General features: G+C 28.9%; 7 protein-coding genes across 59 annotated transcripts; 3 read left to right on the plus strand and 4 right to left on the minus strand.

Moving 5' to 3' along the window:
* The first annotated feature begins 2,480 nt into the window (after positions 1 to 2,480).
* LOC119603836 (protein snail) lies at positions 2,481 to 3,950 on the plus strand. Its single transcript, XM_037956060.1, has one exon. The coding sequence runs from the start codon at positions 2,481 to 2,483 to the stop codon at positions 3,948 to 3,950; it is 1,470 nt and encodes a 489-aa protein (XP_037811988.1).
* An 11,853-nt stretch (positions 3,951 to 15,803) lies between these two features.
* On the minus strand, positions 15,804 to 24,418 carry LOC119603834 (serine/threonine-protein phosphatase 6 regulatory subunit 3). 11 transcript variants are annotated; one of them, XM_037956056.1, is made up of 14 exons: positions 24,200 to 24,392; positions 22,863 to 23,158; positions 21,731 to 21,810; positions 21,548 to 21,667; positions 21,155 to 21,479; positions 20,788 to 21,092; positions 20,580 to 20,718; positions 20,388 to 20,506; positions 20,007 to 20,316; positions 19,640 to 19,704; positions 19,296 to 19,580; positions 19,184 to 19,220; positions 17,879 to 18,519; positions 15,804 to 17,173 (listed from the first exon to the last, which is right to left on the minus strand). In XM_037956056.1, exons 2-14 carry the CDS (start codon positions 22,920 to 22,922, stop codon positions 16,912 to 16,914), a joined length of 2,748 nt encoding a protein of 915 aa, XP_037811984.1. In that variant the 5' UTR covers positions 22,923 to 23,158; positions 24,200 to 24,392; the 3' UTR covers positions 15,804 to 16,911. The 11 variants fall into 11 exon arrangements, with proteins under 11 accessions (XP_037811984.1, XP_037811985.1, XP_037811981.1 ...); XM_037956057.1 differs by having other exon boundaries at positions 16,386 to 17,173; positions 20,163 to 20,316; positions 24,279 to 24,418; XM_037956053.1 differs by having other exon boundaries at positions 16,386 to 17,173; positions 17,879 to 18,681; positions 20,163 to 20,316; positions 24,279 to 24,418.
* A 1,150-nt stretch (positions 24,419 to 25,568) lies between these two features.
* LOC119603864 (methyltransferase-like protein 22) lies at positions 25,569 to 27,277 on the plus strand. The gene is made up of 2 exons (XM_037956091.1): positions 25,569 to 25,703; positions 25,840 to 27,277. The coding sequence occupies exon 2, from the start codon at positions 25,973 to 25,975 to the stop codon at positions 26,810 to 26,812; it is 840 nt and encodes a 279-aa protein (XP_037812019.1). The 5' UTR covers positions 25,569 to 25,703; positions 25,840 to 25,972; the 3' UTR covers positions 26,813 to 27,277.
* LOC119603863 (decaprenyl-diphosphate synthase subunit 2) lies at positions 26,816 to 29,254 on the minus strand. Its single transcript, XM_037956089.1, has 4 exons — positions 28,600 to 29,254; positions 28,178 to 28,367; positions 27,343 to 27,889; positions 26,816 to 27,276 (listed from the first exon to the last, which is right to left on the minus strand). The coding sequence occupies exons 1-4, from the start codon at positions 28,971 to 28,973 to the stop codon at positions 27,005 to 27,007; spliced, it is 1,383 nt and encodes a 460-aa protein (XP_037812017.1). The 5' UTR covers positions 28,974 to 29,254; the 3' UTR covers positions 26,816 to 27,004.
* A 3,482-nt stretch (positions 29,255 to 32,736) lies between these two features.
* On the plus strand, positions 32,737 to 46,685 carry LOC119603832 (protein nervous wreck). 15 transcript variants are annotated; one of them, XM_037956044.1, is made up of 12 exons: positions 32,788 to 33,078; positions 36,989 to 37,218; positions 37,665 to 38,748; positions 38,819 to 38,948; positions 39,090 to 39,274; positions 39,338 to 39,971; positions 40,038 to 40,091; positions 40,861 to 40,887; positions 43,255 to 43,280; positions 43,510 to 43,627; positions 43,703 to 43,855; positions 43,922 to 46,685. In XM_037956044.1, exons 1-12 carry the CDS (start codon positions 33,046 to 33,048, stop codon positions 44,242 to 44,244), a joined length of 2,997 nt encoding a protein of 998 aa, XP_037811972.1. In that variant the 5' UTR covers positions 32,788 to 33,045; the 3' UTR covers positions 44,245 to 46,685. The 15 variants fall into 15 exon arrangements, with proteins under 15 accessions (XP_037811961.1, XP_037811966.1, XP_037811960.1 ...); XM_037956038.1 differs by having other exon boundaries at positions 32,741 to 33,078; positions 39,338 to 39,497; positions 39,567 to 39,971; positions 43,510 to 46,685; XM_037956032.1 differs by having other exon boundaries at positions 32,742 to 32,927; positions 33,003 to 33,078; positions 43,510 to 46,685.
* Positions 46,686 to 60,842: 14,157 nt separating this feature from the next.
* Positions 60,843 to 143,646, minus strand: LOC119603873 (gamma-aminobutyric acid receptor subunit beta). Of its 29 annotated transcripts, none has more exons than XM_037956134.1 (11): positions 143,411 to 143,640; positions 134,903 to 137,096; positions 109,335 to 109,432; positions 108,861 to 108,928; positions 96,251 to 96,477; positions 91,470 to 91,552; positions 81,063 to 81,200; positions 70,606 to 70,890; positions 61,903 to 62,117; positions 61,582 to 61,815; positions 60,853 to 61,382 (listed from the first exon to the last, which is right to left on the minus strand). In XM_037956134.1, the coding sequence occupies exons 2-11, from the start codon at positions 135,034 to 135,036 to the stop codon at positions 61,221 to 61,223; spliced, it is 1,644 nt and encodes a 547-aa protein (XP_037812062.1). In that variant the 5' UTR covers positions 135,037 to 137,096; positions 143,411 to 143,640; the 3' UTR covers positions 60,853 to 61,220. The 29 variants fall into 29 exon arrangements, with proteins under 29 accessions (XP_037812060.1, XP_037812049.1, XP_037812048.1 ...); XM_037956133.1 differs by having other exon boundaries at positions 60,858 to 61,382; positions 61,573 to 61,815; XM_037956132.1 differs by lacking the exon at positions 81,063 to 81,200 and adding an exon at positions 86,705 to 86,842 and having other exon boundaries at positions 60,843 to 61,815.
* Positions 143,647 to 194,199: 50,553 nt separating this feature from the next.
* LOC119603867 (glutamate receptor 1) lies at positions 194,200 to 208,253 on the minus strand. Its single transcript, XM_037956094.1, has 4 exons — positions 207,851 to 208,253; positions 200,845 to 201,089; positions 198,632 to 199,025; positions 194,200 to 194,637 (listed from the first exon to the last, which is right to left on the minus strand). Exons 1-4 carry the CDS (start codon positions 208,196 to 208,198, stop codon positions 194,554 to 194,556), a joined length of 1,071 nt encoding a protein of 356 aa, XP_037812022.1. The 5' UTR covers positions 208,199 to 208,253; the 3' UTR covers positions 194,200 to 194,553.
* Positions 208,254 to 208,486: the final 233 nt, after the last annotated feature.

Consider the following 208,486-nt stretch of genomic DNA (forward strand, 5'->3'; position numbering starts at 1 on the left):
ACTGTTGATTGATATATTGTCTCGACTAGAGAACGATGTATAGTTTGGACAATGAACTGATCTAAATTCTTGACTATTGTTGGATCAGTAGTGTGTGATATGGACCTGATCTTTATATAGTCGATTTTTAAATAGAAGCTTTTTATCAAATTAAAACCTCAATAATTTTAAGGACATTTATACTTTTCCATATTCAGTAAAATTTCTAATTTTAGATAAAATAAATATCCATTTATATCCGACATTTTCTCCTTTTTTTAATATTGAAATTTTTTCTTATTTCTTTTGTTAATAATTTAATTAAGTACTTGAGTTCATAAGAAAACGAAAACAAACTAAACCAGCTGTGATTTTTAAAATCGTAGCACCAACCGATTCGCCAGGTTGCTGTTGCCAAAAAAAGTTCTGGTTAAAAACAAGCAAACACCAAAAACATTCAACGGAGCGGCAGCATCAAACTACTCATCCTTTCAATAACAAAATTAAAATCAACTGAAATATCACCCTCAATGACTTTTTCAAAACAATTCAATTGCAAACGCGTGCCATGTGACCTGAAACACATGTTTTTTGGGATTTGCACAAATATACCCACTTGTATTTTATAAATCAGATAAGAACATCATCATCAAATCTTAAATGTTTTCCTGTTGATCCTTTTTTATTATTTTTGTTGTGTTCGGCAGCTATTATTGTTTGTAGTTGTTTGATGTTAAACATATTAATAGTGTTAGAAAAGTGAACACAAATAGAAGGGCAGGAATATTTAATAGTTAAAGTAGTTTTACAAAACAAAAAGAAACAGGGATGAATTCGAGTGATGAAGTAACGAACGAAAACGAACGAACGAACAACGAAAGAACGAACGAACGAACGAACGAACGAACGAACGAACGAACGAACGAACGAACGAACGAACGAACGAACGAACGAACGAACGAACGAACGAACGAACGAAACGAACGAACGAACGAACGAAAGAACGAACGAAGAACGAACGAACGAACGAACGAACGAACGAACGAAACGAAACGAACGAACGAACGAACGAAGAACGAAACGAACGAGAACGAACGAACGAACGAACGAACGAACGAACGACGAAGAACGAACGAACGAACGAAAACGAAACGAACTAACTAACGAACGAACGAACGAACGAACGAACGAACGAACGAAGAACGAACGAAACGAACGAACGAACGAACGAACTAACGAACGAAAACGAACGAACTAACGAACGAAACTAACTAACGAACGAACTAACGAACGAACGAACTAACTAACTAAAACTAACTAACTAACTAACTAAACTAACTAACTAACTAACTAACTAACTAACTAACTAACTAACTAACTGACTAACTAACTAACTAACTAACTAACTAACTAACTAACTAACAAAGTAACTAACTAACTAACTAACTAACTAACTAACAAACTAACTAACTAACTAACTAACGAACTAACTAACTAAAAATTTGATCCAAAATGTTCAAAAATGAACTGTCAAAACAAGATATTCATTAAAGGCCCCTTAAAAAAAACTTTTATAAAACAACAAACTCCTGCAAAAAGGATGAATCAATGTTTAATAGAAACCACGACCAACCCTAAACCACAATAACAGAGCTAATAATTAAGGCATTAGTCAATTGTAATGACTGTGGTTAGGGGTGGTTAAAGATGAGGCAAGCAATTTTGAGTAAAGGGGAGGGAGGAATTGTTTGTGTGTGGATATCAATTCACGATCGTTTATATTCAATTAAAAACCTTTTAAAGAACGCACCCAAAGCCAAAAATAAACTGACTTGAGCGGGCAACAATTCATACGCAAAGGGAAGGTACTTATGACAGTGAGACGAATGATGTTAGTGGGTTTGTTGGAAAATGTACACTTGCTGTTGTTAATGCTGAAACAACAAATCGCAGAAGCAGGAACAAAAACATGATGTTGCACTTGCTACAACCATTTCTATAATGTTGAAACAAAAAATCACCACCACCACTGCTCGAAGCCGAAAAGTGAAGCAAAGCAAATACTAACGGAGGCTGGTAGTGTACCGAGTGATGGTAGCCAGCAGTATAGGGCGCGCAAACGCTGGGAATTTTAGCACTTGTTGGCACATGTTGTCATCATCGTCATAGAGTTTAGATGTTTTGACACTGCAAGCCGTAACAAATCGTTTTGTAAATCGCAAATAGCAAAAACCTTAACACTTTCTAATGTTTACAACAAATCGTAATCAGGATATGCGTATAAGGGTTTTGCACAAAAAACACTCTGCTCTGTTCTGCCGCGTTGCTCCTGAACACGTGGTCTTTTGCAGCAATGAGATGAATGTGCGATGCGACATATAAAAGCACAGGACATTTCCAATTAGAGATTCAAATTCAAGTTGGAATTCAAACGAGAAACAACACAAATTAGAAAAAATATTAAAAGCGAAAAATATTTAAAAATAGTTTAATGTTAAAATATGCTGCCAGTTTTGCCTAAATCGCTGAATACACATCACAACCAATTAGCGGATATTACCACAAACAGTCAAAACTCTCCGAGACAAAGTCCTACACAAAGTGTAAATAAACGCAGCCCCAGCATGATATTTCGCATAGAACACTTGTTACCGAATACCTCGTCTGCATCCACATCACCTCCCGCCACAATTGCTACCAGTGACAGAACTATGGATCCTACGGATTTATCACCACCTAAAAAATCCAAAATCATAAGAGCTGGAGTACATGTTAGTCAGTTAACACCAAGAGATACCATATCAGAAGCACTTGATGCACAAACTTTAATCAATGGTGCCACAACTGTCGAAACAACGGCACGTGCTTATTGTTCTTTAATAAAGGAAACCAATACTTTAAGTATGACACCCAGTATAATGAGAAAAATAAAACTTTCCGAGGATACCCACAGCAATAATGCATTATTTGAAGTCAGCAAAGGACAGGTGGTTTTGCGCGTTGTGCGTGACATACAAAGAGATGACGAAATTGTGGCTTGGTTTGGTGAAGAAGTCACTCTTCTAATGTCTATACCCTTCTTAACACCTCTTAATATACAGGGTAATAATCGCTACACGTGTCACTTGTGTCATTTGACATTTGAAACACCGAATCCTTTAAAAATCCATTTAGCTTTAGGTTGTGGTCGCCATAATATAGACATTCTATGGATACGCTTATTTTATGCTCTCAAAGCTACACATTACACTCAACATATGTTACCTCTGCCATTGCCAGTACCGGGAAATGCCACGTCATCTAGGCTTTCGCCTGTGTTGCCTACCTCATCGGCTACATCTTCTTCAATATCACCCTCACATTCGCCTCAACCACAACCTTCCATATCCAGGTTTTCTGCCTTTAAGCCTATCTGCTCATCCGCCTCAATTCATCACCCGCATCTAGCCACATCAATGTCAACGGTAATGGCCTCCAACCTTGGTGTTCCCCAACATCATACTACCTCGGCTCCCCTCTCTTTCCTACCATCCATCTCCTCAGCAGCCTTGCCCCATATGAGTCTTCTACAGCCGTCCTCTTCAAATCCTCTCAATGCAGCTGCTCAAATCGAAGCTATAGTCAGTAATATGGGTGCTTCGAAACAAGGTCATCTCTGCATCTATTGCGGCAAAGTCTATTCCCGCAAGTATGGTCTCAAAATACACATACGTACACACACCGGCTTTAAACCCTTAAAATGCAAGTTCTGCCTGAGACCTTTTGGCGATCCCAGTAATTTGAATAAACATGTACGTTTGCATTTGCAAAACAGTGCGAATAATTCATCGTCGGAAGGTTATCAGTGCAATTTGTGTCCCAAAACTTTGGGTAGACGCAGGGATCTGCAGAAGCATATGGAAACTCGCCATGGCTATGCGAGTACAAGTAGTGATGCAGCAGAAAAAGTTGAGACAACAAATTCTAACTAAAAGTTAGAAAGGGAGCTAAGTACAACGAATTTTGAGAGTTGCTAACCGTAAATACAGGGTCTATGAAATTGTGATATTAGTAATAAGCTTAAAGATATTTATTGTAAATTATTATGAAATAATATTTAATAAATCGATTTATACATATATTTATATAGAAAATAAATTTTCCAAAATGTTTTACTTTTTAAAAATTTTATGTTGTAACCCCAGCTTAAATGGATCTTTTTGTAAATGTGGAATTTGAACAATTTGAAATATAAGTCGAAGATCCTAAAAGATGATCTGAAAGAATGTTTTATTTCGATCAAGAAATACAGATATTTTGATCAAGAATTACAGATGAAAATTTTGAGAGTTGTATTTCTAATACGAACAAGTTTTCGTGTAGTTGATTGTAAGAAGATCGCATGGAAAATGTTCATAAACAATATTTGAAACGATTATTAAGCTAAATGGATCATTTGCTGATTTTCTCAAGGAGGCCTTATTTGGGGGCTAGTGTCACTCATGGGCCTTCAAAACACCTGTTTGTGTGGAATATCATTAGAATATTAATGTTTTGAAATCATTTAAGAACGTTATGGGGGACCTTCAAGTTTCAAGTAAAATGTGATCAGATTTTCACCAGTTTAACACCTGAAAAAGACAAGATATATGTATTATATATCAAAGGATAGGAAATTTTGTCTATTTTTAAAAACTATATAAAACTTTTGAAATTTGTTATCAAGAATCTCACAATTCCTCAAAAAAATGGAATAATTTTCTTGCTTTTCAGAAAGTTCTACAGCTTTGAATTATTTTTTGTAAAAAGTTCTTCAACCAAATAATAATAAAAATCTCCGATTTTTTTTAATATTTTATATTTTTATTTAAATCTTTCACACATTTTGAGTATGTTGTTGTTGTTAATGTTTGTTTTTTTCATTTTAAGTTCATGTTTGTTTTTAGTGACTTAAATTAAAAATAAAATATTTTGATGTAAGAACCTCAATATGTTTTTGTTTTTTTTTTAATATTTGTTTATTTATATGTATTCGTTTCTGTAATTTAAATTTATTTCAATTACTTTGTTTTAATTTCTCAATAATTAACTGTAAAAATTTTAGAATTTAATTGAGATAAATAGACACCGATATTTTTTGTTTGTTATTGAATTGTTTTATTTCATTAACATTATTTATTATTTTTGCTTTTACTTCTTAATTATAAAAGTTATGTTTTTTATGTTATTTTATTTTTAATGCTTTTTATTACACCAAATATATTTAATAATATAATAAATTTATGAATTTTTTTTTCAACATAAATTCTTGTCTCGAAAGAAGCACACTTGGGTTTTATTTTTTATTTTGGAGGGGGTATTGAAAACTGGAATCATTATTACTCTAACCAATTTTACTACAAAAACTTTGGTTTTTTTTATTATAAATATTTATTAGTATGAAGTATGTTTATTTCATTACATACAAATATATTTACATATTCATTAACAATTTCGTATTTATTTTAATAATATTTTTTTTTTTTGTTATTTCAAAATACTCAAATATTACAATCGTTGTTGTTCCCATTAAGGTAGATTTATTTTTTTGTTTAATAATATTTATTTGCTTTTGTTTTTTATTAACTATAAATTACTTATACAAAAACTAAAATTACAAAAAAAATACTTTCGTCTATCACTAATTCCAACTGTATCCATCTTTCTTTTTTATATAAATGTGTTATACTTAAATTTTGCTCAAGTGCCGTTTTTTCTTTTAAATAATACTTAATTGCGCCATTTTAATTACAACCTGTAAAGACTTTTAACTTAAAATTTTAATTGTGATTTAATATGTTGTCAATATAATACAACCCCCAGAAAAGGTATGCAAATGAAAATGAAGTGTGTTTTTGTCTTGAATTCTGAATATATAATTTGATCTTTTTCTGGAATATCCAATCATAGGATAGAATCAAATTCCAAACAGATTTCATCTATTTTTTAAAACCTCAATCAAAAAAATCTCGGTAATATTGTTCGTAGACCCACAAAAGCTGTATATTTAGATTCTTTATTAAATTCATGTCCGACAGGTCTGCTGAAAACCGAGAGGAATTAAACGTGAGCAGCTAATGTTATTTGGTTATGAAAAGGTATATATCGCTTGGGACCATATTTGACCCTAGCCTTCGTAAAGGGCCTTAGTTTTTTAACCACCAAAGTCTCTCTGTTATTCAAGAGAAATAAGATAATTATCGCCATATACTTGTAATCGGCATCACTGTAAAATGTTAGAATCACATCTATTAATATTACAAGGGGGTCTGTTACGGATTATATTTCATAAGAGGAATTATGTATATATCCGTATTTTGCTTCTTTAGAATTTCTCTCTTCTTCAAAACTTTCAATTAAAATAGATTCTAGTTTCTTATATAGAAACCAGAGATAAAATTGTTTGGAATTATTCGGAATTTTGAAAAGAAAAACAAACTAAATCGGACCAAAACCTCTTAGACTGGTATGTGTAACAATTTTATTCACAACTAAGTTATTTGTTCCAGATTTTGCAAATCGGATGAAATACAAATATTCGAAACATATTACAAACACTGGTCCTACATCAACCTTTAAGTATACCAATCGGCTCTGAGTTGATTAAGCTATGTCCATCCTGTTGGTACGTCTGCCGATTTTCTTATGGTCCTACATCCACCTTAAAGTATAACAATCGGCTCAGAATCACTTGTTGTTGTAACAACTAGTCCGTCTGCTGTTGTTGTAACAGTTCGACTGTGATCGATAGTTCTTTTCTGGGGGAAAAAACTTTCGCTTGATACAGCTGTCACTAGGTTGACAATCTTTGGCCGAGTATGACTCGGATCGTTCCGGAGCGAAGATCCAATTGTCGTGTGAACGTTATCCGTCTGTCGGTGTGTCTGCCGATTTCCTCAGCGATCAGTCCTCATTTGACCGTATCCCACGTACAAAGTCCCCTTCAGAAAATTACTTCAAGATCAATAATTCTCTTATAAACATAGGTATTGCGATGAAATTCTGCATAAATAACTTTAATTTAAACGTAAAGCACTTAACCAAAATTTATAAATATAGGCCCATATTTAGTCTTGCCCCCTTAAAAATTTTTTTGTCAACAAATTGTTAAAATATTTCGGAATTAAGGTAAAAAACAACTTAAATGCTTTATTATTAAAAAATAATCCACATTTTTAACATAGCCACTTATATAGGGTATAATATAATAGGAAATGCCCGGTTATACCAGGCTAAACCGGTTTTATTATACGCTCGGAAATGAGAAGAAATGTATTAGCAAAACCTATTTCAAGTCATATTCAACCCTATTCTGTATTTCAATTCCGTTTTTTGTTGGAATACTAATTTTCGATCGTAGCGTAACTGAATGTGGAAACGTAATCGAAATGCAGAATAGGGATGATTGATTTGGTCTCCGTATGTAATACATCGATGCTATGAAGTATGTTGTATGTATATTTTTAGACCCCTATAGTATTCAGAAACAATCCGTGTATATCCGCTCGTTTTTCTGTTGTTGTTCTGATATCGTTTACAAAAAGGTGCTAAAGGTATGAAATTTTCTTAAATTCTCTCTGTTGATCAGAAATATTATGTATTGAAAATGACCCAAATCGTACAACGGGAAATATACCAAAATGTACGTCCGTTCCCCATCTAAGAACCTAGAATTGTGAAACTCCTCAAAACTTTCTGCCAATACGGTATCGAAAACATGTCTTTAGTGCATAAAAATCGTTTCCAGAGAAACGACTATAATGCGCATAGAAGACAAGAGAATGTTTTCTGTTGATTTGCAAAGTTTGGTATTGAAAATGGGCCAAATGTTTAACAAATTATAGCCTACCCCTTAAACCGGGACTGCAGCTCATTTGAAAGCTATTAATAGTAATAAAATATAAGAATTTTTAAACAATAAACCATAAATTTTCTTTTGATAGGTCCAATAAACAAAGGGTCTCTGTGTGAGTGTAAATCTACTGGGTATGTGGTTGTAAAAATGCACTAGTGTGAGTTTCAGTAATTATATTTTTATTTATTTTACTATAATACGTATGAAATGTTAATTAAAGCTTTACTAAATAGTACATATTCAAACTTTATCAGTTAAATGGTTGTAGTGTGTTAGTTTATAAATATTGTGATGGTATATTGATGACATTGTATTTTTTTTTATTGTACAAATGTAATTTAATAGATACAAAATTTCACCTTATGATTCTTCTTATGTATTACAAGACACATTTTATATTACTTTGTATTTATATCCGTTTATTTTTGTTTTAAATTTTTTTTATTCTGCTCATTTAATTTTAAACAATAATTTAATATGAATATTTTACTGCAATAACAAAATACATACATATACAAATGTTTGTTTTTTTAATCTTAAGCTATAAACTATTTTAAAAGTTGTTTTTATTTTGTTTGTATTTGGGAGATACATAGTAAACTAATTTAAAAAAATACAAATAATACATTACTTTCTAATAATATGTATTTCGGATATTAAATTAATTTCATTCAAAGACTTTTAATTGATACTTGTGTTAAAACTCTTATAAAAAGCTCATAAATGACTTGAACATAGGAATGTAGATCTGACGTGTCCAAAAAAGTTTTTTTTTAAGATTATTGAGAACTTGTTTTTGTGGCTGATGAAATTATTCGAAACATTGGAATATCCCAGTATTCAGAACATCTCAATCTCTAAAGTGTCAAATGAAAATATGAAATTTCTCTAAAAAGGTCACTATTAAGACAAAGAAAAGCCTTACATTCATTATCATCAGTTCGATATAGAGTTCTTCAACTTGTTATTGATACAAGTGAATAATATGTTAAGGTTGCGGTCGGACCTCGGAAACTAAATTAGAGATTTATAACATTTACATTCCTAAGTCCATACATCGAAACCCTATTTAATAGTGAATCTTTGGAAACTTATGTTCTGGCGTGATAAAAAAAAAACACTTTCAGAATAAACAAATTTCGTGGTTTCCGAAAACCAAATTTATACGAAAAGACCAGCACAGCTTCAGAAAATTCACGGATGTCCAATATCAACTGATATTCTTTTGAAAACACAGCGAATGTTTCGTACTGTGATGACAGTAGAAAACCCAGCCTCATCAAAATGTTAGTTATTGGAAACGTAAAATCAGAACAATGATAGTCAAATAAATGATAGTCAAACTTCTATTCCAAAATCAGAACCTTGTTTGATAATGATGTCCGTTTGGTCATTGAAAAATTTAACAAAATTTAGCGCACCATTAGATCCGAAGTTCAAGTGATTTGTTAGCAAATGAATTTTGATGCCATCGCTCAAATGGTTCGCCGAATTTCAATGGGACTCAGTATTTCGATTCGAAAGAAATAAACTTTGAAACCACAATGAATGCAATATACACATTCAAAAATATGTATTTTCATTCAAATCGATTAATCGAACACCGAACCCGGTAAATAAGTCTAATGATACCTTGAATAATGTCAAATAATAGCACCTTTAAGTGAACGTTTTTGGACAAAATGGGTAAAACCTTGATTTAGAAGATGTCAACCTTTGAACATTGATATATGTACATTAGACCGACTGAAAAGGTTCTTTTTGTAACCGGTCTAGCTAACGAACGGCCATCGATAAACCCAAAATATTTGTGAACCATCATCATGCTGAATCTCTATGATATTAGTGTTTATACTTGACTTTTGGACATTCAAGTCATTTTCTGAAGGGGACTTTGTATGGGAGCTAGGGTCAAATGAGGCCCGATAGTTATGAAATTTGGCAAGGTCATCAAGGCTTGTATAAAACTCAGTTCTGCCGTTTTTTACCGAGATACAGGTACATATATTAAACATAATTATGAGCTCAAAGGCCCTCTTCGGGGGGTCTGTTGTATGGAGGCTAGGTGAAATAATGGGCCTATTTTCCAATAGGCTTCGTCCTTAGTATGTGCCAAATTTCATCCAATTATCTTGAAAATTGCGACCTGTATCTTGAACACAAGGTTTACATGGACTCAGAAACTGATTGTAAGCCGATTGATATAATTTGAGGTGGGTATATGATGAATTTTTTTTGTGTGTTACAAACATTAGTACAAAACCAATATACCCTCCCCACTAAAATTGTGTAGGGTATAAAAATTGTGGCTCCCTTAGGATATTTTCTTGAAAACTGCTCACGAATGGGCAACACTAAACCCAAAATATTTTGGATTACATCGTAAGACATAAAAAAGGTAACTCAAGCTCAATTTTTTGTAAGTCGGTCTAATGTACATACATATTAATATAAACTATATAAATAATTATACTGGCCTATTCTGAATAATAAACTCCTGCGGAATTATAGTTCATAATTGACTTCATAATGTTTGTTCGTAAGTGGAACTACCCCAGGCGGCATGAAACGTGTTCCTGGTAAGTTTTTTTGTGATAGATGCCTTTGGAGTTTTAAATTTAAGTCAATCCGCCGAAGAGAAAACTTTAAGGGTACATAGATCATGTAATAAGAGAGAAATATAGGCCAAATTTAGAGCCTGGCAAGGAACGAGAAAATTAAATATTAACCAAAAATGGGAAAGATTCAATGTTACTAATATGTTTTGGGAATTACTTTCTTCCGATTCAAATCAATTCTTAAACAATTTAAAAATCTTTTTCAACTACAAAATGGAAACAAAAACCAATTCTAAAAAAACGAAAAAATTCGTTTTACTTTTACTAAAAAAACAAAATCTAGACATAATTCCATTTGCGATGGAAGTAGAATTCTAAAACTGGTCTGTATACATATTTAGCAAAACATCAAGAAGAAGTTATAGAACAAATTATTCCTTCATATCGGAAGATAAATTTTATTTTCATTCCATTTAGGCATCGAAAATATTGTTATTAAACCCAAGAAGTCCTGATTTTTTAAATTAAATTGTTTATAGACAATTAAATAAAAATGTAATATAATGTTTTTTTTTTTTTTTTGTGCGTTAATAAAAATGCCAATGGTCCTACGAGTTTCGAGTAACATTCACCGATACTTAAAGTGTTATACAAACGAGAAGAATGAAATATTTAATACACATACAGAAACTGTGTCTTTTGAGTTGAGTTTTCTTTTCGTATAGAGAAACCATTCAGTAATAAGTTTTAATAAGTTATAATAAATCTTGTTTAAATGTACAATATGTTTTTTTATAACTAATACATATTTATAATATTTTGTTTTTTTTTATAACATTAAGTTTTCTTTTATTTTTTAATTTATTTTTTAAGGAAATGCCAATAATTTTATAGCATTCCTGTATTGCTTATTATTTTTATTATTTTTCTTTTTTTTAATAATATTCTGTTGTTTTAGTATACTGCAGTTTTGTTTAATTTGAACATATATTTTGTTTTTAAATTGTTGTATTTAAGTTTTTTGTTTATTAGAATCTTGTTGTAGTAACTAACTATTGCAAATATATTTTTAGGAATTTAGAAAATTGTTTTTTATTTTTTATTTCATTTGTTACTGGGCGGGATTGTATTTGAAAGGGAAATTAGTTTTATTAATAAGTTATTTTTTATAATTTTCTTTGTTTTTATTAATGATATGGGGGGGTACTTTAAGTATAAACAAATAAAATATTATTTTTAATGTTGTTTATTTTCAATACCCTGCAAAACTACAATTTATTATGTTTTATCACAGTTTTCTATGATTATGGAAATTTTTATGAAGGATTCGTTGATAATGATTTTATTTGCAATTATTATTTTTAGGGGTTTTTCTTGTTTTTGTTTTTTTTTGACAAATGTTTGACATGAAATAAAACAAGTTAAATTAAATATGTTTTTTTTTTTTTGGTATTATTATCATTTGTTTTATATTTTTTGTTTAATTTTTAAATTTATTATATAAGTAGTGTATTTATAAATGAATGTTTTTTATGTTTAATAGTTTATGCTGGGATATTATATATATTTTTGTTTTCTTATTTTATAATAATTAAAGCTGTCATTTGATTTTATGCGCAAAATTATCAAAAAAACAAAATTATTAAGAAATTAAATTAAACATTATGTTGTTTTATTGGTTTTTAACTAAACCTTTAAAATGTTTTAATTTTAATTTAGTTTTTTATAAATTTCCCTTTTTTAAGTTATAAATCTAATTTTTAACTTTATTTTTAATATATTTTTTAATGTGGAAGCAAACAATGGCAATTTAGTTTGTTTTTCTTTTAAGATATGTTTTATAAATTATAAATGTTTAAATTAAACTAAATAAAACTACATACACAAAGAAAATTCGTCTTTAATATTTTAGCCAATTAGTTTTTTTTTATAATTAATTATTCAAAGTTTTTATTACTTTAATTATTTCATACTTATTTATAAAGTCTTTTTTTTTTGTTTTACAAATAATTAAATTAATAATTTGTAGTTTGTTTTTTATTTATAAAAATTGAATGCGAATATAATTTTGTACTTTTTTTTATTATTATAAAATATATATTTTATACTTGTTAACCAATTATTGAACAAACAAATAATTAATACATAATTTTGTGTAAATTTTTTATTGAGACACCACATGTATTCGAGTAATTTAAGGCAGGGCTTTTAAACAGCCAACAATTTTAAGTTTATTACAATGTGTTAATTTTCTGAAATTTCAATATTTTATTTAACAAATCAAATAGGTTGCAAATAATATTTAGGTTAATATGTATATGAAAATTTGTTTATTGCAAGTGGTGGTCCTCCCAAATAAAGTGAGTTTTTAATTATTAGATCTAGATCTAGCTTTTCAAAATGTTTGAAGTTAGTAAGTTAACTTAAAATTGGAACTATTTTTTAATATATCAAGTTTGCATATAATTTTTAATAGAAATGTATATGCTACTAATACTAAATACAGTGTATTCGACAATCTTGCTAACATGTTAATAATATTTAACCTTCGCACCTCCAAACCTCAACATAAACTCTCAGACTAGTTCATTTTCAATAAAAAATAAGTCCAAAAGATGAACAAAGAGGCTGCCAGGATTTCGAAGGTTAATAGATTAAAATTATTTTAAAAGGTTAATAAACGTGAGGTCACTACTTGGAAATGTATGTATGTATGTATAATATACATATTATGTTATCAAAAGTCTAAATAGTTAAATACAAGTTCCCTGCGAAATGATTCCAACTCTTATGATTTCGACTCTAATTTAGCGTCATTGGATTGCGATCAACTTAATTTTGGATGTGTTATCGAGGCCCGCAAGAGCGAAATTTGGCAAATATATAAAGATTCTTAACGACAAATTCTAAAACTTGCATTTATGAATTTTAAAACTGTTCCCTTAGCTCGAATAGGTTGAAATTTAGAAAATAATTGCCATACAAATGTATATAATCTTTAGAACATGAAGCATCTTAAAGATGTAGGAAATTTTAAAAAAATTTAAATGCTTTTATATTAAATTCACTAAAAGAAAATCTTCTAAAGTTGAAATGATTTGTAATTAATCTATAACGTGGGAAGGCCTCCGTAGGTTAGTAGTTAATTCTCAAGTCTGTCAGATCCGAGGTCGTAATTTCGATTCCCACCAGAGGCACTAGGGTAAGGCCTCAAACTAACTAACTTAAATCTCATTTGATTAACAATGAAAGTTTCATTTTTCTCTAGGAGTATTTTCAATTGTTAGACTATCACCCCTATTCTGCATTTCGATTACGTTTACGCATTCAGTTACGCAAAGATCGGAAAAGGTATTCCAACAAAAAACTGAATCGTAAGAAAAAGAAGAAGCAATTCCATTTCGTTTCAATGCTTTCTGCATTGCGATCGCACCTACGTTACGTTACGCAACGATCGGAAAAGGTATTCTAACAAAAAACTGAATCGTAAGAAAAAGAAGAAGCAATTCCATTACGTTTCAATGCTTTCTGCCTTGCGATCGTACCTACGTTTTTGTAAGTTGTTGTTTATGGGGCGGAGAGTCGAATCGAAATGCAGAATACCGAAATTGCCAAACGGAGAAAATTTCAATTCGAATTGAAATGCAGAATAGGGGCCAATATGAAAGGTTTGAAAATAACATTGACCTTATTATAACCGATATATATACGCCTCCAAATGTAATTTCTACGTTTTCTAACATAAATACTGACAATTTGGTTCAGACCTGTTCAGATCCGTTCAGAATGTCACAAAATGTTAGACCATAAAGCCCACCGACTTACTTTAGTTTCAAATATAAAGGCCTATACTGAACAAAAAACTCCCGGGGAATTTGTTGCCTCTCCTATACATAAAAAGCATGTAAAAGTTAATAAACTCCCGGCGAAATATTGTTCACAATTGGTTGATTATCAAAACCTGACACGTATTTTTTTATGAGATCTAGGCAACATTGTGTAAATTACACAAGCCAACAAAATATGAAATAAGTTAAACTCGGACGTCAAGATATGCTTTTCTTAAGATGACATAACAAATCGCCCTGTTATAATGTCGAAAATATGGCCGAAACAGGTTAAAGTTATCCCTAGTATTTCGGTGCTTTATATTTCACATCCTAGGGATAACTTTGTCATGTTTTGGTCATATTTTTAACTTTATAACAGTTTGATAAATTCTTAAACATTTTTTTACACTTGTGGTGATCATTAGCATATTCTTAACTTCCTCAAAAAGGATGTGGTTGGTTTAAACTTGAAAGCAGCTAGTAGGAGAATATAGATATCACTAATGGACCCGACGGAGCAGCTAAAAAACGCCCTATGAATCTAATTTAATATGTGTTGATCAATAAGATAATTGAGTCAAAAGTTTTGTGTAATATCAAAACAGTCAAATGCTTTCTTCAGAACTGTTGAATGTCAGGGTAAGTAGGCTGTTCTTCATTTGTTCTTTTCATACTAGAGACACACGTGAGTCCAACTACATTGTTCCCTTTATGATATAGATAAGATAAGCAGACTGCAAACGTTAAAAAAACGGCCGTTTTTTTAAATTTGGTGATTTTTTTAATTTCAAGTCGATTTTTATTTTGGAATCTATCTCAAATCGAAATGCTTGTTTAACATTTTTTAAGAAAATTGTGAATATAAAATGTTAAAACATTAAAAAAAAGGGACATAGATGTTGCCTAGGTTTGATATGGAGAGCTTTGCTTTTCAACAATCACAAAATTCTATGAAAAATCGTAGACTAATGAATTTGCCGCTAAAATAACGCTGATTTATAGAATTCTAAATATTTTGTAATCTAAGAAACTTAAACTTGGCCAAATTTTAAATTTTCTATTATTGGTGGCTATTATCAAAAGCTAGCAACAAAAAGCAAATTTAAACTCCATCATTGAATTAAATTTTAAATGTAAATTATTTTGCATATTATTTGTTTTAAAATAAAATCTTGTTTTATGTTAATTCTTAGTTGTTAATAATTTGTGTTATTGTTGTTACTAATATTTTAAATTATACTTATTTTTAATATTTTTTTAGTATAATTGTGAGTGATTTATTTATTTCTTTCTTTCATTATATGCTTAATAAGTATTAATATTATTTCTTGACTTAATATTGATATTTTTGGACGAACACTTGGTGACGATAAAACAAAAAATGCGGATTTTTTTTTCTTTCTTACTAGTTTTTTATTACATATTTGTAATTGTAAATTATTTATTTTTCTTTTAATTTAAATTTTTGGTGTAAAGAAGATAAGTTAACAAAAAAATCTTTAATATTATAAAAAAACAGCATTTATATTTAAATTTTTAATCTCTCCAAATAAAAGCTTCAAGTTAGATGTTTTACTTATTTAAGATTTTCGTTTTTATTAAACAAAAAATTATTAAATGTAGTTTTTTTGATGGTTTTTTTTGTAATATTTTTCTCTTGGTTTTAATTTAAATGAGCAGCACATACTTCGCTTTAAGCGTATAAAACATATGTAACTAAAATATATATTTAAATATGTAGTTATTTATATATATGTATGTGTAAGTGTATGTGTTTGTATATATGTAAGTAATTTAATTAATTTCTTCAACTAAATAAGAAACAAACAAAAAAAGAACATTATTACAAAAGGATTTAAAAAATATAATTTAAAAATAACCAAAATAAAACATAATTGGCAATAGGAGCGAGGATATTTTTTTCATAATATAATAACTCTCTTTTTTTTAAATTTAATTTAAAGTTAAAGAAATTTGTTGGAGTTGTTTTTCTTTTTCGATTTTAAGTGTTATAATTTGTTTTTGTTTTTATATACTTTGGGCGGTTATTAATACACAAATTGTTTGTTGTACTAAAAGAAGCCTAACAAATAATATTTAATATTAATTATACATTATTATTATAACATTTTGTTTTTTTTTAGGTTTTTTTCATTCTTTTTTTGCTTTTTGTTTTGTTTATTAAATATTTAAGTATAAAGAGGAAGAATGGGCGGGTTAATATGAATAGTTTATTTAACAAAACTCTAACCAAACAATATGTTTATTACAATCGTAAGTTTTACTTCAACTTTTTAGCAGTTCCAGGCATTATATTAAAATACAAATACAACAAATAAATGATCATTCATATTTTTAAGTTTGTAACAAAAACAAAGAAACAAATTATTAGTTACACTTATAAATTCTATAGTTATTGGTAGCGAAATGCTTTTGAAACTGTTAAAAAAAAAAAAGAAACGTTGAAGTAAAAATATACCACATTGACAATTAAAGTGTGTGTGTATGTGTTTGAAAGAGTTTTTGTTATATTTGTTTTATGTTTTTGCTCTTTACCTAATGGATTGTTTATTCCAATTTCGAATGTGCGATAGTGACTTTTTTATAATTGTGTGTTTTTGTATTATTTGTGGATTTTTGTTCTCCAGTGAAATTTTACTTTCTTCTTTTTTTACGTTGTTGTTGCTGTTGCTGCAGTGTCTGATACTTCTTCCTTAGCAGTCGCTGTAGTTGTCAACTGATTAGTGTTAGTGGTTTCAGTATCGTTTGTATCGTGTGTGGATGATTTGTGCTTGGACGTTGTTTCTTCATCATCTTCTTGTTTTAAATTCAAATCTTTGTTGAGTTCTTTAACAGTTTCTTCTTTAATTGCATTCGATGTGATGTCTTCGGCTGGGGGATCAACTAAAGTGTTGTCTTCTATTGAATTATTCCTGCATAAAGATTAAAGTATTTTTTTAGAAATTTAAATTAAAAACTTTTAAATGATATTGTCATTAAATGGTTTGTTGTTATGGAAACTTTTTTAGATGCCAAAATATGTTGTCGAGTCTGTTTTCGTTTTATTAAAAACTTCTTTCTTATATGAAAACCATACACGTTTAATTTGATTACTTTTAGAAACTTTTTTATTAAAAGATTATTTGTGTTGAGTCATCACATATTGTTTCTAAATTTTTAAACTAAAATGGAATTTTCTTAAAAAAACGATTTTTCATCAAAAATTATAATTTATCCAAAAACCTAAATTGTGACGAAAATTGTTTTATTTTTCAAAAAAACTAAATTTTTATAAATTTTCAGGACTTTTAATTGTTAGCTTTACCCCGAAACCAAAACTTTACACAAATGCTACAAATAAATGAAATATAAAACTTTCAATTAAACAAAATAACTAAATTATGTTTAGGTATCAAATTAAACGTACACAGTCCTTCAGTAAAAATAATAGAACTAGTTTTTAGTTAATATTTAAAACAGAAATATTGAGAGAGAAGCGTTTAACCAAATAAAAATAGAAACATGAAAGTGTAAAAAGAGAGACTAATTTGTAAAGTGTTGTTACAATGTTTGGCATCTAAATAAGCATACTAGAAGTGGACGTAGAAGTAAAAGTAGAAAAGTGTTTTATTTCTTACAGTTGATTTAGTGATGATGTAGATTCTTCTGGCACATGTTCACCAACTTCTTCCGACATACAGGGACCGTTACTAATCACATTCGTTTTACACTCATCAACCGTTTGATTTGTCGGTTCTACCGATTTTTCCGTTTCAAACTGTTCAACAGTCGTATTAGTTGAGGCAGCGGCAGCAGCTCCCAATGGTTTTGTCCACATACCTTCATCGTCTTCATAATCATCAACAAAATTGCTGGTATACTGTGTGTCTTTTTTGGGAATTTGGAATGTAGTGAAATCTCCACTCCATGATGATGACTTTTCGACATTAGCATTATTATCATACTCCTCAGAACTAGTTGTAGCAGTAACGCCGCTGGCTGTCTCTGTACCGGTACCTTCAGTTGGATGATTTAATGTTGATGAATCGCCCATTCCAAAGTAAGCTTCAAAATCTGCAAAAGCTGTTGCCTTTTCCGTGTTCTTCGTTCTAAAGAGGTCAAACACCATATCGTCGGCATCGTCACAATTCTTCCAGGGATCTTCCATGAAGGGATTAACCTGGGGTTGTACATAAAACGATAAACCACCGTCACGCTCAAAGGAGGCAGCTGCATTATCGTCATCTTCACCTTCATCGTCGTCGTTGCTGCGCCCGAACTGAAACAAATTTAGAGCATTTTTCACATGATCGTTGCTTTGGTCTTTATCTTTGTCCTCATTATTATCATTATCAATATTATTATAATCATCATCACCATCATCGTCATCATAATCGTGATCATCATGTTGAGTATTGTAATCAAGTGTAAAAATGACATCCTTTTTTTCGATTTGATTCGATTAGATTTGTTTTATTTAGTTTCATTTCATCACGTATACAACGCACACATTTTATTTGTTTTTTTATTTTGTATTTTTGCGGCAATGAAATCGAATAGAATATTTTTTGATTGATTGTTTGTTTGTTTCATTGATTGTTTTTAAAGAGATAGAGAAAGAGTTCGAGTTTTGTTTGAATTTAGAATATTTAACAGAACAGAAAGAACGTTTAACAAAAACAAAAAACAACGTCTGTAAGAATTTTGTTGGGTCAGTTTAGGGCATTAGAAAGATGGACCGATTTGTTTATAAATATTATTTTAAAAGGATTGCAAATAAATAAAGTTCATTCAATTCATTCCAGCTTTTTTTTTTTTCAAAATTTAGAATCTCATAACAAAACAAAGGAAGCATTAGTGAATCTTTGGTAAGCAGGATTAAAAATTAGGATGTATTGCAAACAACACTAGATTACAACACACATTATCTCAAGATTACTTACTGCGTCAGATGAATCCAAAAAACTACACACTTCATTGCTTGAATAAAAAGAAAACAGAATCAAATAAGCAAAAATCCAAAAATAATTTTTGTTAGACAATAGAAAAACTTACAAAGCCTCTGTCATGCTAGTAGTGTCAGCAAAGAAATCTAATGATACATGGTAATCACAGGGCTTGTGGTTGGCTAATAATTTGTTTTGTGTACTCAAGGCCTTTGTTAGATCACCGTCAGTTGTATTGACAATAGACTGCCACAAATCGCGTTCATTATCGTCTTGGAGATTGCTCTCAATTAAGGCACCGATATGTTCCGATTCTGATATACACTGTGTAATGTGCTTGAAGATTTTTATCAAATGACCCATATAACCCAAACGGCGTCCTTTTTCAGCAGACCTTAAAAAAAGATTATTTAATTTATATTTTTCACAAATAGCAATTCAACTATAACTCACTCTATTTCCTTGTTAATTTTCCAGCACTCAATTAGTTTTGATATTATTTTGCAATTAACAATAGCCTGTAAATTAAAAGAAAGTGTGTGAGTTAACTTAATTTAGGAAATAGCGAAAATGTTTATATAAAAAGCAAATTTTCAACAAAACGGGTTTAATAAACAAAGTTTTTTTACTAGGAAAAAGTAATTTTGGTGGAAAAAATTAGTTTATAAAAAGTGTGTTTTCTGTAAAAAATTTTGAAAAAGTGTATTTAGTGAAAAAAAAGTTTTCGAAAATAAGATTTTTTTGATAGAAAGGAAAATACTTTTAGATTAGATTTTCAGAGCTTTTGCCAAATGTCCACAAACTATGACAAATAACTTACATGAGTTTGTATGGGGGACGGAGTACTATTAGTTGTTGTTGTTGTAGTTGTTTTAGTATTATCGACCTCAACTTTAAACTCTAATGGTTCAACGATCTTATCAAGAACAGAATCTTTATTATCCCCGTCTTTATTATCTTTTGAGCCATCACTTACATGCGTTGAGTTGTTGTTAGTATTAGAGTTGGGAACTTCAGAGTAGGGAAAAATAAGGTGTAGACACTTCTCGACTTCGCTGTGCAAAAAGTTATTCCAGCAGTATTCTTTGAACAGCGAAAGCAAAATATCAAGGAAATCTGTTTCGCAAATACTACAAATCAAAATAAAAAAAATTTAATTGTAAGAATCATAAAAATATAAACGTTTAAGAAACAAACATACGCTTTAAATATTTCCTCATTATTGGTTTCCAATAATACCGTAAAAAGACGACAAATTTGCAGACGGGTCATACCAAACGGTGGCGATAAATTAGCTGCCGATGTAAGAATATCGGGTTTCTAAAATAGTTTTAAACAAAGTTTTGTTTTAGTAACATACTTTTGCTATATACATATTACTTAATTTTCTTACTTTTGGCGGGTTCTTAAGCAATTCATTAAATTGTTTTAGTTGAGGTTCAATAACACGAATCACAGTTGTTAAAAATTCATCATGAACTTTTTGCTCGCGATCAAGATAAGACACCAAACGTTCCATATTCCGTTCATCTCTAGTAAAACAAAATATTAAATTTAAAAAAATGTTTCAATATTCACATTCTATGGTCAATATAACTTACGTCACTCTAACGGGTTTTATTATCTTAAGTACAACCGTTATGCCGGACACAATAGCACTTTCAACAGCATTTGGTTGCAAAATCACATTAAACAAGGCTAATAAAGTGGTTGCACTTTCAATATTTTTTAATATAGGATTAGAACCCTCAAAAGCAGGTTCAAAAGTATCAATATCTTGACGCATTGTACGCCCCTGATGTATAAGATCACAGAGAAAATCAGCAACATTAGCGTGCTTCTCACTTTGTTCAGGATCACCAATAATTTCAATAAGTTTCTCAACCAGTCTTTCCTCATTCAACCACTGGAAACATTAAAAATAAAACAATGTTAATAAAAAACACCAACATCAAACTGATTACTTACTTCAAATAAGCTTCTTTTCAGTTGAGCACCCTCGACGTTACGCATCATTTCCATTATGAGATCGGGCACGATGGGCGTACTGAAATGTTTGCATATCAAATCCAAAAAACTACTCTTCGTCTTTAAATATTCCAAAAGTTTTAGGCACGTTTGTTGATACAAAAACCAATCTTGATCAGACTTTTTAGTAAAGAGCATGCTAAATGTCTTGCTAAAAAATGATGCTAGCAAGGGATTTAACGGTGGTTCATTTTCCAGATATGAGTATAACATGTTTAATGTATCTGTATCGGCGAGTAATTTTTCATCTAAGGACGGTAGGCCCCTACAAAAAAAATATCAATATAGTTTTAGTATTAGTTATTAACTTATATGTGAAACATACACACTTACATTGTTAAGATTTCACTAGCAATATTAGCATGACGAAAACGTTCCGATAGGGGTATTTCCTCTGGAGGTTCTGTTGTAATTAACTCAATCAAACGTCTTATAACATCAGGACGAGTAAAACTAAGACAAGGATATTTTTAGTAATGAATATTTTATTTAAAATGGTTTTAATATAGTACTTACTAGTTAACAATATTTTTCTTTAGAGTTTTACATTCTTGTATAATGTTGTCTTCATCCAAAAACACTTCGACTTTGGTATCCTTAAAAACGGAAAGAAATAAAAGTTGAAAATGTTTAGTTTAATACATTACAGGGTAATAAGTAATTTATGTTGTGTATTTTTTGGAAAATATATATTAAGAGTAATACATAGACACCATGTAACTGACATGTTTAAGCGAAAATAAAGATACTGATTCCAATCGCCTTTTCTTAAATGCTCTTGTATACACGTATATCTCATTTTAAAGAAACAGACAAGTCTATACCCTAGACAACAGACTAGTCTATAGATAAGACATTATAGTAGTGTGCCGTCTTCGTTTCGGTGCGAAGGACCGATTATCATGAGAACAACTCTATTTTGTAATAGTTATTACTGCTTGTTTAATTGAAATCTCTTCCAGGTTTCTTAAGTAGAAGAGAATTTGAAGTTTAGTAAAAATTTGATAGGTAGTTCCTTGTGTCAGAATTGCAATTTTAAAAAGGTGTAATATTGTACTTTTCAGTATTAAATTCTAAAGTCTGTCGCAAACGATCGTTCTACAAAGTTTGTGAATACATACTATGCAATAAACTAGTCCATAGATTTGTTAACACGATAGATCAGTCATAAACTAGTTTTTAGATAAAAAGTTAGAATAAAATACAAGACGATTTAAATCCTTCTAAGTATACTTAGTTAGGAGGCGTCTATATGAGCATCAACTATAATACATGCTTTACATTGTGATTTCGTGTGCAAAATGTCATTACTATTGCTGTATAAGCAACATATTTATGATATTTAAACCAATATTCCGGAGAAACATGACACAAAACATTTAAAAAATAAAATGTTTGAAATCTTAACCTCCAATTCCCCTAAAAATAAAAGTCGCTGACTAATTTTGAATACCCCTCCCCATTAAAGTCGTTCGATAGGTATATCAAATAGTAACAAGATTTAGATTATGTTCGATTTTAGACACCAGCAAATCTTTCCCTCCCTTGCCGGTACGTTGCAGCTAATAAATGCTTAGTGTCAAGAATTTAAGGATATTGTCGATTACACAAATAAACATACACAAAAAAATCAATATATTTTACTTACCGGTGATTCCAGTAGAATCTCTATGTTATGTGAAGGCGGATCCTTGGTATCCCAAAACATTCTGTAAGATTTTTACTGACAATATTGTTTGCTCCTTCCTGGTTAATTGTTGGTTTTATCTCAGTTAAACACTATATTATACTTTTCACATATAAATGAAATGTAATTGTTGCGTGACGCGTAAGTGGCAACTACCAGCAGCAACAACAAAAAATTATGTAGAAATATTTCGTTTCTTTCTTTTTTGCTTTTGTACAGACTAATTGCAGAATTACTTGCTAGATATTTTCACAACACTAAAACAAATGAATGCAATAATACGTTGTTATTTTACTAACAGTAAAAATTATACAAATATTACAAAATTTATGATTAATAAATTGTTTAAATTCGTTTTATATTTTATTAAATCCTTTAGTTTTTCTCTATTGGGGGAGTTTACTTTTTTAGGCTGTTTTTTCGGTTTTTTGTGCACGATTTAAAACTTTAATTTTTCTTATTTATTGTATTTGCACTTGTAGTTTAACAATTAAATATTTTAATTTTGTAATAAATTACATTTTTTAGGTGTGTAACATATTTTTGCGTTGTTAAACTGCATAAAATCAAGAATATTTTTTGCGTTTTCTAGTTAACGATTTTTCTTGTGTTTCTTAAACTTCAATATTGAGAAGAAAAATTTTTCTTCATTTTGACAATCGTGTTTTGGGTAAAAGAGATGCCTGACTTATGGTTTTATGTTTAAAACTAAACAATTGTCAAATTGAAATGTTAACAGGAAAATAAAAATGTAGTACATTTAATGAATGATTACACCTTGGACCATCTTTCAGAATTTAAAAATGGTATGCTGAGGTTCTTAAATAAAACAGCTTCTAAAATTTCCTATTTATTGATATTTAAAAACCTGCTAAATTTTCTTACTAAATATTAGCACTTATCAGAAAAAATGGTAAAATAAACAAATCTGGCAACACTCTCACTCAGTGACACTTCATTATTTCCTTCGTTTTATAGCATATCTCTAATTTTCGTTTTCTCTTGTTCTCATTCTCGTCGGTGAGGTGTCATAAATGAAAAAACGTCAAAAGATGCCATAAATAAACTCAACAAAACGTACTTGTTGCTTTTTTACATTTCCTTTTTTCACTAATTTATTACATACAATTTTGCAGAATTTTCGAAAAAAATATATTTATTTTTCTTTTTATATTATTCTATTTGCTTCTTCTTTTTCCAAAAATTCCTCAGACATAAAAAATAGTTTATATATTAAGATTTTTTACTCCATGTCGTTCTTCATAGCTCACCATACACAATCACACTATTTCATTTACCATTTAATACTACCATTCACTTTACAGTGACTATTATTTATTTGTTTGAAGAAAAGCAATAATTCTTCAGTTCACTCACCGCCTAATCGAACAACGAAAAAACTATAAAACTTTTAAGTATTTTTAGAAATAAATTCGTAATTAGAGAAAAATATTAATCGCAGATCTGAAAAATATGTCGTTGTCAGAGCCCTGCGCCGACAAATATTAACGGCGGCGGCGACTGACACTAAATATGTCGGCGGGGCTTAAAATCGACTGTAAGCCGATGTAAAACTACGATTAGTTTTTGAATTTTCAACGATTTTAAATAAACACGGAATCCGAGAGATCAGAAAGCAAATATATTAGGTGTGTTCGCGTACTTTTCAGTAAAAAAATATCCAGTAACTTTATGATAGAGAGAAATTTTTAATTTACTCTGAATCTAAAAAAGTACGCGAATGTGTTTAAAAAACATGTTTGTTTGCAAATTTTTTACTGGGGAAAAAATATCCAGTAAAATCAAAAAATTCTCTATCATTTTTATCGCTCTCTTATTCTCTCATTGCAAGTTTTCAAAAGTACGCGAACGGAATCCAGTAACAATTGTTGCAAATTGTTACAAATTATCGGGTACTCGAACAGACCTATTGTTTATAACAACAAAACAGAGCAAAGCAAGCACAAAAGTTGTGTGAGAAATTATGCAGGGATGGATAAGAAATGCTTAAAAATTAAAAACACTAGGATCGGCCTATATTTGACCCTATAATATTACATAGTCCTGTCTGTTCTGTAAACCGAATCCGAGCAAATTTCTCGTTTAAAAACGAATTCGCATAAATTTTCTCTTTTTAAAACCAAGTACACAAATATAGTGGAAAACCAGAACATTTTTTCCAGGCAAATAGAAAAAAATTGTCAAATAAATTATTTGTTAAAAAAGTACATTGAAAACAAAAAAAAATATTTTTTTTCTGTTCCCGTACTTTTTATAAGTACGAAGAGAAAATTCATTAATTCTCTTTAGCCAGAAAAGTTCTGGAACAAAGCTAAAATATGTTTATTTTTCTGAATTCTACGTTTTATTTTTCATAAATATAGGTTTGGGTTCCTAAAAAAGGTTTTTTCATCGAATTCCATTATTACATCGACATTTGAAAGCCATTTATGTATGTGTGTTTAAGTCATTTTCTGAAGAAGATCTCATATGGGTTTAGGGTGAATTATGCTTCGATCGTCATAAAATTTGGTAGACATATTTTCGTTCCAACAAAAATTGTTTTATTATGGTATTATTAAATTTTTTTTTTAAGGCACCACATCAAAATTTTTACTTACGTATTTGGCATATCAGGAGGCACCATTAAAATCACAATTATAACATAAAAACTAAGAAATGCACTAATTTGGCAGCACTGTCATAATTTCGTTTCCTCTTGCTCTCTCTCATTCTGATTGGTTAGGTGGAAAACGTCAGAGATGCTATAAATAGTATATAAAAAAACTTAATCCTAAAAAAGTATGTATCACATTAAAATAATTATTTGACAAAGTAATTTTTACAAGTGTATGATGTTTCTTTCCATTTTTCTGTTTCATTTCATTTCTTTTTATTTTCTGTTTTCATCCCTTGTCTATTTATAAACATTTTGAAGAAACTTGTGTCAAAATGAAAATCATTTTAGAAAAACTATGAGAAAATATTTTTAATATGCAAACATCAAGTGTAGCTGTCGCCAATAACAACAATATTATATAAAATTAGGAAAATCAAAGTATAAACAGAAAATGTACACGGTAACATCGGAAATTTATAAGGAGACAAATTTTAAACCCACTAAAGGTGAAGATGGTAAAATTGTTTCAAAATTTGAATTTAAATATCCCGACAGCTGTGGTGTAACGGTTGACGACGATGGCGATCTAGTGGTACCCAGACGAAAAAGTGACATTGAACATGAAAATGGTGTTATTGAAATACAACATTCCGAGGCCACCGAAATACGTTTAGTTGGTCTACAAGTATGGAGGGGTGCTCTACTATTAGCCGATTATATATTTAATCAGCGTAACGAGTTTAAAGATAAGCAAATTTTGGAATTGGGTGCTGGCGTGGGTTTGACAAGTATTGCAGCTGGCAAATATGTTAATAAAGTTGTTTGTACCGATGTTGACATCGGAGGTATTTTAGATTTAATACGTGCCAATGTTAAAAGAAATGAAAAATTTTGTGGATCTAATAAAATAGAGGTGCTGGAGTATGATTTTATGCTGGATAGAGCGAACTATAGCCAAGAGCTTTTGAAGGCTATAGATGAGAGTGATGTTGTAGTGGCAGCTGATGTGATATATGATGATGACTTAACAAAAGCCTTTATTAATGTAATGGATGCGATTTTTTCCAGAGAAAAAGTAAGCCATAAGAAAAAAGAAATATACGTGGCTTTGGAAAAGCGTTATGTCTTTACAACTTCCGAATGTGATGCAGTTGCTCCGATGTTCGAACATTTCCTCAAGTTAACTATGCCCAAACCTTGGAGATTTGTATATGTTCAAACTGATTTTCCACAATACTTTAAATATGAAAGATGTAAACATTTGGTGCTACTAAAAGTTACAAGTTCTTAAAAAAACAATTAGAAAAATAAATAATTTATTTTTATATAAAAAAATTTAAAAACTTCTCTTTGTAGTGTATAAATGTTAATTATAAATATTATATCGCTAAGTTAAATACTACTTATTTACTTTATTTGTTGCATGTGTAAAATTATTGCCACCACCCTAGGATTACTTTCGTCATTTATATTCGAGTTGTTGTTACAGGTCTTGCATGGCCAATATGATATTTTCCAAAGCAGTTCTTGCATCATTAGCTGGAAAACTTTGCAAAACACGCAAAGCTGCTGTGGTATGTTTCTGCTGTAACTCTTTGGTCTTTTCTAAGCCGGGACCCTCTAGTATAGCCTTGTGTATTTTAACGTAGTCTACATTTTCTACCGACACTTTACCCTTTTCAATTTCATCATACAACTTGGGATCATATTCCAGATGGAAGAGTACGGGAGCACTTACCAAACTAAAAGTGGTGTCTATATTGTAGAAAAAAATAAAAATAATTTATAATTGTTTGTTACTAATCTGATATTTTTACATACCAAAAGGTAAGGTGGGGCTTTGAAAAGGTTCAGCATCCAAACAGGCTTGCCAAGCCAAAGACAAATGTTTACCAAAGAGATAAGCCTGCTTTTGCATTTCTTCACTCTGACCAGCCAACTTTATAGAAGCTTGGCAAGATTTGCCCAAAAGACTGCCAGCATTTAAAATATTACGACATTCCCATTCCTTTTCAGGATTACCCATTACCTTTGCTATGCTCATGGGTATAAGAACGTCCTTTTCGTCAAAGTCTATATCGGGAGTTGTGGCGGTACCATTACTTTGTACGGGATTTGAACCAGGTTTCGAGGGTAAGGGATTATTTTGTTCATCTCGTTCACCAATAAATTCGGATTCAGAAAAATCTCTAACAGCTGAAGAAATGAGCTCAACAACTTCTTGATTACGCAAACCGGCCAATTCTGCACTAGAGTGACCCAAAAGGTAGTCACCAATCAATAAACCTATTTTGTTACCAAAAGTCATATCATCATAGGTATTTGCATCCTGGCCAGCTTGTGATGAACGTTGCAAATTTACCAAACTCTGTAAAATACAAAATAAAAGAAGCATGAAATTAAAATGGAACATGATGGAAAAAATAACAAGTATATGGATCAGTTGAAGGAATAACTTATTGATTAGTCTATGGATCATCCTATGGAATCTATAATCGAGAATTATATGGAATAGTCTATTGACTAATCTATGGACTTTTCTCCTAATGAAAAAAGGTCGAAATGTATAAAAATTTAACATGCCATTCCTTCGGAGTTTTTTAATTTACGAATATGTATGTACTATGTTTATAATACCTTTAATTCATTTACTTACAGTATGCACTAAGTGAGCAATACGAATCATTTCTGTCACTTCCACTAATCCACGCTGCGAGTGTAATACTCCAGCACTTTTGTCTTGTTCCATATCAGGTACTGTGGGAGCATGTCCAGCTGCTTTGGATATCAATAGAACTATCAGTCCCCAAGCTTGTGTAGTATTTTTGCCGTTATACAGTAAATGTCTGAGATAATGAAAAAATAGATATTAGAAAGCAAAAATATTAATGTAAATTCAAAGTAAATAAAACTATTGTTATAAGAAAGAGATGATGCGTTTATGCCTAAATGACAAAATAAACAAATTGGCTTTTAAAATTCCAAACACACACGTTTGTGTCGCAATCGTCATTGTATTTATTATCACAATGAAATATTTGATCTCTGACTAGGCGTGAATATTTGTATTAAACTCACTTGGCTGTTTTTAATAGTGGATGACTGCTGCCCACTAACTTGCGTAAATGTAAGGCGACATTGGCTATTTCATCGCTCAATAGCCAGCGTAAGCTTAGGAAGGAGGTGGGATAGCCTACTATACGTTCAGCTTCACTGACGGCACGATTCCAGTCGTGCTTTGGTGGTGTTGGCTTTGCAACGATTTTTTCATTACCCACTTTATGGGAGGGTGATGTGGTTACACTTCTCAATATTTGCTGCTGTAGTTTTTGAGCAGTTTGTTGTTGTAAAGTGAAAGTTGCGCCTGCATTTCTCGTTATTGAGGTAGGATTGGAAAACAAACGCCACTGTTGTTTATTTGTTAATCTTGCGAGGAAACTAACTCTGTTCATTTTGTTCACTTGTTTTTTTATAATATTATTAAAAATTATTAACTTTAATACTTTATTTTAATTTATAAAATAAATTTATTGATGCGCTATGTTAAAATGTTCGTTGCTAACACTTTGAAAAGTGAAACTCGACTTAATGTTTGGTTAAGCTTTTTACACTCTTTAACCCAGTTAATTTCTCTTAAAACCAACTTGCAAGCCAAGTTTATACACATTAGTTTTTGTAATTTACTATTTTGTAACTATTTGTTTACTTCTCAACTGAAAACCAGTTCCACTGTGTGTCGTCTACATAACTGTAGACGGATCAGCTGTTTGATAAGAAACATGAAGGAAATGTGGCAAAGAGACAAATGTTAAATAATAGATAATTAATAAAAATGGGGAAGTTGCTATTTTTTAGGAATGCTTTAAAATTTCTGTTATTGAACAAAAATATTATTTACTATCATATAGGACTTGACATTGTTATATTTTTAATACATACATCGGAATTAAGATAAATATTACAGATTTTTTTATAAAAGCTGCATATTTTATAAATTTCTGGTCGGCATTTTTTAACAGTTTTTTACATATTTGTAAGACTGTTTCATGTACATAATTGGTTTTTTATTCACTAAAACAATTTTATTTAAATTTGTATATCGGAATTCAACATAACTGTTTTTTTTTTTTGTTATAAAAAATGCATATTATTCCAATATACATATAGGTGATTAATCAATTTTAATGTTTCTAAAACCTAAAAATCACAAAAAGAAACATTCCCTCGTTTTGTCTTCTTAAGAATATGGCAACTTTATCTCGTAAGTATTTTCTTTGTAAATAGTTGGCAATACGTTTTGTCTTATAAAGAGTTGCCAACAAAAAAATATTGTGCAATTTGCCGCAAAATATTTGTAAACAAATAAAATTTAATGTAAAATTTAACATAAATACCTATTAAAATGAATCGTAGCTTTGAGAATATATTTGAAAAATATAATATAACATACACCTTACCCAGGAGACGACAGAAAAAGTCTCATTCTCCTAAATCGAAGTATGCATTTCATAGAAATAGAGGTACAACTAATTTCCAAGGAAGTGTTAGTTCGAATGCAAGTTTGATAGGAAATTTTCAAACAACCTGTGGCCGTGAGAGAAATACAAGTTCAAATTTAAATTCCACCTGCTATATTAATAATTCTACAATAAGAAAATATAATTGTGCCACTCGTTATAAAACCCTGGAAGTTATTGAACGCGAAAATGTGTCTAAGGATGCCCGCACCTCCAGTGATGTTATTAATAATTCAATTAGTAAATGTAGTCCCAAAGTGGATCGTACGGAAAAAAAATCCACTTATTTAGCAGGGAGAATTTTAAAAACAAAAGAAAATGTTCCATCGACAAGTAGTGAGAATATTTCTGCCATGAATTTAAGTTGTAATGAAAACAATACTTGTGATGATGCTGCATTTAAAATAAGTCCTGTTTTCGGGTGTATAGAGGAAAAGAGGAAATATTTGTCCAGCACATTTAATATTGGAAGAAGAAAATTAAGTCCCAGAATTCGGCCGCAATCACAATATTTGCGTTACAATAAACTAAATGTAATTATAGACAAACCAAAAAGAAATATTTTGTCCACTACCAACATTTCAACATTAACTGAAACTAGCAATAGTCTAAATGAATCTTTTAATACCTTTCTAAGTAGTTCACCGGAAGCCTCTCAAACTATTGAAACTCCTACAACAACTCAAGAATCTGTAGACAATGTTGACTCGGAATTAGACTTATTAATTGATCTCATAGAACGTGAGGATGAAAATAATAGAAAAAAGGAAAACCATAAGCAAAAACTTAAAGACCAATTGCCACGTACAAAAACTCGCCTAAAAGGTGGCTATGAAGAATTATTCGACCGAGCTTTAAAACGTGAAACGGTAAAAGGAAATTTTCTTAAGCATGACAGAAAACTGGGTTTACGTGCAGGTAAACTATTCACTGTAGTGGACATCGAAACCTCGTATGGTCTAACAATAGCTGTGTTGAAAAGTGAAGATTTGCTTATAAACTTTGGCGTGGTGGTGGCTTCAGAAATGTTGGCGCAACTTAAATTGGGCGGTCAAATTGAGGCATACTTCGATGATAAATCTTTACCATATAAATTACCCTACAAAGAAGACTTTTTGGATATTTATTTGGAGCCCTTTAAATTGTTGATTGCGTAAGCGATATTTGTAAGCTATTGAGTTTCTTGTGTTCCTATTATATTTAAGTTAAGTTTATGAATAGTGTTCTATTTTTTTCATTTAGTGAAGATAAATAAATTTTGTTTGTTTTTAGTTTTATTAAATATTGTATTTTATTATTAAAATATGAAAACTGGGCTTCTTTATAAAAATATTAAAAAATGCCAACAACAAATTAATTTAAATTTTTAAATTTAAAACCGGAGATCCAATGTACATATTTATAAACGATTTAAAAGGAAAAAGTCTGCTAAAATTGTGGAATTAAGAAAATATCTTGTTAACTTGATTCTATTATTGAGAAGACAAAAGAACACGTAAAACTCAGAAAGAATATTTTTATTTTTGTATCCAGATCACCAAATATTAACGCTAGCACGAAAATGCTTAAAAATGAAGTTTTAGAAGGTATTAAGTTTTCGGCGGAAATATTGCAATTTCTATTTTGGGGCCGTCCTACTACACAACTTTCCAATATCACTCATTTTTATTTAGTGTTATCAGTTCAAAAAAAGTATCTACCAACAATATACAAGCATTATTTATCTTTAAATTTTGCGCTCAATTGAGTGAAAATCCAATTGAAGGTTTATTTATTTTGTAAAATGTTGAATTGATAAACAAAAACTTATAGGAGAAGATGTCGTATAAATAATTCAGTAACAATTTGTTAAACAATTATAACGTTATTAAATTATACTTGCTGGCCCTTTTCTGTATAAAATTTTTAAAATGCTGACAAATTTTTATCAATTTTAGAACTAAAGTCTTTGCCCCAAAAGTGGAAAGTGAAAAAAGCTATAAAATAACAACAGCAAACTGTTACTAGCTGAAAAGTTAAAGTAATAAATTATAAGCAAAATTTTTGTGATTTGTAAAGATAAGAAACGAATTTTTAAAAAAGTTTCAGTTAAAAATTATTTAATATTAAATATCAAGGAGGTTTGTTCTTTTATCGAATTTATGTGAAATATATTTGAGAATTTTATTTATATATTTCTAAAATGTGTTTATCATCGTGCGTGATATTTATTAAAAAGTCCCAAGAAGCATATCTCTAATTTAAGATCGCATATCTCTACGACAAATAATCGCTTTTAATAATAGTAGTAGTGTAGGTAGTGACGTTATTTTTTTTTACTTTCGATAACTGTTCTATATATTGTTGTTATGTTATCGTTTATACAATATAAACTTTAACTACATTGTAATGGATGACTTAATAGGGATGGAAAATAATAATAAATCAAATTAAGAATTATTGGAACTTTAGTATTTTTGGGTCACAAAATCATTCTTTATACAAGGGAAGATTTTTCGTTTAATTTTTAAAAACACATGTGTTTTAATTGCGCATGTTTAAAGGCAATAATACAACACTGACAGATTTGTCTTATTTCCTGGTTTATCACTCTGACATTTTCATCTTTCCAAATGTCAGTTTTATGAATGAAAACACATTACAATACAAGGAAAATTGTATTTACATTTACATTAGAAAACCACCCCCTTATCTTGGATATTCGATTGCCCAAAACGAGACGAGTCTTAAAATAATACACTGGAAAATTACGCTCACGCAATTTTTGGGCTCAACGCAGCAAATTCCAGTTAAAAACAAAATGTTAAGGGCCATAAAAAGAATACCAATTTTTCAATAGCAGACACAAATTTTTTCCACCAACATCGACGACGGCGACGAAATCGATACGTAAGAAAGAAAAAAAATTTTTTGTGAATTTTTTCACATTCTAAGTGAAAATCTTATTTGAATTGTAATTAAAAGTGAAAGAAAAGCATTTAACTGTGGCAAATTTTAAGAAAAACCAATGGCTAAAAAGGAAACGATGTCCAAGAAAAGTGTTAGTTAACATTTAAACAAATTTATTTTGTCTATATCTAAACAAAATACTATAATAATCTTTCAAAACGTAGAAAGTTTAAAAAATACAAAAAAAAGATTAAGCTAAAAGAAAAAATTTAGAAATTTGAAAATTTGGAATTAAAAAAGTGTTTGTAATAATTAATAAAAATCATTAATAAATTTGTATTCACAGGGAAACTTAATTGGAAATTCATATTCAATTTTCTCCATACTATAGTTTAAAAATAAAAATGTATTTTCAAAAAATAATCTATTTATAAAAAAAGTATCCTTTTTTTTCTCATACATACATAAATACTTATATAGTACAACTTATTACATAAGTGTATATAATACAAAATCAACTGTTTCACATACACTCAAACACAAACACACATACACTTAATCCTTAATTTGCTATTTTGGCTTTGAGTGCTTTTGTCTTGTTAATTATTTATGTCTTATTTCTATCAAATACTACATAATTTTATTTAATTTCTTGTATTGCTAATAATCACTACTGAATTTTGTATTTTGTGATTTTACATTTTTTAGATGGGAAAAAATTTGATTTTACTTGAATTAAATTGAAAATCAATCGATACAAAACGAAAAACTAAAAAACACCAAACAGTAAATTAATAATAGACAGAAAATAAAAGAAAAACACAAATAATTTGGAAAAACAATCATAATTCTGAAATACATTTACACAAAAAACACATACACACCCCCTAAAAGTGTGCTAGACAAAACACAAAAAACAGAAACAAAAATTAAAGCATAAAGTAGAGGCTAAAACAAAACTAAATTTATAAATAAACAAGAAAATGCAGCCCCCTCCGCGTAAGGTAAGCAAGAAATAAATGTTACTACTACTACGAACCAAACAAATTACAAGAGTTATTAGTTGAGGGAAAAAGTAATTTCATTTCATCGATTTTAAAATGATTATCATAAAATCGATGATAAAATTAAATTTGTTGCAAAGAAAAGGGAAAAAAGCTAAAGAGCTTGTTAACGTTTTGTTATGTATGTACTTTAATCTGAAAGTCTACGGAGTTATTGTATAAACTGGATTTTTTTTTTGCAAATCGAGTAAATTCTATAGAACGCTTCAATACTCAATATTTAATTGAATTAAAATGAAATAAATTTATTGTAAAATATTTTTGAAGACAGGCTTTATGCTTAAAAAACTTTCGAATTTATTTTAGAATATTAGCACATATCTGAGAATAAATAAAATATTTTTAATTTCTCAATGTATGAGGAATATCTATTACTTTATCCTATTAAAGTATTCTTATCATATTTTTTACATATCGACGGAATGAAATAGAAACGAAAACGGAAATAGTCCAGTTCTAGTTCTGCTCTATTCCAGTTCTGTTCTAGTTCAGTTCTAGTTCAGTGCTAGTTCAGTTCTAGTTCAGTTCTAGTTCAGTTCTAGTTCAGTTCTAGTTCAGTTCTAGTTCAATTCTAGTTCAGTTCTAGTTCAGTTCTAGTTCAGTTCTAGTTCAGTTCTAGTTTAGTTCTAGTTCAGTTCTAGTTCAGTTCTAGTTCAGTTCTAGTTCAGTTCTAGTTCAGTTCTAGTTCAGTTCTAGTTCAGTTCTAGTTCAGTTCTAGTTCAGTTCTAGTTCAGTTCTAGTTCAGTTCTAGTTCAGTTCTAGTTCAGTTCTAGTTCAGTTCTAGTTCAGTTCTAGTTCAGTTCTTGTTCAGTTCTAGTTCAGTTCTAGTTCAGTTCTAGTTCAGTTCTAGTTCAGTTCTAGTTTAGTTCTAGTTCTAGTTCAGTTCAGTTCTAGTTCTAGTTCAGTTCTAGTTCAGTTCTAGTTCAGTTCTAGTTCAGTTCTAGTTCAGTTCTAGTTCAGTTCTAGTTCTAGTTCAGTTCAGTTAGTTCTAGTTCTAGTTCTAGTTCTAGTTCTAGTTCTAGTTCTAGTTCAGTTCTAGTTCTAGTTCAGTTCTAGTTCAGTTCTAGTTCAGTTCTAGTTCAGTTCTAGTTCAGTTCTAGTTCAGTTCTAGTTCAGTTATAGTTCAGTTCTAGTTCAGTTCTAGTTCAGTTCTAGTTCAGTTCTAGTTCAGTTCTAGTTCAGTTCTAGTTCAGTTCTAGTTCAGTTCTAGTTCAGTTCTAGTTCAGTTCTAGTTCAGTTCTAGTTCAGTTCTAGTTCAGTTCTAGTTCAGTTCTAGTTCAGTTCTAGTTCAGTTCTAGTTCAGTTCTAGTTCAGTTCTAGTTCAGTTCTAGTTCAGTTCTAGTCAGTTCTAGTTCAGTTCTAGTTCAGTTCTAGTTCAGTTCTAGTTCAGTTCTAGTTCAGTTCTAGTTCAGTTCTAGTTCAGTTCTAGTTCAGTTCTAGTTCTAGTTCAGTTCTAGTTCAGTTCTAGTTCAGTTCTAGTTCAGTTCTAGTTCAGTTCTAGTTCAGTTCTAGTTCAGTTCTAGTTCGTTCTAGTTCAGTTCTAGTTCAGTTCTAGTTCAGTTCTAGTAGTTCAGTTCTAGTTCAGTTTCTAGTTCAGTTCTAGTTCAGTTCTAGTTCAGTTCTAGTTCAGTTCTAGTTCAGTTCTAGTTCAGTTCTAGTTCAGTTCTAGTTCAGTTCTAGTTCAGTTCTAGTTCAGTTCTAGTTCAGTTCTAGTTCAGTTCTAGTTCAGTTCTAGTTCAGTTCTAGTTCAGTTCTAGTTCAGTTCTAGTTCAGTTCTAGTTCAGTTCTAGTTCAGTTCTAGTTCAGTTCTAGTTCAGTTCTAGTTCAGTTCTAGTTCAGTTCTAGTTCAGTTCTAGTTCAGTTCTAGTTCAGTTCTAGTTCAGTTCTAGTTCAGTTCTAGTTCAGTTCTAGTTCAGTTCTAGTTCAGTTCTAGTTCAGTTCTAGTTCAGTTCTAGTTCAGTTCTAGTTCAGTTCTAGTTCAGTTCTAGTTCAGTTCTAGTTCAGTTCTCGTTCAGTTCTAGTTCCAGTTCAGTCAGTTCTAGTTCAAGTTCTAGTTCAGTTCTAGTTCAGTTCTAGTTCAGTTCTAGTTCAGTTCTAGTTCAGTTCTAGTTCAGCTTCTAGTTCAGTTCTAGTTCAGTTTCTAGTTCAGTTCTAGTTCAGTTCTAGTTCAGTTCTAGTTCAGTTCTAGTTAAGTTCTAGTTCAGTTCTAGTTCAGTATCTAGTTCAGTTCTCGTTCAGTTCTAGTTCAGTTCTTAGTTTAGTTCTAGTTCAGTTCTAGTTCAGTTCTAGTCAGTTCTAGTTCAGTTCTAGGTTCAGTTCTAGTTCAGTTCTAGTTCAGTTCTAGTTCAGTTCTAGTTCAGTTCTAGTTCAGTTCTAGTTCAGTTCTAGTTCAGTTCTAGTTCAGTTCTAGTTCAGTTCTAGTTCAGTTCTAGTTCTAATTCACTAAATATATAGACCAGTTATTAGGTTGTGAACTTTTAAAATAATCGATAAGCAATTCTTCTATATTTGTTATAATTTTTATAGTTTTATTTTTTCCATAACTTTTACCAGCAAAACTAACTCACGCTAAACTATACAAATTATTCAGATCTCTTTCTCTTTTTCGCTCTTAATTTCTTTCTATAAGAAACACAGTAACCTATCAAATTCACTTGCTAAATGAAATTACTTTTTCCTTAAACAAATACCTTCTAAGTACCTAAATAAAAATGTTTTCTTTTTCATTATTAAACAATATTATAAACATATACTTATTTTTAGCTTTTATATACTCATCAAACAAAATAATATTTATTCACCTGTACCTCATCATCATCATACATTTTTTACATTCATACAAGTATTTCTTGTTATTATTGTTATTTCCGTTTCCTTTTTAAAAATAGACATGTTTGTTTTTAACTTTATTGTTCTTGTTATTCTAATCCTGTTTGTTTCTTTTTCTGTTGCTGCCGTTTTGCGTTGTTGTGCTTCTTGTCTTTTACCTCTCATTAGGGCAACTATGTGAAGTTCTTGAAGAATTTGCACACGGAACAAGTGGCAAAGTTGCAATTGAAGAATCAACATGAATGCGATTTGCTGGAGGACATACGCCAATTCACCATCAAGAGGTCTGCCATTGAGAAATCTTATAGTGAGGCGTTACTTAAGATATCTTCACAATACTTGAATAAGAAAATTCCCAATATACCAGACATTAAAATGGAGGGAATGGAAGAAAGGTGGTAAGTTTTTGTATTAAAGAGCGCCAAGTATTGCTATGTTGGAAATTTAAATAAGACATCATCAGATTTTGATTTATATTGCAATGATATCCATATCCAGATCCATATTAATGTTAATGAATGTGTCAATTCGTCCCTAGATTTCTATATTTATTTAAAATAGGTCAGTTATCTAACATATTAGTTTTAGAAATTACACTTTCCCATTTCGTAGAGTATTGTCTGACATTTACACTAATGATTCTAATAATATTAGTAATGAATATCCTAAGAACGTAATAGTGGGTGTATTCGTTTGTTCGTTTTTTGGGGGTGGATAAATATGTTTCTGATACGAAAGAAATAATTAACTTTATAAAACGTAGTATCAGTAAAATACCAGTGTAGTATTTCTAAGACACACCCCGCATTTTAAATCTAATATTATTCCAACTTGATATTCACAGGAACATGTGGAGTGTTTGGCGAACAGTTTTGGAGGAAAATGAAAAACTAGCTCGTGCTCGTTTGGCCGCCATTGAAGTGTTTCAACAACAAATCGCAGACGAGGCGAAAGTTTTGCGCGATTATAAGCTGGCCATTTCGAAGAGATCTCTTTCGCAAATTGTAAATGTTCAAAAGGAACTGCATTTGAGTGTTGGCGATTTGGATAAAACGAAAAAACAATATTTCGATGAAGAGCATTGCGCTCATGATGTGCGCGATAAGGCTCGAGACATAGAAGAGAAATTGAAAAAGAAAAAGGGTTCATTCTTTCAATCGATTACCTCGCTTCAGAAGAATAGTGCTCGTGTGACCTCACGCAAAGAGCTGTTGGAAGAGAAATCCACTGGGGCTCGTAATGATTACATTTTGAGTTTGGCTGCGGCCAATGCTCATCAGAATCGTTATTTCACCGTTGATCTGCAGACAACAATGACTACCATGGAGAATTATGTATTTGAACGAGTGGCCGAATATCTTACCCTAATGGGTCGCACCGAATTGTTGACCTGTTCAGCCACTCAGAATTCTTTCGGGAAAATACGCGATCAAGCTCAACAGTTGACTCGGGAATACAATTTGCAGTGTTGTTATCTATTCTATCCGGTGTTAAAACAACATATTCAGTATGAATTTGAGCCATGCGATAATGATCCTGTACGCAAGGTTACCACAGAACATGAATCAGCTGTGGAAACTTTAACCAAGGAGGCTAAGAATTTAGCTGGTAGAGTTGTAAAGGAAAATGTCTCTATTAGGGAAAATGCCAAGAAATTGGCCGTGTGTGTTGCTCTACGTGATTCGGGTCAACGTAGTGATCCTAATGACCCTAATGGTCCTGATCTTGATACGAAGATTGAAGAATTCCGTGATTTGATTAGAAGATCCGAAACCGAAAAGGCTAAAGCAGAAGCTTGCTTACAGTGCTTGCGTGAGGGTGGCATAAATGTAGATGAATGGGTGCAGGAAGCTGAAATAATGGGAGCTCAAGAATTAACACGTTCGGCCAGTTCGATTTCAATGCGCACCGATGCTTCGGGTCAAGGGGTGAGTTTGAAAAGTTTATTCATAAAAAGAAGCAATATAATTAAGGTATTTTTGTTTTTAATTTCTTTAGGAAAATCCTAGTTCAGATTCATTTTATGATAGCGATAAGGAAGAAGCAGCTGGTGGTGCTCCAGCAGCTAGCAAACTCAAAGAAGAACCACAACTATCAAGAGATAAAACATTTAGCGATAGTGATGAAGGTAAGTTTTGAATATTATCTTAACTATCGTACTCGAATAAAAGCTTTTTAGGTTTTAAACATGTTTTCCTTCTAGTTGGCGTACTCTTTAACTCAGATCATTTAAAGTATAAAATTCATTCGTAAAATCCTTTTATTTCAGAAACCGAAGAACATATACCAGAGCCAGTGTCTCAAATGCAAATGATGTCTTCGAATACTGGTTGGGATGATCCCACAGAGGTTAATTGGGATAATGATCAGGAAGAGGAAGAAGAAAAAGAAGAACCTATTGTTCCTGAACCCAAAGAAGCCATATTTAAATGCACTGCTTTATACAGTTACACGGTAAGTAATTTTTTTTATTTAAAATAATTTGTAAAAAGTAACTATTTACAATTATTAAAACAGGCACAAAATCCAGACGAGTTGACCATTGTGGAAAACGAACAATTGGAGGTTATTGGTGAGGGAGATGGCGACGGCTGGTTACGTGCTCGTAATTATCGTGGCGAAGAGGGTTATGTTCCCCACAACTATTTGGATATTGAACAGGAAACACCTGTGAATGGTAGTTCTGCCAATCAATTGCGCTCACAAATTTCCTTCTCATCTGTTGATTATACTGTTGATAATGAAGATCAAACTGTGGACTCTATGCAATCACCGGACCAAGTATCGGTTATAATGGCTCCTCAAAAGAAGAAATCCGAAGTAATGTATTGCATTGCTCTATATGACTACGATGCTACCGCCGAGGATGAACTCACTTTCGAAGAGGGCCAAATCATAAAGATTGTTACAAAAACAGCTCATGGCGTTGACGATGGTTGGTGGGAAGGTGAACTAGATGGTAAATTTGGTAATTTCCCTTCTTTGGTGGTGGAGGAGTGCGATGAAAATGGCGAACCTTTAACAGAGGGCGGTGAAGAATCACCACCACCCACAGCTCCTCCTAGTTTTGCCCTACCACCTGCCCCAGCATTGCCACCAGAGTATGCTCATGAGCTAACCGAAGATATGTTTGGTTCACAAGATACAGCTGGTGAGTGAAAGGAAGCTAATGTTTTACAACATCTTTTTACTATTCCTTTTGTAATATTTTTTATAGATGATGACAGTGGCTATATACCCAATGGGGCTGTACCCAGTATGCCTCCACCAGGTAATTTTATTAAATTGAATCCTTTATCTATTCAGTTCATCATTATTACTTTTACGATTATGTGTATATTCATGTCTCTCACTATTCCTTTAGAATCTCTACCATTTAATTACTACTTTTTTTTATTTGATTTTCTATATTAAAAAAAGAATCCATTTATTGATACATATTTTTTTTGAGTTTTTCTTTATTAAAAACTATTTTGAACATTACCTACTATTGTGTTACAAAATTATAAATAACTTTTGTAATCCTGCTTCTTCATCGTTAGAGGTAAAATATTAAAAAGAAAAATAATAATGACTCCAAAATGAAATAGAGAAATTCTTCTAAATGTCTCTCCAAAACACTACACATCGTGATGTGGAACCATGTAAAAAATTGAATGAAACCAAAATTCGATGTTGAAACGATGTTAATTTCGCAACCGAAATCCATACCGAACAAACCAAACCCTCTTCTGTTTTCTACTATAATTTCTCAATCTACGAATATTGTTTTGTTTTTTTTTTCTCTCTTTATATGTGTGTGCGTGTATTTTCTTTCCATTGATTTTTATTTCGTTGCAGCTTTTAAGATTTTATAGACAAATTAAGATAAATTGACAGCTGTGTGCTTTTTATTATTGAAATTTTTAGTTTATTGTATTTTTTTTTTCTCAAAGAAAAATTTCTCAGTGTACATTTATGTTAAACTCGTACCAAAATGCTTTCTTCCTGTCTGCGTGTGCATTTGTTTACAAATCATTTTTCTTTCAATTCAATTTAAGCACTGAAAAAAACTACTATTAAAAAGGGTAACGTTTTTGTTAAGTAGTTTATACAGATTTGATTTTTCCAAAGTTTTAGTTTATTAAGGTTTTTTTCTTCGTAAAATTTCTTTTGTATTTAACTTGTGTTGACAAATTTACTCTTTATTTATATTTAGAACTTTATTTATGTTTGTATAAATTGTGAATCTATTAATTTACAATTAATTCGCAATTATATAGACATAATATATAATAACAATTGTATTGTAAATTAAAATTAAAAAAAAAAACTCCGTAAAAATTATCTAGGTTTAGATTTGTTTCTTTTTTCTTAATATTGAATATTTTTATTTAATTTATTATAAGACCTTTTAATATTTACCAATTTAGTTTTATTTAATAGACAAGAATTTAATATTTCTTTATAAAATATCCAATTTTAAGAACAATATAATAGTTTTGTATTCTTTTTATTTTTATCTGTTATACTTCTGGTGACATTCTACACTTTCAAAATCAGTTTTTAGCAAAAACTAAGTTCAATTATTATCGGAAATTGTGAATTGTACAATTTTTGGTTTAAATATAACATTATTACACGATTACAAGAGATATTTTATAAGATGGTCCTCTTATCATTATAAAATTATATCAACATTTTCCAATTATTGTGATGCTTCCAATTTAAATTCGAAAATTCTGATTCTGTTATTGTTGTAATAGAGTTTCAAAATCTACTACTACTGGTTCAAAACTAGAATACCAGAAATATTTCTCAGGTATTAATATTCGATTAAACTTTATTCTCGACAATCAATAATTGTTTTTCCGAAGAAGCCAATTGAAAATTTGAAATTTTTAAATCAAGTGTCGAAATTTTAATTTTTTCAATTTAGTGAAATTTCAAAATTAATGTGTTACTGAAATTTTGAATGTTTAGTGAAAATTTGATTTATATTGAAATTCTGAATATTTTTTATATTATTAAAATTTCTCTAAAATCTTCAAAAATTAGAGAAATTTTAATTTTTGGTGAAAAAGTAAAATTTTTAACATTTAGAATTTGTAATAAATTTTTGAATTTTTAATCACAATTCCAATTCATTAAAAGAAATTTAAAATTTCTTGTGAAAATTTTATTTTTCCGAAACTGTGGAAAAAAATAAAATTTTTTGTAAAAATTAAAATTTCAAAAAAATATTTTTGAGAAAATTCAAACTTTTAATATTTTGATTTTTTTTGTGAAAATTAAACTTTTAAGTAAAATTACGAACTATTAATTAATTTTCGAGTTTTTAGTGAAATTTCGTATTCTGTTTGAGAATTTTCGATTTTTTTTTTATTAAAAATTCTGATTTTTATTTAAAAATATTTGAAAAATTGAAATTTTAGAAAAATTAGATTTAAATTAGAATTACATTTTTAGACGGTTTTATTGAAAGTCAGAACAATTTTTAGGGAAAATTTAAATTTTAAGGCGGCTTTTTTTCGAAAGTTTCTAAAATTTAAATTTTTTGTGAAATTAAATTTTAAGTTAAATTCGAAACTTAGTAAAATTTTGAAATTTTTATGAGAACTAAAATTTTTAGTACAATTGTAAAAATTAAATTTTTATTGAAAAACTAAAATTTTAAAATCTAATTTTTGTTTTTAAAGAGATTTTTTGTAAAGAAAACGCAAAATCATTTTATTAACATATTGTAAAAATTTGGAAAACACAAGGAATATGTTGAATGTTTTAGTTGAATTCGGAAGCCGGAATATACATTTACATACATATACATAATTAAAAAAAAATACATTTGATAAAATTCTTCTAAAGTAGGAACAAACACACACACACACATTAAAAACTCAAAATTTCTTATCAGTTGTACATTTTGTTTAATTTCAATTAGTCCAAAAAATGATTAATTGCACTATTTAATAATATTTGTCTGTCAACAAGTGTCTGTCTCAAGAGCATATGGAACATTTCAATTACATTATTGATTTATTTTTAATTCTGTTTGTAGATAAATTGCAAATTATGTTTAATTGTTTAATAATTTAATTATTAAATTAAAAGTTTTTCGTTTATATCTATATCCCTGAAACTTTTAAGAAATTCTATACGTTTAAGAAATATTTATATTTTCCCACGATTTCTACGTTTATTTTTCTCTAATTCTATGAAGCACGTTACCAAGGCATGTTTACCCCACACAATGTAAAGAATTAGTTTCTTTTTTATTTCCTTTTAGTTTCCAAGTAATATTAGTGAATCGTACTAATTGTAACCCCCAAACACTTAAAATTAATATTACTAAATATTTATTTAATTATATATTAAACGATTATATGAAAACAATTTATAGCAAATTGTATTTTAATTAATACATTTTCTCAATTTTATTTATTGCTTACATGCAGTCCTTATACAAGAACCAGGAGATGAGGTAATTCATTTAAATTATCCTTAAATTTTAACTATTTTGAGTTCTACAATATCGGTGTAAGATCTTGTGTTTTTAAAAACAAGAGAGATTTCATTATTCTGACTGTTCAATCCAAAACTGTAATTTTTCCATAATGCCTTCTTAAAACTGAGCCGTAAACTTATTTTTATATTAACTCACAGCTTCTGAAACCTTTAACAATTAACATTATTTTTCAACTCACTTTCAGGACGATATGGACGAAGATGGTAGTAGTATGCCACCACCATCACAGCCACCACCGGCTTTACATGCAACAACAAATGCCGCCAAGGTAACCAAGGATGCTGGAAATAATTTAAATTTAGGTATGGCACAAATTATTGTAACCGCTGCAACCCCAATGGTTGAAGACGGATCCGATAAATCTTTCCCTCCAATAGCAGAGAGAGGAGGTGGTAATGAGGATGACTCAAGGGAATCTGGTAGCCAGGGTAATGCTAAGGGCACAAGTGCTTCCACAAAGGAGGAAGGCGTGACCAAGACGGTGGCAGCAGGGGAAGCCAAACAAACGGATCAGAGCAAAATTATTGAAGGTAGGCAACAAGTTATGGACGCACCAAGTGTAACTGTAACCCTAACCTCGCCCACACCCAATCCAGAGGATTTACCATCTTCCGACCAAGATTCATCCGAAGTACAACCGTTAGATGAGGCTGAAGATCCATTCAATGAAAAGGCAACTGCAGGCACTACAGAGGCCAGTGGGGCTTTTGAGGCAAATTTTGAGGCCAATTTTGATGCAAATTTTGATGATGCCTTTGCCAGCAGAGGCGGAGGACCACAGAGCATGGATGAATCGAAACAGGAAGATGTTGATGTCGGTGCACCCAAACAGGTGGTTGGCGGTAGAGCTAGTATACCCGAGGAATTGGATTCGAATCAATTGGAAAGATTACAAAATCTTAAAGAATCGAATGCTTAATTTGAATGAAATACAAAACCAAAAATAACCTATAAATTATTAAAAAAAAATTATATATGTATTAACTATATTTATACATAATTACACATACACAAACCCCATTTTCAAAAAGCAATCAGACACAATACAATTTAAAGTAAACAAACGAAAATATTTTGCAACAACAAGATACAAATAACAACGATCTCCTAATTCAATACTCAATAATAAGCATGTACTCTCTAACCACAAATTGTGTCTTAATAAGTAAGAGTTAAACATATTCGGCAGTGTCGAATTGAATATATCCTTCATTATAAAAATCTTCTAGCTGGAGATATGAAAACTATTCTTGCCGTCCTGCTCGTGTACTTTATTCAATAATAACGTTGTGAAAGTAAAAACTCGTCACTCGATGACATTGGGATATAACCACTTTTCGTAAATGCGAGGAATTCGTTCTGAAAAACTAATGATTGCATTAGATATGATGAAGGGTATAAATAAAAACTGGTTAAATGAATTAAAGTATGAACAATACAGTATTAAATATTTAACAATGTTAATTCTTTCCGAAAAATATATGGGGACCAGGTCATGTGGTGATTTCTAATTTTTCTATTTTCTAAATTATCAACATTCCTATGTTGGAAGCTTCTCAGTTCCAGTTCAGTTCAGTTCAGTAGTTCAGTTCAGTTCTAGTTCAGTTCTAGTTCAGTTCTAGTTCAGTTCTAGTTCAGTTCTAGTTCAGTTCTAGTTCAGTTCTAGTTCAGTTCTAGTTCAGTTCTAGTTCAGTTCTAGTTCAGTTCTAGTTCAGTTCTAGTTCAGTTCTAGTTCAGTTCTAGTTCTGTTCTAGTTCTAACTATTATTAACTATATTTACTTTCAAATAAATGTTAAATGATCTGACACTAAAATCACAATTTTGTAAATTTTTCACAACCATACGTATACTTTAACACATAAAACAAATTAATCAATTAATACACATACTACAATACAACAAAAACTATACTAAATTAGGGAATTATAAAAACCAAGAATATATATTTATATTTTTATTTTTAATATTAATATTATTTATTAAAAAAAAAACAATTAAGTGTAAATAATACTAATTGAGCAAAAATAATATGAATGTATTTCACAATTGTGCTTAGTAATTAAAACAAACAAATATATAAATTAAAATAGAACAAACTGAATTTAATGTTAAATGTCATACTACCAACCCAATACAATTTTCTAAACTAATTAAAAATATATGGCCACACTAATTAATCCAATCGTGGCAGTGCCTCAAAAAAATTAAATTTACCCAAAAACAGGAAACAAAATTCAGTACATACATACATATATAAAATACTGCCTTGCTGTTAAATCAGACTCAGAAAAATATATATTTTAAGGCGGTATGTATAAACATTTCTCTGTTTTCTTCAAACTTTAAATTGAAATGAAAATAAGTAATGACATCTTTGTATAATACCAGTAAATTTCATTTACAATTTGAAACTCTTGTCAATTGTTTAAAGAGAAACAAAATTTAGCAAACAATACTGCGCAACAAATTATAAAACACAAGTTTGCCATATTAAAATATAATATTTCCTGAAAATAAACTCTAAAATTAATATATATTTTTCATTTGAAAATCCTTTAATGCCAACTTAGTTCAATATTTGTTACAGTAAGGCGGGACAAATCCTTGCTTACATTTAAATACTTAACAATATATGTAGTATAATTAAAATATTTACATAACAAAACACAGCATATTACACCTACATACTATACATACATATATACAAACAATATTAAAAACACATACATACATAAATGTGTATAGTACCTTTAATTTGCCAATATTACTTTAAATTAATAACCAAAATAAATTTATCAATTTAATAACTTAGCTGTTTTTAAAATTGCCTACAATACAAAAAAAAAAATACATTTACAAACATAATTTGTTTATAAATTTAAAAGCAATTTCATTAAAATGCATTAACTTAAACAAAACTGGCCTCTAGATAATTTAAAAAAGTCTCATTATATAACTATAAATAAAATTATTGTTTAAATTAATTATTTGTTTTGAAAATGTATAACTGCTTTAATAACTAAATAAATATTTTTTGTTTATTTTAAACTGATGTTTAGTAAGTTGTACGTAATAATTTGTTAAATGTTTTTTATAATATACAAATTTCAATATATAAGAATGAATATTATATATAAATTATTGTACGTATGTATATGTTATTCTATTCTATTTGACTAGAAAATATTTTGTTTTTATTTATAAAATATCTTAATAATAAGAAGTATATTATTAATATAACATTACATAACACAAAATGTCAAATATTTTTCCGCCATATATGTCATGTATGAACCTTTGTTCCATTATTAATAATAATTAACAGAAATAATAAACAAAAAAAGAACAAAAACAAAAAATTCTACCATAATATTATCACTATATGAAAATAATGTGTTTAATTTTTTGAGAATAGTATAGCAGCACGTCTTGTATTTGCAATTGGACCATTGAATGAAAATTTTCAAAAAAGATCTTGTACTGTTGTATTTCCAACCTACTCCTATATTTTTAACACTTCATATCAAAATCTGACTTAAATTCGTTTTAATTAATATTAAGCTTTTCTCAACACACTCCGCCCTATATGCAACCGATAAAATATATGAATATATAAAAATAAATTATATTCAGTGTTTTCGCGCAACTTATTTTAAAAATGTTGACTACTTCGTTTTATCTGTTTACACTTATTTAATTAACATTAACAGAGCCACAGTAATATGCCAATACAAAACTTTGTACCTAACCAATTTTCTAAGTTTATAATACTTACCTGTCAGTTGGTTTATTAATAGTACTAGAACTAAACTAGAACTGAACTAGAACTGAACTAGAACTGAACTAGAACTGAACTAGAACTGAACTAGAACTAGAACTGAACTAGAACTGAACTAGAACTGAACTAGAACTGAACTAGAACTGAACTAGAACTGAACTAGAACTGAACTAGAATTGAACTAGAACTGAACTAGAACTGAACTAGAACTGAACTAGAACTGAACTAGAACTGAACTAGAACTGAACTAGAACTGAACTAGAACTGAACTAGAACTGAACTAGAACTGAACTAGAACTGAACTAGAACTGACTAAACTGAGAACTGAACTAGAACTGAACTAGAACTGAACTAGAACTGAACTAGAACTGAACTAGAACTGAACTAGAACTGAACTAGAACTGAACTAGAACTGAACTAGAACTGAACTAGAACTGAACTAGAACTGAACTAGAACTGAACTAGAACTGAACTAGAACTGAACTAGAACTGAACTAGAACTGAACTAGAACTGAACTAGAACTGAACTAGAACTGAACTAGAACTGAACTAGAACTGAACTAGAACTGAACTAGAACTGAACTAGAACTGAACTAGAACTGAACTAGAACTGAACTAGAACTGAACTAGAACTGAACTAGAACTGAACTGGAACTGAACTAGAACTGAACTAGAACTGAACTAGAACTAGAACTGAACTAGAACTGAACTAGAACTGAACTAGATCTGAACTAGAACTGAACTAGAACTGAACTAGAACTGAACTAAAACTGAACTAAAACTGAACTTGAACTGTAGTAGAATTGAACTAGAACTTTTTATAAGTACTTATATAAGTAGTAATTTTTAAGCGAGCGTAGTAAATTTGGCATTTGTGTAAAATTCACTTCGGAATCACATTTTTAGATGCAGGACAGTAATGAAATTCTGAATAGTCCCATAGTTGAACTAGAATTGAAATAAACTAGAAGTTCATTTCCGAAAACCGAGTATCTAGTACATATATATACATATCTTGAAAGTGTTGTAACCAAATTATCCCGAGTAAATAAAACAACTTTTACATTTAAATTTTTATACAAGTTTTCATTTTTTATTTTCTTTCACTTGATTTGTTATCAATTTTATAATATTTTTTTTTGGTTTTTTCGTACTTTTTGTTTTTTTTTTTTGGTTTGTTCTTGGTAAATAACTTAATTATATCATAATTTGTTTTTCTTTATTAATTTACTTAATTTTTTCATTTTCTTAATTTTTTAATTCTGTGTGTAACGTTTTATGACAATTTTTTGTCTTTGCTAGATTTTATTTCTTAATTAATTTAATTCTTTCAGGATTATTAAGTTTGTGTTTTTTTATTTATTTAGAATATTTTATTATTATTTAATAATAATTTGTTAATTTTTTGTTTTTTTTTTTTTAATTTTATATAATGAAAATTAACACAGTCAAATATTTATGATCAAATAAATGATCATCATATAATTACATCCTACAATACGCAAATATTATTTATTTACTATTTTAATTTATTTGTTTTGTTTTATCATTATTGTAATAAATTATTTATTTATGTAACTTTCATTATTGTTGTGTTGGTTTTATTAATTTCATTTTTTATGTTTTAAATTGATCTATATAAATACTTGTTTTATTTAAATTAATTTTATGTACGTCTCATAAAGGAGTTTTAGGGAATTTTGAAAAGTGTGTTGCTTGTTTGGTTTTGTTACTCTTAAACATTGGTTTGGTAAAGTGGTATTTAAGATTGGTGATGAAGTATGATTTGTTTGTTCAAATTTTAAGTTTGTTTTTAAACATCTAGTGGTATTTAAGTGCAAAATTAAATTATGTATTAAAATTATAATGTGGTTTGGGGAAAGTTTATTTAAAAGTGTGTTTTGTGGTTATTTAATAAAATTTATTTAAACTTAAAAAGTTTAAAATATATCTAGGCATTCCTGGCGTTATTTTGCTATAACAATGTTTAATAAAAAACCAATTATTGTACCTTTTTGTTTGCGTAATTAATGTTTAAGTTAGGAACTTTTATGAGATTTTCTTTTGTTTATTTATGGACGGATAAATAAAAAATATAAAAAAAATATTCCGAATAATAAATAGTAAAAAATGAAATACATCAAGGAAAAAGTTAAATATTAACATTTCTAAAATTTAAAACAAACATTTGTTTTTCTTTGGGAAAATGTTATTTTCTCTATGAAAGACTGAAGAAAAAACGTCACAGAACATTTTTTATAAATATTGTACATAAATTCTAAACGAGCTCTGGAAAACTCTCAGCAAACATATTGAAAATTAACAAACTTAATTTCTTTCAACTAGTGTGTCCCCTTATTTTGATGTGTGTTGTTTTGGTTGCGTATATTTTTACTCTTCAGGTAACACATAGCGTATGCTTATCATTTGTAAAATTTTCATACATTTGTAACTCATACGCAGTGTTGGTACACGTATTGCATACGATTATTACAAAACTACATTTTAATAAAAAATAAACATAACTCATACGTGGTGTTATTTATAACTTTTACAAATTTATATTTTTAAAAACTTAAAAAACTGTAGTCCAATAGTTTTGCTCTAACACCAGGAATGCCTTTTCTCATCTCACTTCAAATAAAAACAACTTTAAAAATTTTAATACATTTTTCTGTAGTACATATTTTATTACTTATTTAGATAAATTTAAAATTTATTTACTTTATAAATAAATGTGTATTTATAACAATACTTAAATGAATACAAATAGAAATTGGTAACAAATTTTTCTGAAACTTAAATATGTCAAACGAAATTAACACGATTGATTTTATTTAAAACTTTCTTTACATTTTTAAGTTCTAACAAAAGTATAATGTTTTAATAAAATATTATTTATAACATACAACCATAAGTTTATTTTTCTTTGCTTTATTTTATAAAAAAATGCTTTGTTTTTATTATTTAGATTTTTTGTTTTAGTGTGGAACACTATGCAAGGAAAAAGGGAAATGATTAAATTTAAATAAACTAAACAAGAACTGAACTAGAACTGAACTAGAACTGAACTAGAACTGAACTAGAACTGAACTAGAACTGAACTAGAACTGAACTAGAATTGAACTGAACTAGAACTGAACTAGAACTGAACTAGAACTGAACTAGAACTGAACTAGAACTGAACTAGAACTGAACTAGAACTGAACTAGAACTGAACTAGAACTGAACTAGAACTGAACTAGAACTGAACTAGAACTGAACTAGAACTGAACTAGAACTGAACTAGAACTGAACTAGAACTGAACTAGAACTGAACTAGAACTGAACTAGAACTGAACTAGAACTGAACTAGAACTGAACTAGAACTGAACTAGAACTGAACTAGAACTGAACTAGAACTGAACTAGAACTGAACTAGAACTGAACTAGAACTGAACTAGAACTGAACTAGAACTGAACTAGAACTGAACTAGAACTGAACTAGAACTGAACTAGAACTGAACTAGAACTGAACTAGAACTGAACTAGAACTGAACTAGAACTGAACTAGAACTGAACTAGAACTGGAACTAGAACTGAACTAGAACTGAACTAGAACTGAACTAGAACTGAACTAGAACTGAACTAGAACTGAACTAGAACTGAACTAGAACTGAACTAGAACTGAACTAGAACTGAACTAGAACTAGAACTGAACTAGAACTGAACTAGAACTGAACTAGAACTGAACTAGAACTGAACTAGAACTGAACTAGAACTGAACTAGAACTGAACTAGAACTGAACTAGAACTGAACTAGAACTGAACTAGAACTGAACTAGAACTGAACTAGAACTGAACTAGAACTGAACTAGAACTGAACTGAACTAGAACTGAACTAGAACTGAACTAGAACTGAACTAGAACTGAACTAGAACTGAACTAGAACTGAACTAGAACTGAACTAGAACTGAACTAGAACTGAACTAGAACTGAACTAGAACTGAACTAGAACTGAACTAGAACTGACTAGAACTGAACTAGAACTGAGAACTGAACTAGAACTGAACTAGAACTGAACTAGAACTGAACTAGAACTGAACTAGAACTGAACTAGAACTGAACTAGAACTGAACTAGAACTGAACTAGAACTGAACTAGAACTGAACTAGAACTGAACTAGAACTGAACTAGAACTGAACTAGAACTGAACTAGGACTGAACTAGAACTGAACTAGAACTGAACTAGAACTGAACTAGAACTGAACTAAAACTGAACTAGAACTGAAAGCATCTCATCATAGTGCTGTAAATCTATTTGTTTTTTAAATCAATAAAAATGATTTTTGTTTTATAAAAACGGAGTTTTGAAATTATGTTTTTTTCAAATGTACGCATAACTATTTTTTATTTAAATTGGAGCATTTGAATTTGTGTAGTTTTATTTGATTAAATTTTCTTGATTTTATTTTCATACTAAAATGTTTCGTGCGGTTTTATTAATAATTTTTTTTTTATTATTTATTTTTATTTGAGTGAGTTTTTCTGCATTTATTCGTTTAGAAATGTTTTATTTTTATACTTTTACTTGTTATAGTATTTGACTAAATTTACTTAACACTTAAATTATACGTGGTTCAATAATTGTCTTAACTGTTTTTTTTATTATATGGTTATTATTATTATTATTTATGTACAATTTTTTGCTTGTTATTATAAAATATTGTTTTATGCTTAAGTTACTAAATGTTTCTTTTAGTTTTTTAATAACTTCTTTTATTATTTGTTTTTAGGGGGCATCGTTTTGGAGCTTATTTAAATATTTATTTTCAATAAAAATCCTAAATTTTTTGAGTTTTAATTTTGTTGTTTGTTTTTAAAGGACTCCAAAATTGTTTCTTGTTTTATTTTTGTAAGTAAAAAATCCGTATTTATTTAAAATTTGTTCAAAATATTTGTTTCATATTTAATATTTTTGTTTTTAATAAAACTCAAAAATAAAATTTTGCTATTGTTACAAAAAAAAAAAAGACAATAAAATAAAAGCTTTCATTTCTTGTTTATCTTTGAAGTAGGTATGCTAGAAATACGCTCCGAAACCGTTGAGCACTTGGTTTATATATATATTTTTTTTAAATATTTTTTCTGTTAAATTTTTTTTCTTTTACTACTTTTCGTTTATATTTCAATGGAATTTTATTTTTTAGAATTCATTTTGTTTTCTTGTGGCTAACAGTTGTTATTATTTCTTTTAATTTTTATTTATTTATTTTATGTATCACTTGTTTTGTTTTATTTTTTTTTTTGTTAGTTGGTTTTAGGTTTTATTCATTTAATTGTTTTTATTTTTTGGTTTTAAACATTTAACTTTTAATTGCATTTAAATAATATGAGTTCTTTTTGGGGGTTTACAACTACAGTTACGGTTTGGTTATTGTGTTTGTTGTTGTTTTAGGGGTTTTAAAATATAGTTTTGAAAAAAGCATAGAATAACAGAATTTTTAGATCTTTTCCTTAAAAAAAATGAAATATTTTGAAAGTTTTTTTTTAAGATAATTGTTACTTTTTTGAAGATAATTGGTACTTTTCTCTATTTATAGAAAGTTTAAAACTTTCAAATTTTTCAGAAGTGTTGCTTGGTTCTCTAGGGAATAAGGGAATGGTTTTTTGTTTCATATGGAACTTTCAAAGCGTCTTTAACCTGTTTCTTATATCTTCTTAAATTTTCAAAAATTTAGCAATATACTCGTTACATTACCAGGGATTAGTAAAATAGTCACAGAAGTGTTGATTGGTTCCCTAGGAAATGAGGGAATGGTTTTTTGCTTCATATGTAACTTTCAAACTTTTTAACCTGTTTCTTATATCTTCTTAAATTTTCAAAAATTTAGCAATTTACTCGTTACATTACCAGGGATAAGTAAAGTAGCCACAGAAGTGTTGATTGGTTCCCTAGGAAATAAGGGAATGGTTTTTTGTTTCATATGGAACTTACAAAGGGTCTTTAACCTGTTTTTTATATCTTCTTAAATTTTCAAAAATCTAACTATTTACTCGTTACATTACCAGGGATAAGTGAAGTAGCCACTTGAACTGTAACTATAAATGTGTGAAATATTTAAAGTATTAAAAGTGAAATCAAGTAGAAAATGAGTAAAAACACAAAAATAACCTCAATCTAGCTGGGAATTCATATAATTATATTTTTGTTGCTGTTGGCAAGAGAGAGATAGAGAGAGAGAAACAAAGTATGAAAGTATTTGAGCGTTGTTTTAAGGTTATAGAAAAACTCAAATGGGAAGTTGGAAATAGACAATTTCAAATCCTGTTTATTTTACTTTTTTCCATAAAATTGGTTGTGTTTATTATTTTAGTGTTTCCTGTTAGAAGTTTATAATATTTTTATTTCATCATTTTCTTTTATATTTGTTTTTGAGATAGTATAAAATCGTTTAGTAGTAAAAGATATTGCTTTTCCATTTTTTTTTTTAAATTTTCCTAAAGTTTGTTTTTATTTTTTTGGTTTTTTTATTTAAATATTTTTAGTTTTTGTTTTCCATATTTCCTTCATTGTGTTTAGACACTTTGATAAAGTAATTTCTCATGTTGGTTTTTTTTAGTAAAGTTTTAATATTGTAAGTATTTCTTATGGTTAAGTTTTCATCATTTTTTGTTTTTTATATAGTTTATAGAGCATTTTTTTATTTTAAATTTTTTTAAACATAACTTTTAATCAGTGTTTTTATATAAAAAACATATAATTGTTTTTTTGTTCGCAATTTTAAATTTAATTGTCTGGTCTTTGTTATTTTTTCTTTTGTATTAAATTTGTTTGAAATTTCCCTTGAAAACATTTATGGAAAATTGACAAACTTACATTTAAAGATTAAATTATTTAGAATATGACCTCAAATTTTCTTTAAATGTTTTCAATTGAAATTTGTTTAGATCTGTTTTTTGTAGTAAAATTTAAAAACATTAATTTTGTATTTTGAAAGTAAATATACATAATTTTGCTTTAAGTATTAATTTTTTTTTATAATATTTTTAAAAATATTTTCTTAAAATTTTCTTCCTACTTGCTAGAAAAGTATATATCTGTGTGAGAGTTTGTGAATATGTAAGAATGTGTGAGAGAGAGTTAATATTATGTGTGGATGAAGTTTTTTGGAGTTCAAAAGTTCAAGATGTTGTTATTTTTATCGCTTTATCGGGTTCAATTTATAAAGGTTATGGCGCCTGATTTTGGACATATGAAAGGAAATCCTTTTTTTTTAATAAAAAAACAACGAATTTAAAATAAGTTAAGGAATGTCTAAATATAAATATTGAAGCGCTAGACAAAGGAACTGCTCAATTGTTTGTTTAATAAATATAATAAAAATAATAAAAATATATTTAAAAATTATTGCATTTTAAGTAACAGAAGGAAACTTTGAAATTGTCAGCAAAACCGAAACTTTTTATCTTTTTAGGTTCTGTGAAGAGAAGATTGAACTATGTATCACGAATCATATTACTTTTTTTTTTTAAATTAGCTGTTTAAGATAAGATCGGTTTCCTTTCTAGTTTAAAAGCTCAATACGAGCGTTGATATTATTGTTAAATCTCAGCTCAAAGACAAAGCAGATCGTATTGGTTACTAGAAAATGTAGGCAAACAGTATTGTTTTCTCCCTGATCTAGTTCATCTTTTATGTTCCCGAGACGTCAGCTTTTATGTTCCCATAATTTCAGGTACTTGCCGCCATTAATCGAATTGCTTGTACAGAAATGATTCAGGATTCTATTTTCTATTTGACTTTTTCTACTAGAACACATATCAAGATCTCTAGACTGATTGAAAAACAAGTCTCTAATTGATCTATTCAATTCAGTTAGTTTTACATGATTTAAAGAAATCATTTTTTTTACTCATTAACACGAAAAGCTTTACAGAAAGTTTTTTAAAAGTATTTCAGAGGACTTTTCAGTACAATACAAATTTAACAAATCTAAGTTATTGTTTGTTTACTTCAGACCAAGAAATATTTTAATTTGCGAATGTAGGTTCCTTAAAGCTTTTCAATAAAAGTTTAAATGTTTAAAGTTCTAATAATGCAGACTTGGCAAATATTTAATTTATGATCTGGACTGTTTCAAGTTATTCGCTAGATTGCAAGTGCTCTATGTATGAAACCTTACCTAACCCAAAAGCTGTATTAGAGTCTTAAAGACTCTTATTATTCTTTGAATTTAATCATTAACGTGTAAGTGATCCATCGAACCCAACCTAATAAAATTGGTTATTAAACTGAGTGAAAGTTAACGCAGTTGGCTTTTTAAAAGCTTTCAGAATTTTTACTCACTTTTAAAGAACGTGAAATAGCAAAAGCTTTACAAAGGCTTTCTAAAAGTATTTTAAAGGGTTTTTAAAAGTATTTTAAAGGGTTTTTAAGTTTAATAAAAATTTAACAAATCTTAGTTATTGTTTGTTAACATGAGACCTTGGATTATTTTAATTAACGAATTTGGATTCCTTAAAGCTTTAATCAAGCTTTTCAAAAAAAGTTTCAAATTCCAATAATACAGACTTGGTAAATTTTTAGTTTATAATCTGGACTGTTTCTAGTTAAATTTTTACAATTTTATTCGTTAAATTGGAATTGATCTTTGTATGAAACCTTACCTATCCTAAAAGCTGTATTAGAATCATTAAAATCAAGACAAGTTTCTATTAGATCCCTTTATTACCCATTAATAATTTACAAATAATTCTAGTTAAGCTTTCAAAGGCTATTAAACTTCTTATAATGTTCTTCGATTTTTATCATTAACGTGTTAGTGATCCATCGAACCTAACCTTACAAAGTTGATTTTATTAACCTGAGAGAAAGTTCATGAAGTTGGCTTTTCAAAAGCTTTCAGAATTTTGTGTTAAACTTTTAAAAAACGTAAAATAGAATAGGTTAAATCTGAAATAGTTCTAAAAATATCATTGTGTCTGTTTAAATGACTAAAACAGCTTTTAGATTAAAAAGCTTTTGCATAAAAGCTTTTTTATAAAAAATGCAAAAAATAGCCCTGAACAATTAATTTGTCTGTTTAAACAATAAAAAGCTTTTAAATTACAAAAGATTAAAAGAAACATAGTTTAGATATTTTTAGGAAAAGCTTTAGAAAAATGTAATTAGAGAGCAAAAGGGCAACATTTTTGTTACTAAAGGAAGTAGAGTTGCAATAATTATATCCAGAAATAACCGAAATTGTAAACTTTCATTCGGAATGAAGATGAAAATGATTAACTGTATGTCAATTTGGAAAGTAGTGGATGAGGGGATGGTTTTCATATAAATACGTACGTTAAATAATATTAGTAGTTTATTTTATTTATTTTTTAATTGTAGTTGTTGTTCTTGTTGTTGTAATCATAATAGTAGTAATTATTTAGTACGAAACAAACTAAATTAAAAAATAGTTTGTCTTTGCGTTAAATATTTCATTTTTTTTTGTTTAAATTTTATTTTCTTTTTTAGTATGATTGCGAAGTTTTATTCCTACTTTCACTTTGCTTTATTTTATTCATTTATTTTTGTTTGTATTTTTCTTCTTTAGTTATTATTTTTATTTTATAATGTAATTAATTTATAATTAAAACATATACAAACATATAAATCTGTTCTGTATAAATGTAATTTTACATACAACTGTTTGATTTATTTTTTTGTTTTTACTATTTTTGTTTTAAATTTAATATTTACACTTAAGTATTTAACTAAATTTTAACTCATTCTGTACATTTTGTTTTCTTTACTTTTGTTTTATTATTTAATAATTATATTTACAATTTTTCTTTTATTATTTTAATATTTCAAGTACGTTTCATTTTTTTAATTTTATTTTTTTTTAATAATTATTTTTATTTAGGCAGTATATTTTTTCACTTAATTTTATATATTTGTTTTTTTTTTGGTTAATTTTTTAAACTTTTTTTAAGTATTACCTAAAATTTCGTTTTTTTTTATTTTTCTCTTTCATTCTTAAAAAAATCATAAACAACGTGTGCTTAAAAATTTATTTAATAGATTTTTTTTGTTACTTTTTTAAATTTGTTTTTTTTTCTTTGGTTTTAGGTGTTTTTTAAGAAATAAAAAAATAATTTTTTTTATGTGCAAAAAAATATGTTTTTTTGTTCAAGTGCAAAAATAAATGAAATTTTTCAAATAACTTTTTTTTTCTTTACTAAATTGCTGTAGTGGTTGTTTTTGTTTTGGAAACCCGATGCTGTTTTAGTATTCATTAGTTAGAGTAATTTATGTTTTTAAAAAAAAATTTGAATACTTTTTACTTAAATTAAGTTTTTATTTGTTTTTTCTCTAAAATTTTACTCTTTCATAGTGTCTGTCTTTACTAGCTTCATGTCTTTTATTAGTTTTTTCTTTACATTTTATTTAGAGTTTTTTTCTTTTGGTTTTATGGTTTTTAAAGTTCAAATGCCTAAAATATAAATTTGGCAATTTATTATGGAAGCGCTTAATTTAAAGAAAAAAACAAAAAATTAAATAAATTACATATAAATGGTAACTAAAATGAGTTATTTTGTTTGATTTGTTTTCACTAGTTGTTTTATTAAAGGCGCTATTCCATTAATGAAAAGTTACAAATACAAAAAGTGCATTTTGTGAAGAGTATTATGAAAATAGTGTAAAGTGTTACGAAACTTCTGTTTGTTTAATATTTTGAAAAAGTTTATTTAAACGGTATAAAATTAAATTTTTATAAATTTTCCTTAAATACTGGAAATTTAATAAAAACTATTAATTACTACAGATTACTCTCTCTTATGAACTCTACAAGCCCGAGGGATTCTTTACTGTTCAGTTCTAGTTAAGAGATCAATTTATTCTCTATCGCGACAGGATCCCTCACAGGACTGAATTACAATATGTACATTTTGTATGGCGAATCATGTAATTCAGTTCGTAATTGGGGGTTGAATGAAGAATGAGAGAGTGAATGGCGAATAATTGCATTGTATAAGATCATGAAAATTTCCGAATGAAACTTCGTTTATTAGAAGTAATTAAAATTTTTTACAAGAAGTCGATGGATTAGTTTATAGATAAATAGAATTGTCCATAAACTAGACTATTAACTAGTCAACTGACTAACAAATGGACTAGTTGACTGCGAGGTCAATTGGTTAAACTGTTAACTAGTCAATTGACTGGATTAATTTGCCAAGAATTCAATGGAACTGGTCTGTCAACGGGAACCGACAAGTCTATGGACTTGTCTATGATCTAGTATATTTATTGATCTATAGTCTAGTTTATGACTTGTATATGGAATAGTAAAGTTATTAGTCTATGAATTAGTCTATGGACTAATCTATAGATCAGTCAATGAATTGTGCAAGTCTATCGTCTATGGACTACCCCATGGATATCTCTATGGGTATGTCTATCGACTATTCATGAACTACTCTGCTGCTCTTTGGACTAGTTTATAGATTAATCTATGAACAGTTACGGATTTATGGACTTGGTATAGTTAATGGTTCACTTTATTACTATAGTCTATGGACTATCTCATTGACGACTGTATAGACTTGCTTATAGGCTACCCCATGGGTTTGTCCATCGACTAGTATGTGAACCTTTCTATGGACTACTCTTTGGACTAGTCTATAGATTAATCTATGAGCTAGCATATGGTCCTATAGAATTGCTACAGTCAATAGATTAGTCTATAGACTATCCCTTGGGCGACTCTACAGACTTGTATATCGACTAGTTTATAAACTTGTCTATTGACTAGACTATGGAGTTGTCTTGCGACTAGTCTGCTAAGTTGTCATTCAAATAGTCAATGGTTTAATCTAAGATCTTAATCAATGGACTAGTCCATAGACCAGGAAATGTACTAGTCTATTAACTAGCCTAGTGACTTTTTCTTAGTCAACATATTAGTCTGTCTATTTACAACTCAATGTATTAGTTTATTGTATATTTAATAGTAAAGGGATTAGTCTATTCATGGACTATCCTATGGATTAGTCAATGGATTATCCAAGTCTGTTGACTAGTCTACGGACTACCCTATGGATATCTCGGTGGACAATTCTTTAGACTAGTCAATAGATTTATCTATGAACTAGATATAGTCATTGGATTAGTTTATTAAATAGTCTATGGACTATACTATGGGTGACTCTATAGACATGCATATAGACTACCCCATGGGTTTGTCTATCGACTAGTCTAGGGACTACTTTATATATTATTCTTTGGACTAGTCTATAGATTAATCTATGAAATAGTCTATGTACCTATGGATTACCTACAGCCAATGGATTAGTTTATTAAATAGTCTATGGATTAGGAACTTGTCTAACGACTAGTATATAAACTATGAAGATGTCTTGCGACTAGTCTACGTAGTTGTCTTTTAAATAGTCATTGGTTTAATGTACGAACAATGGTTTTGTCTATGGACTAGTGAATGTGGTAGTCTATAGACTACTACATTAGACTTTTTCTTAGTCAATGGACTGGTTTTGGACTAGTCTAAATACAACTCAATGTACTAGTTTAGTTAGTCTGTAGACTTAGACTAGTCTATGGACTAATTTAATAATTAATCTAGTGCCTAAACTATGTACCAGTCAACGGACTAGTCTGTTAACTAGTCTAGGGACTAGTCAATAGATTGCTAGTTAATAAACTGTCTTGAAGAAAATCTTGAAGAAAGAGGGAGGAAGGAAGAGAGCCGCAATCAAATGAAGCCTTTAGTACGGAGAGTTTTTAGCAAAAGATTGATCTTTGAATCGAAATTTCTGAATTAAATTATATTTGTTGTTCATAAAGGATCTTACTAAAAGATCATTAAAGAGAACAGTAACCAAATAGGAAAAATTCTGAAAAGATTTTTTCGTTCTATTGCTTTAACGATTTCTTATAAATTTCAAATTAATAATAAAACAAAGTTCAAAGATTAATTGGACTATAAATTAATTGACATTTTGTTTAGGATTTATATTCTAATACAAAGTATTTGTATTTTAAAATTAAACAGAGAAACAATAATATATAAGGATAGAGAGAGAAAGAGAGTAGTAAATCATTAAGGATGTTGTCATTACTTTGTTTCTCTATTTAAATATTTCAAGGAAGACGATATATTGTGTTCTATATATGTTTGTATATGTAAGTATGTGTATAAGAGAGCGAGAGAGATAGTATGTATAAATTAGAACATAACTAAGTGTTTTTTTTGGTAGTAGAGTACAAAGTGCCAAATATTAAGGTGCAATTATTTGTTGTTGATAAAAAGGGGAATATAACGTGGATTCTCTTTTATTTTGTTTCCCATTAGAGTAAGAGGTGTAATTTTTTATAATTGGTTTTAAGTGAGAGTGACTAAATGTTAGTAATGTTGTTGTTATTTAATGTTTACATTATTTAAAATTGTTTTATTTTTTTAGTTTTTTTCTTGTAATTAAGGAAGCCTGATATTAATTTAAAAAAGAGTCTAAAATAGCATCGGGTTCTGCTTTCTTTAAGAGTGTTTGTGGATGTCTTTTGCTTTTTTACATTAATTATTATTTTTAATTATTTGTTTCTTTTTTTAAGTCTTTAATTATGTTTTTGCCTTCTGCTGTCTATGTGTGTGTGTATGGTTGTGTATGTGTTTATTTTCTTTGTTTTTGTTTTTGACTTAGTTATAAAAATGTTTTACATTGTCAGTAAATAATTTTGATTTGTTTGTTGTTTGTTTTCTTAATTTCTTTTTGTTTGTTTTAACTCTGGTAATTAACAAGTGTTTTTTGTTTGTTTTTTATATATTTTTTAATTTTTTCCTTTCTTGTTTTTTTGTTTGTTTATATTTAAATAATAAATTATAATTAATTTAATTTTGTCTAAAATTATATTTAATATGTATTAAATTTCATTTAACTACAACTAATGCTTGTGTTTGTGTATATCCGTTTCCTTCGTTTTGCTTTTATAAAAAGAGCAAATGACTGTGTCTCGGTGTGTGTGTGTGTCAGTATGTTTTTCGGTTGATGTAGTAGTAACTGATTTAAATGAGCTGCTTCTTGCTTGTTGTTTTTGCTGAAGTTTCTTGTTGTTCTGATGTGTTTATTAAACTCCTTACTCTTCACCCAATAAGACCAAATCATCGGCTACCACATCGCTGACATGTAGATAAATAATCCAGTACATAAGATTGAAACATACAAAACACACCGGAAATACTATGCGCGAATATTTATCAATATCGGAGGGCGTTATACCCAACAGCTTATTTATGTCCTAGATTTTTTTTATAGGAAAACAAATAATAAACGTTCACAAATAAATGGATGGCGTGTGTGGGAATGTTTTTTTTTTTTTGGGAGTTTGGAATTGAAATGGTAACGTAAAGATAAATATACAAAAAGAGAGAAAAATTAACATTAGTCTCTATTGTTAAGGGGGTAAGAAAGTGTAGACATAAAATTACTTTTTTTACCTTGCCCGGGTGTAATAAGTGTGCTGGTACGGCAGCCTCAGCATCACCACCTTCGGGCGGTGCTCCTCCTCCGCCTCCTCCACCACCACCGCCTGGTGGGCCTCCTCCACCGCCACCACCCTGGGGTCCGGGGCCATGGGGTCCTACTGGCGGTCCTCCTCGTCCACCATTAACCGTATTCTCTAGCGTTCCTCCCTTGGAATGGGCCTTGGGATCGTGCACTTTGAATCTCACCTCCTGGAACAAGGGTCCCACTATCGAGCAACCGCGCGCACCAACATTTTGTTGGATATTTTGAAAGCCAATTGGGCGGTTACTCACTGTTTGTTTGGGTACATGAGGATGACCATGGCTGTGATGGCCATGACCATGCCCATGTCCACCATGATCCACCCCCGTATTCGGATTGGGATTGGGGGGCTGTTGCACCCCATCAAGTTGTTGTTGCTTTTTTTGCTCAGCCATCTTCTGAATCGTCATAAATCTTTGTTTTCGCATTTGAATTCGTTTTGCCATATAGCCGACGGTGGCATATTCTAATCAGATCAAGTCAAATCAATCAATTTCATGTTTGATTTTCAATTTGAATTTTAATTTTTTTTGGTTTTTAAATTTGTGATTTGTAATTTTGTTTATTGCATACGATTTTTGTTTTTGTTTTTTATGTTTCATTTAATTAAATTTTGGTTGTTTTTTTTTTGTTAAACAAAAATTAGGATATAAGGTAAGGCACAGCAAATTTCCATTAAATTTCCAATCAGTGAGTGTTGGGGATATTTAGAGCATAAATTTTGAATTTTGTTTTTTTTTTGGTATTTTGCAACAGTTGTTATTCCAATTGGTGATTAAGTGTGATTTTTCAGATTTGGTTTATGATTAAATTTGTGAAGAGTTTGCGGGTAAAGCCAACGGATTTTTGTTTTGGTATTATTTTTGGTAAACAGAATTTGTATGTGGAAAGACAAAAAATGAACAAGAAAATAAAAATAATAAAATCACATAATTTGATTCATTTTTGTTGATTTTTCTATTTAGTAGCGAAATTAAACGAATGCAAAATAATGATGTTGTGAAAATTAAGAAAATTTAAAAAAAAAAACACTTGTAGGAGAGATTTGAAACTTTTTTTCATTAATAATTTAAATTTCAATTGTCAAAATGTTTAGAAGTGGAAGGTTATTTACCTAATTAAGGCTCTAAACTTATTTATAAAAAACAAATTTCATTAAATTCGAAATTTAGAAAAAAATCCGAAAATTTCTTAAAAATTTCAAAAAATAAATCAAATGTTTATACAATTTTCAAACATTTATAGAAAATCGAAACTTTTCAATTTTTATAAAAACTCGAACTTTTAACAAAAATTTTTAATTTTCCAAAAAATTTTGAATATTCCAAAAATTTTGAATTTTCCAAAAAATTTTTAATTTTCCAAAAATTTTGAATTTTCCAAAAATTTGAATTTTTACAAAAAAATTCTAAATTTTCACAAAAAAAAAATTGAATTTTTACAAAAATTTTGAATTTTCACAAAAATTTTGAATTTTCACAAAAAAATTTTGAATTTTCAAAAAAAATTTTGAATTTTAAAACAAATTTTGAATTTTCACAAAAATCGATATATTTTCAATGATCTAAAATCATTGTTTCTCATTTTGATTTGAAGTTTTCATAGAAATTTTCAATCTTATGAAATAATTTTCAATATTATTTCCATTAGTACTTCTTTAAAGCTAACAAATCCCTCATTTTAAAACCAATTTTTAATATTTTTTTAAATAACTTTCCAAATTTGTCATTTGAAAAATATTCTGTGTTTTTTTAAATTTTTAACTTTTCCGGCAACAAAAGTAAATTTTTAACAAAATACTAAAGAAGTTTAAAAACTAATAAGATTTCTTGTCACTTCTAAATGAAAAGTTTTTTTTGTTTAAGAACTAAAAAACAAAAATAATAATAATATAAATAATATTTACAATTACTTAACAGTATTAAGTTTTTTTGATGTTTTGTTTTTCGCAATATTCAAGTTTGTGTTTGAAATAAAGAAAAAGCTTTGATGTATGGTTTCTGCTAAGCATAAATTTATTTACAGAAAACAAAATAAAAAGCATTTGGTGGATATGAAAATGCAAAAGAAAAATCTTATTGAGAGGAAAAAAAATACACAATTGTTTACAATACACAAACATAAATACGAAGTGAGAGAATGTATATGAGATATACAACAAAAAAACCAAGAATTAATGAATGAACGAGTGAAAAAGTGAATGAATGAAGAAATGAATGCACGATGTGGTAGTTGAATAACAATAATAACAACAACAAAAAAAATCTACTTATTGTTAGTTTGAAAATTCTACTGAAATACAAACAAAAGAAATTATAAAGAGGAAATGAATTCAATAGAGATTGAGTGTGTGTGTGAGAGAGAGAGGGTTTTTTTATTTAATAAACATTGGTTGGTTGGTGATGGTGGCAGTAAAGAACAAAAAAAAAAAAAATAAGAGGTGGAAATCTGATTTTAATTAAAAATATTGAACATGTTTTCCCTCCATCGTTTGGATTTTCTTTTTTTGCAAGCAGGAGTTTTTGTTTAAAATGTATAAAAATATATTCTTTTTTTTTAGTTTTTATTTATTTATTTGTTGTTTTCTTTATTCTATCATTTTAAGAAAATTGTTATTGCTGTGTGTGCATTTTTAATACAAACTCATCGCACAAGCACTTATTTCCATTGTCAAGAGTTCAAAAGTATAAAAAAATGTTTAAATCTCATATGAGGGATATTTATGTTATTGATGTATTATTATTTAATTTTTTGTTATAATAAATGTAATAGTTTTTAGATCAGTATTTCTAATGTAAATAAAATATTTGAAAAATTAATTATTTTAAGTATTGTGTTAGAAATCCTTTACCACAGAAAAAGCGCTGATTAAAATATCATGTTTAAATAAACACTGGGATCCATAAACAATATCATATCACATACATATGTATGTAGTTACTACTTACTTTTTAAGTTGAGTATGTCAACACTCTTAACCAGAATCCCTTCGAGTCATAATATAATATATTGACTATTGAAACTTTATTTTATGTAAATTTTATTCAGAATACTGGAATCTGTTGTTTAACGTGATTTATACGATATTAAGATAAAACTAACCCATAATAACTTGCCTCTGAAGTTTGGAAATGCGCTTACATTAGATCTATTCAATCAAGCTTGATGTCGTTTAAGTTAAGTCTGTCTATTTGTTTAGAATATTCATCCGAAATTGATTTCAACGATAAATCGAGATTTTATTAATTATTGTTAAAAATAAAAAAAAACTTGATCAAAATCGCAGTGAACTCTTAAAAATTTAATTTTTTAAGTGTTCAAGTACTTCTCTAAATTAGGCGGATACTTAATATTTGTAATATCAATAAATCATTAACACGTATACGTGCAGGTGTCGTTAATGAAATTAGTGCAATTGTACAATGTAAAACTTACCACTATAAATGAAAAAATTAAGATTGAATTTGATTTTATATGTTCACAATTTTTGTTCTTATCATCCGATGTTCAGAAACTCAGTTTTCTGGACGTTATATTCGGAAAGGGAAGTTATATCCGGAAAAATATCACTCCCAAGATATTTGGATATAATTTCGGCGAAAGAATTACAATGGCAAAGAAATAATTACAAATGCACTGAGAGAGAAGGACTGTCCTCTCTCATTCATCTGAATCCGCACGTCCAATTTTGTATAGCTGTGCCCGAAATCCTATGTGAACACTCAGAACACGCACCATCTACTAACCGCAGACTTACTCATTTTGAGTAGGCGTTCTGCTCCCGTTAGGTTTACCCCATAGAATCTTTGTGGTTCTACCCACCGTTTCATTATTCCAAGAGAAATAAGGGGTTCTAGTTCTGCCCTCATTGCATCAAATGGTTTTGCGTTCGTCAGGTTAACTACCTCGAGTTCCCTTCCCCTTAAATATATATTATATTCCCTCTTTCGTTGCCGACTACTCCCGAATGGCGATGTATCTTACCTCTGGAATAATATTCGGTTACAACTTTTTTACAATCCAATATGGTCTTAGATTTAACTTCATCATTAATATCGCCCTAATTACCTTCTAGCTGTAGGTAAATATGTTAAGACCTGTATTATTATTCTAGTCCAATTCATTCCATTCCGTTATTTCTGGGAATATAGAATCGATGGCCCACTTTGTATCCCAATTTAGTGCCATCCCTGTACGGGCTCTAAAGCTCTACTTGACCAAAACATTCTATCTGGGATTAGTGTTTCAAAGTTTCCATATATCTGGTATGCAATGTATAGAACATTGGGAAATGTGTTCAATATATATTGATGAAGTGTCCTATACCGCATTTGGTCAGTTCACATTAAGTTTTTAGCACTTCGGTTGTAAGTGCCGCCTCATATCTTACGTATGTATGTTTCAATGGGTGGAATATTTAGCAATGTTTACAGTGCCTTTTTGTCCATTAAAGTCTCCCATATTATTAAAGCGTAAGCTAGAATTAGTCTAATTACACTTTTATAAAGCCAATGTGTAGGGCTTATAGTAGGGCTTAGATCCCTTTTCATGCCTATGGTTCTCCTACATAGCGACCAGCACCGATGTGCCTTGTTGACATAACTCTGCCTATCATTAGTATATTTATCAATTTTTGTCTTTCTTGTGAAAAGACAGATTTCAGTCTTCACCGAGTTAACATTAAGGCCTGCCTCTTCAGCTCTTCTACACAAGTAATATGGATACGTTCCCCTTAGAAGTATTACGACATCGTCTACATAGCAGACATATCTAAGAGATTTCTTGGTTAGGGTCCTTAGGAGGTTATTAATCGTTATAACCCAGAGTAAAGGGGACACAATATGGTGTACCGCGAAATACTCTTTTTCTAATAGTCATATCCAACATTTCGCAGCTTATCCATCTGTCCCTTAGCATATAGTTGATCCAGTTACGGTATTGGATAAGGTATCAGTGTACACGTTACTGAAGGCGCCTTCGATGTCAATACATAACGCCAGTGCTCTCGAAGAATTCACCTATATAGTGGACAATTTCGTTTAACGCGGTTTCCACCGGTTTTCCCTTTACAGAAGCATTATATTTGAAGTCTTCTTATGGTATTCTGCTTTTGACCATACTATCTACTAACCATTCTAAAGTTTTAAGTAGGAAGGACGTAAAGCTTATAGGTCGAAAGGACTGGTTTGGGTATAAATATGTAAATGAGAGTACATTAGGAGTTCCATTATCCCCTCCATATCCTCTAGCCTCCTGTCCTATCATCGATCATAGATTTAGGTGGGACATGAGTTTGGAAAGGAATTTTCATTTACGCTATGTACCTGTTTACAGAAAAGTTTGCAGAAGTCTCGTTTGGCTTTTCAAACGATTTTATACTATTCATCCCAGTATACTGCGGTCTTTTACGCTATGCCCGGTTCTACGGATCTCCCCTGTTACCAAAGGTTTCTCCTGGGCAGATCTCCGCTCTCGCAGAAAGCAGCTGTCCTCTAAAGGTTCAACTAGGGCATTTGGAAACCTCTTTATTGAAGAGTGTTCAGTCCTAAACGGTTCTTTAGAAAGGTCCCGAACAGTGTCCAATTTTAGACTTATTTCGAAACATGATCGGCTTTGGTTTTCGGAACGCCTCTTTACAAATACGTGCACAGCGATGAAATTCGGAGAAAGTTTTATACGAGCCAAAATCTCCCAAATTTTTTGAGGCTCTATTTATAATTGACCCTATTCCCCATACAAGGTCCCCTTCAGATTTAGCGATGACCGTCCGTTCGTCTGTCTGTCTATGTGTCCATATAAAGGTTGCGCGCATGCTACAGGATAATTTGATGAATTTTGCACATGCTTTTCTTTTGACCTAAGAACGAAGCCTATTGAAAATGGTTAAAATCGGTCCATTATTTTGCCTAGCCCTCATACAACCGTAACCCCCCGAATAGGGCTTTTGTGCTCAAAATTATGTTAAATATGTATGTCAAGAAAAACGGCAAAAAACCTAGTTTTATAGAAGAGTAAATGACACTGTCGATTTTCGTAATGATCGGATCTCATTTGACCCTAGCCCCCATTTTAACATACTCACTGGTGTAGTGTATCATATGGTAGGTTGTGCCCGTCTTTACATTCATACTTGTTTCATTTTGTTAATACGACATACGATTTGATGGCGGGAATATTAGATTCGGCATAGCCAACTATATAGGACAAAGAAGTTCTTTTTAACAAGACTTTTTTCTATACGTCTACTATAGTTTATTTGAGTTAATTAGTTATAGCTAAATTCCATAAATGTAGCTACTAAAATAGTTAAGTCCATGTCATGTTTTCATTATAAATAAGTGCTTATAAAATATTTAAAAAATACATTTCCAAACTTCATTGATTAGAGCATATGGGTTAAAAGAAAATTAGTATTCCAGTATTTTGAAGATAATGACCCCAATACTATAACAAAAGTTTTATTACATTTTTATTATTATATTTTGTCATCATTGATATAAAGTTCAGAATCAGGTGAATAGTTGTTGGGAAAACCATTTACATATTGTTAACACAAATAATAATACATACCTTTTATAAGTAGCGTTGATAGGTGCGTTATTAGAATATTATAGAAGGTGCAGGTAGTTGTAGTAGTAAATATTTAAGAAAGATAAACTCATAAAGTAGTTTTTACCGGAAGCTGGGCGTATATGATATCAGGGTATCATTTTAGGTTATGGCAAGTTTTTCATTTCCTTTTTATGGATTAAATTAAAACTATTTACAAATTTCTTTAGTTTTTGTTATAAAAAATAAAGAGATTGTTTAAAGTTTGTGAGAAGAAAAACAGGTCATAACCTTAAACTGTTAACGGAAGAATTCATTGTAGAATTTAGTTTGGCTTTTGGATTTAGATTTATAGTAGCTGCTTTTTTTTTGTGGTAAACTTAGTTTTTTTTTTTAAATAAATTAAACAAAATTAAACAGGAAATTAAGATAAACTAAAAATATTTAAAAGTTTTAAATTAAATGTATAAACTATCTTATGACTGAGGTGATGTTGTTTTACTTTTTTTTAGACTTTAAGGAAACACTTTTTCAATGGAAATTCTCACATAACAATGAGTTTGTATTTATTTTCTTCGAATGATAGTTTTTGCTTTTTGTTTTGTCAAAGTAACAAAAATATTTAACAAGAACATACAAATACGAAAAAAGAGATTTCTTGTGTCTTGTTCATTTTTTTCTTGCATTTTTTTTTTGCTTTGCTTCCAAGAAGAATTTTTCAATTATTGTTTAGTTGTTGCTGTTTTCTTTTTTTTTTTTTGGATCTTTCAACATGTCAATAAAGTTTTCTTTAACAATAAAGTTTTAATTTTTGAAAAATTTTTAAAAATTCTTTCAAACGTTTTGAAGAACTATTTAGACAATAAACTTTGTTTTGTGAAAAAGTTTGCAAATTTAAAACTATTATCGATTTAACAAAATGCTTAGTATTTGTATAGGAGCTACACTTAGAGTAATCATTTCATTACAGGTCTCAATTACCGGAATTGGGGGATGTCAATTACATTTTTAGCTAAAATTACTTTCAAAATAATTGCAAAAGTAATAAAAGATTCACGAATTACAATTTCTTGTAATTGCAATTGAAGTATCTCCAGTTGTAATTACTTCTTTAAGAAGTATTTGTAATTATTCAGTTGGAAGTAATGTAATTTTTCATGTAATTGAACTGCATTTTATTACAATTACATTTAATTACAATGGATTACAGTTCAATTACAATTGCAAGAAATTGCAATTGATTTTACTATTAAATATAATTATTATTTGATTAACAAGTAATCGTAATTGATTTTTGTATAATTACAAGGAATTGTAATCGATTTTTGTGTAATTACAAGTAATTGTAATTTAAAATGGAATTAATATTACAGCAATTCGTAATTGAAATATTCCAGTAATCAATGATAAATGTGTAATGATTATATTTTCCCAATTACAATTAATGTAATTGAAATTGAGGAATATTAATTGTGACGACAAATAATGGAAATTGGTAATTCTTTAATTGAAATTACAAAGAATAGTAATTTATAAAACTTTAATTACAATTGCAAGTAATTGTTATTAAAAACTAATTAATTACATTTACTTTTAATGGTTTAAGCATTCCCCAAGTCTGCAAGTTATTTTAATCACTGCAATCAAGTGTATGTTGAACCATATTTTTTCTCTAAGTGTACAAAGTTGAAGGACATTTGTAATTGAAATCAAAATCAATCAAGAATCAAAAAGAATTTTATATTTATTTGAGTGTAACTATTTGGGCAATTTATATGGGTTGTTAAAGAAAACTTTATTCGTTTTATATTTGGATCTGAAGTGTAGTTATTAGTACGTTTATTTTGAAGTGCTCTTTGGTGATAGGGTGTTTGTTATTTTATTTGTTTCTTAAAAATTTTTTGGTTTAAAATGGTGAGTGTTTTTTTTTTTACTTTTCGAAATAATAAATTGAATAGTTTTTCAGTTTATTGTTTCAAGAAAAAAAAATTTAAGAAAAAAATTATGTTTAGTTTAAGTTAAAAATAAAAAAAATAGTTAAAAATATATATATATAGAAATATATGTGTCAAAAAAGAGTAACATGTACCAGTTTCAGAGCAGTACATGTTTTCAAAATTGGTCTTAGCATTTTGATAGAAAAGTTAAAATTTTTATAAATAAAAAATAAAATTGTAAAAAAATTTAACAAAAATCTCTACAAAAATGTTAATAATTTGTTTAACAAAAATTTCAGCAAATTATTAACATTACACTAGTGATTTCTGTTGTAAAACTACAAAATTTACAGTAGAACAAAAAAAAAAAAAAAAAAGTCTCGAAAAATAAAAACTCATAAATATACAAAAAAGTGAAAAATAAAATTTAGTTTAAATAGTTTGAGAGAGAAGTTTTCATTTGTTTACCCAATAAACTGGCAAAGACCATCACGAAACATGTTCCCAGATAAACGTCAATCGATTTAACGTATGAAATTTTTGGCAGCGCAGCATTTGTTGACGACATCAACGTTGTCATTGTCAACACAGTAGTGACACCTAAAGCTACTCGAGCAGGCGTAGCATTACGATTAAGCCAAAATGATACCCATGATATAATAACGATCAGTCCAGAGGGTATATAAATTTGTATAAGATAATAACCCATCGAACGCACAAATTGTATCTCGCATGCCAAACGAGAATAGTTTCCTGTTTTTTTTTCAGCAGCAGTTTTCAATAAAAAAATCCATTTTATTTGTATTTTTTGTTGTTGTTGTAAAAGAGAAAAAAATATTATATTATTAGGGGAATAATATGTTATATTATTTTCATTATAATTTTAATAAATTTTTATTACGAAAACTGAAAAAAAATTTTATAAAAATAAAATAAAAATTGAAGTAAAACATTGAACATTACAAATGAAAAACTATAATTAAAAATCTTAATTAAAAAATATAACAACATCAACAAATTTATTTAAAAAAAAGAAAGTAAAATTATTTATTTATTAGTGATATTATAAATATAATAATAATATAATAATACTTTATATTAATATATGGTAAATTAAAATTGTAATAAATATTATTCAAAAGAAAATTCAAGTAAGAAGACCACAAGACCCATAAAATTATGATAAAATAATTTAACTGAAATCTTTAACAAACTTTTATACTAGTGGGCAAACATTTAGTAAATATGAAAATAATAAAGGAAAAAATTGTTTAAATAATTATTTGTTTTTTTATTTATTATTATTAAAAAAAAATAAAACTAAAATAACTTTTCGAAAAAAGTGCGAAATGAAAATTTTAATGTAGTAATTAAATATAAATTAACGCAAACACACACGCATTTTCGAAATGGTTTGTTAATTAAGCGTCTCTATACAAAAGCTATTAATGCATAAAAATAAATTAAATTTATTAATTTTTTTTTTTTTTTAATGAATTAGTTTCGAATTAAAAGTTTTTAACCAGAAATCATTCATATTTTTTAATATTGTTCTTATCTTCTAGTTGTTTATAATTAGGGAGCAGTTTGTTAACAGGAATGCTAAGTTACTGAACTAACATAGACAAATTGATTCATACATTTCCGATTATTAGGTATATGTAACTCTTTTTGTTCAAAATTTTTATTAATTGTTGTAAACTTTCATATTTATCTAGGTATTTAACCTTTCTTAAGGCAAGAATACCCTTCTCCTGATTTCTGAAGGAATCTTTATATGGGAGCTAGGGTCAAATATGGATCGATACTATCAACATTATAAATACGATTATGCAGAATAATCGTAATTATAATGTTTAAAATGAATTAACGACGTTGAAGTACTTTTCTGAGTAGGCCTTGGTATGGGGACTTTGAGACCGATCATTATGAAAATCGTAAGCGGGGGCTAGGGTTACCGATCTCAACCATTATCAATACGTTTAGTGACAAATATCATCAAATTATTTTGAAAATTGCGGCCTCCAATTTAATTACATGGAAAGACAGACGGATGGACGGACATAGTTAAATAGACTTAGAAAACGATTCATAATAATCGATAATGAAAACCCCCGATAATAATCGTTATCGAAGTTTTCAGGTCCCTCGTGAGCCTATTTCATTTAAATAGTTTTTTTTGCAGCGGGTGGCTGGGCAATTGATCGATTTTGGTGTTTCCAATATTTAACAGTTCAGATCTGACATTTCACATTTCAAGATTCCATTGTTTAGAATCGAAATAAGTTTAAGAACAAAATTAGATAAAATATCTTGGAAAGATGAAATTCTATTTATGGTTCTAGTTTCATCGAAAATAAGTTTAAGAAAAAAAATTAGATAAAATATTTTGGAAAGATGAAATTCTATTCTATTTATACCAAAGGCTAGACAATAGAGCAGTACATAGACTAGCCAATATGATATTCCATTTGGTAGTTTGTAGAGTAGTACATTTTTAGATTAGTCAATAGATCAGTCAACCGATTAATCTATAGATTTGATAAAAGACCAAAAAAATTACCTGTATGTCCCATTTTTGCTAAAGATATGCACTTTTTATGGGCCCCAAAGTTTTGGGGAATCGGTGTCATTTTTGCATAAAAGTGATCATTTTCTCAGTCTCATATATACCAAACCGAAAAATTTTGGTTTACTCTTTGAGTCAAAGTTATAGCTCTTACCATAGAGACCAGAAATTGTAAACCAAAAAAGAACTTAAAGTTGAAAGCTTTACAATGTGAAATTGCACCTGTACGTATACGTATTAAGTATACGCTTTTGATATTTATATGTGTAATCAATGAATGGACTAGTCAACAGATTAGTTCATAGATTAGTCAACGGATTAGTTTATAGACTAGTCATTGGACAAGTCCATAGACTAGACTATAGTCAATAGACAATAAGCAAGTCCAGACTAGTACAAAGTATAGTAAATATATAAGTCTAATAATAACTCATCAGCATACTAGACTGAAGACTAGTCCATGGACTTGACAGTAGTCTACCCCTATTAACAAGTTAATGGAATAGTCTATAGACTATTTAATTAAGTATTATTAGTTAGCTAGATAGTTAGTTAGTTAGTTAGTTAGTTTGTTAATTAGTTAGTTAGTTAGTTAGTTAGTTAGTTAGTTAGTTAGTTAGTTAGTTAGTTAGTTAGTTAGTTAGTTAGTTAGTTAGTTAGTTAGTTAGTTAGTTAGTTAGTTAGTTAGTTAGTTAGTTAGTTAGTTAGTTAGTTAGTTAGTTAGTTAGTAGTTAGTTAGTTAGTTAGTTAGTTAGTTAGTTAGTTAGTTAGTTAGTTAGTTAGTTAGTTAGTAGTTAGTTAGTTAGTTAGTTAGTTAGTTAGTTAGTTAGTTAGTTAGTTAGTTAGTTAGTTAGTTAGTAGTTAGTTAGTTAGTTAGTTAGTTAGTTAGTTAGTTAGTTAGTTAGTTAGTTAGTGTTAGTTAGTTAGTTAGTTAGTAGTAGTTAGTTAGTTAGTTAGTTAGTTAGTTAGTTTAGTTAGTTAGTTAGTAGTTAGTTAGTTAGTTAGTTAGTTAGTTAGTTAGTTAGTTAGTTAGTTAGTTAGTAGTTAGTTAGTAGTTAGTTAGTTAGTTAGTTAGTTAGTTAGTTAGTTAGTTAGTTAGTTAGTTAGTTAGTGTTAGTTAGTTAGTTAGTTAGTTAGTTAGTTAGTTAGTTAGTTAGTTAGTAGTTAGTTAGTTAGTTAGTTAGTTAGTGTTAGTTAGTTAGTTAGTTAGTTAGTTAGTTAGTTAGTTAGTTAGTTAGTTAGTTAGTTAGTTAGTTAGTTAGTTAGTTAGTTAGTTAGTTAGTTAGTTAGTAGTTAGTTAGTTAGTTAGTAGTTAGTTAGTTAGTTAGTTAGTTAGTTAGTTAGTTAGTTAGTTAGTTAGTTAGTTAGTTAGTTAGTTAGTTAGTTAGTTAGTTAGTAGTTAGTTAGTTAGTTAGTTAGTTAGTTAGTCGTTAGTTAGTTAGTTAGTTAGTTAGTTAGTTAGTTAGTTAGTTAGTTAGTTAGTTAGTAGTTAGTTAGTTAGTTAGTTAGTTAGTTAGTTAGTTAGTTAGTTAGTTAGTAGTAGTAGTTAGTTAGTTAGTTAGTTAGTTAGTCAACACCTAGGCCTCTATCGCATCTGGTGGTTAGTGGTTCAAATTCTGTTTGTCTGTTATTAACCAGACATGGGGAGAGAGGGGCATATTTGCTCTCTTTTGCTTTTGCTCCTTATACGCGTGTGAGTACGGGTGTATCTGAGTTTTAAACACCTGGTAAGTTTTAAACAATTAATTCAAATTTTGAACAGAGTTGCATTTTTTACACACACAATTCGAATCTAATATTTAGTATTTAAATTAAATAGTTTTAAGACAATTTATTTGCCGATAATTATTTAATTTATTTTTATGATTTTCGCTTTAATGATTAAATAAAGTGTTAGTGAAATAAAAAATTTAAATAAATAAAAAATTTAAAAATTTATAAAATTTGATTGCAATTAAAACTGGATTTTATTAATCATAAAGTAATTTTAAGAAAATTTGTTTATAAAAAAAAACAAAAAAATTAAAATCCAGCATTTAAAAAAAAAATTAAAAACTAAAATGAGAGAAAGAACTAAAAAGAATTTGTAGCATAGTTAATGTAGGTTAATGGCATTTATGACAATTTTGAGTTGAAAAATTAAATAGTTTCTAGTTTTTTATTTAAATATTAAATATTTTGATAAAAATTTAAAACGTTTTTTTGTTTTTGGTTTGATTTTAATGATATTTAGTTTTTTTTGGTTTGTTTTCTAAAGGCAGCTGCTGGCGTTCTAAGAAAAATAATTTCTCAAACAAATTTAGCAGAATTAGTAGGTCTGTAAGTATATATATAGTTATTTATATATTTTAGTTATTTTTGATTTTGTTTCTGGTATTTGATTGGTAGATTGGTTTGGTTAGCTATGTTAATTTAAACGATATTTGTTGTTTTGTTTTTGGAAAATACTGGTAACTACATACATATATAGTTGTATATATAAGTATATAGTATTGTATAGTATAAATATATCTATATGTAGTATATTTAAATAATTTTTTTTATAGTTTTGTTTTTTTTTTTATTATTTTAGATGAGTGCATGCTTGGGAGGGCGTTTTATATTATAAGTTAGTTAAGTTAGATTTATAATTAATGTTTTTTTGTAGTAAATATTTTGCAAAATATAAGTAGTAGTAGTAAGTAGTTGATTATTGAATTTAGTTGTATTTTCAGCTATTTAAAAAAAATTAATAATAATAAAAAAATCTAATATTTAGGTGGTGATATAAAAATGCTTTTTTTTTTGTTTGGTTAATTATTTATGTCAAATTATACCCTCCACCTTGGGTTATGATTTTATAGATAGATAAATACATACATACATATATACATAGAGATAGGTTGGTTGGTTGTAACGTCTGTAAATTTTAAAAATTTTGTTTAACTGGTCCAAGTCTTTTAAGCATTAAAGTCAAAATTCAAATATTTACACAATTCACATAAGTTGCTAGATTATAGTTTTAACAACTATTGTGAATTGCTTGATTGTTGTTGTTTTTTTTGTGCTGTCTATAAACTGGTACGAGTAGTTAATAGAAAATGAGCCAAATTGGAGCTGAAATGTCAAAGTTGTTGTTAATATTTTTATTTTCTAAATACAAAATACACAAATATTTCATGTCGTTGTTGTTGTTTTTATATTGCTTATATAACAATATTTAATTTTTTTTTTTGGCAACGCGTAAGTGTTAAATTCAAATATTTATTATTTTATTCATACTTGCTTGATTGTTGTTTACTCTTTATTTTTTCAAGTTGGTGTTGTTGGTGTTTTTTTGGTGTTGTTATATATAGACAAATAGTTAAATTAATATAGAAAGAAAACTTGTGTTGTATTTTCCTTTAACTGTTAACTGAGCTTTAAAATTAGTTTGATACAAAAAAATGTTGTTTCAAGGAGTTGAAATAAAATTGGTTTCTTTGTTTTTTATTTTTAAATTCATTATTATTTTTTGCATTTTTTTTCTTTTCAAAAAAATGTAACAAAATAAGGTCAGCATTCAAATCGCGTAGTAATTTTATACACATATACATATACACAATGATATGTATGTATATAGAATTACAAATATATTCAGGAGTACGTCAGGGCTACGTCTTATCAGAACTACGTTTCAATGTAAATACTTTACATACACACAATATATAAGTATAGTAAGTATATATATATATAATATGATTAAAAAGGCTATGAATGGATTGTTAATTAATGGGGGCATTACATATGGGGGGTCTGAAGGATAGTTTAAGCGATCTGGACAATGCTGATGATATTTGTTAAATATTGTTTTTATTTATAAATATTTATTATTATGATAGAGAGTTGTAATGATATGTTTTTTTTTTCTTATTTTTACCAATCTACAACGGTTATCATTTGATTAAACAAACATCTTGAAAATAAAAGAAAAATAATCCTAAGAATTTACGGGCTAGTGGCTTTTGTTCGGATTTTTAACACACACACACATGCATTATGTTAAATGGCTAATAAAATTTTAAGAAATAATCTAACAAAAAATAAATTTTGGTCAAAACTTATTTACATTTTTTTTAAATGATCTATAGAATAGAAAGGGAAAACATTTGTGTGTTGCTGTGATTTTCAGGACCTGTTTTTTCGATATGTACATTCAACTTCTGTTAATATTAAATTTGTTAGTAAATTTGTCTAAAACTTTAAAATCTTAGTATGTTCTTTTTAATCTATTTTGGTATCATACGCCTTAAGGGTTTAAATAATGACAACTATTCTAATTATGAATATCTGAGAGCCCTCTTGTCAAGCGTAGAAATTGGAGAGGAAAGCTCAAAACTTCATCCAGTGCAAAACTTTTCTCCATCTGTACAAAATTGTTGAAACTAGACCTTGGCGCCGTAGTCATTTGAACTCAAATTATGACTGTAAATAACCCAACATATTTGAAGTTCCTTGTTTTTTGACAGATATAGAAACATAATTGTCAAAGTGCAAAACAGAAGCAATGTTATTGGCTGGATAGGACCCCAAGTATTCTAGGCGATTTGAGTTATCATTGGTTGATGCCAATAGAGATATATTAGAGACGTTCAAAAGCGTCCGACTGAGTCGTTGGAGTTTCAACAGTGGTCTCAATATAATCCTGGGAAAAACGAACTTGTTCTATTCTCGAAAATATACAAGTTTCCCTCTTCCCACTTTTTCGCCCAAACTGAGTAGAACTGATACTCTTTGATAGTGCAAAGTATCTAGGTATAATTCTTGATTCTAAATTATCATGAAATCTAAATGTCAAAGCGGGAGCCTCTAAGTCCCAAGACTGCGAAATGGATAATAAAGCCTATTCTGATGTATGTTACACTCGTATGGTGGAAAGCTTTGGAAAAATTCACGCCTCTGCAATAATGATCACTGGTGCGATTCGTAGTACGCCATTACATGTGCACTTCGTCTTTATGCGCAGGTTGCCCGCCGATCTGATGGCCAAACAATTGGCATTAAACTCAGGTGGCAGACTGCTGCTGGCGTCTGAAGTCTAACCGCAATTATTGTGCTTCCATCCTGGGGATACTACTTACATCCCCCACTCTTCCTCCTAATAAATGAGGAAGAGTGGCGAAACATCTTGGAAACACGACGATTCCAATTCCTGTACCGGTGTGGGTGGTAGTTTCTTCATTTCCCGAGGGTGTGTTTTAAGCTACATCGTATCGTTTTGCAGACTATAGAAGAAGCGGTATATTGGTTGGGCTACTATAGGCTATATGTGCAACAGAAATATCCAATTTGTACTGACAGTAAATCTGCAATAGAAACTTTTTCAGGTGTCTACACGACACCCACACTGGTTTGCGAATGTCGGATGTCTCTTGACTATATAGCGAACCATTCGTGCCTGGAACTGCTCTGGTTACCAGGTCACTAGCAAAAACTGATTCCCGCCTTCATACAGGTGATACTGACACACTAATTGGTGCCCTACTTTCATGCTGTTAAACCCCCACTAAAAATGAACTATAAAGTTCTGCTCATAGCAGATAGTCATCACTGATCTCCTGCTCAAACATCAAGAGCGAAGGTCTATGGTTTAGAGATCTATAAAACAGCCCTGGGAGGTAATAATTACATAAAATAATTCACTACATGGTCAATTATAACTGCATACTTGTAATGTGTAATTGAGCAATTACCAATTACAATTATTTGTAATTATAATTATTGGAAATTCGCCAATTACAATTACTTGGAATTGTAATCATTCTCCCCAAGCCTGCTATAAATTAGGGCACCTGCGAAGTGTTGAAAATTATCCCAAATCTTACTTTCTCATCTGATAGAGAAAATTAATGTTCCGATGATTGTACAGAATGCAAGATATAGGATGAATACCTGTAAAGATGTTCGACGCGTGCAGTTGACGACAATATATTTAAGGGGGAATATCCAAGAGGAGAAAATAAATATCTAATTACTAAATGGTTGGTCCGGTTTTGATATAATTTAACATCCCGGATATAGGAAAATTCTAAAACCATGTAGTATGATACCAAAATCTTATATTAAAAAAATAATATGTCTCATTTTCTATTTTAGGAGGACCTTTGGAAATCTCTCTTTTAGCCAATAGCTCGCAATTCTTAGAAATAAAGGATTTTAAAGTTTCAGCTATAAGCCGCTTATAAACAGTTAAACTTTATTAAAACCAATTTCCTGTCTTATTGTCGGGAGAAAAAAAAAACTGACCGATTGTTATAAACCAATTTTAATGAATATATAATTTTATTCAGATTAAATAATTTCTCATGAATATGGGAGATAAAATTTTGTAGAAGTTTTGATAAAAGGAAGTGTTGTTGTAGTTTTATATTTTGTTTTTAATTGTACCAAATGTGTTTAATTAGTAGCAAGGTTGGTTACGATAGAAATTTTGTATTCAAATAAAAAAAAGATAAGCAAAGAAATTAAGTATTTAAAATGTTAGAATGTAGAGATAATCAAAATAAAAAAAACAATTTTTGATTGATAAAATTTTGAGTTTTTTTGGTTGCTAGAACAAAATGTTTAAATTGTTATAACAAAAATAAAAATTAAAAAAATGTATTAGATTTTTTTTCATGTTTTGTTTAGTTTAGTAACCAACCTTGACCATAAGTGTATTTTTGTTATTTTTTCCAACTGAATTTTCAAATTTCATTTTCAATCAAGTTTAAATTTTACAGCTTTTTTTACGATTTCGACCAATTTGTCATTGTCTTTAAAATACTCATACCAATGTTTAATGTGTTTTTTTATATTATTTGTTTAAATTTTTTTTAAACGTCAAATTGTCATGATTTTAACGGCTTGTGTTTTAGCGTGTTTTTTTTTTAAATTAAATTTAGTCTTATTTTTTTGTTTTATGGTGTAAAATGCATTTTTTTTCTATGGGGTGGAGGGTATTAATGATTCGACTGGGGCCGAATTTAGGACTCTAACTTGTTTTTGTAATAAAAAATCTAAGTGATAAAAAGCTTGAATAGTTTTTTTATAAGATTAAATTATTTAGTTATTTACTAAAATATTTGTTTTTTTTTGGAAAGAGAGAGTAAGTCATAGAGAGAGAGAGAGTTTTATAGAAATAAAATAAATGTATGATACATTCCTTTACATCGGATTAATGTTGGCAACTACTGGCATAGAACTACTGTTAATTAAAATTTGTAATTGAATTTATTAATGTCTCTAAAATTAAATCGATTGGTGTCATTATTTTTTATATTTTTTCTTTGTTTTTGTTTTTTCTTGTTTCTTTTTTTTATATATTCTTGTTATGAAACCATGAAAGCTGATTTAGAACTGAGGTGTTAACTAAAAATGATAAAATTTAAAAAAAAGAAAAAAATTATAATTTTTCTTTTGTAATAAAAAATATGACAAAAGTATAAAATTTACAAATAAAAACTGAAGAAATCTATTTAATTAAATGCTAGCGTTTTCATGCTTTATTTAATTTAAATCAATTTAATTTAAATTAATTTTTTTAATTTTCTTTTGTTGTTTTTCTTTTGAAATATTACAAAGAGAAAGCGGACTTTTAACTGCAAAATTTAACAATATTATGGTTACGGTAATCATATATCTGGCTGTCGTTAATATATTTTGTTTTAAAATCATCTTTGAAATGTTTATATGCTATAGACTTGTTTTCTGTAAACATATATATGTTTATGTCAAATGTTTGAATAAAAATTTAAGCAAAATATGGTTGCTGCAACCAGATATATGATTGCTGCAACCATAATAAATTACAATCGAATCATGACAATATTTTAGGAAGTTGATATTAAAGATGTTTTATTTATGAAAAACATAGTTTTAGGAAAAGTTTCGAATTATTTTTATAAAAATTTTCTTGAATTCAATTTTCTTTTAACATTCGGGAGCAGAATGTCAGTTAATTATACTAAATTTTTATTAGTTTATTAAAAGCTAAAGTTTTAGAAAAGCTTTTGAATTTATTTTATAAAATTTCAACTTTTTAAAATTGCAAAAAATTTTAAAAAATATTTATTTTAAATTCATTTAAAAAAGCTTTCTCAATTTGTAATTTTTGTTGTTTACTTAACAAACAGAAGAAAAACGAAAAATTAAAATATTATTTATTATTTTGTTGTTTTTCTTTTAACTAAATCCAGAAAACAGAAAAATGATTTAATAGAGAAATTCATATTATAATCAAGTCAAGTAAATTAAAAGAAAAAAAGTTTTGAAAAAGGGGGAAGGGGAGGTATTTAAAGAAAAAAAAAAATAAAGTTTAAAAGTATAATTATTAAATTCGGTAACCGTCTACAGGTACCTGTGGTAAGACTGATTTCCATAGCTCTCTGACGATGGCCCAAGACCTTAAATTGTGGTAGCGAAACCTCATTCGAGACACCAACCGAGTTTGGTCCTTCATTCCATTTATAACGTATATCACGCATCGTATAGCCGACTTTTGGGGATTTAATTTTGTTTGTACGATTTTTGTTTTGTATTAATATTTTTTTCAATTAAAATTGTTTTTGTTTTAAAAAATATTGTATGTACAGTTTGTTTGTTTGTTTGTATTTTTTTAAATTTGTTTAAAATTTAAAAAGAGGAGTTAAAGTTGAGTTGAAGTTGCATTAAAGGAATTTTGTATATTTTTTTGTTATTTTGCATAAAATGTGGTTCATTTGTTTTCAAAATAATTTGAAATATTTTCATTATTTCATATTTTAGTTTTTGTTTTTCAGTTTATGATATTTTTGGTTAAAGAGAAAATGTTCATATAAACAAAGAAAAAGAAATATTTGTTGTATTTTTTGTATATTGTATTTATAAATATTAAGGAAAAAAAAACAAAATTTAGATGAGACTATTATTTATTAATAATAAACTAAAAATTTATTTCACTAAATTGTAAATAAAATTTTCTTTATTCTCTTAATAATAAAGAATTAATTTTATATTAAATTATAGTTATTTCTGTTCATTGTTCACTAATAGTCTCATTCAGAATTTGTTGTTGTTAAAAGAAAAATTTTTAAAAAAATTAAAAAATATTTAGATTTGCTGTTTTATTATACATTGCTTTTGTTGTATATTTAAGTTATTTGTTGTTTATACAAAAAAAGTTATTTAAAAGCGTTAATTATTTGTTTAATTTTTAAATAAAATTCTCTATTTATTTAAAAAAATAAATATAATTGTTTGATAATTATTTAAAAGCTACTGTTTGTTCATATTGGCAGTAGTAGTGTTGGTAGTACGTTTTTTTGTTTTTGTTTTAAATTTTAAATATATAATTTTAAGTGTTCTAAATTATTAACGAATTCTTAATTTTATTTTAAGTTTTTCTTTTTGTTTTTTTTAATAACCATTTTATAAGTTGTTGTTGTTGTAGCTAAAATTGTTGCTGCTGTTAAATAATATTAAATATTTTATATCTTTTTGTTTATTCAGCTATATAAAAAGCAGTTTCAGGTGCTCTTGTGTTAACTGTTTTTTTTTTTCTATTTCATGTTCATTTCTATTTGAATTTATAGCAGGGGTATTCACTCGCCTAAGCATTTTTAGTTTTCCACTTCAAACTTACAAATACTTAAAAGCTTTAGTATTTATTTTGAAATTTTTTAAATATTTGTAAATTTTCTTTGTTTCTCATATATTTATTCTCTCTAAAAATACTTGCGTTTAATGAATACCCTTAATTTAATATTTGAATATTTATGATGGTATTTAAAAAATGCTAACTAGTTTTTCTAAATGCATTAAAAAAAGTATGTATAACGAAACCCTCCAGAGCATTTTTGTTGATATTTTATTATATAAATAATTGAATTTTTATTTTTTGTTTTTAATAATTTTTGTTCAAGTGTTGTTGTTAATCATATTGCTAAACATAAAATGTTGTTGCATAAAAAAAGGGGGAGAGGGGAAGTTGTGTTTTAGAAAACATTTTATCAGCCTACCCAAGCAAAAAAATTGGAAAAAGTGTAGTATTCAGTTTCATTTTAATTTATTTGTTTCACCTCACTTTTTCATTTAAACTTTCTATCAAAAGGTTTGGAAAAAAGATCTCAAAACGTTGGCACTTTTTATTTGTTTGTCAAAAGAGGTTAAAAGAGTTTTTGCATACAAAATCTCAGAAATCAATGAGTTTTTAAGTTTTTATTGTTATTTTTTTTTAAATCTTTGCTACAATTTGTTGTTATTTATAAAAAATAATTTAAATAAAAAAGAAAAAACAAACTGAAAATAAACAAAATAAGGTGCTTCTATAATGTTGAAATTATTGAAATTATAAATTTAGTATTTACAAAACATATAATAACGACAAATGTTAAGGAGAGTGATAGTTAAAGATTCAATCACATATAAAGATTTTTCAATTAATTAAAAAAGTAGATATTTGTATATTGTCAAATATTAAAAGAAATCTAATGATTCAGGAAAATAAATAACTTTAGATTCAGACTTCCTCTAGAAACTCTATCCGAGTACAAAGAGTATTAATTATGCCAAACATGGTTGATTTCTACAAAGTTTTTTTTAGCTGAAGGAACTGAATTAGAACTTAATTACAACTACCCTAGAATTGAGCTAGAACTGAACTAGAACTGAACTAGAACTGAACTAGAACTGAACTAGAACTGAACTAGAACTGAACTAGAACTGAACTAGAACTGAACTAGAACTGAACTAGAACTGAACTAGAACTGAACTAGAACGACTAGAACTGAACTAGAACTGAACTAGAACTGAACTAGAACTGAACTAGAACTGAACTAGAACTGAACTAGAACTGAACTAGAACTGAACTAGACTGAACTGAACTAGAACTGAACTAGAACTGAACTAGAACTGAACTAGAACTGAACTAGAACTGAACTAGAACTGAACTAGAACTGAACTAGAACTGAACTAGAACTGAACTAGAACTGAACTAGAACTGAACTAGAACTGAACTAGAACTAGAACTAGAACTGAACTAGAACTGAACTAGAACTGAACTAGAACTGAACTAGAACTGAACTAGACTGAACTAGAACTGAACTAGAACTGAACTAGAACTGAACTAGAACTGAACTAGAACTGAACTAGAACTGAACTAGAACTGAACTAGAACTGAACTAGAACTGAACTAGAACTGAACTAGAACTGAACTAGAACTGAACTAGAACTGAACTAGAACTGAACTAGAACTGAACTAGAACTGAACTAGAACTGAACTAGAACTGAACTAGAACTGAACTAGAACTGAACTAGAACTGAACTAGAACTGAACTAGAAACTGAACTAGAACTGAACTAGAACTGAACTAGAACTGAACTAGAACTGACTAGAACTGAACTAGAACTGAACTAGAACTGAACTAGAACTGAACTAGAACTGAACTAGAACTGAACTAGAACTGAACTAGAACTGAACTAGAAACTGAACTAGAACTGAAACTAGAACTGAACTAGAACTGAACTAGAACTGAACTAGAACTGAACTAGAACTGAACTAGAACTGAACTAGAACTGAACTAGAACTGAACTAGAACTGAACTAGAACTGAACTAGAACTGAACTAGAACTGAACTAGAACTGAACTAGAACTGAACTAGAACTGAACTAGAACTGAACTAGAACTGAACTAGAACTGAACTAGAACTGAACTAGAACTGAACTAGAACTGAACTAGAACTGAACTAGAACTGAACTAGAACTGAACTAGAACTAGAACTAGAACTGAACTAGAACTGAACTAGAACTGAACTAGAACTGAACTAGAACTGAACTAGAACTGAACTAGAACTGAACTAGAACTGAACTAGAACTGAACTAGAACTGAACTAGAACTGAACTAGAACTGAACTAGAACTGAACTAGAACTGAACTAGAACTGAACTAGAACTGAACTAGAACTGAACTAGAACTGAACTAGAACTGAACTAGAGAAACTGAACTAGAACTGAAGAACTGAACTAGAACTGAACTAGAACTGAACTAGAACTGAACTAGACTGAACTAGAAACTGAACTAGAACTGAACTAGAACTGACTAGAACTGAACTAGAACTGAACTAGAACTGAACTAGAACTGAACTAGAACTGAACTAGAACTGAACTAGAACTGAACTAGAACTGAACTAGAACTGAACTAGAACTGAACTAGAACTGAACTAGAACTGAACTAGAACTGAACTAGAACTGAACTAGAACTGAACTAGAACTGAACTAGAACTGAACTAGAACTGAACTAGAACTGAACTAGAACTGAACTAGAACTGACTAGAACTGAACAGAACTGAACTAGAACTGAACTAGAACTGAACTAGAATGAACTAGAACTGAACTAGAAACTGAACTAGAACTGAACTAGAACTAGAACTGAACTAGAACTGAACTAGAACTGAACTAGAACTGAACTAGAACTGAACTAGAACTGAACTAGAACTGAACTAGAACTGAACTAGAACTGAACTAGAACTGAACTAGAACTGAACTAGAACTGAACTAGAACTGAACTAGAACTGAACTAGAACTGAACTAGAACTGAACTAGAACTGAACTAGAACTGAACTAGAACTGAACTAGAACTGAACTAGAACTGAACTAGAACTGAACTAGAACTGAACTAGAACTGAACTAGAACTGAACTAGAACTGAACTAGAACTGAACTAGAACTGAACTAGAACTGAACTAGAACTGAACTAGAACTGAACTAGAACTGAACTAGAACGAAACTGAACTAGAACTGAACTAGATCTGAACTAGAACTGAACTAGAACTGAACTAGAACTGAACTAGAACTGAACTAGAACTGAACTAGAACTGAACTAGAATTGAACTAGAACTGAACTAGAACTGAATTAGAACTGAACTAGAGCTGAACTAGATCTGAACTAGAACTGAACTAGAACTGAACTAGAACTGAACTAGAACTGAACTAGAACTGAACTAGAACTGAACTAGAACTGAACTAGAACTGAACTAGAACTGAACTAGAACTGAACTAGAACTGAACTAGAACTGAACTAGAACTGAACTAGAACTGAACTAGAACTGAACTAGAACTGAACTAGAACTGAACTAGAACTGAACTAGAACTGAACTAGAACTGAACTAGAACTGAACTAGAACTGAACTAGAACTGAACTAGAACTGAACTAGAACTGAACTAGAACTGAACTAGAACTGAACTAGAACTGAACTAGAACTGAACTAGAACTGAACTAGAACTGAACTAGAACTGAACTAGAACTGAACCAGAATTATAACTAGAACTGAATTAGAACTGTAGTAGAACTGAACTAGAACTGAACTAGAACTGAAATAGAACTGAACTAAAGCTGTGCAAGAACATAAGGAGAATTTCATTCGTTTGCAACAAGACTGACTCGTCTTAAAATCCGGGTTTGGAGAACCACAAATCATGTGTCAGCATAAAGTGTTTTGTGTAGTTTATTACTAAACATTGGGTTGAAATTCAGATGAAAAGCCTTTTTTAATCAGGGTTCGTTTGAAATGATACATTTTTTTAAAAACTTGACCCTTTTTTTGTATTTATATAATTGACAATATACTAATTTAAATTTTAATAGACGATTATTAGTCGGCACAGATAGCGCATGTGATTGAAACTTTCATCTTCGTAATTTTTTATATCACAAAAATTGAGTTAGATATAAAATTGATTGATTGTTTGTAGTTTTTTTATTTTAATTATTTTAAAATTCTTAAAATATTCAAAGTGTTAGTTGGTGTTAAATGACATTTTGTTATGAGACTTTACAAAAACGTAAAAATTTAACTCAATAAAAAAACTCATAGTGTATTTGGTTCGTAAAAAAACATTTAATAAGAAAACACAAATAAAGGAAATAAAAATAAAGAAAATAATACACAAAAGAGAAAAGAAACAAAAAAGGAGATTTTTATACAAAAAGAAAAGCTTTGTTTGGAAATTGTTTTGAATGGAGGGTACCTGTGGTTAGGTTTATTTCGGTCGCCCTCTGCCTGTGTCCCAAGACGCGGAACTGCGGTAGTTCGACCTCACTGCTCATGCCAACACTACTCAGTCCATCTCTCCAGAAGTAACGGATATCTCTCATCGTGTAACCGACTTAATAATTCAAATGTTTAATGAGGTTTAGTTTGTTTTATATTTTTTTTTGGTTTTGATTTCGTTTGGTTTCAATTCGTTTGATTTGGTTTGATTGGATTTGATTTTGGTTTTGGTTTCGATTTGTTTGTCAATTCAATTCATATGGTTTCATTGGATTCATTTGAATTTGTTAAAATTTGTAACATTGTTTGATTTGGTTTGTCATTGGGTGATTGATTGATTAATTGATTGTTTGATCGATTGATTGATTGTTTGATTGATTGATGATTTGATCGAGTGATTTGTTTTGATTTCATACGATACGTTAACATACACACATACAAAAGAAATATATATTTATTTATATATTTTAAAAAGTATAACAATATAATAAAAATGACATTTAATCCCAATTTAAGTTTAAAATTGTTTTTATTTTTTTTTATTTTTGTATATTTTTTGCAATAATGAAAAATGAATAAATTATGAAAATAAAATTTAATTGTAAAAAAAAAATAAAAATGTTTTCGAAATTTAAATATTTTTTTAAGGAAATCAAAATAGAAATTCCAAATAAAAAAATCATTTAATTGGAATAAAAAATAACTTGTTTTATTTTTAAAAAATGAAATCGTTTAATAATAATTATGCAAATGTGTAATGAGGTGTTTTTGTAGAGAAATGTTTAAACAATATGTTGTTGTTGTTTTTAATAATGATACTTAATAATTTGTGTTTGAAATAATATTTACGTTTTTTAATGTTATTTTTTTTATAATAAATCTTTCAGGCTTAATGACACAAAAGGGTGGTGATTGATTGATAGTGGTGGTGGTGGTGGGTGCTTCGTTTAGTTTTTGATTTTTATTTTAAAATATTTGAAATTTGTTTTTTTTTTTTTTTTTTTTTTTTTTATAAGAATATTTTTTTTTTTTGATTTTGTTATTATTTTAGTTAGTTTTTGTTAAAAGTTTAGAGGGGGATGATTTGATACGATTTGGTTGGTACCAGATTTTGCAAATTTTCCAAAAAAGCAAAAACAATTGCAACTGGTTTTAATGTAAACGAACAAACGAAAATTGAAACTAAAATAAAAAAGATCTAAGGAAAAAAATAATACGTTTTAGAAGAAGATTCTTCCAAGAGGCAATAAAATGTTTGAATGAAAATGCTTTAATCAAATTAAAAACCAAAAATGTTTATCGACCGTTTTCAATTGTTTATAATTCAATCGATTAAAATTTTGTTTAACCAACTATTGAATATTAATGATTTGTTTTTGTTTGTTTTTGAAAATGTTTTTAACAAATAATTTTTTCTATAAATAATTGTTTTTGTTTTGTCTTTTAACTTCTACTTTTGGTTTTGTAATTTGTTATGGTAATTTTCGACTTTGTATTTTTGTAAATAATTGTAAAATACATTTGATTGTTAAGAATCAACCTTCTGCGGTTGCTGTATTAGAGAAGGCGACCGAAAACCAACCAATTTTAGCTAAACCGAAAATGTTTTTTTTTCTTTTAGTTTTAAACAATTTAGAATTTCTATTCAAAGAATTTAGTTTTTGTTAAAGAAAATTGTTGTTGTAGAAAAGATAAATTCCAAAAAATTTGTTTCTTTTAGTAGTTTTTAAATAGTTCTTCTAGTGATATTTTTTACTCAAATGAATTTTTAAATAAATAATAGACCAACTAAATAGTTTAATTAAATTAAAAAACTACATTAATAAATTTAAGAAAATGTCTTTATAAAACTCAAAACTAACTCTTTGACATACAATTCTTTAATATTTTTTTTTTAATTTTTTAAATAGAAATTTCTTTTTGTTTTCCTGTTCTTGAAACATTTTCGGCTGTTTAGTTTTCTTTTTTTAAAAAATATTATACGGCAAAATATAAAAACAAAATTTAATTGAAAAAAAGGAAATTAAACAAAATATATAGTTTAATTATTTAATTTGAGTTTATTTTTATTTTTTTTTCTTAATCTTTATAAAAATATTAGTAGCTTTTTTATTTCTTATTTTTTTTTTCAACTTTTATATTTTGGTTTTAGTTCGGGTTTTGTTTTGTTATTGGAATTTTTATTAAAAAAAGCAAGTGGTAGTTTAGTGCCAGTTTAGAAAAAGAAATAATTTCCTCATTTTTTTTTTTAAGTTTAAAGTTATTTGTTTGATTTCGTTGTGAAAATAAAACTGATTTTTCGTTTGTTTCAATTTTATATAGAGTTTTGGTTTTCTTTTGAGTGGTCTATTGTTGTTTGATTGGATTTCAAATGTGTTGAAAAACGTATTTTTTAACGAACAAACAGCGCGAATTTTTTTGTATTTTTTTAGAAAAGAATAAAAATTGTTTTGGGTTAGAAAGAAGTCCTAAGTTTTTGTTGGATTTAATAGGAAATTTAAAGCAATTTATTAGTATAAAACAATTAACTTTGATTTAAATATATTTTCTAAAGGTTTAAATTGAAATGAATATTCTATTCCTTAAAAAAAGTTTATACATAGTATAGTTAGTTAGTTAGTTAGTTAGTTAGTTTGTTAGTTAGTAGTTAGTAGTAGTTAGTTAGTTAGTAGTTAGTTAGTTAGTTAGTTAGTTAGTTAGTTAGTTAGTTAGTTAGTTAGTTAGTTAGTTAGTTAGTTAGTAGTTAGTTAGTAGTTAGTTAGTTAGTTAGTTAGTTAGTTAGTTAGTTAGTTAGTTAGTTAGTTAGTTAGTTAGTTAGTTAGTAGTTAGTTAGTAGTAGTTAGTTAGTAGTTAGTTAGTTAGTTAGTTAGTTAGTTAGTTAGTTAGTTAGTTAGTTAGTTAGTTAGTTAGTTAGTTAGTTAGTTAGTTAGTAGTTAGTTAGTTAGTTAGTTAGTTAGTTAGTAGTAGTTAGTTAGTTAGTTAGTTAGTTAGTTAGTTAGTTAGTAGTTAGTTAGTAGTTAGTTAGTTAGTTAGTTAGTTAGTTAGTTAGTTAGTTAGTTAGTTAGTTAGTTAGTTAGTTAGTAGTTAGTTAGTTAGTTAGTTAGTTAGTTTAGTAGTAGTTAGTTAGTTAGTTAGTTAGTTAGTTAGTTTAGTTAGTTAGTTAGTAGTTAGTTAGTTAGTTAGTTAGTTAGTAGTTAGTTAGTTAGTTAGTTAGTTAGTTAGTTAGTAGTTAGTTAGTTAGTTAGTTAGTAGTTAGTTAGTAGTTAGTAGTTAGTTAGTTAGTTAGTTAGTTAGTTAGTTAGTTAGTTAGTTAGTAGTTAGTTAGTTAGTTAGTTAGTTAGTTAGTTAGTTAGTTAGTTAGTTAGTTAGTTAGTTAGTTAGTAGTAGTTAGTTAGTTAGTTAGTTAGTTAGTTAGTTAGTTAGTTAGTTAGTTAGTAGTTAGTTAGTTAGTTAGTTAGTTAGTTAGTTAGTAGTTAGTTAGTTAGTTAGTTAGTTAGTTAGTTAGTTAGTTAGTTAGTTAGTTAGTTAGTTAGTAGTTAGTTAGTAGTTAGTTAGTTAGTTAGTTAGTTAGTTAGTTAGTTAGTTAGTTAGTTAGTTAGTAGTTAGTTAGTTAGTAGTTAGTTAGTTAGTAGTTAGTTAGTTAGTTAGTTAGTTAGTTAGTTAGTTAGTTAGTTAGTTAGTTAGTTAGTAGTTAGTTAGTTAGTTAGTTAGTTAGTTAGTTAGTTAGTTAGTTAGTTAGTTAGTTAGTTAGTTAGTTAGTTAGTTAGTTAGTTAGTTAGTTAGTTAGTTAGTTAGTTAGTAGTAGTTAGTTAGTTAGTTAGTTAGTTAGTTAGTTAGTTAGTTAGTTAGTTAGTTAGTTAGTTAGTTAGTTAGTTAGTTAGTTAGTTAGTTAGTTAGTTAGTTAGTTAGTTAGTTAGTTAGTTAGTTAGTTAGTTAGTTAGTTAGTTAGTTAGTTAGTTAGTTAGTTAGTTAGTTAGTTAGTTAGTTAGTTAGTTAGTAGTTAGTTAGTTAGTTAGTTAGTTAGTTAGTTAGTAGTTAGTAGTTAGTTAGTTAGTTAGTTAGTTAGTTAGTTAGTTAGTAGTTAGTTAGTTAGTTAGTTAGTTAGTAGTTAGTTAGTTAGTTAGTTAGTTAGTTAGTTAGTTAGTTAGTTAGTTAGTTAGTTAGTTAGTTAGTTAGTTAGTTAGTTAGTAGTTAGTTAGTTAGTTAGTTAGTTAGTTAGTTAGTAGTTAGTTAGTTAGTTAGTTAGTTAGTTAGTAGTTAGTTAGTTAGTTAGTTAGTTAGTTAGTTAGTTAGTAGTTAGTTAGTTAGTTAGTTAGTTAGTTAGTTAGTTAGTTAGTTAGTTAGTAGTTAGTTAGTTAGTTAGTTAGTTAGTTAGTTAGTTAGTTAGTTAGTTAGTTACTGCTGTCTGTTCTGTTCAAGGTAATTGCTTTATATATTGCAATGGGGCGTATGACTATTATTTATTTTAAAAATAATACTCATACGCCTTGGCGTACTATATAATATTGGAATTCCAAACTATATATCATAAGGACTTCTTTCTAAATTACATAATTTTTTTATTCTGAATGAGTTTATTTGATTTGATTTTCTCTTTCATAAAACTAAAACTTTTTTCTTTTTTTTGGTATAGAGTGTAATGTTTTATTTTAAAATTAATATGGTTGTTTGTTTAGGTAGTAAATACATACATAAAATACTGATAATTTCCATAAGAGTAATAATAAAAAACTGGTACTTACAACTTTCAATTTCGATGTGACACAATTGGCGATCCATAGGAAAGTATTGTAGATTCATAGGACATGATGCAGTAATAGTCAATCTAAGAGAAATATTTACATGATGATCATTTATCAACAACCACAAAAAGAGAGAGAAAAACAGAAATACACATTATTAATATAGAATTTAAATTTAGATAAAAAAAAACAATTAAACAAATGACATTGAAAGCATTTTTAGCATAACTGCTAAACTATTTACGAGACATTTTACCTAATAAGTTATTATTAATATTTTTTAATTTATTTTTTTTTTGGTTTTACAAGAGCAAGTGTTACTTAAAAGAGCGAAATACAAGTTTATTTAGTTTAGTACTAGTTTTCATACTAGACAATTTGTGATGATATTTAGCGAGTTCAATTGGATGAAATTAACAAAAGTTCATATTTATTTTAAATAAAACTTAAAAGGGAAAAACGTGATGTACGAAAATAGTTAGAGATAGATAGATTAAGAGAGAGATAGTTGTTAAGAGAGTTAAGTGTGTGAGAGAAATTATATAAAAAAATAAAAAAAGTATAATAAACTATATAATTATTTCATTACAACATTCATACTGGTGTAGAGTTAAATTATTTAGTTTCAAATTCTTTGATTACTAAAGGGTAACTAATAGTTTTGATTTAAAACTTTTAAGAAGAACTTTACATAACTTATTGCTGCATTATGGTAATTAATTTTTATTTTATTATATTTCATTTATGTATGGAGTTTATAGTTTGAGTTTGAAATTTGCTGAATTGAGTAATAATGTAGGGTACTTGATAAATTATTAATTGGCTTTATTTGTTTAGTTTATATTAATATACTTACGTTTTTTTTGAGCCTTTATGTTTTTTTTTATTAAAGTGTTTTATAACAAACTTACAAACTCTTGGCCTGTGTAGAATCCTTTACTAGAGTCAAGTATTTGTTTAGCTTTCTGTTAGGTTTCGGATTTCTTTGGTATGTTTTTTTTATTTTATTATATTGCTTTTTGTTGGAGGGGGATTTTTGGACAGATTCTTGTTTTAAGGTAGTAGAAAAATTAAAACTGGAGAAATTTCCTTTGTATGTGTTTTTTTTAGCTTTTTTTTTCTTAGCAGAAATTTCTCCATTAGTCAAACCTTTTAATGGTGTAGCAAAACACACTTTATGTAAACTTTTATGTATTATTATTATTTGTATTTGCTTTTTGTTGATTTAGTTATTGCTGTTTTTGTTTATTGTTTTCTTTATAAATGTTAACGTATTTGTTGTATTTTTTTAAGTAGTTGATAAATAAAGAAAATTAAATTATAAATTATGAACATGCTTTAAAAACAGGGATGAAAAATATGCATTTTTTTAATATTTGTGTCAATGAACTTTAAATTGTTTGTTTTAAAGTCAGACATACGTATGTTTGAAAATAATAAGTATTTTGATTAAAACGTAGGTTGATCTTTATGATTTGTAATTTCGATCATATTGATTATTATATGAGTTATTCAGGACTTTTGACTTATGGGTCTATTATCCAGTCTATGGACGAGTCCTTTGGATATTCTATTAACTAGTCAATAGATTAGTCAGCAGACTGAACCATTGTATAGTTTCTTGACTATTCGATTGTCTAGTTTATTAAACCATATAGTAGCTAGTCTATGACTAAATGACTTAAACCGGAGACCTATCAGCAGACTAGTCCATAGACAGTTATAGACTATCATCTAATTGAATAACTAATTTATAGACCTGGCTATTAACTTTTCTATTGAGCAGTATTATGATTAGCCTATTGAGAAGTATATTGGCTGGGCTGTTGACCAGACTATGGACTAGTCTACTGACTAGTCTATTTACTAGCTATGAACTATTCTATTGATTAGTATATGGACTACTCCAATAACTAATAAATAAAATGGTCTATTGACTATTTAAGTTAATAGTCTATTGATAAGGAAGATCCTGAAAGATTTCCTCATCAAAATCAAAGAATATTAACAAAATAATAACTACCCAGCAAAAACGTTTATTAATAAATAAGTGGTTAAATGGTAAAATTTACTTGCACAAGTAGTAGGCAAGTAGTTACCCAAAACTTAGTCAGTCGTATAAAAAAACGTACTTCTTTAAGGTGAAGATGATTAATGTACGAGAAAGAGTGAGTGAGTGAGTGAAAGAGGCTGTGCCGAACATCATAGTTTTAAATTTAAGATTTTTTCTTTCGTTTATAAATACTTTCCCATCTCTGTGTCAAAGAAATAAATTCAAAACAACAAACACAAGTACTAAAAGTTGTTGTAGTTGTTTCCAGCGGTTTATTGTTTATTATAAACAAGCAAACACAACGTACACACAAACCACCGCAATCTGAACGATGTTGCTGTTTTCATGCATATGCATCCAAAAAATACAAATTTTTTGACGAAATTTTCAGAGGTTGTGTACGATTTTTGCTCATATCTCTGTTATTTATGAACCGATTTTGCTGATTTTAAATAGAAAACTCTTCGAAAGCATGTTAGATAGAAGTATTGAAGACTGAAAAGATATTTGTGGTCATGGCTTAATTGATTCCGCTATCTATAAGGATCCAGAATATATATATATAATGACAAACTTATATATACCCTTCTCAAGCCCCCTTGATGAACTTGACTCTCATCTCGGTGCATTGCAATCCCGAGTAAAGATGTGCTACCAGTACCTCTAGTCTGCCGGGACTATAAACTGGTAATGACATTTCACTCCGTGGCTACCTTGGATGATTTGACATGGGGTCTAACCAGAGCACCACATAATCTGTTACTACGCGTGGCCAGCTTCCCGCAGGACTTGTCCTGTATGGTCAGTTGGTTGAGGTTCCTTCGGAATCCACGTAGTGGCTGTGGTTTAAACCCAAATTCGCGGAAGGACATCACATACCCCAAAGAGGAGTGACTGTGGGACTAAGCGTTGGAAATGAGTTACGGTTAATTGTATATGATACAGGATGAATATAAGAGTACACGGAACTCATCCGCCCGTATACCTAGAGTGAGTCTGTCGTATGTTGTTCTCTTATGAGTGAGTCGGATAAATGAGAAGAGTGCTGGGTTGAATGGCGATGGATGAAAGGTATCTTATACAAGTGATACCATTGAATTGTCCAGGTATGTTCAGAATAAACTCTGTTCATTCCAGAATTATTACAGTGTATCACTGTGAGTAGGAACAAAGTCTCGGCTTATTTGATTCCTTGCCGACTCAACAGAGGCCATCCCATCTGCGTGGTTGTAAACGGAAGTGATGTTTTTGCATCTCGGAAGTTAAGCAAAGGGACAGCAATGGTTAGAGATTTGAGCAAAGTGCACGTATACTGTACCGGAACTTGCATATAAGTAAGAAGCACAATGGGGCGGTGGTGATTCATCACAAAAACTCACCTAGTGGTTGAAAAAGACCACCGTGAAATAGGCCAACACGGCAGGAGTTCACGTAAAGCACTTTGTCATTAATTAGAAAGTGTTTATATAACACATTATTAATAAGACGTTATTAGACTACTTCTATGTAATCATGACTATATATACCAGTCATTGAAAAGTATGTTAATAGGTAAGGGGTTATAATTGAAAGTCATTGCCAAGTTTTTGCTAGGTACTTTATGGACTTGACTTTGACTAGTCTATTGACAGGTTTACGAGGATTATGCCAATTATATTTATATATATTTATATTATAAAAATAAAAATTTTTATAAAAATAAAAATTTTTATAAAAATAAAAATAAAAAATTCAGAATATTAAAAAACGTATAATTTTGTCTATAATAAAATATAAATTTGAATGAAAAATCTAAATTTTTCATTAAAAGATCAACATTTTCGTTAAAACTCAACATTTTCATATAATTCCAAAAAATTCAAAATTTTAAACATTTTTCATAAAAATTCGACATTTTACTAAAAAAAAATAATTTTTTAAAAATTTTGATTTTTTCGAACATTTCTTAAAAAACTAAAAATTTTCATAAAAATCTGAAATTTAACAATAATTTTTAAAATACTTGTACAACTTTCTTAAATTTTCATCCCTGTTTAGAAGATAAAATGATTTAATTATAAAAATTTGAAAAGTGATCTTGAGCGAGACAGAAAGATGTATTAAGAGAGATAGAAAAATATATATTGTGAGGTTTTTTGAGGGTAAAGATTACATTATGAGGTGATTATGATGATAAATATATGTATGTAAGTTTAAAAAACAAAACTAATTTTCTCTTTATATCAATAAAAACCATAACGCCAATTGAACTCACTTATAGAAAAAAATCTTTTTCACTTTTTGTAGAAGTATATTTTGTTTCCAAAGCAACTTAAAAGTGAAAATGATTTTTAGCTTAGAATTAGAATTTTTGTTTGAAAAATAAAATCGATAAAGTAATTTAAACACATTAATATAGAATATATTTCTTTATAAAATTGAAATAGTAAAAAATATTTAATTAGTTTTAAAATTTCTTTTCAGCTCAATGATTTACGATAATTAACCTTTTAGTTTTTTTTTTTGATTAATTGCACAAAATAACACACACACACAGTTTAGAGTTTGATTAGTTAACAAAAAAGGAAAGGAAATAAATGTTCAACAAAAAAACTTTAACGACATTTATATTTTTATAGTTATTAATAATATATTTGTTTTAAAAACAAAAATCATAAAATAAAAACATAAAAGAAATACTGAAATTTTGATTTAATGTTAGATTGTTTTGTTGATTGCTTTCTTTTACCTAATACTTCTTGTTATTGATCCAGAATGGTGAACACGTATGAATTCATTGCTGGTTGTGGCAATATGAAAATATGATTGTTTTTCATTTACGAAAAAGGTGTCAGGTACCCAGATATTTTTAATGAACTCTGATCCAACCGATAGTGTTTCTACACCAGGTCGTTTTCTATACGCTAAACGAGGATCGGTCCAAAATTGACGAAAGTAAAAATCCAATGTAAAGTCCTTTTGATTGTTTAATTTTATGCGGAAAAAACAATCAATATTTGTGATGGTTTTGTTTTTATTTTCAGTAGTAGTTTTTGTGTTTTATTTTAACAAAAAACCAATTTTATTTTGTTATTTGTGTAAAACAAATAATTGTTATTTTTTTAAATTGTGTTATTATTTGGTTTTGGTTGTTAAATAGGGGGGAAAGGCAAAAAAGGTAGAGAAAAAAAATATATATAAATGTATTAGTTATGTTTGTTTACTAAAAATCTATTCAATACAAATTGTTATATAATTAAATTAAAATTTAAAAATTATATTAATTAAAATTATAAATTTTATATATTTTAAACAAATAAAACGTGCTTTTGATTTTTTTCTTTTATCTTTTTTTTTTCAATTTCAAACATGCATTTTTAATTATAATTTCACAAGCATTTTTTAATAATATTAAGTTTAGTTATTGTAATTGTTTTGTAAATTATAAAAAAAATATTAAAGCTTAAAAAGCATTTGGTTTATTAAATAAAAATTATAAACAAAAAATTATAATTAAATTAACACACATAGACAGGCAGAGTGTTTTATTTTATTAAATTTATAAATATTCCATTAATATAGTTTAAAGTAATAAAAAAAATTCTTAATAAAGTAAATATTTACAACATTCAATTTTGTTCAATTTTACACATACATTTATGTTTATATTTACATATTATTATTTTATGATATATATTTACAAATTAACAAAAATTATACAGAATCCTCTCACAAATACTTGTTTTGTAAAGTACTTTTCTTTTCATTTGTGTTTCCGTTTCCTTTTATTTTAAATGTTTTATAACGTTGGTTTTTGTTTTGTGTCTTTTAGTAAATTTTATTTTTGGACTACAACAACTACGGTTTCTAGAAGTATGGATTTATATTAGTAAATATTTGTTTAGTTCTTTTTTTATAATATTTAATAACACTTTGCTACATAGATTTCATAAATAACACATATGTATAAAAGGTGATTGAATTCGTGATGAGTGATGAGTAGTTATACATAGGCAAAATTGGTTGGTAGACAGACTGGTTGGTAGACAGATAGAAAGACAAGCAGACAGAAATACAGATAGACAGATAGATAGACAGGCAAACAAACGGACAGACAGAGAGACATATAGATAGACAGACAGATAAATAGACAGACAGACAGACAGACAGACAGACAGACAGACAGACAAACAAACAGACAAGAATTTCTGAGTGCTTAACGTGAACACCTTATTTCACGGTGGAGTACTCGAGCTATTTAATCTCTTGCCAAGTTATCACGTTGCGGAATGAAACGGACAGAACGATAGACATATAGACAGAGATAGATAAACATACAGAGAAATAGATAGACAGACTAGAATGTCTTAGTGCTTAACGTGAACACCTTATTTCACGTTGGAGTACTCGAGCTATTTGATCTCTTGCCAAGTCATCACGTTGCGGAATGACAAGTAGCATAATGCTACCTGGACAGGCGGAGATTTGCCGGACGAATCAAAAATGAGGAATCTCCGAAACCCCAACAAATGCGCCTGATGAATCATAATCTCGGTTTGACACCGACAAGGACCAACACATATACGCATTGTCATAAGCGACTCAGTAGCGTCCCCATCCTCCAATGTTCCGCCAGATAGATTTCTCGTTCAGCAGATAGGCATACAGGTAGATATACGAACAGCCAGACGGACAGGCGGATCGAAAGACTGGCAAATAAACAGACGGATAGATAGACGTACCGAAAGACTGGCAGATATGTATATAGACAGATGATCGGAGGGACAAAAATGGACTTGGGCCAAGATGTGGAATTATTAACTTTTTGGTAACATTGGGGAAGTGATTTTTAATGCCATTAACATGAACTGAACCTGTGACCTCTTAAATAATAGAACTTTAATATACAATTAATAAAATGAAATAACTTCATAAAATCTTTGTAGCATAGTGTTATTATTATCAATTTGTTAGTATAAAAATGTGAGTAAAATGAGCAAAATATAGATGGGGAAGGTAAAAAATATATTAGCAAGTCTTGGGGGTAAAGGTAAGGTTTTGTTTAGAAAAAAAAATTTAAAGAAATAATAATTTTATTTTTTAGAAAAAAAGTAAAATTAGTTATAGACAGTATAACATATTTTATATTAAATTAAAATTCTATAAAATCACGTTTTGTAGTGATCATATGTTGCTAAAGTATTTTATTTATTTTCAAGCTTATTCTCTATTAGAATTCGCCAGAGGACTGTACGAGTCTTTATTATTACTAAATTTTATATTTTTTTTTTCATATGTTGATTTTTTTCATTTATTTTATAAACTAAATGTATTGATTTGGTTTCCATTCAGGTTAGTTTTTTTTCTGTTGATTTTTTCTTTTAAAGCCAAACTTAAAAAATTAAATTATAGGTAATTATGAGCTATTTGCAAATAAATTATTGTAATGTTTGTGGATGAATGTATGTGTGTGTATGTTAGTGTATAGGTAACAATATTTTAAAGTAATTTCGAAATTCTTAAAAGTAAATTTCATTTTAAATAAAAAGCTTAATATAAAAGAACATTAAAGCAGGATTTCATAGAGAAAGTATTAAGTAAAGAAAAAATATGATAAAAAATCTATAATTTTTCCTTCTCTACATCATTTTGAATACAGACACTTTTTATATTTTGTAGATTAGATTCTGTTTATTCAGAAAAGAAAGCCTTGGTCTGTCAATACAAATCTTAAGGTATGTTCACACTTATCAAATATTTGGCGAAAACGTATTTCAATTAAGATTTTTACATAAATATGATATAATTTAGAAGAGATTGCATTAAAATGTTGTTTTCCATATAAGGTACTGTTATTGGAAAACAGTTTCAAATATTATTATCAGTATTTTTTTTTATCAATTTATTACATATTTATAAATATATTCCAGTTTTAAAAAAACCCGGCTTTAATGTTATTAAACTAGATGTTTGTGTATGTGAGAATAAATCAAGTTGTGCTCTTAATTTTTTCAGTGTATTAAGTGTAAATCGATTTACCAACAACATTCTTTAACACTTTAGGGAAAATTAAAAAAAAAATCTGTTAAACTTTCTCCTGCATTATTAGAAGATTTGTCAGATTTTTTTAAATTTTAACAAAATTTTTAAGATTTTCTCTAAAATGTTAAAAATATGTTTGAGACGATCTTGTATATTCCATGTTATGTTATATACATATATATTTTTGCAGTACTTTAAGTTTTATTTTTAACTTATTTTTTATATTTAATATTTTTTTTTTGTTTTAACGTGAAGAATATGTGTGTGTGTATATTTTAGTCACATTTTTGTGTGTTTTTATTGAAATAAAATAAGAAAAGCAACTGAAAATTTAATAAATTATATAAAAATTATACAAAAATTATTAAAAATAAAGACATTATTATTTAAGTGGTAAACAATAGGGTTTCTTTTATCCCACAAAAATTCTTCTTAAAACATTTATTTTTTTTTAGATTTTTCGATGTAGAGCATAAAATTTTAATAAAAAATTTACTAAACTGTAATTCAAATTATTTGAATGTTACTTTCCTGCACAATACTAAAAGTTTGGAAAGTTGATGGCCCGAAAGTTTTAGCAATTTGCAAAAGACTCAAGGTTAATCGAGTCGTGTATTGTTCCATTTACAATCAGAGCCTTATGTATTTTTCAAACTCAATTTTTAGAATATAAGATATAAAATTTTAATATTAGAAAATACCGATTTTTAAGATATATTTGTGTGTCCTTCCTGTGTATCTGTCCGTCCGTCTGTCTGACTGTCTGTCTGTCTGTCCGTCCATCTGTCCGTCTGTCTCTCTGTCTGTCTGTCTGTCTATCTGTCCATCCATCTGTGTGTCCATGTAAACTTTGAGCTCACGTAAATAAATCTACCAATATATATGTATATATGTAAAGGTACGCCCATTTTGACTCTTTCCCCCGTATAACCCCACTTTCAGAAAATCACCTTTTTTTATCAGCAAATTGTTAAAATATTTGTGAATTAAGACAAAAATAACTTAAATGCTTTATTATTAAAGCATTTGTCATTCATATTTCATACTTTGCGGAAGTTAACAACGACTGATTTATATCGAAAATATTGACTATCGGTCAATATAAGTCGCTGTACACTAAAAAAAACTTTGAGAAATACTTCAAACTTGTTTACAACGTAAGTGCTTTGGTGTTTTTATTTCCGATCTATTGCGAGTGTAGTAATCATGTTTGTGTTGGACAACTGGCTACCGTTATCGAACTGTGAGTAATGTCGAGAATGGGACTGCATTGGCTGAAGGTATGTAAGTTCTGAAAATACCCTTTAGACCAAAAGCGAATAGCGCATTCCATTACATTGGTTATTAAACATTCCATAATTTGCTCAATAAGATCGGATAACGTGGAGATTAGCCGCATTGGAGCTGTGATTCCACATCTTTAGACTTTTTCTATTTAAGGTGTCGATTGTGTTCGATTTCATGCAAAGAATTTATAAACGATTTATATCTTTGAAAATAATATCATCAGATCTATTCGTGAGATGTAACCGGAAAACATCAACAATGCCTTGGGAAATTGGATTAAATTGGATTAACAGGATAAGGTACAGCGTAGACTAACGGGTCATTACGGTTTATATTATTGAATTTTGGAACAGCGATACGACACCGACTTCGAATTGGTCATTTTAAGCAATTTCAGAGGCCTGACATTTCGATTTATATATTATTTAATATCATCGATAAATAGCTGATGAGAAGAATAGCTTTTCACTTTGTTTTCTTTTTTAATGTTTACGCTCTTTTTTTACACTATTTTAACTTATTCTAATGTAAAGACAAACAAATTTAAATTGTGGTAAACAAAACTTTATTTTGGGAATTTTAAACAATGTTTGATCTCGTATACTGTATTGTATTTATAGTTAAACTTAATTCAAAAAATAAAACATTTTTAATCAAATAAATTAAAATTAAAAGAAATAAAACATAAATTTAATTAAACAAAAATTATGGGTCACTAACGAGGGTCTCTATAACTAAGCAAGAGATCGCTAACTAAACTTATTAGAAAGATTCCTATAAAAAAAACAACTAAATTTAATAGATAACTTGTAGTTTGTCTATATTTAAGTTCTTTTCTTTAGATCTAACTTTCTATTGCAATAAAAAACCAACTTTTTTCTTTTGTGTTAATATTTGTGAGCATGCGGAGCAGTCAAAGTATTTAAGACTGCTAAAATGACCATGTAAGTTAAATATGTATATAGACAAAATATATATATAAATGAAAACTTTTAAACACACACACAAATAATTGTTGTTGTGATTATTGTAGTATATATAGACACCAATTAAAAAAAAATTACACTTGTCAATCATGTCAAGAGCAATAAATATTTAAAGAAATTAATAAATATTTGTATGCAATAGATCGAGTAGTATTAGTTTTAGTAGTAGTAGTAGTAGTAGTAGTAGTAAGAGAAATAGTAAAAGTGTTAGTATGAAATTTTAAATGAAAATGAGTTTTGAGAGAGCGAGAGAGCGTTATTAATAAATAATAAAAAAAAAAAAAAAAAATGAAGCACGTTTATTGGCATTTGGTTTACAATTTTTATATACAATTTGTTAGAAATTAAATTAAATTAATTTAATTTACTTTTAGCGAATTAATAGTGCAATGAGTAATGTTCAAAAGAAATAAAAAACAAAGATGAAATGACGAGGAAAATGTTATGAAGAAAACAAAAATAAAGAAATTAAACGTTTAAGCTTAGGGAGAGTGACACACTTAGATCATCACTACGTTAAACTCTCCCTAAAGCTTTAAATTATGGAAAATCAAAAAAAAAAAACTTAAATAGTACTCTGAAGTTTTGTAAAAGAGAAGAGTTTGGTTTGTTTTTAACATAGAGAAGAATTTATTTAATGTTATATATAAAAACAGACAGATGGAGAGTAAGAGACAGAAAGAAAGTTTATGACAGAGTTAGTTAGAAAGAGAAAGAGAGAGTAGTAGTAAGAGAGAGTATATTATAGAAATAGCTATGAATTAGTAATTAGTGAATTATACTTAGTTTTTCAAAACTTTGTAAACCATTTATTTGAAATATATTTGTTTTTTTATATAAAAATATAAATAGACACCGAATTATTGAAATGGTTAGTAAATTAACGTATATATGTATATATTGTTGTAACAACAATAACAACAACTATAATGCTTTATTTCAAAAATGTATATGATTTTAAACTTATTTCCATTATTAGCTCATTCTTTTGAATTAATTTGAAATTTTTAATTCAAAGTTTAAAGAGTTTGAACTTAAAACACAATAAGACTAATTTGATATAGCGTGTTATAAAGACATAAAGAGATAAATGAAATCAATATCAAGCATTTGAAATTTTTTGATTTTTTAAGTGTATGCTAAAAATTTTATTTAATTTTATATATTAAATATTGTTTTGCAAAATTAGTTTTAAGTTTTTTTTTGGAATTATTGTGTTTTTTTTTCTTAAATAAATTTTCAAAAAGAAAAACGTTTACGTTTGAAATGCTCAAAAGCGCTAAAAATGTATTGTACATATTAAAGTGTTAACAACAACACAAAGTAAATTTTTATTTGTAAAATTTTAAATAAAAAAAATAATAAATTTCAATTGAAATTATGAAAAAAACTTAAAAATTATAAATGCAATTTAATAAAAAAAATATTTAACTAAAAATCACATCGATTAAGGCGTGTTATTAAAAATTATAAAAAAAATATTTTTACACGAAATAATTTATTTATTTCTTTTAAGTTAATTAATTAACTTTTTAAGTTAATTCATTTTTTTATTGCAACTTTTGAAGGTGAATTATATAAAACTAAAAAAAGTGTTTTCAAAAATTAAAACATAATTAAAAAAAAATATATATATAAAATTTTTTAAAATTAACATAAAGAAACCAATTTTTATTTATATTTTTTGTTAATGTGTATGTAGTAGTAGTTTAACAAAAAAAAAAAATGTTTTAAAAAAATTGTTGTTGCATATGTACCATTAGAACTTCCGAAACCGAACTGATACTGAGAACATACATTGTGACGCCAACCTCCACAGGGGGACCTGCAACATATACACACACACGTTTGTTTGGTTTTGTAAATTTATTTGTTTTTTCTGTTTTTTTTCATCTTCTTTGTTAGTATTTTGTGTTTAATATTTTTTAATTTAATTAATTAATTGTTGTTTAAATGTTTTAAATATTGCTTTAGCTTCATTAGTTGATTATTTTTGTTAATGGAGTTTTAAGCAAAAACTAATGTTGTTTGTTCCAAAAAACTAAATTTAATTTAATTAAATGTTTTTTATTCTGTATATACAATGCATACTTAAGTTAATTAATTAACTAAGTATAGAGATTGTTTTTTTTTTTTTAATATCTGTGTTTCCTCTTTTGTTCTAGAGTGTATTTGGTTTTGTGTGTATTTAACTATCAGGCTTTCTTTTTGTATGTGTGTTTTAAGTACTTTATTTAAACTTTAAATTTTAAAGGCTAATGTTGTGTAATTTTTTTTATATATGCACATTTATATTTGTTAAATACATTTGGTTTTTTCTTTCTAATTTAGTAATATAAAGTTTTATTCTAATTGTTTTATAATGTTTCTAGAAAACACTTTATATGGTAGCAGAGACCTGCATTTTGTGACTTTACTTCTTATGAGACTTAAGGGAAATTTTGCTCTAATAGCTTTATTATGTTCCACATGGAAGAAAAAACTTAATTTTTTTCACCCTAATCTTCTTTAGAGAAATAATATGAAAATAGTGTTTTTTTTTGGTAAAAATTAAGGCTTAATTAGAACCTGTATGGAGTTATAAAAATATTTTTAATTTTATGTTATTATATTGTGTTTCTTAGGTACGATAATGAAAAAACTTTTCACTCTGAAAATTAAAAATATTGACAATAAGACGCTAACTTATTCCGCGTAAAGTATTATGTTGAAAATCCTATTATAATCGTTTTAAAGGAAATCGTTTTCGGAATGAAATATAGAACCCCTTAGGGGACGTAATGAAGAGCTTTGCATTTCGTTCGGAAGTCACTGATGAGAAAGCAGGTATTGACGTTATTAAGACAAAAAGTGTAATATCAAACTATTACAGGGAGTCCAACGTACATGCTGTTTGGGTATAAGTGGTGTCATGTGAACTACTTCAACCAAGGCTCTGGATATGTTGCTATATATTCCACCTATTGAAACATATTTAAGATATGAGGCGGCACTTACAGCCGAACGGCTTTTTACTTTAGGCGAACTGGCCAAAAGCGGTTATAGGACACGTCATTAATGTATGCTGGATACATTGGAAGGTTATACACTATCATCGGACGTACCTGATCGCATACCAGACACAGAATATGTCGGAAACGTTGATACGCTGATCCCAGATCAAGCAGAACATTAGAGCAAATACCAGTAGGAATCCGTTGTTACACAGATGGCTCTAAATTGGGGTATAAAGTGGGCTTGAATTCTATATTCTAAGATCCAGAACTTGTCGACGCACAGAACTTGTCGACGTACCAAAAGCTAAATCAAAAATATGAGTGAGAGAATCCCATAAGGCCTCTTGGTATAATGAAATGGTGGGTAGAACCACAAAGGGGGTGACTCTGATAAGCAAGACGAGAAATCTCCTCAAAATGAGCAAGTCCGAGGTTAGTATGATGGTATTCTGACAGGATTACTAGCACATCTAAACAAAATTGGACATGCGGATTCAGACGAATGTGGAGCATGTGCAGAGGACAGTGAAACTCTAGAGCACTTTCTTTGCCACTATCCAGGAAATAACATTCCTGACTAACACTAATTGAAAAATTCTTAGGAATTTCGTCCAGGAAACTGAGTTTCTGAACATTGAAAAATAATACATTCTGTGAGCAAATTATTTTTTTCATAAAAAGGAGCGCACAACAGGACCGATAGTGACCTAGGGGTATTTGTTTGGATTTGATGTAGTATAAATCCTCCTATCTACCTAACCTAAGACATGATTTGGAGAATATTGCGTACTTTTAACTCGGTAATAGTTGGAGAGCTTCAAATTTTGTATAGGCTTTTAAAGTGGGTAAGTATACGATCAGTAGTAACTGTTTTCCATTTCTTTTTTTTCTAAAATATTCATAAGATTTCAATATTATGACAACAATTCAAATTCGAAGGTTTTAATAATTTGAAAATTAAGGATTGAGCCTTAGAATTCCTCCATCACATCAGATTTTTGAGATATCGAGTCCTTAAAATTTAAAAATCGCTGTATTTGGCTATATTTGAGTCGTTAGAACAGCGCGAACACATATTTGTGAAAAAATCTGTTTCTTAAAAAACTGTTTGCATTATTTAAAAATCTCTTGCACTTGCGTAGATATCGTCCAATAAAGTTTTTCAATCTTTAAGTTAAGATATCTCAAAGAATAATGAAGATATTATAGAAGTTAAATCTTTATTTTAAAGCTGACAGATTGAACTCTTAGACAATATAAGTGATTTTATAAATGAATATGTCTTCCCAGTTTTATAAAGTCTCAAATATGGCCAATTTCTAGAAAATTCTCGAAAATTTCTAAATGTTCAAAATTGTCCTAAAATTCTATTTCCTCATAAAATCTAAAATTAAAAAAAAATATGCTATTTTCACAAAAGTTTAAGATTTTGCAATATTGCAGATTTTCTTAAATTATCCGAATTTTCACAGTTATTCGAATTTTTCAAAAATTTGAAATATTCACTAAAACTGGAAAATTTTCGCAAATTTTGTAAAAAATTCGAATATTTTTAAAAATTCTAAAATATTCGAATATTTCATAAAAATTTTAAATTTTTACAAGAATGTATTCAAAATCATTTTTATATCATTTTATATTTTTTTTAAATTTCAAATTTTAATAAATTTAAAAATTTTTAAAAATTTAAAATTTTAATAAATTTAAAAATTTTTACAAATTTCAAATTTTAATAAATTTAAAAATTTTTACAAATTACAAATTTTATTATATTTAAAAATTGTCCTTAATTTAAAATTTTCCAAAATTTTCAAAATTTTTATAAATTTCAAATTTTCACAAGTTTATATATTCCATTAAATTGGAAATTTTTATATATATATATATATTTTTTTTAAATTTCAAAAATATTCAAAATTTTTGTAAAATGTTTCGAAATTGTCTTAATTTTTTTTTCATAAAACCAGAGGCTAAATTAACATATTCGTTATCAAGTATAATTTATCGTTATTCGATATTGAACATGAAATTTTGCACATTTTATGTCAATTTCAATATTTTCTATTGCTGCTCCTGGTCCAAATTGCCGCATACTTGATCGTGTAAATAATTTTTCCTTTTGAAATGATGCCTTTGATATTTAACAAGATCGAATAGGTTTTTAGCGGAATATGTATTTCTAACAAAATTTAGTATTTATATTTAGTATAAATCTAAAATCCATAAAGAAACTTTCAATATTTGTGAAACTCTTTCAGGATGAAATTAGATAAGTTCCAATGCCTTAGATAACCAATTATATTCTTTGAGAATCTCATATGAGTGAATTTTCATTGTGCTAAAGCTAGTTGAAATTCTTTGAATTATTAAAACTATTTTATGGAGCACAAACTTGAGTGTTAGAAAAGTGAACTAAAAGCTTGAGAATAAAACTATAAAATTGTAACACATACATAGCTATTGAAGAGAATTTAGTTGAAAATAACTAAACTTTTTTAAGTAGAAAACCAATTAAACGCATAAGATTTGCTTAAATTTAGAAATGTGTATGAAAAGAGGGGGGACAAATGATATAAAGTGAAAATTATTTTATTATAACTAAAGAAAAAACCTGATCCAAATGATGGATCCTTTGATTTATTGACTAACTGATTGATGGTAAAATTAATGATGGATTGATTGTATGAAACCAAGACGAATGAAAACCAAATCAAACTCTTAGCCTTCTAGTTTTTTTTCTTGATTTTTGCTTATTTTAATTAGCTTTTGCTTATTACTTTTTTTTCTTTGCTAAACTATAGTAAGAGAGCAAATATTTAGTGATTTTTGTTTGTTTTTCTTTCTATACTTTTTAAAGCTTTTTCCCAAATAAGAAAGCAATTTAAAAATATCTTATTAATAAGTTTAAACTAATAGTTCCTAAATAAAATGTGGAAATAAGAATAAAACAATTGCAATATTTAGTAAGTAAAAGAAAATTATAAAATATCAAGCTGTATGAAGAAAAGAAAAGATTTCTCTAGGAATATGGAACCAAATGAAAAAAAATGGAAATTATAATAATAGCGCCAATGAGCAGTATTTTTTCTTTTTTTTTTTGTATTTTTTTCAGAATTTTTGTGTTGACAGGAAGTATAAGGATAAATAATCTGTTACGGTTGGTATTTAATGTTTTTTGGTTTTTGGAAATTTAAAAGGACTTTATTAGCTGCTTTGACTACTAACTAAACAAAAGAGTAAGTAGGTGTAAAACTAATTAATTGGCTAAGGTGATTTTGGTAGTAAGTAGGTAAGTAGTAGTAGTTAAGTAGTAATGGTGGAGGTGTTCAAAACTAAAACATTCTAATAAAAGAGTGCTGGAATGTTCAATATGATTTTTTGTTTGTTTTATTTTTATTATTATTTATTTAAGTTTAAATTAATTTCATTTGTTTAACTTTAAAGAAACCATTGCATCTGTTTTGTTGTATTATTTAGTTAGAAAATTACATGGCAACACAATTATTATAATTTATAATAATAACAATAGAGTTAAAGTTTTAAATAAACCCTGTAATTGTAGACGTTTTTTTTTTTTTATTATATTTGTTGGTCCATTCAGAAGTAGTTACTAATTGAACAAATATTCCATTTATTTATAAGAGGAATTCCGTAAATTGTAAAGAGCAATAAAATTGTTAAATAAAAAATAAACTAAAAGAGACGTTAACCAGTTTAACAGAAGAGAAATACATAAATCGAAAACTCAATAATAAAAGACGGCCTTTTTTTCATTAAATAAATTAAAAATTTTGCATTAAAGTATTAAAAGTGTTGTTATTTTTTTTCATTTTTTTTAATTATAAAAAACTTTGAAACACTAAAACACAAACTAGTTTTTTTTTTTGAGCTTAAACCAAATAAAAGACAATACTAAATAGTTTAAGGAAACAAAACTGAATTAAAATAACAGAAAATAATAAAACTTGGAGTTATTTTAAATCGTTAATTAAAAGAAAAAATTAAAAATAAAGACCAGTATAAGGTACATTTATTTTAAATTATGTACCATTTTAACTTCTGATAGCGAGCTGATCGATAGCACATACATGGTGACACCAACTTCGACAGGAGGTCCTGAAATCAGGTATCAATATCAATGCTAAATGTAAACAAATTAATAAATTTCTTAACATAAACAAAATAAATTTTCAATAACCTAAATTTCAACTTAAAATAATTTTAGAAAAAAAATCATTTTTTTTCTAGTTAAAAAAATGAGAACAAAAAGTATCCAAATGAGTTTTTTTTTAATATTTTAAGAAAACAATCCTACAGCCTTAAAAGTTATTTTTTGTTTTAATCCTCTTTTTTTGGGAAAAACGTTTATTTTATTGATGATTTCTAGCATTAAATATGATATTTGTTTAAGTGTTTGTGTTTTGTTGTTGGTTTCGGGTTTTTGAACTTAGTTCAAAAAGTGTTTTTGTTTAGTTCTTAGACATGATGATTATTTAGAGTGTTTTAGCAGTTTTGTACTTACCACCATAGTTGGGTCTTACTCTTTTGTCATAACTGACACTAAAGGAATCCAATATAGCAGATATATTTACATCGCCCAGCATACTACCGCCAGCGGTTCTAAAAATATTGGGAAAAAAAAAGGAAAGAAAAACTTTTATTAGACATTTTAGTTAAATATTTAGTAGATAAATGTTTCTTTAATAGTTTAGTTATTTGTATTAATTACTTGTCATTTACATTTGCTTGATTAATAAGGGTGATTAGTTTTTGGCCTAGAAAGATTAATCGGCTTCATTTGTTGTATTGTTTATTTGGGTAATTTATTAAACCACTTTTTAATAAATTGTTTAAATATAAAAGTTGTGTAATATGATTATAAATCAATTCCAAATGGATTGTTAAGGACTTATAAGGAACCAGAAAGGAACATTTTGAATCAAATTGAATCAATTTCCTCACATTTAGGAACTATCGTTTTTTCACAAACGGACAGACAGCCAACTAGAAAGACAGACTGACTATGACTATGGACTGATCCTAAATGAAACTGCATCAAATTTATTAAGCCCTCAATCTCCCCACATTTAAGATCTATCGTTTTTTCACAGACGGACAGACAGACAAATAGAAAGACAGATAGACAGACAGACAGACAGACAAGAATGGCAAAGTGACTAACGTGAACACCTGTCTTGACGACCTTATTTCACGGTGGTCATTTCATCCACTGGGTAGACTATGAAGAACACAAGTGGCAATTTTTGTACATGGCTGTGCCGGTCTATGTACAAGCACTTTGCTGTACTGTAATCGAGCTATCTAATCTCTTGCCAGAGTAGCACCGCAGCATTGGATCATTCCCAATGAAAACCCCGACAAGGAAAAATCAATCACCGGTCTGAAGTCAATAGAAGGGGAGACAACTCCAGCATAAGGTGAAAGCAATTATCCGGTATACCGGAAGGTGACCACCCTTTTGATGTCATGAAAGATTGCATTATTTAAAATGCAATCCCCATCAACTAATGAACCATTCGTTAAACATTCTTTGAAGCCTGCTCAACCACACTACTGAGATGGTTCTGTTAGTTCGGCAATAGCACCTAGAGACGTATTTGGTAGTCCGAAATACCCAGCCAATAAATCAGGATCCTACTATATATCAGATAATGTGACAAGAGATGTTGGAATTTCCAAAGTCAATTTGAACCCAATAATTGCACCGATAAGTTGAGTGGCAGGTATTAACTATAAGTCGCGCCCTGTTGATATGGCAACAGTGCCGAGAACTTCCCTGAAGTAAAATGTCTTCTAAATTAGTACTAGTCTCCTGTCGGGCATAGGAGTCTTTCCCGATCGTTCACCAACTTACATCAGTTCCATTCTCAGATCATAAAGAACGATCTACGGAATGACAGGCAACTACCAAGTGTCAACCTGAGAATTCCTCAATCTATACTGGCGCCCTACTACGTGAAGAGTTAGAGATACTCAAAGTGTTCAGGAATCCAGAATAAGTTGCTCTTTCACATCACCCAGTGACATCTGGGGAGATGGCAACAGCATTGGAAAGTCCCTAAACCAACATTCTCTCCCCGCGAATTTGGGTTTAAACCACAGCCAATACGTGGATACCGAAGGAATGTCAACCAACTGCACCAGCCAGGATAAGTCCTGGGGGCAACTGGCCACCCGTAGTGACAGATTATATGGTGTTCTGGTTCGACTCTATGTCAAATCATTTCAAGTTTATAGTCCCGGCAGACTAGAGGTATTGATAGCACCTCTTTTCGACGGGATATTGCAATAACACCAAAATGGAGATTTCACCAAGGTAACATACCCCCGGGGGAGAGAGAAAAAGAGAGATAAACAGACAGACAAACATCAGATATATGGACCCAAGAATATATTATTTTGGGTCTACGACCAATATTTCCATGTGCTGTTTTTTGATAGTGGGTATAAAAATAAGGGAAAACATTAACTTAAACACAAATTCTATACGTTGTGCGTAACATTTGTTGTTCTTATTATATTTTTATGGCCAAACTATTTTCAAACTTTACAATATTGATGAGCTATAGTATTAATAACGGAAAGGCAACAAGGAGCATAAGAAGAAAAAAAAAACATAGGAAAACGATATAAAAATAAATTTGAAAAATAAGTAACAAACTGTAATGCACTTTAACAAACACTGTCAATAAATTTTGACAAGCTGTGCCTTGTTGTGTAAGTCATTTTGTTAGTTTGTTTTTAACATTTCTTCTTTTTTTGGTTTCTTACACTCAAAATATTATTGGCAACTGTTTCCGTCTTATGCCAACTTATTTTCCATAACTTTTAACTATTTCTCCTTTTTTTTCATGATTACCAATATGGGTTGTAAAGGTTTTGTAAGTTTTCCTTTTTGTTTTTATTGGTTTCGTGTTAGTTTTTTGCTTATAAGGAGGGTTAAATTTAAAGGTTTTAAAATAACTGCTTATGTAGTAATTTCAGCTATTGTGTTTTTTTTCAAGTTCCGGTTGTTTTAAAACTTAACAAATTTTACTTTGTTGTTGTTTTTTAAATATTTATTATGCCTTAAATTTAGGCAATTTTAAGTTATTTGTTTTTTTTTTTATCATTTTGTAATAACTTTTAATTTTGCCCTCGAATTAAAACAAAACAAAAACTTTATAACATGCTTTGTATTACCAAACAAGCGAAATTTAATACATGACAAAATAAACTGGGTCATATAGTGATAAATTATAGGAAGTATTCTCGTTTTATTCCGAAAAAAACAACTATGTTTAGTTGGCTTCAAAAAAATTGCCAGTATTTGTGTTTAAAAGTTGTTAGATAGACAAAAAATATTTAAAAATATTTTTGTGGAAATTGAATGATTGATTTATTACTATTGACTCAGCGATTTATTTTGATAAAGAATAAAAATAGTTTTTATAATTTGTTTTCAATAGAATGTTTTCCAAACATAGCGTATACTTAATATGTAATAAATGTAAATAAATATTAATCATACGCAGAAGTTTTGGGGTTAAACTTTTTTATTATTTAGATAGTTTTTCATATTTATAAATTGTACATGTGTACAAATGTACTGTGCCTCACAGTGCACAGTGGGTAAATCTCAAAAAGATAAAAAGTTTATAATTTCAAAACTTATTAACAGAAGTTTCGGTCATCATGGAGGCATAATGTAAGAAACCTGATTTTTCTTTAACTTAAAAATATTGCCATATTAGTCCTTTTTCGCAATCAAACAAATATAAAATCGTATTATCTAAACTGAAGTGTATCGGCAACTAACTGAGGGATTTAATATATAACAATATAATCTATGCCTTATTGACGCCACTTGACATAAACATTCATGTCTGTGTATGTGTGTGTGTATGAGTTTGTATATATGTATAATGTCTATTATTACATAAATTTTACTACCATTCAAGCATAATATTAGTTTCTGTTAACTGCACTCAACAACTTAAGGCTCATTTGCATTAAGTGTCCTTCAATTGTACAACTCTATACACACATATAACCATATACATACATACTAAAATCTTATACACATGTATATAATACATTGGCAAAAGTTTGTGTGCTTGTTGTGTTCAAAACACAAGCGCCATATATTAAATGGAATTTTATTGCTAAGAAAGAGGATATAAAATACATACAAACAAACACACTCACACAAACATACTGTCTTACATTTAGACTTAAGAATTTATTTATTCAAAGAGAAAATAAATAAAATAAATGCTTTTAAATGTAATAAAAAATATATAAAAATAAAACGAATGAATAGGAAAAAATTAGAAAAATTTCGTTTTGTAAAAAAAAGTTTGAAAAAAATGTTGATTTCTTGTGTTTGCAGACATAAATAAAGTTTTCTAAATGAAAACAAACCATTTAAAGGACAATAGCAAATTTAAAATTATATTTTTAATGAAATTAAATAAATGGTTTATAATTTTTCTCTTAAATTTAAATAAATAAATTGTAATGCAAGTTTAAGAAGTAAAACTGTTTTAATTACAAACTATTTCATAATGAATGCGACAAATGGAAACGATTTAAAAAAACATTCTCCGATTGCTCACTGCCGGTTTCAAGGTGGTTCGTTCAATACTAATGATAAAGATCACCACTTAAAAGACCATGATTTAAAAGCATGTCTACATGAATATCGTTGTCAAAGAGTTTATGTATCCAAAAGCTGAAAATTCGTTATCATACGAAGTGACCGCACATAAAAGTTTTACATATTTCTTAATTTGTTAGAAACAAATCTAGATACGACAAGACTTTTTATAGTTTCCAACGTTACAGACTTGTAGAATCGTAAATCACATAGTAATGGACCTTATTTTGGGGGCATCTGTTAAAATTGAGCTAACATTTTAAAAATTTTATTATGATATTCAAAAACGGTAGGCGTATGATAAATATTATCGCTAAAATTTAATAATTATTAAGTATACGCAGTGCTATTATTAAGTCAAAAATATTTGTTTTTTATTTTTTTCGAAAATATTTTTTTATATTCATCGTCAAAAAGGATGGCTCTCATTATATTTGTGACACATCGAAATATTGGTCACCGGGTATCTATCTGTCCATCCGTCCGTCTGTCTGTCTATCTGTCTGTCAGTCTCCCCGGGAGCATGTTACCTTGATGAAATCTCCATCTTGGTGTTATTGCAATATTCCGGTGAAAAGACGTGCTACCAATTCTTCTAGTATGCCGGACTAAAAACTGGTGATGATCAAATGTATCCTCGGCCTTTCCTTGGAATGATTTGAAAAGGGGGCGAACCAAAGCACCAGATAATCTGGTACTACGGTTGAATAGTTGCCCGCAAGACTTTGTCTAGTCTTGTCAGTTCTTCGGGATTCACCTAGTGGCTATGGTTTATACCCAAATTTGCGGGAAGGGACAGTTGATATAATTTGATTCACAGTGAAGTAATATCTTTTCAAGATAAGTTTCTATTCTCGTCAGTAGAGCGGTACAAACCACAGGGTAGGTTGTGGAATAAAATGTTCGGAATGAGCTGATAATGCAATGATTGATCTTTAAAGTGATGTGATGACTGTTGGATATGATGTATCTGATGATAGAGATGGATGATGTAGATGGTTGTGTCGGAAGAGATGGAAGTGTTGGTGGTTTTCTGGTATACCGGAAGATTGATTTCACCTTATTTTGGAGTATCCCCCTTCTATTGACTTTAGACCAGTGATTGCTTTTTCCTGGTAGCGGTTTGCATTAGGATTGATCTCACGCTGCCTGTCATTCCGCAACGGGGCTACTATGGCAAGGCATTATATAGCTCAAGTACTTCCGCAAAGTGCTTGTACATGGATCGGCACAGCCATGTGCAAAACTTGCCACCTGAGTTCTTCAAGATATGTTTCAGGAGCGCTTGGTAGACCATCTCAAGTCTACCCAGTGGATGAAAAAGATCACCGTGAAATAAGTCCGTCAAGGTAGGTGTTCACGTTAAGCACTTAAATATCTATCTATCTGTTTGCCTTTTGTAAGCACAATATAGTCTAAATGGGAGGTATATCACCATAAAATGCAATTGATTAAAAGAAATTTTAACAAAAATATTAGAATAGATGCCGAGTTTAGTCGGATTAATTGTCTCAAAATCTTCTTTATGCTCATATTTATATAATCATTATTGAAAATTCATGCTTAGTCTACCTACTCAACACTAATTCATATAAAATATAAAAGTATTTATTGTCCATCCATCCGTCTGTCTATCTGTCTGTATGTCTGTCTGTCTGTCTGTCTGTCTGTCTGTCTGTCTGTCTGTCTGTCTGTCTGTCTGTCTGTCTGTCTGTCTGTCTGTCTGTCTGTCTGTCTGTCTGTCTGTCTGTCTGTCTTTTGTAAGCACAATATGGCCTAAACGAAACCAAACTCGGTGCTAGCCTCAAAAATGATAGCCTTCAGAAAACGACTTTAACGCTATGGAATCTAGAATCTCCATAAGGATCAGTTTACACAGCTACTCTTACAGAAGGACCATAAAAATCAAATGATTAAAAAAAATTTAACAGAAAATATTACAGTAGATGTCGAATTAAATGACCCGTTGTCTCCAAATCTTTTTCATGCCAATATTCATAAAATCATTCTTTAAAATTCAAGCTTGTTCCACCTTCTCAACACTAATTCAAATAAAATATAGAAGTTTTTTTTGTTATTTTTTTAGGTTAAGTGAAGGGTTACAAACAGTCATTTAATTTTTAAGTGACAAGCTTTTGGCATGTCATTGAAATTATCACAACAGCAAAATATTTTATTAAAAAAGAAAGAGAAGAAGAATAAAAGCAACAACAACAAATATGATGATGATGATGAAAGGAAACACTTTAACGTAGCAAAGAGGTTAAGGCAACAATGGACAACTATAACTACAACAAGAAAAAAATAAATAAATGTTAAATAAATAAAGGAAATATATGACAACAGCAGCAACAGCAATAATAACAAAAAAGTGTCTTTAAGTTTAAGTAAAGTTCAAGAAAAAAAAAAAAAAATAAAACTATAAAAATTGTACATCTTTTTGATGACATATATAAAATAGAACGGGGAAAAACTGACAAAAATAAAAAGAATGTGTATGGTTAAAAAAAGTAGAAAAAACGACAACAATAATAAATGATAACCGCAACAATAACTTTGCAAACGCCCAAAAATATGTTTATTTAACGTTATATAACGTAGCAAAAACTATTGTAAGACAATGTTTGAATATGAGGGGTAAAACCCACATATACAAATATTTAGGTATAGCAAGTGTATGTGTATGTGTATGTATGTTTGAGAGTGCGACTTGTGTCCATTATGTTCAAGTAAGCGAACGAATAAACGGATGGATGCTTCACTTACTTCGTTTTAACAAAAAAAGCAAAAAAAAGAAGAAAAAAACTGGGAACAAATTTAACATCTTTGCCATGTTTTTTGGCAAGCAGCTGCTGGATCCTGGTGTGTGTGTGTGTATATGTAATTATTTCATGTTTTTGTACAAGTATCTGTGTGTGTATATATAAAGTGCGAGTGTTTGTGAAGCTTTGCTGGGTATTGTAGTTGTAACTGTATATCTGCGTGTGTATGTGTCTGTGTTAAACGTGTCAAAATACGTGGCGACGCCCTTAATAACAAAATCTAGATTGCAAACATTTTCTTGTAAGATGTTTTAGCAACGACAGCAGTAGCATCAGAAAATGTAACTTACATTGTAAATTTTTGTATATTTAGGTTTTTTTCGTAAAAAGCAAAAAAATTATAAGAGTATGATAAAAAAAAGCAAGAAGCAAATAATAAAAAAATCATGTTGTATTTATTTAAATAAAAGCATTTTCAATGACCCTCATAGGGCTGTACAATCAGTAACGTACCATCATCATCAACAGCAGCATCATGGTCGTCTTCAAAAAGAACTATGTGTATTAACATTAGCCCTGCATGTTCTGGATATGATTTTTTTTAGATATTTTAATGTATGTAGGTGTTGTTAAGTATCTATGTATCTATATAAGTTCTATTTAGTTTTTCTTTGAACTTTTTTTCTTTTGCAAAAAAAAAGTAAAGTAAAAATGTAATTCACTCAAATCTAACCATATTATACCCTATACCAAGAATTTGGAGAAAGACTGGTTTTTGGTAAACCAGAATAAAATTTCGCTTATAGTTTTAATAAAGTCCGTCCGTCCGGCAGAAATAAGACATATCATTGATGGATGGACGGACGAAAGAACATTGTTTTAAGCTGATTGTTATAATTCAAACATACATTATACTATGATTTATAAACATCAGCATAAACACATTATACCTTTTCTTGTACAGATGTGTAGGGTATAAAAAATCCTTAAAATACTAAGTAATTTTGTTTGTTATACATAATGCATAATGAAATGTAAATGGATAATGGCACTTAAAATAACATTACATTAAAGAAATTATTTGTATTATGTTTGAGTGTTTCAGATACATTAAATTTACGAAACTAATGGTTCTATTCTAAAAGAAACACAACAAAAATTCACTTGTTTTCCTGCCACTAAATGGCACAAAAATCTCAAATAAAAAAACATGTCAATGTAGTTTTTTATGTGTTAAAACCTAAAAATGTTATGCTTTCGTATTTGTTTTATTTAGCAAACAAAAAAAAAAAAAAAAAAAAAAAAAAACAACAATTTAACACAAATATTTAGCTAAAACTTTTATTATACTTAAAAACAGCTCTAACAAAAGCTTTTATTAAATTTTTTTTCTACACTTCTCTCTGCTTTATATCCTTACTTTCCGCTCATGGAGAGCAAATAGCTAAAATATTAAATTATATTCTCTTATTTCTCTCTTTTCATGCTTCTGCTAAATTGCTCATTTCTAGGTTACTGTGTTCTCAGTTAGTATTTGTTGTTCGTGTATTATTTATTCTCAACTTGGTATAAATTGTGCGTCTTTTGCTAAAACTTTATTCGTGCCACACAATACAACCAACCTATTTATTGTTTGTCTTCACATTACATTCTTTTATATAAAATAGTTTAATTCTAGTTGTTTGGTTCATAAGCATACAACTACATACATACAAAACATAAATGTTGCAATGTTTTGAATGTTATACTAGTAATGGTCTTGTGTGTAATGTTCTGAAAATTATTTGTAACAAATGTCCATCATGTTAAAGTAATATTTAATTATTTCTATACAAATGTTTATTTTATTAGTTGTGTAATTATTTTTAAATATTTACTTAGGCCTTAATATATTATTGATAACACTTAAAGTGTGTTTGATACAGAAATACATGTAAGTCTATTTTTGGATTCTAGAATCAATTGTGATAATCCGTTTTGAAAAATCAGATGAAAAATACCTTTGAAACAAGTAGCAAAATACTGATGGGCATGGTCAACCATATTATTATAATCTATTGGATTGATAAATATACATGTTCCAAGTTCCATGTTTCATGTGAGTTGCACATTACGAACAAGTCTGCCAGCCGGACGGACAGACGAACGTACATGGCTTAATCGTCTAAGAAAGTGATTCTCAGTCGATCGGTATAGATTAAGGTGGTTGTAGTTTATTTGTTGGAACTTAAAGTATACGTCCCTTCAACAAAGGCCATTTAATGAAAGTAAATAATGAAGCAATTTTATTGGGAATTTTTATACCCTACACAACTATAGTGGGGAGGTTATTATGTATTTTTAATAATGTTTGTAACACCCAAAAATATTGGTCCTACACAGAGGGAAAAATAAATATAAACGCCTGGTACCAAATTGACACCAAAGTGTTAATAATTTTTCTATAACATCCGCTATCAAAGTATATACATACATACGACAACACGTTGTCAACATTGCAACAATTCTTTGTCGAAATCTAAATTTTATACACATCCGTTGTCTAAATGTTAACAAAAGTGGTAAGCAACGGATTGTTTGTCAATAGTGAGCTTACCACGTTTGTTAACAATAAGACAACGGATATGTATACAATTCAGATTTCGACAACGAATTGTTGCAATGTTGTCAACATTAAATAGTGTGTGTGTGTGAGTCGTACGTATGTATATACTTTGACAACGGATGTTATTGAACAAATTGTAAATAGTTTGGTGTCAATTTGGTACCAGGCGTGGATATTTCTTTTTTACTCTGTATACACCTACTTTAAAGTATACTAATCGGCTCAGAATCACTTTCTGAATCGATTTAGCTACGACCGTCTGTCTGTCCATCGGTCTGAATGTCTATCTATATTTCTGCCTGTCTGACTATCTGTCCATCGGTATATTTCAGAATCACTTTCTGAATCGATTTAGCAACTCCGTCTGTCTGTCCATCGGTCTGAATGTCTGTCTGTCTGTTTGTCTGTATGTCTGTCTGTCTGTCTGTCTGTCTGTCTGTCTGTCTGTCTGTCTGACTGTCTGTCTGTACTTCGGTATGTGTCAGAATCACTTTCTGAATCGATTTAGCTACGTCCGTCTGTCTGTCCATCGGTCTGAATGTCTGTCTGTCTGTCTGTTTGTCTGTCTGACTGACTGACTGTCCGTCGGTATGTGTCAGAATCACTTTCTGAATCGATTTAGCTACGTCCATCTGTCTGTCCATCGGTCTGTATGTCTATCTACGGTCATTATTATTTCGCCTAGCCCCCATACAACCGTACCCCCGGAATAGGGCTTTTGAGCTCATAAATATTTTTTCTCTATTAAATTTATAGTTTCAGACGGATATCATCCGGCTTGTGTGTAATTTTGAGTGTTGGACGGAGCATTACATTATAAACATGGATATTTCGCTTTGGTTTAGACATGACGTTTTCCTATTCATTTCCCTGATTTTAAAATTATGAGAAAATTAAATTTAAGTAATTTATGATGTTTTTTGTTAAAAAAAATGTTTAATAATTTATTCCTTACTACACCCCTCTTTTTCTTTCTCAACCTTATTATAAAAAGGGTTAATATTTATATTCTTATTATGCATTTAATTTAGCTTGTTCATTTTCAATACAAGTACTTCAGTTTTCTTTCTTTTTTTATTTTGTATACATTTTTCACTCTAAAGATAATCAAACATCTTGAACATTTTCAATCATACTCATTGTAAAACAACAATTTTAACACAATGACACTTAAGACGTCAAGAGTTGTGGGTTTCATTTTGCATTAAATTGTGGCTGACAATGCCAACAGGGAAAATTGAGATGGCTTTTGAGCAAAAGAACATAAGCAAAAAAAAAAAAAAACTATAACACAAACAAACCAAACAAAATGAGAAAAAAATGAAATAATAATAATAAAAAAACAACAAAAATAGCACTCGTAAATGTATAAAATTTTAAAGCAACTAAGCAGCCAGCAGAGCAAAAAGAGGCTGCTATTACATCTTGAAGAAAAGAAGACTACGACAAAGAAGAAGTAGAAAAAAAAAATAGATGATGTTGATGATGTTTTTACTAAGATACCAGCACTTCACAGCTGGGCGTAACTAGAAAAATGCAAACATTGCCACACAGCTGGATATGAAATGGTATCATTTATCAATAATTTTTCAGGGCAACATGTTTTTTTTTTTCCTCTTTTAATATAAATATGAAAATATTTTGAATATTACCAGTAGACAAGAGATAACAAGGAAGCTGTTTCTTTATTTTTTTCTTTTCTTTGTAAAATGAATAGATTAGATTAAAGAAAATAAAAACTGGATTTTATATGTGTTGTATAATACTTGACACAGTATGATGCATATTAAAGGAAACTGATTTGGAAAATTACTGCTTCTAGAGAAATATATAATTTAATATGACGACCAGGATAATGTTTACATTTAATCGAAAACTCTGTTCAATATTTTGAAAAATAAAAGGAAATCAAATTTGTATTTATATTATTTTGTTACATTTTCATATGCATGAGCTCAATTGCATACAAGTTGGTTAGGTGTGTGTGTGCTTTCTGTTCTTTGTTGTTGTTGCTGCTGTTGGTTTATGTTGCACTTTAACCTTTTGACATTGTGTATTTCAAGTATAGTCGTTTATTTTCATATTGTGTGGCAAAATGTTAAAGGTTTCTCTGACATGTAAATCCAAAAAAAAGAGAAACCTCCTTTTCATCATCATCATCACTAAATATTATTCCATTTTTGGCCTTTGCTGCAGATGTATTTAGGTTGTATATATGTATAATACACATATTGAGCTATACATACATATGTACATATGTATGTATGTACGTTTAAACAAAGGAAAACTCTTGAACACACAAAATAATTGCCTGCAGAAATTTTCAATTAAATTCGATCTATTTTTTATATGTGAAATGCAAGCTGTATTTTAAACCTGATTTATTTTAAATTAAAACAACTCTATATAGCCAAAAGTGTTTGCAAATATATCTTCTATATATTTATATAAAAGAGTAGCGTTGCTGACTGACTGATTCATCATCGCACAGTTCAAACGGCTGAACCTAGAATCATGAAATTTTGACCTACTAAGGAGGGATTTTTGGAAATTTGTACATTTAGGGGTAAAAAAGGGAAAAAACGGGTAAAACAGGTTTTCTTAATTATCTTAGCCAATATTAGTGATACAAGAACTATTCACTGACTGATTCATCATCGCACAGTCCAAACGGCTGAACCTAGAATCATGAAATTTTGACCTACTAAGGAGGGATTTTTGGAAATTTGTACATTTAGGGGTAAAAAAGGGAAAAAAACGGGTAAAACAGGTTTTCTTAATTATCTTAGCCAATATTAGTGATACAAGAACAATTTTAAATGCACCTGTATCTACTCTAGTGTCTGGTACTTTTTTGAAATTCGTACTTTTAAGGGGTGAAAATGTGTAACAAAAGTGAATTTGATAGCTTTTTAACTAATAAATAAATTAACATTTTTGTAAATATTTTGAATATATCTCCCAAAATTATGAGACACCTATTTCATACTTTTTTAAAATTCAGTCTGTTTTGGGTGTAAAAGGGAGAAAACTGTATTTTTGGTACTTTTTTAACTAATATAAAAACTTTTTTGATTTAGTATTCCTATTAGATTACGGACTAACTCGGTAATATTTATTGAAACAAAATTTTTGCTATTTTACTGGGGAAAAAGTACAAAAAATGGGAAAACGGGAAATTTAATTTGATTTAAACTTATTGAGCCAATTTTTATAAAATTTGAAAAAGTTGTTTATTTACTTACACAAAATATGCTATTGGTATATTATTTTGGAATTCGAGTAAATTGTTTGGTACTTTTTGAAAGCACAATTTTTCTGGAACAAATGAATTCAGATTTGACTTTTATCTGTGATATATAGATTTAGGAGCATTTTGTAAATTTAATTCTCGAAAAAGTATATTTCTAAGCGCAAAGGGGAAAACTTGTACTCTTTTTATTAGTACTTTCCACTAAGGTAGAATTCATTCCACATTTGGTACTTTTTATTTCTTCAAATGATACTCTGTATGTTCTATAATATGAATTCAAAACACATGATTATTAAACAAACACGATCCTCATTGAATAATATTCTTTAAGAGAGATCTTTTTAGTACTTTTTATCTCATAAATGGTACTTTTTGAATTTTCTAAAATATTGAACCTAGGAACATAAATTTTAACATACATGGTCTTGACTGAATAATATTCTGTCTTTGGTACTTTTCCATTCTTCATATGGTACCTTTTGAATGGTTACCGGAACTCATGACACACGGTCCTTGTTAAATGAAAATTTATTGAGAGAGATTTTTGTACATTTTTGTTTTTCCGATGGTACTTTTTGATATTTTGAAAGGGACTTTTGGTACTTTTTCATTCATCAAATTATATTTACATATAATTTAGAACACAGAAACATACAATTTTTGATTAAAAGAGAAAGAATTTTATAGTACTTTTTTTCAAATAGTACTTTCGAAATTTTCTATAATGTGGAAGCTAAACGAATGAATGAATGTGAATTTATTCACGTAACATTGAACGTAAAAAACTGAAACATTAAAAAAATGTTTATTCAATTTTAATTTTCTATAAGAATAAACAAAATTTTGTATGTATTTAATTTTGTTTAGGGTAGCGAAGTACCCTGGGTACTAGTTGCTAGTTTAAAATATAAATTAATTATCATTGAATTACTAGTCTGATATTGTTTAAAGGGCAAATGTTATACGAATTATTACGAATATGTACATTTTTATTCCTTAATATTAGTCTAAATTTAATTCAAAATATGAATCCTGCTCTATGCTATTCTATATACAAACACTTTTCATTGATATAACAAAAGATGGATTTTAAATAAAATATTTTCTTCATATGACATTTTTACTACAATCTAAACTTAGACCTTTTTAAATATTCATAAATATAAAAATAAATTTACATACTTACATATTCCAAAAGCATTTCTGTCGTTTTGTTACAATTTAGTTATTGCTTAGTACTAAGCAATATGATTTATAACTAAGTAACTAAATGACAACATGTCATTAATTTAAATAAAAAATATACATACATATATTTATTATTTGTCTACTTGACAATAATCAAAATAATCATATTTTTTTTTGTTAATAACAATAGTTATGTAAAACAAATGTTGTCTTAAGTAGTTGACAATCTAAGACATTTCTACTCATGTTAATTTAATACCTATAATTTAAACAAAAAGTCTAACTTTTGCCTGATAAAATGTATGCTATAGAAGTTAATAAAAAAATTTTTGTTTTATTTTTTTAAATGTGTGAGTTTACATATTTAATTTAAATTAAGTGTAATATATTCAAACTAATAAAGTCATAGACAAAACCTCCCACAAATAAAGGGGAAAAATTAAAAAAGTTTATATGCATCTGTAGATTTATATACATATACATAGGCTTTCTAGTATGTATATTAAAACCAAAAAAAAAAAAAAATTACATTAGAAGGAATCAAAAAATGTTTTTCAATTAAAATTAATTTCAAAACAATTATTTTGCAATTGTTGTCTGAGCTTTTTAAGATAATGCAGTCACCCTAATAGTTTTACAAGTTTATATATTAAATATGATTGTTGAATTAACTAAAGCTAATATTATTTCCAACTTGGTAAACATGAAAATATTTGTTTTCAGTTTTTTTTTTTTTTGTTTTCTTTTATCAAGAGTTTATTTACATACACATGATGTATGTATGCACATTCGTATGTATATTTATCTCGGCAGTTTTATAATGATTTAATGTATCACATTAATTTTTTCTAATTTTTAACTTTCTCGTGTGAAGTGTCCTAAATTTGGCTTTATAACTCATAATTATGTCAAATATACTAGTTTATTATCCCTTTAGTTTTATTTGAAAATAGACACATGCTATTAGTTTATTCAATGAGACGTATGAGTAATTTATGTTTTCGAAATGAGTTAAATATTAATCATACGTTCAGTTTATAAATAAGAAGATTTAATTATAACAAATTTCAGAAAATTTTAGTTCAATCTTTCACATTCAAACATCGACATTCAATTTTTAGTACATCTGAGACGTATGAGTAACTTATGTTTTTGCAAAGAGTTAAATATTAATCATACGTTCAGTTTAGAAATATGAAGCTTTAAGGGCGTAATTAATTGTAACTAATTTCAGAAAATTCTATTACAATTAAATCTTCACATTCACTTTGAAACATCGACATTTGATTTTCAGTTCTATTGAGACGTATGAGTAATTTTTTTTTGCAATGAGTTAAATATTAATCATACGTTTAGTTTAGAAATATAAGCTTTAAGGGTAATTAATAATAACTAATTTCAGAAAATTTTAATCCAATTAGACCTTTCACATTCAAGCAATGACATTCGATTTTTAGTATTACTGAGACGTATGAGTAATTAAAGTTTTGTTCTTCATATTAAAATAAATGTTATTTATATTTAGCCTTAACCTTAATTTCAGCAAAAAGTACTTTACATTTTTTTTTCAAAAGAATTGCATTACTACCATTTCTAAGTAACAGTTACTGCTTGTTTTAGGCTTCTCTAGAAGTGAGGTTTAACAACAATAGAAAAAAGAAATGATAATATGTCAGTTCTTTGTAAAACTAGAGGTGTTGATTATGAATAATTGGATAATTGATAGACTTTTTCAGTTAAATTCATAATTGCTAACATAACATTTAAAGGACGTTTCCAACTAAGAAAAGATAGCTTCTTCACAAGGTAATAACTATACATGCATTAAAACAAATTAGTTACATGGTTTGAACCCTTCATCATCGATAAACTCGCATTATGTACTTTTATGATATACAGAAGTGGTGGCTAAAAACATCGATTTTGTTTGGATCCTATTCAATTTCATTAGTGTCTAAATCTAACGGGTGTAAAATTTTAGTCCAATCGGATAATGGCAGCCCGTTTCGGAAATCGATAAAAAAATTTAAATTTGAAAAAAAGATTCCTGTATCATCTACATTATTAACCATTTACAAATATATGAATTTTTATTTTAATCATTCAATGAGTCGATTTTATATGAAGCCAATGATACGTATAAGTAATTTAAGTATTTTGTACAATTAAATATTTATCATACGTATAGTATGATAAAAAACATAATAAATTTGTGTGAATAAATGAGTTATAAAGCCAAAGGGTTAGAGATATTGAACACGAACTGCAGGGTATATGTATATACATTTTGCATACACGCACATATTTCCATAAAAACACATGCAAGTACACATATAGACATATAACTGAATAAACTGAAAATGTATTTATAACAAACTGCTGCGACAACTAAATATGAATTAAAATCTAGAAAAAATTAAAACAAAATAAACCACATCATTATGTAAATGTGCATGGTTAAAACTATGTTGGTTGGTTTGGTTAGTACGGATCGTATTGGATTGAATTGGTAACACGATAGTTTTTAGGTTTAGCTGCGTTCGTGTTTAGCTGTCTAACTAACTGACTGTTTACGTGGCACTTTGCCTGGTATCATATATGAAGATACCATGTTGTTGTTTTTTTTTTCAACAACAAAATAACCTTGCATGTGTGTGGTATTTGGTTTATTTAACAAAATTCATACGCATTATTACTTATGTTTGTATATGTGTAAATATGTAGATTTTTATTTAGTGCGCTAACTTTTCTATGTCCTTCTACTAGTTTTTCTTTTACATTATTTTTTATAGTTGTTTTAGTTTCTCATACACACACACATACACAATTTATATATAAACAAAAAAGAGCATTTTCTTTTTAATAGGAGTAAATTTAACTAAATTTTATAAGTATTCTTAGCTTGTGTTTTATATGAGTAGTATTCCTTTCATAAACGATTTAATCTTGCTACATACATAAATAAATAGCTGCAGCAAATAATAAATAAGTATTTTATAGAGAAAGAAATTATTACCAAGGTAAGTTTTTCTTTATTATTTTTGAAATTTATTTCTAAAAATTATAGTAGAGCAAAATAATTTTTTCGAACAACAACTTTAGTTTTATTCAAAGGTCATTTATTATACATAGGATTTAAAACATATAATCTAAGGACTCTAGTGGAAAAATGGAAGTATTTTAATTTTGCTTTAAAAATACTTTAATATTGAATTAAAAAACTAAACAAAATTTTTTTATAGAAAATAAAACATATTTTACTCAAAATTTATTTTTGACTAAAATTTAAGTTGAAAATTGTTGTTGTTCTTTGTTTTTGGTAAAGCATGCTGAGGTTGTCACGGAGTTTTGCGTATATTTCCGTTATTTTTGGCACGGATTCTGATTTTAAACAGGAAACTTCTCGAAAGTATGACTGACAGAATTATTGTAGATTTGGATTCCGAAGATATCTGGAGACAGATAGACAGACAGACGGACTTGACTTAATCGACTCCGTTATCTATAAGGACCAGAAGATTCTATTGTTAAAACTACAAACCAAATGACAAACGTATATACCCTTCTCACAAAGATGGAGGGTATAAAAACGTGAACTAGTTTTTGAGGTCACCTAACAAGGCGTATGAGTAATTGAAGTTTTTCATTTAATTTAAATAATAATCATACACTTGCAAGAAATTTTCTTACAAAAAACTTTAATTTAAAAATCGTGCATAACCTTAATATATTTCCTAGTAGATTAAATTAAAAAAAAACTCTTGCAAAATATCAGAAGCAATAATAATCTGTAGTAATAAATTCTAAATACTCGAAATATATTCTCCGTACGTAGTTCTTTTTTAAAAAAATTAAATGCTGTTGTTTAATTTAAAAAATTTCATATGCTAAAGTTTATCGTTTTCATAGTTCTTGTAGGTTTTTATTTCTAAATATAGGTTTTTGTGGGTAAATAATACAAAGCACAGAGAGCTTAAAAAACTAAGCCAAGTTAGCTACCAGGCTGTATCATGCAAACACTTTTACACGCATCACTGAATACAAACACGCTTTCATATGCATATTTAAATATATTTAAATTTACAATATTGCATATGTATATTGTAAATTTGTATATGTATATATATCATAATGTATATCATAATTTTTTTCTTTTAGTTTCTAGTTCATTATTTACTTTTCACAATTTTGTAAAATAATCACATGCAAGTCTTACTTTATTAGTATTATAGTTTTTTTTTAACAGTTTGTAGAGCCACTTCAAGTGGAAATTATTTGTAGATTACTTAATATTATTTTTGTAATTATTAGTCAATAAAGCAATTGAGCTAAAAAAAATTAAAGTTATTTCAATTAAACCAGTCACAAAAACTGCTAGAAATCGACAGATTTCAGTTCATGCAAAAGCCGCTAGAAAACGTCAAATTTAATCAATAGCTGGAAATTTTGCAGTCTAGACTATAGGCTAGATTACAAACAAGACTATAGACTAGACTGTAGTCAAGAATATAGAGCAGACTAGAGACTAGATTATCGTCTATACTATAGACTAGACTATCGTCTAGACTAGATTATAAAATAGACTATAGACTAGACTATAGACCAGACTATAGACTAGACTATAGACTAGACTATAGACTAGACTATAGACTAGACTATAGACTAGACTATAGACTAGACTATAGACTAGACTATAGACTAGACTATAGACTAGACTATAGACTAGACTATAGACTAGACTATAGACTAGACTATAGACTAGACTATAGACTAGACTAAGACTAGACTATAGACTAGACTATAGACTAGACTATAGACTAGACTATAGACTAGACTATAGACTAGACTATAGACTAGACTATAGACTAGACTATAGACTAGACTATAGACTAGACTATAGACTAGACTATAGACTAGACTATAGACTAGACTATAGACTAGACTATAGACTAGACTATAGACTAGACTATAGACTAGACTATAGACTAGACTATAGACTAGACTATAGACTAGACTATAGACTAGACTATAGACTAGACTATAGACTAGACTATAGACTAGACTATAGACTAGACATAGACTAGTATAGACTAGACTATAGACTAGACTATAGACTAGACTATAGACTAGACTATAGACTAGACTATAGACTAGACTATAGACTAGACTATAGACTAGACTATAGACTAGACTATAGACTAGACTATAGACTAGACTATAGACTAGACTATAGACTAGACTATAGACTAGACTATAGATAGACTATAGACTAGACTATAGACTAGACTATAGACTGACTATAGACTAGACTATAGACTAGACTATAGACTAGACTATAGACTAGACTATAGACTAGACTATAGACTAGACTATAGACTAGACTATAGACTAGACTATAGACTAGATATAGACTAGACTATAGACTAGACTATAGACTAGACTATAGACTAGACTATAGACTAGACTATAGCTAGACTATAGACTAGACTAGACTAGACTATAGACTAGACTATAGACTAGACTATAGACTAGACTATAGACTAGACTATAGACTAGACTATAGACTAGACTATAGACTAGACTATAGACTAGACTATAGACTAGACTATAGACTAGACTATAGACTAGACTATAGACTAGACTATAGACTAGACTATAGACTAGACTATAGACTGACTATAGACTAGACTATAGACTAGACTATAGACTAGACTATAGACTAGACTATAGACTAGACTATAGACTAGACTATAGACTAGACTATAGACTAGACTAGACTAGACTATAGACTAGACTATAGACTGACTATAGACTAGACTATAGACTACTAGACTAGACTATAGACTAGACTATACTAGACTATAGACTAGACTATAGACTAGACTATAGACTAGACTATAGACTAGACTATAGACTAGACTATAGACTAGACTATAGACTAGACTATAGACTAGACTATAGACTAGACTATAGACTAGACTATAGACTAGACTATAGACTAGACTATAGACTAGACTATAGACTAGACTATAGACTAGACTATAGACTAGCTATAGACTAGACTATAGACTAGACTATAGACTAGACTATAGACTAGACTATAGACTAGACTATAGACTAGACTATAGACTAGACTATAGACTAGACTATAGACTAGACTATAGACTAGACTATAGACTAGACTATAGACTAGACTATAGACTAGACTATAGACTAGACTATAGACTAGACTATAGACTAGACTATAGACTAGACTATAGACTAGAACTATAGACTAGACTATAGACTAGACTATAGACTAGACTATAGACTAGACTATAGACTAGACTATAGACTAGACTATAGACTAGACTATAGACAGACTATAGACTAGACTATAGACTAGACTATAGACGAGACTATAGACCTAGACTATAGACTAGACTATAGACTAGACTATAGACTAGACTATAGACTAGACTATAGACTAGACTATAGACTAGACTATAGACTAGACTATAGACTAGACTATAGACTAGACTATAGACTATAGACTAGACTATAGACTAGACTATAGACTAGACTATAGACTAGACTATAGACTAGACTATAGACTAGACTATAGACTAGACTATAGACTAGACTATAGACTAGACTATAGACTAGACTATAGACTAGACTATAGACTAGACTATAGACTAGACTATGACTAGACTATAGACTAGACTATAGACTAGACTATAGACTAGACTATAGACTAGACTATAGACTAGACTATAGACTAGACTATAGACTAGACTATAGACTAGACTATAGACTAGACTATAGACTAGACTATAGACTAGACTATAGACTAGACTATAGACTAGACTATAGACTAGACTTAGACTAGACTATAGACTAGACTATAGACTAGACTATAGACTAGACTATAGACTAGACTATAGACTAGACTATAGACTAGACTATAGACTAGACTATAGACTAGACTATAGACTAGACTATAGACTAGACTATAGACTAGACTATAGACTAGACTATAGACTAGACTATAGACTAGACTATAGACTAGACTATAGACTAGACTATAGACTAGACTATAGACTAGACTATAGACTAGACTATAGACTAGACTATAGACTAGACTATAGACTAGACTATAGACTAGACTATAGACTAGACTATAGACAAGACTATAGACTAGACTATAGACTAGACTATAGACTAGACTATAGACCAGACTATAGACTAGACTATAGACTAGACTATAGACTAGACTTAAAACTTTTTATGTAACCTCTGCAGATTCTGGTGCATGAAATATTTTGAAAAAAATAATATTTTTATATTTTGGCTTGAATTAAAGCTATTTTAAATATTCGTTAGTCTTTTGGAGCCATCCTAAAGTACACCTATTAAAACAAAAAATTTTAAACACAAAATATTTGAAACATTTAGTTTTTCTCATATTAATGAACTTTTTATAAAGCACGTGGTTGCGTGCCAAAATATTTCACTGAATACTTACAGCAATACACAAACATAAATACATGTATAAGTATTTATATATATGTATGTATGTTTGTCCACACTAAATATACAGAACTATGTATATGTATTTGCATGTGTATCAGGAGACATACACATGCCATAACTTCAACATGAAAAAGTGACGCATTAACCGCAAAGTAACTGCAGGATAAAAAAAACAAAAGCCAAAATGCTAAATACGAAATAATGTGAGGAAAAAATGCACGAATAACATAAACAAGAAAATTACAAACAAAAGATGCTTAGGGGCAACATGAAATATAGCAGCTGCAACAATGAACTACAAAATACACCAACAGAGTAAAACCAACGAAAAATACATAATGAAACAAAAGCCAATTGTACTTTGGAGAGTCATCAACTTTATCACATTTACGACCCGTAGAATTATAACTATTACAAACAACAATCAACTACTGCAGCTGATACGAAGGCAAATGTTGTATGTTGTCATTACAGACAACAATCCAGCAACTTCAACAAAGGGACAAAAATAAAAAAAAGAAAACTATTTGAACTCAGTTTGTATTGTAGACCACAAAGCTCAATTAAGTTGGTTTAAATGTTGCAAAGGGTGTAAATATTTACACACTTTAACCGCAATTTCACGTACGAAGTTCATCAATCTGCAAATGTGTAATAAATAAACATATGTGAATTGAAAATAAAATATTCTTTTAGAATAGTTTAATCCCAACATAATATTAAAAAGAAAATTTTAATGGAAATTGAGAAAGATTGTTTAAATCTGTAAAAAAATCTTGATTTAATTTTAATTGTTTAGAAATAATTTCTTTTAAGTTAAAGCAAATGTTTGAAATTTTTGTTCAAAATTATAAAAAAATTTAATTTTACATTATATACTCTTAGCATGATTAACCACCCTAACGTATGTGAAATATTCTAAATATTTCAAATTAAATATTACTCATACGTATAAATGTTTTGTTAGTTATTTTTATTTTATTACTTTTTCGACTGGTATTTTTCGGAACTAAAACTATAAAAATTAATTTCCCATTTATAATAAAATATTAAAAAAATAACAAAAATGTTATTTTACTGTAATGTTGTCACATTTAAATGTTTCGAACACACACATAACATTCATGACAATTTTAATTTATTAAACCATAAGCATGTGTATGAATAATTTTCATAATTGTTGTTAATTGTTAAGTTTAGTTCGTTTTGTATTTCCTTATGTAACAAGACATTAATTTTATTTGTATGACAGCCAAAAATATGTTCGTGTTATGTCAAAATATTTCCAAAAAAAAGTAAAAAGTTTTTTGTTTTTCTAATATTGTTAAAAAAACAAAAAAAGTTTGCATAATCAGTATATCAATAAATAGGAAATTGTCATTATTTTAGATAATGTAATGGATTGGGTTAAATTAATAATTAATATATAAATAAATAAATTTTTAAAGAGTTTTAATAGAAAAATAGTTTGTAGCTGAAACTGCCTATAATGAAACTTAAATTTAATTATTTTTAATTGTATTCCAGAAAAAAATTTTGTTAGTTGTAAAATTAGTTCTTGAACGCTACATTATAGCCTGTGCTCGTTTTAGTTTGACATTTCATTTAAATTGTCATCTTTGTAACTGTGGTTCTATTGAAGGTAAACACTCGTTCTGTAGAACTGCTCTGGAATTGATTCTTTAATCAATGATTTTTGTTAAAATTTGTCACTGCTAGCACTAGCTAACGTTAGAGAAGTTCTGGAACTAGTTCTTTAGAGTCTTTTTGGTCTTCAAAATGATTTCTAGTTGAGAGGTATATTATTTACGCGAAAATTTGGCCCATGATACATCCTAATGGACATAACAACAACAACAGTACATATGTATGTTTAAGAATGACATTTCATTTTAAAATGCTGATAATGACAGTTTATTATAAATTTCACAATAATGATTCAGCTCATTAATTGAAGCATGGATGCGAATAAGGGCGTAAAGACCACCTTTTCAAAATCGCGTTTTTTCGCATAATTATATTAAACTAACCTTTTTACATCTATTCATAAAAAAATAAATTGAAAAATATAAATTTTTCGCTAAAATAGATAGTTTTAAAAGCACGATTTTTAAATACTATTTATTTTTTTGAGTAAAAAATATTAGCAATTTAATGTATTTTTCTGTAAAAAATCGTATAAATTTTAATTCTAATTGCACCAAATTTGCAGAATGGTTGGAAAACATTTCAAATTTATTAATTTTTTAATTATATTGCAAAAATGATTATTATTGAATGAGTTATTTAAGTATGAAAGTGTGGACAAGAAGAAGGGCGTATATCCATAACTATAGTTATATTTTAAAAAAATTATTATATATACTTTCAACTAAAATATATGGATATATGCCCTTATTCCATTTTAGCAAAATTTCAAGTATTAATTTTGGCAAGTTGTGACTCGAATTTTTTACTGAGTTTTAGCACAGGGATAGATGTGAGTTATATGTATTTATGCATATATGTGAAAAAAGTAGGAAAAAATGCCGATTTTAAAGTTTTATGATGTTTTTATCGTCTCCTGTAAAATTTCTCAAATGGTTTATACGCCCTTATTCGGCTCCATGCTTCAATTTAGCTTTTATAAAAACAACTGGATTTCACAGCGTAAACTTAATATTAATTTGAATTTCAATATGTCCAAATAAATATTATTCATACGCAATGTTTAGGATTGAGCATGTTTTTGGTTTCAATTTAGGTTTGTTTTTGTGTTAAAAATAAAGAACTATGAACAATTTCATTAAATTTTATTTTTATGATTCTATGATAAAACAAGTGCTATATTCGGCTGTGTCGAATCTTATACATATATCTTTCACCGTTGTTTTTTTTTTACATTTATTACATACACATCTTTTTTAATCTTTCCAAAGAAATAATTTCATTCACGCCACTGACTGTGATAAACCAGAAAAACACGGTTAACGTGGTTTTCGTTTTCAATCGTTAACGAGCGACAACAACGTACTCACATACAATCAAACACAATCTCTGCATTGTTGTTGTTATCTTGCTTCTGAATGCAAAATATTCACTTTTTTGATGAAATGTTCAGAGGTTGTCTCGGTTTTTTACTTATATATTATTTATGGACGGATTATGCTGATTTTAAATAGGAAACTTCTCGAAAACATGTCTGACAGAATTATTGAAGATTTGGATCTCGATGATAACTGGGGTCTTCAGAAAACTGATTTCAACCGTCACACAGACGGACAGGCAGACAGACAGACAGACAGACAGACAGACAGACAGACAGACAGACAGACAGACAGACAGACAGATAGACAGACAGACAGACAGATTTGTCATATGTACTGAATTTAATTAACAGTATTTTGTCTCATTTTCAAAATGTCTGGTTGTTTTCTGCTGGTTAATTGATAACCAAAGGTTGAGATAATGGCTCCTTGAGAATTAAATTAATTTCAAGTGTTTAGATTCAAAAGCTTTAAGGGGTCAAATTTTCTTAAAAAATCCTAACTAACGTTTCGTACACCAACATCAGTCGTCCCACAATCACTATCAAAATCGGTTAAGTTGCAATTTTCAGGATATTTTGCTAAAATTTTTATCATAATGTACTTTTTGGTCCATTATTTTACCTAGCCTACATATAACAAGATCTCTCAAATAAGGATTTGGAGCTTTACTTGACTGTTGGCGATTAATAAAGAACCACAAATACCCAACCAACAAGACTAATTGATTTTCGTAATGAACGGGACTCATTTGTATCCAGCTTACATACAAAGTCCTCTCAGAAAATACTAGAATAATTTCAATGAAACATTCACATTGTATTTGAACTTTACTTAGTCGAAAGGATTTGTGAATTATATTAAAGAATTATTAGAATCTAATTTAATCAAAAACAACATCATAATTTTTTATAATTGGAAATTTATAACATATTTAAGTCCTGTCTGTAAAACATCAAAATCAAATTTTTTAACACAATGTCCTTTTTAAATGTCATACAAATAGTCCTGTCACAAGTGTATAATATTTTTCGGAAAATATAAATATATTTTAAAACAACAAGAATAAAATGTATACTTACGCTGCATTAACTGTGGTAATTTGTTTCTTTGGTTCCTGTAGAAACATCGCCAGATTGAAGGCCAGCCACAGGGTTATAATTCGTGACCTGGGCATAAATGTATCAAATTTACGATACAACATTGAATCACTCATGGTGGTAGTGGTTTGTTGTAGTTGTGTAGATGAGCTGGAGGGCTGGTAAATGTGAATGTATCTACGTAGAGGAGACGTATGATTTGTTTGGAACAACAACAACAAAAAAGTGATGCTGTTTTAAAAAAAAAGTAGTTTTCTTTTGTTGTTGTTGTTGAAGCTGTTGTAACGGCTGTTGCTGTAGTTGTTGTTGTTTTATAAGCGTCGGATGCTTTTAATGGTGATATGTCCTTAAAAAAATAATTATGCTCTAGTTGTAGTTGGTAGTTGCTTCTGTTGTTGTTTTCTATGTAGTGAGTGCAATAGTCTTAGTCTTGCGTTTGTTTTCTTGCACCTAGTTGTTGTTTTTATTGTTGTCGTTGAGTTGCTTTTTTCTGTTCTCTAGTTGTTCTACTTATTTACATGGAAACTATGTAAAAACAACAACAACCTTATCATTGTGTAGATGATTTTTATTGTTTGGAAACATTGTTCTATTTTTCAGTTTAAATTTCTATTTATTTTTCTGATTTAACTGTTGTAGTCTTTTTTTAGATACTAGTTTCTAATTAAGTGGAGATGCAAGTATTAACGTTTTAATTTTGTTGTTGTTGTTTTTTTCCTGCTGTTTTCAATGAAGAGAATTTATGTTGTTGTGTTTAGAATTAGAATTAGAATGGAGTGGTGTGGAGGTATTAAATATTCTCACTTTTGTTTGATTTGAATTGTTGCTTTTGTTTAAGTATCCCTGGACTTGGCTGTTGTTGTTGTTGTTTTACTGTTGGTTAGTATTTTTAGAATTTAGTATCTTTGTTTGCTTATGCAGATGTATTTTTATCTAGATACATATACATATATATATACGTTTATTAATATAAAAAAGTGTTTCTAAAAGTTATATTTAGTGTGACAGCTCAGTTATATTTTTTTATGTTTTTACACACATCCACACCTTTCTATTGTTGTTTTTATTTATACAACTCCTTTCAGATAGGCACTCTTTTTTTCTAAGTTATTGAAATGTAGGGTTTTTTACTCACTCATACATTGAGGGTTTAGTATTGTCTACATGTCATAAACACATACATACATATGTAGGTGTGTGTATAATTTACGTCTGTCTGTGTGAGTATGTGAGAATTTATTAAGTATATGTGTAACTCATGTGTGTTTGTAGTATGTGTAGGCGTAGGTGTGAGTCTGGGGATAATGAAAGAGTGCTCAATGTTTTTTTATCCTTTTTCTTTGTTTTACTTCAAATAAAGGCCGTGTGTTTGTGTTGTTGTTTATTCCTTTTTTTATGCAACAAAGGATATTTTTAATTATTTTATTACAGTCCAGTTGTTGAGTTTAATCATGCATGAATTTTGTTTTTATTTTAATAACAAGTATATTTTCCAAGGAAGTAGAGGGAAAAGGAAAACGTTACTTTTTACTTCAAACAATATGTTGAATCCCCTTTATGAAAACTGTTGCTAATTTTGCACACTTTTCACGTATGTTTAGGTTGTCTTTCGCTTTAGTAATAATGATGCCTTCGTGGTATTGTTGGACTTGGTTGAAATTACAGCTGTGTGTTTATGATTTTTAAGCATTCTTAATATTATTGAATTAGCTGCTTCTGCTGTTGTTGTTGGTAATGTATGCTTGAAATAACCGTCTATATCCTCATTAACAATAAATCACACTTTGTCACCTTAATTTCATTTGATTTAATGATATTTCATCGTTGTTGCCGTTGTTGTTATTGCAATAATTCTAATATTTCTTTGTTCCGCTGTTCTTGCTGACATTATCGCTGTAGCTGAACAACCTTCATCATCATGATTTTCAACAACACTAACATGCAACATTTTACACTAGATTTCTTTCTAAACTAATTTCAACAGCCAATAGGTTTTCAGTAATAGAGACATATGTTGTTGTTGATGTAATATATTTCCTTTTAAATGTTTAATTTGTATAATTTTGTTATAATGATCAACTCTTTTTTTTTTGTAACTTTTCATTAGTTTATATCAAGTAAACTTAGACATTTTTGTTATACATTGTTAATTCTTTTGTAAATTTTTGTTTATGCACTAAAATATTTTCCAAAACACTTTTCTTTAATACACATTTTTTTCCCTAAATTTTTGTTTACCTTTCATATACATAAATTCAACTTTCACTTTAAATTGTTATATTTAAATTTTTCACAATTTTCTACTTTTTTCCTTTCCTTTTTTGCATATTTATTGTGCCATTGTGTATGTGTGTTTTTTGGGATTTTTTCTTTGTTGATTTATTTTAAATTTGTGTACACACATTTTTGTTTAGGTTTATGCGCCATGAAGTATACTACGAACGTTAAGTATCAAAGTGCTTTAGGCACTGAGTTAAGGGTAAAAATATTACAGGAGCCTACTTTTGGAAGAAGGAAAACTGAACTCAACACAACTCGCCTTTTTCCAGTGCAGCGTTAGCAGCAGCATTGTGTCTGTAAAAATATAAAAACATTGTGCAGATTCCAGTACAAAGAGCGAGAGAGTGTTTTCTATTTTTCTTTTCGGGCTGTTACGCTCTTTGAAGGATACTTGTTTTTTCCTGTTTGCTTTTACCAAAAGTCTTTAAACTTTTTCACTGTTATGCAGGGACGAAAAACAAGAATAAAAAAATTGTTGTAAAATATGATGAAAATCACCTACAATGAATGGTATTGCCTTCGGATTTGTTTAAATTGCAGTTAAATGTTTAAAAGTTTGGCCTTATTTATGTGTTGTTTTGCAAAAGTCTAAACCCCGTATTCATAAAGATATTAATCGTTAATTTATTTATTTTAATAGATTAACTGTTATATAAAGAAGTTAAATTAATTATTGTATATTATAAAAAATTTAAAGTGAATAACTAACTAACTAACTAACTAACTAACTACAACTAACTAACTAACTAACTAACTAACTACTAACTAACTAACTAACTAACTAACTAACTACTAACTAACTAACTAACTAACTAACTAACTAACTAACTAACTACTAACTAACTAACTAACTAACTAACTAACTAACTAACTAACTAACTAACTAACTAACTAACTACTACTAACTAACTAACTAACTAACTAACTAACTAACTAACTAACTACTAACTACTAACTAACTACTAACTAACTAACTAACTAACTAACTAACTAACTAACTACTAACTACTAACTAACTAACTAACTAACTAACTAACTAACTAACTAACTAACTACTACTAAACTAACTAACTAACTAACTACTAACTAACTACTACTAACTAACTAACTAACTAACTAACTAACTACTAACTAACTAACTAACTAACTAACTAACTAACTAACTAACTAACTAACTAACTAACTAACTAACTACTAACTAACTAACTAACTAACTAACTAACTAACTAACTAACTACTAACTAACTAACTACTAACTAACTAACTAACTACTAACTAACTAACTAACTAACTAACTAACTAACTAACTAACTAACTACTAACTAACTAACTAACTAACTAACTAACTACTAACTAACTAACTAACTAACTAACTACTAACTAACTAACTAACTACTAACTAACTAACTAACTAACTAACTAACTAACTAACTAACTAACTAACTAACTAACTAACTAACTAACTAACTACTAACTAACTAACTAACTAACTAACTAACTAACTAACTAACTAACTAACTAACTAACTAACTAACTAACTAACTAACTAACTAACTAACTAACTAACTAACTAACTAACTAACTAACTAACTAACTAACTAACTAACTAACTAACTAACTAACTAACTAACTAACTAACTAACTAACTAACTAACTAACTAACTAACTAACTAACTAACTAACTAACTAACTAACTAACTACTAACTAACTAACTAACTAACTAACTAACTAACTAACTAACTAACTAACTAACTAACTAACTAACTAACTAACTAACTAACTAACTAACTAACTAACTAACTAACTAACTAACTAACTAACTAACTAACTAACTAACTAACTAACTAACTAACTAACTAACTAACTACTAACTAACTAACTAACTAACTAACTAACTAACTAACTAACTAACTAACTAACTAACTAACTAACTAACTAACTAACTAACTAACTAACTAACTAACTAACTAACTAACTAACTAACTAACTAACTAACTAACTAACTAACTAACTAACTAACTAACTAACTAACTAACTAACTACTAACTAACTAACTAACTAACACTAACTAACTAACTAACTAACCTAACTAACTACTAACTAACTAACTAAACTAACTACTAACTAACTAACTACTACTAACTAACTAACTAACTAACTAACTAACTAACTACTAACTACTAACTAACTAACTACTACTAACTAACTAACTAACTACTAACTAACTAACTAACTAACTAACTAACTAACTAACAACTAACTAACAAACTAACTAACTAACTAACTAACTAACTAAATAGTAACTATTCAAAATGGTTGGACGCATTTCAGATTAGAAATTGTTTAGTCAAACAAGAATACGTGAAATATCTTAGAACTTACAAGTACCAGTTTACTGTTGGCGAAGGGCCTCACAAGGAATTTATTTAAGTGAACTGAATGTCATCCGGGTGTTTTCCGATAAATTGCGAACGCTAAACCTACCGCTCATTACTACAAAACTGGCATATGGGTATTAGTTTTTACGTTTTCGACATATTTGAAATTTGATCTTTATAAACGACTTCAATATCAAATTTTTGATTATGCCAGTCTGGTAGTAAATGTTAAATATGTATAAGTAATTGCTTTCCTATATCTGTGTGAAATGTTATTTTAATTAGCCATATAAAAGTTGTTGTTTTATTTGTAAAATATGTTGATCCCTTCCTACTCTACTCAAAATTAAAGTAATAGATATTTCACTTTTATTTCTTTATAAGCTTTAATTGCGAATCCATGTACATGTGGCATTTGTAGGGAAATCAAATCGAAAGTTTAAATATTTTTTTTTTTAATTTAAATCTTTAAGTAAATATAGTTGAAAATCTAAAAATCTACTAAGTCGACTTAGCACACTTCAAAACTAAGCTACTGAATTTAATACACCCACCATCACCTATTAATATTTATGTATATAAAAATACATTTATAAGACCCTTTTTCTATATGTTTACATTCAAACGAATTTTTTATATATTTTTTTTAAATCTTTTGTTTGTTTTTTAACCTTTTTCTATAGACATGGCCATCTTTGTTGGTTTATAGAAAACAAAACAAAAAAAATTTGAAAAATAAAACAACAAAATGTGTGTATTTTGCTTTTTGTCTACTATATTTTTGGGTTTATTTTCTTTGCAAACTGTTTGTTTGCTATTTATTGCCAGTCTGCCTGTTTTTCTATTTTCCTTTTTTTGGATCATCTGTTTTTTTTTTCTATTTGTGAATATATTTTATTTGCCTAGGCTCTCTTTTTTGCAAAATCTCTCTCTTTTTATAAAAATTGTTAAGCTTTTTTTTGCTCCTGTTGTGTTTTTTTCTTCTTCTTCTGTTTCTGTTGAGTGTATGTGTGTGCTGATTTGACCAAGTTTTATTATGTTGGCTACTAGGAGGTATGTTGTTAATTGGTTGCATTGTACATTTTTGTTGTTGTTGTTGTTGCTTTCCTTTTGACATTTATTATTTCGTTTAGCCTTTTTTCTGTTGTGCTATAGTAAGGTTCAAGTGTTTGTTTGTATACATATGTATGTGTATTCATAAATGTGTGTTTGTTTGTGTATTGCTTTTTGTGGAAAAGTGTGTGTGTATATATTTTGTTAAATGTTTGAGTGTGTAAATCTATGTCTATTTCATTTTGTCATAGATTTAAATCAAAGTGACAAAGACTTTGTTTAACTTGCGTTTAATTTGTAACATTTTTATGTGTCTGCCATAAATGTGTGAATTTGGTTTTGGATTTTTTTATTATTAATTACTTATATAAAGGTCTTTGTGTAAATATGTTTTTTGGGTATTGTTTATTTATGTGAATTATTAAAATTGATTATTTATGAAACCTGGATTGTAAACCCCCAATGTGGGAGGATAATGAAAAGAATGGGTATTTTTAACAAGAAATTGTTTTGATCCAAAGTGGATTTAAAAGTCTTTCAAATTGTTCACAGAGTTAAATGTTATGAGTTCTAAAGATAGCTTTATTGTCAGTCAAAAAAGATAATTTTGTTATTCCAATGATACAAAAATTTTGTTGGTATTCCCAAGAGTATAAATTCTTGTTAGTTTCTTAGACGATCTAGATATCTTTTCATTTGTCTGTTGAAAACACAATAGTGTTTGAAAAGCAAGAACTGGAAGAATTTTCTCTTTAAAACAAAGTTGTAAGTCTTGTCATGAAAATCAAAAATATGAACATATATAAAATCAAAAAAACTTCATCTTCAAAATAAAGAATTAAAACCTGATTTTTTAAATTAGGCGTATACTTGATATTTGTAATATCAAGAAATCACTAACACGTATACGTACAGGTGTCCTTAATAAAAGCAGTGAAATTCCACAATGTAAAACATTTCCACTCAAAATTGAAAATTCAGATGAAGTTTTTTGATTTTATAAGTTTACAAGAGCTACAACTTTGCCTCAAAATTACACCGACATGCCCGTTAAAGAAATTGCACGACTTTGGACAAAACTGGGACACACAGGTCTTTTTTTTTTGCTCTTTTAACACGTAGTGGTGTCCGTATATATTTCCACGAATTAAAAATTAGCCTGCAATACAATAATGGGTTATGTAAAGAATGTTAAGAAGCTATCAAAACTAGTTTTGAAAAAGAAAGTGAACGTTTGCTGAAAAAAACTCTAAAAACGCAAAGAACCGATCGCCAAAAAATTGCATTTTTAATAGCCCTATACAAATACGACAAAAGCTTTCTAATGAAAATTTCTGTTTAAAACCCTATATGTACTCCTCAGAATAAGTCAAAGCTTTTTTGGACATTTTTAATACTTTTTTGATTATTTAAACTGTAATAAATCAAGTTAAAAAAACTAACAAGATCAGTTAAAGGAACATTATTTGGATCAAGTTTTTTACGAAAAACTTGCATAACTTTTATTATGTAATCCCAAATCAAGTGAGAATTTTGAAGCAGAACCCTCAATGTTTTTGCACCAATAAATTCAAAATTTATGGAAGCTAAGAGTAAACGAAAGAAATTTGGTCAAATATAAATTCTGAAAGAAATCCTTGAGATATGGGTTTCAAATAGACTTGATTTACTGACAAAAAGTTGTATAAAAGCTCAAAATTAGCCGTTTTAAAAAAATACTAAAATTAAATCTAAAATAGACTCATGTAAAAAATATGCAACTTTTCTTTTAAACTTAAATAAGTATAACAAAAAATTGTCTGTAAACCAAATTAATTAATATACATAAGACAAAAAAGTAACGACAAAAAAAATTCTATTAAAATCAAACAAACTAAATATTCAAGTATTAATAAAAATCTAAATTTGCATTTTACCCACAAATAGTACTTCAACCGCAACAAAAGGCTTGTCTTCAACAAGCAAACAAAAAAAGGGTAATTTAGACTTTATTGTTTTATGATATTAGTGGAAAAAGACTGGCATATTTTTATTATATATATATATTTTTTTTTTTCATTTTTCGCTACAGTCATTAAAATCCTAGTACATTTATGTCTGCAATTACACATATATACAAACAAGTATAAATACATATGTATGTATTCAGTGGATATATTCATTTAAACACAAATATATGGAGAGTAGTACAACTACATTATCAGCATGACTTTGGCGTTTTAGACAGCCAAACAGACGCGCACGCACCAGGCCAGGCATTGTAAAAATTTTTAGTTGAAAGCAAAAAAACACACACACACTCATATACAGAATAAATAAAATTAAGCAAGTATACAAAGTGAAAAGTGAAATATATGTATATTTGTAGGTATAACAAGTCAAGTTTGAATATATATATATATAATTTTTTTTCTTTTTTTTTTTTGTATAATTCTTTGTCATCAACAAAAATCACTGCACTGGTTTATAAATTTTAGTTAAATTTTTTTATTTAAATTCATAATTTTGTATATATTTCTTTAATTTTAATCAAATTTGTTGTTTTCTAATTTTTACAATAATCAAACAATACGAAAAAAATCTCTCTATACTATAGGTATAGGTGAAAATTTTTAGATATATACGATTATTTGTATATATGTATGAGTATAGGAATTTTTTTCTTTATTTAATTCGCATGTTATCCTTGCTACGCCTTGATTTTTTTTCACTTCATGTAAAAGAAAAATCACTTTTTATTTGCTTTTCACAATTTTCAATCATTGAATTTGAATTTACTTTTTTTGTTACTCCAATTATTTCTGTGATTTTGGAATTTTCTTGTAATTATATGTTGTGTTGTTTGATTTTTTTTTGGTAATTTATTAAAAAAATTTACTTAAAACTATTAAAATTTAGTTTAATTTTTTTCTATTTCTTTTACACAATTTATTAAATTTTTTATAATTTTTAGAACAATCCATAAGTGTAAAAAACAAGCGAGTATACAGAGACCGACTGCCCCAGAGCTTACATCACGAAGAAATTCAGGGTGCGACCAGAATTTCATTTTAGTTTGGAAAAACTTGGCTGAAAATGTTGAAACAGTTCGTGATTTTTCACGAAAAACGAGTAATGAAATCGAAATCCTGCGCAGCCTCGATTTGTACAAAAAGCAAAAACTTTTTCTTCCTTTTAAACAAACACACACACTTGCTAGCACACACCAACACTTGCTGGTATTGTTATGAATATTACAATGAACAGAAGAAAAAAGTCGTTCACAAGTTGTTTGGAGTTGTCTTTCCAGCCTGCCAGCTTGTCTAACTGCCTGACAGCGTTGGTAGTGGTGTAGAAAAGTGTAAAGAGAATAAGAAGAACAAGAAGCCTTCGCCTTCAAGTTAATGCAAAGTGTGCAAGGACTATGTTAGTAGAGTATTTAGTATCTATACATTCACAAACATACCTATACACAAGTGGTTACTTACTTGTGTGGTGGCTTTGCTGTTCATGTATTTGTAGAGCAATATTACTCTCTTTGAATTCTGTTTGCATATTGTATGTTTGTGTGTGTGCTGTTGCCTTAATTTTTGGCTGCCACATACTTCTATTGAGGTGGGTTCAGTTTCTGCGTACAGAATATTTGATTAGGGAACACTTTCCAAAATTTAAGCTAAAAAAAAAAACTCATGCTCGTAACAAAATTACACATAAATATAAATCAGCAAAATAGCCAGGAGTACATACACATACTACATACAAATAAACAAACAACCATGTCAATGACAGGGACACTACGTATTTATGTATAAATATGTGTGTGTATTTGAGCGTATTTTAGTGGTATTGCAATTTGTGTTTTTATTTCGAATTTTTCTTTGGTATTTTTGAATATGGTTTTGAAGTAGCATCTAGTAAATGTTTGTTTACTTCATCAACAACTTTATTATAGAAAGTTAAATTTGTTTTATTGTAGCCGAGAAAAATGAGAGACCAGTTTTCATTTTATTTGCTAGAAGCATCGTTAAATGTCACCAAATAAGTCGTAACTCATAATTTGCTTAAAATTATGTTGTAGCATTTGGAAGACAAAAGACAAGATTATGTTGTAGATTTTTTTAAAGCAGTTTATTATAGTGTAGAAACGGGAAATTTCGTATAAAGTTATCATTATAGAAAAGGGGTGTGTTTTGTTTATGTTTATTTTTGTGGGAAATTTATGTAGCTGAAATAATGTTACTCAAAATTTATTAAGATTTTTTTGTAAACATTTTTATTTGTCAAATTCAAATATTTACTATTATTTACTAAAAATCCATTCGCTTTTTACTAAAAATCTAAATTATTGCTAAAAATCCAAATTTTTACTAAAAATCAATTTGTTATTAAATTTTTTACTAAAATTCTACTTTTTTTACTAAAAATCCATTTGTTACTAAAAAGTAAATTTTTTACCCAAAAATATTTTTTTTTTACTAAAAATCCATCTTTTTCAAAAAATACAATTTTTTGTTAAAAATATTATTTTACTAAATTTTTTTTCAATTCTGTAAAAATTTAAATAATTTATTAAAAATTTTTTCTTAAATCCAGTATAATTCCCAAAGTGTTGAGATGTTATAAATACTTCGACTAAGGCTTGGCAATAGAAAATAAATTTCCTGTATTTGACGCTCGTCCGGCGTTCAAGATATATATCATCAGACTAAACTTGGACTAGCTTCCACTGAGAGACTACTTGTTACATGACTTTAGTGGGATTTGTGCTAATATTTGTAACGCATAGAATTAATGGTCTTATAAAATATAGCAATTAGCTCAGAATCATTTTCTGAGTCGATTAAGTAATATCCGTCCATACGTCTGTCTTCCCTCCAAGGCGTATTACCTTGTTGAAGTCTCTATCTTGGTGTTATTGCAATATCCCGGGAAAAAGAGGTACTACCAATTCCTCTAGTCTGCCGGGACTATAAATTGATAGTGATCAAATGTACCCCGGCCTTTCCTTGGAGTGATTCTGGCTGGTTAGTTGGTTGAGGTTCCTTTGGGATCCATGTATTGGCTGTGGCTTAAATCCAAATTCGCGGGGAGAGAATGTTGGTTTAAGGACTGATATATCCTATGCCATATATGTATGTCTGGATTATCTCTCCGGGGCTGTTGCCATCTCAACAGCTGTCATTGGGTGATGTGACAGAGCAACTTATGCTGAATTCCTGAACCCATTGAGTGTCTCTTATTCTTCGCATAATAGGGCGCCAGTACAGGTTGGGGAATTTTCAGGTACCTGTACTGATCGTTCTTTATGGTCTGAGAATGAAACTGATGTAATTGGTGAACGATTGGTAAAGACCCCTCTGCCCTACAGGAAACTAGTACTGATGTAGTAGACATTTTACTTCAGTGAAGTTCTCTGTGCTGTTGCCATCTCAACAGGATTCATATTGTTTCATGCTACGCGACTTATGGTTGAGGTTCGTTCTTACAACTTGGCGGGGCAATTATTGGGTTCGAATTAACTTTTTCTACATCCTTTGTCACATTATCTGACATACAGAGGGATACTGATTTATTGGCTGGGTATTTCGAACTACCAAATATGTCTCTAGGTGCTGTTGCTGAATCAACAAGGCCATCTCAGTAGTGTGGTTGCGCGGGCTTTAAAAGGTTAAGGAATGTACTGGAATGGGTCATTATTAGATGGAGATTACATTTTAAATAATGCAATCTTTCATGACATCATAAGAGTGGTTAACTTCCGGTATACCGGAAGATTGATTTCACCTGAAGTCTATTGACTTTATACCAGTGATCGCTCTTTTCTTGTCGGAGTTTGCATTGGGATTGATGCAATGCTGCCTGTCATTCCGCAACGGGGCTATTATGGCAAGAGATTAGATAGCTCAAGTACTTCAGCAAAGTGCTTGTACATGGTCCGGCACAGCCATGTACCTGAGTTCTTCATAGAAGGATTCAGCTGAGTTCTTCATAGAAGGATTCAGCTGAGTTCTTCATAGAAGGATTCAGCTGAGTTCTTCATAGAAGGATTAAGCTGAGTTCTTCATAAAGGATTCAGGGGCGTGTGGTAAACCGTCTCAAGTCTACCCAGTGGATAAAAAGACCACTTAGACATCTTGTCTGTCTGTCAAAAATTTTATTAGGATCGGTTCATATTTGACCCTGGCCCCCATATATACCCTTTTCCAGAAAAGCAGAATTTAATCAAAAATATAACGAAATTAAGGCAAACTTCAACATAAATGCTTCATTGTTTAAGTAATGCCAATTTAAGATATATTCATATGGTTGACCATGCCCGACTTTCTTACTTTTTCTATTTTCGTTTGAGTTAAATCATAAGATTGTTGTTGTCTTGCTCCCTGTTCCATGTTATTGAGTGCTCTCTTTGGCTTTGCATTTGTCAGCTTAACTTCTTAAGTTCCCTGCCCTTGATAGAACTTGAATTAGCTCTTTTATTGAGAATTATCCCCAAATATGATGCCACCAGAAAGAATTTAGTTATGGATTTTTCAAGTCCGTCTTAAACTTATAATTTTCAACTGATAATGCCTTTATTGCCTTTTAGCTGTAAGAATAATAAAATATTAATGAAGCGTAAGAGTTTGGGTTTTGTTGAAAGTTTTGAAATTACTAACTAATTTACTTTATTAATTGTTTAATGTTTGCTTAACTTTAAATTTTATAAAATCTATTTAAATTTGTGTAATGAGCTGGGAATAAAACTTTCTTTCAATTAAACTTTTTTAAAATGAAAGTTGTTTAAAACAGCATAATTATTTAGATTATTTAAATATTTAAATTTCATTTTAAAGACTATTAAATATTTGTTCAAGCACAAAAATCTCTTTAAATATGTGACTAGTGAAAAAAACACAATTATTTAATTATAATTTACGACAAAAAATTAAAGCGTTGAGTGTATGTGTTTACGTAAATATTTTTCCATAAAATATAAAAAATTTCCGTTTTACATTTCCCGAACTAATTACTTAATGTTTAAATATTATTTTCTTTTTTACTGTTGCTTTCACACTGCTACTTTTGGATTTCCTTATCGAAAATACAAATCAGCATAAAAATTCATTTGGAAAATTGGCAACTGTATACAAATATAAGCACACACACACTGTGAAAACATAATTCCTTTCATATAAATAAATGGTGTAAGTAAATGGTGTGTTTGTATGTATGCAAACAAACATCAATACATTTATATTTACATACAAGCATACATACATATGTATGTCATGAATGTGGCCATAATAGTGGCAATAAATGAATTTAATGCTAATCATCGATTTGTATAAATTATTCCTAATTTCAAATTCTTAAATAGAAACGATTCAACAAAATTGTACTTCTTTTTTTGCTTATACTCCCTTCTTTATGTGGTATTTTTGTGGCAGATTTTTCAATATTTCTATTTTTATTCTCCAATAATCCTGCTGCTTTAATCACACACAACTGTGTACATATTTATTACATTTTATTTTTGGTTGTAGTTTTAATTCGTTACAAATCCTGTTCATACAAATTCCAATCCTCCTCTAAACTGGCATTTCATACGATAACAAATTCAAATAAAAATGGGTATGAACCAAAATAAATCGAATAAAAAGAAGAAAAGTACCAAAATACGTATATGTACTTGGGGGTTCCAATAAAGCCAACGAAAGGTGCTGTTTGCTTGGCTGATTTTTTTTTCATGAATGGAAATTTTATAGAAGAAAAATTAAAATAATACTTGTATATTTTGTAGAGGAAAAAATTAAAGAAAAATAATTGTAAAAACCATTACAAAAAAGGTTACAGATAACACATCTTGGCATACGCCGCCATTGTATATGTATCTGAAATTTATGTAACCTATCAGCAAATTAAGTTTACTAAAGCGTTTGTAACATCTGCTCATAACATTAAACTGTATAAAGCAAATTATTTATCATTTCACATTCATTGTAAATATTTGATAATAAATTATCTCTTGTTATATTAAAATTTTAAGATGAATTTGCTATTTTTCAAATACTTGTAATATTTTTGACCAATTGCTGCAGTGTGTAATTGAATTTAACACTGCCTATTATGCAGTGCTAGCCTTTGTATTTGATGTTGATTTTGTTGTTATTATTTTCTGTATTCTCTTTATTTTTTGTTGTTGTTTTAATACTCAAACGTCCAACAAAAAAATCTAAAATTGAGTCAGTAGTATTGTACAATGTGAATTTGTGACCTCTTTAAAAGTCGTAAATTTTGTATTTGTAGCTGGCTTAATTTTGCAATAGAGACTTTTACATAAACAGACAGTGGCAGTTGTTTAAAAGAATTGACTGTCAAAGATATTACAATTATATTTATGCACTATACACATTGTGAGGTTTGAGAGATATTTCTTCAAAAAAGTGGTCCACGAGATACTCTACTAAAGACTCTATGGTCTTGACTATAAAACAATATTAGTTTTGTATATAAAACAATATATACTTTTGATTAAAAACCCCTCTGTAGAGACAAGTCTATAGCCTCTAAAGACGGATTTATCCTTCTCTATAGTCTATCATCTCGGCTGTAGTTTGTAACTCTTTTAAAGAAAATTTCATAGTATTTTTATGAGTCCCCAAGTTGCTGGGGCAAAGTTGTATATAAAATCAAAAAAAGCTTCTTCTTATCTTATTTTTATACCCTATAGTGGGGTAGCGTTCGTGCTGATGTTTGTAACCCTCAAAAATATCGGTCCTACAAGTATACTAATTGGCTCAGAATCACTTTCTAAGTCGTTTTATCTATGTTCGTCTGTTCGTCCGTCCAGAAATGAAAATGGTTAAAATCGGTCCATTATTTCGTATAGCCCCCATACAAAAAAACTAATCAAAATTTGTAACATAATCACTGGTGTAGGGTATCATATGGTCGGCCATGCCCGATTGTAAATTCTTACTTGTTTTTACAATGTGAAATTGCACTGCTTTTATTAACGACACCTGTACGTATACGTTTTAATGATTTATTGATATTACAAATATTAAGTATACGCCTAAGAAGGAGAAGCACTTGAAATATTTTTTAAAACGATAAAAATCAAATATTTTTTTTTTTGTGGTTTTGATCTTGACAAAAGTTACATCTTTGCCTCATTGAGTTAATCAAATTTCCGAACGTTTTGCAAGATATAAGTTTGAGAAAATTATTACTATTTTGCAAAAATGCACCGAGGCCGAAATCTTTGAGACCTCACGGGTCTATTTTTTGTCTATTATCACTTAATGGTGTCAGTATATAGTATTTTTTCAATTACAATTCCTTCAAATGAAACTGTAATTGAAAATGTAATTTACTCCTCAAACCTGGTTTCGACTGCGGTCCGGTCTCAGGTGACAAACAAAGATGATTTTATTTCATAGTTCATAGATTTGACTACTGACATGTCTATGATCTTGACTAACCATAGACCATTGGATCATTATCGGGATCATATCATAACCTAGTGATCTTTCAATATACGAAAGATTCCAATTATTGTGTGGGAAAAAAATCCCAAAAATGATTTTGAACTTTTAAAATATCATTTTTATGTAAGTGTCTACAAATTTAAAATTTTATATATTTTATTTTATTGTACACTCTTTGCTGCTGTTATAGTTGTTGTTATTTATAAACGAAAATGTGTATATTTTTGTATGTATATATTTTTATATTTGTTGGCGTGTTCATTTTTAGGCATTCGTTGTATTTTATTTTTTATTTTTCTGGTTATTTGTCTTCTTTTTTCTTGCTGTGTCGATTTGGTGAAAAAGGCAGTAAAGTAGCAGTGAATGTTTCACAGCTTGTTTAAATTTTAAACAGACTGTTTGTTCGCTAAAAGGGAAAAATCTTTTCTATACTTTATGAGAGTGTGTACGTGGGCTCGTGTGTGTGTGTGTGTGTGTATGTATGTCTGTATATATGTTTAGATGATTGTAAGTAGTACGTTGTTGTATTGAAAATTTAAAATGTTTAAATGTTAAATATCCTGACGTTTCTTTTGGGTTTTAAGTTATTTGTTGTAAATACACACTTATACTCTGACAAACACATACACATACACCCGAATAAAGTATAAGCAGTCCTGCTGCTGTCAGTAGTTAGTTGTACGTGCTCTACCGCTGGTGGTGGGTTTAAGTTTAAATTATATTGTAGATTTTCTTGTCCCAAAACACTTTTTGGGGCAACTTGATGTTGTTGATTTCTATTCCATTTAGTTTGTGTGTTACGCTTCATTTTAGTAAAATTCTTAAGTTTGGTACATTTTAGATTCATGAACATTTTAATTTTTTTTTTTTTTAACTTTCATTCGGTTTGATACTTTTTAAGATGATGCTGCCGTTACGCATTTTTAATAGAAACGTTTTTATGAAAAATATAAGCGTTTGTAAGGAATTATTTATTATTATTTACATTTTCTATTTGCCTTTCTATTGAAGGATTGGGAAAGCTAAAGTATAGTGTTGTTTTGTGTTTAACTTTAAAAAAGTTTGTTAGTTGATGACAGGTTTTTATTTAGTTTTTTTTAGGTTGATTAGAAGGAAAATGTTTTGGGAATTTTTGCTGATTTTGTGAAAATTTATTAATGCATTCATATTCCTAAGCACATGTACGAAATATTTATGTTATATAATAGAGATCATATTTTTATATTGATTTGATTTTTGATTGATTTTCTTAAAGAATAATAAATCTTTAAAACAATTTGATTTAAATTTAATCAAAATCATTCAACCCTAATACATATTTTAATTTTAATAGTTTTGAAAATACTTTTTCATTTTATCTTAAATTCTAAGACAGGAAACATGATTTATCAATACTTAAGACTTTAGTTTTTGAAATTGGTGCTTTCATAATGTGCAAATAAATTTCAAAAATTAAACAAAAACCATGAATGGGCGGCCGTGTTTTTTTGCACAAAGTCAAAGGAAACCAACTAACATAAATACACTACTTCTACTCGTACATAGAAATACAAAGAAGTAGAGTTTGTTTGCTGGTTCTTTGTTGTTGTGTTATGTTTTGTTGCTTGAAATGTTAAGGACTTTTGCCTACAACTTTTCTCTGCTTATTGATGCAAATGTGGGCGTTTTGTTTACCAAAAATTTGTTGGCTGGGTAGCAATAGTAATGTTTTTTTCTTTATATTTTTTGCTTTTTCATTTCTTTTTTGAAATTGTTTTTTAGTCAGTTTTGTTTGTAGCGTATACAACTCATCGCCATTTAGATGGTGTGTACTTTTTTTGCGTTGTAATAAAAATTTCAAAAAAAAAAACTTTCGCAAAATACATGGGAAAAACAGGGCTATAGTCTGAATTACAGGAAGAATTATGGTCGGGACTATAGGCTGAACTATAGCTGGGCCTATACTCTTAACTGTAGTTGGAACTATAACCTGATTATTATAGTTTTGAAAAGTAGTCGGTACTGTAGTCTGAATATGTTTAGAATAAAAACGAGGCTATATCCTGGACTTTATTTGAAAATATAATTTGAATTATATTCTGAGTTGTTGTTGGGTCTTTATACTGTTCTAAGTCTATAGTGCAGAATATTTTTGGAACTATAGTCTCGACTACTGTTCATATTATAATCTTATCTTCAGTCTATAGTAAAGACTACAGCCCAGGTCTTTACTATAGACATAACTATATAAGAGATCAATTTACAAAATTTCATCTTGAATTTCTTTAAGTGTATGCACTTTCAAGTAGATGGATGTTGATTTTTCTTCTTTTTTTGTGTTGGCCACCATTTCTAATCATACCGTTATATTTCTTCGTTTTCTCTCTTTTTTTTTTGTTGTCACATATATCTACAATATACACAACAAGTGAGAGGCGAGGCCGACCATATAATGCCCTACACCTGTTACAAAAATAAAATGTGAATTAGTTTTCATAATAAAGCATTTAAGTTGAATTGTACCTTGCTTTGAATTATACTTAAGATATTTATTGTTAAACAAAATTGTGGACATCTAAGTCAAATTTTGAAGGGGGATTTGTATATAATGAGACCCTATAATTATAAAATTCATGAAAGTCATCAAGGCTAGTATATAACTTGGTTTTGCACCTTTTTGTCGAGATACGAGTATATTAAACATAATTATGAACTTAAAATCCCTATTCGTAGGGTTCAGTTGTATGGGTGAAATAATGGACCGATCTTAACCATTTTAATAGGTTTCGTCTCTGACACAATAGAAGATCATGTGCACAATTTCATTGAATTATCTTCAAAATTGCGACCTGTAGTTTGATTACAAGGTTTACATGGACGGACGGACAGACAGACGGACGGACATAGCTAATTTTCTGATTCTAAGCCGATTGGTAGACTTTAAGGTGGGTATAGGACCAATATTATTGTGAGTTACAAACATCAGCACAAACCCAGTATACCCTTCCCACTAAAGTGGTGTAGAGTATAAAAATATACATAAATACTTACATTAGGGATCTGGAATACTTCAAAGATCTGGAAATATAAAATTTGGATAAAAGGCGGTCCAAAGGATGATATAACATTTAAAGAAAAATAATTTTAATACAGGCTTAGCTTAAAAAATATAAAATTTTATTTTTAAAGATGTTTGGCTGACTGATGCTACACTAATATATAAATATATATTTTTGAATATTTAATCTGTATTATCGAGGCACATGCCAAAAGAAAAGATGAACAAAAAATAAACGAAATTTTTTGTATGTATGTGTGTGTGTGTGTATCTAAATGTCTGTGTCGATGTGCTGATTATATTTTGTTTTTCTTTCTTCTTTTCGTTTGTTTTTCTTTCTTATTTTTCTTGTTTTTTTTTTTGGTGAGATTTTTGTTTTATTGAGACTATAGCTTTTGGTTTTTTTAAAAATATATTTTTATTTGTGTGTCTGTATATGTCTATTGTTGCAAATGATCTCTGCTCTTCACTCCGTTTACCTTGAGGTGACATTTATAGTATTGAATAATTTAATTTTTGTTTATTATTAGAGCATGTGAGTGTGTATGAGTGTGAAAGACATATAAAATGTTTGTATGTGTAAATGAAAATTTAAATTTACTCATATATGTATACACATATGTATGTACATATGTTTGTATGTATATCCCAACAGTTTTTAGTAGTATATATCTAATATCTAAGTCTTTCTTCATTTTAGTGTCTCTCACTAATGTAAAGGCTCACTTTACATCTATTGTTTGTATTATAATTTAGATATATTGCAGACTTAATTATAAATTTGTAAATGAAGTATGAAGTATTATGTTTTTCCACAAACTCTTTCGAACTGCAGGGACATTATTTTTATTTTTTTAGATTTTTTTTTAAATGTTCAAGTAGACTTTGGGATTTTTTTTATATAGTACATATTGTTTATATTTTGGTACGAATTTGTACATATTTATAAATTGCATGAAAAATCCATACAATTTTCAATTCTCTAACTAAAAGAATTCGAAACAACATCAACAAAAATGTAGATTGAAATACGAAATTATATACATATACATATGTATGTACATACACATGTAGGAATGTACATATTTGTAAATATACATATTTACATCATTGTATTGTTTATGAATTTTGTTTATGTATTTCCAAAATATACTACATACCTACATACATACATATATCTGAATGTATGTAGATTTAGTGAAATATTTTAAGCTTGTTTTAGCATGTCGTTGTATTAAATATTTTGTTATTTTTGTTTACAAACAACAACTTCCATTAAACAACTATAGTTGTATATATTTGCAAGTGTGTTTGTATATGTATAAATGTTCGTTTGTTTGTCTGTATACATGTGGGTCAGTTGTGTAAACATTTTGTTATTAATTACTTTTTGTTTAGTTGGCAAAATGTTTTTTTTTTGTTTCCAAAAAATACTCATACATACATACATATAATAAAAATTTTGTTATTGTTATTCTTGTTTTTTTATATTATTGTAGATTAAAGTAATTTGTTAACAAAAAAGCAAAGCAAAAAAAAAAAAAAAACAAAACTGAAATCAACTAAAAACATAATAGCATAGAGCACAACCAAAAAAGCCATTTTTGTCCGAAAATTGACCTAAAAAGATAAAAATATTATATTTCCACTCTTATTTCCTTTTTACGTCTCCATTTTGTATGTGTTTTTTATTTTTATTTTGCAAAGTACTTATTTATTTGGCTTTAGTTTCATTTTGTACTTAAAAGCAACTTCCTGTGTGCCAAGCGGTAAGTGCATCTGTTGGCTTCTGCTGCATTCGTTATATTATTTTATTTCTATATTTAGAAACTTAACTTCGTATCGAAAAGAAAAATGTTAAAGGTAAGCTGTTGTTCCCTTTAGGTATTTTCTATTTGTGTTCTATTCTAGTTGGTATTATAAATTTGTTTGGCAATTCACTAACAAAGTTAACAAATTAAATATGAAACTTTTATTTTGTGAGTTTATAAAATGTCTCTGGTTTTTTGTTAAGAATAATAACTTTGGTAGTGTTGGATTTTTTTATTTAGTTGGCATTTGACATTATAAAATAGTTTCAACAAGTTTTTTGTTTAATTTTTTTGTGGTGACTGTAACTATTTTGTTTGATTAAAAATTCTTAGCTTTTTAGGAGGTTTTATACAGTTGTTTAGTGGATTCACGTAAAACGTATTTAAATGTTTGTCATAAATAAGTAACTTTATATAAAAATAATATAAGGAAATACTTAGTTTTTAAATTTATTCAAACGTCACAAAAAAATTTCTGAAAAAAAACATGTATAAAGATTCTTGTCATTAATTGTGTTAAAAAATTATATTATTATATAACCATTGAATATTACTTACAGTTTATCCTTTTAAATGCAAATGGTGCGTATGAGTGTTAATTAATTATATGTATTGCTCATACACCATGAAGTTTTCAAAGCAAATACTGACTTTTATTAAAGTTTTTAAAATAATTATTGACTAATACTTATTAATATGTAGTCAAAAATACGATTTTCTAAAGAAGGTATAAATAAAGTTATAGATTTAAAAAAATACTGATTTCAGTTATAACAAACTTTAATATATAATAACAATTTAACACCGCCACATAAATATCTTAAAAAGAAATTAGCTATTACTATAACAATAAACAAACTACCTAGTATTTTTTAATTATAAATTTGTAATGAAAATGTTCTTAAGAAATATTTTGAAAATTTTCACATAGATTTATTTTTTTCTCCCATTAATTTACACTTAGTACCCTAGTTTTTCCTAGACAATTATAACAAATTAGTTAAATTTAAAATTTATATATAAAAAAGCATATCAACAAAGAGTTGCATAAATTACGAAAAACACGAATATATTTATGTTTCACATATTGTTGAATATTTTAAAAGCATTTGTCAGCTCTCTTCATTGCCATTATCGTCAGAGGATTTTTAAAGTAAAAAAAAAAAAATACTTTTAATTCATATTCCATTGTGTTTTTAAAAAGAAAAGAATGCGCATACAAAATTTAACAACTTTAATTACAAAATACACACACAGACATGAACACATATATTTAAATAAATTACAAAGAAGAGGAAACGAACTAAAATCGTGTGTAACAAAGGAAAAGCGCTAAAATAAACAACAGCGAAAATGAAACAGTAGAAGCAGCAGCATCAACATAAAAAATTTACAACATGTGGATAATCCGAAAAGCTCATTAAAAATAAAAACAAAAATTATTTAACATCTTTTGAAATTGTAAAAGGCAGCAGTAGCAATGGTTGATCGTATGTGTTAGCAATATGTTGATATATGTATGTAGGCATGTGAGTGTATGAGTTTTTGATTATGTATTTGTGCAGCTTTATTCTTTAACAGCTTGGGTATTTTGTCTATGTATATATGTTGTTTGAGAGTTCCTTTTTTAAACATTTGTTTTTGCGTCATGTTTCAATGTTACAACAATATTAGTAGTCTGTGTAAATTTGTTTTATATGTGTATATATGTATGTGTACATGAGTTTAAAACACAACCACAAGCTCTATTACTAAATATTCAAATTGTTCATTTTAACCACATAATTATGCTTATATTTAACCCCTTTTAGCTGACTTTCTTTTTGTTTTTATTTTGTGAATTTTGTTTTTATTATTTGTTATTTATAAACATATTTTTTTGCTAGCTTATACATATATCGCACTGTATTGTGACGCTGCCCTGCTTTACAGCTGTCATGCTTAATGTACCCTACGCTAAACTAAATGTAATGATCATATAAATATATAATTATGAACTAACTAACTAACTAACTAACTAACTAACTAACTAACTAACTAACTAACTAACTAACTAACTACTACTAACTAACTAACTAACTAACTAACTAACTAACTAACTAACTAACTAACTAACTAACTAACTAACTACTAACTAACTACTAACTAACTAACTAACTAACTAACTAACTAACTAACTAACTAACTAACTAACTAACTAACTAACTAACTAACTAACTAACTAACTAACTAACTAACTAACTAACTAACTAACTAACTAACTAACTAACTAACTAACTAACTAACTAACTAACTAACTAACTAACTAACTAACTAACTAACTAACTAACTAACTAACTAACTAACTAACTAACTAACTAACTAACTAACTAACTAACTAACTAACTACTACCTAACTAACTACTAAATAACTAACTAACAACTAACTTAACTAAACTAACTAAACTAACTAACTAAAACTACTAAAAAAAAAAACCTACCTTAACTAACTACTAACTACTAACTAACTAACTAACTAATCTACTAACTACTAACTAACTAAACCTACTAACTAACTAAACTAACTAACTAACTAACTAACTAATACTAACTAACTAACTAACTAAACTAACTAACTAAAACTAACTACCTAACTACTAACTAACAATAACTAACTACTAACTACTAACTAACTAACTAACTAACTACTAACTAACTTACTAACTAACTAACCAACTAACTAACTAACTCACTAACAACTAAACTACTAACTACTAAAATTTTATATGAAATTCCGAAAGTTTCTTGACCAAATCCAAATTTCGGCTAAAGAAATTACATTTTTGGAAAAATTGGAAAGTCTAAAGTCGAAGTTGAACTACACAGGTCAATAGCCGAATAAAAATGTCCAAATAGAAACTATTTTAAAACAAATTTTTTTAACTTATTAATGTAGGATATCTTGTAATCATAAATGCTACACCATATTGTTTGCATGGGTGATTGTATACAAAAGCCCGAGAGTTAGTTGTTGGTGGCTGGAGAGAAAGGAGGTTTAGAGTAGTTACGATGTCGTGTTGTTCTTGTTGTTATACTTTTGTATGTATTCAGAGCTTTATGAATTTGTTTATTCTTTTGAAAACATAAAAATTCATTAAACTTGTCTATGCTTGAGGCACAATTTAACATTAGTCGCATGAAATATAGTAGTTGTTGTATACAAAGGCTTAGCCAGCATGCAGCAAAACTGATGCTGAGACTTTGAAAATAACTTGAAAATGTTTCGGAGGAAAAGCAGCGTATAACACGATAAATACAAAAGAATAATAAACATTGGCAATGATATTTTTAGAGACAACAAATATTTATATAAGAAAAGGAAATGAAATGTAATTCAAAATAAAAATGATGGGAAACTAATTAATTTCAGCTTAATATAAAGTTGTAAACTTGTATAACACTCACTTTAAATTTATAAACCCTATATTTTCTATAGAAAATATACTTTAAAATACTTCACTTGGCAATCACTGTCTTGGTGTTAAGAAACTAAATCGATTAGTGTATCAAAACATTATCAACAACTCATAATGTCACACCATCATAACAGCTTGTTTTAGAAAATAAAAATATTATATTAAACTTATATGCTGAAAAGCTTGTTGTGAGTGTGTTTTCTTGTACATATCGTATATGAAAAAAATTCAAATAAAAAATGGGTTATATGAAATACACAAATACAACACACTCGTTTAGTACAATACAAGCAACAATAAAAATATCACAAAATATAGATAAAAGTATAAAAAATATACTTAAACATAGACATCAACGTATGATGTACATGAAGTTTTCTAATACAAAAATAAAAGTATATGTAAAACAGCAAATGTGTTCGACACTATACTTTATTTCATATGCACTGGATAGATGCTTGCTTGACAATTTGTATGTATGTATGTGTATTTGAGAAAAATATGAAATATTATACTACTACATCTACAAGTTAACAGCATACCTTCTCTACTAGAATGTCATATTGGTGTTATTAGGATGATCCCACACATTTTTAAAATGTAATGGATTAAGAACATAATGTTTAGTTAGTTTGAAAGGATGAATTATATTGTATGAGATTCGAAGAAAAGGTACATTTAAGCCACTGATGTGCACATCTTTACCAGAGTCTTCGATTTAAATTGAACTTCGGAATAACAGGCTAGAACACTACCAACTGGAGCTACTTGGGAAAATATTTGGGTGCCCTCGAAACTCACTAATGTGTAGTCGGGCACGGTTTAGCATATGGTAGTCAGCAAAAGTTAAGGAAGAAGTAGATTTATTTTTAATAAATCGTTTATAACGAATTTATATTCTGTGATTTAAGATGATGGGGGATATGGTCAAATGAGGCCCGATCATTACGAAAATTATATATGGGGCCTATGCGAAATAATGGACCGATTTAACCATTTTCAATAGGCATTGTCATTGGGTCAAAAGAAGAATATGTGCCAAATTTCATCAAATAATCTTGAAAATTGAGACACAGATGGACAGACAGACATACCGACGGACATTGCCAAATCGACTCAGAAAGTGATTCTGAGCCGATTGGTATACTTTAAAGTGGGTGTAAGTCCAATATTTGTGGTTGTTACAAAAATCAGCACAAACACATAATACTTTTCGCCTTTATTTAACAAAAAACTTAATTTTTTTCTATAAAAATACATTTGAGTTGTTAATTCGCTATAATTGCCTAGATATCATCCGTTGTGGTTAGCGGACCGTCATACATCGTTAAATCGAATAAGAAAGTGATTTTGAGTCAATTAGAATAATCCCAGTAAGGCGTGATTTGAAAAGCAGAAAAAGGAGATATATTTAATGTTAAGCTTTTATTGTAAAGTTGATAGAATGAACTTTCAGATAGCATGCAGTATTTTGTAAATAATGTCGCAAAAAAGGCCACAAATGGTGTTTGTCAAACATCAGAAAACGATATCTCAATTCTTTAGAAAAGTATTACTTGGTGTCAGAATTTCGACTTTTTCCAAAATTTTTTCCAAATGTGTAATTGACCCAAGACCCCATAAAATGCTCTCTTTTGAAAATCAACCTGATGCTTATATTAGTATCGAAATATAGAAAGGTTTTAATGGTTGGAAACTATATAATTTGGCTTAGTCGAATGTAACGATCTTACTTATTAGGAATAAATTTTATTTATCACTCCTAATATATGAGTATAAACTGTTATTTACCATATATTATGAATGATGATAGTCAAGCAAACAACAGATAGGAGGAACTAACAGATATACATACATACTGTTACAAACCTTCTACGTATATTAAGACACGGACACTTGCATAAATATTGTACTTAAGTATAGTATATGAAAAACTTTAATATTTATTTATAATATTTGTTATTTATATGATGTTGCAAGTACATATTAGTGAATGAATGTGTGTTGTTGTGTTTATATGAGTGTGTATGTGTTTATATGTTTTAATGCTTAAATTCCCTGCAGTTTAAGTATGAATTATGTTTACATGTATGTTTATTAGTAGAGTTCAAATTGTGCATTATATTTTAGCACCTACCCATAATATCAGCTAAATAACTTTATCTGTAAATGATCTTTGAAAAATATCTATAAAACTTTTGGTGTTTACATTTTAAATGTTTATGTTTATATTTGTGGTTTAACTAACTAAATGTGTAGGACTTTCTCCCTAATACATTAGTTATGTTTGTTCTTGGATTAATTTATAATTGTCTTTAACATAAACTTTAATTTATAAAACTGCTGTTTAATATTTGCTGTGCCACTGTTTTTTCACATAAAACTTATTTACTGAAAACTTTAAAATAGAAAATCTCAAAGAGTTAAAAGAGTTTCTAAAATCTATCGATCGCGTATATATAGTGAAAAGAATTTTGAATATTTATTTTTTGTTAAGATATAAAACTAATAAAACCTATCGAAAATGTATGTATCTAACAACCTCTGACTGATCAATTTATCTACTCTTATTTGCTATATTATTGCTCAAAGTCTTAGAAAGCTGAGTTTTTACATTTAATAAATGTAAAATAAAATATTGTACTTTATAAAGGCTATGTATGTCTTTCATATTTTACTTTTGCTGTCGCTTTTTTCTACTCATCATCATTTCTCTATTCAGTGTGTTAATACTGTTTCAAGTTGTCGTTATATTTCTAGAGTCCTGTCGTTGATTTTGCCTTTGTCGTTAACATTGCTGCTGCTGTTTTTGTTGTTTTAAATTTATATTTATAACAAAAGCTCAAGTAGGAAGTTGTGGTTTAAATAAACCTTTTTGCTAAATTATGATTTCCACCTTCTAGCTAAAGGTAAAATAAAACTAAACTAAAGTGCAAAAAATACCTAGAAATATGAATGTAGAACAACGACAACTACATCATCATATTCTCATTTGTATGGATAAATAGTGAAGTCAAGTAAGAGTAAATTTTGTTTATATCTTTTGGGGAAAAATTTTTTGTTTTATCTCACCCATTCTTATTTTCTAGTAATTTTGGGTTGCTTTTTTCTGCTATGCTTTTGTGTGTAGAGTAACATTAGAAGAATAGCTATTTGGTCTTTTGTTAAATAAAATTCTTACCTTGACTGGGCTTGTGTAAGCGAGTGCTACTGACTTAATGTAAGAAATGAAAAAAAAAAACAAAAACTTGCTGGAAGGACAACGAACACAACAGCAAATTATGTGTCAGTATTAGAAGATGTTTAGGGAGTATCATAAAAGTTCGTAGAAAACTTAGTTAGTTAGTTAGTTAGTTAGTTAGTTGTTAGTTAGTAGTTAGTTAGTTAGTTAGTTAGTTAGTTAGTTAGTTAGTTAGTTAGTTAGTTAGTTAGTTAGTTAGTTAGTTAGTTAGTTAGTTCGTTAGTAGTTAGTTAGTTAGTTAGTTTAGTTAGTTAGTTCGTTAGTTAGTTAGTTAGTTTTTAGTTAGTTTTTTAGTTCGTTTTAGTTCGTTCGTTATTCGTTTTCGTTCGTTCGTTCGTTCGTAGTTCGTTCGTTAGTTAGTTAGTTAGTTAGTTCGTTCGTTAGTTAGTTCGTTGTTAGTTCGTTCGTTTCGTTCGTTAGTTCGTTCGTTTAGTTCGTTCTTTTAGTTCGTTCGTTCGTTATTCGTTCAGTTTAGTTCGTTCGTTAGTTAGTTCTTAGTTGTTCGTTCGTTCGTTTAGTTCGTTCGTTAGTTCGTTCGTTCGTTCGTTTCGTTAGTCGTTCGTCGTTCGTTAGTTCGTTCGTTCGTTCGTTCGTTGTTCGTAGTTGTTCGTTCGTTCGTTTCGTTTTTCGTTTTCGTTCGTTCGTTCTTCGTTCGTTCGTTCGTTCGTTGTTTTCGTTTCGTTCGTTCGTTCGTTCTTCGTTCGTTCGTTGTTCGTTCGTTTCGTTCGTTCGTTCGTTCGTTCGTTCGTTTTCGTTCTTCGTTCGTTTCGTTCGTTCGTTCGTTCGTTCGTTCGTTCGTTGTTCTTTCGTTCGTTCGTTCGTTCGTTCGTTCGTTCGTTCGTTCGTTCGTTCGTTCGTTTCGTTTCGTTCGTTCGTTCGTTTTCGTTCGTTCGTTCGTTCGTTCGTTTTTTCGTTCGTTTCGTTGTTCGTTCGTTCGTTCGTTCGTTCGTCGTTCGTTCGTTCGTTCGTTCGTTCGTTTCGTTCGTTCGTTCGTTCGTTCGTTCGTTCTTCGTTCTTCGTTCTTCGTTCGTTCGTTCGTTCGTTCGTTCGTTCGTTCGTTCGTTCGTTCGTTCGTTCGTTCGTTCGTTCGTTCGTCGTTTTCGTTCGTTCGTTTTCGTTCGTTCGTTCGTTCGTTCGTTCGTTCGTTCGTTCGTTCGTTCGTTCGGTTCGTTCGTTTCGTTCGTTCGTTTTCGTTCGTTCGTTCGTTCGTTCGTTCGTTCGTTCGTTCGTTCTCTTTCGTTCGTTTTCGTTCATTTATTCCTCCTCTTATTCGACAAATTTAAAGATTTATACTTCGAATACTGCAGAGTTTAGATAATATTTTCAGTTGGTTGAATTTTTAGTTTTCATATAACTTTGTTCTAAGTAGCTGCTTCTTTAATTCAAGTTACTTTTCAGACTTGCCACCTCTTTATGTTAATAATAATGATGTTCGTACTATATAGTGTTAAAAAAAATTCGTTGGCTTTTGAATTTTTAATATTCGTGAATATGTTACAACTATGTATATAGTAATAACACCAACAAAACAGCAAACAAAATGGAAATGGAAATTTTAAGATGACAATATGAAATCCATGCTAAACATCACCATCAGCCATTCAACCAACCAACTAAACAATTCATCTACACATAAATGTATTCCATGTACTTTACACTTTTGCTCACAGAAAACTGACAAACCAACATTCTGACCAACTGACAAACTAAATGTCAAAATAACTGACAGATTAAATAACAACCAACCAACCATCCAAGTTAGTGAGTGAGTTAGTAAATAAGTAAGTATCTATAGGATAAAGATGTATGTATGTGTAAATGAAAAATAAAACAGAAAAACGAAAATACAAACAATGTAAAAGTTGGAGTATGAGTAAATGTGTGTGTCGTCCTTAAATAAGGTTTGAATGAAACAATGTTTTTGTTGTGTTGTCTCGTACGCGTTGTTTAGTTTTTTTGTTCATCTTATTTTTGGTTAAAATGTAAGTGAATATTTTGTTGATAGTGTTTATATAATTTTAGCTTATATATAGTTTTTGGTGATATGTCCCTGCAAATTGGAGTTTCTGTCCCTAACTAGGAATGTTGTCCTTCATTTGACTGCACTCTAGATTAGTTAGTTTATTTGGGTACACTAAAGAGGCCCGTCTGCATTACAAATATCTTTTCCAATAATATATAATTTCAAATCAACTAATTTTTTTAGCCATATTAAGGGAAAACTATCTAAGAATGTTACTTTAACTCCTTGTAAAACCTGCTGGGTTATTTAGTTGAATAATTTCGCACGTGTGTAAATAAATGTATGCGTGTGTGTGTATTTTGTGTAAATGTGCTTTTTGTATACGAAAAATGTATTTTTGTTAGCGATTTAATTTGCATAAGTACACACTAAAATAAGTATTTTAATATGCATTGAAATGGGGATTAAATTGTTTTAAAGGTTTGAGAAGATAATCGATTTTTTTTCATCTTGCCTTTTACATTCTCCCTTAGTTCCGTAGTAATTTTAAAGTTAGTTCGTAAGTATAGTGAATAAGATCATATACGCACAAATATAGCCCAGCAATTTTACAAGAAATCAATGAGTATGTTTTGCACAAAAATTTTCTCAAATATTAAACTTCCGACTAACGGCCATACCTAAATAAAAGCGTTTGTATGGCCGTAAGAAAAACCAATTTACATATATATTTTTATTGTAGATAAGACTAGATTATATATATTAGACAGAACATAGACTAAATATTTTCTATTTTAGTTTATTTGTAATCTTAGTTTAACGTGCTAAAATAAAGATTTTGTATTCTATTAATTTCATTAAAATTTTATATAAATTTGTGGAATTTTTCGTGGATCTATTGACATTTTTAGAAAAATTCATTAGATAAAGAGTTGAAAAATTATTTTTACTATTTTTTGTCTATAGTCTATTGATGGTCTATTGACATTTTTAGAAAAATTCATTAGATAAAGAGTTGAAAAAATTTTTTTACTATTTTTTGTATAACATAATTTTTATAACAGTGACCCTCCGGTAGATTAGCGGTTAGTGTTCTAGTCAGGCAGACCGGAGGTGGTGGGTTCGATTCTCACCTGAGGCACTGGTTAAGATCCGATAGAGACCTAGGTGTATTCCTCCAGATTTGATGTATATACATCCTCCTAACTAACTAACTAACTAACTAACTAACTAACTAACTAACTAACTACTAACTAACTAACTAACTAACTAACTAACTAACTAACTAACTAACTAACTAACTAACTAACTAACTAACTAACTAACTAACTAACTAACTAACTAACTAACTAACTAACTAACTAACTACTAACTAACTAACTAACTAACTAACTAACTAACTAACTAACTAACTAACTAACTAACTAACTAACTAACTAACTAACTAACTAACTAACTAACTAACTAACTAACTAACTAACTAACTAACTAACTAACTAACTAACTAACTAACTAACTAACTAACTAACTAACTAACTAACTAACTAACTAACTAACTAACTAACTAACTAACTAACTAACTAACTAACTAACTAACTAACTAACTAACTAACTAACTAACTAACTAACTAACTAACTAACTAACTAACTAACTAACTAACTAACTAACTAACTAACTAACTAACTAACTAACTAACTAACTAACTAACTAACTAACTAACTAACTAACTAACTAACTAACTAACTAACTAACTAACTAACTAACTAACTAACTAACTAACTAACTAACTAACTAACTAACTAACTAACTACTAACTAACTAACTAACTAACTAACTAACTAACTAACTAACTAACTAACTAACTAACTAACTAACTACTAACTAACTAACTAACTACTAACTAACTAACTAACTAACTAACTACTAACTAACTAACTAACTAACCACTAACTAACTAACTAACTAACTAACTAACTAACTAACTAACCAACTAACTAACTAACTAACTAACTAATTAACTAACTATCTAACTAACCTTATATTAATCACAAATTTTATAAGAAAAATCATATAAGTACAAAAACATTAAAATTAGTTCCAAATAAAAGAAGAATAATTTATTTCGTAAATATTTTACAGTCTACAAGTAAACGCAAGTAAATTCATATTTAGCTAATGTTTAAGTTTGTAGAGTTGCTGTAATATAAATGTAAAGCACATTTAAGTATGTATATTCATATTTTTCATTAACAATTTTATCTTGTTCATAACACACATAAAAGTAAAATTTAACAACACTAACTATCATTAGCAGCATTTACAACCTGGCAGATGTATAAAAAGTTAGCTGGCAGACAAACAAAAATAACATTTATACCAACACAAACACTTAGATACCTTTAAAGAGTTGTATGTGGATATGTATGTCAGTAGCAGGAGGATGTTAATGAAATGATAATGATGGAGTTTTAATAGTAGTTGCTGCTACAGTTAGTGTAGGTTTATAAAATATGCAATACACAACACCAGCATAATATACATACTGATATACATACATAAATGTAGCTCTAACAAGTAAAAAATGTTATGTTAGTAATAGTGTGAGAATAAATGTAAAGTTCAAGCAAAAATAATTTTAGAGCCGCATGAATTTTTAAAAATGTTTCAAAAAGAAACAGCCAAACTTGAGTTTGAAAAGACCTTCACTTACTTAACTCTAAAGGCAAACACACAGACATATATTGTCACATACACTGAGAGAAGAATGTTAACAAATAAATGCCAAACAGTTTGTGATGTAACAATAAAATCATCATCCTCTTCATGGTCGTCATGCATAAAAAACAAGCAACCAAGTCAAATAAATATGAATGTGTATTTTTATAAAACACTAATACTTAAGTCAACAAACAATAACATCATCATCATCATTATCAATGTTGTCAGCATCGTCTTCGTCATCATCATCCTTAACACCAACACTAACACCAACTACTACTTAAAATAACATCAGAAGCAACAACGAAAAAATAATAATATCCTACCTAACGTCCACTGTCAATGTTGTGTTGAGTTTAGTTTTCTTTTTTTAATTCTATCAAAACACAACAACAAATGAAGGCAATGAAAACTAAAAAGCAAAAATAACTCTTCCTTATCATTAGTGTTTGTGTGTGTATTTTACTTTTATGCATCAACTACCAACAACGCGCAAGCGTTTACCCGGGAATTCGTAACAGAAGCATTCACTAACTTACTCACAAAACACCGAAAATAAAATTATACGAGTAAATAAGTACACGATAAAAATCTTTTAAATACACGATGTTGAAATAAACGTACGAGAGCCAGGTGACAAGTTGCTAAGCCAAGTTACTAACTAGACTGTAGACTATATACAGGATTATAAACCAGACTAGACTAGATTCTACTCTACAAGCCTAGACCCGACTATATACTGGAATACAGAATAGACTGTAGACTAGACTTTAGGCTAGACTATAAACTAGACTAAAGACTAGACAATAGACTAGACTATACACTAGACTATAGACTAGACTAAAGACTAGACTATAGACTAGACTAAAGACTAGACTATTGACTAGTCTATAGACTAGACTATAGACTAGACTAGACTATAGACTAGACTATGACTAGACTATAGACTAGACTATAGACTAGACTATAGACTAGACTATAGACTAGACTATAGACTAGACTATAGACTAGACTATAGACTAGACTATAGACTAGACATAGACTAGACTATAGACTAGACTATAGACTAGACTATAGACTAGACTATAGACTAGACTATAGACTAGACTATAGACTAGACTATAGATAGACTAGACTATAGACTAGACTATAGACTAGACTATAGACGAGACTATAGACTAGACTATAGACTAGACTATAGACTAGACTATAGACTAGACTATAGACTAGACTATAGACTAGACTATAGACTAGACTATAGACTAGACTATAGACTAGACTATAGACTAGACTATAGACTAGACTATAGACTAGACTATAGACTAGACTATATACTAGACTATAGACTAGACTATAGACTAGACTATAGACTAGCTATAGACTAGACGATAGACTAACTATAGACTAGACTATAGACTAGACTATAGACTAGACTATAGACTAGACTATAGACTAGAACTATAGACTAGACTATAGACTGACTATAGACTAGACTATAGACTAGACTATAGACTAGACTATAGACTAGACTTATAGACTAGACTATAGACTAGACTATAGACTAACTATAGACTAGACTATAGACTAGACTATAGACTAGACTATAGACTAGACTATAGACTAGACTATAGACTAGACTATAGACTAGACTATAGACTAGACTATAGACTAGACTATAGACTAGACTATAGACAGACTATAGACTAGACTATAGACTAGACTATAGACTAGACTAGACTATAGACTAGACTACTAGACTATAGACTAGACTATAGACTAGACTATAGACTAGACTATAGACTAGACTATAGACTAGACTATAGACTAGACTATAGACTAGACTATAGACTAGACTATAGACTAGACTATAGACTAGACTATAGACTAGACTATAGACTAGACTATAGACTAGACTATAGACTAGACTATAGACTAGACTATAGACTAGTCTATAGACTAGACTATAGACTAGACTATAGACTAGACTATAGACTAGTCTATAGACTAGACTATAGACTAGACTATAGACTAGACATAGACTAGACTATAGACTAGACTATAGACTAGACTATAGACTAGACTATAGACTAGACTATAGACTAGACTATAGACTAGACTATAGACTAGACTATAGACTAGACTATAGACTAGACTATAGACTAGACTATAGACTAGACTATAGACTAGACTATAGACTAGACTATAGACTAGACTATAGACTAGACTATAGACTATAGACTAGACTATAGACTAGACTATAGACTAGACTATAGACTAGACTATAGACTAGACTATAGACTAGACTATAGACTAGACTATAGACTAGACTATAGACTAGACTATAGACTAGACTATAGACTAGACTATAGACTAGACTATAGACTAGACTATAGACTAGACTATAGACTAGACTATAGACTAGACTATAGACTAGACTATAGACTAGACTATAGACTAGACTATAGACTATACTATAGACTAGACTATAGACTAGACTATAGACTAACTATAGACTAGACTATAGACTAGACTATAGACTAGACTATAGACTAGACTATAGACTAGACTATAGACTAGACTATAGACTAGACTATAGACTAGACTATAGACTAGACTATAGACTAGACTATAGACTAGACTATAGACTAGACTATAGACTAGACTATAGACTAGACTATAGACTAGACTATAGACTAGACTATAGACTAGACTATAGACTAGACTATAGACTAGACTATAGACTAGACTATAGACTAGACTATAGACTAGACTATAGACTAGACTATAGACTAGACTAGACTAGACATAGCTAGACCTAGAGACTAGACTAGACTATAGACTAGACTATAGACTAGACTATAGACTAGACTATAGACTAGACTATAGACTAGACTATAGACTAGACTATAGACTAGACTATAGACTAGACTATAGACTAGACTATAGACTAGACTATAGACTAGACTATAGACTAGACTATAGACTAGACTATAGACTAGACTATAGACTAGACTATAGACCAGACTATAGACTAGACTATAGACTAGACTATAGACCAGACTATAGACTAGACTATAGACTAGACTATAGACTAGACTATAGACTAGACTATAGACTAGACTATAGACTAGACTATAGACTAGACTATAGACTAGACTATAGACTAGACTATAGACTAGACTATAGACTAGACTATAGACTAGACTATAGACTAGACTATAGACTAGACTATAGACTAGACTATAGACTAGACTATAGACTAGACTATAGACTAGACTATAGACTAGACTATAGACTAGACTATAGACTAGACTATAGACTAGACTATAGACTAGACTATAGACTAGACTATAGACTAGACTATAGACTAGACTATAGACTAGACTATAGACTAGACTATAGACTAGACTATAGACTAGACTATAGACTAGACTATAGACTAGACTATAGACTAGACTATAGACTAGACTATAGACTAGACTATAGACTAGACTATAGACTAGACTATAGACTAGGCTATAGACTAGACTATAGACTAGACTATAGACTAGACTATAGACTAGACTATAGACTAGACTATAGACTAGACTATAGACTAGACTATAGACTAGACTATAGACTAGACTATAGACTAGACTATAGACTAGACTATAGACTAGACTATAGACTAGACTATAGACTAGACTATAGACTAGACTATAGACTAGACTATAGACTAGACTATAGACTAGACTATAGACTAGACTATAGACTAGACTATAGACTAGACTATAGACTAGACTATAGACTAGACTATAGACTAGACTATAGACTAGACGATAGACTAGACTATAGACTAGACTACAGACTAGACTATAGACTAGACTATAGACTAGACTATAGACTAGACTATAGACTAGACTATAGACAGACTATAGACTAGACTATAGACTAGACTATAGACTAGACTATAGACTAGACTATAGACTAGACTATAGACTAGACTATAGACTAGACTATAGACTAGACTATAGACTAGACTATAGACTAGACTATAGACTACACTATAGACTAGACTATAGACTAGACTATAGACCTAGACTATAGACTACACTATAGACTAGACTATAGACTAGACTATAGACTAGACTATAGACTAGACTATAGACTAGACTATAGACTAGACTATAACTAGACTATAGACTAGACTATAGACTAGACTATAGACTAGACTATAGACTAGACTATAGACTAGACTATAGACTAGACTATAGACTAGACTATAGACTAGACTATAGACTATGACTAGAATATAGACTATAGACTAGACTATAGACTAGAATATGGACTAGACTATAGACTAGACTATTGACTAGAATATATACTAGACTATAGACTAGACTGGACTAGACTATAGACTAAATTATTCAAAAGTACATACATTTTTCAGGAGAGTACTTAATATGTTTAAAATCATTATTCATACGTTTCCGTAATTATTTTATACAAACAAATTAATTTATTATAAATATGGTAGATACTTTAAAGATTGACATCGTTTGTAAGTACATTAGGGTGGACTCTAAACATTGAGCTCAGTAGCATGTTGAAGGAAATATTTTAGAGAATATATTAAATTATTTTAAATTTTCATTGTAGCTACTCTGAGAAAACGTCATTATTCATGTATCCTTTGATTTAGTTGTTCCAATAAAGTAAATCATTTGTAATAAATTTTGTTAAATCTGTATGAAAATATTTGCAAGCAGAGCTACAGCCCTAATGTATCCCAACATTTCTTCGAGATAGTCCAGAACTACGTGTACCACTTAGAGTTACCCCTACCTACCGGATACTCAGTTGACTATATATTTAACATGTGGTTGTCCTATAAGAAGGTAAATCGTTACTCCATAGATTACAAAGAGACAGTAAGAAAGCTAGTTTAAAGCTGTCACTATATGGTAATATACCTTGAGACTGACTTTTTGTTGAACTGCTGGGATATCTGCATATTATAATGTGTGTGTATGCCCGTGAAATCGTAATTATTTGCAAACACACACCCATCCAGATACAGACGAACTCATTCTACTTCAGGTTCGTATTAACTTTTTGTTTACGATCAAATTGATTCGTATTTCGTACAAAGAAACCGAAAAACTTAGAAGGAGTCGAAGATTTACTTAACAAACAAAACAGTTGTATGTTCGTGTGTGAAAGTGCGTATACATGTAAAGGTGAGTTATTCAAATCCACTTGTATATGTAAACGTGTATTTTGGTGCTGTTTTTCTGCTTCACTTTATACTTTTTTTGTTATTTTATTATGACCCTTGATGTTCATGTTTTTCAGGTTGTTTGATGATGATGTTGATGCTAAAATTGATGCTTGTACCTCATTTTTTTTTCGTCTGTCGTTTTTTGTTATAGACCTTCTGTTGCTGTATGTTAAATTTCTTTGTTCTTCTATCGATTTTTGTTTGCAACAGAGGCAAAAAATAAAAAAAACACAAGTATATAAAAAGCACACAAAAATGAAAAAGTAGCCATCATACGCATTTTATTTATATTTATTTTATATTGAATTTATGCCGTTGTTATTGTATTTTGTTGTATACCAGGATTATTGATGCGTTGATATTAAAATTGCGCGTTTTTTGTATTAGTATGAGTATGTTTGTTGATGTGTGTGTATTACATTACATTTGAATTTAATGTGTATTCGTGTGTTTATTATACCATATTTTGCAGATTTATATATTTTTATTTATTTATGTATTTATACCGCACTAGCACTCATATGTTATAGAGGTTTTATTTGGATCAAATTAATTGTGTTGTTTTTAATCCGTAATATGAATGAATACACAAACTTTTATTTAAATATTAGTTAATTTTAATAATATTTAATATTTAAAATGCGATGTAAATATTTATTAACGCTCAAAATCCATTGGAAATTAAACGTGTAATTTTGCTGTTGGTAAATATGGAGTAGATTTCAAATTGATGTAATTTAATGGAAATAAAGTTATAAAAATAAGTTTTTTTTAAATGTAATGATTTTTTTTAAGCAAAACACATCTAAATGCTGTTTTCATTAAAAATTAAAAAGTCTATGTCCTATGATCTCGACAAGTTTTGGACATAATATTTTAAACTTTATATTCTATAGATATTTCATTTCTGAATAATAGAATAATTTTCAGATACATTATGCCACACATTGTGATTATTAGTGTAAATTATATTTATAACGCCACAGCACCCACAAATCATATTATCAGATTTTTTGTCGATTTTGATTTTAATTTTAATAATTTCATTTCTGGCGACATGAAATCTTCACTCAACCTGACACATTCTGTGCATAAGCTTTCCGCCATACAATCCAACTAAATTAGTTTAATGGATTTTAATAAACTGGTAATTTTCATTTTGACATTTATTAAAAAAGTGATGTAATCATTTTAATGGTGTAACATTAATGAAAATTACTTTTACCTAACGACATACTAGCATACACACATATACATATGTATATGTATACAGTAACACACATACTAAACACACCAAATTTCAGTATTTTTTTGGAAACTGTATCATTGCATAGAATGTATCTGTGTATATCTGCGTGTGAGTTTTAGCTTTTACTTTTCACACTCGGTCTTCTTTTATCCTCTTCAATGATACTGATTATCGTCATTATCATTATTATTATTAACATTACTTTTTGTTGCTATTGCCGCTTTGTTTGTTGTTATAATTTTTTCTGTGGCATTTTGGCATAACAATTTGCATTTTCTGTATTATATTTCTTGTTTTCATTCGTTTAGATTAAAATCATCAAAAATACCAAAAGTATTTATTATGACAAAATCATTTGTCACGTATAAATTATAAAAGTCCTGGCAAAATTTTATATTTTCAACACACACACCTACACATATAGACACTTATAAACACACAAACATTATTACATTATATACAAAAACCATATCATGCTTGAACATTTCTATTTTGACATTTTCATTTATATGTGTTGTACGTGTAATTGTTGTTGTTGTTGTATACAACTTGCAACTGGAGAACAATTATCTCTATTTGTTTATTAATATCAATTTTTATTCTTTCTCTTTTTTGGTTATTATTTTTATTGCTCCCCATAACTTTTGTTTCATTGATTCGAATTTTATCAAAATGAAAATTACAATTAAATTCAAGGATAATTATGAATGCCTGAGAATTCTTGTTTGTTGCTGTTTAATATTTAATAAAATTTTGGTAGAATTGAGTAACATGTGTCGTATAAGTAATTTCTAATAGGGATATGGAACAGGCATAAACAATTCAGTATTTAATATTGAATTCCTTTTTAAATATTGAAAAAATACCGCGGTATCTCTAGTCTAGTCTATAGTCTAGACTATAGTCTAGTCTATAGTCTAGTCTATAGTCTAGTCTATAGTCTAGTCTATAGTCTAGTCTATAGTCTAGTCTATAGTCTAGTCTATTGTCTAGTCTATAGTCTAGTCTATAGTCTAGTCTATAGTCTAGTCTATAGTCTAGTCTATAGTCTAGTCTATAGTCTAGTCTATAGTCTAGTCTATAGTCTAGTCTATAGTCTAGTCTATAGTCTAGTCTATAGTCTAGTCTATAGTCTAGTCTATAGTCTAGTCTATAGTCTAGTCTATAGTCTAATCCATTGACTAGTTAAGTAATTGGCGGTGTACATAGAGTAGTAAGTCTAGTTAATATACTAGATAGTAGTCTTGCCTCTAAACTAGTCCATATAAAATAAATAATAGAGAATATGTACCACGAAACGCCCATTATCGTTTTCTAGTCTAAACAGACCTTGATATCCTTCCTAAATTAGAATAGTTTATACCTAAATACTCAAGAAAAACCTTCACATTTGCACTATCCATCTGCCAATGATTTTGTTCATTAAAAAACTTGTTTCTTTTAATTTCCATTATTTAATTCATAATTCTTTCACTATAAATTGTTTTTTCAACAAAAATTAAGGTTGTGCTTAATTTAACATTTTACAAATGAATAAATTTTGAAAACAAACCCTCAATAAAAACCGGTCTTTATAAAATACACATTCATACATACTCTCGACATAAATAAATCACTCGACCGAATTGAGTGCATTTTGTATACAAATATTGCTAAATAATTATCTGATTAATGGTAATTTCCAGGTCAGCAGATTTTGAGCTTGTATTGTGTTAATTGTTAATCTTGTTACGTGTAGTGTAAATTTGCAAGTGCCCAACATTATTTACCCATGTACGTATGTCATGTAATTGTCATTTTCAAGGACAATGACAATAAGAACAGCGTATGTACAAAATAGCTCTAGCATGCAAAAATTTTTTAAATTTATTTTATTTTAAATTAAAGCATTATTTTTTGAATAAATTGTTACTATAGAAATCAGCAATAATATTATTGAAAAATACATAAATTTTATTTACTAATTGACATTTATCCGCATCTAATAAAAGTACTAAATACTCTTTCATATCAGTCGAAATAAATAAAGATCGTTTTATTGTATAGAATACTTGTGAGAAAATGAACAAGAAGAAGTATTAATTCCCACTTGGTTGTATATTGTACGTACTCGTGCATAAGATGATAGAATAATAGGAAAGTCCACATAAGAAGAGTTCATTTTATTTTCAGTATTTTTTTAAATTTTATAGAATTTAAACACATGAAGATTTATAGGATAGTTAGATAAAGATCAACTTTTCAAATTGTTTTTATATCTTCCTTGTTAGTGCTATATTGTACGACTTTTTTTTATCAGACAAAAGTTTTATATTTTCAAATTGAATCTTATGCTTTAAAATTCGAATAATTTGGGACTTTCCTAATCTTCATGCATGTAGAGCAAAATCAACTTGAACTTAAAACGTTATTGTGCATGTGAAGAAATATGTATAGATTTTTGTTATCATTTCATAAGAATCTTTACTACAAGAGCATCAGCAGCAATGGCAATAACAACATAGAGATATTTTTGTTAGATTTATGTGGTGATTTTCTTTCTTTTAGATTCTCATTCAACTGAAAATGCGTTCCATATAAATCTTCGAGAATATAAATAAAATCGAAAAGAAAAATAAAAAGGACCAAAATTGTCGATAACATAAGAATTAAACGCACACATTTACACGCACATGCACATAGTAGTTTTATAAGTTTTGGTGCAAATCACTGCGATTTAGAAACGTGTTATTTTGGTAATAATTTTGTATTTAGTTATCATAACGAAACTTTACACAGTTATAGCTGAGGTATTTTTCTAGTTGATCTAGAATTGTTCGGCTTCATAGGTGGAATAGTGCCAGTGGATGTCTCCCAACATTTGGTCACCACAGATCATTTAAAATAAATCTCAAATTCTAGTTTTGGTTTAAAAAATCTTACAATTTTGAAAACAATATTTGAAAATGTGTATAACTTGATTCTTAGCGTCATACTTATGTTTAAAATCATCAGGTTATTTTTTCTAAAATAGACTAAAACTTGTATTTTATAATCTTAAGGACTTTGATCTGGTCTAACAGGTAAACACAAGTGTATTTAAGTAAAACATCTCTGTAGAAGTAGGACAATTAAAAAAATGTATGTTTGTCCAGATTCCCTATAGTACCATCGCTTTTGAAAGGACTATGTATGTATAAACACTTTTATACATGCAATGTATTGAAAGTAAAAGAAGCGTATAATTGTGTTGTATGTTGAATAAGAGCATCATTTCACACGCATATGTCCACACACATATACATATGTATATAGAAACACAATTATATGACTTTGCATTTGTATGTGTATGTACGCGTACATGTATTTATTTGCAAAAGCTGAGTGTCATGCTGGCATTGCGAACATGTAGTGCCAAAAGGGAGTTCAATTTCTTGGTTGTCGAGTAAAAAGTTTAGTATACACAAAGTCCATAAATTCTTGCTGATAAATCAAGCAGAAAATCAAAAGTAACATTTTCAAAATGTTTTATTATAATGATGGGAACACTAAGATTTGAACACTCCGTCACATGTACATATACATACAAACATATGTATACACAAGGGCTTGTATAGCTACGTGCAAGTACGTTTATTTGTATACTAAAAATGAAAAATAACGCAAAAAGCTAAAACAATAAATACCATGAAGTTTAATAAAAATCTCAAAGGAAATAAACTTTAAAATAAACACACACAGATACTGTTAAACGGAGACACAAACATACATATATTCTCTCAATTTACAGTTACCCACTGATGCTGTGTGTAATTTAACTGTATTAGTGTGCATTTATGAGTACTTGCTCTCTAAACTGAAAAGGCCAGAGAAACTTAAATTAAATAAAAGCTTTTGATTTTGCAATGAATTGAGAGCAAGAGAGTAGAGGTATTGAATATTGTTATGTTATTATTGTGGTTGGAGACGTTTTGATCCGAAATAGATTGTAATTTTTATGACGTCATTAAAAAGCATTTATGCTCTTCTACCTTGTTATACAAGTCATTCCGAGTCATAGTCCTTTAGACTGTCAGCCTGTTTTGGCAAAGGTGTGTTTTACTCTGTCTCCATGAAATGTTTAAATAACCTTCCACTGGAAGCTGCAAAAGGCAAGAAATCTTAATAAAAATACATGAAAACAAAGAGTCTAACGTGTTTGTTTTATTTTAGCATAATATAATTGAATAAGAGTAGTCTGTGAGATTAGGAAAAACGACAAGAAAAAAGGAAGGAAAGTAAAAAAAAGAAAAGAGGAGCTTTATGTTTGAATTGTATGTGTGGTTGTATTAGTTGATTTTATTTACTTTTCCCTTATAATACATTTTCGTTTACTGATTTACAATACTTTTAGGCCTTTTCACTCTGATAATACATTCACCTCTTTTGGTTTATACTTATTTATACTGTTCCTTTGCTTAGATTACAGTTAACAAAGCGGGTGTGTTGTGGGTGTATTACTGAGAGATTTCTCTTTGCTTATATTTAAACACATAAATACAAACCCATATATAACAGCAATACAAGTGACCAGGGTCCATAAATATACATACACACACATTTTAAATACATATACATTCATAACTTTCTATCAATCTTTAGACTATTTATGAACTGTCTGAATAATCACAAACTATTTTATAGTATTGAACACCAGTATGAGTTGCATTGTGTGTGTGTGTGTTTGGTACACAAGTGTGCCAGTGTGAGTAGGTTTCCTTTTTCTATTGAAATGTCAGTTAAGTGTACTTGTCAGTTTGACATTTGTTTTTCACAAGCACAAACACTTTTACAAATACCAAATGGTTAACTATACTATACACATGCATGTCATTTAGTTATTTGGGCGTTGGGTTTATTGAAAAGTTTTGCAAATAAAGAAAAAAGAAACTGAAAAAAAACAGCAGGATGAATATGACTGCAAAAAAGCAGTTGTCTGTCTCACTGTATTTGTATGTTTGTATGTATGCAATGGCTTTTTAAGTCAATCTAGTGTTTGGCGTTATAAATATTTTATGTATGTATCCATGTGTACATATTTAAGTATTTATGTATGTTGGTATGTTTGTGGTGTGTTAAATGCGAAAGGATTTTTTCTATAGTGTTGATATGAAATTCAATAAAATTTAATGAACTTTATCTGACACTCTATATCCTTCATTAAAAGAGTGAATAATAAAATAAAAATATTTTAACATTTTATTCAATTTATAAGAAAAAAAAAAAACTGAAGCTGATACATGAGCTCAGGAGCCGTCTATTGCTTGGTAGATAGATAGTGTATTCAATCAAATAAAGGGTGTGATGGCAATTTAATCACCAATCAACTTGGTTCTTTTTTTATGACAGCAATAAAAAGACAACAATTTAAAGAACATAGATATTTTAAATCTTACATAACATAACTATTATTGGAAATATATTTAAGTATAATTTTGCTTAAGATCAACTGCTAGACACTCAGAGTCAGATCTCAGCAATGTTGTAGTTTTATTAAATTACACTGTGCGTGATTTTTTAAGTCATGAAAACAAAAAAAGTCCAAAAAAGGCCCGTGCATCCCATTCCTCCAAAGCTTCGGGGCCTCAGTGTCATTTTTGCAAAAAAGTGATCATTTTCTCAGTCTCATATCTTGCAAACCCGCTATGAAATTTGATTTACTCTCCGAGACAAACAAAAATTATGGACATATAAAATAAAAAACTTCATCTTAATTTTTTTAATTTCAAGTGGAATGTTTTATATTTTGAAATCGCACTGCGACACCTGTACGTATACGTATTAATGATTTATTGATATTACAAATATTAAGTATACGCCTAATTTAGAGAAGCAATTGAAATATTTTTTAACACATAGAAAATCGATTTTTAAGGTTAAAAACTCTAAAACTGCATTAGACTGAAAGCCATAAACAAATTTTCCTCGAGTTATGAATACTGTATCTTATGGGTACCAGGCCAGTCGGGGATAATAGTTAATGAAAGAACTTGCTATTTAGGGCTAGATATTGAAAAATGTAAACTGAGAAATCCAAAACCATTTGAGTCAGCAAGATATGATTTTGAGTCATAAACAAGAAAATTCCACTCAACCACATTTAATAAGGGAACCGTGCGTAGGACCACAACTATTGTGTGGAGTAACCCAAGCTAAAGTAGAGCAGGAAATCCGCTCAGTGAAAGAAGGGCCGAGATTAATATATATCAGGATCCCACAGGACTATGAGTACAACTTCACCAAATTGAACGAAAATAATATAATGAACGCAGAAGTGAAGATTGTCAAACATTGGAATACTTTGTCTGTCACTACCAAGACTTTGCCGACATTAGCACCAAACACCGGATCAAATCCGGACATAACCTCCGAAAGTTATATTGAAAGTTTAAATGAATTGCCTCCAGGTGACAGAAGTTCGCAATCATCGGACGACAATTCCACTATAAGAGCGAATCACACAACAAAAAACTATGTATAAATGACAGCTTGTGACCAAAGTGTATATGTTTTTGATGAACTTCAACCCTTATATATTACCGTTTTTAATTGTTTTGGTCTTGTTGGCATCATTATATAAGTGTGTAAAAATAAAAGAGGGTATTAACTACTGCAAAACGTGGCTGTAAATAAAAGTATAAAACAAAAATAAAGTTTTAAATTAAAGCCGATTTTCAATCCGATTAAAACCATAATTATTTATAACAAACACCAACGATTGTTCGTGTCGCGAAGTGTTGTTAGTGGAAGTCTAATAAAGGAAAATAGTTATAATAACATTATTAGTTTGTTATTTTATGGAAATATTCTAGGCATAAGATATAATCTAAGAAAGCTGACAAGTAGGGGTACTAATTATTTAAATGACAAATTTGAAAATGCTGTTCTTAATTACAATCACATACCTGGGTAACACTGTAGTTTTTTCTACACAATGTAGATTGATGCTTAATTAATGAACATAATCCATTATACTATGTATGTATATTAAGTACATAAGTATGTTTGTATGTATACATAAGTACTATAAAAATATATGTATGTATGTGACATCGAATAGGTTTATGTTTGTTTGTATTTTAGCTTGTGTATGTATTACACGAAAAATACTTCCGCTCTTAATTAAGAACTCATGTAAACTATAATTATTTGGCACATGAAATTTTTATTAATTTATTTCTACACTTTTGCACATTCACATTTTTAGAATACCGGAGAAGGTGACCATATACAATGATGATTAAGAAGAGAGATATTGTTAAATATTGATAAAATTAATTCACTCAAGAAAGCCATAGCCATCGTCAACAGTAGAAAGAACTAATATCTTTAAACAGAAAACTAAAATTGATGTACAATGGTCACCTTAGAACTAAACGGTAAATATAACTAAAACGACAACATACATATATTAATACAGTATAATCATTGCATACAACCAATGATAAACTGCTAAGAGCTTTATTAAACATGATATAGTTGTTTGTGTGAGTGAATGCTAGACAATGGATAAAGACACCACCCAAATCTACAATAGTCCTCGTGCTATAGTACAATCAAAAAGATAAACTATCGCACAACTCAACTAAAATAGTAGTGAACTGATGATGGACAGACGGGTTGGCAGCTTCATTGCTGCTGATGTTCAGTAATGGTGAATGTCGGCGGTAATGGTGAGAACTGATATATAAAGGTATGGGTACCAAAACTACTATTGTTTGTTGGTGATGACGACGAGAATGATGTTGTGGCTGATGATAATGATGACGACGATGATTTTGATTATGATGACGAGGCGAATGACAACCATCATGGGTTTCTATTCATTTTTAAAATGTATAATATGTGTTTTTTTTCATATTTTTTTATGATGTGAAATTCATTACAGCATTGTCACTAGTTTACGCTTTAGATGTATTTGGTTTGTTAATAGGAAATTTTCGAGTTTATGATTGTATAGGGGGAAAAAAAACGTCGTATGGATTTATAGACAAGATATTTAGAAGTTTCAGAAAAATTTAAGAATTTTGGATTTTTATACGTTTCTTTTTTGAGAGCACATTCTTGATTTCCCTCACACAGTGCAAAACGAAAAAAAATATCACCATATACGAACTCCGCTACGTGATAAAAGACCAAAAAAATACACGCGTCTCTCAGTTTAGCCCAAAGTCATCCACTTTTTTTATGGTATCCCAATGATTTAGGATATCGGTGTCATTTTTGCAATAAAGTGATCATTCTAAGGCTAATGGGCACACAAAAATTTGGTGCTCCGGTGTCATTTTTGAAAAAAAGTTATGATTTTCTAAGGCTCATATCTTGCAAACCGTTTGGAGTTTTGATTTACTCTCTGAGGCAATGTTATAGCTCTTAACATAAAGAAGATAAATTTTTAAAAAACTTCATCTTCTAGATCAAAATCGCAAAAAAAAAAAAAATAATTCAAGTGCTTCTCTAAATTAAGCGTATACTTAATATTTGTAATATCAATAAATCATTAACACGTATACGTACATGTGTCGTTAATTAAAGCACTGCAATTTCTCAATGCAAAACTTTCCACTTGGAATGAATAATTGAACATGTTCATAATTTTTGTTCCTTATGACAAGAGCTACAACTTTGTCGAAGATATGAGCCTGAGAAAATGATCACTTTTTTACAAAAATTACAAAGAGGCCCCAAAACTGGGAGTCACGGATCTTTTTTTTGTGGTCTTTTATCATGTAATGCTGTCCGTAAATGACATACAAAATTACACACTGTGTTATTTAAAGATCTACAAACAATTTTAAAATCCATTTCATAAAGAAAACCAAAGCGTTATTTATGAATATACTGCCGATTTTGATTTTCATATATATCCATTTACGTTACAAGTTTTACTGGAACTTTAAAGTGAATATATCTTTTAGTGATCATCTAACTAATTATAAGGCAAGTGGAATAATTTAAAATATGTAATTATTTTCATAGAAATAACTTACTTGCCTACCGAATAAATCCTGATATAAATTGTATAATCGTAAGTTTGTCACACAAATAGTGTATGTAAATACTATATTGATACATGCACACAAGCATATTCGTATCCGTTTAAAGGAAAATGAGCAAATAATTTTAATGCATTTACAGAGGCTGTTCGTTGGCAAGCAAGCAATATTCTCTGTTAGTTGTTCGCTTCGTTGTTAGCGGTGTTAGAACGTTAAGTTAACGACTCCTTTGATGCATTTAAAATATAAAAAAAATGTATGCATATGGGAAGGTTTATGACTGTTGGCATGTGTGTATATGATGTTGTGATAAAGTACAGTTTCATCAAATAGAAATCGTTTAAATTAGATTGAAATTTGGGTTTTGTAAAGGTTTTTGTATAGAAAGAGCGTAATAAAAAATCCTCTATATACTTTTTGAAGCAATAAACTATGCATAAGAGTAGCAGGGTAAATTGTTTTTAAACGTGATTAAATAATAGTGATGTTTATTAAGATGTAGTGCCAAAAAATTGCTGGGAAAATGTGGATTAAGCGATGCTAGTGCAACGTATAATCGAGGTGTTGGCAAAAATTGGCAAAAAAAATCGTGTCCTTCTATAAACGTGATAGATTTATATTAAAATGAGATTCTTTGTTCTCATGCATTTAAACTACTTCTACTTTTATTACAGCTTACACACATGCTTACATTGTAATGAATACATAATGTTGAAAACACAAACATATAAGTGCACGTGCTATGTGTGTATGTTAAACGTTAGGTTCATTGCATGGAAATTGTGAATTATATTCTATATATTTGCTTGTGTAAGTGTTTTTGCATCTGTGTTAATTTCGTTATTTTTGTTGTTGTTGTTGACAGAATGGATTGTTTAGTTTTTTTTTTATTTCATTGCTTTCAATTGCATTGAATTTGTTTATGAATGGTTTTTGTCTTTTGTATTGAATTAAAATTTATTTATTTATGAGTATTTAGTTTTTTTCCTTTTTGCTGTGTACTTTGTTTCAAATTAAGTGCCAATAAATGGCATTACGAAATTAATTCAATATTTACACAAAGCCAAGTTTAATTGAGTTTTTAGTTTTATAAATATTTTTATTTAAATTGTAAATGGAAATAAAGAAAGAATTTTTAAATTATTACTTTATTTAAACTGTAATTTGAAAGAATTTAATACCAAAAGAAAAACTAAAACAATATGCCAAGGCTAAAAAAAAAGGGAAAAAGAAATATACACACCTGGTACCAAATTGACACTAAACTGTTTCAATAACATCCGTTGTCAAAATACGTACGTATGTACGACAACACTATGTAATGTTGACAACATTGCAACAATTCGTTGTCGAATTCTAAATTTTATACACATTCGTTGTCTAAATGTTAACAAACGTGGTAAGCTCACTAGGTAGCGTGTCATAATGTCCATAGACGTTATGACACACTAAATTGAGTCATAATGTCCATGGACGTTATGACAATTTCAAAAGTGTCACAATGTCCAGGAGCAATGGGACATAAAGTCCATGGATTTCAAAGAGTCCATTTATCAAAAAAAGGTTTAATTCAGCGAAGCCGGTGTTCGAAATACCCCAGAGTATGAAACCCCTGCGCCCGGCCGAAGGCCGTCTATCCAGGACACTTTTTAATAGGAGTTCATAACATAACATACACCAAATTTAGGAGCAATTCTTTTCGCGATAAGAGTGTCCCTTTCTTAAATTTTAAACAACATTTCCAATACATTTCTGTTTTAAAAGTGTCACAATGTCCATGGACATTATGACATTATGACATTTTAAAAAAGTGACATAATGTCCATGAACATTATGTCGCTTTATAGTGTGTCATAAGGTCTATGGACATTATGTCACTGGACATTATAACACGCCACTAGCTCACTATTGACAAACAATCAGTTTGGAGTGATACAAGAACATTTAACATATTTATGAGCTCAAAAACCCTATTCGGGGGATACTGTTGTAGGGGGCTTCGTATAGGCTTCGTACTTTTGTATGTGCCATCATACTCTTTTATCAAATTATCTTGAAAATTGCGACCTGTAGCGTGCGCACAAGATTTACATGAACACACAAACAGACAGATAGAAGGACGGACAGACAGAGAGACAGACAGACAGACATAGCTAAATCGACTCAGAAAGTAATTTCAAGCCGATTGGTATGTTTTAAGTGAGGGGAAGGACCTATATTTGGCTGTTACAAACGCATAATACCCTCCCCAAATAGCGTTGTAGGGTATACCTAAACTCGGAATAACATCTTAGAAGTTATACAAGGAGAATTTCAACATGTTCAGGAAAAAGTATAATAGTATTGAACTTTTCACCACTGCTTCAGACTAAATGGTTGACAAATTTGCTAAGTGGTTTGTGGTGGTGGTATACATTCTTCCTAAATCTGTTTACAAACATAAAATACGTTATGATTCAGCTAAGTTACTGGCTTATACATATGTAATTGTTCAAAGGTAGGAAAATCTGGGTCTTTAACGATAATTTAAGATTTTAGAGGTGTTTGGCAAATTTGAAATACAGATTGTTGTCGCACTCGATAATAGGTATTGCTACTTTAGTTTATTTTGTATCATCGCTGTGTTATTAAGGTTTAGTAAAGTAAACTTAGTACATCTCTCAACCATCTAGTGGTAACATTTTGTTTGTGAAAGTTTTCTCTGTTTAACAATTACAACATCACTCACATACCTATGTACATATGTAGTTCTATACTAATCAGCCTATTAATTAGCCTTGAGTTAGATATGACTAGGGAAACCAAAAACATGCTTCTATGTTTTATGCGCGTTAGATATTTTACTGTATGAACAGAAGAATGAAAATGCTCTTAAAATTTGTAAAATATACTCTTAAAATAAAAGTTTTAATAAAATGTATAAATAAATGGTTACTGAATACTTTGTCCACAATATTCTTATATAACAGAATTGAACGTTATTAAGCTTACTTTTGTTTGCTATAAACTTTTTATAGTAAATAAGCTTAAAAGTTCAATTTTACTAAGGTTCAAACATCTGCTTCTTATAACACTTCACAGCTTTCCCTAAAGCTTAAAAAAGCTGTAATTGTAGCATTTTTTAACCTTAGCAAAATTTTGGTTGTAACATTTTTGATTCAGAACAGGAAGTAAAACAACAGTAATCGTATTTTTACAGTACTTTTTAAAGTTGTCATTAGGTACTTTTTGATAATTTTTTTGCATTTATATTGTTGATTTTAAATTGATTTTCTAAATAAGGGCTTTAATGGGGATTATATTCAAGTATGTACCGATCTTAATGAAATTCGAAAAAAAAGGATTGAAAATAAGGTTTAGTTGAACGTTAAAATGATTTTCTGAACAGGAAGTTCAAATGTGGTCATATATTCATCAAACTGAAAAGCTTGATTTTGTAGTAAATAAAAAAATACTCATTTCAACTAAAATTAAATGGATTCTTCCTTGGACTAAAATCAATATAAAACAAGTATGAATGTACAGTCGGGCATGGGCGACCATATGATGCCCTACACCATTTCATTACGAAAGTCGGCAGTATTATTTAGACTTTTATAAAACTAAATTTTGCCGGTTTTTGTTCCGATACTAGAACATTTAACATAATTATGAGGACGAAAGCCCTATTCGGGGGGTACGGAGAAATAATGGACCGATTTCAACCATTTTCAATAGGCATCGTCCTTGGGTATGTGCCCAAGAATTATCTTGAAAATTGCGACTTGTAAGTGCGAACAAGATTTACATGGACACACAGACAGACGGGCATAGCTAAGTAATTCTGAGCCGATTTTATTTAAAAAATACGTTATTAAATTTTAGCCAGTTTATCGGCTCAAATACTCTTACCTTTTCATTCCAAGCTAAAAAAAATAATTACAGGAAATGGCTATACCACGTCTTAATGGCTTCCAACTTTTTAAATAAAAACCACTTAGTTGTTTTTTTATAAATTTTTATTTTATTTATTTTTTTTGTTTGATGTTTCGTATGCTTGATTATTCTCTCTCTTTTTTTCTTCTTCAAATAATCGTATTTTTCATTAAACTTACATATTTGTTTTGTTTTTGTTGTTGTTGTCAATTTTTCAGTTTTTTTATGTATTTTATTACTTTTATCTTTTAATATTTATTAAATGCGTAGTTTTAACAATATATATGTATGTATGTTTTAATACTATATATATATTTAATAATACATATTGTATTTTTCATTATTATTTGTTATATTTAATATAAAATATTTATTCATTAAGTACATACACGGATTAAAAAGAAACACAACCAATAAATGAAATAAAAAAGAATGTTTAACAAATAAAAATGCGTAATATTTATTGAAATTTTTTAACACATACAAATATTTAAATACAAAACAAATTAAACAATATCAAAAAAAAAACGTCATGAAATTTAAAAACCACAATTGTATTGGAATTCTTATAAAAATAATTAATTGAATATTATTTAATTCCTTGCAATAATAAATATGCAACAAATATTGTTTTTCTTTATTGTTATTTTTTATTTATTTTTTATAATTTCTTTGAGTTTTTATTTAATTACTTTATTATAACTGAGATAGTTACTCTTTAAATGTATAAAATATATTTGATTTTTTTAATTTCAATTTGATTTTTTTGTTGCTTTAATTTGTATTTGTTATTAATTGAAGTTATAATTCAAATTTTAAATAATTTGTTTATTTATAAGAATGAAATTTTAAAGCTTTTAAAATAGAAATTACATCATAATTATATATCATTGGAAAGTATTAGCAGAATAGTGTTTATTAAAAATTTTTTTAAATTTTATATGAAAAAATATATTTTGGATATTTTCATAAATATTTGATTGGGTGGCCTACAGGCTAGTTGGTAGTATGTTAGCCTGTCAGTCTGGGGGTTGTGGGTTCGATTCCAACTGAACAAGAACTGAACTAGAACTGAACTAGAACTGAACTAGAACTGAACTAGAACTGAACTAGAACTGAACTAGAACTGAACTAGAAATGAACTAGAACTGAACTAGAACTGAACTAGAACTGAACTAGAACTGAACTAGAACTGAACTAGAACTGAACTAGAACTGAACTAGAACTGAACTAGAACTGAACTAAAACTACAATGGGCCTTTAGATTAATATATAATTTGTGATTGTAATGGACAAATAAACTTAATTTGATTTGATTAGTGTTGTTATATTTCGGAATAGTCTCCCTATTGATTATTGGGCTATATTCCTTTCAGTTTTATTATGTCCTAATAACTTGTACGGGAAATTTTTTATTTCTTTATTTCAAACATTTTTAGAAAAAAAACATAAATTTTTTTATCTCAAGAAGTGAAAGGTTAGTTAAACTAAGTTTGTAACATGTTAGAGCAATTATTGTCAATTACTTCTAATTGGGCATTGAGCAATGCTTTAAAGGGTCAATTACAAGTACTTTTAATGCGTTATTCTGTCGCAACCAATTACAACCAATTCTAAATGATGTTCAAACAATTATAATTACTTATAATTGTAATAGAAAATTTGCAAATTATTATTATTGGAGTTATTAGCAATTAAATTTCCATAATTACGAGAAAGTAATGGTAGGGAATGAAAAAAATGTAATGTTTACTTTTGAAGTTACTTTCATCAATTACAATTACAAGTAATTAATTTATAAAACATTAATTGCTATTAAAAGCAATTTAAGGTGATGAAACTTCAATTACAATTACTTCTAAAGTAATGCAATTGAAAATGTAATTCATATCGCCCAAGCCTTTTAAATGGTGTTCCTTAAAAGTACCTACCAAAAAAAGTGTGTAAACTAGTTTACCCCTTTGCCCAGCTTTACCTAAAGGGTAGAACTGAAATTATCATAAAGATAATTTTTAAGTAAACAAATTTTTTGAAGTTTTCTTGTATTGAAAAGGTATTAATGGATCCTCTGGAGAACTGAAATTACTATACAGATAGTTTTTGAGTTGAAACAAATCTTCTGAAGTTTTCTTGTATTGAAATGATAATAATGAATCCGATGGAATTTTGCTTTTCCAATAGGCTTTAGAGAATCTATATACTAAAATTTTGAAATTAAAACTAAACAATAATAACCTTTAACTCTAACGAATCGTAATTTTTGTTTTCAAATAATTCCAACAAAACAGATAAACCAAAATTGATTAATAAATTTTTATTACAAATGTTGTTTTTTGTTATTTTGATATGACTTACATACAGTTTATTTTTATTTGTTTTAATAATTAAATTATTAATTCAATTAATTAAATAATTTTGTTTTTTGTTTTTTTATCACTTAACTAGTTTAGAAAATTAGAATGGGAAGAAAAATATGTTATGAAAGGAAATTAATTTACAATTAACAAGTTAATTTAATAATAATTTTAGTTAATTTATTTACTAAAGAGCAGCCCTTAATTTAAAGATATTTTTTTTTTCATTTATGTTTTGTTTTAATTGTCACTACTATTACTTAATTAATTTCTATTATTTTAATTTTTTGTTATTTTTAAATCAAATGTATAGAAAAAACCATTTACAACATTTAATTATTTATTATTATTATTTATAATTAAAAGCAGGTTTAATATGTTTTTTTTATTTTGTTAATTTTTTTCTTTGGGGGAGACTTTAATTCTTTAATATAAAAAAAGGAAGTTTGTGACATGTTATTTTATTTTATTTTTTTTTTTTTGTTAATTTCAATTTTATTTTATTGTTGTTAAATACAATGCTCAAGTTTTTACATGTTGTTTATGTTTTTATGTTGTTTTTATTGTGTTATATAATTTTAAGTTAAAACTATTAAAACAAATTTTTTATAACTACCAGTTTCTGATTTTAATAAAATTGTATTTTGTTTTTTCAAGGAGATTTTCTTTTTTGTTTTTGTAATATTAAATATTTATTTAACCTATAACTATTATTATGTATAATTATTTACTATAATTAATATTATTTTTGTTTTTATTTATAATTAAGTTTTAATTTTAATTAATCATCCTGCAAATTTTACTTAGTATCATTTTGGTTTTAATTGTTTTTCTATTTTTTGATTTTTTTTCATTTAAAATTAATTACAACAGTAGTTTTTTTTTACAATTTTATTTATTATTATTTGGTTTTAACTTAAGTAATTTTCTTTTAATAACAAATTTTAATTCAGTCATTTTAATGCAATTAATTGCAAATTCATTTTGTTTTTATTAATAATTATTAAATAATAATAAATTTTAAATATTTGTTAATAATACATAAATTAAATGTAAGTGTAATGTTTATATAATGTACATATATTAGGGTGGTACCAAGCTCAAAGAAACAAATTTAAAAAATACTGTAACAAATATTAATTCGAGTGTAGTCGGAAATAGGATAAGGCCTATCGACCTTAGAAATAGTGAAGAGAACAAATTACGAGGCATTGAATATTTCAGTTTTTAAAACAAGTCAATCTGGTTCGGAGAATCTCTTCAAAAATTGCTAAAGGTAGTTAAAAATCTCATTAAAGTATACAATAAATTAAAACTAAATCTAATCCAATCTGGTACCAAAGCGCCTTAATATCACTGAATATGTATTTTATATGAAATATGAATTGTATGTATTTGCTGTTATGTATGTACCACAGTGTAAGTCTATAGAGTTTATTATGTAAATATTGTATATATGTATGTACATATGTATGTATGTGGTTGTTGTGAAGTAGTTTTATGACTCGATAAGCACGCAAGTGTCTAAATACAAAACCATACGCTCACTCACATACACCCCTTATCAACTATATTCATTCACTTGCACGTGTAGTTGTTTGAAAAAAAGGAAGGAATATTTTATTTAACATTTATAGTTGAACTTCATACCATATCAACCTTGGACTTTGCGATATTTGTTAAATTTTTTAGACACACATCTTGAAGCTGAAAGGCTTTGAATTGTAAATAATACACACACATTCACAAAATAGCACAAAAATCTAACACAAACTTCTGTGTTAGTAAAAAATACACAGAATTTTGTATAATAAAAAATTTTAAACGTCAAGGTTTTTTTCTATTTTTCTACATTTCCTTTGATAAGACTACACTTTGATGTTGTTGCTTTTTTCAATGTCTTTGTTTTTGCTCTTACTTTCTATATTTTTTTTAGAATATTTTATATAAAAGAACTAACAGTCTTTATTTGAAATACAATTAGTAATGAACTTCCGGCAATAGGACCTTATCCTTTTTGGGAATTATTACAATATTTTCTTATAGGAAGGACATGTTATTGTAAAAAATAAAAAAAATTTAAGGTCTTTGAACACAAAATTGAGATAATTTGGAAATAAAATATTGCATAATTATTAATATACTATAAGTAGAATTATTGAACTGAACTAGAACGGAACTAGAACTGAACTAGAACTGAACTAGAACTGAACTAGAACTGAACTAGAACTGAACTAGAACTGAACTAGAACTGAACTAGAACTGAACTAGAACTGAACTAGAACTGAACTAGAACTGAACTAGAACTGAACTAGAACTGAACTAGAACTGAACTAGAACTGAACTAGAACTGAACTAGAACTGAACTAGAACTGAACTAGAACTGAACTAGAACTGAACTAGAACTGAACTAGAACTGAACTAGAACTGAACTAGAACTGAACTAGAACTGAACTAGAACTGAACTAGAACTGAACTAGAACTGAACTAGAACTGAACTAGAACTGAACTATAACTGAACTAGAACTGAACTAGAACTGAACTAGAACTGAACTAGAACTGAACTAGAACTGAACGGAACTAGAACTGAACTAGACACTGAACTAGAACTGAACTGAACTGAACTAGAACTGAACTGAACTAGAACTAGAACTGAACTAGAACTGAACTAGAACTGAACTAGAACTAGAACTAGAACTGACTAGAACTGAAACTAGAACTGAACTAGAACTGAACTAGAACTGAACTAAACTGAACAAACTGAACTAGAACTGAACTAGAACTGAACTAGAACTGAACTAGAACTGAACTAGACTGAACTAGAACTGACTAGAATGAACTAGAACTGAACTAGAACTGAACTAGAACTGAACTAGAACTGAACTAGAACTGAACTAGAACTGAACTAGAACTGACTAGAACTGAACTAGAACTGAACTAGAACTGAACTAGAACTGAACTAGAACTGAACTAGAACTGAACTAGAACTGAACTAGAACTGAACTAGAACTGACTGGAACTGAACTGAACTGGAACTAGAACTGAACTGGAACTAGAACTAGAACTGGAACTAGAACTGAACTAGAACTGAACTAGAACTGACTAGGACTGAACTATAACTGAACTGGAACTAGAACTAGAACTGAACTAGAACTGAACTAGAACTGAACTAGAACTGAACTAGAACTGAACTAGAACTGAACTAGAACTGAACTAGAACTGAAACTAGAACTGAACTAGAACTGAACTAGAACTGAACTAGAACTGAACTAGAACTGAACTAGAACTGAACTAGAACTGAACTAGAACTGAACTAGAACTGAACTAGAACTGAACTAGAACTGAACTAGAACTGAACTAGAACTGAACTAGAACTGAACTAGAACTGAACTAGAACTGAACTAGAACTGAACTAGAACTGAACTAGAACTGAACTAGAACTGAACTAGAACTGAACTAGAACTGAACTAGAACTGAACTAGAAGAACTGAACTAGAACTGAACTAGAACGAACTAGAACTGAACTAGAACTGAACTAGAACTGAACTAGAACTGAACTAGAACTGAACTAGAACTGAACTAGAACTGAACTAGAACTGAACTAGAACTGAACTAGAACTGAACTAGAACTGAACTAGAACTGAACTAGAACTGAACTAGAACTGAACTAGAACTGAACTAGAACTGAACTAGAACTGAACTAGAACTGAACTAGAACTGAACTAGAACTGAACTAGAACTGAACTAGAACTGAACTAGAACTGAACTAGAACTGAACTAGAACTGAACTAGAACTGAACTAGAACTGAACTAGAACTGAACTAGAACTGAACTAGAACTGAACTAGAACTGAACTAGAACTGAACTAGAACTGAACTAGAACTGAACTAGAACTGAACTAGAACTGAACTAGAACTGAACTAGAACTGAACTAGAACTGAACTAGAACTAACTAGAACTGAACTAGAACTGAACTAGAACTGAAACGAGAACTGAACTAGAACTTGAACTGAACTAGACTGAACTAGAACTGAACTAGAACTGAACTAGAACTGAACTAGAACTGACTAGAACTGAACTAGAACTGAACTAGACTGAACTAGAACTGAACTAGAACTGACTAGAACTGAACTAGAACTAACTAGACTGACTAGAAACTGAACTAGAACTGAACTAGAACTGAACTAGAACTGAACTAGAATGAACTAGAACTGAACTAGAACTGAACTAGAACTGAACTAAATGAACTAGAACTGAACTAAAACCTGAACTAGAACTGAACTAGAACTGAAACTAGAAGTGAACTATAACTGAACCAGAACCTGAATTTTGAGCTATCTCATAAAATATGAGAGGGTATGTGTGTTGTCGCTGTTATTAAATTGCCTTACGTTTTTTGTTTTTATTTGTTTTGTTTACAAAATATAACAAAACAATATTTCAATATTCATACAAATTAAGCAAATATTGAAATTAAAGCTGTCGTCAATAATGTTTTAAATTAATAATATTGAAAAATATTAATAAAGCAGAGTAAAAAACATAAAATTGTAAATATTATTGTTTAAAGTTTAAAATATTTATTATATAAATACGTTTAAATAGTTGTGCGTGTCTTTGTCAAATAACATTTGAATCTGTGTATGAAATTGTTTGAATTATTACACACTTGCGTTATTACTATGTATGTATGTATATTTAACATATTGTGTTAACATACGAAAGTATTTTCAAAAGGTATTTAAAAAAATATTTATTATTTGCCTGTTGTTGCCTATGAAGCATTTCGGAGTTGTTTCGATATGAATTGTGGTGTTCAGAAGTTTGCAATATTGAGGACAGGCTTATATTCGTTCATATAACAATTATACCCATTAAGAAATTATATGTATTGATTTCTATTGAAGAAAAGTCTTTAAATCTTTTGCGAAGTGTTTTATATATAGGTATATGGAATATGAGAATTTAAGATTTGTTTTAACTTCAAATGGATTTTTTTTAGGAAATTTAGAGATAACCTTAGTTTTAATGTGCGTGTTTAATATGTGCTGGTGTATGTGAGTGTTGGTATTTCTATGTGTATATTTTTCATATGCTTGTTAAAATGTTTAACTTATGGTTTTTGTTTATTTTTTAATGGGGAAACAGTTTTATATGTATACTTATGTACATACATATATGGTTTTTTGTATTCCTTTTTGCGCTTTTTTCATGTTTTATGGTATATGTGGTTGCAAGTTCTTGTTGTGGTTTTTTGTTGTAGTTGCCTGCAGCTTCCGTGTTGTTTATAAAAAGCTTATTTTTTTGTTCTGATGTTCATAATTTTAGAATTAATTATGTTTTTTTTCAATTGTTGCTTGCTCTAAGTTGTTTTTACTTTAAGTTGTGTTACTTTTTTTTCGTAATAAGGTACATCTATAATGTTTGTCTGTTATTTTTGTCTGTAGCTAATAGTGTATCATTCACAGCTGCATGCAAACCTATCAGATAAGAATACCCAAATTATCAGAAAATAGTGATTTTACACGAAATTTCGAGAACATAAATACATGAAAAATTTACTGAGCGAAGCAGATTTTGAACAGGAAGAAAATATCTACTAAATGTTTGAAAATTCAATATTTTCTTTTATTTGGAAAATTTTTGGGCGATCTTTATTAGTTAATTTTGTATGCAGCTGCTATTTTGAATATTGGTTGCATTTTTTTCTTTGATTTAATTTAATTTGATTTGGTTTTTGGTTTTTTGATTTGATTTTTAGTTTTGTTAATTTATTTATTTTTATCTACAATGACTAAATATGGCATTTTTTGTTTAAATGTGGGAAATAATTTTTTGTTTTTTTTTTTTTTTTTCAAAAGGATTTTAACATTATGTATATTGTATAGTTTTGTTGTTTTTCTTTTAGGGCAAATTTTACATCTTACAAAAAAATATATTTATATGTTTTATTTATAATAATTTAATTTTAATATTATATTTATAATATAGTTTATTATTAATTATGACTATTATATTAAATATTTAAAACTAATATTTACTTATTTACTTACATTATGTAATTTATATGTTAAAACTGTTTTTTTTTGTTGTTTCTTTTTATTCCATTATAACTAATTTTATATATCGGTTTCACTTAAAACTTAAAAAAAGAAAATATTTTTGCCTATATCAATATTTAATGTTAATGGTTTTCACTTATATATTGAGGGGGAGGAGATGGATTAGAAATAGGTGTTGTGGTTGTTGTTGTTGTTAGATAATCAGTTCCATTTCATTTATTATAGGGATGATTTACATCTGGATTACGCAACAGTGTACTATTTTGACTGCCAGCCAACTGTTCGTGATTGCTTAAGATCTTTTCGGTTTCCTGTCGACTGTTGGCCATTATGCGTCGTATTGTTGGTGCGCAGGGTGTACGTCATAGGCGTGTATCCTGCGCATGTTCATGTCAAACTTGACCATGCGCATTCATGTGCATTGTCTCGGCATCGGTGGGTGGTGTGCCGGCGTTTAATTGAGCTGTAGGATAGTACTGTAACGAGGCACAATTTAAGTACTAAATTAGTGTTAAAAGAGTTGTATTGATAAGTGAGTTTGTTAAATATTATTAAAAAATATGTAAAATAAAGGTTTCAGGAGTTAAAATTTTGGAATTTTTTTTATCCTAAGATGATAATAAATGAAAATGTAACACTACCCAATTTAACTTGAAATACAATTTTCTTTATGTTTTCCTGTCTCTTCATAAAACTTCAGCTTTATCTACATGTTTTGTAAGTTAGGGTGTTAATAAAAGTATTAAAATAATCCTTTTAGTTATGTCATATCATATAGCTTCGAGTATCCTTATTTAACAATTGCTACAATTGATTCCCTACCATTATAATAAATCATGTGTTTTGACCATTTCAATGACTTTCCTTACACTTAAAGACAAATATTTATCTTTAGATTTTTGCCTAGTTTATCAAACAGTTAAATATCATTCATATGCACGATAAACGTAATACGAATTTACACAACACATGTATGTCCTCTTTATCACACACACATACACCCGTATGCATACACGGAAACGAATACAAACAATTTTAATTGAAATTATTGACGTCCTCTTTCAAAGCTTTATCAAACTTAACATACATGTACTCATTTATACCGGCATACAACTATACATTAACTGTATAACAGTAACATTATACAGATGTATATCCCAGCAGTTTAAGGACACAATATATACCTTTTAGAGAGTCTTACTTAGTTGAATCGAAGTTATATAGTTTCAGTGTCATTTGAGAGAAAGTCAATCGACCCTTTGTTGTTCCTTAGTAATCTTCTATGAATTCATGAAAAATTGTTCATATCTAATCGAAGGAAATTGTGTTTATATTATAATATACAAATGTCTTTCTATGACAGATATACATAGTAACTTGTTACGTAGCTAATTCAGTAAACTACGTTAGGGAAAGTACTCCGAACTGCAGGGCATCTTTAGAAGTATGAGTTTGAGTGAGAATATGCATGCGTGTGTGTACATAAAGCACTTGCAAATGACTTTTTCAACACCAAACAACATCATTCAACAACCAAAAGGAAAGTAAAATTGCAAACTAACAACACTGCAGCAACAACTACAACGTCAACTGCATAAAGTAAACAATTATACAAACATCAACACATACAAAAGTGCTAGTGTAATCATACTTATGTACAAATGTATGTAGTTGTTTTACCAACACACTCATATTATAAGTTACATTCAATTTGAATTGAATTGCATTAGGGATCGTTTAGTCTACACACATGTATGCACGCACTCACTCACACCATTTAACCAGTTCATGCAAGAGTAGAATCCTGCTAAAGATGATGTTGAATATTATTTCAAATTACCTATAGGTCTGTTGTCGTCATCCATCCACAACTCTACAAAATAATGGTTCAAATTACCATAAACAATACTACTAAATACGATTTTCCTTTGCAGTCCTGGGAATTTAACAAAGTTTTGAAAATTGTACAATTTACATAGAATTGAAAGAAACTCATGTATGTTCTAGGTTCTCATATAAAAAGAAATCAACAAACAGAACAAGAATTGAGTTGAGAGTATGAAAAATATGGAAAAAATCAAATTTCTAAAACTCTATTACCTAAAATGGTTGTATTTGATTGTTGCCTATTGAGGGAGTTGATTTTTCAAACTAAATGTTTTGGAAGACTTAAAATAATTATTCTGTTATGTGTAAGGATCTTTGTAACAGCATCAGAAGACCACTTAAGGATGAAAATTCATATTTTTGCAACTAGGAACAATTTTAGGTGTTTTTGTTGATTGGTAAAAGGCAAACAATTATGGGAAAAATAAATATGGATAAACAGATTTTGAGCCATATGTGTAATCGCCTAAATAAAAGTTATTTTATGTTACTTAGAAGTTTTATTTAATAACTTTTAAATTAAGTAAAATTGTTTCTCATATATGAATTTGTACTCCAAAAAATGTTATACGTAGTTCAATAGATATAATTGAAAATTTTCATTATATTTTATGTACTCGTGCCATACATAAAATGTGTACAACTGCATTTACTAATTAAGGCCGCAAACAACTCTGCTGTCTAATTATTTGGGAATAAAAATCAATAGTTTTCTATTTAGATAATAGAAAACTGCATTGCGTTTATTGCCACATACAAGTGTTTTATGCAGTGTTTACAATTTATTTATTAATTAATCTTGGGATCACATTGGGGTTGCATCAAATTGCATAATTAAAACTGTATATAAGCTAAATGTTTTCGTCGAATAAAATTTTAGGCAAAATTTTTGAATAATTGAAAATTTTTGTATTTAATAAGAGTAAAAGCTGCTTGATTCTCATAAATAAATTATCTTTTGTCTTTTGTTTTTCTTGGACCAGCACTCAGGGGATGAGCCCTACTCATGTAGTGCATTGTGCTGAAACTATGAAATTAGGTTGTGGCCATTTGATTTACACCTTTTCGCATCGAAAATGTCGGGGAATACTTCTGCAGGAAGTTTGTTTCACTAACGAACAGTGTGGTTGAAGGTTAATGTGTTGCATGTGTTCTTGATGAGAGTTGTATGCTGCGTAAAAGTATACCGGTATCGGGTTCTTTGATTTCAGAGGAACAAATTCCATTATAGTATCGATAGAACAATGAAATACACCCCACGTTGCGACGGTGCTCCAGTTATTCAATAGAGTTGGATACCCTACTGTCACCGATAAGAACCTTTACTCTCCCTTGTAGGCTTCGAAGCTCACACATGAGAGTTGTATTCCATTTTAGGTCGGGTATAAGTATTATAAATAATAAAGATGGGCCAATATTATCTGCCATGTGTTTATGTGTTAAAAAAAAAACAACATTGAGTCTTGCGAGCATTAAAATCGAGTCTGTTAACACGACCACATACACAGCTTTTCATCAAGTCGTGATTGAGCTATTCTTATAATTGAATGAATAAAAATGGCAGATATTGCTGTCATCGGCAAAAGTGTAGGAGCCGGAAGGTTGACATAGAAGGTCATTTATGAAGATAGGAAATAGGGAAGGGGAAAGGAAAAGGTAAGGACTGAACTATACGACGCATGCGTGCAGTAGGATACATTCAAAAGCTGAAAAAATGTGTACCGTACGAATTGATACCGAGAGAATTAAAAATGATTTTACATATCCAGTCCAGACTTTGACCAACGGAACGCACTTTACTTAAGAACAGTTTATACTCTGTCTTGTTTCAAAAAATAAGCAGAAAGATGGCAAATGGTCATAGTGGTGAATAAATTAAAAAATTGAAAAATATATATTTTTATGAGTTTTGTTTTCTTTACAACTTATTTATATCCGGTCAGTGGTTTGCGATTTTTCTATAAAAAATCAATAAATACAAAATAAAAAAAAAAATATATAAAAAGGGAAAACAAATTTTCATTGCAGTTATGCGGGCACCAGGAAAATTCATAGGAAAAAATAAAGATGTTTGTAAATGTATTTAATAATAGCCACGATAAGCTATCATTCATTCTACTTCACTCACACTCAACCATTATTATTTACTTTGTTCTTTTATGATGGAAATTCAGAAAGTTTGAGTGAAACATTCTATGGTGTTTACCCTTTTTTCTACTACTTATTATGTTGTTCTATGTAATTCTTGTCTATTTTAGTTTTCCTGTTCTTTTGTTTTCTGCTAAAATGAAAAACCTCATGAACTACAAAGAAAACTTATCACAAGTACTTTAATGTAAACACAACATGGAAACATTAAATTAGGAGAACACCCCAGCAGAGAGATACCAAGGAAAAACAACAAAAAATGGAGGCAAAAGCATAAACGTAAACTTAACAATGGCTTTTTAAAAGTTAACACAGGATATTAGAGAGTTAGAGCCATAAACAGCGGAAGAGGATGAGGGGGAAAAGTATAGGATGAAGTTGGACATAACCAAGACAACATAGAGCAAGAATTTTAGAGTTAAATGGGAAACTTACCCCAACACGTCCATTATCATATTCTCTGCTCGCTTGAATAGTCAATTTTGCTTTGGAATGCATGGCATCCGACAGTGAATTTCTTTGATGTGTTGATGATGATGTGGAACCTAACATCGAACCATTTATTTTGGCGGCTGCAGATGACGACGACGATGACGACGATTTACTGCGAAAGCAAAATTCTATAATGGCCACAAAGACTGCCACCAGTAGACCACCGATCAGTATGTAAAAAATGCCAGCTACATTGCTCAGTGATAATTCATTGTGTGAAGTTTCCTGATTGTCCTTGTTGAGGTTGCATTCGGTTTTGTCATACCACCATTTATTGCGCAATTTTATCAGTTCGCCATTCTCCTTTAGCGAGAGTACAGCTAAATTAATTGGATCCCTGGGAAAAATGTAGTCATCGGCGGTATATAAAAAAAAGTTGTGCATGTAGTGTTATTGTAGTTGTTTTACAATAAATCCAAATAAAAATGGTACATCGCAAAAAGTAAAAATGAAGCGAAAAAAATGAGAGAAAAAACAATCCGCACAAGTACACACAAAAGGATATACGGTACATTGTTGATGATTATAAAGAAGGGATAGGATGGGTAGGTCGATGGCATTGGCAGTAACGATGATGAATAATAATCGGTTTTTGTAGCAGCAGTAGTAGTAGTAGTGGTAGTGGTGGTGGCAATGGTAGTTGATATTCGCAGTAGTTGAATAAAGAACATCAAGGCATAAAGTGGCGGTTGTAGTAGAAGTGGTTATGTTGACAATACACATATGAATTCATATGATTTTTTTTGTTTGTAAGCAAATTTGTGTTTGTATGAGTGTACCAAGTCAGCCAACCGTAAAATACAGATGCATGTAATAATAGTAATAATACCAGCAACATCAACATCATCCAAAGAAACAATCAAATATCCACCAGTTTTATGACGACAAAACAGCAAAGATGTCAACGACAACAGCGATGATGATGATGATGACGACAACGACGATGATGATGTTGACAATGTTTTTGTAGGCGTTAATTTAACACAGGAATTCCAAATGAATTTGATGCAAAACGTTGAATATATGAAACGAGAAAGAATTCTTATTTTAATTGATGATTCTTGTACATGTGACAAAATAGGAAAAACGTAAAGTACAATTCAAAATAATAAAAAAATTCCAACACAAAATGAATGCATTAATCTTCTTTAATTTGTTAGTATGTGTGTGTGTGTGTAAGCCTGCTGAAAGTTCATTTCTTTATTTCTTTTTCCAGTTGTTGTAATGAATAAAAGTGTCTGGGGTCTGTGTGTGTGTATGTGAGTGTAAATTCTGTAATCCTATAACAGGACTAAGTATAAATTACTACCGTTAGGCGGAGTATGAAATGTACCCGGACAATATTTATGTATGTATTTGTATGTGTTCAACTATGCAGATGTCCTTTGTAATTTTCTTTTAATATTTATTGCTTGTAATCTTATTACACACATATAGTACATTTATTAATAAATACCTCTCTGCTCTAACGACTATTTTTGCCTACACTTATCACACACACACATATATACTTGAAAACACTCACTTATGCATATTAAATATAATAGTGTGGGAAATTCATTTAAAGGCTTTTCTTCGTTTGTGTCTTTGGAAGCCAAGTCTTTCATAACTTGTGTTTTTCTGAAAACTGTTTTTACGCAATGAACTAGCACAATAATCAGATTTTGCTTTAAATTTTAATTTTTGGTAAATAAGTGGTCTTTGTGTAAAAAATCGTATTTTTCGTAAAACAAATAGTTTTTTTAATTTATTATTAAAAAATTTCAAAATTTCACCAAAATCAAAATTTTTCACAAAAAAGAATCCAATTTTTCAGCAAAACTAGTTTTTTTCTAATAATCTTTATTTACAATAAAAATTGGATTTTTTATAAAAATAGATTTTTTATTGAAAACCAGTTTTTTTATTATAAATGTTAAGATTTTAAGTTTTTGAACTTATATATTAGTTCCAGTCCTTATTATGTGGCTTTGCGTGTTCCAACACCAAATAAATATAACAAAATTTTGTGGCATACTTCGAAACACCTTTAATTAAATTTCCCAGAGTGTATAACTAACTCTAACTAAGTGCTATATTTTCATTATATAAACATAAAATAAAATGAAATGAAAAAAAAAATCAACTTAATACTCTCGCCTAAGTTGAATACTCACTTGAGTGGTGATCCAATTGGTGTGGCAATACCAAATCCTTTGGTATCTAGATTTCGTCCAACCTTCATGGTATCGCAGGGTTCTCGTGCATTTACATACTCATTCTTGGGTGATTCCACCAGTAAAGCGTATTTGCCTTTTGATGTTCGAACACGTCTGATGCCTTCATCGTACGTACTAACAAAGACATGTTTGCGTGAGTTCATATACTCCCACATTTTATTGTGTAAACCAATTTGGGATCTCTGGAAATATATATGTGAAGAAAAAGGCAATAGAATATAAGAGAATGCTTAAAAAGAGCATTGAAAATAAAGGAAGTAAATGTATGTATATGTGTGATAGTATTGTATGTATGTTTATAATAAAAATGTAGAAAAACCAAAAAAACAACAAGAACATAGCACTATTATTTACTAGAAAATTATATCACAGTATTTGAGATTCTTTAGTTTTAATGAATGTGTTTACAGGAAGTTGGTTTTTATACATTTTACACATAAACACAGAAATATAGATAATTATGTAGTGTATGTATAGGTTACTGAGTTTCGAATGACTGTCCTGAACAAGTAAATTTACTCCTGGTTATAAAAATTTAAATATTACTAGTTAATATTTAGGAAAATTACTTTATAAAAGGGATACGTTGACCCCCCATCAAACTGCTGGATATATATATATATATATATATATATATATATATATATATATATATATATATATATATATATATATATATATATATATATATATATATATATATATATATATATATATATATATATATATATATATATATAAGTTTGTGTAAAGGAGCATGTCGTTTATATGTATGAATATTCAGTTATAAAAGAACCAAAATATTTTTTGTTAAGCATATAGAAATGTATATTTATTTAAGAGTTTGTAAGTACCAGACTCCGTTAATAAATTGTGTCTGTTTAAATGTGCAAATGAGCAACAAAAATCAGAAATAAGCATATTTTTCACTTTGATGATTACACAAACTGAAGAAACTGAAATAAATTTGTAAAGAAATTGAAAAAAGAAGTCTTGGCTTTCAAAGCAAACTCTACATTTACACAGTTGTTTTATAAATGTAAAGAATGTATATTAGGCTGGTTCAAAACAAAGAACGTGCAGGTGTTTCCAATTAAAGTTTAATGTAATACAAACAAATTTTTATTTGTATTGCAAAGTTTTCTATAGATATTTTTTGTAAAGATATGAAAGGTATAAAAATATTCGAAATTTTTTAAACTTTTTATTCAAAAATTTTAAATTTTTTTTATGTTTTTGAAACCGATGCTCTCCCGAACTGATAGTGTAAGTAAAATTTTCAAAAAATTAAAATAATGTATAAACCAAGTTGAATTTTATAAAACGGAAAAAAACATTTTGGTAGAAATTTTTTGCAAAAATATTATAATATTTGATAGTTTTGGATTTATGAAAAATTTCGTTTATAGCAATCAAACGATTTTCCTTTAGAATTTTAGTTGGGAACATCCAAATACTTTTCTTATGGGGACAACCTATTAAGCTTCATGTAATAACTGTAATATAACCTTTATTTAAAATATTTTTTACAGATAAAAATAGAATGAATGAAGTTATAACAGGCATACAAATATTTGTTAATACAGTAATTCCAAAGATTATTGGAAACTTTTCATGAACTCTAAAAGTAAATTTACCTAATAACAATAAAATCTTTCCAATTAGTGAAATTTCAGGAAATTTTATTTTGATAAAAGTTAATAAAATATTAGTTATTTACACAGGAAATTAGCAAATTATCCAAAAACTCATATTGACATATGTATATAGCAAAAGTATATAAGAATGTCAAATTATTAAGTAATTCCTAGTAATTAGTAAAAAACTGTACTTATTTTCATTTGTTTAACATAAATACTTTTGTGTACCAACATGCATTACTGAAGTTAATGTGGTAATTTTTGTGTTCAGAAAACTTAAAATGAAATAACAGGAAAAAAATAAAACTTTTTTTGTACTTAAAAATTCCAAAGGATTTTTAATAAATTGCTTGATTTTACAAACAAGTTTGTATGGGTTTGCCTGTGTTCATGAATTAATACTACTCAGATTCATTTTGTAAATTATATGTTCAATTCCTCCTGCCACCAAGAACCACCAACACCATCATCCCAACCAACCAACAACAAAGTTCTACTTAGTCCTTTTTTAGAGTCTCAAGGAAGAACATACAATTACATACACTAAATGCTTACCAAACAGCTACTGCTACCACAAACACACATACACACAAATACATTTACACATACGAGAACGGAAACTACCATTCTACTTAAGCGGATGTTCATCTTGAATGTTTGTGCTTGGTTTGGCAGGCAAATTAAATTAAAATGATCCTCAATGTCTTTGTGTGGTGGGAGAAGATTGTGTTTGTTTGTTGTATGTATTTTCCTTTTTAAATTTTTGGTTTTGTAAATGTACTCTATAGTAGTTGTTCTTTTAACCAGCTAGTGGCTGCTAGGAGTGAGTAGGTGTTTTGCCATTGTAGGTGGAAATGGTTGTGTAAATCTTTTCCTTTAACAATTTTTTGTTCAAGTTGTTTTTTCATACAGCTGTCTGTATGTGTGCCTATGTATGTAGGAGTTTAAATTTTATATGTTGTTCATTTGGTTGTTAAATTTTCTCCCTTTTTTTTGCTATATGATTTCCTTAAATATTTGTTTAATTTATTTTTATGATGATGCTGGTATGTTAAATTGAAATGTGCGTGTAAATGTGTGCTGTTATATAAATACAGCTAAACGTCAAATGTTAAATTTTATTTAGTTTAGTAAATATTTTCCACATTTCCGTCCATTCAAGCAAGAAATTAATAAGTTTTTAAATAAAATATCAACAGTTTTCTCTTTTGGGGATTTTGTTGTAGATAGAATTTTTAATTTCTTATCCATTAACAATTAAAGAAATTTTACTTTGTGTGTTAATATCTTTAAACACATACACAAATACATAGGGATCATTTGTATATGTTGTTTTTATTCAAAATGTTGATGAGAGGGAAGAAGATTTATATATTTACAAATATTTAGTAGTATTAATTTACTTTTATTACTATTTGTACAATTTCGACTAAAAGATAAGAAATTCTTTCCCAAGCGTAGCTGTGGAAGATCATAAAGTTGACCCAACTTCTATGGGGCGATCTTTGGGATAAAAGTTATAAATTTCGATAATTTAAAACCAAACACAATATACTACTCTGCACAGTGGGGCAGAATAGACATGTTTTTGAAATAAATCTGACATTTCTAAATGGCTAGCTTGATCGGGATGAAATTTGACATGGATGTGGCCAAGGAGTATTCGAGTAAGGGTCCACATTTTCCAATAGGGTCCACAGAATAGACATTTTTTTAAAATAAATCTGGCATTTCTAAACGGCTAGCTTGATCGGGATGAAATTTGACATGGATGTAGCCAAGGTGTCCACAGAATTTTTTTTAAAAGGGATTTTTTCCAATAGGATCCACATTTCCCTCGGTATTGGGAAAATTCTTTAAGGGTAAGGTTTCCAAAACTGCTTTCTGATCCTAGCTTTGGGATTTTAGAATATGTGTTTCAAAATTGAAATTTTCATAAAAAATAAGTCAAATTCGGAACGGCTTTGGAACAATAGGACATGTATTTATTCGAAGTGTGATCCATAGAGGTATCATTCAGAAAAACATAAAATTGTTATATATTCTTGAAGAAAGTTTAAAAGAAAAGAGTTAATGCATCTTTTCGCCCAAAAAATAATAAAAACAAGTAAGAAAGTATAGTCGGGCGTGGCCGACCATATGATACCCTACACCAGTTATGAATATTAAATGTGATTTATTTTTCATAATAAAGCATTTATTTATCTTCTATTACCTTGTTCCGATACATTTAAGCAATTTATGGATGAAAAAATAATTTTCTGAAAGAGGCTTTATAGGGGGGCTAGGGGCAAATATGGACCAAGCCCGATAAAATTTTGTAAATATATTTATATTTACATAATATTTTATTGTGCTGAATTTCATCGAGATATTTGAGTTTATAAGTTAATTTTGGACATTCAAGTAATTTTCTAAAGGGGATCTCTATGAAATTTGGCAAGGTCATAAGGCTTGTATAAAACTTAGTTCTACCTGTATTTTATCAATATACAGGTATATTTAACATAATTATGAGCTCAGAAGCCCTTTTCGGGGGGTTCTGTTGTATGGGGCTAGGTGAAATAATGGACCGATTTTAACCATTTTCAATAGGCTTCGTCCAAAAAAAGTGTGTGTGCCAAATTTCATCCAATTATCTTGAAAATTGCAACCTGTACCTTGCGCCCAAGGTTTACATGGACAGCCAGCCAGACGGACGGACAGACGGACATAGCTTAATCGACTCAGAAAACGATTCTAAGCCGATTGGTATACTTTAAGGTGGGTATAGGACGAATATTTTTGTATGTTACAAACATCAGCACAAACCCAATATACCCTCCCCACTAAAGTGGTGTAGGGTATAAACATACGATTTTTTAAACTTTGAAATTTAAAATCGTTTATTTTGGTTCGAAAAATGGCATTGCTCTGAAATTGTTGGTATGTTATTGGTAATTTAGTGGTCTAACACAAAAAATTTTTATTTTAAAAAAGTGGAACATGTCGAAGATACCCTGTTTTGAGCCTCCAAAGCGCCGCTCCTGGGAGAATTTCAAAACATAAACTCGAGTACTCCGAGGCTACGCCAATGTCAAATTTTATGCCGATCATACCAACCGTTTGGAAATGCCAGATTTATTAAAAAAAAAAAAAATTATTTGCCCCAAAGTGCTCTCTTTAAATGCGAACAGTAACTAGAGCGTCATCTGCTTTAACTTCATTTAATTAATTGGACCCTAAACATTTGACAAGATGATAATAAACAATACTCTTGTCGGTTTATTCCCAAATTTCATATTAAGATTTTAACGTATATACTCTCATGCCTAAATGTCCAATAAATTTGTATGCAGTTTACGCTGAAAGATTGAATTTAAATAAGATTTAACTAAGAGTTATTTTTAAGTCTATGCTGTAAAAAATCTATAGCAATTTTGTTATAAGAATAACCCAGCAGTTTGCCAGGAGAGTCCAGAACTAACGCTTAGAGTTACCCCTAGTCACCGACAAAGTAATTTGAACATGTGTTTGTTTTTTAAATGTCAACTCTATAGATTGCTAGGGGACTGTAAAGTGAAAACAGTTCTGACACTGCTCTTTGTCACAAAAGGGACACTAAAATGACAAATGTCTACATTTTCGTCTTCAAAGACTAAATTCGTGATGAAAGACGAATTAGAGTCAACTCGGTAGTTAGACGTTAGTGGTGTTCTTTTTTTAAGCATTAACTCTTTGTCGAACTGCTGGGAAATGATTAGTATTGAAATAATTCAATACGCAGTTACAATAGACATTGCAAGAGTATGATTCTGTAAAACAAAATATTAATTCATGAACACTCTTGTATACATATATCTATAGATTTATAAATATATGTGTATATGTATATGTACATAATAGTTGTCATTGAATTGTTATCACTTATACTGTCAACAACTCGGCAACAGATGACAATAACAGAATCAGAACACCAGCAACATAAAATATCTGCAAATACCTACAGATACAACATTCAGCAACAAATCCGGGTGATGATACTAAATGATGAAAGTAAAATAAAATTCACGCATATTTTGTTGTGATTTTATTCTTCATTCATTTGTGTTTCTTTTCAGTTTGTTGTAATTTCATTATGTCTGATTGTCTGTAATACATTTGCAAGTATTTGCTAGAAAAATGTGTCAATTTGCAACAAAAGTAGTTATTGGAATTGTTGAGGGAAAAAAGAGGAGAGAAAAAAGTCACACAAATGAATCCAACAGGACGCATGATGACAATATAAAATATTCATACAAGTATAAAAGAAAATAAAACAATAAAGTGAACGAATAAATGAATGAAAACAACAGGAGGAGAAGAAAAAGGCAATGAAGATAACTGGTTAACAAAACTTTACATAGAGTATTAAAGAGAAATCGTTGACAACGTCAACAGTTTTGCAACGTAACAGGCCCACCAACACTAGCATACCAGACTCAGAAACACTCGTTAGGTCTTGTGAGCCGTATTTTTTTGTTTTGTTGTACATACAAATACTCGAGACTGGCTCACAAACAGACGAAAAAACATATATTTAAATGACATGAAGTGATGAAACGTAACGAACAAACGAAACCAATCTTGTTTACTGTAGTGTTATAAACTGATACTAAATGGTAAGAGCGAAAGTAATCTCTAAAGTTCTATACAAATTCGTTAGATACAATTTGTTATAGATGAACGAACTCTAGGGAGAAGAGAATTGAATATAAACCTAAAGATCCATATGAGATTTAGGCTTAGAAAATGGTTGGAACCGTTTTAGAAGGCTTTAAGTAAATAAATTTAATAAGACATTTTCGACCTAACCTCGTTCATAGCTAAAGTTATATTTGCAATAGTATATAGGCTTTAGAGATACGATACGTGTCAGAGCATACATTAACTGAGAGCAGAGATTGTCGCATGCATTTCCTTGTCAAAACTAATTGCGCTGCACATCAGTCAAATGTCATAGGAAGATTTCTTGTTGGATTTTTTTTATCCACATATTTTTTTGATTTTATTATTTGCCCCACTATTTTTACATACACACAGATATTGCCATTAATGGAAAATAATAAAACGGAAAACAACAACAACAAAAAAATAAAATTGATATGGATAAAATGCAAATTGTTTTTCTTGCTGCATGCAATGACATCAGTAAATAAATAAGAAATAATTTTGATTGTGTCTTCAAAGAGGCAAATGACAGTCAACCTACGACTCATACTAAGGTATTTTATTCAATCTATTTGTGTAACTATGAGGGTGGCTGGTGATAAATGTAAACTTACCCTAAAGAAATCCCACGTTGAACCATGTAATAAAGTACCGTATTGTACCTCTGTTTGCATAGCCAAATCCTCAGGGGAATTGATGGGTGTAACCATGCGTTCGACAGTGAGAAATGCAGCCAAATTGGCTGTATATGATGAGATTAAAATGAGTGTAAAGAACCACCAAACAGCGCCTACAATACGACCCGATATCGATCGTGGTGACACGTCACAGCCCTGTTGCATGAAGGCGGCCAAAGAAAACCAAAAAGAGTTCAGTATACTGAAATCGTTAACAGCAGCTGTTGAATTGGTTGCGCCCGGAGTACCTGCTGGTCCGGTAACTCCTGGTGTAACTGCTGTCATAGGTCCTGGCACCGGTACACCCCCGATAATACCAGGTGGTTGTTGATTTGACAGCTGATCGTGATGTGTATGACTATCTGTAATAAATTGAACAAAGAAAATGTGTATTACTTGAAGGAAAAAGAATCAACATGTGTTACATACATAATTATTTTTATGAATATACAAGTGTGTAAAGTACGGAGAGAAAAGGAATTAATTTCAATTTACGTGTACTTTAGATTTCTGTCTGTTTTATTACTTCTACATTTTTTTTGTTTATTTTGCTTCTCTCATTTCTTCTCTCAT

This window comes from Lucilia sericata, unplaced genomic scaffold (genome assembly GCF_015586225.1).
Source record: "Lucilia sericata isolate MDLA Ls3-8-SP2 unplaced genomic scaffold, ASM1558622v1 Contig000344F_arrow, whole genome shotgun sequence".
Classification (NCBI taxonomy): Eukaryota; Metazoa; Arthropoda; class Insecta; order Diptera; family Calliphoridae; genus Lucilia; species Lucilia sericata.

Excerpts from the sequence above, each read along its gene's own strand:
- LOC119603863 (XM_037956089.1), bottom strand. The coding sequence starts at position 28,973 with ATGAACAGAGTTAGTTTCCTCGCAAGATTAACAAATAAACAACAGTGG. Across the intron at positions 28,368-28,599 it reads CCACTATTAAAAACAGCCAA|ACATTTACTGTATAACGGCA; the intron begins GTGAGTTTAATA and ends TCATTATCTCAG. Across the intron at positions 27,890-28,177 it reads TTGCTCACTTAGTGCATACT|AGTTTGGTAAATTTGCAACG; the intron begins GTAAGTAAATGA and ends TGTATTTTACAG.
- LOC119603834 (XM_037956047.1), bottom strand. The coding sequence starts at position 22,922 with ATGTTTTGGGATACCAAGGATCCGCCTTCACATAACATAGAGATTCTA. Across the intron at positions 21,668-21,730 it reads AAGAAAAATATTGTTAACTA|TTTTACTCGTCCTGATGTTA; the intron begins GTAAGTACTATA and ends TCCTTGTCTTAG. Across the intron at positions 20,719-20,787 it reads ATAAAACCCGTTAGAGTGAC|AGATGAACGGAATATGGAAC; the intron begins GTAAGTTATATT and ends TTGTTTTACTAG.
- LOC119603873 (XM_037956121.1), bottom strand. The coding sequence starts at position 135,036 with ATGAGTGATTCAATGTTGTATCGTAAATTTGATACATTTATGCCCAGG. Across the intron at positions 96,478-103,573 it reads CGGTTTCGGAAGTTCTAATG|GACTTTACATTGGATTTTTA; the intron begins GTACATATGCAA and ends AACAATCAAAAG. Across the intron at positions 70,891-86,704 it reads CGAAATAAACCTAACCACAG|GAAACTATTCTCGTTTGGCA; the intron begins GTACCCTCCATT and ends AAAAAAAAACAG.
- LOC119603864 (XM_037956091.1), top strand. The coding sequence starts at position 25,973 with ATGTACACGGTAACATCGGAAATTTATAAGGAGACAAATTTTAAACCC.
- LOC119603836 (XM_037956060.1), top strand. The coding sequence starts at position 2,481 with ATGCTGCCAGTTTTGCCTAAATCGCTGAATACACATCACAACCAATTA.
- LOC119603867 (XM_037956094.1), bottom strand. The coding sequence starts at position 208,198 with ATGACAGCAGTTACACCAGGAGTTACCGGACCAGCAGGTACTCCGGGC. Across the intron at positions 201,090-207,850 it reads CAACGTGGGATTTCTTTAGG|AGATCCCAAATTGGTTTACA; the intron begins GTAAGTTTACAT and ends ATATATTTCCAG. Across the intron at positions 194,638-198,631 it reads ATGATAATGGACGTGTTGGG|TACTATCCTACAGCTCAATT; the intron begins GTAAGTTTCCCA and ends GCCTCGTTACAG.
- LOC119603832 (XM_037956032.1), top strand. The coding sequence starts at position 33,046 with ATGGCTAAAAAGGAAACGATGTCCAAGAAAAGT. Across the intron at positions 39,275-39,337 it reads CTGCTTTATACAGTTACACG|GCACAAAATCCAGACGAGTT; the intron begins GTAAGTAATTTT and ends TTATTAAAACAG. Across the intron at positions 43,281-43,509 it reads TACAAGAACCAGGAGATGAG|GACGATATGGACGAAGATGG; the intron begins GTAATTCATTTA and ends ACTCACTTTCAG.